General features: G+C 34.2%; 2 protein-coding genes across 4 annotated transcripts; one reads left to right on the forward strand and one right to left on the reverse strand.

Annotated features, from left to right (window-relative positions):
- Positions 1-29,171: 29,171 nt before the first annotated feature.
- Positions 29,172-199,909, forward strand: LOC143225646 (glutamate-gated chloride channel-like). Of its 3 annotated transcripts, XM_076455442.1 has the most exons (10): positions 29,172-29,802; positions 41,828-41,946; positions 100,441-100,551; positions 105,656-105,759; positions 161,983-162,050; positions 166,797-167,020; positions 167,922-168,004; positions 182,522-182,656; positions 189,869-190,287; positions 195,891-199,909. In XM_076455442.1, exons 3-10 carry the CDS (start codon positions 100,472-100,474, stop codon positions 196,116-196,118), a joined length of 1,341 nt encoding a protein of 446 aa, XP_076311557.1. In that variant the 5' UTR covers positions 29,172-29,802; positions 41,828-41,946; positions 100,441-100,471; the 3' UTR covers positions 196,119-199,909. The 3 variants fall into 3 exon arrangements, with proteins under 3 accessions (XP_076311557.1, XP_076311556.1, XP_076311558.1); XM_076455441.1 differs by lacking the exon at positions 41,828-41,946; XM_076455443.1 differs by lacking the exon at positions 41,828-41,946 and having other exon boundaries at positions 195,894-199,909.
- Positions 199,910-220,795: 20,886 nt separating this feature from the next.
- Positions 220,796-224,422, reverse strand: LOC143225647 (uncharacterized). Its single transcript, XM_076455444.1, has 2 exons — positions 224,334-224,422; positions 220,796-223,126 (listed from the first exon to the last, which is right to left on the reverse strand). Exons 1-2 carry the CDS (start codon positions 224,352-224,354, stop codon positions 222,296-222,298), a joined length of 852 nt encoding a protein of 283 aa, XP_076311559.1. The 5' UTR covers positions 224,355-224,422; the 3' UTR covers positions 220,796-222,295.
- Between the last annotated feature and the right edge of the window lie 18,378 nt (positions 224,423-242,800).

Genomic DNA, 242,800 nt, shown 5'->3' on the forward strand with positions numbered 1-242,800 from the left:
TCGATTTCTGTGGTAGTCAAAGCGTTGGTAGCCCAGGGTTGCAGTTTTCCCTTAATAACAAAACAAAGACGTCTCGGTAGTTGAAAAAAACTAAAATCCTTAAAGTTCCACAAATACAAAGCTTTCTTAATGATCTCCAAAATCAATTAATTTGCTTTCAAACATAAATACGAGCCCGATTTGTGTTTACAGCTATTAGACACAAATAAAAGATGGAATTCGTTGACATCAATAGGAGATATAGCAATCAATTATTGTCCATCATTGACATCTTTAAATATTGTTAAATATTGTTTAAATATCTTGTTACGTTTGTATAATAATCACATCTTGTTACGTTTGTATAACTTTCTGTTAATATTAGCAGGATTTCCATTACTTCCAATGATCTGTAAATACACGCATATTTTTCATCTCTTTTGTTAATAACATGTTGCTAAGTTTGTAGAACTTTCTATGAGTCTTATCAGGTTTCTATCACTTCCAATAATCATGTCCTTTTAACTTTTAGGAGAGGCTGGCAGATACGTCAACTTTTTACTTATAAACTCCATATCCATAACACAGAGTGTTATAAAATTACGTCTTTATGAAAAAATAACGTTATTATTTACCTGTCTCACAAGCTCGGATTAATTTACTTTTTTAAAAAGTGATTCAGTTAGTTTCACGGTCCTGTGTATTTTCCAAGTATTCAAGGTAACTATTTTTCACAATGAAAATAATTTTATTACTTGATTTGTTTTTGCTTTGTAAATCAGTTTCCTACACATTGTGATATCTGATTTTGCATCCGTTTGTTAATTCGTAATTAATATTATTTTTAAATTACTTTCACTTCAGAGTTAATGTCTAATATTTTAAACCCTATCTCCGTTTTAAACAAGTCACCATTAACAAAATACTACAGTTTAAATACACTCTTGGAGAACCATATATCCGCCTTGTTATTTAGAGATTTCTAGTTTGTTCAAAGATTCAAATTTAACATCTTGTTTGAAAGCGAAAATTAAATATTATTATGCTATTACTTCAAAATTCTCCCCACTTTAAAACTACAGTTTGTTTACATATTATTAATCTGATAATTAAAAGAATGAAATTTCAAAATAAAGAAAATAATATAATTTACGTAATTTTTTTTATAAATCAATAATGTTGTCATGGTGAGAGTGGCTTGAGACCAGATTAAAACACTAGTTATCTTGTAGAAGCTGTAAATGGCGTCTCTATTTGTATTTCCACACTTGTTTCTCTATTCTTTACAACATTATGAATGTTAGTTTAGTCCAAAAGAGGAAAATTTGATTCCTCATGACTTTTTAAAAACAGAAACTAATAACCTACCGTTTTCAGTTTACTGGGATTTTTGAATTAAACATAAAAGTATATATTATCACAATATATGACTGTCTTAGGGAACTCGGTATTAGCTGCGAAGCAATGCGGTTTTTGTCAAGCCTACATTGGCTAAATTCCGCCTTCTTCCAGAGAGAAACTTTGTCAGTCTTTATATCATAATTTTGTCAACTCCGTACACTTGTTTTGTAACATAACGACACACCGTCTTCTACTCCTAGTTCATGATAATCTCCAAGTTTGAAATGCAAGTGCGGAGTCGTACAAACATTCGGAGATAAAAGTTTACGTCAATAAGATACACTGCTGGCCAAAATCTTAAGGCCAATGAACCTAAAGAAAAATATGCATTTTGCGTTGTTAGACTCAACCACTTATTCGAGTAGAGCTTTGAAAGAAGAAATTAAGAAAAGGGAAAATAAAATAAAAAAATTTTAGCATTTAATAGGGAAAATGTGAACACTATAAAATTAGTATAAATACTAGCTGGTCGAAAGTTTAAGACCATACCAAAAAGAAGTCCTAAACAAGGTAGGAAATGCCCAAAAAGAGGTCTCAGTAGTGAGTTACACGGCCATCATTGCGAATAACTTCAAACATTCGCTTTGGCATGGTCGATATAAGTGTTTGCTGTAGGCTGGCTGGAATGGTATTCCAAGTAGTGAAGATGGCTTCACGTAGACCATGCACTATTTGGAATTGACGGCTATTTCTACAGACTTTCCTTGCCACCCACCCCTAACATTTTCAATGGGGTTCAGTTCGAGCGAACACTCTGGATTGTCCAAAAGAATCACGTTATTCGCCATGAAAAAGTCCTTTGTTCTGCGGACATTGTGGATTGCAGCGTTGTCCTGCTGAAAGATCCACTCATTTCCACACAAGCGAGGGCCTTCAGTCAATAAGGATGCTCTTTTCAACATGCCGATGTAGCCATCTGCTGTTTGACGCCCCTGTATAACCTGAAGCTCCATTGTTCCATGGAAGGAGAAAGCACCCCAGATCACGATGGAACCTCTTCCATTGTGTCGTGTAGAAAATGTTCCTGGTGGGATATCCTTATCGTGCCAGTAACGTTGGAAGCCATCTGGACCACCCACGTTAACTTTTTTCCCATCAGAGAACAAAACTTTCTTCAACTTTTCTATGTTCCATTTTTGGTGCTTCTCAGCAAAGTTTAACCGAGCTGTTTCGTGGTGTGGAATGAGGCGTGGCCTTTGAAAACGTGTACGGTTTTTAAAGCCTTTCTCTTGTAGATGCCGTATTATTGTTCTTGAGTTGCATTCTGTACTTGAAATTCTCGTTCCGTATCCCTCAGGGTCTTTTAAGAAATTTGCAACAGCAGTGTTACTACGCCCAATGGCACGTTGAGAGACGCATTGCTTTTGCAGCTCGACATTTCTGCCACGTTCAAAATCTGTCAACGTTTTAGCCTTTGCCATGTTTTTTCCCAATGTAACACAGGAGATATCAGTGGGAGATGTTGACAACGCTAAGGCTTGAACACAAATGACTAAATTTCGTTACGTTTTTACCAATTAGCGCTTCGTTTCAGTATGGTCTTAAACTTTTTCACCAGCTAGTATTTAGGCTAATTTCTAGTGTTCACATTTTCCCTATTAAATGCTAAAAACCTTTTTTATTTTTATTTTCCCTTTTCTTATTTTCATCTTTCGAAGCTCTACTGAAATAAGTGGTTGAGTCTAACAAAGCAAAATGCATATTTTTTCTTTATGCTCATTGGCCTTAAGATTTTGCCCAGCAGTGTATATAACAAGCATTTAATTACAATATTTAACATCAGTAGGAGGGTAGAACAAACATTCATTGACCCTTGTTGATGTCAGTAAATAGTAAAATTTTTAGAAGAAATAAAGAACATATTTACAAAGAGCTCGACATGAAAACAAGTTGACAGTATATTTTACTTCTTGTAGCAAAGTCCTTTAACTATTTTAACCTTTCGACACGTTACCAGTTTCACAGACTCAACTGACGTCTTTATCGATATAAAATATAGACTCTACTATTAAATATTATCTTTAAGTCTAAATCAAGGGTTTTCTACAGAAATACGTTAGAGTTTTCTCGTGCAATATAAACTATTTTTAGAGATACGAAAGAAAATATGTCAATTAGGATATTATTTATCTTATTTCTAATCATAATATATTCTGTAATTGGCTCTCTTCAGTCTAATTTTCTCAGGAATCTAGACACTAAATATATTACGATCAAAGCAACTATGAAATGATGACATTAAGACATAAATGAAATGTTAAAATCACTGTCAGTTTTTTTATTGAAACGATAAAAACAACTATTTCTTTTTACACTCTATGTCATCAAGACAAAATGTTTTACAATAATAGAGTAAAATAATTTTTATTTTATATTTGTTTTTTACACGAAGTAAAGTTACAGTAAAATAGCTAAATTCATAGAGGAGTCCTAATAGAGCATATAAATGCGAAACCGTTTACAAAGGCTTGGATATTTCCGAAACGAAACCAACCCTGAAATAGGTGAGGGAGATTTGGTTGATTGATTGTTTGGAATGAAACACAAGGCTGCACAACGGGCTACCTGTGCTCTGCCCACCACGGGTATCGAAATCCGATTTCTAGTCGTGTGAGTCCCCAGACATACCGCTATGGGAGGGGCGGAAGAGAGAGAAAAAATAGAAGAATAACTACGTGGATGGATTTATTTGTTTATATAAAGTGAACTACGGAACACAGAGGAAAGGAAGCAGTCTGGCGTCATTCAGTATTTATAACTGTTCTTTGTCAACGGATTTTTATAATGTATTTCTTTGTTCGTTTTGAATTTCGCGCAAAGCTACTCGAGGACTATCTGCGCTAGTCGTCCCTAATTTAGCAGCGTAAGACTAGAGAGAAGGCAGCTCGTCATCGCCACCCACCGCCAACTGTTGGGCTACTCTTTTACCAACGAATAGTGGGATTGACCGTCACATTATAACGCCCCCATGGTTGAAAGAGTGAGCATGTTTGGTGCGACCGGGATTCAAATCCGTGACCCTCGAATTACGAGTCGAACGCCTTAACACGCTTGGCCATGCCGGGCCCTTTTATAATGTAACACATAATGAAAAGTTTGAGGCTTTTAGAAGGTGAAAGGAAATACAGCTAATGAAATCCTGTTACAGTGGTGAGAGAAAATACAGCTAATGAAATCCTGTTACAGAGGTGAGAGAAAATACAGCTAATGAAATCCTGTTACAGTGGTGAGAGAAAATACAGCTAATGAAATCCTGTTACAGTGGTGAGAGAAAATACAGCTAATGAAATCCTGTTACAGTGGTGAGAGAAAATACAGCTAATGAAATCCTGTTACAGTGGTGAGAGAAAATACAGCTAATGAAATCCTGTTACAGTGGTGAGAGAAAATACAGCTAATGAAATCCTGTTACAGTGGTGAGAGAAAATACAGCTAATGAAAACCTGTTACAGTGGTGAGAGAAAATACAGCTAATGAAATCCTGTTACAGTGGTGAGAGAAAATACAGCTAATGAAATCCTGTTACAGTGGTGAGAGAAAATACAGCTAATGAAATCCTGTTACAGTGGTGAGAGAAAATACAGCTAATGAAATCCTGTTACAGTGGTGAGAGAAAATTGTCAATGCTTTCCTTGTTCTTGTTTTTTGCCAGAGGAAAAAACTATGAGTAATTTTATAATTATTGTTAAAAACCTGTATAGTGCATAATTTCAAAATAACTAGATTGCAAAATGTTACTTTTTTCTGTTTACTTGTGATTCTCAATTGTGATTTTTTGAAAACTTTAGTGAACAAGTTGTCGTTTTAGTGTCTAAAAGCCACACAAATTGTTGAAACGTTACAAGCAGTGAACTGAAAAACTATACTTCCTAAGAAATAGGCTCTGTGGTTAGAGCGCTTAATTAACAATATGTATGTCGCGGGATTGAACTTGTTGATAGAACTTGCTAGAGTTATAATGTTACGGTCAATTACATTATTCGTTGGTAAGAAGTTAACTTATTTTATTTGATTGTTCTTAGACAGACTCTGCCTGGCCAGGTGGTTAAGGCACTCGACTCGTAATACGAGGGTTGCGGATTCGAAGCCCAGTCACACCAAACATGCTCGCTCTTTCAGCGGTGGGTGCGTCATAATGTTACGCTCAATCCCACTATTCGTTGGTAAAAGAGTAGCCCAAGAGTTGGCTGTGGGTGGGGATAACTAGCTGCCTTCCTTCTACTCTTACATTGCTAAATTAGGGACGGCTAACGCAGATAGCCCTTGTGTTGTCAGACTATCGGTGCTTTATCCATTGGATGTATCGAAACCAGATTCTTACCAGATACTTCTAATACCGTTTAGCCATCGGAAGGAATAAATAGCAGAGTTGTTCACCTATTTCAAGTTTAGTAGCCTTTCAGAAAATGAAAACGTAAACATTGTTCATGCTATATCCTTTCGTGTTTCTTTTTCAGTTTTCACTACAACAGCAGCATTGCACCAAGAGCAATAGAAAGAATAAAAATTCCAATTCAGTTATAAAGTTCACATGAAAACGTTTACCTATTTCAATCTAATTATAATGACCCCAGTTTATTAATTTTGCTGCAACCGTACATAAAAAAATGAACCCACTTTTTGCGATGTATTCCATTGAATTTAATAGACTGATAATTAACTGTTATCGAAAGGCAGAACTGTGGCTTGCTTGCCATAGAATCTAGAATGATACCAGTAAGGCGGTACAAGCACGGTCAGTTCTTTACCAGCTATAAAACCTGGAATGATATTACGAAAACGTTACATGTGTAGTGAAATTACTTAGTTAATATACAATTACAAATAATATAAGTTAAGCAGTTGAACAAAGAATGATATTAGTAAATCGTAAAAAATATGGTGAAAATAAAATATGTAATAACATTAGTTAAGCAGAACATGGTTGAATGATTTAATTGGTATGAAGTCCAGTAGGATGCTAGTAAAGCACTAAAAGTATGTACTAATATATTAATTACTATAAAATTTGTGATGACATTAGTTTTGTTGTTTTTTTAATTTCGCGCAAAGCTACTCGATGGCTATTTGCGCTAGCCGTTCCTAATTTAGCAGTGTAAGACCAGAGGGAAGGCAGCTAGTCATCACCACTCACCTTCAACTCTTAGGCCACTCTTTTACCAATGAATAGTGCGATTGACTGTCACATATATAACGCCCCCACAGCTGAAAAGCGAGCATATTTGGTGCGACCGGGATTCGAACCCGCGACCCTCGGATTACGAGTCGAACGCCTTAACACATTTGGCCATGCCAGGCCTGGTGATATTAGTAAAGCAGTACACACCATGATGAAATGGTTTTGTATTATAGGTTAATGTATGAAAGAAATAAGAAATAAAAATATCTAGAACTAAGTAAGGAATTTCTTTTAGCTACGCAGTTTAGCCGGTATAATTTAATGAAATTTTTTTTCTCCAAAATACACCTACTATTAACCTTTGTTTGTAGACTAGTTCATTGGATCGCTTCAATGTTATTGTTCATTGCATATGCATACTTGTCTGAAAAGGTTTTACGATATCTGTACTGACAGGCTTAAATTTAATATGTAGTTTTTCTTATATCCAATCTGTTTATTTGATTTTTTCGTGTATGTTAATCGTAATGTGTAAATACTAGGCTTAACTATCACATACTTGTGGCAACAACTGATGAGAATAAGAGAAAGTTTCCACGTAAATTTTAAAAGAAAATGCAAATAAAAATATTTTTACTTAATAGTGGTACTTTTTTTAGTATTTTCAAGACTATTAGGCGAAAATATTAAATAAAAAAGCCCAAGTTAAACTCAATATAAAACGCGGTTCGCCATCACAAGAAGAGATACACAAAGCGTCATGAAACATACAAAGCTCTTAAGCCTTACCAAATCAACTTTTTCTGCTTCACAAGTACCACTTTTCTTTGTTCGCAAACAGAATGAAGGACATTTTTTAATAATTTAAACTAGTTGTCTGCTACTTATGCAAAACGTATAATTATTATCTCTGAGACCTAACTGAATATTTTATAACGTAACAACTGTCGTCACTTTTATTGAATAAATCTCAGTAACAGCAAAGTTCGTGAGCCTATTAGGTATTCAACGTATATTAAATATTGAAGTATGTAATGTTTCAGGCACTATAACACCAAATAATTCGAATTATTTCTCTCTATACAAAGAATAACGAATAAGATACGAGATTTTTTAATATAATTTTAACAGAATCCATAGCTTCTGGACACCTGTTATCTTCTATGCACAACAAGCAATGTTGAAAACACTGGTATTGGTTTGATGAAGTAAAACAAGTTAAACTGTACTGAGTTCGACCATATATAAAAAAAGAAATCTTACGAGTGATGCCCTTCAAAAATTACCCCAGCATAAAAGACTAAATCAGTTTTGTCTTGAAGAGAAAGTCGTGTGATTTATGGAACTTTATTCAATACTATAAGAGGACAGATACTTCCACAGGCGACTACAAAGGCCAGAGACTGTTTTCTTAAGAATGAACATATTCTCTTTTAAAACAAATATAAAACTAAGGACAATCGATTTGAACAAACTTCCTCACTAAAACGAGCTATTTGCTTTTCCAAAGGTCAAACTGCCGTTATCATTTCCTAAGCCGTCTTACAAGTTACTTCCTATGAGTTTCACTTTACTTTGCTCATAATAATATCCGGTTAATATTACGCCATCAACCGGAAAAACGCTATTGCGGAAAAAAAATTAAGTCTAGGGAACAAAATGATAAAATTTAATAACTTTTCTATCTTTCTCTAATGCATGTTTATTTTTGTTTTAGAATAGTTTGAATGAATTTAGAACATAAACATCTAATACGGTTCATATGGTATAGAGTATCATTTTTCTGGATGTTGGTGGATATTTTAATTTTCTACATGAGATGTCCTACAAGTCAAGGATATTTTATTTTGGGGCGAGGAATGTCCTAAAAGTAAAAGAATTATTTTAATTTGGGTTAGGAACTGTTCTGAAAGTTAGTGGACATAAAAGAAGTATTATAATTTGGGTTAGAAACTGTTCTGAAAGTTAGTTGACATAGAAGAATTATTTTAAGTTGGGTCATGAACTGTTCTGAAAGTTAGTGGACATAAAAGAAGTATTTTAATTTGGGTCATGAACTGTTCTGAAAGTTAGTGGACATAAAAGAAGTATTTTAATTTGGGTCATGAACTGTTCTGAAAGATAGTGCACATTATAGTTTTGGACATTATTATGGAACGAACTGTTAAGAGTAAAAACATGTACATAATGCCAAATCATGGTTCTAGCTTTAATTTTGTAAAGGTTTGAATGACTTTTAAAACGTCTAACGTGGTTTCTAAGAATTAATAGAATATCTCTAAGTTGTATATAACTATTTCTATTCGTACTTTGGGTATTAGATTGTTTGTTTGTTTTGAAATTTCGCACAAATCTACTCGAGGGCTATCTGTGCTAGCCGTCCCTAATTTAGCAGTGTAAGACTAGAAGGAAGACAGCTAGTCATCACCACCCACAGCCAACTCTTGGGCTACTCTTTTATCAACGAATAGTGGGATTGACCGTAACATTATAACGCCCCCACGGCTGGGAGGGCGAGCATGTTTGGCGTGAAGTGGATGCGAACCCGCGACCCTCAGATTACGAGTCGCACGCCTTAACGCGCTTGGCCATGCCGGACCACTTGGGTATTAGATAAATCTTTTAAAAATCTCACATTCTTGATATTATGAATAACACAATAAATATCATATTTACTTATCCCACCAAACAAAGTGTGTTCCATTACCACAACACAGATCAAGTATTCAGGGTTCCTTTTAAACATCTTAAAATATCAATACATTATGATACATTAAAGCACAGCCACGTGTTAGGGTCCTTCGATTTATAAAGTATGGGTCGCGGGTTTGAGTCCCCGTTCTACTAAACATTGCTGACCATTTCAATCGTTGTAACGTTATAATGTGACCATTCGTTGGTAAAAGAGTAGTCCAAAAATTGGCTGTGGATGATGATGACCAGCTGTCTTCTTTCCAGATTTCGCCGCTAAAGTAGAAACGGCAGACGCAGATAACACTTGTATACGTTTGCTTGAGGCCTAGCATGGCCAGGTTGTTAGGGCGCTCGACCCTATCACACTACACATACTCGCTCTTTCAACAGTGAGGGCATTATAATGCGACGGCCAATCTCACTATTCGTTGGTAAAAAAGTAGCCCAAGAGTTGGCGGTGGGTGATGATGACTAGCTTCCTCCCCTCTAGTCTTACACTGCTAAATTAGGAACGGCTAGCTGAGATAGCCCTCGTTTAGCTTTGCTCGAAATTCAAAAATAAACAAAGAAACGTTTGACTGAAATTCAAAAACAAACAGTCCACAAGAGAATATTGTTTCCTATAATTCTACAATTTAAGTGAACGTGAAAGTTAGGGAATGAAATAATAAGAACAATAGTGATAAGAGAAGGAAATATTTTACAATATTATTACAATATTACAATTATCTCCGTTTAATAACGTTTTATTGGAAGTAAACTTCATATAGCACGTAAGATTAATAGTAAGTAAGGTTAATAGTGATTTATTTCATTTACCGAACTCGCTAACATTAAATGTTATGTTTTAAAGACTTCTTTCCCTTGTTTGTTATCTCTTGTCGACGTGTTAAGTTTATGTAGTACATAAAAAAAAAGAAAAATCGGTTGTGACTCTTGAAACTTAATATTGTTGACTCTCTGTTCCTTGTTGTTAAGCGTATCTGAAGTGAGAGATAGGGTTGGCTAACGTTAAATCTTTTATTTTATGGTGACATGTTTAGGAGATTCAGAGAGAAAACTAAAAGACTGACCTATCTCTGAAAAAGACTGCTAAAGAATTGGTGACAGTCAAAGAAATTCCAGTCATGTAAATGTTAATGATAGTATCGGTACTTTTACTGTAAAGAATTTCTTTGTTTTGTTTCGAATTTCGAGGAAAGCTATACGAAGGCTATCTGCGCTAGCCGTCCCTAATTTAGCAGTGTCAAAATAGAGGGAAGGTAGCTAGTCATTACTACCCACCACCAGTTCTTAGTCTACTCTTTTACCAAAGAATAATTGGATTGACCGTAATATTATAACGCTCCCACGGCTGGAAGGGCGAGCATGTTTGGTGCGACAGGTATTCGAACCCACGACTCTGAGATTACGAGTCAAGCGCTTTAACCATGCCCCCATGCTTCTTTGATTATGTCATGTCTAAAGAATAAATGATTAAATTTTATTTTCTGGTAATATTTAAGATTTAATAACCAATACCAGAAAAATAATATAACGTATTTGACATAAGAAATGTTTATTCAAACTATAGACCTTAAGGTATTCATTATTGTTTTATTTTCTTTCGGATAACAATGGAATAGTTGAATATCTAAACATTCCTTGGAGCAAGCAGAGACTGACTGCAGGGATCCTTTTTTTATCGTGTTTGTTCAGAGTTATCGTGTAAAAAGAATGTAATTGGACTTGTATATTCCATGTGTCCAAAACGAGTGTTTCGTTAGCAGCGATTAATAAACGCATTGTATAAGGATAGAAAGAATTATTTGCCACCAATAAAACTAGAAAAAAGTACACTAATCAACTAATCAATGAACCAACCAACCAACCAACAGAAATGAAAAAAATGAGCTCTAAAAAAAACAGAAGAAAGGTCATGTTTTCCTTTGGCTGTTCTGTTTATGAGTTTTAAACTAACCTATTTTATAATTCACTCAGAGTGTGTTATTCTCACGTTCACTGATTTACTTTTGCGTATTCGGGTAGGTGTCGCAATAGATTTTGAGATTTGCCAGAAAATGTGCTACCAAACAAAATCTGATTTTTTTAAAATTTTAGATGAGTGTAAATTAAATAAATGTATTTTATGAGAATAAAACAATCTTTATACCCACTAAATATCACGACAGTGATCACGGCTTTGAATGACAATTCTTACACCTTTACATATTTAAAATGAATAAATAGCTACTATTGTTATAACGATGCTTCATTCATTCACCACCACACTGAGAAAACATGGCATTATATGAGAAAAACAATGTTAGCAGTCACTACCCACGTGGACCTCTAGTCACTTTTACTCTCAAACAAGGGATATCCTATCCATGTGGCGTCACCTGACTTGCCAGTAAAAATTATTACTGTTTCTATTTGTAGTATGTATCATGATACAGTAATTATTTATAATAAGCAGCGCGTGTGATGTGACTGACCTAGTTTTGTAAGTAATTAGAACAAGTGAAATTTAATGGTTCCATTGACCAACTTTATATATTCAGCCCAAAATACTCAAAATATACAGACGTACTAAATGGGAAGTACAAAATAAGTGATAAACCTTAGATACCTCTTCCAAACTATTTTATATAGATCATATGTACCATTAATGTTTTTTAGTACTTATGTTAGAGTTAACTTCTGCACAGTAGTGACACAGTCTCTTTCTGTCTGGACTTCTTTTAGGTTGTAACTTTGTTACATGAATCTTATATTTCCTCACAGTAAACTTTTAGTTTCGCTGACTTTTGTTGTTGTTTTTGTTTTTTGAATTAAACACAAAGCTACACAACGGGTTATCTGTGCTCTGCCCACCACGAGTATCAAAACCTGGTTTTTAGAGTTGTAAGTCCGCAGACATACCGTTGAGCCACTGGGGGAAGGCTCGCTGACTTTTCAAACCCGGCCTGTTTGTCTTTAAATCTGACGATTTAATTTGATGCGAGAGCTACGGAAATGTTAGTTTAGTATTTATTCTTAACACAAGGCTATGACACATTTTCATGTTTAGAGTAGTAGAGTGCTTTTCATTTAAAACATATGATCTGTGAACGTTATGTAAGAACGTTTCGATAGTTTATATTATATAGCTAAAAGTAATGGTGCTAGTTTTTTAAAACGTTCAAAATTTTTACTTTTTTCCATTGATTTATCTATACTACAGTTTTTTGCAACGTTTTCTTTCTCTACGTGTTTATTAACTGATTTATAGTAATGACCACTGACAAGATACTTAAGAACATCACAATATCAAACTTCATTAATATAAGTAAGTATTGAACTCCTTTCACGTAACAAAGAATGTATTAATTATAGGAACTTCACTGGCATAATGGAACACAAGCATAATCGAGGTTGTAATTAGTAGAGAGTATGGATAACGTATCAAATTCTGTCATAAGTAGAAATATATATTGTAATAAACACAAAAAGGATCAAATAGGGTGATTTTTTTTCTGTTAAACACAATGATACGAAACAGGCTATCTCTACAGTACTCACCATGGGCATGGAAATTTGGTTTTAAAGCTATAAGCCCTCAGACTTATCGCCTAGTCATCTGGTAGCAATAAATGATAGTCTTTTTTTTTCTGTAGAATTCGTCACGTCAGAATAACTTGCATTTGTTGTTTTTTTCGACCAAAAAGTATTCTTTACCATTGACCATCCAGAAAACCGAGATATTAAAAACAAATTGTAAAAAAAAATGTGATCTTGAATTATATTGCTGGATGGGGCTATGCGCGATATTCAAAAACAAACAAGTTTTGTGATTAATTGTAAACATACATATTTGAAAAAAAAAGTTTTGGAATTACAACTTCAGACGAGTAATTTATTCCGTTTTCTACATCGTGCAGTTTACAGCATGCTGGTAACGTTTTATATTGTGCGAAATTATGGATTTTCAGATTCTTGATCTCTTGTGTAACAAAGAAACACATGTTTGCAAAATAAGCATGTGTAACGACACAAACAAGTTTTACAAACAGAAACGAGCAACAAATAATGCACTTATACAAAATGTTAAGTGATCTATTTCAGTGAAAGAGCACATTTATCATAGCAATGTGAACTTGAAAAAAAAAATACTTTTTGAATAACTACAAGGATGAAATATCGAGTATTACTACAGAAGTAAAAGGAAATATTAACTTCCTGGATAAGTGAAAGTCATAGCAGGGCAAAAAAAAGTTATTTTGAAAGATTTTGTTTACAAATTTTGTATGTACGTTTTTAACATTTGCCAGCTAATTAGCATTTTAATAGTGAAAAACAATCAATTTTTCTGTTATAGAATACCTGCAAAAATGTTCATTTTTGTTAAATGCAAAGTCTAACAATGTATCATTCGTAGGGATTGAACCACGTATTTCGGAGTTACAAAATTTCAAATTTAACGTTGAATCCTAGGGACTGAATATACCAACAGGTAGTTCAAGGTCTGAAGATCCAAACAACGTTAACATTCTTTTTGTTGTTGTGTGAATGAAACAAGCTTTTGTTTCCTCAATATTCCCCTCTTGTGGCTCCACGGTAACTGTGGGGGTTTATAACGCTAAACAAAAGTTTGCAATATCTTGTACTCCGTCCTAGGTCTGGCTCACTTCACTTATGCCGCCCTTGTCCAGTTCTCCTGTCTTTCTTATCACTCTCAATTACCCCACTCCACCCTAAAAATGTCAAAATTAAAATGAAGGAAAAACCCCATGGAAATTTTAACAATTTCTCACGTGAGGGGACGAAGAGGAACCACAACGTTCCTGAACACCCTCAGTTGGAGAGAGAATTCTTCTGATTTCTCTCTCTCTAAACTAAACCCCTGCCACGTTAGTTTGCGTTTGCGTTTGCAATATCTTCACTTGCCTATATATAGAAAGCAAACTTTAAGCAGTTAACAAGTCCCTAGTTTGTGTCTAAAAATAGATTAATTGGTAACAAAAAGCAACAAGGCACTTGATATGCTATTCGTCTTTTCGTCAAGTAAAATCCGCTTAGATGATCTATCTTTATTGTCTGACATAAATCACGATTTCTGGACGAACCAAGAAGAAATCGAACACATTTTCTATATATATATAAAAAGTATATATCTAAATATAGAACGCCAATACTGAATATTCAAGTAAAATAAAACAAAAAAAGGAAGGACCGCGTTAAAAAATTGTTGTTGTTTTGAATTAAGGATAAAGCTACACAATGGACTATCTGTGCTCTGCCCACCACGTATATCGAAACCCGGTTTTTAGCGTTATAAGTCCACAGACATACCGCTGAGCCACTAGGGGGCTGGCTGCGTTAAAAACACCAAAACTAAACCTTTGTCTAACGATATTTTCTAATAAACAAAATTATACACTATGTAACACAAGTTTTATTCCTGGATAGTATGTGTTATTTCTTAATTACCTTTGTTCTAAAACTACAGAAAATGACCATTATTTCTGTCAAACTTTGCTTTTGTGACCTGGATAATGAAATTTAGAAATTAACCTATTTTCTATGTAAAAACGGGCAAATTTGTACATTTTCATTTACATAAGGTCTGAATAAAATAACATACGAATCAAGATTTACATGTATTTATACTAAAGTTATACAAAAATGTTTAGAAAAGAGTAGTTTTTGAGATTTGCGACTGTAATGTAAATCACTTTCACGTATCAGCCCCCAAATATAGTCTTCCATCATGTTTTCGTTATGCGTTCCTTGGTAGCGGCGTTCAAAGTCCAGTATATCTTGGTGGAAGCGCTCGCCTTGCTTCTCTGAGTATACTCCCATGTTCTTGAATTTATTAAGATGAGCGTCAAGGATATGGATTTTCAGGGTCATTCTGCAGCCCATTTTGCCGTAGTTCTTCACCAGAGCCTCAACCAGTTCCACATAATATGCGGCCTTGTAATTGCCCAAGAAGCCCCAAACCACTGCGACAAAGTTGTCCCACACTTTATTTTCCTTCCCACTGAGCTCCTTAGGGAATGCTGTGCACTCCAGGATCTTCTTTATTTGTGGTCCAACAAAGACACCAGTTTTGACCTTTTCCTCAGACAGCGTAGGGAAGAAGTCTCGTAGGTACTTGAAGGCTGCAGATTCCTTATCAAGAGCTGTGACAAATTGTTTCATAAAACTCAGTTTTATGTGTAATGGTGGGAACAACACCTTCTGGAGGTCCACTAGTGGCTCACACTTGACATTGTGCCTCCCCACAGAGAACTCGGTCCGTTGTGGCCAGTGCTTCATGTTGTAGTACGCTGCAGTATTCTTGCTATCCCAAAGGCAGAGATAACAGGGAAATTTGGTAAAGCCTCCTTGGAGACCCGTGAGGAATGCCACCATTTTGAAGTATCCGATAACCTTCCAGCCATACTCATCATACTTCAAGGCTTCTAGTAAGGTCTTAAAGCTGTTGTATTCCTCTTTAAGGTGCACCAAAAGATATTTAAATTTTAAAATGTCTAAAAGTTGTATAATATAAAATCTTACTACTGAAGCAAGCAAAAATTGTCCGTCTTACCTTTTAGAGTTTTTTTACAGTGCTCAGAGGTGCCCAGAGTTTGTCTTGATCCCTAACAGGCATGTCAAGATATACCTTGTAGGTTTCATACATTTTAGCAGATGCTGTCACAGAGTACCTTTTTGTTCTTGTCTTGATAAATTGGCCACATACATAGCAGAATGCGTCTGGATAATACTTGCAGCTTTTTGATGCCATCTCTGATAAAATCACTTAGGCAGCTAGAACTAAACTGAAGTGGTGAGTAGTGAGCCCCTGTATATATATATTACTATGGAAAGTTCTAAAAAGTTCTTGAAAATTCTCGTAAGTTCTACAACATTCTAGAAAGTTCTTGTAAGTTCGTTAAAATTCTCTATCAACTATTCATCACTGAATCTACTTGGAAATTTGTAGATTTCATTACTCATGTCACAAAAGCAAAGTTTGAAGAGAAAAATAGGTATTTTCCATTTATTTTAGGCACAATCAATTGGGAAATAACACTTTCTGCCCTGGAACAAGAAAAAGTAAAAATTTTGTTGCATAGTGTTACCCTAAGTTTTGGAGGTGTTAACGGAAATAGGACCCATATTGCGGTGAGGATATACCGTCTATCAGTACGTAGGTACAGTTTATACTCCACATTACAGCCTGTACCCTGGAGATTCTTTCGATTGGTGTACCGTTTGGGGTTTTTTGTTTATAACAAATTATATATATATGTATTATATCTAAAATGTAGTTTACTCGTTAGTCAAGAAATTATTCGAGAGCAAAATATCTTTATTATGTAGAAATAATAATAAATGATTCAAGTGCTCTAATGTGTACTTTTTTATCCAATACAACACTAATATCATGACTATGGAAAAAAAATCGTAACTGTGGATGATAATTAGAAAATTATAGTAATATTTTACCACATTATTACATATTAACAGGCCAGAACAAACTAAAATATTCATTTATTGAGCGTTTTCTAATAAACAGCGTAAAAAGCCAAGCATGATCTACATGATGATTATGTAGGTAAGTTCTTTTAAACATACTGATAATTATCTAAATAAAATGTAAACAGCAAAGCAATTATATATCTAATATAAAATGGGCGTGCGTTTCTTTCGGAATTTCATTTTACATTATTGTAGAGGATGTTTGTTTGTTTTGTTTTTGAATTTCGCACAAAGCTACTCGAGTTTTGGGTTTAAGTTGTTGTATAAGTAAGGCTTCTTTAATTTTGCGTTTGTTTATGTTTGTTTCTTGATTTAGTATTTGAGTGTTTTCTATGGTTATGTTGTGTTTATTTGACTTGCAGTGTTCGAAAACGTGTGAAGGTGACTTTTTATGTTCTTTAAATCTGGTTTCCATTTTTCTACTTGTTTCTCCAATATAGAAGTTGTGGCAGTTATCACATTGTATTTTATAAATAATGTTGGTGTGGTGTTTGTCAGTGTAGTTTTTACATAGTATAGACCTCAGTTTCAAAATAAACCAATATAAAGGAACGCCTTTATACCAATATTAAATATAATAAAATAAAATTATATATTCAAACATCTAACACCGCCCTCTACATTCCAACACTCAGTTACACAACCCCTTCCTAACATGTGGTCAGCTACCGGTCAGTTACCTTCTTTCTTTGTGAACCTGACGATGACCGAAGAAGGTCGAAACGTTGTTCGCTCTTCTACGTAAAATATTTTCTCAACCCAAACGAGCTGTTTTGCATATAGATTTCTCTACAAGTGGGTTTTCTCGACATCACGGAATAATAATAAAAGCACACCATTTTTTTCGCTAAGACAATACGAGTTTCCAGTAAAAAAGATGTAAAACAGAACATGAACCAAGACTTTCTTAAAGTTGTAACTAAACTGGCCTGAGGACCTTTGGTGATACCAGGAGAAAGGCTTCGGTGGAAATAGCGTACAACATTATATATATATGTGGCGGAGATGCTATTATACGTATTTGGTATTGGAAACCTTATTCGGCCAGTAAAAACATCATGTAATTTATCTTTAGCATACAAGTTGTTATTATCATTAGATGGCATAGTCATCTAGCTAGGACCTGCATAGCAAGACTAGCTTGGTTTACTATTTTAATTAGAAGCGTTTATTTTACATCTTTCTCGTTTGGTAACTACGAAATACTAAATGATTTTGTTTATTATTTCTTACTTTGTTCATAAGCGCAAAGCCACACCATGAGTTATCCGTGCTCTTTCCGTCACGGATATCTAAACGTGATTTTTAGCCGAGCCGCCAGAGAGCAAAGAATTTTGAAGAATTATGTTTGAGTCATATTTATTTAAAACTGTAAAATGTCAATTATCTTTCCATTTGTTAATATTTTATTTCTTATTCCGTACGTTATTTACTCTGCTAAGTTTGATTTTTGTGTGTTTCAAAATCTTTGTACATTGTACAAAACACGAAAAGAGTTGTCTCTCTGCACGTGACCATTTTTTATGTTGTTGAAATAGCACCCACCGCAAACACTTGAGATATTCTTGTCTGAAAAAAAATTGGGATTTGACTGTCACTTTGTAACACAACTACAGCAACAATGGGTGAAATGCATTCCTGCAGCAACGGGTGGCGAACCATGAACCATTTCACTCATAGTTCGGCCATGCTACCAACTAAGTAGGCTCGGCATAGCCAGGTGTTTAGGATGTTCAACTAGTAATCTGGAATTCGCGGGTTTGAATCCTCATTGCACCTAACATGCTCGTCGTTTCATCCATGGGACGTTATAATGTTAAAGTTAGTCCCACTATTCGATGGGTAGTGATGACTACCCGCCTTCCCTCTAGCGTAGATACCTCTAGTGTAGCTTTGCATGAAATTCGAAACAAACCACTACTCCAAAGTATGGAACGCGTTTCTGCGGCAATGTTTTGCGATTCGTGAAAACTTGAATACGCATTTCGAGCTTGCTGACCACTAATTCACGTCCTGCCCTCTATATGCATATTCACACGTAATATTTTCCTGCGTTTCTTTCTGGAAGGTAATTTTAAGACTTCCATAGAGATAGGCCTAAATTATTTCACTTTTCTTCAACCAAATAATTGTATGATACAACAAGAAAACATACTCTGAATGGCTGCAGACTTCGACATTTGTCCATCTGGTAAAAGTATAAAGTGTAATACTTAAAGAAGCCTGGTGTTATTTTATGATGGAACATGTCGTTTTGTAGCGTTCCTCTATGCATGTGTTTACATCTGACATTCCACATCAAACAATCACATGTCGTCACTTCGTAGCAATGTATGATGCATTTAAAATACATTAGCTTACAATAATATCAACACAACTAACAAAAACTGCAGTATTATGTCTAGTTGGAAAACTGTACATCCTCAAAATGTTTTTGATGTGGAAGAACATAAGTGTAGGAGAACGAAAAGCACGTGCACTGAAATGAAAAGTGCTAAAAATACGTGTTATTAGAATATTTCGACAAAATATCTGTAAAGATTATTTTCAGGTTTAGAAATTGGTATTATTATAAAAATAACCTTAAGACAACCGTTTGGGAAAAAGTCTGTTTGAAAGTCGTTTCCAAACCATTAAAACGCAAAGTAGTGGTAGGAATAACGGAATTAAAATCACCATATTTTGAATCAGACACCTGGTGGTAGCAACAAAATAATTGCAATAAACAATTATAAAGGAAATGTTTATGGAAAATATTTCTACAGATACTGAACTACTAATGTATGGCATTAAAACCTTCTAAACATATTTAAAGTATGGTCTGCTTAACTCCTTGTGCAATCTTCCAAAATATTTAAGAAATTAATAGAAAAGTTACTACTTTAACTGGATGAGTGGATTTATACAATAACTAGGGCTCTGCCGAAGTTATAATAATGAAATATTGAGGTAAAGAACATATATTTTGGAGATATGGGTTGTTATTTTATTGACCTCAATAGAAATCTTAATAAACTCTAGTTTACGTTATACAAGGTTAGTAAGAATGGTTACTGTTTAAAATCCATTGAGATGAACGGAACCGTAAATCTTTAAATGTAGTTTGTTTATTTGTTTTTGGAACTTCACGCAAAGCTAACGTGATAAACCAGATACAAAACAATTAATCTACACCACCCGCTGCTAACTTTGGGGCTACTAGCTTACCAACAAACAGTGAACGCTGAAGGGGGAGAATGTTTGGTGACTAGAATTCGAACCCCGACCCGCAAATTGCGAATCGATGAACCGAGTAATTCAGAGCCCCTTGGCTAATGGTTTAGATTTATTTTTAAACACATTTTTTTATTATTAATGTAACCTAAAGTTCCATGTTTGTTTAGTAAGAATTTAAAAGGACTACGATATCAAGGACTCCTGTCTTTATAGAAAGTAGTAGTTCTTATTGTATTTTAATATATTTTGTAATCACCGTCTTTGCGTTTTGAAAGAAAAAGAACATCTAATATTTTCTGAAAATTTTGGTACAAGGAAAAGAGAAAATACTTACATTTTAAGACAATACATTTCTCTCATAGCTCTATTACATACAACATTTCATAGGATAGTTAGTGTTTCTAAAGTCGCCTAAGCTAGTTTGTTGTATAAATTGCACATAACTCAAACCAAATCGATTTTGTTTCATACAGATTTCTTTTTGTACTCAGTCCTTTTTTTCAGGAAATTAACTTCGCTCCGAAGATTGAGCTAATGACGGAAATAATAACCAGGCAATAAATCTCCAGAATTGGTCAGTTAGTTAGTTAGTTAGCTGTTTTCTTCTCCAAATAAAAGGTTGTTTTAAAATATTAACGTGAGAAAAAAAAACATACCACAAACCTATTCATACCTTACTACGACTTCTCATTGTTGGCCATATTTCTCCACACAAAAGGCCACAAACGGCATTGAACACTTTTTTAAAACCTAACATTTTATTAAATACCTCCGAATAACTCCTAACCAGAAATGGAATTTAAGAAACTTTTTTTTTTCGGACGAGGTGCCCGAATGTGACCTAATGGGTCATTTTTGTTTTTTTCTTAATTTCGCGAAAAAATACACGAGGTCTATTTGCGGTAGACATCCCTAATATAGCAGTGTAAGACTATAAAGAGGGAAGGCAGTTAGTCATTAGCACTCACAGCTACTCTATTACCAACGAATAGTAAGATTGGCCGAAAATCATAACGCCCTCATGGCCGAAAGGGCAATCATGTTTGATGTGACGGTGATTCGAACTCGTGACCTTCAGATTATGAGTCGAGCACCCTAACAACATGACCATGCCGGGTCTTTGGGGCAGTGGATGTACTAGAATAGTAAGTATCATTTAAATCCCGTTCTTCATTTACACTTAACAAGATGTGTGCCCAGAAATTTACAGTGGGTGTTTTTCAGTGTATGATTTCAAAATTGGAAAGAGTTATGCGCAATTGGGTTTTTATGTAGCTTTGCCCCCAAAACACAACAGTAACTTTTATATCGTATTCTACATAAAACTCAAATATACCCTCTAAGTGTGTTTTCAGTGTGCACCAAGTAGTGTAACAAGAGAAAATCCTCAAAGTCACGACACCTGAAACTTTAACGGCAGAATTAGAGTGATTTTAAGTATGAGATCTTGACAGTGATAAGATACATCAGTCGATAGTGTTTGACCTCTTTTGGTGTGGGCGTTATAATGTTGTTCTCGATCCTATCGTTCGTTGGTAAGAGAGTAGCTCAAGAGTTGGCGGTGGGTGGTGATGGCGGTCTACCTTTATTCTAATCTTATACCACTAATTTAGGAACGCCGAGCGTAGATAGCCCTCGTGTAACTTTACGCGAAAGTCAAAACATACAAATAATATAATATATCATTATTATCCATAAGTGTCGTGATTTCAGTCAAATCAGTTTACTCAGAATGCAAGAACAAAACGAGTAATATAAGTTCACCAGTTTTATAAATATATCATTATTAACTGTTGTTGTACTTTAGTGAAAATCTTCATAATGACTGTCTGCTCCTAGTTATTTTTAGTTTTAGACTGACAGATTGGATCAGAGTCAGCTATTCAATACAACTCACCGCCTACTTTTAGAATAGTTCTGGCTGACGTTATTACAGGGATTTGACAACCACTCTTATTGCACATCAAAAATTCCAAAGTACGGAATGCGTTTTTACAGCTACGGAAGAGATTCATTCACAGGCCTGAGACACTAACCTGTAAAACACGCCCGGCTCTTCATTATAAGAGAAATATTAATACAATTTGGCAATATATTATAAAAACTAAAATTGATAAAAATTTTAAACCAAATTAGGACGGACTATATAGTTGTGATAAAAAATAAACTAATATTCAGAACATGGAATAAAATAACTTTTATATATTAAGTTATATAATGATTAATTGATTGTATAGAATAAAGCACAAAACTACACAATGGGCTATCTTTGCTCCCCACCACGGGTATCAAAACCCGGTTTCTAGCAATGTGAGTCCGCAGATATATCGCTATTCAACTGGAGGGGGAGCAAATTATATAATGAAAAACGTATTTCTGTTAAGTCGTTTAATTAATTTATTCACTGAAGATATTTTGGTTTATTGGTGGTGTTGAAATGAACCCCGCAAGCTGTGAATGCATATTTGAATCTCACCACATTATGTTTGATAACAACAGACTCACCACAAGATGATGATATGTGATCACAACAGACTCACCACAATAATATGTGTGATCACAACAGACTCACCACAAGATGATGATGTGTGATAACAACAGACTCACCACAAAATGATGATCTATGTGATAACAACAGACTCACCACAAGATGATGGTGTGTGATCACAACAGACTCACCACAATATCATGTGTGATCACAACAGACTCACCACAAGATGATGATGTATGTGATAACAACAGACTCACCACAATAATCATGTGTGATCACAACAGACTCACCACAAATGATGATGTGTGATCACAACAGACAAGATGATGTTGTGTGGTCGCTACTGTCTGGAAGATGAACATGGTCTTAGAGGCGGATGTTTATATTCAGTAAAAATGAATTCTTATCAGTAGTCCATACTTGGTTCGCCATCAAACTTATCAGAAGTATCTCACTGTTTTATCCTTATTTCACCAGAATAAGTTTCTGATAACCTGTTAACGAACTTGATCAGATAAGAAAGTGGTTTAATACACCAGTCGTCTTGGATTATCCTGTACACCTAGACTTTGAAACATTCCACTCAGGGGACCTGAACACATTTTTTATAAAAGGGTCTCAAGTCCATTTGAGTATTAACGCTTCTGTCCTTAATGGTTTTAATATATAAACCACATACCCTGATGATGATAATATTACCTGTAAAAAAAACTGTTTCTGAGTTTCTCATTTCCTTTCATAGCTCTTAAATCTGTGTAAATTATATTGAGATAAACAAAATAAAATATATTAATATGTAGTTTGTTTATTTGTTTTTGAAATTTCCTGTAAAGCTAACGTGAAAGACCAGATACACAAAAACTAGTCAACGCTACCTACCGCCAACTTTGGAACTACTAGCTCACAAACAAAGAATGGGATTATGACGCCCTTACAGCTGAAAGGGGTGTATGTGCACATAACTAAGGGCTAAATTTCTATTATTTGGGGCCTGCTATTGTATTTTTTTATTCGTACTGTTTGAGTGGAATATACAATAAACATATATGGATTCAAGACGCATTGTACATTTTCAACTAAAGTTAGTTGTTTTGGTCCATCATGGCGATTCAGTCAGGAATGCCTGGTAAAAGTAAGTTCTAAAGTAATTTTAATTTTTATTGTTTTTAAACTAGAAACGCCACCTACTATTTACATATGTTTACAGCACAAACCAAGCTTCCTCATTCATCCGCACTTTTACTACCTTCTCCACCAATACTATTCGTCATTGTTATTTACACTGAACACAGCCAGAGTCAGCAAAACTCTCTAACTAGACGTTATTGTCGGTTTAAATGTGCCAAACCAACCCACGGATGTTTACAGTGTTGTTAATATTCGATATTTATTTTGGTCTGGGTTTCTACACAACTTTAATTGGCTTTAAGACAATAGTAATTGCTGATAATTATTATTACTGCTAAGCATTCCATTTGTTTGATTTTCCTGTTATCTGTATTTTCAGCCTTCTTCATTTCTGCTATGCCCATTTTATTAATTAACCAATCGTGAAGACTGTTTAGAATAACAGTACTTGTTACAATACTTGTACTCAATGTACCACAGTAGCCATCATAGTCATGCCTGTTGCATCTTTGATATTTGTTTGTTTGTTTGTTTTTTTTGTTTGAAATTAAGCATAAAGCTACTCAATGGGCTATCTGTACTATGCCCACTACCCGGTTTCGTCTAGTGCTGTAAGTCCCCAGACATACCGCTATGCCACTGGGTGCTGCTGCCTTGATGACCGTTTAAAAATGACTTGTTCAATTCACATCATCAGTCAACAAGTGATAGTCTTACATACTTGTATGTTACAGTAACATTTCACAGAGTAAGCTTTTGATATATTCATTTACTAAAATATTTTCCAGTCCAATGAGATCCATTCCAGTATACACCTTAAAGTGATGAATCAGTACGAAGTTTGTGTAAAGCAACTTGATATAGACGTTCTCTAATTTTGCACTGTTCATATTTAAATTCAACTCCAGTATATTGTCACTTAAACTTGATAAATTATTACGGCAAATAATCAATACTGCTATTCACTAATTCAGTTACTACAGTTTCCAGTGCTTCATTACATTCAGTACCTAGTTTGTCAAGGCTTAGAAACGTCAACTAGGTTACTTGTGTTTAGTATCAGACAATATATACATTACTTTATTACTAAGTTTCCTTATTCTGTCCTTTTATAATGACAGTATAAATTATTTCTCTTTAATACGGTGTTTATGCTTTATCGTTTCACAGTCTCATCTATGATATATAAGAACTTGTATGTACTGCTACACCTTGATACAAATATAAGCAGGTTCAATGGAAACAATAAGTAAATTATTTGAAAGGAAAGTTATCCAATAATTATTCTACTTACTTAGATAGGTTTTCTGTATGGTTTGCTGGTCAAAGGTTATAATGCTTTTAAGGCACTCCTCCAGGAAAATCCTATTAGATTGTTGCTCAACAAACATATTTAAAATAGAGCTCATTTTGATAGTCCTTGCTATATTGCTCAGCAAAATACAAAATAGAACATTAACCAGCTTCCATTTCATGATTGGCTGAGAGTTAGTTACTAGTTGTCGGTAGCAGTACTTGTTGAAATGTGCAAACTATTATAACAGTTTTCACTATGACGTCAAATACTACCTGACTATCATTTACTAATCTACCCATAAATGTTAGACAAAATTTTGGAGGGTAATGGTTTATTGAAGTTGTATTAGCACTATAACATTTAGTTTACTTGGCTACTTGAAAAAGTGTACATTATGTACAGCGTTATAGGGATCGACTAAAACCTACACACGTTGCTGATGTCTCGTGGAGGAAGAATCCAAGGCAACACAAGTAGGAACATTACAAACGTTTCACGTGTTTCTGTGATTACACAGACTCCCTTTTCATAAAAACTAGATTACAGATAATTTAACTTTTCTCAACCGATTTTAAGCAACCATTCAAATTTTAGTATCAGAAACAGATATTTAATTCTTAAGGTGTAACCAGCCCCCAAAACAAATAAACAAACAACAAGCTATTGGGAGGGTACTTGTCTCACTGCCATGTTTTATTGGAAACTTACAACTAATAACCCTCGATGAATAGCCATCACTTGTGTGTGTGTTTTCTTATCGCAAAGCTACGTCTGACTAACTGCCGAGTCTACCGAGGGAAATCGAACCCATGATTTTAGCGATGTAAATCCATAGACTTACCGCGGAGGACTAGCCATTACTTATCTGTTTTATGTCCCTTTGAGTGATGTATAACATATGCACGTGAAAGTAAAAGAATTAAGAATTTTTCCACTCAACAGTTTATTTGTTTTTTTCTGAATTATCTAAAGAACATGTTATTATGTTTATTAACCCTTCTGATAAGGAATATTCAAAGATTGTTTACTCTGATACTAATTACTTGGAACCTGTGATACCAAAGGAACATGCTTCATTTTTTGGGCATTTTTGCAAAATTATGAATGATAACTCCTATCTTTCTAGCGAAGATTCCAGCAGACTGGGTTGACCTTGACTCTCACTCATACTGACCTCACACATAAGTAATTTTTACATAGCCTCTCAGAATGTAAGGGAATAAATACTCTATAACACCAGTAGACTTCACTAGATAATCTTCTTAAAATTGGACTTGTAAACACAAAAGAAGAAACCAATTCTGCTTCAAATTTAGAATGATTAACGTATATTTTGTTAAAATAAACGTGTTCAGCACAGGTATGTGGAAAAATCTACCAGGTGTAAGTTATACTTAAAAGTGAAATTTGTTTTAATCGTTATGCAAATCAAGAAGAAATATGTTTATTTATATAACCAAGTAAGAAACATTTCAATGAGTTCTAATCCAGATAATGCTAGCTCTAAATTCACCTCAATTGTAAATTAGCAATAAAACATTTGAGTTGTGCAAATGATTTTGCTAAAGGTTTCGAATTAATTTGATTCCAGAATAAACACCAATGAACTGGATGTCTAATCTCATCTGTAGCTTGTCAGAAAAATGGTCTTACCAAATTATTCCCTTCGTTTTGTAGGTAAGTAAACCAGAGAAATATCCACAAGACACGTAACGCGAGACACCAACCTACAGAGATTTTTTAACTGCTGGACAATACAAATGTATAAAGAAACGAAGGGAAATGAATCAATATACGTGAGTAGGATAGAAGTGAGAACCTCAACTCTGTGATTGTGTGTATATCAAATCAAATGATTCATTACAAATTAAATTAATATTTAAATTTCGAAGAGCAAAAATCAAGAGAGAATAGAAGCGTTGGTCTGGAACAGGACTGTATAAATGCACGTATACTAGAGCAGTCAAATAAATCAATATTCTTTGATTTCTAGTGAAAGCTTGTGGTGAATGATTAAAATACAGCACAGAAGTTATATGTACAAAGAGAATGTACTTAGCGTGTGATCTGTAGCGCTAATATGTTTTTGTTGCTTTAGAAACGTGTGTGGTTTTCTAAACTGTGCTGAGTATAATACAACTATGTTCTGTTTGGAACTGTCAACATATTAGAGGCCAGAATTTGTTATACGTGTGGTGTGAGAAATTTTAACAAAGTAAAATCTGTTGGTGATTTTTCTGGAGAAAAAAAACCCTGAATTTTTGAAGAGGAAGTTAAAATCAGAATAATTGAAAAAAACTACTAAGGATTTGTCTTTGTGTACTCACTCTTTTTTTAAAGAAATTATTTCCTAAGCTTTGAACGTGTGATTCCACAGCATGTTAGCCCTATTAAACATTTAATGAATCATGCAATGCATCGTCTTATTATATTTTAGACTATCTTGAAAATATAGAGAAAGAGAACATTTTAAATTATTTTAATGAACTGCAGAAAATCACCAAATTCGAGTGAATCGAGAGAAATAAGAACTTGTTAAAGTAACACTCATCTTTGTCTGTCAGCAATAATTATTATTAATTTATAATTGACTATAGAGCTCCATACTACCTACCTATCGTAAGGTAAACTGCTAGACATTCTGTTAGCTTGAGGTATTATAGGTAGATATTTACGTTAATTATTTGACAAAAATCATTTTGTATTATGGTGAACTGAGAGTTCTTATTATTTTAATATAATAGAATAATATTTGTTTTCATAATTATGTTGTATAAACTTTGTGATAGTATGAATGAATATGAGAAATGTTATTCTTAAGGAATTGTTTACATTTAACTATAGTGCATATGTTAGGAGGTTTATTAATAAATTAAGCCTAGTTACACATAAATTTGATCCAGTTATTCTTTTATGTAAAATTCACATTTTTTTAACCCTCTAAGAGTTCTCTTGCCCGGCATGGCCAAGTGGTTAAGGCACTCGACTCGTAATCCGATGGTCACGGGTTTAATCACCGTCACAACAAACATGCTTGCCCTTTCAGCCGTGGAAATGTTATAATGTGACGGTCAATCCCACTATTCGTTGATAAAATAGTAGCCTAAGAGTTGGTGGTGGGTGGTGATGACTAGCTGTCTTCCCTTTAGTCTTACACTGCTAAATTAGGGACGGTTAGCGCAGATAGCCCTTGCGTAGCTTTTCGCGAAATACAAACCAAACCAAATCAATTTAAGAACTTTCAGTCTTCACCTTTAGTTCAGCTAAGTATACTTAAAGTGAATTATGTTAACAAAAGAAATGACCACTCAATAACACAAAATACGTTTTACTGTCGTACATACATTTACTTTTACCCATAAATCTATCTATTTTACTACCTTGACTTCTGCATAAACAAAATTATAACAACGTTAGCGTCGAAAAAGGTACGTCTGCCACTCTGAAGTACTTTCTATACCCACCAGAACTTCCTATTTTTACAAATATAACTTATTTCTAAAGCACTGCTACAAATTCATTGTTGCTTTTGATATGAATATAGTTTTAAACATGTAATGTTCTTCTCCTTGCTTATGGAAAGCTGAACATACATCGTTTGTTTAAGAGAGATTTCTTCTCTTCTTTCCCATTCATATTTAATGATTTGATGCTGAACAATTAGACCTCGTAACCCGTTTAAACCGTTAAGACACAGAAAACTTAAGTTTACAACCGTATACTGTTGAAAATGAATTTTATGAAATTATTTTACAAAACCGTAAAAGTTATGTTAATATAGAAACAACAGTCAATACAGTACATTTAACTACAAGAAAAGTACGAAATGTCAGTACTTTACAAAATACGTGGCAATGTTTAGAAAATATTTAAAACAGAAAAAATTGGGTATGAGAAATCGTAGCTTTAAGTACAAAAAAAAACCTACTTTGAATAAATTCTATTACAAAATAAACAGAAAATTAGTATCACAATTTTTGAAAGAAAAAATTATAATTAAATTATTAAGATGAAATAACGTGGTGTAATATAGCTTTTTACTGTATCGAAATCTAATCAACTCTATAGTTATTATTAGATAAACGATCATTACAAAGCGATGTATATTTACAACACATAGAATGAAATGAAGAGCATCAAAACATTTCATTTAGACCTCGTGACACCACGTGCGTCCCATGCACGCCTATATTAACCTTTTCTTAGCTATTGATCACAACTCAAAGTTTGACGGAAAACGCGATGAAACTTTCTTTCTGATTGGTTGCTCACGATCGTTTACTACTGGGTCAAAAGGCCCCGGATGTTTCAATAAAACGGTAGGCCCTAACAGATGAGTCGGCCACTAAGCAGATTGTGGGATGGTATTGAGAAAACTAGTTTTAACTCTTCAAATAAGCGTCTTTAGATTTACAACGTCAGAAAGTTAAACCTCAAGTAATAAGAACTTGTGGCATTGCACAAAAAAAAAAAACAACAAAAAAAAAATCAGTGTTCACTTTTCCTTTGTACTTCTAAGTATTGCAGTGAATACACCTTAACTGTTATTCAAGGAATTCTAGAACACTTTGTTAAATTTAAAACAGTTCTAAGTGAACAGTTATAACAAAAGACTCGGAAGAATCTTCTGAACGTAAAAGCATTCTGAAACTTATACGATTTAGTTAACCACGAATCCGGCAGTAACTAGCATTTCGAAGATTCAAGACCTCGCTTGCTCCCAGGTTTCACAGCATAGCCGATAAGCGTATCGACAGAAAGGCCAGTTCCGGCATTTAGCCGATGAACGTCGACAGAAATAATCGGCCACTGTGCCATTTCTTGTGGCTCGCCAGCTGTTTACCGCTGTCGTTGCTCGGCGAAATAAATTCATATATTCTAAACTCTCCATACTGTGAAGGACTCTACAGCTCTTACGTATACATTATCAAAAGAAATGGAAACCGTTCATGATTCGTCGTCGATTATTTGTTTCCAAGACAATAGGTAAGCATTTTACTTGATTATTAAATAAGGTAATAGGAACAAATACATTTCAACCAATGCCCATAAATTTTACAAATCCCTTTAATGTGCTTGTTTGTAAGTTACAAGTTATTGAGTTATAAGTAAGCTAATCTTCATGCTCATTTGAGAATTTTCATAAACATTTATTAATTGTCATAATTGTAGAAACATTAAGAGCGGTATGTTTACTCCGTCACAACAAAGTCATGAGAACAGTACAGAAAGATAAGAGTCATTCTTGTAAGTGAAGAACATCTAAGTAATGTAAACAAAAATATACACATGTGTATATATATATATATGTATATTATTTTAATTAGCTTGGACGCCAGATAAATGCGATCTCTTTTTATTATATGCTTTGACCTTATGGAGTACAACATTACCAAAAAATGGAACGCTTACAATCATTGTACAACATTACCAAAAAGTAAAACGATGAACGCCTACAATCATTGTACAACATTACCAAAAAGTAAAACGATGAACGCCTACAATCATTGTACAACACTAAGAAAAAGTGAAAAGGTAGACGCTTACAATCATTATAGCATTACCAAAAAGTGAAACGATGGACGCCTATAGTCATTGTACAACATTACCAAAAAGTGAAACAATGGACGCCTACAATCATTGTACAACATTACCAAAAAATGGAACGCTTACAATCATTGTACAACATTACCAAAACGTGAAACGATGGACGCTTATAATCATTTTACAACATTACCAAAAAGTGAAACGATGAACGCCTACAATCATTGTACAACACTAAGAAAAAGTGAAAAGGTAGACGCTTACAATCATTATAGCATTACCAAAAAGTGAAACGAAGGACGCCTATAGTCATTGTACAACATTACCAAAAAGTGAAACGATAGACGCCCACAATCATTGTATAGCATTACCAAAAAGTAAAACGATGAACGTCTACAATCATTGTACAACACTACGAAAAATTGAAACGATGAATGCCGACAATCATTGTATAACATTACCAAAAAGTAAAACGATGAACGTCTACAATCATTGTACAACACTACCAAAAAAGCAAAATGATGAACGCCGACAATCATTGTACAACATTACCAAAAAGCAAAACGATGAACGCCTACAATCATTGTACAACATTACCAAAAAGTAAAACGATGGACGCCTACAATCATTTCATAACATTACCAAAAATATGGGTCAGGGGTCACTTTCATTTTTTTAAAAGTTTATTTCAGAACTTGGTGCAGAGCTACACAAGGGCTACCTGCGACCGTCATCGTTAATTTTAAACTGATAAACCAGCCAACAGCATCTATCAATAGATCTTAATAAATTCTGGTTACGTTTGGTAGGTAATGTGTATATGTGTCTAGTATAAACTTATTTAGTACGTTCTTTATAGATAGAATAGTTTTCTGTAAAAAATACATTGACTTAAATACAATTATCAAAACAAAGTTTCTGTTTTTATTGTTTTAAGGACAATGAAACTAACACATACACACAAAAAACTATTAACAACATTTCATCTCGAAACGAGTGTATTCCTCATATTCCTTGATTATGAAACTACTTTCAGTTTTAAGTTTCTCTCAGCCAGTTTTATTTCTTTAAATTATATCCTACATACCAAAACTTTTATCTTGAGTAACTTAAAGTAGAAAACTGATGTTGTAATGTACTCTCTCTTATAAATAATACCAAAGTGTGTAGAAAAATCGTTTTATAACAAACCTAACGAGTGTAAAATCAGCATCCAAGTTTTTTAAGCTTCCTGAAGTCAGACTATGATGTGAAATAAATTTAAGCTCAAATATCCGTTGCATTAATTTTTTTTTAAATTTGTATATCCGTAACTGGTTAGTTATATATATATATCTATCTAATATGACTGTTATTGACGACAAATAATTATTTTATAGAACAGCAGATGATAATTCACGATATACTTAAGACGGGTATCTATTTGTATTGTTTACTAGTTTAATGTTCCACACTGGGTCAGCGGTAAGTTTACGGGCTTGCAACACTAAAATCCGATGTTCGATTCACCGCGGTAGTCAGAGCGAGCGATTATAACTTATTAAGTAGATTTGCGAGAAAAAAAAACAACAAAAAGAAAAACAAATCCAACTAATCACTATGCTGTCGCTTTCTCTCCGTAATTACTTCTCACGATCCACCTGGAGGGATCCCCTGGACCACAGATTTAGGCCACAGTTTCATAACATCCACCTCACTTGTACAGGGACACATGTCTGTACTGGATTTATATAAAACAAGAAAGCAAGAATACAATGTATTAAAATCTAAATGGTTTAGTTAATGTGAAGAAATCCAAGTATCAAAATGAAAAATTGGTCATTGATTTATTTGTCTCGTTTGATAAATTATATTATTAATATCGTTCTTGCTTGCGTAGGAACAAATTATTTATATTATATAACCACATTTCAAACCATGTTTCAGATATTAACTCCAAAGCAGATCTATCGATAACTTATATAGTAAGCTCTAAGTCTATTTTATTGTAACCACCAGTAATTTATTAAATGATATGACAGGAAATGGCATTTAGTTCTAACAAAAAGGAATATTTTATAATATTATAGATGAGAAGTAGTTAAATACCATTGGGGTTGAGAATATACTAGCTTGCAATAAAAGTTGTTTTAAAAGGCGAAGCGATATATAGTTATTCACCTTAAATAATTTAAACAAAAAAAGCTACACTTCAATATAGTGATGTATACACACCCAAAGATACGTAGACTCTTTCAGAGCAAGTCCCAGATTTTAATCATTATTTATTATGTAAGATTTTAATGCTGTGTTACTTGAAGTTTCTGACTGTAAATATATAATTCACCTTATTCAGTGCAAAGTAAAACTGAAATTAAAGCACTTGGGATTGTAATTTTAATTCCTTAGTAAATGCAGAGACAAATAATCGACGTTTATTGTTTAAAATTATTAGTTTTTTTTTAGCACAATAAAGCAGTATGATTTTAGAGTAAACACAATGAATTTCTCAACAATAAAGCAACATGACATTATATTGGGCACAATCAATTTCTCAACAATAAACCAACATGACATTATATTGGGCACAATCAATTTCTCAACAATAAAGCAACATGACATTATATTGGGCACAATCAATTTCTCAACAATAAAGCAACATGACATTATATTGGGCACAATCAATTTCTCAACAATAAAGCAACATGACATTATATTGGGCACAATCAATTTCTCAACAATAAAGCAGTACGACATAAAAGTAGGAACAATCAACTTCTCAACAATAAAGCAGTACGACATAAAAGTATGAACAATCAACTTCTCAACAATAAAGCAGTACGACATAAGAGTATGAACAATCAACTTCTTAACAGGGTTGACAAAGACAGGAAAGAGATGGTAATGACAGTTAGTGAATCTAAGAGCGTTAGAAACACTAATTTAAAAGTACGATTTATTCATTCTCTTTTTTATTAAATTATTAAAAGTTCTCTATGCATTTTTTTGGTAAAAAGAAGCAGTAAGATTATCAATGATAAATATCTTTGTAATTTTTTTCCTATTTCAGAAGACTTCTTAGAACCACCGATAATCATAATTACATAAACCGTAAAAGTAACAAGTTCTAAAACATGATCAAATTATTTATATATTTTTTTCTGTTTGAATTTCGCCCAAAGCTACACGAGGGCTACCTGCGCTAGGCGCCCCTAATTTAGTAGTGTAAGACTAGAGGGAAGGTAGCTAGTCATCAGCACCCACCGCCAACTCTTGGGGTTCTCTTTTACGAACGAATAGTGGGATTGACAATCACATTATAACGTCCCCACGGCTTAAAGGGCTAGCATGTTTAGTGTGACGGGAATTCGAACCCGCGACCCTTAGACTACGAGTAGAGTGCCTTAACCACCTGGCCATGCCGGGTCTACATTGTCTTACAAAGAATTATTTTTACATTAATTTGTCAATATAATAAACCTGAATATATGATTTTAGTATTTATTTTTATAAAAATGAGACAAATGTAACTAATCTTCAATTTTATTATACTTTATATTATTGTCTCCCAGTCGGATAATTATAAGTCTATGGACTTGCAATGTTAAAATTAAGGTTCGTTTTTCTACTGTGGACATAATTCTGACGTCGGTAAAAGAAATTATTTTATGTCTTTGCTGAACAAATGTCTAAGTATCCATTACAAAATTTACTTATTCTATTATTTTCAGTATTAATCATAATTATAATTATGTTTCAAGTGTGAAATATTGTATTAAATTAAATATTACATTGTGAAAATTTGAAACGTTTAACTTTAATGTGAGTTCCCCACCCAGTGGCACAGCGGCATGTCTGCGGACTTATAACGCTAGAGACCGGGTCTCGAAACACATGGTGGGCAGAGGACAGATAGCCCATTGTGTAGCTTTGTATTTAACTTCGAACAAATAAATGAATTCAAAAGGGCTTTCACAGATGGACTAATTCACAAGCTTAGAGATCTCTAGTTTCTGTATAACCATCCCTAATTTCAACCACTAACTAGATGGATGACAGCCATTAACTTCCTCCGAGGTCCGGCATGGCCAGGTGGGTTAAGGTGTTCGACTCGTAATATGAAGGTCGCGAGTTCGAATCCTCATCACGCCAAACATGCTCGTCCTTTCAATCGTGTGGGCTTTATAATGTGAGATTCAATCCCACTATTCGTTGGTAAAAGAGCAGACCAAGAGTTGGCGAATGGTGGTGATGACTAGCTGCCTTCCCTCTAGTTTTACACTACTGAATTAGGGACGGCTAGTGAAGATAGCCCTGGTGTAGCTTTGCGCGAAATTCAAAACAAACAAAACCAAAACTTCTTCCGATCTTTGAAGTAAAAGGAGGAAATGATTACCGTTTTAGTAACGTGTTTACAGTTTGAAAGTGAAAAAAGTGTTCAACTGCATAGTGTCTCGAACCTTGTACCATTCGATCCATAGACTGGCACGTTAACAGCTTGGTTAAGCTTAGTTCATTTGCTGTTCAACTTTTATTGTTCTGTAATTTCTAAATATATATATATATATATTCAAACAGTGAACACTGAAGTCCATATTTATTATCACATTTAGAATGATATATTATTTGTTCTACAAATAATGAATAGCTTTTTAACATTTTACTCTTTCCTTCCATCGTTTAGTTTATGATTTTTTAAAGCTGACTCACGTTCTACATAATCATTAATATTCTAAGTGAAAATATACGTGTGCATTATGAAAATGACACCAGCTTGTTTAGTGGTAGCGTACAATGTGTGTGTTTCTTATAGCAAAGCCATATCGGGATATCTGCTTTGTCGACCGAGGGGTTTCGAACCCTTGATTTTAGCGCTCTAAATCCGTAGTCTTACCACTGTCCCAGCGTGGTACGTGACATACAGATATTGTTAATATTGCAGAAGAATATTGATATTTTTAATCACATGAGGTTGTACTTGACGTACTCTTTAAATAAATACCCTAACATATGCTTTACTAAGAGGTTTGTTTGTTTGTTTTTAAATTTCGCGCGAATCTCCTCGAGAGCTACCTACATTAGTCGTCCCTAATTTAGCGGTGTAAGACTAGAGGGAAGACAACTAACTAGTCATCACCTCCCGTCTCTGGGGCTACTTTCTTACAAACGAATAGTGGTATAAACGTTCGAATTACAACGTCACCCAGTCTGAAAGGAGCGAAAATGTTTGGTTGGACGAGGATTGAAACATAGGATTCTCATACTGCGAGTTAAACGCTCCAACCATGTGGTCATCCCGAGTCATCATTAGAAGGTGGCGAAGAAACGTTTTGGACTGTAATATTACCTGGGTATTGAGGATTTGAGTGTAGCTGTCTTATCGCTTAACTTCTGAATCCATGAAGCATAGTAATATATCTTTAACTCGGTTAAAAGGAACACAAGAACAAGGTTCATTAAAGTTTAAACAAAATCCATTGAGCAACAAGGCAAGATTTTACTATAATAAAGGTTTGATGTTTACACTCAGTAAATATTACGCACAACGACAATTACGCTATTGAAATAGGGAGCGTAAATGTTAGTTCCTAAGCTACAGCTCTAAGTTCAACCTCAGAACTAGAAAATCTAACTATTCTAAGTGGAATTTTCCTAATTTCTCCAAGCCCGTTCCATTGGCTGTGGTTTCGCTAGATAGTAGATAGGGACAGTGGGAATTTCGTTAATCCATTCACGCGAGCTACTAATTAGATGATGACGCAACTGGATACCTTACTGTGCCTACTAGAAAGAAATCCGTTAAAAATTACTTTCAGAAACCTTAAATAATATTTAACTACTAGAGCATTATGATTGGCCCATACATGGCCAGGTGGTTAAAACACTCGACTCGTAATCCGAGAATCGCGGGTTCAAATCCCCGTCGGACCAAATATCATCGCTCTTTCAGCTGTGGAAGCGTTATACAGTGACGGTCAATCCCACTATTTGCTGGTAAGAGAGTAGCCCAAAAGTGGGTGATGATGAATAACTGCCTTTCCCTCTAGTTTTACATTGGTAAATTAGGGATGGCAGTCGCAGATAGCTCTCGTGTAGCTTTGTGCGAAATTTAAAAAAAGAAACAAATAAACAAATCAACTCGTAGTTGATGTATATGGAGATCAGTGATCTCTGAGTTCGAGGTTACCTGTACAGTTGCTTCTAAGGATTTCACGATTATTATTGGTTATGTTTTAGGTGATTATTTTTCTTGAATGAGAGGTTTTTTATTCTGTCTCACTTTGTCGCTAGAACTGGAGTTGAACGATTTTTTATTGAAAACTTGTTTAGTGATATCCTTTTCGTGAGAGCCAGCCAAGGTTTTATGAAGTTTCTGATGTGTTTTCTTATTCTAACTCATTTTGACCCAGTTTTGTTTTATTCCACCCCCAAGTTTAGTTAGTTACAGCCTACTTTAAGTTCTGTTTATTTTCGCCATTTTAACGTCTGGCTAACAGTCGATGTTCCATAAAATGTTTGTATACACTGTGAAGTTAGTGTAGTTCCTTCAATATTCTAGACCCCAGTGGCACAGCGGTATGTATACGGACTCACGTCTCTAAAAACCGGATTTCGATATCCGCGGTGGGCAGAGCACAGATAGTCCATTGTGTAGTTTTGTGCCTAATTTTAAATACATGATAAACAAATCGATATTCTAAACTACCAAAAACTTCAGATATTCTGTTATTAGTGTGTCTTTCTGCACCTATATTCGTAATAGTAGAAATACAAGTCCTTAAGAAAAAACATGCCTAGAACAGTCAACGTTGGTCCACTTGTTTAACGTAAATATTTTCCTAAAATTTAGAATTACGCACAAAGATACGTTTGGAACTGACTGCATCATAACATTAACATACTTTACGTTTTTTATTTAGTAAAACCAAGCAGTATAGCTGAATAGTGCGTATGCATTGTGTAACTTGCACAGAATAATCCAAAGAATCATGTTTAAGTCTTGAAGCTTCACCATGAAAACAAACATGAATTTGGGATGTAAATTGTATGATGCTAAAATCCTAGAGTGCTGAAGTTGTGCAAAAACTCAATGTGATGTAATGTAATATAAATTACTAAATAACTCGTTGCAAGCTGTTTTTGTAATAATATTTGGATTTTATGACAAAAAAAACGCCTTCTGACTGTATATTTTTAAAATAAAACACCAAATTTAGGGTAACTCCCGAAAAATACTGATATATGCCAGAAATATTATTAATGTCATGATTGAATGTCAATATTTTTGTTTACTTTTTTATTCAATACAAATAAGTATATCTGCTAAACCAAGTGCAGCTTTAGTCGCTTTTGTTAGATTTAGAAAAAAAAACGTCATTGCTTAGCCAGCTTAGGAATTTTTCATGACTTGAATAAAACACTATCATGAAAAGTAAAGTTTTAACTTTTAAGTTTTCAAAAACTGCAGAATCGTCCAATGATTTTCAGCTAATTAGCCAATGAAATGCACTGAGAGTAATTTCTAACAATAATGTTAAGTTGTTGAGTGAATCAATTTTCACAGTTTTGTTTCAGATGAATGTAATTAAGTACACATACATAAACTGTTCGTATTATTGTTTGTACACTTGAACTTTATCTGCGACGTAAATTTCAAGCTGCGCCCATGGGATAATCCTTACAATTTCCAGTTCATTTACTATTCTAAATTACTTGCCCCGTGAGGTTTGCTAAACATAAACATTACGTAATGTTGCTGTGAGTGATCTGTTGTTCGTTATGGAAATTCATGAACGTACTGTGTCTGTCTGGTGTTTTAATTACGTATAGCATCACGGTCGTAGCTTTGATTCCTTGTGGTGGATAGAGCACATATAGTTCATTGTGTAGCATTGCGCTAAAGTAACAACGACAAGATAATTCACTCTACAAGCTCGGAGATTTTGACATCAGTAAAACAAATTAGAAAGAAACATTCAGTGATAGTGAACATATTCTAAACTAATTACTTTTATCCCGTCAGGAGAAATGAATTAGGCGTGGCCTAGTGTATTGAGTACCCGTCTGTGTGTATGAAGGATTGTGGTTCACGTCTCGTTACTGCAAAAACAAACTCTGCACGCTGGAGCCGTGAGTGTACTTCAAAAGTGACGGTCTAATCCCATTATTTGATCAAATAAGAATAATCCCAGAAATGTGGGGTTGAAGCGAGGGCTCTGTTGACTTCTCTTTGGTCTATCAGTTTAAAATTAGGAATGATTACATGCGGGTGGTTTTTGAGGAAGCAAAAACTTTAAACCAAATAAACAATCCCTGTGTAGTTGCTTGGAAACTTAAGTTAAACTGAATTAATATTTTTCGAAGACGTTTCTATAAACTGAAATTATCATCATTAATACTCCTTATGTAAAAATAAACTACTGAAAAATTACTATGTAATGATGAACAGTACAAGTGCATTAGAAGAGTCATGAACCTTTTTGTTCATACCGTTATACAACAGAAATTCAGTGGACGTGCTTGAGTTCAACAAATGGTTAATATTTTGTATTTATTAGTGCAGACAGTTTTCTGGCATTGTTGTTACATGTTTAACTAAAGAGTCCTTTGGAATTGCATTCAAAATGTCTCTTGTACACTCTATAAAGTTTCATTGAAACTAACTTTTAAATTGTCACGCTTTTTATTACTATCAAACCCCAGATCTGATTTTTTGGGTTGACGATCGGAGCTCAGTGAAGGCCATTGCATCATTTGAATGACTCCAACAGCTTCTTTCTTAGCTAAGTAATTTCTACATAAGACGTATTAGTGTTTGAGATCATTATCTTCTTGGTAGTGGAATTCTTTCCCAATGATACGTAAATCACTTGGAATACCATGATGAAATCTGTTTCTGATGGTACTTGCACTGACTCATTATTCGTCTACTTTGGAAATATCTCCTGTCGCTTGAGCAGAAAATCATTTTCAACCAATTACACTGTTTCCCACACGCCTTACGGTAGATGCTATGCAACGAAGTTAACATCTTTCATCTCCCCTCTTCCGAACGCAAAACTAAATATTTCAAACTTGGACCCATCAGTTCATAACACCCTTTTCCAGTGATCAACAATCCAGTTTTTGTAGTTTTTAGTGAACTTCAGTTTCTCGGTGACATTTGGAGATCGAGATAAATGTTTTCTTAACTGTTTAATGACCATTCTTGTTGAGGTTGGTGTTGTACATCTGGACACATTTCTCTCATTTGATACCTAGTCGTTTATGTCGTACCTGAGATCAGTACCACTCCTCCTTCTGTTCCAAGTGCTGCATAACGAAGATATGTAACAACAGTAGTATTGTGTTTAGGTGTTTTACCTCTTTCTTTCCTATTTTCAGATTTATCTGCCTCTCTCTTATGATCTTCAGTGTACTTGATTGTGTGTGGGAAGCCTTTTAAATCTTCAAACATTTGTAAGAGAATCCAACCAGCATCACGTAAAGCTTCAATACGAAAGTTCTCTATTGACAATTCTCCACGCTTATGGCACGTGACATAACAACAAAACATAATATATAGTGTTAAATACTTCCTGATGATGAGAAACCCACTTGAGGTAGAAATGTATCTCAGAACGGCTTGTACAGATATAAACACTTTTACTGATAAAGTAGAGAACAACGTTTCGACCTTCCTAGATCATCTTCAGGTTAACCTTCTGAAGATGACCTAGGAAGGTCAAAACGTTGTTCTTTGCTTTATGAATAAAAGTGTTAATTCTCATATCAGTAGTTCTAAGATATAGTGTTCAATAATGTTTTTAGTATGGATTAGTTGTGGAGTGCTATTAAACTGATTTATTATAGCATATATCTGTACCATATGCTAGTTCCTTGTTAGGTTCTTTCTTTATAGTTAAGACTGGACGGAGTACCACGGCAGGTATTTTGAACCTACATTTGATCAATATGTTCATTTAAACAGAATACTTATGACATGCCCTTAATACAAGTATATGGAAAATCTAAAGAATGATAAGTATTCTCACCTTAGTTCATTTAATAGTCAATATTGATCAGTGAAACATTACCATAGTGTTGAAATTTATATTCTGCAGTGGTAAGAAGGTATATTTTATCATTCTATCAATTTAGTCCAATAAAAGAGATAGAATGACGAAATATTCTTTTGTCCTAACACTTTTTTACATAGCATTGTAGTTCTGTAGAGGATATCGGTAAAGAAAGTAAGGTAACACCATCATTTTCTGAAAGATGACGACTGGTACTTTATATTTTATAACAAGGGAAATGATTTGAGTACCGATACGAGGAGGACACCATGAGATAACCAGCTCAATTATGATAATCATAATACATAAAAGTACTTTAAAACCTTATGACTACGATGGAATGATTTTGAAAGGATTAAAAATGTCTTACTTACTTGAATGACACCGTCAGATGTATGCTGTTTGATAAAAATTACATACGGACTCCCAGCCGTTTTATAAATAACGTGTTTCTGAACTATTTATGCATCAAATAGCTTGTCGGTCCATTACAAAAACAATAATTAATGTTGTTGCTAATCTTCCTCACTAGTCTACGATTTGCCTTTGAATTTTACTGAGTGATTTCACCAATTTTTTGTGAGTTGCTAGTTCCTTAGATCAAATGCTATAGCATATAAATAACGAAATGTGAATCCGAATCCCATAAGTAGTGAAAGATATGAAATCGAGTCCGGAATTTGTGGGTTGATGAAACTTATTGCAAAACTATTCAATCATGACTGGTAGTAAATACAACAGAAAGTTTGATGCACAGTTTTAGAATTTCTATTGAAATTGCACTTAACGTTTTGCGAAAAAACCAATAAAACTATTTTAGTATATATTAACATTTATTGTAGAGGGTTTGTTTTTTTTTAATTTCGCGCAAAGCTACTCGAGGGCTATCTGCGCTAGCTGTCCCTAATTTAGCAGCGTAAGACTAGATGGAAGGCAGCTAGTCATCACCACCCACCTCCAACTCTTGGGCTTTTCTTTTACCAACGAATAGTGGGATTGACTGTCACATTATAACGCTTCCACGACTGAAAGGGAGAGTATGTTTGGAGCGACGGGGATTTGAACTCGCGACCCTCATATTACGAGTCGAACACCTTAACTCACCTGGCCATGCTGGGCCCTATTGTAAAGGGAATGATATAAAATGTTGATAATAAAAATAAAAAACCATTATGGCTGTTTATTACTAAATTACCTAAACTCTTTTGATATGAGCCTTCCTGAATAAAGGTCTGAGTCTCTCAACTTATAAAAATGCCTTAAAATCATGCCTACTTTAACATGATGATTGAAAGACAGTGCCATAGTTAAAACAACAATATTTGTCGACATATTGTATCATTTTAATTAATTGAACATAATTTCTGACGACTTATTGTTTAATTAGAATTAAAATTAATACAGTATTTTTGTTTTCGGCCCATTTTTAGCGGTCATCCAGAAAAGGCATCACGGACTCTAAGCGAACTGTGTCTCCCATTTTGGGAAACACTCAGCTAAACAACTCGGACACTTGCTTTTGAAATATATATGAATGTAATACTTTATGGTAAGTGAACTTCTCTCTTAATGAAGGCCCGGCATGGCCAAGCGTGTTAAGGCGTGCGACTCGTAATCTGAGGGTCGCGGGTTCGCATCCCGGTCGCGCCAAACATGCTCGCCCTTTCAGCCGTGGGGGCGTTACAATGTGACGATCAATCCCACTATTCGTTGGTAAAAGAGTAGCCCAAGAGTTGGCGGTGGGTGGTGATGACTAGCTGCCTTCTCTCTAGTCTTACACTGCAAAATTAGGGACGGCTTAACACGCTTGGCCATGCCGGGCCGCCAGGTAATAAGTAACTTTGCAAAACAGGTGACTTTTTATACAATGATATTCCAGAATTACTACAGTACATTGCCATGGAAGACTTAATTATGTTTATAAAGAAAACCTATAGTGTATTTAGTACATGTAAGGATATCTAATAAAGTTTTATATTTTAAACCTTTGTTGAAAATGGCAACATATAATTAAACATGTTCAGCAGCCGAAAAACAACTGATCTTTAATGGTCACTCCTATTATTCAGAGAAAGAAATATTTCATATGTAAGAATAATTTGAAAATATAATTTATGTTGTTCAACGAACGCACTGTTTTTGATCCACTAATTTATATGGCTATTACCGAAAAGAGGCCGAAAGCCGTCTGGAGAGGTCTTCTGTTTTGACCACACACAACATTATACAACGGTATGTTGTCTGTCAGTCAGTCAATCGACTATTAAGATGACATCATATAAGAAATGCTTAACGTTCCAATTTGTACTGTCCTGACGTCAGTAAAACGTGCACATGAGAATAATTGTGCACTACGTAACTTACAACACAGCATAACATATTAACTTCAAAATTTAAAAAAATAAATATATTTGTTACCCTTAACTAAAACAGCATGCTTTCGGTGACCCTATGGAAGTTTATTTTTTAATTTCGCGCAAAGCTACACGAGGGTTATCTGCGCTAGCCGTCCCTAATTTAGGAGTGTAAGACTAGGGGCAGGCAGCTAGTCATCACCACCCACAGACAACTCTTGGTCTACCCTTTTACTAACGAATAGTGGGATTCACCATCACATTATAACGCCCTCACGGCTGAAAGGGCGAGCATGTTTGGTGTAACGGGAATTCGAAACCGCGACCCTCAAATTAGGAGTCGAGTGCCTTAACCACCCGGCCATAACGAGCTTCCTATAGAAGTACATCTCGTATATACATATCAAATGTAGTTTTCTAAACACACATAGCTACTAATCACCTAACGTTTCACTTGAAATATGTTGTGTTAAGAATCAACTAATAAACACCTTGTTAGTCTGGCCGAGTAATTTAACATCCTTACTCGCCTGTACAGCGCGTGTTTTCAGAATGTGATAAAACGTGTTATTCATAATGTCTAACAAGAAGGCAATACTAGCCAATGATGAGATACCATTTTGAAATAATTTTGCAAGAAAACTGGTCTCTTCGCTTCAGAACAGCTCTCTGATCTACATATATTAGAGACTGGTTGACTTTTTAAACTGTTTTCCGCTGTATTAACTACTAGATAATTGTTACTTCAGATAGTCCTCGAACAGTACAATGTTTTACAACCTTCACAAAATAACAAATTTCGTTATAGCGTATGGTCACCGCAAAAATTAACAAATTTCATTATGTGTCATTCCAAACATACGCAGCTACAAGTATAAAGGCTTATAATGTTAAAAATCGGGATTCAACATCTGAGGTAGACAGATCACAAAGAGCCCATAGTGTAGCATTGTGGTAAACAGCTAAGAAAAAACACAAAATTTTAGCATAACTACTGTACCAAATTTCACTTTATTAGCCTGAAACCGATGCGGCTGTGACGCTATTCCAGAAACCGGTTTATTACTCTAATAAACTTATATCGAGAAAAAATTCCTTATTAACAGAATAGCTCCCCAATAGCACAGCAGTATGTCTGTGGACTTAGAATACTAGAAACCGGGTTTCGATAGCCGTGGTGGGCAGAACACAAATGGTTCTTTGTGTAGCTTTGTGCTTAAATACAGTTAATAAACAGACTCACTTAATAGAATAAAATAAAGAGAACAGTGACAAGAAATAAAATAAGAACATATTCAGTGAGAGCTACTACAAATTTTAATGTAACTTTTGTTAACAGAAAGAATGGCTGAAAATCTGAAATAAATATTATATCGAACAGTACAGTCGTTTTCTCGTTTCGATGAACAATGAATAAACAACAGAATTATTTCATGCCATGTTACGTTTTGTTTTAAGTGGTTAATAGGCTCGTGCTTGAATAACTGCGACATTATGTGGATGAAACACTTCTCGTTAATGGGTGTTTTATGTTTCACTAGAAGATAATAATAGCAGTTCTTCATTTTATGTTACAAATCTTAATATTTTAATGGGCATATACTGTTTATCCGTACATAATAATCGATTTTAATCTCGAGGAAAGTGCACTATCAATAGCCTACTTAACGTGACTTCAATAACCCAAATTGCCCAAAAAGCTCATCAGATAGAAAATGGTTCATTCTGCGTCTGAAGATGGCGCTCTTTCTCGTACGGTTCTGTGTTTTAGTTAAAAACTGGAAAAATCTTCGCGATTTATTAATGTTTAAAAATAAAATTTTCATCTTTTCTTCTCTTTTCTTTAGTGGTTATAATAGATCTTTTTTTTATTCTGGATTCTCTGTAATATTTAGCATACAAAGTATCCTGGACAAATGTCTCATTTATATGAAAGACAGTAGCATTATAAATAGACCCAAACAATATTCGTCATATAAATAAGCCCCTAGATTCAAGAATTTTCTAAGAAGTTAGAATGTCTGGCAGAAGTAAATGTAACCCACTTTGCTTTATTATTTTATTTAACTAAAACATAAAAATAACGTCCTTATTAATAAATACACCGTAAATGACCAATCTGATACTTTGATTTTGATATTTTTTAAAATTTAATTCTGAAATTACCGATAGACTTTGGACTTATCGACCTTTTAATAATAATTTTTCTAAATTATCATAAGACCAAACTGCTTGTGACCTCACGAGTTTGTTGGAAGTGCTTCCTTAATGTCTGTAAAACGAAGTAAGACAGTTTCCTTCGGTAAAACGACCACCAGGTGTATCATCAATTATGACGTACTACTATCTAAGCAAATTAGACATAACTGTTATTGTAAGCAGAATACGGTTCAAAGTTCATATATTTTTAATGTGACGCAGATTCGAGCCGGCTCCTTTAGGTTACGCAGACGAGCGCTCTAACCACGGGGCCGTGCTTCCCCTGAGTTTATTACTAATCAACCACATTCTAACGCCTGTTTCACATAAAAAATAACTGTATTGTTTCAATTATTTTATTAAGTTATTTTTAGTGCATTTTGTAACAGACAAAAACACCAAATGATTAAATATGATGTAATATGTGGAAGTCATTCATTCGAAAACAACGGTTAAAGACACACCATCGTATTATATCAATACTATAACTTATACGTATGTCTAGTTTACAGATTAACTAAAAATATTTGTTTTCTATTCCATTAAATAGTCTTTTTAATGAAATAGTAGTACCATTATTTAACCAGTTTCTGACCTGCAACACCACGAGATCATCAAATGCGGAAAATTGAGTCTGGGAATAGTCGCAGTCTATGTTTGTCTCGGTTTTTATGACGCTTTCTTCCGGTAATAATCCACGTGCTCAATCGTGGTTTCCAGTTCTACTGTCCGAATTTTCATTATGTATCAGTTTCTTCAACAGTATCCTCGAGTTTGATAATATTGTACGTTAATGGTAATAGTACGCGAAGTATGAATCGATCATAACAAAGGTCCAAAAGTCGCCTATTCATGTTTGAAAGACAAGTCCAGATAAAATATAAGTCCAAATACCTAGACATAAACAGTAGAGGCAAATGACAAAACATATATTACTTAAGACTTATATCGGAGGCTAAAGTATTAGGTAAATGTTAAGGCTTCCAGTTTTATTGTTCCATTATAATATATTCGTTACAACCTCAGAAACTGTTGAACCAGTTATTATTGAAAACTGTTGAGCTGAATAACACAGGGACTTTGCGATAACTTTAACTGGTAGTCGCTGCTTAGTTACAAGAAGAAGTTCTAGTTTCGAACCGAGTTAAATAGTTTTGTATCGTTAATAAACTTTGAATATGGGCAGAAGTTTTAGTACTATTTATAAGTTTCATCCCGAAAGCACATATTTTCCTGAACCTCTAATATAGATTACACCACATACGTTATTGGTAGGTATTAGCACCCTCATAATCATAAGTAGAATACATATTTTATTTCTGCACAAAATGTAAACTGATCTTGTAGTGTTATGATTACTTTACCTCTACAGTTGTATCAGTTTGAGAATGTAATAATATCACGGTTTGTCTGCAGAACGGTGGGTTGAAGCATGCATTTCTATGACATACTGAACATGATAATGAATAACCATTCAACAGAAGTAACGTAAATATACGTTTATTAGCTGCTTGGCGATATCTGTCATTATCTGTGCACCTTCACAAAGAAAGGGAATATATTATCAAGTTTTCCAACTTGATCTCGGACTACTGGTGTTACACCGAGGAAAGAGATGATTCGATAGGATTATGAAGTCCAACAGACTTCAGGATGTGTTCCAGTTGGATGACCTCTTTAAAATTTACGAGAAACTAAGTTGAAGTAAAAATTTATTGGAGAGACGGATAATATGAGTCTAAGAACTTTAACTTTAAAAATGTACAAGAACAACTTTTCGACCTTCTTAGGTCATCTTCAGGTTAACAAAGACAGTCAGATGTACAATTAAGTGAGTTTAAAAGAAAGCTCGATATATATATATGAATGATAAGGGCTAGATATAGAAGGTTTTTTTATAATACTTTTAGTATAGTTTAGAGAACGGGACAGCTTCGATGGACCAGTAGGTTCCTTGTTGTCCCTAAACATTATGTTATTTGTTCTTCGAAATTTGATTGAGTGAGCACACATAAATGTTAAGTTGTTTAAGGGTTTTCTCAATTCATTCGATCACGCTTCTCCACAAGTATCTCATTTCACTTTGTCTCGTTTAGAAAAGTTATAAAACCGTGTTGTATTTTATATCAGACGATTTGTTTATTTTGTTTTTGAATTGTTCGCAAAGCTACACGAGGGCTATCTGTGTTAGCCGTTCGTCACTTAACAATGTAAGACTAGAGGGAAGTCAGCTACGCATCACCACCCACCGCCAACTCTGGGACTACTCTTTTACCAACGAATAGTGGGAGTGGCCGTCACATTATAACGCCCCCACGGCTGAATGGGCGAGCATGTTTAGTGTGACGATGATTCGAACTCGCGACCCTCAAATTACGAGTCGAGCGCCTTAAACATGCCAGGCCCGTGCCAAATTACCTTTACAGTGACAGTTTTAAACATATATATGTATTGGTAATATATGAATACAAAAGTGTGATAAGAAACTGTGACAAGTTTAACTATGCACACCCGTCCTACAGGCCGGAAATTTAACACTATTTTAATAACCGCAATTTTTACAATTAATCAATACCATTGGCCCAAGTATTAAACACTCACTACATACAATAAAGCACACTCTATTTGATATTAGCAGTACATTTCTTCATGAACATTTTTTTTTTTCCTTTTTCTGAAAAGGCGAATGAGTTCAGCTTCAAGAGAGTCGAACCCACGATCTACAAATTGCAAACGGAGTGTCATAACCACCAGGCTATGTCAGGCCCACAGTGGCTCAATTTTAACATTTTTTATTTTAAATGTTTCATGTGTGCAACAATATATATATATATTATTTTTACAAACTGTTGAGTTTCTTTAAACGAAAATCGAAATTTCAAACAATCTCTCATAGTGCCCCCCCAGTGGCTCAGCGGTACGTCTGCGGACTTACAACGCTAAAAACCGGGTTTCGATACCCGTGGTGGGCAGAGTACAGATAACCCATTGAGTAGCTTTGTGCTTAACTCAAAACAACAACAACAGCCTCTCATAGTGTTGCAAGTCGAGCAATGGCGATGAAGGAAGGGCGTTACTGTAGACCTCACCTTAAAGTTGATGTTATTTTCTCTTAGTTGCAAGTTAAATTATACACTTCCAAAACTGTGTCCATTTCACGAACGTAATCCATATGTAAGATTCATGGCTGTCACAATACTGTCATGCAGTATTGAAAGTAATAGCTCAGAAATAAAAACCTAGTGTTGTTGTCATGCAAAAATCAATTTATTATATGCTTTAAAGTTTCCTTTGATACTACCTTTGAACTTCGTATAATTTAATATCTTGGAAAATAGAATGGTATTGTTAATTACAAGTAGGTGTTTTTCATTTTAAAATGAAATACGTTATTAATTAAATAACTTCCATATGTGTCTTAACATAATACAACCATTGTATACAAGTACTGTGTTTTTTACAACAACTAACTCTTAAACTGTAAAAGTTGATGTTTTTATCGTTGATCTTTTAGTAAGTTCTACTAATTTATATTAGTAGCTAATAATTAGTTATTTTTAACACTTTAGTTATTAGAAATCCCAACACTCGTATTACCATTTACAATACATCCAAACATTGAATATTATTTCAGCAACAGAAACCTATTTTCAATCTTAATTGAAATTAGTGCCACAAAACAAATACCTGGCTCGAACATGTTTCGTAAAACTAAAACATTATTTTGATGGTTGTTACGTAAAATATTTTATCCCGGACGAGTCTCCGATTTATTATATTACTTGTGCCATATATTACGAATTCAAATAGCTGTAAACTTTAATGATAATTTAGAATTTGATTAAATGTTAATATGTACCTAATTTATTATATTTGCTAACAAGATTAATACACACAATTTTCATTCCTAACATAAATATATTTTAATATATAAATAATTACACAATTTATAACAAAGGCAAATAGTTATTAAAATATTGTATAAGAGTTTTAACAAACTTACAACAATACTGAGTCTTATATCTGGTCTGAAACTGAATCTTTCACCGACGTTCACGGAGAACAAAATTAATTTTTTGTTGATACACTTGTACACTACCCCTGACGGCTAGCTAGCTTGAAGCACCTGCAAGTTTTCACCGACGACAATATCTAATGTTCTCATACAAATATTAACGTCCGAAGTTAATTCACTGAAGTTAAACTGTTTATAACGTTCAAAATCTATAACAATTCCTGGCCACATTCTGTAGTATTTTTGAGTAATAAGCGATAATGACAATTATAGCTTCTGATAATATTCCTCTCTTATGGTACATTGGTTTTACATACCAATCACCCGAGACTCTCAAAATTCAACAATGTTCGAAAACATGCTAGTTATTTCATAAAACAAATATTATTAATTTTTACTCTCAAAAATCTTCTACATACTTAGAGAACAGGCGGGACTTGCGGAATACACATCGAACAATATACGTCACATGCATCAAACTGAAACACGTGTAGCTATTAAAATAAACGTATAACAGTAAATCCGTTAAGAGATGCATTGATTTGTGTGTTTGCATATTGTGCTGATTTTCTTGTCTCTGTGTTGCTTAATTAGTGTTTTAAAAATATATATTAATTTCAAACTGATTGAGCATCTTGACTAGAACGAATATTGGTGTAAAATTGGTATTTGTTGTATTCAAACGAAACAGAATCTTACACAAAACGTTGAGCATATTGACTACAAAAATATATTTGTGTAAAACTGCTATTTGTTATACTTAATAGAACCAGGATCTTATACGAAGTATAGGCTAATCATTGGTGGTATTTGGTACATTCTACTGGAAACAGAACTTACGTGAGAAATAGGCTAAACGGCTGGTAGAGATTATTTATAGGATAGAAGTATAGCTGTTATTAATTTTGAACAGATTACAAGAGATACAGCGCCCAATCACCTGCACCACCCACCGTGATATGATCTGAATAAAAGAATTAACTTTACTTATATAACACGTCCACAGCAGAAAGTTCGGAGAGTGTTCAAAGGCATCACGTCTTAAACCTTGAATATACGGTCCACAGCCTGGAACATTGACTAGTAGACAAAGCGTGTCACAGTCCTAGCTAGTTCTTCATCCTTAAAAGCAAAAGTAAAGAAAAATTATATTTTTTGAAGAATAGGGATATTTTACTACAGTGAATATTTAAAAGACATAGAATCATTTAAGAAGTTCTATGATTGTAAAAAAGTACGTTGTTCAGTTTTTATAATTTCTTTACGGAAACTTAAATGTTTTATTATATCATATCTTCATTAAAAGAACCCATAACCATTAGCATTTTTCAATCTCGGCTTCTTTTCGAATAAACACTTTCTTGAGGCAATTATTTCATAATTTACCATCTTTATTTTTACTTTTTCTTTTGCTTCCTTTAGATACTTGTAATTTCGCATAAAGATACCCAATACTTATCCGCTTATAGCAGTCCGTAATTTTGACCTGGTAGACGAGATGAAAAGCTCTTTGTCAACATCACTCGCTGTCTACTCTTTACACACTCTTTGTTTGACTGTCACTCTTATAACTAAACCATTCTTATAACGCATTTTTACAGTAACGAATCGCGACCAGTCAATCTTCCCAGCCCAGACATACTAACCAATAAAGCCATATCAGCCTCTTTATTTCAAGTACAGAAATAACATTCGAAACACATAAAGCACTTTGTATAGTACTTACTAATTACGGATTTCTTTACACTTTTATTATATCCGTTTGCTTTACGTTTTCTTTTCACAATTGAATCATTTTTACAAGCCCATAGTATGTACTACTAGTCTTTTCTATTTAGATCCAACGAAAACGATAGCTTATATTTATCATTATAAATAACCGTATATCTATTCTTTGTTAGGCCATGACTAAAACTTAGTTGGCACTAAGTACACAATAAATTTTCGATCCAGTTTGAATTTGTATCGTGCATTATATTTTACAGAGAACTGTCATTTTAAACAGATTAAAGATATCATTAGCTAAGGTCAGCCTAAAAATATTTAAAAACTGACATTACTTAAGCTGAAATGGAAGAAACATATAATTATGAAAATAAAAATGACGAAATGTTATTGAAAAAAACATTTGAAAAAAGAAGCGACGGCTGTTTCACGATACGTCTGAGAGCTTAAACCCTATAAATTGGGTTTAGATACTTTTACTGGGCACAGAACAGATAGCCCATTGTGTAGTTTTGTGATAAACAGCGAACAAACTTTAAAAAAAAATTGTGAAATAGAAAAGGCCATACGACAAAGAACTGATTGAATGATAAATTTATTAGCAAGGAGTTTTTAAATTAATTTAGAGGTAAATAAATTTGGATATGAGAATTGAGCCCATATGGGATGCCCTTAGCAAGTTTTTTTTTAAAGAAAATAAAATGGCCGAGTTTTTACAACATACTGAGTAGTTTTCCAGAATACTGGAAATAACCTGAATATTCTGCATACCAATTCTCTGATTAAAAATAGGTCAAGTGTCAGTATCATAGATTATTTGAGCGAAGGGATTAGGTTAAAGAAGGTCAAAGATCAGATACGCAAACCTCTCGCCGTCATTTTTTTTTTAACAACAGACCATGCCTTACAAATTACAAACAAGTTAGTCTTGTTTCTGCATTGAGATGAAGTCTAGAATGTGTCACACACACGTGTACAAATTAATAAGGAAATCACAACGTGGTGGGGTAAAAGACAAGTTAATAGAATTGAAGAGTGGCTTGGTAAAAAAAAAAAAAAAGGACTGTTATTAACGGGCTCTCTGTAAGTCAAACGTGACTTTTGCTACGCAGATGTCCGCAGTTGATTGGACTTTTATTTTTTTCCTACTTACGTTAATGACATTTATACTGGCAGTAATCGTAAACCAGTAAATTTTAATGACAATATTAAACTCTTTGGAATGTTTACCCGTATTGAGGATTTTTAATTAGTGCAGAATAACGTGTATCAGTTACTTAGTTGATCAAATTATTGACCACCTGGAATCAAGGATATGGAAATGCGCTGAGGTGTGATGATTCGACTCACACCTCTGAAATGTAAGTAGGAGTTTCATTGAATAACGTGACTGAAAAAATATAATTATATACAGTGAATAAATCATTGACAGCCATCGAGTCAGCATTCTCTTGTTGGTAGCAAGATATTTAGAGATATACTAGTGGATGTCAGTTGAAACAATTAAACGGCAAGTTTTATAAAAATAGTAATGAATAAATACAGAATATGCAGTAAACCCAATCCCTTGGATCAAAGCATATATGCAATATAATTATCTAGTGGCCAGTTTACAGGCGTCTTTTATTATTCCATGTGTTATTTTAATAAAGAAAAACGCATTACGTTTGTTTGTTTTTGAATTTCGTGCAAAGCTACTCGAGGGCTATCTGCTCTAGCCATCCCTAATTTAGCAGTGTAAGACTAGAGGAATGGGAGCTCTTCATCACCACTCACCGCCAACTCTTGGGCTACTCTTTTACCAACGAGTAGTGAGATTGACCGTCACATTATAACGCCCCCACGACTGAAAGGGCAAAATTGTTTGGTGCGACAAGATTCAAACCCGCGACTCTCTGATTGCGAGTTGAATGCCTTAACCACCTGACTATGCCGGGCCGATTACGTTTGTTTCTAAGCAAAGGAGAATAAATAAAATGCATTGCCGTTGCAAGTTTCGATATAATAGATGAATCCAGCACAACATAGAAATTAGATTCGCTTAGTGGCAGCAAATAATTCTTTCGATGCCACCGTTCCTTGTCATTTCAGTGAGTACATATATATATATATATATATAGTTTTTATAAGACAAAGATGTAACTATTTCTTTGTAAAACTACTAGCTAGGTCCTACTTGTAACATGTTTATACTTTTAGTTTATTTTCTAATAAACGATATTGAGATGTTGGAAAGACAACGGGTTAAAGCTACAAAAATGATTTCATGGATAAAAGATTATCTTATGAGAACAAAATAAGATATCTCAATCTATCTTCTACTGAGAAAAAAAAGTACGCAATGATCTTGTTGGATTAAACAGGATTACCTGTGGGAATCGATAGGATGTGTTTTTCTTACAGCAAAATCATATCAGGATAGCTGCTGCGTCCACCGAGGGGAATCGAACCGCTGATTTTAGGGTTGTAAACCTGTAGATTTACCGCTGTACCAGCGGGTATAGGATCTATGGGGGTAAAGGCCTCTGATTTATTTATGCTAAATCTTGAAGTCAATGAGACGACAATTTTAAGATATAGAATTAGTACTCGATGAGTTCTAGCTAAGAAAGTTTTATTTTTCTAACATGGTTGTTACTAAGTTATTAAATGAGCTGACGTCAACAGTAGTGAAAACAAAAACCTTTAAAAAATTTAAAAAGAAAATCGATGATTTTCTGAAAAATAAACAGTTGGCTTAATGTCCACCTATCTTTATAGTGAGGCGAAATAGCCATGAAGGGCTATTTTTTGGGGCAGCTTAAATGCTAAACAGAAATTTCAGGATTGATTTTCTGATACTAATATAGAAAAAATTGTACTCCAAACTACAGCTAAGATGTACCAATACCACAAACTTAACCTCCACTATCACTCTCACTACATGGGTTTTAATTACTTAACGATTGTGTTATTACTCTATTAGTTTTACTTTTAGAGATAATTAAATGACCATTAGTTGTATATGATAGATTTTTAAAGTTTGAAATCTATCCATGCGAATAATATGTTACAAAAATATAGATTCTTACGAAATGTTCTTTACCCTTAAGACATTACCTAAATAGTGGAGCTCTTTATATCGTGTTTACCTAACTCTTCATGGACTACCAGTAAAATATTGTGGAGTTAACAACTCTCACTATATCATTTTATCGAGACCTTTGTCATCCACCATAAACATATCATCTAAATGCTATATATCACAGACTTTCATTTCCTTGTCCTTAAACTAATGTATATTTATTACTGTTCCAAAGCTACAAAAATGCCTAGCTACGCTTTGTCCAATGTCGGGAATGAAACCCTGAATTTTAGCTGATCCACTAAAGAGAGCCTAGGCCTGTTAAAGATTTTAAATCCGTGTGTCTAACAAAGGTGCTCGCCGTGGTCTGAAGATCGCGAGATTGAATCCACATTCCACCAAACTTTTCGCCCTTTCAGTAGTGCAGGCGTTATAACGTAGGTCAATCCTACTATTCGTTGGTAAAAAAGTATCCCAAGCGTCGGCGGTGGGTGATGATGACCAGCTGCTTTCCCTTTAGTCTTACACTGCTAAATTAGGGACGACTATTACAGATATTTCTCGTGTCCCTTTGCGCGAAATTCAAAACAAGTGTGTGTGTGTTTTTCGTATAGCAAAGCCACAAAGGGCTATCTGCTCAGCCTACCGAGGGGAATCGAAACCCTGATTTTAGCATTATAAATCCGGAGACATACCGCTGTACTAGCGGGGGGCTTCAAAACAAACCTTCCCGAATAGAAACCTTTACTGGGCACGAATCGAATAATGGTTGTTTCTTTCTACGGAGAATAAATACTGATTGATTCGCATATTTTAAACTGTTGAATTCAGAGTATCTGTAAATGTTTTAACTGCTCTTTTGACAGAAAGACGAAAACATATTCAGATAAGAAAGACGAGATTTTGAATATTTGTATTTTATTTTAAGCTTGGAAATGATAACTGAATAACACAATCTTTGTGTCATTAGGCTGTTATTGAGTTTCTTAAATTAATATTAAAACCTAATATCAAATTTACAAAAATACACACAGGTGATATAATTACAATTTTGTATATCTTAGGTGTCGCTATTTGTAGTTAAGCGCAAAGATACACAATGGAGTATGCGAAAAAAGTCTTCAGACTTACTGACGTGCCACTGGGGGAGTTGTTTGTTTTGTTTTGGAATTTCGCACGAAGCAACTCGAGGGCTATCTGTGCTAGCCGTCCCTAATTTAGCAGTGTAAGACTAGAGGGAAGGCAGCTAGTCATCACCACCCACCGCCAACTCTTGGGCTACTCTTTTACCAACGAATAGTGGGATTGACCGTCATATTATAACGCCCCCACGGCTGGGAGGGCGAGCATGTTTTGGCGCGACTCGGGCGCGAACCCGCGACCCTCAGATTACGAAGCGCACGCCTTAACGCGCTAGGCCATGCCAGGCCGGGGGAGTTGTATGTCGTAAATAACATACTTAAGAATTAAAACAATTAATTTATAAAAATCTGAATGTAGTAACACAAAGTTCAATCTTTTTTAAATTATACCGTGTTTATGTAACAGTTGGATCTCTGTAAAATTATTTTCATATTTCTTTGTCTCATAAAGCAAGAGTAGCTTTACAGTTGGCAGTAGGTTATTGTAGAAAGCTACGTTTCCTCTTGTTTATAAAAACTGGGAATTGTTCTGCGCAAGTAGTTCTTGTATTGCGTTGAACAATTCTGAAACAAACAGCCTCAAATATGATGGTATTCTTGTATATCACGACGGCTGGTATAAGTATTGACAGTTTTACCAAAATAAAGCAGGAAACAATGTTTCGACCTTCTTAGGTCATCTTCAGTTTAATAAAATATACTATACAAACAGTAACACAATTTATAATAACGGTTATTACAAATAATGGTTTATGTACAACAGTTTTACAAACGTACAAACAATACCGATTATTGTTTCTGGTCTGGAACTTTCTTGATATCTTATCAAAGGTTCACGATGAGCAATTTTTGTTTGGTGTTAAGCACAAAAATGAGCTATCTGTTAACCTGAAGATGACCTAAGAAGGTCGAAACATTGTTCTCTGCTTTAATTTGGTAAAAGTGTTAATGCCCATACCAGCCGTCCTGAGATACATTTTTACTGCAAGTGGGTTTCTTGTAATCACGAATGATGGTATTCTATTATGTTGGATGAGATACTAATTTTATATGGTTATTTATTTCTAGCATACATTATTATATTTTTAAATAGTGCCTTTATCATGTTTTTGCTGTATTGGAATGTATTATTTAAATTCTATACTGCAATGTTGTTATGTTGTAAGTAAAAATAAAGAAATGAAATAAAACGGCTTTACTATTACATATTTATTTTAATATCCATGTTTGTTTCAGTTTAATATGTATTTGAAAATTGATGTAACTTATATTGCTAAATGTGTATTGCGAAAGACTCACCCGTTTTCAGTTTGTAGAAGAGTCTCGAGCGTGAAAATCAAGAATGAATTATGTGTGTACGAAACATTCTAGAACATTCTAGTTTATAAATCGACTCGCAAAGGGACAACTTTTAGAATATTGTTAATTTGCTACAGTTAGTTTATTTCTTGTTTATTTGTGAATTTCGCGCAAAGCTACTCGAGGGCTATCTGCGCTAGCCGTCCCTAATTTAGAAGACTAGAAGGAAGGCAGCTAGTCATCATCACCCACCGCCAACTCTTGGGCTACTCTTTTACCAACGAATAGTGGGATTGACAGATCACATTATAACGCCCACACGGCTGAAAAAGCAAGCATGTTTGGTGCGACCGGGATTCGAAACCGCGACTCTCAGAGTCGAACGCCTTAACCTACTTCGCCATGCCAGGCCGCTACAGTTAGTATGCTATATAATGCCTAGGAAACTATAACTGTGATAAAAGCTTATTAATCAGAGAATTACAGATATTTGACAAGGAATGTATATAGATTTCAAACATTACAAACCGCTCAACTTCAGACGTTAGTACTTCTATCAATATCTTACTCAGGACTCCCGCTGGGTCAGCGGTAAGTCTACAGATTTACAATGCGAAAATCAGAGGTTCGCTTCCCCTCGGTTGACACAGCTGATAGTTCCATGCGGCTCTGCTATAAGAAAAAACACACACATCTTCCTCGGTGAAAATGTATCCTTTAAATCGTGTGAGGCTGGCCAAGAAAAGAGCTACCTAGCTTCCCGTGCAGTGAATTGTATCTGTGCATAAATATAGAATTAATTCTTTCATCGTGAACCGTCGATAAAATATTCAGTTTCACGCTAGATAAAAGACTTAATATTGTTAAAAATTTGTAAAATTTTTGTACATAAATTATTATTTGTAATAACCATTGTGATAACCGTTATTTTATATTGTACTGTTGTTTGTATATTAAAATATATTATACAGTCATTTCTTTCATCACTCGATCATCTATATTCAAGAAATAAAATTAATAGAGGTGAGTCCTATTGAACGGTTTGATTTTAAATAGATGATAAAAGCTCAAGCAAAATGCATTTCGAATGTGTGTGTGTGTTCTTATAGAAAAGCCACGTCGGGTTATTTGCTATGTCTACCGAGAGGAATCAAATCCCTGATTTTAACGTTGTAAATCCGAAGACATACCGCTGTCCAAATGAAGAACATTTGAATTAAAAAATAAATTTGTGTGTATCAATCTTGTTGGCAAATATTAATTTAAAACATATCAGCATTCAATTAACTTCTATATTAAAATTTATATTTAAGGGGCCCAACATGGCCAGATGGTTAAGGCGCTCGACTCGTAATTTGAAAGTCGCGAATTTTAATCTCTTTCATACCAAATATGCTCGCCCTTTCAGCCGTGGGGGCATTATAATGGGACGTTCAATCCCACTATCCGTTGGTAAAAGAGTAGCTCAAGAGTTGGCGGTGGGTGGTGATGACTAGATGCCTTCTCTCTAGTCTTACACTACTAAATGAGGGACGGCTAGTGCGGAAAACCTTCGTTTAACTTTGCGCGTAATTCAAAAACAAACAAACATTAAATTTCAGGCTATTTGAAATCGTAATACGTAACAAAAAAAAAGAGTGATAATTTATTCTAACCTTCTTATGGTTCGTACTTGGCCCGGCATGGCCAAGCGTGTTAAGGCGTGCAACTCGTAATCTGAGGGTCGCGGGTTCGCATCCCAGTCGCGCCAAACATGCTCGCCCTTTCAGCCGTGGGTGCGTTATAATGTGACGGTCAATCCCACTATTCGTTGGTAAAAGTGTATCCCCAGAGTTGGCGGTTGGTGGTGATGACTAGCTGCCTTCCCTCTAGTCTTCCACTGCTAAATTAGGGACGGCTAGCACAGATAGCCCTCGAGTAGCTTTGTGCGAAATTCAAAACAAACAAACAAACAAACAAACAAGGTTCGTACTTACACGAGAATCTGGTGAATAATCAACCAACGAAAGAAGTAGTTCATGTAAATATTGGATTTTTTCTAATTATCTCTTTACTTAAGAGAATAATAACGATTTTCTCATATGAGCTAGTTTCTTCATGTAGTTTTCTTTGACAAGAAGGTATATAACATTGCAGTGTGTGCATGTCAACAAAGGGTTTTCACAAATATGTTAATTTCCTCTTGAGCGTCCTTTGTTGCATGTGTAAGTGGCCCTCAAGAAAGCATCTGACCGTACGTAGATGCAATTTGCTAGTTCTTGCATCTGAGCTATCCTCAAGACAAGCAATCATCTCGGTCCACATCGAGCAGCCCCAGTAACATTCAAGTCGCGCGCTTGTCGCACGTATTTGACTTCAATCACAACGGTACCCGGAGCTTCGATTGCATTATTCATAAGCAGTGTGATAAGACAAGCTTTCGTAGTAACCTAACCTACCACCCACCCTTTAGCAGTCGGCTTTCTTGTCGTAATCCAAACATACTACTGTGGATAAGCTTTCTAAGGCAAGCTGGCTTCAATAGGAAATCGTTATTATTGTCATACGAAATTGAAATGTTGCTGTTCTTAGCTTAGTTTGCGTTCCTCGTGAATCAGACGTCTTATCCATAAAGCTCCTTTATGTGCATTTTAGTAAAACTTAGGTTTGTAAAATACATCACCTTTTCAAGGAATGGAATGTAAAAGTACGTGTTAATTTAAGGATCTTTAGACCACATATTAATATCAGTTAATACAGTGGTACGTTAAACATGTTTCAGGTATCACACCCCTAACAAAATAATACGTGAAATTACGTATTTATTGAAATATCCACGAAGTTTATGTTTTTCGTTTGAATTTCGCGCAAAGCCACATGAGGGTTATCTGCGCTAGCCGTCCCTAATTTAACAGTGTAAGACTAAAGGGAAGCCAGCGAGCCACCATCACCCACCACCAAATTCTCTAGGGCTACTTTTTTAACAATAAATAGTGGGAGTGACCGTTACATTATGACACCCCAGAGGGCGAACATATTTGGTGTGAAGGGGTTTCCAGCCTGGGACTTTCAGATTACCTCCTAACCATCTGGCCATGCTGGGCCTCGAAGTTTCTGTCTAATGTTACACACTTCTAGCCAAATTTCTGTGTGTTTGAGTTTGTGTTTTTAGTTTAGCAAAGCCACATGGGACTATCTACTGTGTCACCAAGAAGAACCGAACCACTGATTTTAGCATTGTAAATCTGTAGACTTACCGCTGTACCAGCGTGGGACCAGATTTCTGAAATACTGTCAGAGTTGCATTTTTAAATCTTGAACCTTAAGTGAAAATGTGCAAAATGCTTTAAGCGTCTAAGCCGTGTGCAATTATAGTTTGTTAGACTTATCTTTTCAAATAACTTTTTAGTAATATAGTCAATATATCTAGAAAAAAATTGAAACAGTTATTGATAACAATTTAATAATATTTCGAAACTATTATGCTTTTTTGTTCAACATACTATCTAACTAAGAAAAGAGAATCCTAGAAAAAATATTCCTTAAAAATAAAACTGAATTCTTTTATAAATAACATGTCTAATGAGAGAAAAATATTCCAAATCGCACTATGGAAATTTCATTATAATTCAATTCATTCGTAATTTGAGTCTGCTGCCAGTTTATGTCTTCATTATCAAATGAAGTTAGAAAACTCTATATAAGTGTCTGTTCGAAGTCCCGAAATAAATATGTTATATCCTCATTTTCTTCAAGCTTACTCTGCTTTGTTCGACTTTAATCAGTGATGACGAAAAAAACCCACTTGTAGAGAAATATGTATATAAAATGTATATGTATAAATATGTATATAAAATGTATATTTGTAAATATGTATATAAAATGTATATGTATAAATATGTATATAAAATCAGTTGTTTTGGGTTGAGAAATTTGTTATGTGGAGGAGCGAACAACGTTTCGACCTTATTCGGTCATCGTCAGGTTCACAAAGAAAGAAAGAGGTAGCTGACCGATAGCTGACCAAGTGTTTGAAGGGGGTTGTGTAACTGAGTATAGGAATGTAGAGGGCGTGCTTAAATGTTTGATTATATTATATTATTAATAAAGATATAAAGATGTTCCCTTTATATTGGTTTATTTGGGTTTGAGTTGTTGTATAAGTAAGGCTTCTTTAATTTTGCGTTTGTTTATGTTTGTTTCTTTATTTAGTATTTGGGTGTTTTCTATGGTTATGCTGTGTTTATTTGAGTTGCAGTGTTCGAAAACGTGTGAAGGTGACTTTTTATGTTCTTTGAATCTGGTTTCCATTTTTCTACTTGTTTCTCCAATATAGAAGTCGTGGCAGTTATCACATTGAATTTTATAAATAATGTTGGTGTGGTGTTTATCAGTGTAGTTTTTACATAGTATAAACCTCAGTTTTGTGTCTGGTTTTTGAATAAATTTAGTATTAACTGTAATTTAATATTTTTTATTAGTTTTTGCCAAATGTTGGTTATTTTTCTGCTGATGTCGGGAATATATGGTATGCAGCAGTATATGGTTTCGTGATTTTTTAAATCGTGGGATATATTTACTTTTGTTAGTTGATCTTGCGTTTTGTCTAGGCGTGTCTCGGTCTAACTCTGAAAACTTTAATATCACCATCAGGCGCACTTTAATATTAAACACCAACATCAGGCGCACTTTAATACTACACACCATATCATCAGAAGCATTTTACTACTACACACCACACCATCAGGCGCACTTTAATATTAAACACCACATCATTAGACGCACTTTAACACTACACACCACATTATGAGACGCACTTTAATATTACACACCATCATCAGGCGTACTTTAATACTACACCATCATCAGGCGCACTTTAATACTACACACCACACCATCAGGCGCACTTTAATACTACACACCACACCATCAGGTGCACTTTAATATTACGCACCACATCATAACTTTAAGCCTTTTTACAGCTCAAGTTAGTTATTACGTTATCGATCTGTTTCAGTACGCCGTGTATCTTGTTCTTACCTAAATGGGGTCACTCAAGCTTCTTTAATAATGGTGCAATTACCTCCCATAACGACAAACCTCATTCTTTTGGCAGTACAACTCATTTACCTATATATATTTCTATCGATTCTGACGGAGTGTTATGAAAGTTTGTAGAAAATACTCAATAACTTGACCATCTATCATAGCTTTATGCTCAGTTGTTAATTAGCTGAATTTTGTCTAGTAAGAGCGCATATATTTTCTTATCTACCACGTCAGCCCTACAGTTGGAACTTCCTCAATGACTTCAGTATAGCTGTACATTTACTTTACTAAGCCTGATTGGTTTAGTATTAATGATAATGAGGCTTCTCAAATTATTATGAACAAATACTGTGTATCTTATTATCGAGTCGATCGAGTGAAGCGAAGATTTTAAGTTAATGAAGACACTAATTTATTACAGTCTCCATCAAGGAACGCTAAGCACTATTTTGAGCAACGCCTAAACGTTTTTTGGTCTTTTTTTTAAAGAATATTATAATTTGCCAGTTAGTAGTGTGATACATTATTAAAATATGTCTATTTATCAAGGTTATCTATGTCAGAAGGTGAAGCAAAGACTTTTGGTGGGAATAAACGCCTCAAAGGCTAATATAGATATAAATTATAATATTGTTGAGTTTAACAGAAAACTGTAGTTTTATTTCGTTTTAGAATTTCGCTCAAAGCTACACGAGGATTATTTGCGCTAACCGTTCATAATTTAGCAGTGTAAGGCTAGAGGGAAGGTAGCTAATCATCACTATCCACCTCCAACTTTTGGGTTACTCTTTTAACAAAGAATAGGAGGATTGATCGTCACATTATAACGTAATCATAGCTGAAATGGTAAGCCTGTTTGTTGTGACTTGGATTCGAACCCGCTATCCTCACGTTAGGAATCGAGCGCCTTAACATACTGGCTATGCCGGACCCGCAGTTTGGAATTAAATGGTGAATTTTAGTGTTTGATTAGTCGAAAGCAATCCACCACCAACGGTGTTTAGTGTTGACTGGTTGCCTTCCCACTAGTCTATTACGTCACAATTAGGGGCGGCTAGCGCAGTTGGGTCCCTGATAATTTTGCACGAAATCCAATAAACGAACGAACATCCAATACAAAGGCATGGTCAAGAAGTACCGACATTTTCACATTTTTGTTGGTAATGTAAAAATTGCTGTTAAAATATACATAATTTCTAAATGAAAGTACTGCCATGTATGCATGATAAGGCACGTGAAAATAACCAGCTCTTAGTCATTCAGAATCTGTCGATCAGAGAAAACCAATATTTTGTCTTCTCTCAGTTACGCATCATGATGAATTCTGGAAATAAAGTGCATACTAATTCATCAGGTCATCTCTGTGACAGGGACGTATTCACAATAGACAATATATATATATATATTTAGGTCTTTACCTATGACCTGTGTTACTTTCAACTTATATTTACTTCCTTATGCTCAGTCTGCTGTTAGCTCTGTACCACAGAACTCTCTGTTGTATTATTATAATGTCCGTATTTTATATTCATTTATACAGAGAACTTACTTTCAACGTTTCTTACCCATCATAACTCTCTTCGTATAGGAAGATCAAACACGTATATAAGGTTTGTTTTGTCGATACGATGTATAATTAACGTGAATATAAAGTTTGTTTTATTAGTACGTTGTATAATTTTGATGGTCTGAAAAGAGCTCTTCTCATTCAGTTGAGTGCTTTAATCAAGGGGGATGTCAAACTTTAATGTGAGGCAACATTTTATTTTGGGAGAGGGATTTCAATACAACTTCTACATAATCTTGGAAATGTATATCTAACATTTTCTCTTGATATATATTTTTATAATCAACCTTAAAACGGTAAGAGTGTACTTATCAAGAAAGGATCCACTCAGAGCAGACATTACATCTAGATAAGTGTTCTGTTCCTGCCGGGTGACGTAAATGTATAATATACAAAATGTCGGAGTTTGCGGTATGCGAATAACTCTTTTTTGTCATGTTTATGTATCTCTTTGGGGGGTTATCTTACATATTTTATGATAAAATTAGGCTTGGTTCGAATGATTAAGGTGTCAGTTAAATCTTCACATTTTGAGTCATCCAGTGTCACAGCGGTATGTTTACGGACATACAAGGCTAGAAACTAGGTTTCGATACCCTGGTGGGCAGAGCATAAATTACAAATAACCCATTGTGTAGCTTTGTGCTTAATTACAAACAACAATCAAATTTCGGAGTGATAGACTAGAGGAAAGTTGGGCAACTCTTGAGCTACTTACTATTTAACAAGAAAATAGTAGGAATAGTAGGGACGGCTAGCGCAGATAGCCCTTGTGTAACTTTGGGTGAAATTCAAAAACAAACAGAAATACAGTATTTTTCCACAGGGTTTCTTAAAACTACTACTATAAAGTTACTTACTCATTTGCAGAACCTGTGCAAATTCAGTATCTTTATTTCTTTGTTGTTGTTGTTGCTGTTATGAGAGACACTATTTTAGAAGAAAGGCTTAATCAAGTAAAAAATGTACGTAGATTACGGGAATTGCTAAACTTTTAAATTGCGATAAAAATTATTAAATGAAATTTCATACTAAACCCTTAATGGTATTTTCTTATATTAGTAATATTTTGTTTTTTCTTCTCTATTCCAATGAAATCCAACAGAAAAAATGATTAAAAGCACTTCAGAGTTTCAGTTTACCAATATCTTGTCAGCAATGAATATGCAATCAGAGAGACAACTTAGTCTATTTAGCAGTAGACATGATTCTTCAATCCACGGAAAAGGTTTGGTTTGGTTTTTAAATTTTGAGCAAAGCTACTCGAGAGCTACTGCGCTAGCCGTTCCTAATTTTGTAGTGTAAGACTAGAGGGCAGCTAGCTATCATCACCCACCCCCAACTCTTAGGCTACTATTTTATCAACGAATAGCGGGATTGACCGTCACATTATAACATTCACACGGCTAAAAAATCGAGCATATTTGTTGTGACGAGGATTCAAACCCGCGACCCTCGGATTAGGAGTCGAGTGCCTTAACCACCTAGCCATGCCGGGCAAGAGAACTCTTAAAGGGTTCAAAAAATACGAATTTTTATATAAAAGAATAACTAGATCAAAATCATTGACAATTTTTAGAATATTTCTAATTTGCTACAGTTAGTTTATTTCTTGTTTATTTGTGAATTTTGCGCAAAGCTATTCGAGGGCTATCTGCGCTAGCCGTCCCTAATTTAGCAGTGTAAGACTAGAGGGAAGGCAGCTAGTCATCACCACCCACCGCCAACTCTTAGGCTACTCTTTTGCCAACGAATAGTGGGATTGACCGTCACATTATAACACCCCCACGGCTGAAAGGGCGAGCATGTATGGTGCGACGGGGATTCGAACCCGCGTCCCTCAGATTACGAGTCGAACTCCTCAACACACCTGGCCATGCCGGGCTCTACAGAAAACACATTTGGATTCAGACTGACATACTATGTGTCAATACGCTCTCTCATTTATGGGATTTATATTTTTATTTGTAACAATAGCTGAGTAGCACTAAGTCGGCGGCCTACTTTGTGTTACTACATCCATCTTCGGGGATTCTGTTTTCTTCTGCTAGAAAAATGCAAATATATTTAGCAACAAGCTGGTCCAAGGTTTATCAGAACTCCTTCACATTTGCAAGATTTAATTCCAACTGTAACATTATGCTAGCATTATCAGAACTGTAGATCAAATTCATCTGTGATTTCCTTTCTTGTTAGTGCAGCGTGGTCAGGTAGTCAGGGCACTTGACTCTCACTTTGAGAGTCGCGAGTTCGAATCCTCCTCCCCACTAACATGCTTTCCCTTTCAACCACGGAGGCGTTACAATTAATAACATTAGTCTTTAGTAAAAAGAGTAGTCCAAAAGTTTCCAGTGGGCGCTTTACCTCTAGTCTTACACTAATTGTTAAGTTACGGACGGCTAGCGCAGATAACTCTCCCATAGTTTGTGCGAACATCAAACCAATTCCTTTTCTGTTTGACATACTGGCACCAGATGAGAGTATCGTTAAAGTCATTGTAAAATACAAATTCCACACTTTAATTTTTCAAGTTGTTATCGATTTACCATTTTTAGAGATGTTTAGGTCGCATGCTCGTACATATAAACATCGAGAAGACGAAGTAAAAGACGTGACAAGGTAAGATTCATATTTTCTGTCGCAATATTCATATATATATAGTTTGGTTTAAACTTAAAATAGGTACCTAAAACTTAACCACGTCGTTTAGCATACAATTGAACATTGGCGCTTCATCATACCTTTCAGTAAAACTTGAAGTTCATCATACATTTCAATATTACGTTTCATCATATCGTTCAGCATTTATCTGAAATTCGTAGTTTATCATACCACTCAGTAAATCTAAACTCGACATTTCACAATATTGTTTACTATGTATCTAACGACATGCTTCACCATATCACTTGGCATACATCTTAAGTTAGTAGTATATGATACCGCTTAGTACATTTAAACTCGACACTTCACAATATTGTTTACTATGTATCTAACGACATGCTTCACCATATCACTTGGCATACATCTTAAGTTAGTAGTATATGATACCACTTAGTACATTTAAACTCGACACTTCACAAAATTTATCAACATATATTTAAACTTGATGTTTCACCGTATCATTTAGCGTACATCTAAACTAGACACTTAACAATACCTTTCAGTAAACATTTGAAAACCATATTAATAATATACATGTGAGTTTAAAACAACAAACACAAACACCGCGGTACAATTACTGTGTTTAAAATGTCTCTTTGACTGTAAAGGTTGTGACCTAAACTTCTTTTATCATTTCTTGGTCAGAATGAAGACAGGAAACTGTGGTATTGCTATTATTGATTAAAATACAAACGGTAAGTTGGGGAGGAGATAGACAGATGTGATTAAGGCCTTCAGTTACAGGCTGTCTTTGTGATCTGACAGACCGCATTCCACAATATAATGCCCGCACCATAAATATCAGGATCAAATAATATGGAAATGTCAACTCTATTGATTGCTTTAAATTAAACTGTCTACCAAAAGACGGATGATGAATTGATTGGTTTTGAAGAGGTCGTCTTCTTCTATTGTCTTGCGCACCAAGAATATTAAAAGAAAGCTCATTGCAAAATGTGTGATTATTTCCATAATTCGCTTTGTATTTCAAACTTATTAGTTCTTGTTAAGTTAGCAACATTTCTAATAAAGCAGTTATCTGCTCATTAGCGATTAAGAAAAATATAATTCTTAAATATTAGCTGTAGAAGCGATTCAAGTCACTGATAAAGAAAAAATTTAAACCAAAATGGCAACTATCGTGTAATATTAAAAGTTTCAATTTAAGTTACCTGTCAAATATGGAAATGTTTTGTGAGTTTTTAATGAAATAAAAGAGCAAACTAGAAATGAAATTCATTTAAAGCTTATTAGTTTGAAATACATAATTTAAACTTAGACGACTGAAAAAAGTATAGTTTTATAAGTAAAAAATAAAAATGATTCCTTTTGAAATGAAAAACCAGTAAGAAAACTGTTCTTTGGTAAAAGTAAGGAAAAACGATTTCTATTACTATCACTCTTTTATCTTATGTAAAGAGGTTTGCTAGTAGTAAAGCACAAAAATACACAATGGGCTATCTGTGCTCTGCCCACCAGGAGTGACGAAACCAGGTTTCTAGTGTTGTAAGTCCACAGTCGTACTGCTGTGCCACTGGAAGGCAAACCATTTTTTTAAATAGAAAATTTGTTTGGTTAAGTGTACATTTTACTATTTTATGTGTCCGCCATGTGGAATTAAACAAGAACATTGGAGTCGAGAGTCTATAAACGTATTGCTGTTTCAACGAGGAAATACTGGATATACTTAAAATAATTTTTCCAGTTGTTTTTTCTCTTCATTATTGTTGAAAATGTTGGTATGAGGCTTTCCATAGTGTTAATAAGAGAGAAATTTTCCACAAACACAAGTGGTAATACAAACTTTCCATAAGTAGGACGTTTCTACTGTTTGTCTAAACGACATTGCTAGCAGGCGGAGATAGTTTAACGTTGATGAAACAAGCAGCCTGCTTTTGAACTGGTAATTAAGAAATGTCTGGATCCATTATGTTTAGTGGAATCACATTTCTGAAAGAACTTTCAACAATGTTCATGATGTATAGTTAATGTTGCCAGCACTAGGTGCTGTTATCTTGTGTTTGTTTTTAAAAAAAAATGGAATGTTAAATTCATTTAAATCTGATTTCTATGCAAGAAACGATTTATTCGCCACAAGTGACAACTATTTTATGGTAGACGTAAATACTCCTGTTGTTGTAACGCAACTTATGAAGAAGTAAAAATATATTGTAAAAAAACACTCTTTTCTTAAACCTGAAATTGGCTTGATGGTTTGTCTCAAGTTTCAAGTTCAAATTCGAATCAAGTAGAAATTTCATTAATTTTCTTTTTATTATATTTCTTGTTTTATATATTTAGTATCATAATTACCGCAACCTCTTCGGAAGAAAAACAACAACATATTATAAATTAATTCTGATATAACATATTATTATATATAAACACTGGTGTCTCTATGTTTCAGAAACAACTTATGTATTTTTTAAACCAATAGATAGCTATACAATACGTTATTACTGATTTTTTTTTTTTACGTTGGATAAAATATTTTTAAAAATTTAGTGAAAACAAATTGTAAGCATGTTTGTGTGAAAAGTTTTACCTTCGTCAATTTGTCCTTCACCATCAAATGGTTTGCCTTTGCCATCACGATTAACCAATCACAAAGTCAGATATTTGATCATATATGCCTTCAAGAAATAGATTGTTTGCATGGTTCAATCTATAAGACCTTATCAAGAAGTAGGCTTGAATTAACCATAATAATATATATGTATTAAAATTCTAGTGAAGAACATTTACAGGAAATGACCAAATATACACAAAAAATATTGTTTCGGTGAATTATTGTAAAAGTTAGATTGAGAATCTCAAATTGCTAATGTGTTGAAAGAAGAGGTAAAATTTTCCGCGGTTCATTGTTATAACACAACAACACTTGAATTTGTCTATTTTCTTAGTTCCGAATTACAGTTTTAAAGATTTGAAATAAATAAAATCCACGTGGTTTCACGAGTATTATTGACATTGTAAAATTACTATTACTTGTTTTCACAGAACAATTCCTAAACTTCTGTTACAATTCACACAATCATTCATTGTTTCTCAACGTTATGTACATTATAAAACACTTTAAAACTTTAACCCTAACATAAAAATATATAATGTCTAGTATTTGATGAAGTACTGCAAGTAATTTAAACTTTGTCAACAAAACAAAGGGAAACTTCCCTTAAAGTTGCATTTTGTAAAAGAGCGACACCTATACTGAGCAGTTTAGAAACGACACAAAAAGTCATGAAATACATTATTGTTTTTGCACTAAAAGACTTTTTGTTGCAAAAACAATGTACTGAACATTATATAAGCGACTCTCTATGGAAATGCAAGGCGTTGCTGAAAATATCCGTATCACCTTGGAGGATGTTTGCTGTACAAATAATGTTTCCTGTAAATAGCTTTGCAAAATCAACACGGAATTGGGGGTAAAGGATAGTAAAGACATCTGTTTTTCTTTCCTAGAGGCTGTTTACTATAAAAAATATACTAAGTATTACAGAAATCAACCTCTATTAGAACTCAAGAAACCATAAAAAAGAATCGTTACTTCCTCAAGGATGTCTGTTGTAAGAACAGTGTTTCCTTTACTTGGTATCGTAGAAGTGACACTCAATTGAAAAACAAAAGTATTGATAAAAATGCCATTTTGTTCTTGAAAGATGTCTGTTGTACTGGACATTGCAGTAGTGACCTTTTACCGGAAAACAAAAGTAATAAAAATACCCCTTTTTTTCCCATTCGTTGGTTGTTGTAGAAACATTACCTTCTGTATTGAAAAGTGAAAACTAAGAATTAATCAATAAATACCTGTATTACCCTTAAATATTTTAATAGTATACCGACTTGTATATATCCCATTTGACAGCAGGGGGAGGTGTCGGAGAATAAAAATTAAAGATTGAAGCTCATTGAGTCTACAGAGAATGAGATATAAGACTTTTTGGCTTGGCTTGGGTTGAATTTCGCGCAGTGATTCTCGAGAGCCATCTATGCTAGTCGACCTTAATTTAAAAATGATAGAGTAGAGGGAAGGCCACTTATCAATATCATTCACCGTCAACTCTTCAGCTACTCTATTACTAACGAATAGTGAGATTGATCGGAACATTATAATGTACCCGTGACTAAAAAAGCGAGCATTATCGGCAATGGGGATTCGAACCCGAGGCCCCCAGATTACGAGTCGAGCGCAGTAGCCTCAAGGCCATGCCAGGCTCATATGATCTTAGATTCCCGCCAGAGGACGGATAGTGTTATAAGATGCTTCTTGAGGAGCAGAAGCTCATATTAGATCCACTAGAGCAAAAGAACGAAGGATAGTTCTATAAAGAGCCATCATCTGACAGTTACAACGCTAAAATCATGGTTTCGAATTTTCTCGGTGGACTTAGCAGATAGCCCGATATGGCATTACTATAAGAAAACACACGTACATCATCTGACAGAGGGTGTAATAATATAACCGCTACGTTACTTCGTGTTAGTTGTAATGGATAATCATGCATTTTTATAATAATAGTAATTGGCTATAAATATATCTCCTTATATAAGAGTTAAAAGATAACTTGATTTTTTATTTTACTATATGTAATCTTAGAATGCTACATTTTAATAATTTAATAAAAATGCATAAGTTTAATCAACTGGCATACCAAATAAAAATTCAAACATCATCCGAAGACCTATTCAGATATACATATCTACATAAAATATGGTAATATTAGTTATGCAATCGAAATCCATGAGCATCCCATTACAACCAATATGGCGTAATCAGTGAGCTATATTTACGTATTCTCAAAAATTCTAGTATGGGTATTAGCATTTTAATTAAAACAAAGTACAGAACAACGTTCAACCTTCTTAGGTCATCTTCAGGTAAACAAAGAAAGAGTTTGTAACTGACCATTGCCGAACTCGTGTCTTAGGGGCGAGAGAAAGTACCCATTTATACTCTTGTCCCTAAGGCATATTTCCAGCAACGGTCAGTTGCAAACTTTCTCTTTGTTAATCTGAAGATGACCTAAGAATGTCAATATGTTGTTCTGTACTTTATTTTAATTAAAATGCTAATACCCATACCAGCATTCTTGAAAATACATTTTTACTTCAAATGGGTTTCTCATCATCACGAGTCGACTATATTATCACACCCTCTAGTAAATTCAATAAATATGAACGATCAGACCCCTGGTAATATACTACTTAACTGTTATTCTTAGTGGTACTCTAATAACCTAAGGTCTATAACTAACAGATCACATGATCTTTTTCTCTAAGGGCTCTCATTATAGCGGTTCCTTTGGAATCACCCTAGTAGCTATACTGTTGATGTTTATCCTGGGAACAGTAAAACTACTGGAGCAACACTTCTGATATTGGAAAACAAAAAGCATAAAAATAACTACTTTCCGAGAAGAATATTTGTTGTAGGAAAAGTTAATTAAGCCTTAAACAAGTGAGACTCTATTAGAAAAAACAACAGTTTCTTTTCCACTAACCATTGCAGAAGTTATACCATAACAAAGCACTGACTATCATTAAAAGAAACATAATATCTCGTGTGCAGCATTACAGAAACTACAACATACGGGAATATTTTCACTAGAAGATAGCTCTTGTAGGAACAGTATGTCCTGGCGTGTTTCATTTGTCATCCAAGGGCTACCTGAATCAGCTGTCCCTAATTTTAAAAGCCGTGGATATGTTATAAAGGTGACTGTCAAATTTCACTATTCTTTCCGGCAAGAGCAGGCGATGGATGTTGCACAATGGTTACTTTCCGTTTAGTGTGTCAGTTAAAAATTAGGGTAACTTTACGCGAATATCCGGAGATCAACAAAGAAACCAATAAATAACGAATATTCATTAAAACGGTCCGTTCACTTCTCTTGTAATCCGGTTCCTGTTTAGAACTAGTAGTTATGCACAGAATTATAGTATATAATTATTATTATTTGCTGTTGTTTTTAAGGGTAAATCTCTGTTGCCTTATATATATATACATACATAATTCCTTAGAATTCTTACTGGGTAGCAACCAAAAAAAATCTAAATTTAAAAAAAAATGATTTCCTTACTATATTACACAGGTTACGATGAAAATAATTATTTAAACAAATATCGGGAAACAGGATAATTACGTTTTTTACGAAACTAAGGATGTTAATCAACTTAAAGGATATGAACGTTGTTTACAGTTAAGTCGAAGATTTGATCACACATATATTCCAATCGATTTTGTTCTTAAAGTAAATTTCTTTTAAGACACGCGATTCAAATGTTACGCGTGGCAAAAACCCACGCCAGCGTAGCTTTTCGTGTGCAAACAACATGAGTATTACACAATGTCTCTTGCAGTGAACGGATTATATATAACAAAATATACATACATTCAAATGAAGTATGTTAAGACTACTATCAGGTCCTAATCGATAACTGCACTGCTGTAAGTATGTATATCCCAATCTAAGTTCCAGATAAGTGAATACACTGGCATTATGCTTTGCTTTTGTCACAAATACGTTTAGAAAGTGTAATCTCATATTTACTCGCCCAACGTTTCACGAATCACAAGAACCTCTTATTTACAAGTTGTAGAACTTTATACTGTTATTACAAATAAATAATATTCAGTAACATGTTTGTGTGTATATTCCCAATTTTCTGGACTGTATTAAAGTGGGTCGCAAAACTAAAGAATGAGCTACTTGCAAATAGCCAGTAATAATTTTGAACTTATACAGAAGAGCCAATTCTTTGGTTATTATTATTTGTCTGAATAGAGAGAAATAATCGTCAATCTCATGACACACCCACAGCTTTAAGGAACAAAGCATGTTTGTTTGTTTTTTTGCTGTTATTGTGGTAACGGTACACGAACTTTGGATTCTTGGATTAACTGTCCTGGCACGTTAAACGCTAGGTCACGCCTGGTACTCAAGTGACGTTTTGCGACTGGGCTATTTCCGTTTTTCTTTTATGTCTACCAATTCTATTTTAGTTGTATTCATTTCTGTCAGGACTTGACGGATACCAATGTAAATATAAGAACTTGCTGTTCATTAATAATACAAATATTTAGAATTAGGTTTTATTTCTCACTGGTATCGTACAACTTTTCCCTTCGTCTCTCTTGGTTTATTTTTTCTCTCAACATCCATCGATATTTTGTCTATTGTCCTCGAACTCCTGACTTCTACATTCTTTTCTCAAATCCGGGCTGGACCGGTCTTTTTCCTTTTGATCTTAAGACTGTTTCCCCTATATCAGATTATAAAGTCTTATAACTGTAATGGCTGCTCACTCCAAAATTTTTCTTATGATTTAAAGAACTGCAAGTTCCTAATTCCTTAATGACTGTCCGAAGGCTGGTCACTCCTTACAGTCCGTGATGACGAGAAAACCCACTTGGAGAGAAAAGTATATATGTAATAGTGCTTTCTCTACCCATACCAGCCGTTTTTACATATACGGTGCTGGCCAAAATCTTAAGGCCAATGAACATAAAGACAAAATATGCATTTTGCGTTGTTAGACTCAACCACTTATTTGAATAGAGCTTTGAAAGATGAAAATAAGAAAAGGGAAAATAAAAATAAATAAATTTTTTAGCATTTAATAGGGAAAATGTGAACACTATAAAATTAGTATATATACTAGCTGGTCAAAAGTTTAAGACCATACCAAAAAGAAGTCCTAAACAGGGTAGGAAATGCCCAACAAGGGGTCTCAGTAGTGAGTTGCACGGCCGTCATTGCAAATAACTTCAAATATTCGCTTTGGCATGGTCGATATAAGCGTTTGCAGAAGGCTGGCTGGAATGTTATTCCAAGTGGTGAATATGGCTTCATGAAGATCATGCACTAATTAAAATTGACGTCCATTTATATAGACTTCCCTTGCCATCCACCCCAAACATTTTCAGTGGGGTTCAGTTCGGGTGAACACACTGGATGGTCCAAAATAATCACTTTATTCGCCATGAAAAAGTCCTTCGTCTTGCGGACATTGTAGATTGCAGGATTGTCCTGCTGAAAAATCCAGTCATTTTCACACAAGCGAGAGCCTTCAGTCAATAAGGATGCTTTCTCCAACATGCCAATGTAGCCAGCTGCTGTTTGATGCCCCTGTATAACCTGAAGCTCCATTGTTCCATGGAAGGACAAAGCACCCCAGATCATGATGAAATCTCCTTCACTGTGTCGTGTAAAAAATGTCTCTGATGGATATTCTTATCGTGCCAGTAACGTTGGAAGCCATCTGGACCATTCAGATTAAATTTTTTCTCATTAGAGAACAAAACCTTCTTCCACTTTTCTACGTCCCATGTTTGGTGCTTCTCAGCAAAGTTTAACCAAGCTGTTTCTTGGTGTGGAAGGAGGCGTGGCCTTTGAAGACGTTTACGGTTTCTAAAGCCTTTCTCCCGAAGATGCTGTCTTATTGTTCTTGAGCTGCATTCTGAGTCCGTAAGGGCCTTAATCCGGTTCGACGATCGGCTGGTGTCTTACCGGACCATCCGTCGAATCCTTCTGCTCAACGTCGGAAAAGTTTTCTTGGGCCGATCACTTAAAATTCTCGTTCCGTATCCATCAGGGCAATTTAAAAAAAAAATTGCAACAGCAGTTTTACTTCGCCTAATCTTACCAGCGATGGCACGTTGAAAGAGACCTTACTTTTGTGGCTCGACGATTCTGCCACGTTCAAATTCTGTCAACCTTTTAGCCTTTGCCATGTTTTTGTCCAATATGACACAGGATATGTCAGTGGGAGATGTTGACAACACTAATGCTCGAACACAAATGACTAAATTTCGTTACGTGTTTACCGATTAACGTTTCGTTTCAGTATGGTTTTAAACTTTTGACCAAATAATATTTAGACTAATTTCTAGTGTTCACAATTTCCCTATTAAATGATAAAAAAATTCTTTATTTTTATTTTCTTTTTTCTTATATTCATCTTTCGAAGCTCTACTCAAATAAGTGAGTGAGTCTAACAACGCGAAATGCATATTTTTTCTTTGTGTTCATTGGCCTTAAGATTTTGGCCAGCAGTGTATAACGATACTCCTGACACCTAACTTCATAACACAGTGTTCAGATACGGTATTCTAAATCGGACAAAGTATGATTTCGTCACGATATTGTAATGAATGTTATCTAACTAGAAACGTTTTATTTAAACCATTGATGTAGTTTCTTTAGAACTGGTAAATAATGGATTTTTTATTCTATCGTGGGTTGTTAAAGTACATTTCTGGTTGAGTTTCTATTGTTTTCACCTGCTAATATGCAGTTTATTCACCGATATAAGTACCTTGAAGTAATATTAACAATTTTGTGTCTGACGCATTTTTGATGATCACAAAGCAAAGATTGTAGTCATTTCTACTTAACAATGTTATAAAGAGGTTGATAATGTTATATCAAAAATAGTTTTAGAGGTTCACCACGTCGTTATAATCAGTGTGGTCACAACTGACTTGACAACTGTGAGTCTTGACAATAGCACTCTAACGTAGTTTCCATTACAAAATCATTCATCGTAAGAATGTCGTGTCCAAAGACGTAACGCATCCTGGATGTCTTTTGTGATTCATCTTGTTGTGAAGACGATGGTTTCCCAGCGCTCATTTCGATAATACAAAACGCAGAAATCTATATGCACTTCATCCAGCCGCCTGTTCAGTAAGTTTTCTATGGAATAATAAGAATATCCATTTCCATATCCAGCTGTTTGAAATATGTTACGGTTTAACCCGATTTCTCGTGCAAGAAAACTGTGTCCCTCTTGAAAAAAGCTATCCTTCTTAATTATGTTGCGTTCTGTTGACTAGGGCACGTTAAAGGCATTTTCCACTGATCTTTGTGTTGGTGGATTTTAACCTGTTACAAAACGCTGTAATTTCCTGGAGAATACTTTGTTACAAGTCTTTTTCTGAATGAATCTGGTACCCCAAGTTGATCCACATTCCCTTGTTTTCTAACGATATTAAGTACAAGAAGAATACGTTTAGGATCTGAAGTAATGAATTCAGACTTCGGATAAAGCTTTTATATATTCATTATAAAAATAATCAATTTTCGGTGGCACAATAGACTTTCTGTTCTGTATCGGTAGCAGGAACCTAAACTCGAATTTTAACGTTATAATCGAACAAGGTTATCATTGAGTCAGCGATATGTTCATCGTCATGCTTAAAACTATCCGTAAATGGGCATGAGGTGCCCTTTAATAGAGAGAAACAAAAATATAGCAATTATAAAATATTTTCTCTTTAAGGAAATAAATAACAGGATACATTCATTGAGTCACTCTCTTTTAGAATAAGAATAACAACAAAGTAGTAGAATTTTCTTCGTGTTTTTTTTAAATGTTAAATATTAAAGTATTCCCACATTTTAGTGTTTCAAATCTATGTTTGAAAATGCTTCTGAAACCATTCCATGAAACGATAAAACATTGTTATTAGTGCTCATTTATTCATAATTTTATTCTAGTGCTCGAAAAAAAGCTCTTTGTTATTTCAGGCCGAAGTAATAAAGATTTTCCATTTGTAATATGAAAATAGAACTACGAAAAATGACATGTGCAAACTAATATGAATTAGGCAAAACGTACTCATGAAAAACAGTTAAAGCTGCAAGAATAACAACGACCCCAGAAGCAGCAAAGTAAAGCTGTTGCTGTTGTGCTGAATTAAGCAGGGCCCGGCATGTCCAAGCGTGTTAAGGCGTTCGACTCGTAATCCGAGGGTCGCGGGTTCGAATCCCTGTCGTACCAAACATGCTAGCCCTTTCAGCTGTGGGGGCGTTATAATGTGACGGTCAATCCCACTATACGTTAGTAAAAGAGTAGCCCAAGAGTTGGCGGTGGGTGGTGATGACTAGCCGCGTTCCCTCTTGTCTTACACTGCTAAATTAGGGACAATTCCAAACATTGGTGGTTGATGCTTTGGCTAATTGTTTTTCCTCTATTCAACCAATTCAAAATTAGAGACGGTTGACAAAAATAGCGCTTGTAAAGCATTGCGCCAATTTCCGATTAAAAAAAGAACAAAACAAAATACAAGACGTATTAACTTGTTTTGAAACCAAAACAAAAGTTTTGTGTGGAAAATGTCTCTCCATTGGGTCGTACATTAAGAAACTCCTTTATAATTTCCACTTTCGTGCTCATAAGAGGCGTCTCAACGTGTTTTATCATCACTGATAAATTAGGGTGTGGCTCTCATTACCATCTTACCTTCCCCTGTGTGAGAAATGCAAGGATCTTCAGTGTTTTGAAACAGATGCTATCAAGAATTCTACTTCGTAGATACGTTATTAAACTTATTAGCATCATATAAACATTTGGTGGTATCATATAAAAGCTAAGTTTTTATAAAAAAAACACTCTTTGCACGGTGTCGCGAGTGTAATAAATGATGTGATAACTAGCAACACGTGATTTAAAGGTAAACTTTTATTAGACTTTTCCAAACTCTCCTAAGTTTTATTTAAGCTTTGTCTCTCCTTAGAGATAACGTTTCATAATAGCCTCCTTCTACAGTGGCACATTGGTATGTCTGTGGACTTCGATACCTGTGGTGGGCAGAACACAGATATCCCATTGTATAGTTTGTGCTTAAGTTCCAAACAAACACTTGTTACTTTAATAATAATTTTTTACCCAGTATTGTAATTCGTTAGCAACAAAAATGAATATAGTACCATTATAAACTACATTTAGTTTTATTTGATTGTTATTACACAATGGGCTATCTATGCTCTGCCCACAAACGGTGTAGAAACTCGACATCAGCTAGTTGAAGGATGAATTTTATTTAGAATTTCCAATAAGGTTGAATTTTCGGTTAAAGTGCCGAATATTAAGTCTAAGAACCCATGAGAGAGACAAAAAAGATGTTATAATATATTAATCGCACTACATTTGCCAATGGAATATCTGTAGTTTTACGGTTAAGTTTTAAATGAAAAACTGAGATAAGGTAGACCATTCGAATTGTTTAAAATTCGTCAAATCGGTATCTATTTTGTGTTTTCAGTGACATAGATCATACCAAAAGGAAATATATTACTAATTACACCGGAAATGGGTAACGTTGTAAACTTCATCTCGCCTCTCACTGTGTAGTCTGCTATAACACCCTAAGGTAATGCACTGCTTTACTGTTTTAATCCTTAAACAGCAGCCATCATCAACTGATCCTGCTACCTACAACATTTCCACTGTTTAAGGGTTAATATAAAGCTAATTTGAATGAGCAACTGTATTCTATCATTACAAATAATACTTTTCACCGTTTCATCGTATTACATATATTATTTATCATTATATTTGATCTAAACATGAAAAACATAATAACTGTGTTTTAACAGAAACGTTGTAAATAACAGCATCATGTTACTTCCTAACTGCGGTTACGAAATCATTAGGAGGTACTGTTAATTAACTCGAAAAATTACTTTATCTCTTAATGTTTTCCTATACTTATAGGATAACTTGAAGGAAAGATGGTTATTTTAGTCACGCTTTTATCGGAAAATTTTTAAGTTAATACATACTGTAGTGGTGTTATAATGCTGTTAGCAATTCATGCAAAGAAAACAACGTAATATCTCCAAAACATATAAATGAAACTTATTAAACCCTCTCATAAGAAAACTGTATCTAGCTGATTACTATGCAGCACGCTGTGCTTTTTGTAATGTGCAAAGCTACTAAAATAACAAATGCTATTTATAAACCTAAGCACCCCTGTAGAACCGGCTTCACAGCTCAACACTTAAGTATATTACCCTGAATTAATGTAATGTTCAGACTATGAAAGTGAAAATATGGTCACGAAACACAATAATTCAGAATCATTGGAGTCTAGTCCCGTATCTATTAGTACGTTTTACTGAGCTAGTAATTAGAAGAAATTAGAATAAAGAAGCTAATTTAGATTAGCTCGTGCTGAATTAGAACTATTCTTCATCTGAGCTAAACTTGGAAATTACTCCAAGTAATTATCGTGACTTACCTATTACTTAACTAGATTATTTTGTTTCCCTTTACTGTAAAAACAAAATGAAAATTGATAAAAAACATGATAACAATGGCAGGATGTTTTACAGGTTTATATATACTTCAGATGTTTTATATGTCTTAGACATTAAACTGTATTGTTGTATTCAAGCATATTTAAATACTATTCAATATTTAGATATGTGTGTGTGATGGCTAAATTGCTTCATTAGAACAACAAGTAGATATTTTCATATTTGTCTGTATCCTCTACACATCTTCACTGAAAATTTTATTTGTGTATGTTTGTGTTGTTTTGTTTTTTTTCGTATAGTAAAGCCACTTCGGGCTATCGAGGGGAATCGAATCCCTGATTTTAGCGTTCTATATTCGTAGACTTACCGCTGTACCGGGGAGGGGGACAAGGTTATTTCTCTACATAGTTGACCATTTTTTCCCTGGTAAACATTTTGGACATAATGCAGAATTTTACTCGTAAAAGCTCAATTAGGGTTATTTACATACTGACTAGTAACTTTAAGATCTAATACCTTGAAATGTGGGTGTAATGTTCTTGTTATTGTTTCTTTGTCAGGTTTTACAAATCGTATCATGTTTCAGTAATAAACATGTAAAATAATTGAGCTCACTGAGTATATTGGTTTAAAATCATATTGAGTGGTAGAAATGAGAGAAATGTTTATTGATCATAAGACATTTTATATGTATTAGACTGGTTACCACTAATTTTACAAAAATGGTTAGCACCTCTTTATAGCTCTATGTTGATATATAAGAACTCATCGATGCTTGTATACACGCCTGAAGCCTTTTTATTTTTAGGGTATGATAGATAAAAGAAAAAAGTTGCAAAAGTAAAAGTAAATGTAATTAATTTATGGAAAGTAGTTGTTTTAAAAGAAATGGTGAATGTCACCTATAGTCCAGTTCATATAATTTTATTGTGTTTTCTAGATCTTCAAAAACGAAATAGGAACCAAAGATAAATCAATTTAAACAGACTGCGACTATTTGGAATGTCAATATATGGGTGACGTAAGCAAGGGAAATTCAATGTGACCATAGAACAAGATTGGCAAACCTTTTAATGACTATAACAGTGATAAATGACGCGCTTTTAACACCCGCCATTCTTGATAGTACAAGGTTTCGAACGCTATACCAGCTATAGGACGCAATATCCAGCAGGTTTTTTATACGAGAGGAAATGCACAAGGCTGTTGAGTGAGCTCGCTATTTGGTGTGTTTAAAACCAGTCATAAACAGAAACTGTTGAAGTAAGAGTCACACTGTACTAATGGAAACTATCTGCTACATCTTTCAAATCGAGGCAGTCAAGTACTACGTTAATTAACAGATACGTGAAAGGTTTTCGTGGCCAATATTCAATGCCTACTCAAAGCGCTAGTGTTCTCCGAAATAACACTATTTGATTGGCTACTATTCACGTGTAACCTCACATGTTGTCGAGAGTGTGAACTTTCGTATAAAATATATTCTTAATCTAATAAAAATAATAATAATAACAGCACGAAGAAAATTTCCAGACAAATTAATAGATTTGTATCACAGAAATTTCCTAATATTTTGAAGAAAGATCTATGGCTGAATAATTTGCCAATGCATTTGTTAGTGCGGGATTGATTTTTCTAAATCGTTCTTAATAAACAGTTGTTATATCTTACTAATGCTAACACAATCACAATCAGTGTCTTATGTTTTTGACTAACCAACCTAAATTATAAACCAAACAACTGTCCTTACCCCTTACCATCCCAAAAAATCAAATATAGTTGCGAAGACTCTTTATCTTATCCGATTTTATTTTCTAGTACGGACCGTTTTCGAATTTCCTATTTGTTATTATTATAGTGAAAGTGGTTTACCTTTCACATTTATTTACTAAATGTTAATAAACTGGCCGTTGGGGATATTTAACCTTTGAACCCCATTTGCTCAGACTGAGAGGAAAATGTTTCAAGTTTCTCTGTTTACCCTCACACACATGGTCCGGCATAGCCAGGTAATTAAGGCACTCGACTCGTAGTTCAGAGGGCGCGGGTTCGAGTCCGTGTCGCTCCAAACATGCTGGCACCTTCAACCGATCAATCCCACTATTCGTTGGTAAAAGTGTAACCCAAGAATTAGCGGTGAGTGGTAATGACCAGTTGCCTTCCCTCTAGCTTACACTGCTAAATTATGGACGGTTAGCGTATATAGCTGTTGTATAGTTTTGCGGGAAATTCAAAACAAAACAAACCACAGAAGTTGTATAACAGTAAAACAAACATTTTTGCATTTTAATTTTCAATAAAGTTTGTTTGTTTGCATCATTTTGTATTAAAGTATTTAATAAAGGTTCTGTTTATATATGTATATATATAGTTGTTTGTTTTGAATTTCGCGCAAAGGTACTCGAGGGCTATATGCGCTAGCTGTTCCTAATTTAGCAGTCTAAGACTAGAGGGAAGTCAGCTAGTCATTACCACCCACCGCCAACTCTTGGGCTATTATTTTACCAACGAATAGTAGGATTAACCACCACTTTATAACGCTCCCACGGCTGAAGGGGCGAGCATATTTGGTGTGATGAGGATTCGAAAAATCTATCCGGTTACCTAAATAAGAATGTTCAACATTACTCTACACACCGTAATTACAACTATAACTATTACCTTACTAACGATCTTCAACATTACTCTACACACCGTAATTACAACTATAACTATTACTTTAATAACGATCTTCAACATTATTCTACACACCGTAATTACAACTATAACTATTACCTTAATAACGATCTTCAACATTACTCTACACACCGTAATTACAACTATAACTATTACCTTAATAACGATCTTCAACATTACTCTACACACCGAAATTACAACTATAACTATTACCTTAATAACGATCTTCAACATTACCCTACACACCGTAATTACAACTATAACTATTACCTTAATAACGATCTTCAACATTACTCTACACACCGTAATTACAACTATAACTATTACCTTAATAACGATCTTCAACATTACTCTACACACCGTAATTACAACTATAACTATTACCTTAATAACGATCTTCAACATTATTCTACACACCGTAATTACAACTATAACTATTACCTTAATAACGATCTTCAACATTACTCTACACACCGTAATTACAACTATAACTATTACCTTAATAACGATCTTCAACATTACTCTACACTGTGCCACTTTTATTTTTTCTGCCACTTAGACTTTTGTTATAAATGTGAAATGAAACTTTCAAGAGTCAATTGAGTGCTTTTTGGATCTTCATTTTGACGTTAGTTAAACTAAATATTTCAAATTGTGATTTTCAAAGCAGTTAGCTCATTAAATTGCATTATCTTATAGAATATCCCCCTAGTGCCAAAGAGGTACATCTCTGGACTTGTACCACTAGAAACCAGATTTCGATAACCGTGATGGGTACAGTCATATGTATAGCTTTGTGCTTAATAACAAACAACAACAGCTTGTACAATAATTTGGAATTATGATAACATTAAAAACTTTAAGCTTCTTTGATGGATTATAACACCAATTATCTTTCTTTTCAAGTTATCTTCTGATCTGTGTCATCGATGGACTTCTAGCTATGAAGACGTTTTGGTAGCATCACTTTTTCGTATTTATATTGTAATATTTCGTAAAATTTAAGATTTGTCGTTGCTATTCTTTGTATTATATTCAGCTGTATTGCTGAAGAGAGTGCTCTCAGAACATCTTCATTAATGTTCATATGGAACTTGTTACAAAAGGGCCTGGCATGGCCATGTGGTTTAGGCACTGGACTCGTAATTCGATGGTCGCGGGTTCGAATCTCCGTCACACCAAACATGCATGCCCTTTCAACCGTGGAGATGTTATAATGTGACAATCAATCCCACAATTTTTGGTAAAAGAGTAGCCCAAAATTGGCGGAGGGTGTTGATGACTAGCTGACTTTCTTCTATTCTTACCCTGCTAAATTAGAGATGGCTCGTGTACATAGCCCTCGTGTAGCTTTGCGTGAAATTTAAAACAAACCAAACTTGTTACAAAAAAAAAAAAAAAGAGTAGAAAAAGTCTTTTTTTTTAATGCCAAAAATGATTGAATACAGAGTTTTCAACAAAGATCTAGGATAATATGTATATCATATTGATCGAGAAACTCAGAGGGACCAAATTTTATTCATTTTGTATTTGGTATGTTCAACCCAAAACAGTCAGGTTAGAGTTCCCACGATCCAGTCATAGGCGTTACTAGTTTCAAGCTTCTGGTTTGAATGTAGAAACCAGTAAAAACCGCCACAGCTGCTGTTACCTAAATAGTGGGATTTATTGTTAGTGTTATAACGTCTCCAAAAATGAAGATAATGAGCTTATGTAATTAATTTTGCTACTCAAACTTTGGACCTTTAAAAATCTGTTATCAATTATTTTTCCTCTAGGATTAGTAAGTAATGTAGATGCCATTATTACTTAATCATGAATACTAATTACAAAATTCATGGTCAGTTTAATATCAAGCAATCACATGTTAGATATAATTTTCCTTAGAACTTCTATATAATGTTAAAATAATAAATAAATAACACGCAACGTTAAAATCGATAACAGCATGATGACGTAGTAAAGGTCGAGTCCACATTTTAGAAATGTTTTTACAAGTGTATCAATTTTAATGTCTTTTTTTACATTTTATTACACTCTTATGTTAACGATAGAAATTATAAATATAACATATACTTGCAACATAGGATGTTAGGCAAGATTTCTCTTTCTAATAAAAACATCCACTTTTAACACGTTTTAATGTTTAATATCTTATCGAACATCCTGTAAAAAGTAAAAAAAAAATTTTTTGGTGTAAAACACACAAGTAGCCAAGTGATAATCTACTGTTGCACATGCGTATTTATATCACGATCAAAATGTCCAGAATGAGCAGTTAATTTCAAAGTATCTTCGAAAAAGGTTATAAAAAATTAATTCTTGTTACAAATTATCCAGGTACGAAGTCAACACAAAATTAAACGATTCTGAAACTCATCCAGACAGAAGCGATTAAAAATCACGTCTGTTTTCAAAGTGTTCAATCATATATTAATAAAAACTAAATTTAAAAGAAGATTGGCTAAAAGTTATTCCAATCTCAATCTAGCTCGAGAAGAGATTATTACAAAGTGGAGCTAGTCTAAAATTATCCAGAAATTAGACCAATAAGTAAGTAATGTTTACCACTAATATAAATACAATATTGAGCCTCCTAAAGCCATTTCAACGTAAATATAAAATAAAATATTACTATGAAAATAGTTTAGTTTCTTCCACATATACGTATTGACCATCCTATAACAATAATTGGGGATTTACATCTATCGTTGTGCATAAGACTCACCAAAATAACCATTCACTCTAAAACTTAAAACCAACTGTAACATAAAACCTGAATATATTAAGCTATAAGTATGAATATCAACTTATCTATCGGAGCTGTTGTATTTCCTGTGCATACAAATAAGAAAATGTATTTTTCTGCTGGAAGAGGCTCGTTTTCAGATACCTCACGTTCTCTTGAGCGGTCGTGTTAGAGATTATACATTTTCTATCAGATTCAAGGCAAAAGCCTTTGTCAACTAAAGCTGAAATGAAATAAAAGCAGTTTACGTGTTCTATCAAACATGAATCAGAACTGTCTTTAACGAGGACTGATATGACTGTTGCAGTCGTCATAGCAACTAGGCATAAAAATCTTAAAGTTGGAACTCAAGCGCTATCTCAACGCTAAAACAGATTTATGGAAAATTCATGTGTAATTGTTTAGTTTCACGACTACAGCTTTTCAACAATCTTTAATAACGTCCGGATGAAGTGTTTTGGGTTTTGTTTCAAATAATGAACGTTGTGAATATTGAATTGTAAAAGCGCCTTATTTCCAAATTATTCGTTTGGTATTGATTAAACATAATTTGAGAAATACGGACGACGAATGTTGTCGTTGCTAGGAAACGACAATATTTCCCTGACACGAGTTATTAATCTGTTGAACAGCAATTAAAATATGATTAATAAAGATGAAATTATTACTCGTCCTGTGTTATAAAGCTTACATTATAACGCTCCAACGACTGAAAGAATTTGGGGGGGGGTCCGACGAATACATTAACTATATACATTATATACATTAACTATATAATAGTATAGGGTTTTAATTTTCATTTATTTTTGTCTTTATGGATCTCAATGTTTAAAAAAAAATCCAAACTTAAAGTAGTTAAGAAACTAGTAGCTACATATATATATACAATCGTATTTATAGCTGAAAAGCTATAAGAAAATGTATTTAGAATTTTGAAATTAACAATTTTTCTAATTACTTACCATAACAAAACAAGTAAACCTAAATGTGTTGTTATAACATCACGATACCGACGGTCCGGTATGGCCAGGTGGTTAAGACACTCAACTCGCAATCTGAGGGTGGCGGTTTTGAATCCCCATCACACCAAACATAATCGTAGGAGTGTTATAATGTTACGGTCAATCCCACTATTCGTAGGTAAAAGAGTAGCTCAAGAGTTGGCGGTGGGTAGTGATGACTAGCTATCTTCCCTCTAGTCTTACGCTCCAAAACCAGGGACGACTAGCGCAGATAGCCCTCGTGTTGCTTTGCGCGAAATTTAAACAAAATCAATACAATACTGACTGTTTGTTTAGTAAACCCTACTTGACTTATTACTATTTCATTGTTGATAAAATATAACTGTCGTTATGTTAATGAATAAAAGCCCTTTAAGACTCGGGTTATAGAGTTTTTATTTATTTCTAACACAAATTCTTGAACATACGTGTTTTTCGAACATCATCTATTATTATGTTAAAATGTTCGGCATTACAACGTTTCTATTTTCTTCACAATTCTAATATGATGTTAAAAATAGCACATTAACTTCATGTGCAAAGAACACACTTTTATTCACAATGAAGTATATTTTGCTGATTTAACCAGAGCTCCTGAAACAATTCTCACCAAGTATTTCATACCCAAATTTTAAAGGCGAACCTTCTCGTGTTTCGTGCATATTACATTATGTATTTTAAAATGTTATCGTTTAGGAGATGTTGAAGGCGGGCGAGGTGAATCAAAGAATTATCTGTCTATATTTATATGTTAATATGTATATAATAACGGGCGAAGGTGAACTGCACCTCAGAAGTATGAGGTTTTACTTATGGAATAATAGCTTTAGCCAACGCCAGACAGTTGCCATGACAACGGAAGCAATCTGGGCACGCTCTTGAACCCGGTTGTCAATGGATAATGAAAGCATTTGAAACAAGACTGCCTGTATTTCGTTGTCTCTAGTGGTAATGAAGGTTTTCAGTGATTTACACATATATGATCTCACAGGAATAAGTACATTGAAGAGGAGGTTGGACCGATACATCATGAAGAAGTGCGTTATCATAAAGATGCAGAACTAATAATAAAATAGATTGAAGCTTCAGGCCTACTCGTGAATAATAGGCAATTTGAATGCTAGAGAAAATTCAGCCTGAATGGACAATATATTTATCTGAAATGATAAGTTAAATCCGAAACTTCGGGTTTACATCAAATCGTATGTTTTGTAGTAATATTCGAGAATTTTTCTTTGTAACAAAATACATTTGAAAGAAGGCGGATCGTGTTTTTTCTTATCTGTTAACATCGAGATATACGAATCTTAATAAAATACTTGTATACATAAAGAATAAGTTGGTTATTAATTTGTGTATCACAGATTCGTAGAAGATAAATAATAAAGTTATGCATTTTATACGAAATTTTAACAAACCGTTTCAGTAGTTTACAGCATTTCATGGCTTTAATTATCGTTCCTGTCCTAAGTAGGCCAAATATTTTTCTCATTTCTTAGTTAAGTTTATTTAAATAAGTAATGGAACAGAAAGCTCACGTGAGTTTCAACCTATGGGGTTTCTTACATGTTTTGGTCTTTCATCATTCAATACACGAATTGTCATATTTACGTGAGCTTCAAGTAATGCATATGTACCATGAAAAATTTTAATTAAAATCAACCGAATAAATTCTGTTACAGATAAAGATAACATTTCAGAGGTTATTTGTTTGTTTGTTTTTTTGAATTTCGCACAAAGCTACTCGAGGGCTATTTGTGTTAGCCGTCCCTAATTTAGCAGTGTAAGACTAGAGGGAAGGCAGCTAGTCATCACCACCCACCGCCAACTCTTGGGCTACTCTTTTACCAACGAATAGTGGGATTGACCGCCACATTATAACTCCCCACGGCTGAAAGGGCAAGCAAGTTTAGCGCGACGGGGATGCGAACCCGCAACCTTCATAGAATTTTTAAAATAATAAATTAATTCACTAGAATCGAAACCCAGTTTTTAGCGTTACAGACCTTGAGACTTACAGCTTGGCCAATGGAGGCACAAAATGTGTATAAAAGTCGAGTAGGAAAAAACAATCACGAGCAAAGTAGGAGAACAAGTTGTGCTTGTGAGAAAAGGCGTTGAGATTTTTACCTCATGACGAAAAGATTACATTAATTCTGACCCTCTTTACATTTATTTGGTGATATTTTCTTAGAAGCAATTAACGTCGTTGTAGTTTCACTAAAATTTATTAAACGAATAACAATTACAAAATTTCAAGACGTTTAAAATCTTACTCTTGGTTCATTGCTTTAATCCACCATCGCAGTGGCGCTACATTATGTCTGCGAACTTACAATGCTGGAATCCGGTTTCGATACCCGTCATGGACAGAGTACAGATACCCCACCGTGTAGCTTTGTGCTTAGCTTCAAACAATTCAAAAAAATAATTGATTACAGCGGCCTCTGATGGTCACAATTGCTTTTAGATAACGTAATTTAGTAATGATCTATTTTCGAATAAATATGACAGCATTATTTAGCAATGGAAATACCAACAGATTTTGTGTTTCATAGTATTGCTTTGATCTCTGAAGAATGAAATTATCTGACGATTAGAATGTAAAAGCTTTTTATGAAACTACATATATGTAAGACGATTTTGTCCTCAGTTTATATTTTCCTTATCTTTCTTTTTAGTTTTAAGATTACTGTTACCAGGAGATTGACAACATTCTTCAAAGCCAAAGCAAAGATAAAACGAATGACAACAAATAAAGAAACTTAGATAATCATAAAAAGTGTGATATCAGCTTCCGTCAAATTATCTGAGAACATAAAAAATCGGGTTTCGATACTCGCATTAGACCACCGTCCATTCTTTAGCTTTGTGCTTAACAACAAAGCAAGACAATTATTTTAAAAAAACATTCAAATGTTTCATATATTTTACAGCACTGCATATATGTTTAGATATGTTTTGTTTGTTTGTTTTTCGATTTCGTGCAAAACTACACAAGGGCTATCTGCGTTAGTCGTCCCTCATTTAACAGTGTAAGACTAGAGAGAAGGCAACTAGTCATCATCACCTACCGCCAACTATTGGGCCATTCTTTTACCAACGAATAGTGGGATTGACCGTCACATAATAACGTCCCCACGACTGAAAGGGCAAGCGTGTTTGGTGTGCGTGACGAGGATCCGAACCCGCGACCCTCGAATTACGAGTCAAGCGACTTTAACCACCTTATCATGACGGGAGCTTGTAGACATGTATTCACATAATGATATTTAGTGTTCATGATGTGTGTGTTACGTAGCTCATCCTAAACTACTGCTCCCCGCTTGTGCAGCAGTAAGTCTACAAATGTACAGCTTTGCTGTAAGAAAACACACAAACACACACACCTAAACTACTGGTTGCACCGACTTCTAAATGGTTGCAAACGGATCGTCTCGGTCCCAATGTTCACACAAAAGTAATTTTTTTTACCTCCCTCCTTGGAAAAGCAGAGATTTTCCGAAAGCCCCTTCATCTAAACTCTTGGACTCACCAACTTCAAAATGTTGTGAACATTTTTGCCTACAAGGTTTGCACAAAGGCAGAACCTTTCACCCGTCTGCTTAGGGAACTGATATATTTCGCAAAACCATTTTTATGAGGATTCCCCACAGCTGACCGCAAATTTGTCATTGATTTACATAACAGCACATAAATAAGTAGGCCTAGTAATTATCGTTTATAACTTTGTAAATATGCGTCATAGCGACAATGTTCATTAAACCGAAAAAGTGGAAAATAGAAATTAATTAATTAAATTTGCACCAAAGTGGCCATGTAAATATGGCCGATTTACTAGTTCTTATAGATTTTAAGATTAGTGGTTTTAATAGTTAACAGATCTGATAAAGAAAATTAAACTTTTTTCACATTCAAGATATACTACATGGCCAAAAATCTATGGACAACCCTTCTAATTAGTGAGTTTGGCTATTTTAGCCACACTCATTGCTAATAGGTGCATAAAATCAAGCATACAGCCATGCAATCTCCATAAATAAACATTGACAGTAAAATGAGTCTACTGAAGAGCTCAGTGACTTTCAAGGTGGCACTATCATAGGACGGAACCTTTTCAACAAGTCAGTTCGTCAAATTTCTGTTCTGCTAGAGCTGCCCCGGTAACTGTAAGTGTATTATTGTGAAGCGGAAACGTTTAGGAGCAACAACAGCTCAGCCACGATGCGGTAGGCCACACAAGCTCACAGAACGGGACCGTCGAGTGCTGAAGTGCGTAACGTGTAAAAATCGTCTGTCCACAGTTGCAATACTAACTACAAAGTTCCAAACTGTCTCTGAAAGCAACGTCAACACAAGAACTGTTCGTCGGGAGCTTCAGGAAATGGGTTTCAATGACCAAGCAGCCGCACACAAGCCTAAGATCACGATGTGCAATGTGAAGCGTCGGATGGAGTGGTATAAAGCACACCGCCATTGGACTCTAGAGCAGTGAAAACGCATTATCTGGAGTGATGAATCATGTTTCACTATCTGGCAGTCTGACATATGAATCTGGGTTTGCAGATGGCAGAAGAACGCTACTTACCTGAATGCATAGTGCCAACTGTAAAGTTTGTGGAGGACGAATAATGGTCTGGGGCTGTTTTTCATGGTTTGGGCTAGACTCTTTAGTTCCAATGAAGAGAAATCTTAATGCTACAGCATACAATGACATTATACAGAATTGTGTGCTTTCAGCTTTGTGGCAATTGTTTGGAGAAGTCGCTTTTTTGTTTCAGCATGACAATGCTCCCATGTACAAAGCGAGGTCCATAAAGACATGGTTTGCCGATGTTGGTGTGAAATAACTTGACTGGCCTGCACAGAACTATGACCTTAACCCCATCAAACACCTTTGGGATGAATTGGAACACTGACTGCAGCCAGACCTTCTCGCCAGACATCAGTGCCCAACCTCACTAATGCTCTTGTGGCTGAAGAGGAGCGAATCCCAGGAGCTATGTTCCAAAATCTAGTGAAAAGCCTTCTCAGAAGAGTGGAGATTGCGATAGCAGCTAAGAGGGGTATAACTACATATTAATGCCCATGGTTTTGGAATGAGACGTTCAACAAGCACTTATGGGTGTGATGGTCAGGCGTCCACATACTTTTGGCCATGTAGTGTCTATCAGTAATCATTAATTATAAATCATTAAGCTTTACTTTTACGTACTGTCGGTGATAATGGACGAGTACAATTTGGCAAATTTTATACTTTGACAGCAAATATTTGTTCTTGGAAGATGCATCTTAATTTTGAACATATTGTTTGTTTGTTTCTTTGCTGAGGATAAAATATTAAGTTAATAGCTACAAAGCTTTTAGTCTATTTTTTTATAATGTGCAGTTGTCAAATATGGAGCGTTTGTATTTAAGTACAAAGCAGTACAATAGGCTATGCGTGCTGTGGCAAAATGGTTATTGAACCTAGGTTTGTTTATTTTCTACGCTTACCTCCCAAGGGCACAGGGTATGTCTGCGGACTCACACCGCTAGAGATCGGGTTTTGATACCTATGGTGGTCAGAGCACATATAACCCATTTGTTGGTTCCTGCTTAATTCCAAACAAACAAAACTATTTTCTAGTGTTAAGTGTTATCCGATTTACCACTGTACTACTGGGGAGGGGAGCATTGGCTTTGGATGATGCTACGTATTTAAAAATTGTATAGTATAACTAGTCAGCCCTCTTTTTATTCAAATTGAAAACGGATAACCAATTGTTGTTGTTTATTTGTTTGTTTCTATTTTATAATTTCATGCAAAGCTACACAAGGGCTATCTGCGTTAGTCGTCCCTCATTTAACAGTGTAAGACTAGAGAGAAGGCAACTAGTCATCATCACCTACCGTCAACTATTGGGCTACTCTTTTACCAACGAATAGCGGCCCGGCATGGCCAAGCGTGTTAAGGCGTGCGACTCGTAATCTGAAAGTCGCGGGTTCGCATCCCCGTCGCGCCAAACATGCTCGTCCTCTCAGCCGTGGGGGCGTTATAATGTGACAGTCAATCCCACTATTATTTGATAAAAGAGTAGCCCAAGAGTTGGCGGTGGGTGGTGATGACTAGCTGCATCCCTCTAGTCTTACACTGCTAAATTAGGGACGGCTAGCACAGATAGCCCTCGAGAAGCTTTGTGCGAAATTCCAAAACAAACAAACAAACCAACGGATAGTGGGATTAAACGTTACATTATAACGCCCCAACGGTTGAAAGGACGAGCATGTTTGGTGTGACGGAGATTCGAGCCTGTAACCCTCGTATTACAGGTCGAGTGCCTTAACCACCTGGCCATACCGGGCCAAACAACAACAAAAATCGAGTAATCTCACAAAGAAGTCTCGATAGTATGTAAACTCGTCTTCATCTGGGTGTTTGTGGACTTAATTCCTTTTTATATACAATTGGAATCACAGTGGTCTCTCTTTGTAGAAATTTCAAGAATATTTCTGAAACTATTAGGCATGCTTTGGGGATTATTATCACGTTATTTTTACGTTAGCGATTGTTTTATACCTTTAAAATATGCAGTTTACTCGGACTTCAGAGTTATATTCCTTTCATTTAGCAATTTATCATTACTGTGGTAATGAACGTTTTTGTAAGTAACTATGGCTTGACATCAGGAAAATACTATTCTTCCGGGGCCTGATGGCCAAACATAAACTCTTATCGAACATGTTAGATTCATCCTTGATCGATTCCTGGGAAAGCAGTTGTAATTGAGTTAATTTAGTTTTTCAACAGACGCCATCTTTTTGTCCAAATGAATGTATCAGCATTTCCTCTGTCGTCCTCTGGGTGACGTCGAAATGTTTCTTACCCGTTCGGGTCCGTTACGATGGAGATTGGTTTGCTTCGTTACCTCAGAATGTCCACGACCTTATATATATATTTTATTGTTTATCACTTTTAACTTTAATTGGATTAAATTTAATTTTGATTTTTCTCATTCTTCAAGTCCCTGATATGAATGAGCCCACTGGCCCAATACAACAAACACGCCACACAAAAAGAAATAGAAGAAATAGAAGAGAGAGAAGACTACAGAATACAAATAGCCATGTCATAAAGGAAAGTATTTCGAAAATTAATTCAATTTTTTTAGGTCGCGTAGTTGAACAGTGGGAAGACGGTCAAACCCAGCAAGAAATTGCCAGGCCACTGGTAATATCCCTGTCTACAATGAATAAAATGGCAATGCAGTTTCATGCAATTCGGAATACAACAATTTGTTGTATAGTCCTGACGTCAAAATCCAGCAAACTCTTCACGGTGTGAGAGGTATTGTGCACAATGACCCATATGACACAACTCATCGGATAAGTGTAAATATTCCCCAACATCATCAGAAGTTATTTCCTTACCACGACAGAGTAGCTAGATGGAAGCCATTCCTCAATCCAAGCGGTGCTCACGGCAGTAGGCATCACCAATGTTATCATGCCTTCCTGTCTTTTGGACATTCTAACTCTCGACCCTAACCACCTAGCCATGCTAAGTCCTGAGGGCAAGCGAAAAATTAATTTATTGATATACATCACTTATCGCAGTATTTCAATGTTTTTTATTTATTTAAGACTCATGATGTTGGTACTTATATTAAATTGAATAATTTATGTAACCAACAAGACAGGCCTATTACAGAGAAAATTTAATAGTGCACAATAAATATTTAAAGTAAAACTTTCCACAGTCCCAAAATGCAAGAAAAAATCATTTAATAGTTTACTGTATAAATATTAGATATTGAGATTTTGGACAGTCTTATACTCTCTACTTGTTTTGATTAAATATTGGCTCCTTTTTCTTTAATATATCAGTGGTATGGAAAAATTACACAAGTATCATTTTTAACGTTTTTTTTTTCACTGCGTGCTTTCCTCCCTCTTACTGACGAGGCTCCGGCATGGCCAGGTGGGTTAAAGCGTTCGACTCGTAATCTGAGGGTCGCGGTTTCGAATCCTCCTCGCACCTAACATGCTCGTCCTTTCAGCCGTAGAAGAGTTATAATGTTACGGTCAATCCTACTGTTCGTTGGTAAAAAAGTAGCCCAAGAGTTGGCGGTGGATGATGATGACTAGCTGCCTTCCCTCTAGTCTTACACTTTCTAAATTAGGGACGATTAGAAACACATAGCCCTTGTGTAGCTGTGCGCGAATTCAAAACAAAAAGCAAACAATCTTATCTCACCGACGAAGTCTCTAGTAAAAAAAACCGAGAGCTCTCAATGAAAAAAACAAATTTGAACGCTTTAAATGGGCAGGTAATTTATTTAATCAAGTATGTTTAACTTTATCAGACGTACTCCAGCATTCACAGATGAATAACGTCTCTCTTATTAGCTATGAACTTGAAATTACTTATTGTAGAACAACAGTTTAAATGAAAAAGGTTATAAGCTGTATTTGACAACATTTTCGTCTACCTCTCAAAGCGACAATGTTTTTACTGTACCAGAAGTCCTTAACAATACATTTCCTGTTTCTTTGTGATCTAACTGATCGTAGCCTTTCGTCTTCTCGGAATCGATTACATGAGTCACTTTGATCTGGACAAACACAATTCCTGCTTTAGCTCCCTAAATACCGGTTTTGAACACATATGCTGAAAGGAGTTTATTGACTGTCTTCAAGATCACATGTCTTTATGTCTTAAAGTTAACGTATACAGTTTTATCAGTTAAAATTAAACATGACATCGCAGATATTTTACACCACATTGTTAACTCCAATAAACTGGATAACTAAGAAAAACAACGTATATAAATTACAGAACGTAGATATTGCTTGAAATATTTTAAAATTATTTTTATTTACAAATTCCATAAGCTATCGAAATATTTTGAATGCAGAAAAAGAAGAGTTAAACATGTCTGAACATTCTTTTTTGTTTGTTTGTTTGTTTGGTTGGCTGCAAATTGCAACCTTGCATAATGGGCTATCTGTGTTGTGCCCACTTGGCTGAAAGAATTATAGAGGTATTTTTATAAGAAAAGTTGGAGTTCTCTAATTAGTTGTTGCAGGTCGTTTTCTAGCTGATCTGTTGACAGAAGTTTATTATTGACAGAAGTTTATTATTTTTATTTGTTTTATAATGCCACTAAGTGCAAGAGATATTACCGTCTTGGAAATTCTAAGTCTCTGTTCTCAACATTTTGTTCAGGTGTGTATGTTTATTATACGTTGAGTCGGAAAAAGTGAATAATTGTTGGTTACTTCACAATATCTACGTTTGTTTGTTTTTTTGGAATTTCGCGCAAAGCTACACCAGGGCTATCTGCGCTCAATATCTACGTAACGCTAAACAATGACAACAAGGTTCGGCATGGCCAAGTGGTTTGGGCGCTTGAATCGTAATCTGAGGGTCGCGGGTTCGAATTACCATCATATCAAACACAAATCGCCCTTTAAGCTGTGGGGGCGTTATAACGTAATGGTCAATCCCACTATTCGTTGGCAAAAGAGCAGCCCTAGAGTTGATGGTGGGTAGTGATGACTAACTGCTTTCTTCTAGTCTTACACTGACAAATTAGGGAGGGGTTAGCGCAGATAGCTTTCGTGCAGCTTTGCGCGAAATTATAAATAACCAAAGGAACAATGTCAAAATGTAATTGTAGTTCACGTATTTTTACAGTGAATTTATATAGGCTGTGGTTGGCGGGTAACTTGCTAATCTGCATATTCAAAACCGCTTTACAATAACATTTGTTTGTTTGTTTTTTGAATTTCGCACAAAGCTACTCGAGGACTATCTGTGCTAGCCGTCCATAATTTAGCAGTGTAAGACTAGAAGGAAGGCAGCTAGTCATCACCACCTACCGCCAGCTCTTGGACGAGCATGTTTGGCACGACGGGGATGCGAACCCGCGACCCTCAGATTACGAGTCGCACGCCTTAACGCGCTTGGTCATGCCAGGCCTAAAATAACATCTTCAACTTTGTACAACATATAATGTTAACTACTAATATTCTCACCTTGTGATATATGTATTTCTGGACATTTTGGATTACGTAGATTTTTCAATCAGCAATATGCTTCGATATTAGTAATTCTAAAAATGGGAAAGAAAATAACTTACTTATTTAAACATTCTTGGTTTACACAGCTGTCAATGAAAGAAAAGCATTTCTAAAACAAAAACTAGAAACCTTTATTAACAAAGTGTACGCCATCTTGCGAATACCAGGCTTTTAGCAATTAAACAAATTAAAAAGGCATTAATATCTAGTCATCTCTGAGTAAACACTAAATTTTTGTTGTTGTTTATTATTAAGCACAAAATTACACAAAGGGTTATCTGTGCTCTGCCTACCACGGGTATGGAAACCTGGTTTTCAGCATTATAGATCCGCAGATCCGCGTATACCACTGTGCTACTGGGGGGACACTAAATTCTCACTTACTATTAGTTGTTTGCTATGAAAGATTTTTAAAAGCCCTAAGCTGAAGACATAGAGGCCACGCGACACACTTACACGTATGATTTTAACGTTTACTTTATTAATCTAACTTTTAAACAATAAACAATTGCTTAAAATATCATGTCTATTTTTAATGTCTAGCAAAAAAAAATGTAAATAACAACAATACATGGTTAAATGATTCAAAGTGCTCATACTGTTTGTTTTTGTTTAATTTCACGCAAAGCTACACGAGGGCTATTTGCGAGAGCCTTCCCTAATTCAGCGGGGTAAGACTAGAAGGAAAGCAGCTAGTCATCACCACCCACCGCCAACTCTTGGGCTACTCTTTTACCAACGAATAGTTGGATTGACCGTCACATTATAACGCCCCCACGTTTGAAAGAGCGCGTATGTTTGTGTTCTTACTGACAAGTAACTTTCTCTGAATTTCTTAACCATAACAAACAATGTAAAATTAGATACATTAGTTTAGTGCCATAACATAATTTTCATTCATATTTCAGAATATTTCTATAAACATAAGTTTAATTACATTTAGGTTGGCTAAAGATTCTTTTATACTTTATATCTTAATTATTACTGCTGAAGTTAATTACAAGGTCAGCAGATAACTTGAATAGAGAGAAATAAAATTATCATGAAATACATTTTTAATGATTCCAGTTTAATGATGTCTTTAATGTCCTCAGTAATAGTAACCCACAGCAAACTCTTGGGCTATTCTTCTACCAACGAATAATGGGATTGAGCATAACAATATAACGCCCCCACCACAGAAAGGGCGAGCATGTTTAGTGCAAAGAGGATTCAAACCCTCGACCCTCAGATTACGAATGGAACGCCTTCACCCACCTGGCCATGCTGGGCCAATTATTATAATTATGTACACATTTTGCGAAATAATTCTGTCCTGTATTCTTCCAATAATGAGTCTTTTCGGTGGGTTGACCTGGCAGGGCCAGATAGTTAAGGCGTCGACTTGTAATCTGAGGGTAGCGGGTTCGAATCCACGTCACACCAAACATGCTCGATCTTTCAGCCGTGGGGAGTTATAATGTGAAGGTCAATCCCACTATTCGCTGGTAAAAGAGTAGTCTAAGTGTTGGTGGTAGTGGCGATGACTAGCTGCCTTCCCTCTAGTCTTACACTGCTAAATTAGGGACGGCTAGCACAGATAGCCCTTGAGTAACTCTGCGAGAAATTCAAAAAACAAACAAACATAATTATAATCACAAGAAAAAACAACTACGTATTCTGTGAGGCTTAAAATTGTATGTTAGTTGTTCCCTTGTTGTTGTTGATTACGAAAAGGCTGTGACGGTAGAGATGAAAGCTCGCGAAAAACATTTTAAGATGGAAAAGAGTTAAAAAGCTTTTAAGTTATATGAGAAAAAGAAGACGTTTATAATTACATTCCTGAATGTATTTGAGCTTGAATTTGCTCTTTTAATATTCATAATCTCTTTAACAAAAGACCCATTCATATTATCTTTGTGATTCAAGTCTCACTTTTCAACGATCGAAATACTGATAATACGGTCGTTAGTCTTAGGAGAAAGAGATTCCATTATGAAAATATCGACATGTTACAAATCAGTTACGAAAATAAAACGTGAATAAAAAAACGTATCTCAGGAAGAAAATTAATCTAAGTATAGTCTTCGAATTATAACCAGTCTGATTGTGTTACATTTGACTAAAAAAAAACTTTTGAGAGGGAAAAATATTTTTTCTAACGTTATTATCTTATCATCATAAAATGTTTTTATTTGTTTACGTATCGGCGTTCATTCTTATTTAGACCCATTTGTTTTGCTTAAATAGCACATCAGAAGGATTACGAATGTTGTATGTCATATATACTACTCTACTGTACTTTACTTTTGTCTGTACAGTTTTCGTCCTTTTCAATCGAACCTTCACGTTTGCATCGTCTATGACAAGTGATTAATTAAATGCGACACCATAAAATGAGTAAACTAGTTATGTACATACATAATTGTCTCGGCATGGCCAGGTGGATTAAGGCGTTCGACTCGTAATCTGAAGGTTGCGGGTTCGAATCCCCCTCGCACTAAACATGCTCGCCATTTCAGCCGTGGGGTCGTTATAATATTATGGTCAATCCCACTATTCGTTGGTAAAAGGGTAGCCCAAGAGTTGGCGGTGGGTGATGAAGACTAGGTGCCTTCCCTCTAGTCTTACACTGCTAAATTAGGGACGGCTAGTCCAGATAGCTCTCGGGTAGCTTTGCCCGAAATTAAAAACAAAACAAACATCAAAGTAAAACGATTTTTTGCACAGTTCTTTCAGTTCTATATAGTTTTCTAGTTTAAGGGAGAAACTCTTTCTTTTTTTGTAATATTTTCAAACGTTTGTTTGCCAATGACTACCTGTTCTGCTCCCACCACTGGTATTGTACCGCGAAATTTAGCGTTACAAGCTTTCAAATTTGCCGTTTAGCCTCCTGGGAGCGTTAAAATAAGGAAATAATTGTACTTGTGGCTTATCTGCTTCTATACTTGTAGTATTCTGATAAATAGGTTGAAATTATCCTTAATGAAATCCTTAGGAATAGGAAACCCGTTTCGTATGTTACAGTATTTATAAAATCGTTATATTGAATGGTGACTTTGTGATATTAAATGTTGATGTTTTGTTTCACTCAGTAACTGATATGGGTGTTTATAGTGTAATAATTGTCACTCTGTGTTTTATATAGAGCTAAAGCGTTTGTCTTAATCCTGTAAAGGAATTATCGTTTTTCTTTCTTTACTATCTTAGAAGCGGCAGTTTTCCAAGTGAAGGCGACGTCATTACTTCAATTCACTGTTACACCGACAAGGTTGTTGAGCCCTCAGTCATAAATTACGCTCGGGACTGTACCTTTTAATTAAGATAATAGTCGTAAACATTGCTATGCTATGGACATAGCCCTCGATAAAGCGTAAGACATGCGGCATACGGTAAATGAAAACATACCGTTCAACGTAGTCATTGAGTAGTGATGTCTTGGAATGGCTTGTGTTATATACTCTCCAAATTTAGATTAAATACAAAGTATACAAACTGCCTTTTTATATACATACCTTGAGACGTAATAATTTCGAACTTCATTTTTAAACATCACTATATATGGCATTATTTAATTATTCTCAGTTAAGATGACGTCGTTATAATGTATGAAGTGCAACGTTTGATTGTTTTGTTTTTAAATTTCGCGCAAAGCTACACGAGGGCTATCTGCACTAGCCGTCCCTACTTTAGCAGTGTAAGACTAGAGGGAGAGCAGCTAGTCATCATTTACCCACCGCCAACTCTTTGGCTACTCTTTTACCAACGAATAGTAGGATTGACCGTCACTTAATAACGCCCCTACAGCCGAAAAACGAGCATGTTTGATGCGACGGGGATTCAAACCCGAGTCGAACGCCTTAATCCACCTGGCCATGCCGGGCCTTACAACGTTTGTGAAATGGGAATATCCAATTACAACAACAATAATTATATCAGGTTTAATATCCAATTACAACAACAATAATTATATCAAGTTTTAGTGATAATATAAAATTCCCGTCTTCAAAAAAGCCGAAATTTCAACATTTCTTTCTCTTTAACTGGCAGTTATGTTATATGTGAGTAGTAAGTAATGAATATTTCAGGTTCCATAAAATGAAAAACCCATATTAAAATAATTTTAAATTAACGAATTAAAAAAAGGCTGGATCATTATGCAGAAAAAGAATGCTGATTATTCTTTTTTGACAAGATATAAACTAGCTTAGATTGTAAAGAATGTAAAAGGTACTAGCGAAGGCTAAACGAATTACAATGAAGTGAAAGTTGAATGAGTTATTACCAGTCTCGTAACCAAATTAATATCTGAGCGAGTTGTTGTTGGGTTGGAACCTGAAGTCAAATAAACTAAAACTAATTAACTTCCTACTGGTCTGGACGCTAAGGTAAAGTAAAAGTAACGTAAGTTGTTAGTGGTCTGGACGCTAAGGTAAAGTAAAAGTAACGTTAGTTGTTAGTGGTCTGGACGCTAAGGTAAAGTAAAAGTAACGTAAGTTGTTAGTGGTCTGGACGCTAAGGTAAAGTAAAAGTAACGTTAGTTGTTAGTGGTCTGGACGCTAAGGTAAAGTAAAAGTAACGTAAGTTGTTAGTGGTCTGGACGCTAAGGTAAAGTAAAAATAACGTAAGTTGTTAGTGGTCTGGACGCTAAGGTAAAGTAAAAGTTATGTAACTTGTTAGTGGTTTGGACGCAAAGGTAAAGTAAAAGTTATGTAATTTGTTAATGGTCTGGACGCTAAGGTAAAGTAAAAGTTATGTAACTTGTTAGTGGTCTGGACTATAAGGTAAAGTAAACGTTATCTAACTTGTCAGTAGTCTGGACGCTAAGGTAAAGTAAACGTTATCTAACTTGTCAGTAGTCTGGACGCTGAAGTAAAATCAGAGACAAGTAGCTTCTTAGTGATAATAAGCTGGCTATCAACAATTTGTACGAATAATAAAAAGTATATTCTATAGAGAACAAATATATGTTTCGACTGACCATTAGTCTGTTTTATCCAGACACAAGCAAGTATCCCAGCTGAAGTAATAATGTTTGCTTGCCCTCTTTCATCCGTGACGGTCAACCCCACGATTCGTTGGTAAAGAGTATCTCAACAGTTGACGGTGGGTGGTGATGACTAGCTGCCTTCCCTTTAGTCTTACTCTGCTAAATTAGGGACGGCTAGCGCAAATAACAGTCGTGTAGTTTTGTACAAAATTAAAAAAACAACAACATACAACCGTCTCATAGATTCCTGTTTCTATTTTACAGACAACACTTCTCTTCTACATAAGTTTTTTTTTTTTTTGGTATTTTACACATAATACCTCTACATAAGTTCTTGTTTTTGGTATTTTACACATAATACCTCTACATAAGTTCTTGTTTTTGGTATTTTACACATAACACCTCTACATAAGTTCTTGTTTTTGGTATTTTACACATAACACCTCTACATGTGTTCTTGTTTTTGGTATTTTACAGGTTCCACTATAACTGAGTGATCAATCTAAAGATGAAGCTGAACTGGTGCAAAGGCTTAGACGGTGCTCTAGGATTGTGTTTGTTCTTACTGTTACTTGCAGATTGTGCTTGGTATGTTAATATTAAAAATAACTTGTCACTTCTTAAATTTATATCTATTTTAATGCTTGTCTGTAAGATTTTTTTCATATACATTTTTGCATTTCGTTTAATAATAAGGGAAAGTATTTCAAGTAAAATAAATTGATTAATATAAGTTTAAATACTTAACGTACTTAAATATTTACATGTGATCAGTTGAAGTTCACAGATTTTATTCATAGAATTTAGACTAGATTACTCAAGTATCGGAAACGTCTAGTTAATAATTATCTAAAGACGTTTGTAGCTAAATTGTAGACGGAAGTGTTGACCACATTTTATTACTCTCATAACAGTTTAAACGTTTTTATTATATATTGCTCGATCTGCATATGGCCCCTACCACTGAAAAGCTTAAGGGTTTATAGCGCTAAAATCGGAGATTCGATTCCTCGATGGACACAGCGCAGGAAGCTCGTTATGTAGATTCGCGAGTAAAAATAAAAATTAATTGCATATGTTTGTTACTGTTATTGTTAACATTTTACAATAAAAAGTAAACAATCGACTGATCAGGAAAACAAAGTTTTATTTAAAATATTGAAACGTAAATGTTCCATTAGTAGCAGCTACATTTTCTTATATAAAAAAACACCTACATATATATATATATATATATACTATATATAAAACACTCCTATATATATTATATAAAACGTATTTATGTAACACGCAAAAGATTTATACGCCGATGATCGAATGTCTAAATTCTAAAACGTATAAAGACTAAACATATATTGTTTCACTATGGAACTTGTGTTTTTGAAAATTAAAGTATCCAAATGTCAAGAGTGGAGTTCCATAAGTATGAGAAAAAAAACAAAAAACGTTGTTGAAACTGATCATTCCTGTGTTGATAACTGTACATTTGTAGAGTCTTAGAGGTAGTTTTATTGTTGTGCACATACACATTTGGAAACATATGCCTGATTATTGCAGGGAACATTCAACACATCATTTTTGTACATTGTCAGCAATGTACGTGTTTTTTGCCCATAGAGATGAACTGAAAATAATACTCTCCTAACCAAGTCGTATTATCATAAAAACAACAGGCAAGGAAATAGCTTTATTTCAAACAAAGAATCCTCGTATTCCACATTGAAGATTATATCAAATATCAGAATATGGGGAGAAGAATAGGATGAAAAAACCTTTTATTATGAAATTGGGTAAAGATAAAAAATGAACAGTGTATATTTACGCCAGATTAATTAGTCAATTTAGGAAGCCTTGATTGATGACATGGATTTACCCTCAAGAATTATGTTTATAAAGTTACCAGACGAATAAAGAGGACTACCATGGATTGGTTGACTTACTGACTGAAACATTCTCCCTAAATTATAAGAAAAAGAAAAGAAAATTCTATATTATTCAGATATAACCTGCTTTCAGAATATCTTTAAATAACTTCTAAGGTCGTCATAGTATTGGTATCTCACTTATTACACTTACAAGCTTGGTTTGAAAGCGTTGCTAAACACAGTAAAATTAGCTCAACATTAGTTAAATAGTCGAAAGATGGAGTAACCTGCTGAAAGGGCAAGAATGAACCAATTTAATCGAAGAAGCTGGTGTTGTGTTCTTTAAGTTTTAGTCTTAATTAACCAGTTTATTAAGTGACTTGATATTATTTATTCTTGTCTGTTATCATTATTACAGCATCATCTTCATTAGCGTTTAAAAGAGCATGCTTATCTAACAGATTTTGAATCATGGATGCAAAAGAAATGTAATTAACTATAACGTGTAACATTGCAGTCGAACTATAAATCCCAGTTTAAACCTTAGTTTTCATAGCGATAATTTGTCTTGTTATTACGGTATTTAATATTATTCGATTAATACATATTTTTGTATGGTTCATGTTGTTATCCCATTTTGAAACGGGTCTACATTGGAGTGTTAAAACTGAAGACTACAAAGCATTAATGTTTAATATTGTAGTTACTTCAATATCAAAAATTTAGGAACGTGTATACGTATTAAACAACACAATAAGAATCTGTGATATAAAAGAATCGATTTAAACAATTTTCATAATAGTGTAAGAAAAAACGAGAATCAATCGTGGGTCACTTTCAAAACCTTGAGCACATTCGAAGTTATTAGGCCTATCTCAACAAAAGAAAGAAAGTTTACCAATGAGAATCACTTAATGTAATAGCACGAATGTGCTTCTCTAAAATGATATGGAAAGCTATTTCCTTAGCCTTTCAAAACAAATAAAATAAAATGTGATGCCACCTGTCAGTATATAAACCTATCGTGTGATATTTAATTAAGACTTCAATTGAATAATCACAAGAACTATGAAAATAAACTTGTGTTAAAGTAATAACAGTGTATGTTCCTTAGTAAAAAAAAAGAATAGTCGAAATTTTAGAAATCCTTTTGTTTGTGTGTGAATTAAATCATTCCAAATCACTCTTTGCTCTAAAATTGATGATCTATATAGCATTTACTTTTATCGCTATTTATCTTATTATATGAAATAATTTGAAAAATGGCGGCTTTCTGGATATCGTTTACAAAGTACTAGGATGCACAAAGAATGTTCTCGTTACTTTACTAAGTACTATCTATCTTTATCGATCTAATATCCATTAAATAACCTGAGTATCACATGCAGTACACCTGGCCAATTATAACGTAGCGCTGACTAGTTGGCATGACAACAGATTCGGTAGAAATAGCTCGTTTTATCAAAATTTTAGAAACCTGGTTTCGTAAAGCATCTTAATTAGCAGCCGTTTATGGATAGTAAAGAGACGACACAGCTTAGCCACATTGATTTAACATTTTAAATACCCCTTAGTACTCTGTGTAGAAAATAATCATTGCAAACCCTTGATGAATGGTTGACATACTTTTTAATTCTAATCAAATATTTGTGTTAATATATATATATATATATATGTGTGTGTGTGTGTGTGTTTGTGTACTTAAAATACATATATCAGAAACTTTGGCTTACGGTTTATTAAAGCTCTATATCTAATGGCAAGATTGTGATTCAATATATGAAGCAAGCTTTAACGATGTTGACATCCTTTATGGGGTTTAACACGTAGAACATGATGTTGTAATCGTGTTCATCAATAGAATCGTGTTTTCTGGGGTGAAACTGTACATAATTGTAGTCCTTTTACCCCACCCCCCAAATGGCCAGTTTAAATAATATTGCCTTTTTTTTTTAGCTGCATTTGTGTCTTGTTTGTAGCTTTATGTTTTATGTCTTCAAAGTTAGATTCGTAAAACTGGTTGTTACATTATCGCTTGAACTTTATTGTGCTCCAACTGAGCGGGGAATCTAAAACAGATCTACTTTAGTGAGCAGCGTGCTGAGATTCATTTGTATTCATCTTAGAAAGACAGCTTTTCTGGAGAGGAATTGGTATCGAAGACTTAAAGCGCTTTATCTATCTTCATTACCTTAATATTAGTCGATTTCTATTTCAGGTAGAGCTAATTTTAATCAGATATTTACTAAAACTGCGTCTTTAGTTTACTTATCTAAGCCTCAATATACTAGAAGTCCGAGGACATCGTCTTTCTGAGAGTTTATTGAAAAGAGAGAGAAAAAAAAAGTGTTATTGTGCCTTTGTTGTTCCTCCTCCCAACAATTGTGGAATACGTTTAAGTATGATTTTGGAATTTCACACAAAGCTACACGAGGATATTTGCGCTAGCCGTCCCTCATTTAGCAATGTAAGACTACAGGGAAGGCAGTTAGCCATCATCACCAACTCTTGGGCTACTTTTTACCAACTACTTAGGAGATTGACTATCACATTATAACAACCACCTGACCATGGCAGGCCGTATTAAAGTCGAGTACTACCATCAAGGCCTGGCATGGCCGAGCGCGTTAATACGAGCGCTTCGTAATCTGAGGGTCGCGGGTTCGCGCCCGAGTCGCGCCAAACATGCTCGCCCTCCCAGCCGTGGGGGCGTTATAATGTGACGGTCAATCCCACTATTCGTTGGTAAAAGAGTAGCCCAAGAGTTGGCGGTGGGTGGTGATGACTAGCTGCCTTCCCTCTAGTCTTACACTGCTAAATTAGGGAACGGCTAGCACAGATAGCCCTCGAGCAGCTTTGTGCGAAATTCCAAAACAAACAAACAAAACTACCAACAAAATAAAACTGATAACCAGCTGTTCTTGTCTCTTTCAGCGATATTTCAGTCAGGTAACTCTGCCGAATGCACATCCTAACTCTATTTAATTTATTCTGGAAGAACGAAATTAAATAAATATATATTTTTTTAATTGTCAGTAGCATCATAAAATCGAGCGTCAACTGAAGCCTATTTATCTGACATATTATGCAACGTACAAACTATACATTCAGGTCATAAAACCTAAGGTAAATAAGAGGTAAATTATGAATTAATTTAAAGGAAATATACATCGAGATACCTTTCACATTAAAAAAAAATTAAAACATCTCTGTGTCATAGTTAGTATCATTGATTTGATGGGTTGAATCTCAATTCGCCATGCTATGTACACATTATTTAATAACACGAGCTCAATTTGTTTGTTTGTTTTGGAATTTCGCGCAAAGCTACACGAGGGCTATCTGCGCTAGCCGCTCCTAATTTAGCAGTGTAAGACTAGAGGGAAATCAACTAGTCATCACTACCCACCGCCAACTCTGGGGCTTCTCTTTTACCAAAAAATAATGGGATTGACCGTCACATTATAACGTCCTCAAAGCTGAAATGGCGAGCATGTTTGTTGCGACCGGGATTAGACACGGGCTGAAATGTTTTTCGAAGTATTGTAACACTAGCGGAATCTTGAAATGGTTCAGAACAAGGACATCATAGGTGCTCGACTTGTCAAACCCAATGATATCGTATTTGTATATGAAACTAACTTGCGATATATTTTGTGCTAAAGCTAAAAAAAAAAGTAGCATCTCATGTAAACAACTGATAAACTCAGACTGAAAGTATTGTATTTTTCTAAGTAATGAGTATCGTAATTGAATACAAACACCACGTGGTACTGATGCTTCAATATCAACTTTTTTATATTTCGTGTTTTTTTTTCATTCTTTAGCGCAAAAGCCAACTACCGCCATATTGAAAAACGGATCCTGGATAGCATTATTGGACCTGGCCGTTACGATAGTCGGATACGCCCCCATGGAATCAACAATACAGGTTATTTAGACTGATAGATGATTTCTACAACAGTACTGTACAATAATAGAAGAAATATTCCATTTTAGTGTTATAATTAAAGACTAGGAATACTTTCATGGTTTCTTATAATGACAATGGACTGATGTATATTTATATTTTGTAACAGTACAAAATATATTATATTATTTAATAAATTATGAAAGCATCTTCAGCTCTAGTTTGCTTTAGAAATGCAATTCATTTTGAAGCTCTCTTCATAAGCTATCATCTTATCAACTGAGTACGTTAACGTTAAAACAACTTCCAGAATAAAGACCTGCGCTAACTAAAACCGTCTTCCTAAAGAGACGGATAAAGTGAGATCAAAGTGAGATTCTTACAACATTTTAGAGTAACGCTTAATGACTTAGTATACTTAAGAAGTCGACCTTTACGGGTTAAAACACACCAGCTCAGTTATTTTGAGAGCATGGATCTTCACTGTTGCTAAAACTGAACTCATCTTGTGTGATTTAACTCCTCGTTGTTTCGAAAAAGGTCGAATTTTAGTTACCATGACAACGGCTTATACGCGCTGAAATAAGTAGAGAAAAGAGACAAAGACAAAAAAAGAGAACCCAGTGGAAAGCTATAAGATGAAGCAATGCACGTGTTTGTGAAAGCCAGGGTAGATACTTATGTACAAAGATTGCAGTCCTTTGGGAAAATTAACGGTAATCTTTAGAAGTATGACCTTTGTATAGACTCCAACATAATATTTATTCCTAATAGATCTACAGGATAGCTTGTATGTAATAGGGCTTCGTAGATTCATAAACGTGGTTGTCTTAAATCAAAGCAATTCCCACGATTATACAAAATATCTATACCGCTTTATTTCATTCTAATGTACGTTTTAACATTCTATTATCTATATATCTTTCTAAGTTACGTTTTGAAATTGTACTATCTTTACTTATTTCCATTTCGCGTTTTAATATTGTACAATCTGTATTTCTTTCTAATTTACGTTTTTTCATATTGTACTACCTGCATTTCATTCTATTTTACGCTTGTTTTGATAATGTACTATCTGCATAATGTGTCTTATCAGGAAGCATTTATTTTGTAAATGTTTTACTTTTGGTTTCCCTTAAAACAAAATACCAGCATAAACATTTGTGTGACGAGGACGACGTTTAAAACCTACATTACCATGATAGGTACCGGATTCAAAACTGACATACACAAACAAAAGGTTTTCATTGTGCAGAGCAGGAAATCGAATGCTTTCATGAACCTACAAAGTTTTCATTCATTGAAACAATAAGCTTTCATTAATCATTTAATGTTCCCAACTTCAACTAGTGTGTGAAGGAAGTAATTTATAAATATTGCAAGATCTGCATTTCTCTTGACCGTCTGGAACTAAGCTAGGTAATAATATAGAAGTGGTGAGAACACAATGGACGATATGAAAGGGCTAGTAACAACAAATGGTGATGTTGCTAATGCAGCTTGGCATATTCCGTGGAGGAAATGTCAGAATAGCAGATCAACCAGTCTTTTATAACAATTTAACGTAAAGTGGTTGACAACTAGTGACGAAGATGTTTTACACAAACTAAACAGATAAAGGTAGTTCAGTACTGAGTATGAAACTATCAACTTCCACATGGAAAACATTTGGTAGTATAAAACATTATTATCTGGTTTAGTAAACTAGAATTATTCATCAACTTTCAGTCACCACTTCCCATGGAAAAGTACCTGACAATATCAGATATCATTATCTCTTATAAGGAGGCATAATCCTTTTTTAACTTTACATCACATTTTACGACCACATTAAATTTTATCATCTTCTGTATGAAGGAGGATGTTCCGAGCTTTTAGTCACACGATTATGGAAACTATCCTTCTTGGTTTTCCATCTTTACCTTCACTAGCTCTTGTTGTTAAAATTTGACTAGTAGCCAAGCGTTAATTAAAGTGAGAGAGTGTTAGAATTTAGGATTAATATTTCACCATGTTGTTATTCTAAGTGAGGAAGTATCAGAATTTAGGGTTAATATTTCACCATGTTGTTATTCTAAGTGAGGAAGTATCAGAATTTAGGGTTAATATTTCACCGTGTTATTCTAAGTGAGGAAGTATCAGAATTTAGGGTTAATATTTCACGATGTTATTCTAGGTGAGGAAGTATCAGAATTTAGGGTTAATATTGCACCATGTTGATGGTTATTTAAGACAACCTGATCAGTAGTCAGCTATTATTCCTTCAAGGATAATTCACAATTCTACAACAAACATTATAATATACGTTTTCGCTATTCTTACAGAGAAAAAAATGATTTTTTTATTTTACTATTCTAATAAAAAAAAAGAAGTACTATAAAAATACTATGTTTAAAATTTATAACATTACTGACAAAAAATATACGTTTTCTGCAGAACGTTTCCATCATTTCAGCTCAACCTTTATCGACTGAGCAAAAATATTTTCGAAAAAAAAAAAAAAAAAGAAACAGCATGACCAACACAGCTGCACCCTGAAATAAACCGGACTCATAAAATGAATCTAGTTGTTCATTTATAATTTCAAGAGATAACTTACAAAGCCATGGTAATATCTGCTTACACTATAGGAATTAGAATAAAACGTGGAAGAACTAATTGGCATGCTAACTTTTAAGTACTACAATATCAGCATAAAACATAAAAGCTTTACTTTCAAAGTTTGTCTTTATTAGTGTTCCTTGAAAATCGGTTGAAAATCTTTCAGAAGAATATGATACCGAAGGTAGAAGATACGATTTTATAAGTTATGCTCCTGTGTGCTCTTTCCTTAACACTAGTTTCGTTAATCATATTGTTTAGGCTCATCTGTGGTTCAGTGATAAGCGACTTACACTATTAAACTTCGTGGTTCGATTCTCTGCACTAGAGAAATCAGAAAGCGCACTGCGCTTTGCTATAAACACAAAGTTTGTGTGTTTTACTTTACTTTTCATAGCGTAAATACTTAGTTGATTGAATGAAACTAAGTAAACATTAGAAAAGAACATGTAGTTTCGGCTGTAAAAAAACAATTATGTTGTAAATTCCCAAACGTTTGTTGAGAGTCACTCGTTTGGAAAACAAATCAAAATACTTTCTCTGTCTTTCCCTCCGCTAATACAGCGGTAAGTCCACGGATTTACAACGCTAAAATCAGGGGTTCGATTCCCCTCGGTGGGCTCAGCAGATAGCCCGATGTGGCTTTGCTACAAGAAAAACAAACATCTTCTCTCTCTTTAAATTTCATTTTTTTATTGAAGTGCTCCATGCTGATTTATATTTAGTAAGACATTTCATTTGTTACCTTATTTTAAACACTGCAATATCCACTTCTTCTGGTTGTAAATCGTGAAAATGTGGGTATAATTGACAAATATTTATTGGTGAAATAACGTGTCAGTCAAGCAAGGTAAAACACTTTTGGTAATAATATTCTTAATCAAAATACATTTATTTCATTGAAATGTAGGGCCCGGCATGGCCTGGTGGTTAGGGCGATCTTTGTTTAGCTTTCTGATAACTAAATAACTAACTTGATTCTTCGTTATCCATTTATACGAGGAGTTCACTGTTAATGGTTTATTTGCCTGTAGTTAAACATAAAGCTACACAAAGGACTATCTGAGGCTTTTCCCATAACGGGTATCGAAACCAGTTTTATTGCGTCGTAAGTCCAAAAACTTACTTGGTGGCACACTGTCGAAGGGTGAAAGCTGGACATGTTGTATGTATAACTAACAAGTAGGTTGCAAAAGTTAAGTATTATGTATTGGTCTTTTTCAAAACGTATCTGCATATTTTCAGTTACTACATCTTTATTTAGCTTTTTGATAACTAAATAACTGACTTGGTGATACCACTAAACATATTTTATGAAATTATCATGTAAATATTTGCACACTTACATAGAGTTCAGCAGTGATCTATCAGCATTTTTAAATAAACCACTTACTGGTCTAAATTTAATTAAGGGATCCTTCACGTAGCTTTGTAGTGACTTTAAAAACGGTACATTAAAATGAACGGCATTATGTAAATGAACTCAAAGATTTTCTTCAATAATGGTTATTAATAAGAATTTATGCCTGTAAAACTAAAAGTGTTTGGTGAATTAATTTTTCTTTCATCTCATTTTATCAGTACAGTTTATTATATTTTAACTCAAAAAAGCTTTATTTTTGGTCACGAGTTACAGGAAATAAAACTAATATTGAGGATTTATATATCTTAGAATATAAAAATTATAGCGCCCTCAGTGACACAGCTGAATGTGCGCGGACTTATACCTCTGGAAACTGGATTTCGAAAACCGTGATGGGCAGAGCACAGATAGCACATTGTGTAGCTTTGTCCTTAATTTCAAACAAAATCATAGCTCAAAATAAATATTTTCGTTTTATAAAAAGTGGAACTTAACTAGAAAAGTTTATGGATGGTTACTTCTTGAACTTATTTTACGGATGAAATAAACGCATCAAACTATCTATATCTTTGCTGGGTTTCATTAAAATGATGTGTTCATATTTGTTTGATATTTTATGTAGAAGTTTATAAACTAAACTCATTTAGGTTTAGTTTTATGTGTAAGGAGTATTCAGTGTTTATTTCCCTATCCTTCGTAGTTAAAAACAAAAACAAAATTATTTAAACCTTTCCCTCGTGATACATATATAAACTTATATAAGAAGTTAAAAATCACATTACACATATGTTTTTTTAAATAAAAGTGGGTTTTCTTAAAATATGATCAAATAATAATATTTTCCAAAAGTATATGGTGAAAGCTCGAGAGACGAAACAAACAAAATGTGTTATCCTGTAATGATTTGTAACTGTACAGTTTTACCTCGTACGGGCAGACATGTTGTAAAAGTGACAAAGCACCCATAACCTTAAGGTTTATGTTGAGATCAAAGTGTAGACGACACACCTTGTTCTGCTATAAACATCTGCCATAAAATGCTGTTTAAAATATTAAAAGTACTTTAAGAATTTATTTGTCCTGGATCTAAATATATAGGTATACAAAATTCGTGAGTTAAAAGTATCTCAAGATGAGCTGGAAAACTTTGCATACAAAAAAAAGAAACTTTTAATTCGTAAAGTTACGTCGTAACTCAATGGAATAATTCGGAATACATACCTAGTTTGTTTGTTTTTACAGTTTTCTTTTCGTTGCTGTTCGTACAATATTACTCAGCCTAAAGAATGAGATTTGTTGACACCGAACGTAATGTATACAAGTATCAGTTACATTTACTGTAATATATTGTCTTTTGGTACTTGTATTAAGGCAATGTATATTTACCTATCTAGCTTGATGTTACCAGAAGGAAATTAGAAGGTTTGGGTGAATAAAGTTGTTGTGTTACCATTACCTACGGCTATAGCTGAAATACAGAGTTAGCTAAGATGGTATCATTTGTCAGGTCTAACAAAGTAACAGTTGGTGGTCCCACATGCATTGTTAAATATAAGTCTGGTATGACCACGTGGCTGGAGCACTTTACTCGCAATCTTAGGGTCGCGGGTTTCAGTCCCCGCATCACATCAAACAGGCTCGCCCTTTCAGTCGTGGAGATGTTATAATGTGACGGTCATTCTCATTCTCCATTGGTAAAAGAGTAACCCAAGAGTTGGCGGTGGGTGACTAGCTGCCTTCCCTCTGGTTCTTACACTGCTAAATGAGGGACAGCTAATGCAGATAGCTCTCGTGTTGCTTTGCGCGAAGATTCAAAACAAACAAACAATTTAAATGAAATTTTTGCCAAAATATAACAGTAATTGTTATTTTTCTACGTTGTTTAAATAAGATAAAATGAACAATAACATCAATAACTGAGAAAGTGAGTCATGTTTGAGTGTTAGGAATATCAGTCATTCAAGCTTCTCTTTAAACCTAATTAGGCTTAGCTGATGTTTTGTCATAGAAGAAACTTTGCTTTCGAACGAATACAGTTTAATATAAAACAAACATTTTCAGGACTGAAAATAACGTCTAAATAAAATATATAACTTTTCCCACAATACTTCGTTTCTATTCTAGGCAGGTCTTGACAGTTCTCACAAACACACACATCACTGCTTAAATTGAGATATGTAGTTTTTAATCTGCCCTATCCACATATGTTTAAGCATTGCCTTTAGGTATTTTCAGAACAGAACTTCATTAATGGTTGTTCACATCACGTACTGTGACTTCATAAAATACTGGTAAATCCTGAGAAAAATAAATTGTAGAAAATAAAGAGCTGAAACGAAACTTTAATAAAATACATCGATGACTGATTTTTAGTAGATATAATCCTATAATTTGGCATAGGTAAACCTTATTACTATGTGCATTTTTTACAGACAACACTTCTCGAAACTATACAGAAATGTGGCTTTGCTATAAAACATACACGCAATACACTAAAGGAATTTTATAAAATGACAGATTGTAATGTCTAAAGAAAGACAATTAATAAGGTAACCCATGATTCAAATGCCATTACACTCGTTTAACATTGTGAAATTTGATATGTAGATGTCTACTCAGTATATAAAACGTTTTACTGGTCCAGATAAGGTTAATACAGTGGAGCGCCGTTAAGCTGCGGTATTTGGGGGGTCAACCTGCTTAACCGCGGCTTAAACCTTTGTGACTGAAAAGCCGAAGTCGCCAACAGCTCCGCCGAGGAGCCTCATCCGGGCCATCGCGTGATCATTATAATATTAATGTATAGACTATTCAGATACAATTGACAAGTGCCGTTTTAACACAAACGACCAATGCATTGATGGTTCGCTTTTCCCTGTAACATTTCGTCTTCCCGTGTTACATGCGGGCCGCCATGTCAATATGATATGCTCACTATTAATTCAGAAACTGAAGTGATTTCTATTGGGTTTGTGGCCAATATTTATACAATTCCATAGAAATATCGGATTATCGAATTAAAAATAATACTTTAATTATTGATCACTTTTTTTCGCGGATTGACCGCGAATTAACATTAATGTATGGAGAGGTGTGATTTGGTAACAATGGCGGTCTCCATAAAGCTGACATAGAGAGCGGATAAGGTAGATTAACGGTCGATTTCTATTGTAATATATTTTATTTATTTCCCAAATTAAAGGAAATCCTTTTTAAATATCCCCTTGAAGTTATAAAGACAAGGAGAGTGTGAGAAACTTTAAAAAGCCAGGTAGTAGATTTAATACATCAAAAATTTTGGGACAAAACTTGCTACAGCGGCTTAAGTGATTTCGCGGTTTACTGGTCCGCGGGTTAATGGCGCTCCACTGTATATAGAACATGTTATTGCGTTTTGTTGTTGTTATATAATTTTATGTTATTTCTTATTATAAGGATTATTTTGCACTTTATTGGTTAGTATATGGATACAAGAATAACCTAAAAGTTCAAAGTAGGTCGTACCATGGGAGATATTATACGAACTACACTCGAAAATATCGCTAAAAGCAATGATACCCAAATCTTTAAATCTTCTTTTACCTTGGTTTATGTATCTAAAGTATAAGTGCAACATAACGTTAATTCTTCTTCTATCTTGATTTATGTTTCTAAACTATAAATGAAAAATAACGTTAAAACTTCATCTATTTTGGTTTATGTATCTAAAGTATCAGTGTAACATAAAATTAATTCTTCTCTTACCTTGATTTATGTGTCTAAAGTATAAATAAAACATAATGTTAAATATTCTTTTACCTTGGTTTATGTGTCTAAGGTTTTAGTGCAACATAAGTTTAAATCTTTTTTTTATCTTGGTTTATGCATCTAAAGTATAAGTGCAACATCACGTCAATTCTTCTTTTACCTTGTTTTTGTATCCAAAGTATAAGTGTAAAATAACGTTAAACCTTCTTTTATCTTTGTTTATGTGTCTTAAAGTATAAATGTAATATAACGTTAATCTTCTTTTACATTGGTTTATGTGTCTAAAGTATAAATGAAACATAACGGTAAATCTTCTTTTATCTTGTTTTATTTATCTAAAGAATACGTGCAAAATAACGATAAATCTTTTTTACCTTGGATTATATGTTTAAGGTGTAAAAGCAACATAACGTTAATATTTCTTTTACCTTGGTTTATGCATCTAAAGTATAAGTGCAATATAACGTTAAATCTTCTTTTTCTATGGTTTATGTTTCGATGGTATAAGTGCAACACAACATTAAAACTTCTTTAACCTGGCTTATGTGCCTAAAGAATAAGAGCAACACAACTTTAAATCTTCTTTTACCTTGATTTATATGTTTAAAGTTTAAAAGCAACATACCGTTAAAATTTCTTTTACCTTGGATTATGTGTCTAACGTATCAGTGAAACATAAATTTAATTCTTCTTTTACCTTGGTTTATGTGTCTAACATATAAGTGCAACATAACTTTAAATATTCTTTCACCTTGGTTTATAGGCCAAAAGTATAAGTGCAACATAAGGTTAAATCTTCTTTTACCGTGGTTTATGTGTTTCAGATATAAGTTCATCATAACAGTAAATATTCTGTCACTATAATTTATGTATCTACGGTATAATTGCAACATGACGTTAGTTTTCCTTTTACCGGTTTATGACTCTAAAAGTGCAACATAACTTTAAATCACCTTTATCTTTGTTTATGGGTCTAAGATATTAGTGCATCACAACGTTAAATCTTTTTTTACAATGGTTTATGTGTCTAAGGTATAAGTGCAGCATAAAGTTAAATCTTATTTTACCTTGGTTTATGTATCTTAAACTATAAGAGCAACATGAAGTTAAATTTTTTTTACTTGGTTTATTTGTCTAAATTATAAGTGCATCATAAATTTAAAGCTTCTTTTACTTTGGTTTATGTTTCAAAGGAATAAGGGCAATATAAAGTTAATTCTTTTTTTAGATTCGATTACGTGTCTAAGGTATAAGTGCAGTATAACTTTAAATCTTGTTTTACCTAGGTTTATGTATCTTAAAGTAAAAGAACAATATGAAGTTAAATATTCATATACCTTGGTTTATGTGTCTAAATTATAAGTGCTTCATAATTTTAATTCTTCTTTTAGATTCGATTATGTGTCTAAGGTATAAGTGCAACATAACGTTAATTACTTTCTTACCTTGGTTTATGTGTCTAATGTATAAGCGCAACATACGGTTAATTATTCTTTTACGTTGGTATATATGTCCAAAATATAAGTGCAACATAACGTTCGTTTTTCTTTTACCGGTTTATTTGTCTAAAGTAAAAGTGCAACATAACGTTAATTCTTCTTTTATCTTGTTTTATGTATCTAAAGTATAAGTGCAACATAACATAAATCTTCTTTCGCCTTGGTTTATGTGTCTACAGTATAAGTGCATCACAACGTTAAATCTCTTTTTTACCTTGGGTTATGTGTCTTAGATATAAGTGTAACATAACGTTAATTCTTCTTTTACCTTGGTTTATATGTCTAACGAATAACTGCAACATAATGTTAAATTTTCTTTTACCTTGGTTTATGCATCTTAAACTATAAAAACAACATAAAGTTAAATATTCATATACCTTGGATTAACTGTCTAAAGCATAAGTGCAACAAAGTTAATTTTTCTTTTAGATTGGTTTATTTGTCTAAGGTATAAGTGTAACATAACGTTAATTATTCTTTTACCTTGGTTTATGTGTCCATGGTTTAAGTGCAACCTAACGTTGATTCTTCTTTTACGTTGGTTTATGTGTCTAAGGTATAATTGCAATATGACGTTAGTTTTCCTTTCACCGGTTTATGTGTCTAAAGTATAAGTGCAACATAACATTAAATCACCTTTATCTTTGTTTATGTGTCTAAGATATTAGTGCATCACAACGTTAAATCTTCTTTTACCTTGCTTTATGTGTCTAAGGTATAATGGCAACATAAAGTTAATTCCTCTTTTATCTTGGTTTATGTGTCTAAGGTATAAGTGCAACATAACATGAAAGCTTCTTTTAATTTGGTTTATGTATCTAAAGCATAAGTGCAACTTAACGATAATTCATCTTTTACCTTGGTTTGAGTATCTAAAGTATAAGTGAAACATAAGGTTAATTCTTCTTTTACCTTAGTTTATGTGTCTAACGTATAAGTGCAAGATAAAGTTAAATCTTATTTTACCTTGGTTTACGTATCTTAAACTATAAGAACAACATAAAGTTAAATTTTCTTTTACTTGGTTTATTTGTCTAAATTATAAGTGCATCATAAATTTAAAGCTTCTTTTACTTTGGTTTATGTGTCTTAGGTATAAGTGCAAGAAAAATTTTAAAATTCTTTTACCTTGGTTATGTGTCTAAATTATAAGTGCATAATAATTTTAAATCTTCATTTATTTTTGTTGATGTTTCGAAGGAATAAGGGCAATATAAAGTTAATTCTTCTTTTAGATTCGATTACGTGTCTAAGGTATAAGTGCAACATAACTTCAAATCTTGTTTTACCTAGGTTTATGTATCTTAAACTACAAGAACAATATGAAGTTAAATATTCATATACCTTGGTTTATGTGTCTAAATTATAAGTGCTTCATAATTTTAATTCTTCTTTTAGAATGGTTTATGTGTCTAAGGTATAAGTGCAACATAACGTTAATAACATTCTTACCTTGGTTTATGTGTCTAATGTATAAGCGCAACATACGGTTAATTATTCTTTTACCTTGGTTTATGTGTCCAAGGTATAAGTGCAACATAACGTTAATTCTTCTTCTACGTTGGTTTATGTGTCTCAGGTATAAGTGAAACATAACATTAAATTGTCTTTTACTATGGTTTATGTATCCAATGTATAAGTGCAACATAATGTTAAATCTTCTTTTACCTTGGTTTATGCATCTGAAGTATAAGTGCAATATAACGTTCGTTTTTCTTTTACCGGTTTATGTGTCTCAAATAAAAGTGCAAATAACTTTAAATCACCTTTATATTTGTTCATGTGTCTAAGGTACTAGTGCATCACAACGTAAAATATTCTTTTACCTTGGTGTAGGTATCTAAAATAAAAATGCAACATAATATTAATTCTTCAGTTACTTTGATTTATGTGTCTAAAATATAAGTGCAATACAACGTTATATCTAATTCTGTCTTGGTTTATGTGTCTAAAGTATAAGTGGAACATAAAGTTAAATCTTCTTTCACCTTGGTTTATGCATCTAAAATGCAAGTGCAACATAAAGTTAAATCTTCTTTTCCCTTGTTTCATGCATCTAAAGTGTATGTGCAACATAACTTTAAAGCCTCTTTTACTTTGGTTTATGTATCTAAAGCATAAGTACAATATAACGTTACATCTTCTTTTGCCTTGGTTTATGTGTCTAAAGCATAAGTGCAACTTAGCGATAATTCATCTTTTACCTTGGTTTGAGTGTCTACAGTATATGTGAAACATAAGGTTAATTCTTCTTTTGCCTTGGTTCATGTGTCTAAAGTATCAGTACAACATAACGTTAATTCTTTTATTTTGGTTTATGTGTGTAAGTTATAAGTGCATCATAACTTTAAATCTTCATTTATTTTGGTTGAGGTTTCGAAGGAATAAGTGCAACATGTGGTTAATTTCTTTTTTACCTTTGTTTATGTGTCTAATGTATAAGTGCAACATGATGTTAAATTTTCTTTTACTTTGGTTTATGCATTTAAAGTAAAAGTGCAACACAATGTTAGTTTTCTTTTACCGGTTTATGTGTCTAAAGTAAAAGTGCAACATAACTTTGAATCACCTTTATCTTTAGGTTTATGTGTATAAGATATTAATGCATCACAACGTTAAATCTTCTTTTACCTTGGTGTACGTATCTAAAATATAAGTGCAACATAATGATAATTCTTCAGTTACCTTGATTTATGTGTCTAAAGTATAAGTGCAAAACAAGGTTAAATCTAATTCTGCCTTGGTTTATGTGTCTAAAGTATAAAAGCAACATAACTTTAAATCTTCTTTTACCCTGTTTTATGTATCTAAAGTATAAGTGCAACATAACGTTAAATCGTCTTTTACTATGGTTTATGTGTCTAAACTATAAATGCATCATAACTTTAAAGCTTTTTTTACTTTGGTTTATGTGTCTAAGGTGTAAGTGAACATAAAGTTAATTCTTCTTTTAATTTGGTTTATGTATGTAAATTATAAGTACAACATAACGTTAAATCTTCTTTTGCTTTGTTTTATGTGTCAAACGTATAAGTGCAACAAAACGTTAAATCGTTTTATACCATGTTTTATGTTCTAAGGTGTAAGTGCAACATAACGTTAAATCTTCTTTTACCTTGGTAAAAGCTTGTTTGGCAATGAGCGAGATATATCTATTAGCGATTCATTTACCTGTTTTAGGCTTGCTATCATTGCGAGTGATTTGAAATAATTACAGAAATGATGTCTTTCACATTTTCAACAAAACAAATGAGGTTTAAAATTGTTAAAAAGTGTAGTTTACAATACAGTGTAGCCTTAAAAAGATTTATTATCGTAAATAATCTATGTGAATTACTATTCATTTACTTTGTAACGTATTAATGTAATAATAATACTTAGGATTGTCCGACCTGAAAATGCGCGCGCATCTTAGAATGTAAATGGGCATGCGCCAGCATTCAGATGTTATACTTCAGTAGACATTTTGTACAACAACACATTAAAGTTTATCAAAGTTTTAAACAAGGTCTGACGTTAGGTCCTAGATTAATATTTTAACTTTATTCGTATCGTATAATATCAAATATAGGCCATATTTAATAAAGATTTAACTGACGTTAGGCCTAAAACAATAAGACTATAGATTTTAGTGTTTGCGATTAAAAGTTTTTGTTTTATTCTAGAGATCCTGTATTTAAAGAAGTACTGTTACAATAAATATACTGATTTGACAGTAAATGATTTTTAAGCTTCTAGTAGTAACAGTAATAAATCTTTCCCTATGAACGACACAATTGTTTTAAAAGTAAAGTTACTATCAGAATAAAAAAAAAATGTTTTTATTGATTAGTTGTTGTTGCTTTGGAGATGCAGCCTTGTATATTTTTTTTCTATTTATAACCGACTAATTTTATTCTTGATAATTTCTTTGCCTTGTTATATATTTGATATTTATTTTGTTGCTGGATTTATACTACACAACTCTAAGTATATGAAGGTTTTACCTGTTACTATCTTCAGATATTGAATTAATATTATAATATGAATGTGTACATATTAAAAGAAAAAAACCGGTCTAGTCTGTTTTATAAGAAATGATATATAACTTTGTTAACTTAATTTCAATGACATTATTATTCGTTATAAGATATTAATTTAAATAATATAATTCATTTTTATACTAATGTTAGTTTCGTTAGATTGCTCTACATATTTTTGCAATAAACTAAATTCCTAATCTAACCTAATTTTGTGAGATATAAGAATTAGGGCCGAAAGTATCGTTAAAAGTTGGGATAGCAAATGAATTGCTATAGATTTTAATTTTATTGTGTACTGCAAAAATACGCAATGTTATTCTTATAAGTTGTTCTATAGAACTGCCTTTATTATTTTCATAAGTCCTGATCCATACAATTATCTTTCAGTCATAAATTACAAATAATACTAGACACACAAACAGAATTAAAGTATAATACAAACTTATACACACCCACATACATATATATGTATTTTGTTTGGGTTTGTTGTTATTAAACATTAAACTACACCATGGGTTATCTGTACTGTGCCCATCACAAGCATTAAAACTTTAGTGTTATACGCCTTCAGACTTACTATTGAACCATTGTGCGCATTTGTATGTAAGTTTTAAACATGGTAATATTTGTCATGAATATTTTAGGTATAACATGTAAATACATGTTTGTTTTACCCCAAAGGCTCGCAGTCAACCATCTGCTTTGTATCCGCTGCGAGGATCGAACCTCAACTTTTATTTTTATAATCCTTGAAGCTTGTCGTTGATACATCAGGTAACTCTTTAGATATAAGTTTTGGTAAGTTTACATTTTAGTGCGATACAAATAGACAAACATTTAAAGGCATTATTATAGAATTCAATAATCATACTAAACTTCATAGACGCTCTTACAATGTAAGCTCATTTATGACACGAACCATTGCTTACAACATTTTTAAACATTATTTATTCAGAACAATAGTATTTCAGTACTATCATGTCATCATGGTAACGTTTGAACGCTACACGTGATTATTCATGGCGAGTTAAGGTAACTTTTGTTTAGTCATTTCAATAGCATTGAGCATCTTCTTGACCCATTTACAGAGAGAGTATATTCTTTCCACCGAAATCTCCATTGTCTATAGCTTAACTCCTTTGTATTTCAAGTGATCTAAGAACTATTTTCTTTCGTAGCACTCTAACGTGAGACATAAAAACATGAAAAGATGTCGGTTACGTGACCGTATGAAAGTTGAACTGGGCACCAGAGGTTTGGCCCCTTGCACAAGAATGAAATAAAGAAATAAACGAGGAAATTTTAAGACAATAATAAAAATATAAGTTAGTTAAATCGAATAGAAGGCACCGTGTTGTACTTATGTCTCTCTTATTTGTCTGGTTATTACAAGTTTTTGCGAGTGCTTTAACTTAGACTCGAGAGTGTTGTATTCTCTGGTGATTTGAGGACGAATTCTCAATATTACTTAGTACAGAAGCAATAAACAACAAAGTTCTGATTCCACAATGACGACAGCCATGTTTTCAACAACGAAAATAAATGTTAAGATAACGATGCACCACAAAAACAGTCTGAAAACAGATTCTCCCCTTCCTGAAAACAAGTTATTGGTACCACATACTAATGGATAGGATTACTTGCTTATAGGTTCCATGATGTCAGGAGACTAAACCTTAAATACAGAAAATTAAAGAATAATATTGAGAAAACCGAAACCACCGCACTTACAAGGGAAAACACTCTCTGGCCTGAAATAACAGATTAGCTCTATAGTTACTGCTAGTACGGATTTTTTTAATTACATAAGCCACCTGGTTACTCCAATGTTAAAGCAAGTGATACATAGCATGATTATCAAAGTATTCATTTAACATGTTAATAGATGGAAATATTTAGAATATCGCAAAGTTATAGGCTTAGGTGAAGTTGGGTTTTCAAGGTTTAATTATTGAACTGCTTCATCGTCATGGTTTTTTTCTGGCGTATCACGATGTTTTACTTCAAAACTTAAACGTTAAAACTATGCATTGTCTATAGCTTAACTCTTCTGTATTTCAAGTGATCTATGAACTATTTTCTTTCGAAGCACTCTAACCTGAGACATTAAAAACATGAGCAGATGTCGGTTATTATATATTTTTCAGACTTGGTGCTTAAAATATAGAGTTTTTATTACCAATATTTATCATTTATACGGAGGAGCGTAGATTTTTTACACCCGATGAGGGGATGATTTTTGCAACCATTTATGTGGACTGTTCAATTTGCAAATTAGTAATCTCTGATTACGTGAACCTGAAAGCTGTAAACATACAGTCACAGAGTAATCTTGTTGCCACGATACTTCAAGATTTCCATGTAGGTTTGTATAAGTGAGGTGTTGTGAACAGTTTTCAAAATGTTAATAAAATAAAGACAAATGTGTCACAAATTAACTGCCGCATGAATTTATTCCTGCACACTGCACAGTATAAAAGATGGCCATTATACTTGACAAGGTTACTAATAACTTTCATTGCATGAATAAAATTAGTAATTACCCTTAATAAGTTTATATCTACTGAAAAACTCTTCATGATGCTTGATAAAAATAATTAAAATGTATTTGCGAATTCTTGAAAATTACACATCAATACAATTTAGCACATAATTATTCATACTTTTCATTGAAGTAAGATTCATTTAGTCCTCTAGTCTACATGTTCCCGAACGTAGACCTCCTTTGTGATGATCTGTTTATGAATTCTTTCATAAGCTCTTCTATATTTATCTTGTCGACCTCATCTTTGTGAGTGTGACAAACTGCCACATGGTTGAGGCGGCACTGAGACATAGTTGACCTTAACCACGTCTTCAACCGTCTTAATGCAGAAAATCTGCGTTAACATTCGCAGCTGGTACTGGACATACAAGTAAAATTTTCATGAGAAGAAACACTTCACTAAACATCTGCTGAAAGCATATAACTTTTTGAGTTTGATTGTCAAAGTGCAGCCATGGGAACTCATCAAACCACTTGCCCTTGAAGGTGATATTTTGCTTTCTGTCGTGGTATTAGTTGTGCATCTGGATGATATGGCTTTCCACACTGTATCTGTGGAGTGTCAGATTTATCATTACTGCACAAACTTGTTTCACAACTATCTGGTGGTTCATGATGTGCAATAGTTGAACAAGCATTTTCACACTCGTCCTCTGATGAACATTATATTTTCTCTATATGGCAAGTTTCTATTCCTTTGCTTGAGGTTGTTGGATTATCTGCATCTACATTGTCACTTGTAGTACTAGTAACTGGCTTGTAGAACTGTCTAACATCGGAAAGTTTCAGACGCTTGCTTGTCATAATTTGAATCTGTTTCCCAGATGGCTCAACAGACTAAAATACAGTCTTTATTTAAAAACTCTAACGTACAACAAACGAAGATAGAACAGAATGGAAGTAGGACTGAACTGTACAATGTATTTAAGTCTAACGCGCGAACCTCACAGTGACTACCGAGCTGACTGACGGCCTGGGCATCGCTGGGACAATAATGTGTGCTAGTTACAACACAAGTAATTGCAAGTTTCTTAAAAAAATACTTAAACAATCACAAATATATTATATTCCTGTTAAAGCTCATCAAAAGGCAAACACGTTGTGATATAATGTCTATAAGCACGTCTATTAAATAAAAACACCGAAACAAAAACTAATAATACAATTCGAGTAGAGGCTTCAGGCCGTTGAAATCGCTCTTTTTGTGTTCTAATTATAAAAGAAAATACAATACTATCTATGGTAGGAGAATATATTGTTATTTTACCATAAAGCACCAGCACTTTATTAGAGGGCGGTGATAATCTGAAATTTCATAGATTAATGAGGGCCACAAACCCTCCGAACCTGTTTTTAACTGTACACTAAACGTACATTATGGTCAGCGGCTTTGGCAGCTAAGGAGAGTAAGGGGTTTGACAATAAAACCGGCTAGACATGCATAAGAACAAATGGCGTAGGAAAACCGCACAATATACACATAAGATTGATGCAGCTACAAGCTACAAATGGCCTGCCAGATCTAGATCACAGAAGTTTACGCTTGGGGGTAATATTTTCGACTTTCATGCTCTGTTCAATCTGTTGTGATAAACATTTTACTTAATCTTACACTACGTACAAGACGTAAGTAGATTCTGTGATTGTGCTTGCATGCCTTGCATGTATACTTAGGCCTACTGACTGATACTTACGAACTATCGCTTAGATCGAAAAGCTTAGAAGCACGCCCATATTAAAGATGTACATTTCGGCTACTGAAAAAGCCTACATCTAGGCCTAAGTATGTAATTCGATTAGTAAGAACACGAGAATCACAAGAACAAACACACAATTTGTAGGACTGTGATGCAACAAAACAAACAGACCAAACTGTAGGGGGTGATGATTGTATGCACTATACCCCCCACCTAAAATGAAGGGGGGATGTATCCCCATCCCCCAGGATCTACGCCCCTGATTATACAAATGTCTTCGAAAATGTACAAATAATTCGTGGTGTTATGTCAGAAAATATAGATATATATACAATAAATAAACATTTGTACAACACAGTATATCTCACTCATGAGCCTGAAACAGCCACACTTGTTCACTTACGAACTAAACAACTGTTTGCATCGTTTTTCGCAATGGTGCTTCGTTGTATATACGACTGCTCTAAATAAATGCATTACGCTTAACATTGATTTCTCTACGTTTTACAACGGCGTATGGGAATTTAAATGAATAATTCATTTCATTAGATCAAATGCACGAGGAATGTTGGATGATGTAAGACATACGCATCACTGGTTAATACGATGTAAACATTCAGAGCATTATGTCAGCCTTAATGAAAAAAATGTATCAGGACTTTGAATGTATATAAAACCTAATCTTAAGAGAAGACTGATATGGCTTTATAATGTTGAAAGATTTGACATGGACATAAGATTTCAAATTTAAATTACAAGTACAATGTGTGTGTGTATATGTATATATTATCTTGTAATTTTAAAACAAACAAACAAGAAAAATCATCCTTGACAAAAAAGTGTTAAAACACTTATATATTTTGGATTTTATCAGTTTTAAAAAAGAAGAAAATTTACTAATTGTAGGTGGAATGAAGATAGGTTTTTTAAACAAAAGTGGAAGCACATAAAAGAACTTACATCGACATGAGAAGTTCTTGTAGCATGTACTTTTAGGACTGTTCTAGAAATCTAGTTAAATATCGGTTTTTTATCTTTAATTAGTATATTTCGCTTTTCTTAGTGTTCATAAAACTGCTTGGACTATCTTCAGTTCAGAAGTCTGTTTCGAAGATTTCAGTGTTAAAATAATGTTATACGATAGTTTCTATGTTGTTCTAAGTCACAGTTCACCATCTAGCTAACATGTTTTTTCTTTTTAAGAACGTTAACCCTAAGGAATCTCTAACAGTACCAAAGACCCAATACCCTACCTTCCAAAGCTTACTTTAGATATTTTCAAGTGGATGCTGCATATAACAGTTTATTAAAACACTTTATATACATACGTTTCAATATCTTAGAAGCTTTTTGAAATTTTGTACCAGATCGAATGATAACTAATGAGAGAACAGCAGAGTTAGGAACCAAGACAATACAGCAATAATTACAAACGAGGTTTCGTTGGAAAAAAAATATATACCTAGAAAAATAATAACCGTGCAAAATCTGAGTTGATAAAAGGAATACGAGACCATTAAAATAATGAGTCATAAAAAGAAAAAGAATAACTGTGGAAAATATTGAAGAATCTAAATTAATAAATAATTTTGAGGCTCGGATTAAATTCCCAGTAAAAGGATTTACTGTTACAACATTTCCCTGCACGTAGGAAAAAAAAAACACGAACATTTTATGTTTGGAAGGACACATAGATCCAGAGTAACCTTCACGTGTGTGTACAAAAATCCGCGCGAGTGAAAGTAGCTCAAATAAGATGCCGTTAGAAAATGTAGAGTCTCGTAATGACATCGAGACTAAGCTGTTTCCCCCATCCGGGGTTGGCTGAGGAAGTAGCTCATTTATCAGTAAAAGTCGTCCATCCGAAGACACAAACTCTTCTCTCAAGGAAACGACAGGCGCTTTGTTGCCGCTGAAATTTGATACAGTTCTCTTTGAATGACTTGTAAGGAGTTTTAGTGCTTCATAGAGAATGGCCTAGCTCCCGGTATAAGAGAAACACCTGTTTTTCTTTTGTTTTCCTTATTGACAAATAAATGTAACTGATGGATATAATAATTACTGATAGTGTATCGCATCCGATAGATCCGGAATAGTTAAGATGCACGTGAACACCTAATAATCTATATATGTAACTGTAATATATGCACCTTTTGTGTATAAATATTCCTTTGGTAAAGTAGTATTGGTATCTGTGACTAATTGAGAGATAAAACATAACTCACAGCAAAAAAAAAAAAAAAAAAAGCGTAAGTTACCAACATATGATAAGATTGCTTATTTGTTATTTGTATCTGTAGTATTGGTATATGTGACTAATTGAGTGAAAAAACATAATTCAAAGCACAAAGAAAGTGTAAGTTACTACCACATGTAAAGATTGTTTATCTGTTATTTCATTTAACACTTGAATAACAAATTTGGATGTCACTGATACAGAGTACCTAAGCTTACAAAAACCATCCGGACATCATTAGGATAGATTCTACAGTATCTAAACTAAGATGAACCATCTGGACATAACTGTTATAGTTATAGAGTAAAAGTTACAAAAGCCATCTAGAAATCATTGATATAGATTATAAACTATCTAAACTTACATGAACCATCTGGATATCATTAATATAGATTATAGAGTATCTAAACTTATATGAACCATCTGAACATCATTGATATAAATTATAGAGTATCTAAACTTAGATGAACCATCTGAACATCAATGTTATAGATTATATAGTGAAACTTACAAGAGCCATCTGGAAATCATTGATATAGATTATAAAGTATATAAACTTACATGAACCATCTGTATATCATTAATATAGATTATTTAGTAAAACTTACATGAACCATCTGGACATTATTAATATAGATTATATAGTAAATCTTAGATGAACCATCCGGATATCATTGTTACATATTATAGAATATCTAAAATTTTGTTCCATTTTTTGTACTGCTTTTCATATTATATTTGTTATGACTGTCACGTGTTATAGAACATAAAATGACTACAGTCTGCGAGAGGATACTTAATGTTTACTTCTAAATTATTTTGGACAACTTCTGTGAAGTCTTACTGTTTGCTTTGGTTTTTCATTCACTGTATAAAACTTTTCATTTAAAACTGTATTACTTATTATCTCTACCTCCACATTTACTTCTATTTCTTGAGGACCTACATACTACAGTCGTAACCATACAGTTCATTATCTGACGTAATGATTTTATTTTTAGTTGAATTTTTCACGATACGTAATTATAAACAGTAAGCGCTTGCTTCAAAGTGACTTCTGTATAAAATACATATATGTAATGAAGTATCTTCAGCCATATACTTATTGCATATGTGATCTAGGAAAACAAACATGGAGATTCATCGTTGCGAATTATAATAATAAAAAAAAACTTCTTATATTAAAGCACTCACTTGGATTGGCCCGGCATGGCCAGGCAGTTAGGGCGCTCGAGTCGTAATCTGAGACTAGGGATTCGATCTCCTTTGCACCAAACATGCTCGCCCTTTCAACCGTGGGGGCGTTATATAATGTGCGGTCAATCCCGCTATTCGTTTGTAAAATAGTCGCCCACGAGTTGGCGGTGGATAGTGATGACTAGCTAGCTGTCTTCCCTCTATTCTTACACTGCTGAATTAGGAACGGCTAGCGTAGATAACTCTGGTGTACTTTTGTGCGAAATTAAAAAACAAAAACAATAAAACTTTTCATGTTCTGCGAATCTGACATGAAATACATCATTTGACATTAATCATAAAAAGTAATTTTTGTAGTATGAACTACACCAAGATTTACAAACAAATAATCAAGACAAAAACGTATAGCTGAACATTCAAGAAGGAAACGCTTCTATTTTAGTTTCTGGTCATATTTGAAAGAAATTTACATTTAAAAGAAAATTATCAAAAGCTTAAAAGCTATTTTAATTTTTGTACTACGAGGTCTGTTCAAAAAATACGCGGACTGTTTTAATTGCGCGGCTCCAGTTGGTTCCAGGGGAATCCGCTTGGTGTCGCTAGGTTTGCACAGATCAGCTGATTACGACGCCATTTCCCGATTGCAGATATCTTCATTTGTGTATTAGCTACGCGGTTTTAAGTGAAGTGCGATTTTTTCGTTTGACGGATTTCAGAATAAATGACCTGAAGGAGCAACGACTTGCTGTGAAATTTTGTGTTAAACTTTGAAAATCTGCGACTGAAACTTTTGCTATGCTTAACACGGCTTACGGCGATGTTGCTATGAAGCGTACGGCATGTTTCAAGTGGCATGAACGTTTTAAGGATGGTCGACAGTCCATTGAAGATGATGAGCGTCCTGGACGTCCTTCCACGTCAACTGACGACCCACACGTCGACAAAATCAACACCCTGGTGCGGGCAAATCGACGTCTGACTGTCAGGGAGCTTGCTGAAGACTGTGGGATATCAGTTGGATCTTGTTACGAGATTTTGACCGAAAATTGAAGATGCACCGCGTTGCTGCGAAATTTGTGTCTCAGAAATCGTGCGTTTTTGGCCAAACACTCAATCACTGTTCTTCCCCACCCCTACTCACCTGACCTTGCTCCTTGCGATTTTTTCTTGTTCCCAAACTCAAAAGACCCTTGAAAGGAAGAAGATTTGAGACGATTCCCGAGATTAAGGCAAATGCGACGAAGGAGCTGGAGGACATTACAAAAGAGTGTGTTTTTCTTATAGCAAAGCCATATAGGGCTATCTGCTCAGCCAACCAAGGGGAATCGAACCCCTGATTTTAGCGTTGTAAATCCGGAGACATACCGTTGTACTAGCGGGGGGCCATTACAAAAGAAGCGTACCAGGACTGTTTCAACAAGTGGAAACACCGTTGGGATAAGTGTGTGCGTTGGGGAGGAGAGTACTTTGAAGGGGTCCCAGGCCTGTAACTTCTAAATAAAGTACATTTTGTTTTATGACGTCAGTTCGCGTATTTTTTGAACAGCCCTCGTATATTACTGTTAGCGTAAAACAATAAATTAGGACAGTTGTATCAACGAACTATTTTTTTCAAAAGAGACATAAAATATGAATTGTTCACCATTTTTTGTTATTGTTTTTCTTAACAGTCTGTGTACGAATTAGAATTATGTTATACATTCCATGAAACCTTCACTGTACATGTAAACCCACAAACGATATATATATATATATATATACACATATTTTGATAATTTTACCATTATATTCTTGCACAATGCTTTAGTATCCTTCTACTAGAGTTTCTAGTGTGGTTAGATTGTTCACATTATTTTTCTCAATACATTAGAGTGAGAGTTTATTTTGAAGGTATTTCAGAGAAATAATAACAGAATGCAGGTGTGTAAATACATATCTCTTAAGAAATAAATATCACATATACAGTGTTACGTTTAGAAAAAAAAAAAAAGAACACGTAGATGCAATTTTCAAAGTTTAGCAACATCACTACCTGGATTGTACAAGGAAATGATTGATGTGACAAAAAAAAGACAAGACGATAATCGATTCGTATAAAAAAAAGGTTTCACTGCGATTAGTACATCCGCATTAGAAAAAGTACAGGGTTTTGTAAGTGTGGATAGAGTGTTACTTGGAAGTGATAGGCTTTTTCCGTCAAAAAAGGAGAAGATAATTTATCTGCTGAACATAAAGGAAAGGCCTGAGTGAATTCGAAATTCTCCCAACTCTCAGAAGTGACTATTGATCAAGAAAATATTAAAAAAAAAACACAATCACAACTGTCTACAAAACTGATAAGGAATGTTCGACATTTTACAAATTTAATATATGAGTCTGAACTTTCATTTGGAGTATTTAAACCTTAATTGGTGGTGAAGATGTACATTTATATTAAGAAGAAAGTACGAACGCACATACTTTGTAAAAACTTTCAATAGTTCATAGTAGAAAACACACAATACACTTTAAACAAAACACTCTGTATGTCTTGTATTTGGGAGTTGTTTATCACCGTATTAATTCAAGAACGTTATTTAAGATTTTGCATTAGCGTAGTGGTTTTACAATCTCTAATTCATTATATGTTTATGGACCTGGATAAGTGGCTAATTTATCTGATTGTCTAGGATTTGAAATGTGATGCTATGAAACGCGAATCGTATTGCGTTGAAAGCGTAGCAGTCATCTCGCTATTCCATTGAGAGCATCTTCTCTCAAGCCCGCAGTTCTGATATCTTCGCTTGAATATCAAGAGATTCTGACCTGTCTAGTCAAACCACTGAGTTCATAATGAGCAGAGAAGCAGAATAATCTTCGTTTTATATTAGGGTGAAATGTTTAATGAAACTACATAAACAATGAGTTAATTTGAAAATAAGCTGCACATTAACTTCTGATCATTAACCATTTTATTTTTAAAATAAAGTATTATTCAATTATTAAAACCTGATTAAAATAGGATTTTTTTAATAAGAAAGTAAGATGCTAATTTTTTTTTTCTTGTGAGACAAGAAAACGTAATTAAGAATCGCTAGTTCACAAATACCTACCTAAAGGCAAGAATTAACTATATGGTTTATATGGGTGTGTTTTCTTATAGGAAAACCACATCAGGCTATCTGCTATGTACATTGAGACGAATCGAATCCCCTGATTTTAACGTTATAAATCCGTAGACTTACCGCTGTCCCAGCGAAGGACACGGTTTATGACTAATGAGCGAAATGTTAAAGAATAGTTTGAAAAATGTAGTTTCAGTTGGTAAGCTGGATTTGAAATCGTCACGTTGCCTGAAACCAATCCTTCAAAAGTTCTACGATAAAAGCCTAAGGCTACACAGAAGAAGTCAAACGTTGTAACCACTCACACAGCTGTAGAGTAGCATGCTGTCCGTCAGTCAGTCAGAAGACACTAAAATGAGGTCACAAGTTACACTATCGTTACATCGGGAAAACGTGCACATTCCATGAATCACAAGAAACATTATGTACTGTGTAGGCTACAACACAGCATGACATATGAACTTTGAAAGCAAGAAATAACTATATTTGTTACTCCTGATTTTGGTTTTGTTTATTCCTTATATATAATATTTTCGGTGTTCCTACGGAAGTATTCCTAGTATTGAACGATATTTCACTGATAATACAGTAGGTACTACGAAAATAGAATATTAGTAATGATGAAATTCAAGTATACAGATGATAACTATCATACTAATGTCAGGGGCATGTCGCCGACAATCGTGCCACGTTATAAAGTTAACTTGAACAATTTTATTTCAGTGTAAACTACAAACACACATTGAATATACTTCCAAATATTAAATAAATTTTATACACTCTGACTGTACCAGTTTTTATGCTGAGCAACGTTTCCTCTTAGTTTTAATTAAGTTTGCTGGCTGTTGTTGTCGTTTCTTTTCTCTCAAAATTCTGCGGTCTTTAGACAACAGCTGTTAATCAATTATTTAAATAAATGCTTAAAGCAGTTGAAAACTTACTTTATATTTTATGGGCAAATTGTTAGAAAGGACATTTCGTAATTGATTTATCTTGATCTAGTTTGGAGATATATATGCTTTAGATTAAAGATAGACTTTTTTATGAAACTCAAACTTTATTTAAACTTAACAGACATATTCTTTTGCAGAAAGTCGTTGATTGGATAAAATTATCTTTTAAGGGAAACAGTATTAAAATTGTTTCCCTTAAAAAATCATTTATTTGTTGTTTTCAATCTGAACGCACTTTATGTGACACACACGTAAGCTAAACAGTCAGATATGACACCTAATTTATAACTGCTAACCAGACAGAGAACGACTAATAAGGAGCGCGCGACCAAAAGACTGTTTTTAATTTAATTCGGCATTGGCTCTCTGAATTAAACATTTCCTGATAGTTTAAAATCAGAATGATGTTTAACGGCACAACATGGCTCAAACTTTGGAGCTTTTGAATTACAACCCGCCCACGTAGGACTATTCTAAACATATATTTATTATAAAAAGTAACATGGTCATTTATTTTCATGTTTGTTATTTTGAGACTCAAAATGTATAAAAAACATCAAAGGAAGGTGTTATTCAACTTCGAAATGTTTGGCGTTTTATTTTTTTTTTTTCTCACATCAAAGTCACATATCTGCTATATCTTCCGAGAGGAAATGAGCCCCTGATTTGAGAGTTCTGAATGCGAAAACTTACCGCTGTCTCACCAGGAGATCTGTTTCTGTTGGAATATTCATATTCTACAGTGACACAAGAAGAATAACTAAATGGAAAATGAGTTTGTTTGTTAAACAAACCTAAGGTTTTCCATCTAAAACGGTTTTTCGTCTTATATCATTACTTTGAATTTTAAGCAGTGGGTTCTCAATGACCTAGATTTAGTTTTAATGGTTAGACACAAAACATGTCGCAGATAAATTCTAGTATCACCTATTTTAATGGTTTGGAAAATTGGGCATGAGACATCCGCTTGTGGTAATCCTATCTCATCACATTTGACAGTTTGCTACTGTAGTTAGCTTAGTTGCTGTCCGATAAGGTGCGAATGTTTTCTTGACGTGGAATTTCAGATGTCATTTTATTTATCACATAAAGACTGACTTTGATGTCATTTCTCAGAAAACTCGGTTTACTTTAGTGCGTTTTGTTGTTAATGAAATAGCTTTTCTCTTTAAAAAACTAACTACATTTGTTTCTACATCAAAGTAAATTAAATGTACTTTCACATCCTTCTGAAGGGTTTTAATGCTAAAAAAATTGGGATTCGATATCTTTGGTAGGCCATTATGTAGTTTTGTTCTTAAGAGAACCAGATGAATAAATACTTTTTTTTATAAACTATGACGATGTTGCTCTAGGAATTATATATACTTCTAACAAATAACAACTCTTTGTCTAACCTATGATTACCTGCACTTGTTTTAGTGTACTATTTTTTAACTTACTTTAACGGTGAAAGTTGCGAACCAAAATTTTGTAGAACATATGGCTTTAGATGTGGATATTTTCCATTGTTATCAAATGAACAAAAAATAATACTTTCAATCTTTTCTGTTTGTATTAAAGATCTTACATTATCGTAAAATTATAGCTACGTTGAAAATTCAGATAGAAAAAGGTTTTGTGACGTAGTTTTCTCACCATTTTTAAAGTCAGAACCTGAATTCTACAATGTGAAATAGAAACAATTATATTTCTATACATCCACGCATGTAATCCAATTCTTCCTTGCGTTAATGCATAAAATTTAACTACTAGACCTATCTATGATAGCCGTCCCAATTTTAACAGTGTAAGACTAGAGGAAAGGCAAACACTCATCACCACTCACCGCCAATTCTTGGGCTACTCTTTTAGCAACGGATAGTAAAATTGACTGTAACATTATAACGCCCCTATGACTGAAAAGGTGAGCCTGTTTGGTGTGACGAGGATTTGAACCCGCAACCCTTGGATTACGAATCGAGTGCCTTAACCACTTGGCCGGGCCCCACTAGAGGGAAGTACAAGAAAAAAAAAAACATGACAGCAACGTGTTCTCCTTATTCCAAATTATTTATTACTTTGGTTATACTTATAGAAAAAATAAAAAATAAATCGATATTCACGTTTTTGTTGACGTCGCTTGACATGATCCACGTGAAACATTTAGCTCCGATATTTTTAGCATAAAATATCTCTAAGAGATACATAAGTCCTACTACTATTACAAGATGTTGTATGTAGTGATACACGAACGTGTTTTAAGGGCGGTTTCTATAGAGATAAAAAAATCCGTTGAATATTGAAACTCCGAGAAAAAATGTTTAAAAAACATTCTTAGTTCTCTTTGTTTTTTACCGACTCCTCACTCCTGAACCTGCAGAGATACTCATCTGACTGTTGAAACATGGGATGGTTTCTACCAAAGCCCACGTCTACCATCTTTCATGCTTCTGTATCTGAGACATATGACATCAGTTAACCATCAGTATTACTTGTTTGTTGTGGATTATATTTAACACGTGTATTTCCTTATTATATAATGTTAAAGTGTATATTTCTGTCTGTTTTTAACGTAAAGCTACAAACTAGGATTCTTGAGTTGTTTTCTCTACTTTAGAAATGAAATTACGTATTTTAGCGTTATAGGTCTTCTAACATTGTGCTCTGACCTACTGGAAAGGAAGAAACAGCACGTTCATGTAAGTAGAATGAAAACGTTAGAGGAAATGTTCTAAAATATAATAAATTATTAAGACTTCAAAATAAGGACAAAAGAAGACAAAAGTTGTTCAACAGTCACTAATTTCTCGTATATTTTTATTATACTAGTTAGTATTTTTATTTGAAATTACAGCAAAGTTACTAAACTATCAGCTACCGTCCCTGGTTTAGAACTACTGACTAGTCGGAGGGTGGCCAGTCAGAAGTACCCTCCCACCCACCATCCACGTTAAGGGACTATCCATCACTATTATAATGCGCCCACAACTTAAGGTGCAATAAAAACATTTTGTTATATAACACGGAATCGAAGGCGTTTTTTTAGCTCCATAATCCACAGTTCTACCACTGGGTAATCATGCTATTCATACTTATTAAGTAATATACGTAAAAAACTATCGTCCTGGTACTCTAGATGTATTATGGAAAGCCTGGAAGAAGGAAGGGTATGATTTGAACTCTTACGACAGAGTATTCTGCAATGGAAACTACTTAGATCTGGATCAAAAGTAATATAAGACAGAGTTTGGAGTGAGATGGCTTTGGAAGAAAATAAATGTGACTAGTTCTTTCGCCATCGTGAACATAAGTCTATCCTCACTCTATCAGATTCCCCACTGAAGATCGCAGGTTTGAATACCCGTCACACCAAACGTGCTTGCCCTTTCAGCCGTGGGAATATTATAATGTTACGGTCAATCGTACTATTCTTTGATAAGAGAGTAACCCGAGCATTGTCAGTGGATGGTGACGACTAGCTGCCTTCCCTTTAGTCTTACAGTGCTAAATTAGGAACGGCTAGCGCAGATAATCCAAGGCCTCATGTATCTTTGCGCGAAATTTAAAACAAAACAAAACCTTCTTAGAGTTAAAGAAAAGTTATACATGAAGGTATCACTTTTACAGACTGCTACTTCGGCTAAATTTTTAGAATTAACTTACGATACCAAATTAACGTGGATACAGCATATTAACAATATCCTGACTAGAATCTGGAAAAGAGCAAATTATACAAGAAGTCTATTAGGTAAAAATCAAGGCACATCACCTGATACTGTAATAAAAATCTACAAAACATACATTAGACCTATAATAGAATATGCATGTCCAGCCTGGATGAACATAATACAAAAAACAATTACACAAACTACAAAAAATACAAAATTCAATCTTAACTTCAGCCTAAAAATACAGCATAGTACTTCATCCACATTCATGTACAAGTATGTAAACAGAGAAACAATATCTGTAAGACTCTTGCATAATGCACTAAATTATTTTAATAAAAATTGGCATAAAAATGATTTATTGTGTGAACTCGACAGATACTGAATACACATTGAACATTGCTCTAAGTACCTATCTCCTATAAACGTATATTTAAGAAATATAAATCAAGCTGCACACCATGCACTGGACGCTTAAAACTAGTATAATATTCATAGGTTTTTTGCATTATTATTTTCGAATAATTTCTTTCTTCCTTTTTCTTTCTTTCTCTTTTTTCTGTTAAATATATATATAAATAGGTTAAAAATAAATATAAGTAATAATGAATATATATATATATATATAAAAGAAGAAAATAAAAAATAAATAAACAAATAATTGCCCTGTAAACAGACAATGCCCTGTAAAGTAAAGGGATGGAGTAATTTGGGTTACTCTGGCCCAAAAGCACAATAACAACAACATAGTAGTAGCCGACATGAAGGTTAGGGATGGAAGAAGAGGTCTTGTGCATCTGACCCTCCTGGGTATCTAAACTTCAACATGACCAAATACCCACAAAGAAAAAGCGAAGCGAAGATAAAGAAAGTCCTAAAAACGATTGACATTTTTTGTCATTTCTTTTTGATTCCACATCGTTTTTGTTTTTAAGACATTCAAGATCTTTGATTAAATTTTTGATAGATTTTACTACACAAAACTTATCCCTTAAAATTATCATATTTTTTCAATTAGTAGTCTCAATTGTATTAGTTTAGTAGAATTTATGTCATTTTTTACTTGATTTGATTGTTGTTAAGTGCAAGGCTACACAATGGGATATCTGTGCTCTAGAGTATCGAAACCTTAATAAGCTGAGCCACTAGATGGCATTTTCTAAAGCACCCTTAATACTTTTGTCAAATTTAGAAGGATTACAAGACTCTTTAAAGCTCTTTCTGGTAGATGATTTCTGAGTAAATTATCATAGATAACTATTCTGTAATTGAAATAAATCTTTGCTAACACGTTTTACTAGTTTATTAATACTTCGTAAATGTTTTATTGAGATCAGGAATAAGAACATTATAATTAAGGCAAACTTAGTATCACTTAAATAACAAAGAGAAACACTTGTTACTGAGTTATATCGGTTTCAGGGAATACTCCCCACTCATCAGTAACACTGGATAAAAGGTTAATCGAATGTGCGATACCTGACTTCATATAGTGGCTAAATTGGTGTTATATGAAAAGTAGCGTTTGTATTTTAATATCACTGAAGCAACACATGTCTTATGGAATGATAATCAAAGTTAAATGTAGTTCTGATACATCACAGTCCTTGCAACTCTGTACTGGCTGCTGTTGTAACCTAACTCAAATAAGTAATTGAGTAGAGCTTCGAAAGATGAAAGTAAGAAAAGGAAAATAAAAATAAAAAACGTTTTTTAGTATTTAATAGGGAAAATGTAAACACTATGAAATTAGCCTAAATACTAACTGGTGAAAAAGTTTAAGACCATACTGAAACGAAGCGCTAATTGGTAAAAACGTAACGAAATTTAGTCATTTGTGTTCAAGCATCAGCGTTGTCAACATCTCCCACTGACATCTCCTGTGTTACATTGGGTAAAAACATGACAAAGGCTAAAAGGTTGACAGAGTTTGAACGTAGCAGAATTGTCGAGCTACAAAAGTAAGGTCTCTCTCAACGTGTCATCGCTGATGAGATTGGGCGTAGTAAAACTGTTGTTGCACATTTCTTAAAATACCCTGGGGGAATACGGAACGAGAATTTAAAGTGGTCGGCCAAAAAAAATTTCGCCGACGTTGAGCAGGATAATTCGACGGGTTGTCCAGCAAGACACCAGCCGATCGTCGAACCGGATTAAGGCCCTTACGGATGCAAAATGCAGCTCAAGAACAATAAGACGGCATCTACAAGAGAAAAGCTTTAAAAACCGTAAAAATCTTAAAGGTCACGCCTCGTTCCACACCACGAAACAGCTCGGTCAAACTTTGCTGAGAAGCACCAAACATGGGACGTAGAAAAGTGGAAAAAGGTTTTGTTCTCTGATAAGAAAACATTTAACCTTGATGGTCCATATGGCTTCCAAAGTTACTGGCACGATAAGGATATCCCACGGGAGACATTTTCTACACGACACAGTAGAGGAGGTTTCATCATGATCTGGGGTGCTTTATCCTTCCATGGAACAATGGAGCTTCAGGTTATACAGGGGCATCAAACAGCAGCTGGCTACATTGGCATGTTGGAAAGAGTATCCTTATTGACGGAAGACCCTCGCTTGTGTGAAAATGACTGGATTTTTCAGCAGGACAACCCTGCAATCTACAATGCCCGCAAGACGAAGGACTTTTTCATGGCGAAAAACGTGATTCTTTTGGACCATCCAGTGTGTTCACCCGAACTGAACCCCACTGAAAATGTTTGGGGGTGGATGGCAAGGGAAGTCTATATAAATCGACGTCAATTTTAATTAGTGCATGATCTTCGTGAAGCCATATTCACCACTTGGAATAACATTCCAGCCAGCCTTCTGCAAACGCTTATATCGACCATGCCAAAGCGAATATTTGAAGTTATTTGCAATGACGGCCGTGCAACTCACTACTGAGACCTCTTGTTGGGCATTTCCTACCCTGTTTAGGACTTCTTTTTGGTATGGTCTTAAACTTTTGACCAGCTAGTATATATACTAATTTTATAGTGTTCACATTTTCCCTATTAAATGCTAAAAAATTTATTTATTTTTATTTTCCCTTTTCTTATTTTCATCTTTCAAAGCTCTACTCAAATAAGTGGTTGAGTCTAACAACGCAAAATGCATATTTTGTCTTTATGTTCATTGGCCTTAAGATTTTGGCCAGCAGTATATATGTAAAAAACGGCTGGTATGGGTAGAAAGCACTATTACATATATAATTTTCTCTCCAAGTGGGTTTTCTCGTCATCACGGACTGTAAGGAGTGACCAGCCTTCGGACAGTCATTAAGGAATTAGGAACTTGCAGTTCTTTAAATCATAAGAAAATTTTTGGAGTGAGCAGCCATTACAGTTATAAGACTTTATAATCTGATATAGGGGAAACAGTCTTAAAATCAAAAAGAAAAAGACCGGTCCAGCCCGGATTTGAGAAAAGAATGTAGAAGTCAGGAGTTCGAGGACAATAGACAAAATATCGATGGATGTTGAGAGAAAAAATAAACCAAGAGAGACGAAGGGAAAAGTTGTACGATACCAGTGAGAAATAAAACCTAATTCTAAATATTTGTATTATTAATGAACAGCAAGTTCTTATATTTACATTGGTATCCGTCAAGTCCTGACAGAAATGAATACAACTAAAATAGAATTGGTAGACATAAAAGAAAAAACGGAAATAGCCCAGTCGCAAAACGTCACTTGAGTACCAGGCGTGACCTAGCGTTTAACGTGCCAGGACAGTTAATCCAAGAATCCAAAGTTCGTGTACCGTTACCACAATAACAGCAAAAAAACAAACAAACATGCTTTGTTCCTTAGAGCTGTGGGTGTGTCATGAGATTGACGATTATTTCTCTCTATTCAGACAAATAATAATAACCAAAGAATTGGCTCTTCTGTATAAGTTCAAAATTATTACTGGCTATTTGCAAGTAGCTCATTCTTTAGTTTTGCGACCCACTTTAATACAGTCCAGAAAATTGGGAATATACACACAAACATGTTACTGAATATTATTTATTTGTAATAACAGTATAAAGTTCTACAACTTGTAAATAAGAGGTTCTTGTGATTCGTGAAACGTTGGGCGAGTAAATATGAGATTACACTTTCTAAACGTATTTGTGACAAAAGCAAAGCATAATGCCAGTGCATTCACTTATCTGGAACTTAGATTGGGATATACATTCTTACAGCAGTGCAGTTATCGATTAGGACCTGATAGTAGTCTTAACATACTTTATTTGAATGTATGTATATTTTGTTATATATAATCCGTTCACTGCAAGAGACATTGTGTAATACTCATGTTGTTTGCACAGGAAAAGCTACGCTGGCGTGGGTTTTTGCCACGCGTAACATTTGAATCGCGTGTCTTAAAAGAAATTTACTTTAAGAACAAAATCGATTGGAATATATGTGTGATCAAATCTTCGACTTAACTGTAAACAACGTTCATATCCTTTAAGTTGATTAACATCCTTAGTTTCGTAAAAAACGTAATTATCCTGTTTCCCGATATTTGTTTAAATAATTATTTTCATCGTAACCTGTGTAATATAGTAAGGAAATCATTTTTTTTTTAAATTTAGATTTTTTTGGGTTGCTACCCAGTAAGAATTCTAAGGAATTATGTATGTATATATATATAAGGCAACAGAGATTTACCCTTAAAAACAACAGCAAATAATAATAATTATATACTATAATTCTGTGCATAACTACTAGTTCTAAACAGGAACCGGATTACAAGAGAAGTGAACGGACCGTTTTAATGAATATTCGTTATTTATTGGTTTCTTTGTTGATCTCCGGATATTCGCGTAAAGTTACCCTAATTTTTAACTGACACACTAAACGGAAAGTAACCATTGTGCAACATCCATCGCCTGCTCTTGCCGGAAAGAATAGTGAAATTTGACAGTCACCTTTATAACATATCCACGGCTTTTAAAATTAGGGACAGCTGATTCAGGTAGCCCTTGGATGACAAATGAAACACGCCAGGACATACTGTTCCTACAAGAGCTATCTTCTAGTGAAAATATTCCCGTATGTTGTAGTTTCTGTAATGCTGCACACGAGATATTATGTTTCTTTTAATGATAGTCAGTGCTTTGTTATGGTATAACGGGAGACATTTTCTACACGACACAGTAGAGGAGGTTTCATCATGATCTGGGGTGCTTTATCCTTCCATGGAACAATGGAGCTTCAGGTTATACAGGGGCATCAAACAGCAGCTGGCTACATTGGCATGTTGGAAAGAGTATCCTTATTGACGGAAGACCCTCGCTTGTGTGAAAATGACTGGATTTTTCAGCAGGACAACCCTGCAATCTACAATGCCCGCAAGACGAAGGACTTTTTCATGGCGAAAAACGTGATTCTTTTGGACCATCCAGTGTGTTCACCCGAACTGAACCCCACTGAAAATGTTTGGGGGTGGATGGCAAGGGAAGTCTATATAAATCGACGTCAATTTTAATTAGTGCATGATCTTCGTGAAGCCATATTCACCACTTGGAATAACATTCCAGCCAGCCTTCTGCAAACGCTTATATCGACCATGCCAAAGCGAATGTTTGAAGTTATTTGCAATGACGGCCGTGCAACTCACTACTGAGACCTCTTGTTGGGCATTTCCTTCCCTGTTTCGGACTTCTTTTTGGTATGGTCTTAAACTTTTGACCAGCTAGTATTTAGGCTAATTTCATAGTGTTCACATTTTCCCTATTAAATACTAAAACGTTTTTTATTTTTATTTTCCCTTTTCTTCTTTTCATCTTTCGAAGCTCTACTCAAATAAGTGATCGAGTCTAACAACGCAAAATGCATATTTTTTCTTAATGTTCATTGGCTTTAAAATTTTGGCCAGCAGTATATATAACAAGCAGAAATGCTTCTGACCGAGATACGTTGTGATGCACCATTTAGCCATTGCGGGTTGTTCACATATAAAGGTGTATACTCTTCCTTAGTTTTCACAGTAAAAGAATACATATTAGACATGTCAACACCCAAAGTTACAGATGATAGTGTAGCAGCAGTTACTATTCGCTGTAAAACAAAATTCTTCTTTCTCTCTCATATTCTTTTGACATTTCATTGGTATTACTTGGTTCTGTTTAAATGTCTTATTCTTATCTCCAGGCATATGGGCGTACTTTACCTGATTACAGACACTTATCTTTAATTACAGCATTATTTCATTACTTAGGTCTGTCTTAGCGGTGTTTAAATGTCTCGTTTTATCTCTAGCACACAGGAACATTTTGTTTCAAAGTTTTGTTTTATCTCTAGCACACGAGAACATTTTGTTTTAACGTCTTGTTTGATCTCTAGCACACTGAAACATTCTGTTTCAACATCTTGTTTGATCTTTAGCACACGATAACATTTTGTTTCAACGTCTTGTTTTATCTGTAGCACACGAGAACATTTTGTTTAAACGTTTTTCTTTATCCCTAGCACACGAGAACATTTTGTTTAAACGTTTTTCTTTATCCCTAGCACACGAGAACATTTTTCGTGATTACGGATATTTACCTCTGATTCATCCATTATTTTAGATTGTCTGACTTGGCATCTCAAGTACTTAATTTTTACACGATAAGCATGACAGTTTCCGAGCAACAAGCATTATAATGTGGTTTATAACAATGTTTAAGCCCCAAGTGGCACTGCGGTATGTTTACGGACTTAGGACGCTAGAGACCGGGTTTCAATAACTACGCGGTAGGAGGGGAGAGCAGCGGCAGTTTTATATGTAGCTTTTTACTTAATTATAAATAAACAATTATTGTTAAAGTAATTCGTATAAAGGAAAAGTCAAATCCAGAACTACAAACAACACAAGATGGTTGCAGAAAATACATTAAAACTTTGATTATCAATAACAGAAGTACTGCTATCAACCTCACAAAATCAAATAAAAGTCAAAACTGCTATCCTTATATTCAATAGCAAATATTATCAAGACTAACACATGCTCACATACACATCTATATACATCACCAATTCCATATTTAATGTAATCTAAATAACCTTGAATTTTTTATGTTTAATATATTGACACCTAATATAAAAATGTATAATTTATTTCTAAACTACTGGCTCGCTAAAATTAGACCCCAGTGGTATGCCTGCTGACTCACACCGTTACAAACCGGGTTTCGATACCCATGGTGGGCAGAACATAGATAGCCCATTGGACAGCTCTATGCTTAATTCCAGGTAATCAATCAATCGCTAAAAGTAATTTTCTTGCCTAAATATACATATATCAAACAAAAGTACAAAGTACATTGCCATCTACCTCGAGACCTAGACCCCAAATGGCTGCTTTTACTATCCATATTCCGCTGGATTAATTTAAAGACTAGTTGTATTTTCGGATAAAACCGATTTTTCGACAAATATCAGTTAAATTCGCATTAACAGCAAATTCCGTCACGAAATGGGAATGTTCTGTAGCTAATAACTTAAACGAATCTTTAGGTGCATGAGAAAAAAACATATTGGACACATTTAAAAGACTGTACTCTTCTCTACTGAATCAGTAAACAGCTCGTCATCTCTCTGTATATCAGGATGGCTGGCATGGGTATTAACACGTTTACTAATAAAACAGAGAAGAACGTTTCGACATTTTTAGGTCATCTTCAGGTTAACAATTACTTTGTCATCTATGTTCTCCAAGAGACTCTGTCGAACTAGTCACGATGAGAACCAATTAGAAATGCACAAAGAAAGAGCATTTGAATCTAGAATGTCAACTCGCCTTCTTTGTCTAGTGGACGGTGTTAATTCGCGACTTTTCTTCCCTGGCAGCATTGTTTGGCTGTCACCTTCGGTTGATGTCATAATTAGCCAGCCAAGGATATTTCAGTGCTGACTCATAAAACATAATTAGAAATAAATTACTGAAACATCCTTGCGAATTTAAAGATCAAAGATACAAAGCACATGAAACAAAACAAAGGTAACAACTTTCTAGACCACGTGTAGTCAACAAAAAACGTGTATTTAATGCACTACTGAGTAAAGATGTGATATTATATATTAATTACAAGGCAACTAATTCATGTTACAGTTGTTCTCCTGTTTGTTTACATTTCTGTATAGTACAAAAATTTTATATTAGTGTTTATACTAAGTATTAATTTTATGATGTTTTCGAATATTTCTCATTTAGTATGCAAACAAAGACGACAATGAATTTAAACACATTTTATCTTCATTGCTTATCCTTACGAATAAAGTAGTTTCATCTTGTCTTCTAATCCGTAAATAAGAGTACTGACAGAAAAAAAAGAGCTATAAACTGTTATTTTCATGGCTTATCGGCTAATGAAGCAATTGTTCCTTCTTTCTCAGAATATCAATATATATATACGAGCTTACAAAGATTTTGAACTGGATCAAGAAATGAACATTCGTTTTAACAACAACAGGAACTTTGATTCCTTGGCTGAAACTAAAAGCAAGTTTACAAAATAATAGAAGTGCTCTAAGTATCGTATGTCATAGAGAGGAATAAAAATATAATATCTAGAAATCATTATGTTTCAACTTTTTATTCTCAGATAAAATTGTAAAATATCTCATCTATTATAAGCCTACTGTTACTGAATCTGTTTGTCGTATAACATGATTTTTTATAAATTTTTATCACTAAAAATAATCATAAAAATCAGTATAAAAAACAATGCGTTCTCTTAAGGTTTCTGGTTTGTTTTGAATGTCGCACAAAGCTACACAAGGGCTAGTTAGCGTCCCTAATTTAGCACTGTAAGTCTAGATGAAAGACAGCTAGTCATCATCATCTACCGCCAACTCTTAGGTTACTCTCACCAAAGAGTAGTGGGATTTACCGTAACTTGATAAGTAACCCATTCTTGAAAGGGCGAGCAAGTTTGGTGTGACGGGGATTCGAACCCGCGACCCTCAAATCAGGAGTTGAGCACATTAACAACCTGGCCATGACGGGCAGACGTAGTAGGTCAAGACTGTTTTGGGATTGACCGTTACTTTATAACACCCCTATGTCTAAATTCTCTTGACAATGTGACAGACATATAAGTTTGTATGTTCTATTTTTGCCTCAGGGTAATAACAAATGTTGATAGTTTTGACATACAAAAATGAGAATATCTTGTACAATAAACTTCATCAAATCGTTATCGTAGAGGTTCCACTGAGAAAACATGAATAAATAAACCGATTACAATGATGTGCATGTATTCCATTGTAACATTTTATTAATCATGAGAAAAAGAAAACCTGTATAAAAATCGTACAAAATCATACACTTCATATTTACATTTTACTTATAACATACATTTCTGGAAAGCTATAAAAATAAAAGCTAATATATTACAAAAATTGTTGGGTTTGTCATCTCGATGCATACAGGTAGTATAAGTAATTAATAAAATAAAATATAGCTACTTATTGCTAGTATTTAATATATTAGTTATAACCGTAATAGCAATAATAGATAACTATCATTTCAGGAAGCGAAACTTTTAAAAATAATTGTTGTGCATTTTGTTTGTTTCGTCTTTTGAGCTTTTCCCATATACTTTTGAATGATATCATTAATTGACAATATTCTAAGAAAACCCACTTTTATTCAAGAATATATATATAATGTGTTTTTAAATTCTTTTATAAGCATCAATAATTAGTTTATATATGTATCACGAGGGAAAGGTTTAAATAATTTTGTTTTTGTTTTTAACTACGAAGGATAGGGAAATAAACACTGAAGACTCCTTACACATAAAACTAAACCTAAATGAGTTTAGTTTATAAACTTCTACATAAAATGTCAAACAAATATGAACACATCATTTTAATGAAGCCCAGCAAAGATATAGATAGTTTGATGCGTTTTTTATCCGCAAAATAAGTTCAAGAAGTAACCATCCATAAACTATTCTAATTAAGTTCCACTTTTTGTAAAAAGAAAATATTTATTTTGAGCTATGATTTTGTTTGAAATTAAGGACAAAGCTACACAATGGGCTATCTGTGCTCTGCCCATCACGGTTTTCGAAATCCAGTTTACAGAAGTATGAGTCCGCGCACATTACGCTGTGTCACTGAGGGCGCTATAATTTTGATATACTAAGATATATAAATCCTCAATATTAGTTTTACTTCCTGTAACTCGTGACCTTAAATAAAGCTTTTTTGAGTTAAAATGTAATAAACTGTACTGATAAAAAAGATGAAAGAAAAATTAATACATCAAACACTTTTAGTTTTACAGGCATAAATTCTTATTAATAACCATTATTGAAGAAAATCTTTGAGTTCATTAACACAATGCCGTTCATTTTAATGTACCGTTTGTAAAGTCACTACAAAGCTACATGAAGGATCCCTTAATTAAATTCAGAACAGAAAGTAGTTTACTTGAAAGTCGGTCTAGCGCGTAAGGCGTGCGACTCGTAATCCGAAGGTCGCGGGTTCGCGCCCAACATGTTCGCCCTCCCAACCGTGGGGGTGTATAAAGTGACGGTCAATCCCACTATTCGTTGTTACAAGATTATCCCAAGAGTTGGCAGTGGGTGGTAATGACTAGCTGCCTTCCCTCTAGCCTTACACTGCTAAATTAGAGACGGCTAGCACAAATAGCCCTCGAGTAGCTTTGTGTGAAATTCAAAAATAATAATAATAACTTAAAAGTGCTGATAGATCACTGCTGAATTTTATGTAAGTGTGCAAATATTTACATAATAATTTCATAAAATATGTTTCGTGGTATCACCAGTTATTTAGTTATCAAAAAGCTAAATAAAGATGTAGTAACTGAAAATATGCAGATACGTTTTGAAATAGACCAATACATAATACTTTTGCAACCTACTTACTTGTTAGTTATACATACAACATGTCCAGCTTTTTCCCTTCGACAATGTGCCACCAAGTAAGTTTTTGGACTTACGACGCAAGAAAACGGGTTTCGATACCCATGATGGGAAGAGGCTCAAATAGTCCTTTGTGTAGCTTCATGTTTAACTACAGACAAATAAACTATTAACAGTGAACCTCTCGTATAAATGGATAACGATGATTCATTTTAACCGCACATAAAAAAAAGAGAGAAATGGGTTAAAGTTAAACTGACCATTGACTTTCAGTTACTGTAAATAGCGACAGAAACATTATTTGATATGCTAAAACGCGTTATACGGAACACAAAGGACGCTGTTTTTCTTGTAATCTGCCTGAAATGTTGCTGCGAGGAATGTTTCTCCTTAAATTGGAACGTCCACTATCACAGCACTTCTGGCAGATGCACTGAACTCCAGTATACCCACTCTGCTGCAACTATTGTCAAAGCAAGATGTTATATCTAATATTTCATCCCACCAAAACCCTTGAGACAATCCATATTTCCATTGAAAACATTTTTCAGTAGGTGTCAGAAACGTTTTCTGGTTGTTAAAATCTGGTCTCACAAATAATGTTTTCTTTTCCCATCTGTTTTTATTAAGTTTTTTTCAACAGCGCGGATAATAAATTGGGTTTGCTTAAGACCATGCCATGTATCCTGACGCAAAACTTTAGACTAATATAGGAATAATGAGAATGCTATTGAAGGTGTTACATGAGTGTCAAGTAAACCTATCTGATATCGATTTATCCTTTACAAATAGACTACAATGTAATTCAGATAAAATAGTGTTGTTTCCTTTTATCATGATATCCTTTTGTGTGAGATGGATGATGTGAATTCAAGTTAGTAATACAGGCTTAGAAGGATTCCTACAAAGACTAGTAACGAGTTTATTCTATGTCTGTTAAATGTTAACGTCTAAAATAGAACATTCTAAAATAAACTGGAATTTACTGTAAAATCAGAAAATTTAACATATATCAATCAAAGTAACTAACCAATGGTTCCATATATCTTAAAATTACCAGTAAACCTGATCCGTATATTCGGTTTTAAATCCTAAAGTTCGTGCAGGGAAGACGAAGACTGCCGTCAGACTGTAGATACGAAAATGATATAAAAGGTAATGATCAGGTTTATCATGACTATTCAGGTGTATCATTGGAAAAGATCAGCATCAAGCGCAAAGTACTTGCGCTTTAAATCAAAACTAAATAGTCCTGTAAAGTTTGAAACTGAGTTATCTTGTAATTTAAATGTAGAAGTTAATTAAACATAAAGATGTATCAAACTTATGATTTGACCAAAAGACTGATACATAAAGTATTCTTTCTTAACAAAGATAAATTTTGATGTGCAAAAAATAATATATTTTGATACACAAACAATAATATATTTTGATATGCAAACAATAATATATTTTGACATGCAATCAATAATATAATTTATGATATTACTTATTATAAATAATGTTTTATATACAAAAGGTTTACAAACAATATTGAGTCTTCTATCTGGTCTGAAATTGAATATTTTATAGACGGTTCGCTAGTAGCGAATTAATTTCAAGTTGATATCGATACAGTTCACTTAACGGATAGCTAGATAGCTCTTCGCTGATTACACGTGAATTTTTTACCACTGAAGTTATACAATGTTTTCATAAAAATAACAATATCTGATTTGAATCTGCTGAGGTTGAACATTTTGTAATATTCGAAATCATAAATGTTTCTTGACAAATATTTGTTGCTTACCGATTAGTAAACGTTAATCACAGTTATAGCTTCCGAGGTTTCTAGTGTACCAACTGTGGCAATACAACAATACATATTGTTTCTCGGCGCTTCAGTTTATAAACGTTAAGGCAAAGTTCTAGAAATTTCATTTGGCCGAACAATACGCTAGTGCTTTCGTAAAACATATATTGTTGGTTCCTACATTCAAGAATCTACTACAACAAATTGAGAGTATATGCGGGAATTTTGCGATACGCGTTTAACAGTATAAGATACATAGATTTGTAAATATTGTGTAATTAAAACAAACATCGACATTAAAAAATATATACAACACTAAATCCGTCACAATACGAACTACATAAAAATGACCATGTATGGTGTTGTTCCTGTTTTCACAGCGCAGATCAACAGAATGGGCTATTTGCGTTACATCTACAAAAGGAAATCAAATCTTCGTAATCGTTGTATCGAGGGGTACCATAAGCAAAACCAATACCACTGTTTATTGTTTTTTTTACAGACCACCAACCAATGAAAAATGGATTTTATGTTGACACTGAACAAAATACTTGCAAACTGCAAAATAACGAAGTTAGCTATTTATTTTCTGAAAATGCACTTGGTGCTAACCAAATGAGCAGAAATTAGTTTAAGAGAGTACTATATTAAATTGTTATGAAGCAAGCAGAGGTCTTTAGCGGAAAACTATAATTTGCTAGTATTTACCTGAGGGTTATTTCTCCTTTAAGACTTTGTAAAGCTCATATATTTCTGAAATGCACCTGCAACACATATGGTAAAATATAACACACAAATTACTGCCTTTACTCAAGTTTTGTGAATCCTCATGTTTCCTCCATGCAGACAGACCTTCTGTTGTTTCAAACTATATTTCATTTTTTTATATAAAAATGGCTTTAAGGAGCAAAAATATAGTGCAATTATTTACAGAAATGTGCAATAAAAGCAAAATAATATAAAATTCATTTATATACAGTTAACAATCAACAAGCGTTTCTTATTACACCCATCTTTTGTATTGATAAATGATCTAATCATCACAATAGATCTAGGTCTGTAAGCAAAATTTTAATCAGTTTCTTTATATAATAAAACCTTACCGATACGCATGATAGTAGAATTAAACCTTTAGGTAAAGTTGTAATTAGTGTTTATGTACCTAATTGTTCCTCATCCTACTAATTAACACTCCTACAGATATACATCACAGAGGATCTAGATCTGTAAGGAAACACTCAACCAGATTTTTACCTAATTATTCCTTAAATACTCTAAACATTACAGAAGTTTTTTGTCTTTATATTGCTGGAATATTTTACAAGAAACAAACAGTTATAAGATATTTTCTGTGCTTATATAAACTGTCAACAATATGGTAAATTTTTGAAACGGAATCAAATCACTAACATTTTAAGATATAATTAGAAAATATTACACAAGCTTACACAGAAATGTAAAATCTATGAGTTTTTTAATTACATTAAATAGAACATGAAATGTTTGAGAAATTTTCTCTTTTTTTACTACAAAGCTTATTTCCACTCTTGTGTCAAATAAGTTTTACGAAATCACTAAAAATAGGCATAAGTTTACATAACTAATATACGAAACCATAAAATAATAAAAACATCTGCTTGTTTTAAAATGATTAAATAAAGTACCTTTTGAAACGATATTTGAGTTCCGAATATAAAAAGGCTCTTTCATATGATTTTTTATGGTTTCGGAAACTGGGTATATTTATTTACATATATTTGTGACATTTTTATCGTTACATCTGTGAGGTAGTAAGAGCTTTTAGTTTAAAATCACACAGAAATTGAGGATATATGTACATAACAAGAAGGTGATATTAAATTTGCATGTTGTTATCACATTGCAAAGATATAAAGTATATGGAACCATTGATTTAATTTTTAAATCGAAAAAATGCTATCCGAAAGTAAAATATTGTATATTTGTTGATTAGATTTCGATCAGGTGGATTAAGAGAATAAAATTTTCAATTCACACAATATATGTTTGGAGATTGTTTATATATAAGTATGTTTACGATTTGAATACTGCTGAAAGGTTTAACACTCATCGAATCATGAACTGTTGAAAAATATATTAGGCCTAATTCTAACGTTTTATAACAAATGTAAATGTATTCGTTCTTTGCCCACTTCTAAAAGGTGTACACACTTTCACGACTGTTATTGTATCAAATTACGTATACAAATAGTATCCCAACAACTGACATATTTGTTGTATTCCGACGCGTCGGTAATGAATACGATACATATAGTTTGGGTAGAATACTGTTACCCTCCGCTAGTACAGTGGTAAGTCCACGGATTTACAACGCTAAAATAAAGGTTTCGATTCCCCTCGGTGAGCTCAGCAGATAGCCCGATGTGGCTTTGCTATAAGAAAAACACACACAGAATACTGTTATTATATGCTCTTCTAAAATGAAACTTCCTATGGAACTATATTAATAATGGAATGTTTAAAAATGTATTAGGCCTAATTCTAAGTCTTATAGCAAGTTTTCTCTTTTATTAACATAGAATCTATATCCTAGGGACTTCTTTCGCTAAACACTGAAATCTGGCGAAACTTTGGAAAAAAAAAATCGACCAAATATTCGTTCTACAAACAACACTAAGCAGATGTGGTTTTCCCAGCAGATTTTCTCATTATTTCACTACAAATTTGAATTCACATACATGTGAAATAGTAACGATAATTTATTTTTTGTCACAAATCACTGCAAATGAGGCCTTTCATTTAGCACTAAACTTTTGACATCCATTATATCGAGTTCTATTATTAAACTAAATGCCTCCTAGTGACATGTTGCAGACAAAAGATGAACTCGTGTTTCTCAGTTGCTTCTGAAACTAAATGCGCAATGTGAAAATTAAGACAAGTGTGAAAAAACTATGCATTTTTAACATGGTTTTTATCACGACTATTAAGTATTTCTTTTTAGATTGACTAAATTAAAATTTTAACGTGGCTGCTGTTTCGTATAACAGATGTTTTTATTTTCTCACAAAGTAGAAACCTGCGCTCACGTCGTCTTTAAATCTATCTCAACTTGACCGTATAAACGTAATTTTATTTTTTCTTAATGTTTTTGATGAAAACTATACATATATGTTATCCTTAACAATTGGAAACATTCCTTTTCAATAGTTACCATTGCAACATAGAAATAAAGCCTTTCAATTCCTTGACCAGATTTTCTCTAGACAGAAATGGTAGAAATAGATTTTTAAATATTTCTTTGAAATGATCGATTTATCATAAACACGCACTCCTACATGTATGCTTGTGGAGTTTAAAACTGAAATTGCACGCAGAGTTATACAAACGAAATGAAATACTACTGAACTAGTTTTTGTTTTAAATGTTTAAAAACAGCTGGTGTGGATAGAGAAAGCATAGTAGAAGAGCGAGCAACGTTTCGACCTCCTTTGAACAGGACGATGACACCAGCCGTTTTCAAACATATAATTTTCTCTACGAGTGGGTTTTCTTGTCATCAGAGATTATTAGTTTTTGTTTGTTTATATGTAAACACAAAGCTACACAATGGGCTATCAGTGCTCTTCCCACCATAGGTATCGAAATCCGGTTTTTAGTGTTGTAAGTCCACAGACATGCCGCTGTGCCACTGGGGGACTTCAGTTTTTGTTTGTCCTGAAAATATTAATGCGCGCACTCTTACAATGAATGTAAACTCATGTTTGATATCTTACAAATAAGACTTAAGATTTGTCCCTGCATGGCCTGATGGTTAAGGCACTCGACTCGTAATCCGAGGGTCACAGGTTCGAATCCCGTCACAACAAACATGCTTGCCCTTTCAGCCATGGGGGCGTTATAAAGTGACGGTCAATCCCACTATACGTTGGTAAAAGAGTAGTCCAAGAGTTGGCGGTGGGTAGTGATGACTAGCTATCTTCCGTCTAGTCTTACATTGCTAAATTAAGTTCGGTTAGCGCAGATAGCTTTCGTGTAACTTCGCGCGAAATTCAAAAACCATACTAAGAAAAGTAGACTTCGATAATTGCAATTAGAAGTATTTAGTATTATTCTAGGACTCCTGTATTCCAAGTCATGCTGCTGCAATAAAGATATTAATTTGACCTCAAATGTTTTGCGGCTCTCTGCTCGTTCTACTGGATAGACTAAGCAAAAGTTGAGATTTTAATATTTAACGTGTTTGGATGCTAATGAAGAAATGCCAGTTCATTTAAATCATAAAACTTCCTTTAGAACGCTACCTAAGCCTAACGAGTCATAAAAATATGTACTTAAAAATAAACTTTACACGTAAACATGGCAGCAATACTATCTGTATAGTTTGTTTGTTTGTTTTGAATTTTGTCCAAAGCAACTCAAGGGCTATCTGCGTTAGTTATCCTCAATTTAGCAGTGAAGTCTAGAGTGACTGACGGCAGGTAGTCATCACCACCCACCGCCATCTCTTGGATTACTCTTTTACCAACAAATAGTGGGATTGACTGTAATAATATAATGCCCCCACAGCTGAAAGGGCGAGCATGTTTGGTGTAACAGGGATTCGAACCCGTGACCCTCGAATTACGAGTCGAGTGCCCTAACCACCTGGCCATGCCGGGGCTACTATCTGTATAGAAGATGGAGTTTATACACGCCAAGTCCAGTGAGTACTTTTCACTCTGTGTTGTATTATTTAATAATCTGTAAGAGTGAGAAACGATATCTAAAAAGCTTCTGTCTGATATGATTTTCGTTTACTTGCTTTTGACATTCCACGTGCTTTACAGCCGCTGTATTAAAACAACTGATTTTACATGACAGTCGGTCAAATAGCGATTGCTCATCAGAAAAGTTTGCGTTTTGTAAGACTTATTTTATAGGAACGAGGAAGTTTCTGAAGAGATGATTTTGGTTTTCTTGCTGACACGTGAAATTTCTATTGATATACACGCTAGGTAAATTTAATTAGCTGACGGCAGAAGCGATAAAGAGGTCAATAGTTATGCCCTTTGGCTTCACATTTCTGTACGTATTATTTATGCTAACAAGCTTGAGAAAAGTGATAATTATCTACAGATATCTGTTCCGCTTGGTGGCGCAGATGCTGTGTTTGAGTTACAGGGGTGGACGAGGACCAGATGCCGTCGTTTTCCGCTATGGCACATTACTGCTGCTTGGCTGCCTGGACTTTCGCTTGTGTAGAAAACCGTGAACATACGACCGCTGCTCCATTCTTATGTCACGATCTACGAGTATCGATTAAGTACGAAAACAGTAAGAGCTCATATGCTTTATTCGGGCATATCCTTATGCTCGTTATGAAAGTGTTAACGAACCCATATCAAGAACATGTTGACGTCTGAACGGTGTCTCAAATTTAACAGTGTAAATATAGTTATCCATACGACTAAATCACCCAATAAACTATTCATATAAAGCTCACGTTCGTGTAACTGCCTTTACAAAGTACTGAAAATTTATACATTGTAAAAATTGATAAGTAATTATACTATCTGAATCAATTCTGATGACCCAATACGTCTTTGAATAATATATTCTATGTTTTATTTAACCTGAACTTGGAGATTGATCACAAATTAGAATATCACATTACAAGAAAACCATTTAAAGTATATTTACCTAAATTGAAGCAAGTATTAGTGAAGCTTGTTGGTACAATTAATAAAGTATAATAAAGATATTTATGTCTTAACACAAAGCTACATAATGAACTGTATCTGCCCGGAATGCAAGGGTTAAATGCCCACGGACATACTGCTATGACGTCGTGTAACAAATAGTAATAGCTTATTAAGCGAGTTAAATGTGAAACGTTCTAAGATAATTTTCGGGGTCATTCAGGACACGTTGGAATGTATATCTTATGATACCTATTTATTTGTTCTTCGAACTGAAAATATTGAGCACTTATTATCTTGCTTAGTGATATATTAGATTTATTTTCAATTCCACACAAAGCTACACGAGGGCTATCTGCGCTAGCTATCCTTAATTTAGAAGTGAGAGACTAGAAGAAAGACAGCTTGTCACCACAACTCCACGCCAATTGTTGGGCTTGTAATACACCAACGAATAGAGGGATTTATCGCCGCATCATTATGTCCCCAGGGCTGAAGGGGCGAGCATTTTTTGGCGACGGAAATTCAAACCCACGACTCGTAGATTGCGAGTTGAGCGCCCTAACCGCCAGGCCGTTAATGACAAGAACAACTAGTGAGCGCAGTAATCACTTTCTTTGATAGAGAATAAGTAGCGGCTTAAAACATCGGAAAGCACTCAAAGGTAGTTTGTAATTCTTTAAAATATGAAGATTTCTTTACTGCCCCCAAGTGGCTCAGCGGTATGTCTGCGGAGTTACAACACTAAACTCCAGGTTTCCAGGTATTTAATTACCTTCTGAATCTAAATTAAAATTTAACTCAGTTTAAGTTATTTGAAATTGTAATACGTAACAAATATAAAAAGTGTAATACGGTGTTGTCATTACTCTTGTGACTTATTTGTATTTGTTACTTAATATAGTCAGAATATTAAAATAATTTTTAAAGTAGGCCGTTTGAATTTCTTTAGAGATTCATCGCAGTGATAACATTTAGACTCTAACAACAGAGTTAAAGCGAATGGAGTATGTTAGAGCAGACATTCCAAAAGGTGATTTTTGATTAAATATCTTATCTTAAAATTTAGAAAGATAATATAAGCAACTTAAGATAACAATATATATATATATGAACCAGAATATTACTCTCATAATTCAACCTACATGATATATCCAATTAGAACCAATACAATAACAATAATCTATGATCATAAAAAGATAAACTTACTAAGAAATGTTTTAATAAATACAAACTAGCCGCAGGTCAAAAGATAGTTCTTGTATTTATGTAGTATCCCTTGAGGTATAATATTGAAAGCAGTTAGGAGACGGTTTCCTCGTTAAATGTATACATGCTAAAACCATATATTTCAAGCGTAAATCCTACGGATAAATTTTTATTTTTTGTTGAAAACTTGTATACAAAAACGCTATAAATAATTTGAAGTGTTCTATGCCTTTTATTGTGTACAAATAAACTAAAGTGTTTTACATATGTTTCCAGTGTAATAATGTATATATTTTTCGAGTCTTTTGTATTCGATATGTTCTTGTTCTGAAGAAATGAGGAACTAATTAATCACTAAATACTTTAAAAATGAAACGACTAGAACTACCTTTATGAAGAATCCACTGCTTTAGCTAGCAAACAACACTTATAACAAGAATGCCTTGAAAAATATAATAGTTCTTGATGTATTCTGTTTCACTTGCCACGACTATCTGTGTACAAGTTTCTGAAAATGAAAGATTCAAAGTTAAAGAAAGAACTTTCATAAATTACTCTTGAATTAGTACAATTTTCCTCTATGCAATCCACTTAGGCCCGGCATGGCCAGGTGGGTTAAGGCGTCCGACTCGTAATCTGAGGGTCGCGGATTCGCATCCCCTCGCCCTTTCAGCCGTGGGGGGTTATAATGTCACGGTCAATCTCACTATTCGTTGGTAAAAGAGTAGCCCAAGAGTTGGCGGTGGGTGGTGATGACTAGCTGCCTTTTCTCTAGTCTTACACTGCTAAATTAGGGACGGCTAGCGCAGATAGCCCTCGAGTAGCTTTGTGCGAAATTCAAAAAACAAACAAACTTTTTCTTTTTGTCCCCTTAATGGCACAGTAGCAAAGCTACAAACACATACTGTGAATTGTACAAAGAACGAAAACAACCACAAGAAAGCGTTATAAAAAAAGCTTCTTTTGTAGTTGGCCTGGAATGGTTAGGTGATTAAGACATCGACTCATAATCTTTGGGTCGCGGGTTCGAATCCCCATTACTCCAAACAAGCTCGCCCTTTCAGCCGTAAGGGCGTTAAAATGTGACGGTCAATCCCACTATTCGTTGGTAAAATAGTAGCCCAAGAGTTGGCGGTGGGTGGTGATGACTAGCTGCCTTCCCTCTAGTCTTACACTGCTAAATTAGGGACAGCTAACACAAATAGCCCTCGTGTAGCTTTGCGCGAAATTCAAAAACAAAACAATCCACTTAAATAAATCCATGCGTTTAAACCTTAGACGTCATCAAGCCGTAGTGAATACATCAATTTGAATAGAATAAATATCTTCTTTTGAGTTTATAATGGTTTAAAAATTACAACCGTGCATGTGTATTTTGGAATCGTCAAGCTCAAGTAGTTAAACTGTAAAATTACAACCGAATGGACATTAGGCTTAGCTGTAGCGTTGTTGTAAATAATTTATTGGTGCCATTCATCTTGTTGCCTTAACACTACAAGTGTATATGATAGTTTTGTAACTTTTGTTTCTACAGGGTTTTTTATTTGTTTTGTTTTTAGTGGCTATTCGACTAACTCGCTTCAAAAGGATTTATGAGAAGCATTTTAACATCTTCCAAAAACGCTTGTCATCTGATGGTTGTGTTTTTGTTTTCTATCCTTCATCAAAAAATTATAGTTTAGATCTTCGTATCCTTCAATGTCATACTCTAACACTTAGAACTCAAGTAACAGAAAAAATAAAGATCTATTTGTTTCGTTAAAACAGAAAAAAAAACAAAAACTCTTAAATAATATTGTTATATTGTTACTGATGTAATTGTTTTTTCTCTTCTCAGAGAGATTAAAAAGTTTTGTGAATACTATTTTATTTCACGAGAAATTACCTGTTAAATAGATGAAAATAACATTTAAATACTTGTGCCTTTCACAGTTCTCTTCCAGTGCTTCATATTGGCTTACACTGCAGGATGGAAAATGTTTCATCTGATTAGTTTTTAAGGATAAGAAGTTTACACAGCTAAAAGCAATTTAACAGAGTTTGTACTTAAGTACACTAAATACGTTTGAAATATCAAATTTTTGGCACATAGTTTTATCTGTTTTTAAGTGAAACGCTACAAAATGGGCTATCTGCACCTTGGCCACCCCAAGTATCTTAACTCCCACCTTTAGAGTTATAAGCCTTCAGATGTACCTCTGATCTATGTATACAAGTGACAAACTATGCACCTATCTAACATCATTGCGCTTAAGGGAGATGTTATTTAATAATTATTCAGAAATTGTAAATTTTGATAACTCTTTTACGGAAATCTCACGTTTTAAACTACTAATGTTTGCTCTTGATGATATATAATTACATACATCTTAGGATTGACTAACAAACGACGTTATGTATCTTGTAGGTAGAAGATACCACGCTAAAGAGGTAGAAATTTATTTTATTTCAAGGAAAAGAATGCGACATTAGGATAGAGCATGTGTCTTACTAGCATCCTTGACTTTAGTAGGTTATAAGTTGCCGATTTTTGGAGAAAATGGAATTGTATATATTTATAGGATAAATATATTGTTCTACAAATTTCTGTACTTTGAACGTAGTAGAGAATGCGTTTGTAAGATAATTAGTTTATAAATTAGTGACCTGGTAAGTTATTTTTAAAACACTATCTACACTTTCTTTTAAATTGTCAGAACAAGGGAAACCCGTTTTTTGATAGGTGGTATAATCATCCACTACAAGCTTTGCAATTTCATAAGCACTGTGGGTAAACGTTCTACGTATTGTATCATTAATTATTAAATTAAATATTAAATGATAAATTAATTAAATATCAACTATTAAAAGAAACTACTGTTATCTATTGGACATTGTTAAGCTCTTCACACAACTTTGTAATAAATATTCTTCATTTTTTTGCTCTTCAAAGAACCTAACAATATCCATCAGTCATTGTTAAACTCTTCATATAACCTAACATTATCCATCAATTATTGTTACGCTCTTTACACAACCTGATACTATACATCAATCATTGTTGAGTTGAGCTTTTCAGTGAGCCTAATAATATGCATAGTTATCATGTATTAAATGCTGAGAGATGGCAAGGTATCACAAACCAATATGCTCACAGTCTGTGATAAAAATTACAGTAACTTCTTTTCACATTTCTCTTAATTTATCTATAGCAGATTCAAAATTATAGGCGCATAAAATTAGCATTTCAGAACTATCTTTTTATTTTTCTCAAATAAGTCAATGCCAAGGAGGTCCTTCGTTCAATGCAAGAACTCGTCAATTTTTGCTGTGCGACGTAAAATAAAAGGTTATATACAATACTTTAAAAATTATTATTTTAAACCCCAAAAGTTTGCCAAATCAGCAGCTCCAAAATATATAATTCAAATTATAGTAAGTATTATAATGACAAAAGAAAGATTTGCAATGATATTTTAAAACGCCTCTGAATTTGGAAAGAAATTAAGTGGAATATGTAAAAACAAACATCAGCTAACTTCCCCAAAACTGTTTAGTTTTTCATCTCGTCAATGTTTATCAGATCACGACACGTAAAAAGTTTTTAACTTGGCTGTTCTCAGTCGATACATAAGTTTACAAACGATTTGTAATTTTTTATAGGAAATTTGCTTTAAACCTTATCAAAGTATGTTAAAAATAAGAATGGAAAATTGTAAAGCATCTATCTTTTCATCAACCTAAATATCCAACTACCTGGTGAGTCACTGAATTGGTAGCTTAATTATCAGTACACCTGTCCACACCACGTTGAAGATTTTTAGTAGAATTTGCCACAGTTAATACAAATATTTCATGAACATAAGACCTGAAGTGACCTGAAAAAAAAACATTTTTTTTTATATTGTTTAGCAAACTTCTATATTGTAATGCTTGCTGAAAGATTCAAGAATTCAGATATTTCTGCCTGAAGATTTACACTCTCTTGTATGAAAGAAATGGGTGATTATTATCTGAGAGTAGGATTGGTTTGTTTTTTGAATTTCGCGCAAAGCTACACGAGGGCTATCTGCGATAGCCGTCCCTAATTTAGCAGTGTAAGACTAGAGGGAGGACAGCTAGTCATCACCACCCACCGTCAACTCTTGGGCTACTCTTTTACCAACGAATAGTGAGATTGACCATCACATTATAACGCTCCAACGTGTGAAAGGGCGGGCATGTTTGGTGCGACGGGGATTCGAACCCGCGACCCTTGGATTACGAGTCGAACGCCTTAACCCAATTGACCATACCGGGCCCTTTCCCCTTTCGGTATACTCTTCCCACTCCTACGGCGAGTAGAACACCATTCTGTACGCGGCCTGAGACGAGGAGCTATTAACGTCACACCCAAATTAGCTCACTCCTTTGTCCTGTAAACAATAATAAAGCCATAATAGATAATAAATGTTTACAGCAAATATAAAAACCTAACGGTAAGAAAACAGACAAAATTCGTGAATTGTTTTTTTTGTTTTTAAATGGGTATGTCTTGTAAGTAAGAAAATATAATTTTGCAGAACAGTTTTCAAAACTCGCTCATCCTGATAACAAACTCAGAAAAAAAAAAAAACATCTCAGTGTATTCTGTTCGTTGTATAGGAATAAGATGTATTTTTCTTCAAATTGTAACAATATTCATCTGAATTACGTTATTAGATATTCAATACAAATCCTATTCTGTCATTTACCATAAAAAAAGAATGTGTTACCTTCTTAATGCTTGTGGTAAACATGGAATTCCTAATATGTTATTTAATTTCTTAGAATATTATCAAACAGTATAATAAGTTTCTGAAAGGTTTTAGAACATTTAACGAACGGTAGTTAAGAAGCTTATGTAACTGGTTAAATAAATGAAAAGCTCTGTTGAATCTTCTCGAGTAGATAATGTCTGTATATATCTTGTTTAAATTACACATATGCATAATGAAGCTTGTTGTGAACATAGTAAACTTGTCCAAATTTCAGTGAACAAAACTTGATTTAAGTATATTGACTTCTTCTCTTTAAAGCTTCCTTTACTATAAAATAAATAAGCATAAGAAAGGTAAGGTTTAAACGTTGTAAGTTAGTAAAGCATAAGAAGCCAATGAGCCAACATTTGTGACAAAGAAAAGCGTCTGCAGTTAGAACAGCAAGTAGTGAGATGCCTAAAATGTTAGGCTTACATTAGAACGGTAAGAAATGTATACTTTTTGAAAGTTAGACCATGTTAGAACTGCAGGTAATGAGATACTTTAAACGTTAGACTTGTATTAGAATGTTAAGTTATGAGATACTTTAAAAGTTAAACCTGTATTAAAATGGTATATAACGAGATGTTTTAAATGTTAGGCCTATACTTAAATGATAAATAACGAGATACTTTAAAAGTTAGGCCTATATTAGAACGGTCAAGAACGAGATGCTTGAAATGTTAGTCCTATATTAGAACAGTAAACAAAGAAATGCTTTATTACAGCATGTTTTTCCATCCTTTTCTTTCTTCTCTACTTGGAATTCATGTCCTTGTTAGTCTATAAACACACACACAATAACCCTCAAGCCGATGTCATTTTTCTTTAGTAGTTGTTTCATTGATTTGCTGTGATTGAGTAACCTTCACAGGGGTAAGCTACTGTCTGCAATGAAGAAACCTCCCTCGAGAGTAGATTTGAAAGTCAACTCATCTTATTATTTTCCTTATTTTTGAATCGTAAGTCTTTCATATGGCCACAGTATTGAGGCGTGACTTCGAATGATTCAGCATAGCACACTCCAACAGTCTCACTGCTTGCAACCATTTTTGAGGTGTTAGACCGTTAATAAAAAAAAGGTTGAAATATTTATCACATTTTTTGTTCGATCTGAAAACTGTAGCTCGAAACTTAGGAAGAATGACGAGCATTTTAATACGCAGTTTGTTACAACTGTACAATTGCAATGCAACTTTAAGACGTGATTGAGAAGTCTTTACAGGAGCCCATAAAACGGTTTGTAAAAGGAATCGGTTGAATAGATAGAATGGCAAATTTATCACTGAAAAAGAGAGTCGAAACTTCACCTTATGGCTTTGTATACAGTTTTAAAACACTGATTGTGAAATTTCTTTTTCTTTGTTCGGAACTATTTGTTTAGATGTTGTTATTGTTTTGTTGAATAATTCTGGGGTAATGACAAGAAAAAAACTCCAAAGCAAATGATTGTAAGTGTGCGCTATGGTTTAAAATTGTCAAGGAACTAGTGTGCTGAACTATGAATCCAAAGGCCCGTGTCCAGTTGCTTCAAAATAATGCTCCAGGCGTTGGAGTTGTGGATAAGTTATACGAGTGACAGCCAAGTTCTATTATTTCGTTAGAGAAGCCCAATAGTTGAAAACTAGCAACAATAACACAAATAAGTATTGCATAGTTTTGCACGAAAATGTTAACATAATAACAAAATCACTTTTATATGCTAATTTACGGAATACCCAAATTTAAATTTGATTTTTCTCATACAGCCTTCAATATTTTAAAATATTATATAAATACTTTATTTAGAGCAATTTGATAGCTCCTCCTTCTGGCATTTATTTTTTATCCGCAAACATTCTGCTGAATATTATTCCTTGCCATAATACGCAGAAGTCCCCCCATTTACAAATAAATTGTCCGATAATTTTCATACCTTGGAAGTAAATTTGTTTTATGATGTTGGTTCTTGCTTTACGATTTCTGACATCATAAAGCTCGTTCAGTCAATTTGCCTCTTAATGGATTTTGCTTGCTAGTTTACAGACTCATTTACTTTGCCAGGAGGAGAATCTTAATTAGGAAAATAATAGGAAATAATTATAATGACTTTGCGGTATATTTTTATTATTATCATTTGTCTCGTTGGAACTTTTTGAGTTCTATAATAGGTTGCTTTTACAGAAAACTCTGATGCCCATTGTTTAATACGCTGCATTAACGTCTTAACGCATGCAGCAAAATTATTAAAATTATGTATGTTATATCAAAGAAACAAATCCTCATACGACAGTGACAGATCTTAAAAGTTTATCTTAATCTTTTTAACTGATATGTGTCTTCTTCAAAGGCATCTTTTAAGCATATATAATACTTACGATATCATTCAAGAGGCCTCTCATTTATTTCACTTAGCCTAATGGATCACTGAATTCGTTATAAAGAATCTTTGATTTGTATTTTTCTTAATCAAGTTTCTTTGAAAATTGTGTGATATTAAACTTAAAGATACAGAATGGATTATTTGTGCTGTGCCCATCACGTGTATCGAAACTCAGCTTCAAGCGTCATAAGTCTAGAGACTTGCCGCTGACCAGCTGGGGTATCACTGAGAAGAAAGATATTGATTTCATAATTAAAAATGTCAGATTATCCATTTAAAAAATAATTATTTACGTTTTGGAAATCAATCAATCATAACAAGAACGTCAAATTATAAAAGACCATTATCAAAAACAGGAGAAACGTGATTGGTCCATGGAACGATCATATTGGTTTCACAGAACATTGTAAAAAATTGTCCAGGAGTGTTTCAGATAAACTTTATTAAATATACTAAACAGGACAAAACTTCCACGAGAAAGTGGTTGTAATGACAATAAGTAAGCGATTTTTATGCACGAGGAGTAAGTTTATTACAACGTAAGGCAATTTGAACACATTTAATATTAACCCTGATGGAATCATTCATTCAAAAATAACTTCATGAACTATACATGAGCAATAATTTGGTTTTGCTTTCGGTATTGTTGCTTTATTGTCGTGCTAATTTGCAGAATCCATAATTAGTCAATACATGCGTCAAAGTTCGTACAACACGGCACATTTTTTGTAGTATGATTTCAGTGATTTTTGTTACTGCAAATACGTAACCGCAACGAAGGTTCTAAATAATAACCTTGATATTTGTATAGTAAAAGACATCAGTAGGTTTCAGTTAACTGAACAGTGGTCGTATAAAAAGGTATCGTGTTTAATTTAAACTAATTACCAATAAAATTATTCGCCTTGCTTTAATTCTTTCGATCGCTCCGAGATGGTTAAACATTAATAATATTATTATTTCTGGTTAATTTTTAGATGGTCCAGCCATTGTGAACGTTAACATCTACATAAGAAGTATCAGCAAAATTGATGATGTCACTATGGTGAGTTGAAGAAATCTTCTTTGAATGGTGAAAATAAATTTGTGTTATTATAATTGTAAAAGTTAGCCTGGAGAAATTTCTATAAAAGGCATTTCCACTGCCAATATCAACATCTATCACTATATAAACAAAGCAGATAACTAGACAGTGAGCAAGTGGTGCTAGAGCTGTTTGTACGGTGATGCTGCATGGTCTTAATCAATACACTTTTCATTTTGTCGCTGCTATAGGGCAGTATTTTTTCTATTTCTTAGTAAGTTAACGTGGCTAAGTTTAATTTATTTTTGTCATTATTTCCCTATGATGTTGTAGTTTTATGTTGCTCATAAAACTGGTAGTGCTAAGAAATGTTTAGGAGTTACATCCAACTATCTCCCTCTCACATACATGGGAGATTTTTAAATACCACTCTAAAGCAGTAGATTAAAGGTTTATAAATTTTGTTATTTATATTTTCGAAAAAAAAACCTACTTTTTTGAAAAATTTTCATCCAAGATGCGTATTCTAATTTCTTCTCATCATTGAAAAGTACAGATTTGAAATATTAGAATTAGCGGCCATCCAATACAAATACTTTGGACGTGTTTTTATATTTTTGCTAGACGCTTTAACTTGTTTACAATATGCTTATAAATATAAGGTTTGAAAGAAAATGTCAGTTTCAAACTGTAATTATAAAAACAAAACACTTGTTTAATTAGTTTTGATTCCACCATTTTATCAAAAATACAGTTCATACAGAATTACATGGAGTATTATGGAGCTAAAGTGTAAAGAAACAATATAACTTTAGTTTTTAAAAATAACAGTTCTAGACCTGGTAATGAAAACGTTATTTACCCTATAATTATTCTACATTTTTAATAAACTTGCAATCGACATATCTTTAAATAAGTTCAGTTTCAATAAAAGTTAGAGCCACGTTGCGAGAGTGACGTTTATTACAATATGTTTGCTTGTTTTGAATTTCGCACAAAACTACACGAGGGCTATCTGAGCTAGCCGTCCCTAATTTACCAGTATAAGACTAGAGAGAAGAGAGCTAGTCATCACCACCCACCGCCAACTCTTGGGCTACCTGTTTACCAACGAATAGTTGGATTGACCGTCTCATTATAACGCCTCCACGGCTGAAAGGACGAGCATGTTTGGCGTAACAGGGATTCAAACTCACGGCCCTCGGATTACGAGTCAAGTGGCTTAACCAGCTGGCCATGCTTGACCACTTATTACAATAGAATTTAACATTACAGACACTATATTACTGAATAACACATTTTCGAGTGAAGATTTAGTTTGGTTTGATTTGTTTTGAATTTCCCGCAAAGCTAACGATTACTATCTGCGCTAGCCGTCCCTAATTTAGCAGTGTAAAGGTAGAGGAATGGGAGTTAGTCGTCACCACCTACCGCCAACTATTGGGCTACTTTTTTACCAACGGATTAACCATCATATTATAACGCCCCCACGGCTGAAAGGGCGAGCATGTTTGGCGAGTGAAGATACGAAACATCTATTGTTCGCACATATTGTTTGAACGATATTTGAAAAAAAAAAAGATAATTGTTTGATAATTCATTCATAAGAAGCATACAAATTCTAACCCAGGATGCAAATATCCACCACAAGTGTATTTTGAAAATATTTCAACATGATTTATCTAGATAGCTTCATTTTTTATTTTATTTGCATTAATAATTTTAAAAACATGCAGTTTTATTAACATTTTTATAGAAATCCGTAAGGTTGCTGTTTCTGTGAAATCTATTGTTAGTATAAAATATTTTTTATCGTATAAGTTTGGGAGTGTATATGTGTGTTTTTCTTATAGCAACGCGCATCGGGCTATCTGCTATATTCACCGGGAGAAATCGAACTCTCTGAGCTTAATGTCGTAAGAATTGCCTCTGAGATTTAATTAAAAACATTCTATTAGCACTACGTAGCACGTTCATTTAACACCATTTAATCACGGAAGTTACAAAATGATACTACAGAACTCTATTGAAAGTCATAATGGTAATACTTGGTATTTGCAGTGTATTCCATGGGTTTTCAAGACTTCCATCCTCCCCCCCTCAAAGGAACAACAGTAGTTCGGCAGACTTAAAACGCTAGAAACTGGGTTTCGATCTTCGTGATGGGCAGAGTACAGATAGCCCATTGTGTAGTTTTGTGCTTAATTCCAAACAAAAAAAATCATCCAACTTTTACACGTAGCATCATTGAGCAGATTTCATTTCACTTTACAGATAATTCTAGAACAATTTTAAGCTTCTCGTTATAGGTATAAGTGTATCTTAGAAACTCAAAGTTTACAATTTCCATCTTAAGTTATAAAAAATTGAATACGGTGTGTAGAAAATCAAAGTTTACAATTTCAATCTTAAGTTATAAAAAATTGAATACGGTGTGTAGAAACTCAAAGTTTACAATATCCATCTTAAGTTATAAAAAAATTGAATACGGTGTGTAATACATAGTCTAAAATCAGTGGCCCACTACTGCACTTTAATTTGATAGTATACTGTTCACAATCGTAAACTAGAAAACGTTATACTGATGCCTACTGTTAATGATATTAATATTGTAGATGTTTTACGCTACAACTTGCTTCATGTTATTCTGTCCAATCTTGGAGAATATAAACATGATTATCAAAGGTACTTGAACATTACTGACGACTTAAATCTATGCGCTAGCGATTCCTACATTAAGAGAGTAATCGATTTGTGAAAATGTTTAAAATAGGCGACTACATACGAAAACGAGTTTTAATGAAATATGCAGAATTTCTTACCACTTCATAATTAAATTAGGCCTGTTAACATGATTAATTATAGTAATTGTAATTTAATGCGATGCTGTTATGTTATAGATAATACACCAAGAAATATCTTAACTACATTTCTATTAACAAGTCAATTCATTTTTTTTGTAAACATAAAAACGTACGTAGTAATTTAATAGAAGAATGCAGTTGAAAGTATTTAGAACAGTGAGCTTTGGGTACAAAGTCTGTTTGGTGTATTCATCCACTGTTGAAGTGGGAAAAAACAGGATAATGTATTTAATACAGTTCAGCTGATTTACATAAATGGCACAGCATGGGCAGGTGGGTTAAGGCGTTCGACTCGTAACCTGAGGGTTGCAGGTTCGAATTCTCGTCGCACCAAACATGATCGCCCTTTCAGCCGTGAGGGCATTATAACGTGAGCTCAGTCCCTCTATTCGCTGGTAAAAGAGTAGCCCAGGAGTTGGCAGTGGGTGGTGATGACTAGCTGCATTACCTCTAGTTCTACAGTGCTAAATTAGGGCTGGTTAGCTCAGATAGCCCTCATGTAGCATTGTGTGAAATTCAAGAACAAACCAAAAACTAATGATTCAGCTAAACTGAACGAAAATACAGATTTTAAATAAACCTTTAATATTAATTTAATATTAAGATATTAAAAACATTTAATATCTAATCACTGATCTCACTTCACCTTGAACTATAGTTTTGTAACTACTGTTCGAAAATCTTAAGCTCATAGTCTAATCCCAGAGCTCTCAGTGGTAAATGCCTATACTATTTGTCTGTATTCGTCTAACAAAGTGTTTAGTGTTACGTATTACAATTTCAAATAGACTGAAACTAAACTAAATCATGAATTAACTTAAGAATTTAATTAGATGTCTGTGTATATCCAAGTTATGATATTTGTCAACAAGACTGATACAAACAGTTTTTTTTTTTAAATACAGATATATTTTAATACAATTTATATTAACAGTTATTACGAATAATGATCTATGTACAACAGTCTTACAAACGTACAAACAATATTGAGTTTTCTTTCTGGTCTGGAACTTCTTTAACGTCTTATCAAAGATTCACGATGAGCGAGTTATTTTCAAACTGGTGTAGGTACAATTAATTTAACAGAGAGTTAGCTAGCTATGGGTTCTTCGCCCTTCGCTATCACTCGTCGAAATTTTCGCCACTGAAGTTATATAATGTCTTCGTAAAAGTACAAACATCTAATGTTAATCCGATTAATGAAAACCACAGTTATAACTTCCAAAGTTTATAGTATATCAATTATAGCAAACCAAAAAGATATGCAGTCTCTTAGCGCGTCGCGTAAGTTACGTTTATAGGCGTGAGGAGAGTTTCTAGAAATTTCAGGCTGCACAACAATATTGACGACACAATAGTGTTTAGGTACACACGTATATTGTTAATTCTTACACTCAAGAATATTCTATAACTTTAGTGAATAAGCAGGAATTTCTCAATACAGATTTAACAGTACGGGTTATGCAGATTTCTAAATATAATTTAACTTAAACAAAGATCGATATTAAAATAGATGTATAATAGTAAATCTATCGCATTAGAAATTCAGTAAGCGTGAGAAAGAATAGACATTTTCAACTTGAATAGCCCCTTATGCGCACGTGAGCTTAACGACTAGGGTTCAGCTGTTCTTAATTTTGAGCTACTAGCCAAAAGAAAGGCAATCATCCAGAATCGCCCGTCGCCACAAGAGCTTCGTTCAGCTCTCTGAACCGAATAATGGGATTCACTGTCACTTTCATAATGCGCCCACAGCTTGGCATGCAAAACATTAGACCTGGTCTGCTCCAAGGTAAAATTTATCAGTTCGTTTGCATTTTTTTTTTATTCTTAGGTGTAAACTTTATAGTCTTTTCTAGATGCTGTACCTACCTCTAATGTCCCATTTTATTTTGTTTTTCAGGAATACAGTGTGCAGCTGACATTCAGGGAACAGTGGCGAGACGAACGGTTACAATTTAACGACATGGACGGTCAGATGGCCTATTTAACCCTAACTGATCCGAATAAAATATGGAAACCGGATCTCTTCTTTTCAAATGAAAAAGAAGGACATTTTCATGACATAATCATGCCTAATGTTTTGCTTCGAATTTACCCTAACGGAGAAGTACTTTACAGCATAAGGTATTTTTGGTGTTAATAAGTTTTGGTATATTTATTACCATGTTATACTAATGAATCCATAATAAATTATATAATAGGTAATGTTGTTGTACACAAAATTCATAAAGAAGTTATAAAATACATTTTCCAAAAGAGATATTTTCGAATAAGTATGTTTGTCACTTTTTTTATTGAACTAAAATTTTATTTTATTTTATATCAAACTTTACTTTTATTTACAGTATATGTAGGGAAATACAATTTTATATTCATTAAATTGTGATAGCTAATAATCTGTTTGGGAATGAAATTATGTACACACTACTAATAAATTGTAATTATTAAGTGTTATACCTTATTAAATATCTTATATTTAGTAGGTTACGTATCATTAAATTATAAAAATTAGGTTGAATCCTATAAAAGTACTACTATTAATATTGTTGTACAACATATATATTACTATGTTATATTTTATTAATAACTAACTGATGGTTCTCGATACACGCCCAGATATAGTGAGTGTGGTATTTCCTTATGTTAAGCCTAAACATTTTCCAACTCAGAGTAACTGATCTTGTATTAAGTGTACTAACAACAACCAAACGATTAATCTATTTGTTCTTATATTTTCTTTGTTAAGAGTATCTCAACTGCTTAACAGATTACCTGACCAATCATCATCATTCGATGTCAGTTAGTTAAAGATCTAAGTGGTACATCGAAATCGTCTACCCGAGAATGAATCGATTTTTTTTCTTAAATTTTCAATGCCAACTGTATTGTACTTATCGCATATGTCATTATAGTTTAAAAACTTGTAGCTAAGATAGTCACTCAATACATATTAATTTAGTGTTCCTACCTCAATGTCCAATTTTTACTTACTACCACTCTAACGAATCCATTTTGATTTTGACAGAATTTCGCTGGTTTTAGCATGTCCTATGGACCTAAAGTATTATCCCCTGGACAAACAGACCTGTTCTATCATTATGGCCAGTTGTAAGTGTATTTTTATATTGTTTTTTTTCATTATTAATAATAACTTCTGATCAGAGCAACCTATCTACTTACAACGAAGCTTAAACAATCAACCTGGAAATAAGTATTGATAATTAAGAATATTTTTCTTAAGTTCTAGCTTAGAAAGATTAAAATGTGTTTTTATGAGTTGGTTATCTTTTGCTGTTAACAATATTTTTACCGTAATTCCAACAATAGCCCACGAACTTCGATCTCATTAAGAGATTTAAGCTTGTACTTTTTACGTATGTTAAACTAGTAATTCAAATCAATTTCTAAAATATATATAAATATAATAGTACTTTTCGTCGTATGTCCACGTAGTTACTTTGCTGGGTATGGGTGTATGGGTGAATCGTTATTAAAAATGGTATAGATGTTCATTAGGTTCATGCAGGAGTACATATACATTTTCAAGTTTGCATTTTGAGTTTTGCGGTTTTTATGAGCGACTTGCGTTTTAGTGTTTTTATCACTACTTCACCCCCTATTGATGGATCGTTACAAAATTTAGCTTGAAGGTTTGTTGGGTTCATGCAGAGATTCGTGCAAATTTGCGATTTTTCATTTTGTGTTTTGTAGTTTTTATGAGCGTTTGATTTTTTTATAATTACATATAAGGACGCAACTTTTCATTAATCATAAGTTTACGTAACTGTAGACCACAAGATAGATACTTCAGCTAGTATAAAATAAAATTAGATATATTAAATAGTCCAGCTAGTTCTCTTCATGAAACTGTATGGTTTATTTATTGAACATATAATCTCTAGCTAGCTATTGGTGGATTTAGTTACTTTTAGAATTAATTTTATTGGAAATACGGTATATATATATATTTTTTGAGACAAATTACTAAGTCACATGTTTCTGTTTAGTTTGTATTGAGTCAAGTGGTAGAAATCTACCAAGAGTACAGACAAAATCAATGTTATAAATATACAAAGTAATAACAAAGAATTTTCTGTAGTACACACAAAACAATACGTTTAACCTGCTATGATTTGTGTCTAACAGATACTCTTATTTCACTTTAAATAACCTGTGTCACATACGAAGCACGTTGTTGTGGTTTGAAGTTAAACAAAGAGCTACACAATGGAATATCTGTTCTCTACCCACCACGGGTATCGAAATGTGGTATTTTGCGTTATAAGTTCGCAAAGGTATCGCTGTGCCACTGAGAGGAGCAAGCAACAGTAAGTAATAAGTAAAGATAAGTCTTCTGTAAAAATCAAAAAGGAAACAGGATAAAGTTCGGTACTAATTATAAGATTCGGAAATAAAACTCACAACATCTTAAGCGAACTAATAACGTATCGCTGTAACATATGCTGAACTGTTACATAACTAGTGTTAACTACACGCCATTAGCGGTTAATTATTGCTACATAAAGCTACACAACAGGCTAACAGTTCTCTTCTCACCACGTGTATCGAAACTCTGTTTCAAGCGTTGTAAGTCTGCAAGCATGCTGCTTTCTCAGTTCTTGGTAACGTAGTATGTGTATTTGTTTGTTTTTAATTTCGCGTAAAGCTACACGAAATCTATCTGAGCTAGCTGTCCCTAATTTAGCAGTTTAAGACTAGAGGAAAGGCAGCTAGTCATCAACACCCACCGCCAACTCTTGGGTTACTGTTTTGTTAACGAATATTAGGATTGACAGTCAAACTATAAGGCTCCCATGGCTGAAAGAGCAAGCATGTTTGGTGTTACGGGGATTCGAATCTGGGACCCTAAGATTACGAGTCGAGCGTATAACTTATATATAAGTTATATATATATACAGGATATGGTAAATTTAAGTATACAGTTAGCTATTTAATTATTTGTTCACTAGACATACAGAAGCTGTTCATATCGGTGGGTGTTCCAACTGGCACATTTCTAGAAGCTGTCCTTGACTCTTCTACGCAATGACACAGTTCCTTATTTTCATCAATTCCATTATGTGCACCGTAGCATTGAATTTTTCATCCTTTCTCTTTTCACAGTTTCAGCAATTGCAGTTTTCAAGTGCATCTACAATAGCCAGTTTCGTCACTGAAACGTCAGGTTCCCTACCATTATCCCTGCCAATAAAATAACGTTACTACTGTATATCTACGTTTGTCATAGCCTGAATATAGTACGAATGCCTTTTGTCAATTAATTATTCGAATCACATTAAAGGAAAACATTTAAATTTTCAGTGAAAGCAAGAGAGAATGTTCACCTTGATTTGTTTCATCTAATTTTACATCTAAACTTTTGTGTGTGTGTGTGTTTGTTATAGCAAAGCCACATCAGGCTATCTGCTGAGCCCACCGAAATGAATCGAGCCTCTGATTTTAGTGCTGTAAATCCGTAGACTTACCATTGTACTAGCAGGAAACTACATCTAAACTCTGTTGAGTTAATTGTTATGAATATCGAAAATACAAAACTTTACTTCAATATTAAAATATTGTATAAAACATTAGAAAATAAACAAATGTAGTGTATTTATGCCAGGTCTTAGGTCATTTCAGCATTAATAAATATTGCTTTATCTTATTTACCATATGATAAAATATGAACTACAGTTACTAAGGGACTTCACATAGCTTAGTTTTTTTGCACTAAAGGTTACTAAGAAACTTCACATAGTTTACGTTTTTTGCACTGAAGTTACAAAGGAAATTCTCATAGTTAAGCCTTTTGCACGAGGCTACTGTGCAATCATTTTTATCGATAATATCTTTCTCGGTCATTATTGAACTAGAAATATGTCTGAAAGTTTTCTTAGTGATTAAAGTACATCAAAGTTTCTACCAAAACAAAAACGGATGGAATGAAATTACGATATTTTAATCTGTAAGTTGATAGCACTTTCAATGGATTCCTTTATGAGTGTCTCATTGTGTGTGTGTGTGTGTGTGTGTAATAGTAAGCCTGAGCAAATATGTGTTTTGTTTGAAACGATAGGCAAAACCTTCGCCTGTCTCTAATCGAAAATGGCTACAAAAGAAAAGTATACTCTTTTTTAGCCAATTTATGATCGATAGAACATTTTGTTCACTGAGAAAAAACGTAACATTTTCTAAAACAAACAAATAAACGATGGATGAATGTGATGTCATCATTTAAGATTTTTATCCTTCATGTTAATTAATATGTAACACAGTTGATAAAGCGGACTAATATCAAATTTTATGCCATACTCGATACTCAAATTTAGTTGCTGTTTGCAATACAATCTTAACTTTGAAACATCTAAGTTTTACTAGCATGTTTGCGAAAGAGTCATGGGTTAAGTTTGTGAGACAAAAAGCTCAATATTTGCCTGTTATTAATAGATTATACATGTAAAATTAAAATCTGTAGTAAAGATAAGATAAGATAAATCATTGGTAATGGTATTTTCAATCACAATGGCATATATATATATATATATATACAGGCCAATCAGAAAGATTGTAGCTTTTCTAAGTTTTGAACTACTGATAAAAGGGAAGGTAGCCAGTTACAAGCACCTGCAGTCTGAAGGAAAACGAACAATGGAATTGGCTGTCACTTTTATCTTGCACTTGTGGCTGAAAGTGAGTCGTGTTTTCGGCGACACTGAGGTACGAACCGTGGCCCGACATGGCCAGGTGGGTTAAGGCGTTTGACTCGTAATCTGAGGGTCGCGGGCTCGAATACCCGTTGCATCAAACATGCCCACCCTTTCAGCCGTAGGGGCGTTATAATGTGAAGGTCAATCTCACTATTCGTTGGTAAAAGAGTAGCCCAAGAGTTGGCGATGACTAGCTGCCTTCCCTCTAGTCTTACACTACTACATTTGGAAAGGCTAGCGCATATACCCCTTGCGTAGCTTTGCGCGAAATTCAAAACAAACAAACAAGCGGTACGAACCTGTAGCCTTTGATTTGGAACCCGACACACGAACCATTAGGTCACATCCTTTCCTATTCTAAATAACAATACACGAAATTAAATGTTACGGTTTTCTAGTCGTGCAGTATGTGTGTGTTTTAAAATGCTAATAGAAAATAGTTGATTATTGTGTAATATTAACTCTGTGATATTAAAATAGCCGTAGTTTTCACAATGCAATCGGGAATTAACCTACATAAAGGTCATGAGATATCGGTAATATTAAACAAAACTGTTCAATTTGATAAAGAAATAATAAAAACACCTGTCTAGAATATTGCATTCTAAGTGAAAACAGTTCAGAACCAGAAATTACTTTCGATAAAGTGATTTAACTCACTTGGATCTTTCTCTTTTTGTCCCCTAGTGGCACAGTGGCAAAGCTACTAACATATACCGTTAAAACCGGGTGTCTATACTCGTGGTGGGCACAAAACAGATAGTCAGCTTTGTGATTTACTACAAATGAATCTTCCTTTTTTCAAACATATTTGGTTATTTTAAGGGAACTATACTGTTGTATTCTATAATCACATATCGAAAAAAATATTTTACATTGTTGAGTTTTTATAGCCCATAGACGTACTTGAAAAGAAATGTAGTTATGGAGACGAGTTGTAGAATGATATTTGGATTATTGACAATGTGTGAGGCAAAACACAAAATGATAGATCAGTTTTATGAAGATCTTGATTATTGGCAAATATAATAAGTTTTATTTAGCCATTTTTGTGTACTTTCATTGTATTAATGATCTTTTAATCCTGGGAACAAGATATATGCAGTTTATGTATTTTGTATTAAATTTATATCAAGTATAAAAAAACGTTTCTTGTTGGGTTTAAGTTGATGTTCGACTAGGTCTTTCTTCAGTCAACATTGATTCCAAAACTGGTCACTCGATAGACTTAAAACGCCTTACTGGATGAGGTTTTAAGATAGCTCGATTTCTGTAGGTTTTTGAACATTAAGTAATTATCACCAAGAGGGGCTTATTTTATGTCAGTACAATAATAATTAATACAGCTGAACGCAGAGACTTGATCAGTTACGTAATACCAAATTTAAACCATTTTATTGTGAACATTACTCATCGCTCAGTTTCAATAAACAGTTAATGGGTTTGGAGAATTTAAATATCAACAATCCAACAATTATAGTCTCAGTGGACTAATATTACATGAGTTAAGTCTTCCTTATCAAACTGATGTGAACACAATTAGATGTGCAGTTTTTCAATGTTTGCTAGAACATTGGGATTAAATGGTTATTTCGATCGTTTTAGACCATTAGTTTATGGAATTTATTTGTTTAATCAGTTCGTAGATTTGTAAATAACAACGTAATAATGACAGTCTATATGTATATTTGAACTTTTATTGCTGTCTTGGTAGCAATGATTCTGTAGCAACATACGAAAAATTAAGAATAAATATAAAAAATACTTTATTTGATATAACTTATGAATATACTACTAATACGTAAGGTACTGATTAAGTAGTTACGTTTTTGTTAAACACAAAGCTACACAATATGTTATGTATGAAAGGTTCACTGAGAAAATCGAAACCTGTTCTTTTGCGTTATAAAATCTCAGATGTACTGTTAAGCCACAGTGAGGCAAAGAGTTAATACTTTGAAATTCGATACGTTTGTCCGATAAGTTTACAGAATGACCAAGACAAACATCAATCTGTGTAGGAAAAACAAACAAATATATATATATATATATATGTGTGTGTGTGTCTATATGTTCAGCAGATAAATTTGAAAATGTTCAAACAATGCGATACGTGATAGCAGATAAATATGATAATGTTCAAACAATACGATACGTGATAGCAGATAAATTTGAAAATGTTAAAACAGTGCGATATACGATAGCAGTTTATGAACCGGAAAATCTTTTGGAAAGTTTCACACACAGTATATGAATATTTTCTTTAAAAGGTTTTATGTTTAAAATGGTTAAACGAAGGCAAAGCAAATTTCCGTAAATTATGACTAATTATTAAACATGCTTATTACGAAATGTTAACACTTTTGCGTAACGCGTGAAAAAAACACACCAAAAAACAATTACTATAGATGTTTTTCTCACTCTGTTTTAATGGAAAAGAAAGTGTTCCTGTGGTCTAATTCTCTTCTATAACTATATACCTATGTTTATTTTTATTGTTCTAGAACAAAGGCTTGTGTGTGTGTGTGTGTTTTCTTATAGTAAAGCCACATCAGACTATCTGCAAAGGCTGCTGAAGTTGTAGGATATTCTAGTTATCTATGTCGAATTTACATTATTCTTCTTAAAAACGTTTCTAAGTTTTCAAAACATTACGTTTTCACCGAGTTAGAATATATATATATTATCAACTTTATTAAGCTACAATAGTGGTGTCCCTGGTGTTAAAACAAAGGCTTTACACACTTTATAATTTATTTCATGTGTATACCATATGCTCAGGTTTATGAACATGGCAAAAAGTAATCAAGTGATACTTTATGTGGTTGCCTTATCAAATTTCAGTAAATATAGAATTCATAAAGTTATCTGTAACTTTTATAATCAGCAATTAATATCCTAGAAATGACGCTCTAAACCAGCCAGAAAAGATCTCAATCATATTTTGATTTTCAATTTTAAGCCAATGCACATAAAACTTTCTGCCAGTAACAAATTTATCTGGTCATCTGGACCAAAGCAATAAAATCATCTGTAAACAGCCGAAGACGAAAGTCAAAATATGCTTGCAGGAACTTGGTACTGATTCATTTCTGTAGTGTGTGTGTATTTGTGTACTTTGACTTTACAGCTAAAAACACCGTTGATAATGAATGTGTAATTTGTATCAACATCTTAACTCTTAGTTTATTTTAAGCAATGCTCTATTTCGAAATAGTTTAAAATAAACTAATATTTTGCTTAACCTTAGATTTAAATAAAACTAATTTTTAGACCTAGAACAAAGCTGACATTGGGCATTTTCGTTAGCTCCAAAATGGGCGAAAAGCATTGTTGCATTGAGTGTAATGAAAAATAGTGTGGTTGTAGTGCTCTTATTATATATTTTCTTCTAATTCCTGAAAATCCCTGAGGAAGTATATAAGAAACGTAGTGTTTTATAGTATGATAAGCCTAAAAATAATGTCTTATGCCGAGCATAGAGTGATGGAAAAAATTATTGCATCGTACAATTATTTCACACTTTTCTTTGGATCATCACTTTTCTTAAGCTCTTGTGCAAGTAGATGCAAATGTGTTTCATCAATGATGCACTATACAATTATTATATCAACAGCTGTATAGTCTGTCTGTTTATGACATTAACCATTCTTGGCTATAAATAGATATTCTTACTGAAAATCAGTTTATAAACCTTTTTGGTACAGTATGCGTGTCATGCTTCTATGGACAAGGGTTGCGAGTTAACTCCGTGTTGAATGCCGGATGAGAAAGGGTACAGGAACAAAGCTTCTACAACAGATGACAATCGTGTTCTAACACAAATGAGCTTGCATAATAATCGACTGTTCTTCATAGGTCTCAAAGGTACAAGGCAGAAAAATTCAGGTACCACTGTCACCGCATGTCCCGTCAAGTTCTCGCCTGTGCTCAGTCTATCTCCCAACAAGACGACCAAGAAAAAAACAAAAAAAAATCTTCCCCATCAACAAGATAAGGAAGATGAAGCTCCTCTGGGCCAAACGTATGCTGATGGAATGAAGTAACATGAGCTTCTCAGGCGAATCAAACATCAATCTGTATAAATCTGATGGGAAGAACTTTGTAGAACATCAATTCTGTGAAGAGTTTCGTCCCGCGTGTTGGAATGCAACTGTGAAGCATCCGCAGGGTCAGGTGATATGAGACTCCATCTCTGGCCAGGGTGTGTGACTTCTGCATTTTGTGGAAGACTGTTAATTCCAACATCGAGATCCTTGATATTTTGGTTAAAGCCAACAGTTCGGAAACCATTTCGGTGTAGATGACCAGTACACTTTCCCCGATCACTTTTTTCTATGTCACAAAGCTAACGAGATTGATAGTATAGAAATAAGGTCACTTATCCCAACAGTGATATATCTGTACATTAAGCTCAGTATGTGCGCTTATGAAATGCGTTCACATCAGAAAAGTTGTTGTGCTATGTTCACTCTATTGTTGTATGGTTCTTGATTATTTTGTACTATTGTCGTTTTTGATACAGGAATTTTTATAAATATTTCAAACAGAACAATACTGCTACACGTATTTCTTTTGACAAATAAGTACAATCATCCTTTGACAAATGTAAGTACAATCATCCTTTGACAAATAAGTACAATCATCCTTTGACAAATAAGTACAATCATCCTTTGACAAATGTAAGTACAATCATCCTTTGACAAATGTAAGTACAATCATCCTTTGACAAATGTAAGTACAATCATCCTTTGCTAGTTCGTTTAATATGTTCACGCTATAAAAAAATTTATGTCATGTTTACTCTACTGCGATATGTTCCTCTACACTTTCATTGTTTTTGTTCCACTGTTGCTTTCGATATAGAATTCTGTTATGAATATTTCATTAAGAACAATATTGTTACTCATATTCTTGTGTTGTTCTCCTGGAATTAAATATATTTTTCTCTATAATTCTATTTTGTCGGTTCAAGATATAATATGTTGTTTTTATTATTCCACCGAAGAAAGGAGTTATGGTATCAGAAAAATTATAATTGTACGAATTGAATAACCTTGACTTTAACACATTTCTGTGGACAAATTAACACTTGGACTTACCGAAATTCGAAACCACGACTATATTTACTTCACAAATGTTTTAGACTAATAAACTTCAAAGTCTACTCAGTACCACAAATCTCCTTAATGTTTTAAACGTGTTTTTTAAGTTACGCTTACTAACGAATTTGGTTTTGAGGTTTGATATTCTCAGGTACATTGATTCAGTGCAAGTTCTGAAGAGAGGATTGACGGATGTGTTTCACGTGAAATTGAGGCTGAATTGTCCAACTGACTAGAGGCAGAGATCAGACACAAAGTGGTAGTTAAATAGAAGCATAAAGAAATACAACTCTACAGGCGCTCATGTACTAAACAAATGATAGAATTTCTTTTTTTATTGGAGAAAAACACAGATCGATACTAGTAGAAGGTCTGAATGAGACTGAAAGAATCAACATCTACAAACACCTCACAACTCTTCCAAAATGTGGTTGTCCCATACATCAGATGGTTAGGATTTTCAACTTGTAATCTGAGGGTCGCGGGTTCGGATCCTCGTCACATCAATTATGCTCGCCCTTTCAGCCATGGGGGCGTTATAATGTGACGGTTAAGTCTACTATTCGTTAGTAAAAGTAGGCCAAGAGTTGGCGGTGCGTAATCATGACTAGGTGCTTTACCCCTAGCCTTGCACTGATAAATTATGGACGGCTAACCGCAGATAGCCATCGTGTAGCTTTGCGTGAAAGTTAAAACAAGTTAAAAACAGACTTGTTTCCTAAATATTTTTAAAACCTTTACAAGAAATACGTTGCTATACAAGCTAAATAAGTTTTCAGCGACACCTTCTATGGGAAAATACAGTAGTAATAGAAGAGAAATGGTGTATGACCATATGTGACTTACTTAAGAATATGGTGTCTACCATTAATCTAGTTGAAAAAGCCAAGCAAATACAGTACTGTTGGAATAATAGTATTATATTTTTTTCTAATTCTTGAAACACTCTAGAGATTACGTATTTAGTGCTTAAAAGTTAAAGTTGTTTGATACTGTTGTCTTATAACAAGTAAAAATGTAAACAGATATATTTAAATAACCAACTTGGCTTCTTAAATAGTATGTATTCTAGAAGAAAAGCTTAATAAGATTAGATTTTAAACCAAAAGGAAAGGAAAACACACGGCTGATGTTTCACATACCATAGAAATGACGTATGCTTATAACAACTCGTTAGATGTACCTAATCAACATTATCGAAAACCATGCCTTTTGATTAGTGTTATAACAAGGAATGAACTGAGACATCTTATGTCTCGTCCTAGTAGTCTTCAAGCTACGCCTGATACTATATTATACTTTCTGTCAGCTTCATTTCCATGTGAAATTTCAAATTTTAAATTTCAATCATACACATGTCAATTTTTATCAGTAACATACAGACTGTTACATTTCCGAGTCTTTGGTTAGGTGTATTTTTCATTCTTTTTTTTTTCTTTTTCTGTAAGCGTATTTCCTCACAAACAGAATGTTATGTACTTTATACATATTAGTGTATTTCATTTTTATTAAAAGTTAGTTTCATTAATAATATTGGGATCCCCGTCGCGCCAAACATGCTCACCCTTTCAGCCGTGGAGGCGTTATAATGTTACGCTCGATCCCACTATTCGTTGGTAAAAGAGTAGCCCAAGAGTTGGCGGTTGGTGGTGATGACTAGCTGCCTTCTCTCTAGTCTTACACTGCTAAAAGAGAACGGCTAGCCCAGATAGCCCTAGAGTAGCTTTGTGCGAAATTAAAAAAAAATATATTGGCTATTATTACTCAAAATATATACTTTTAATCTTATCAGTATTTATTATTAATGTTGTTAATTCTGTTAGTTTAGTATACGAATATAGGACTAGATTAATATATCTAAGTGTATAAGCTTAGATTTTGCTGGGGTATCTGTAAAAAAAAATGATAATATTGAGAGTACCAAACTAACAAAGTATATCCTATCTAACAGTTAAACATTTTAATTTTGGTGTTTGATGATTTCAGGGTTTACTTACGCGTACCTGTTCGTTATATAAAACTAGCTTCACTAATTTAGCCCTCAAGTGGCTCAGCGAAGAGTGATGCCTTATATCTGTGATGGGCATAAGACGGATAGCCTGTTTTATCACAAACAAAATTAATCATTAACTTAAAAATTATTTTTTTTTATTTGATCAGAAGTGTTTAGTAATAATAGCGAATCCAGGTGTCACCACCATCTCCCCTTCAAAAAAAACCTGGTGTTTATCCTTATTTTCAATGCATTTTATCGATTAAAACGCAAAAAGACACACTCTCAGCTGCGTCTATCCCTCCCCTCTATCGTCCATCCTCAAATAATCCATAATTCATGAGATGGATCCTGTGATTACTAAATAGTTTCTGAAATAATTGTTGTTCCAAACTTGAACAGTAACTACTCGATCAAGAAGCTTTTCAGGAGTTTATACCCTCTTTGAAGCATACATCGGACGTTAAACCTCTAACAGTTTTCTCAAACGGTTGGAAAGTTTGTCAGATAGTTTGGCTTTGCTACATAGACCTTCTAATAACCGAAGTTTCCTCTCTCTCAATCCGTTCCAAACATTGGGTTTCGATTTCATCATTAGAGCGAACACACTTCACTGTCATGCCCATTAAGCGGTTTCGTTTTCAATAACGGCTTTCGTAAGTAGTCTTTAGAAGAGGAAAAACAAGAAGCGAAAGAGAACTAATAATTTCAGGTCAAGCGTAAATATAAAAGTTCCGTTCAATTCAGTTTTTAATTCGTAAAAAGGAAACTTTAACTAAGTCTAGTCGCATTTAATGAAACACACTGAAAGCAAAGGATATGACGTTTTACACCATACAGTAAATATCATAATTTCTTTTTAGACGCGTAGTACTATGATACATAAGTAAATAAAACAACAATTTTTGGCATAATGAAACATTCAGTTTTGTTAGGTACTTAATATGACTGATATGGTAACTGTATTACCATTATTACGCATCTGTATTCTACTAAAATAAAATTATATTCAAGTTGTCTACAGGATTGCTTTGCATATTTGAAATATTTTCAGTCTTTTATTCGAAATAATGCGTTTATTTTTTAATGCAAACGTTGAAACTTTACTTAAAACTTGAAGTTTTTTTGTCCGTTGTGTCCGTTTTGACGCGAACTTACATAATAAGTTATTGACATTTTGTTCACCTAGGGAAACTGAACCTCCATTTTATAAGCGTTATCATCCGTAACTTTCGACTAGTCCACTGGAAGAACGTTTACTGGCTTGGAAATATCTAAAGTAATATAGTAATAAAGTGATAGTTGAGTAGACGATAAGTGTTTCTGATTGGTTACTATCCATGTGATCTAAATGGCCAGATCAGAAATCCTAAGGTTCATATATTTAAAGCTACGATCGTTAATTAAATATATTTTTCACGCGTTGTTGCTTATAAAGATTAAAATGAGTTGTTTCATCAGTTGTGTGATAGTTCGACTGTGCCAGTTACTAGAAAGTTAATTTCAATTTTACTTTAGATAATATCATCTCTCTGTAGAGTCCACTGAAACAAAAAGCTACACATTCATATTAAAAATTACGTATAACATAATAGGTTTTATTTTAAAAGAAATTCAGCGACTGACGAAATTCAAGAAAGCAATTAAACATCCTTCATATATTAAGAAATGGGTTTGTTTCACACTTAGCATTAAATGGATTCGAATCATCTAAACAAAACATTTTTCCAGAAAAACCTACAATATATACTTCTTATTTTAAAGTAATAGGAAGCTTTATATTAGCCTTATTGTTACGGGATGTATCGGATCGACCCACCTTGTAACCACGAACGTATCCGTGAGAGTTATAATGCTATAACTTTTAATAATACACGCATATCTTTACATAATTTTGTATGTTATTGATAAACATTACAGGGATTACGTACAGAAAATAAAAGGTTTCCAAATTAAATATTAAGATCTTTTAATTAGTAATTTCCTCGTGACTTGTTTTGTTTTAGAATCTTGACTATCCAACATGCATATCCAACTTTGATTTTCAGATAAAAATACTTTTATATATCAGAACACTTTCAAAATTCTCATTCAAAATGTTTATAGCCTATAAAAGTTATGATATTCTTTAGAAAAACTTTATACATTATCTGTTATTTTCCTTACTGTATCTTTGTACAGATTGGGTCGATTTGGCCGACCTCTTACCCACCATAAAAATTATAATACGAAAACACAAAAGCTTATTCTAAATATCTTAAAATTTATAACATTATACATTTATATATAGTTCTTAGTGCTATTATATTGACCTTTTAACCATGCCTAGTTAACATTATAGAAGTTGCAATGATGTGGCACAAGTGCATGCGTATTACTGTATCCAAGAATATAAAAAACTAGGCCTTACAAGTGACCTGTCTTAGCCGTATTTTTTAGTGTATTTTGTAAAATACAGTCATAATTCGGTTATAATACGTTATATATGTATATACATTATTGCTATTTGCAAATAAGTTCTTTAACTTCAATTTATTTTTCTTAAAACATAGAAGAGTAAAATATTATAGAAAACAATTATATTGACTAGTTACGAACCTTGTACTCGTTAGGTGCTTTTTGTAGGTTGCTAAACCTTATGAAACTTCGCCTGTAAAACGAAATATTTTTAAGGTTTTATATATATATATTCTGAAATAAACAAAAATATAAATTACTATATCAATACTACAGAATTCCAGTATAAGTTAGCAAGCTTAATAACAAAGTTATATTTCTATCTAAAAAATACGAAATTTCGAGTTTACAAACATCTTAAATTCCCGTTTGGAATCTACTTTGAACCAAACGAGTTTGCCACCCGAACACTACAAAGACGCTAAAAAAGTCACTAGGGGTCATTTTGAGCTTTCATTTGGTTATTCACACATCACAGACAGAAGTAGATGTACGTAAGCGAGTCATTCCAAAAATGGACAGAGGTGAACAGGGCTATTATGTTTGATTTTGTAAATGTAGTGAAATATCAGCAAATAAAAAAGATTAAAGGTTCTTATATCTTTCAATATCGGTACTGTGAGTTCCTAGTTCATAAGAAACTATTTACTTTGTACACATCATAATCATCTAATTTAAACCACAGCTACATTCAACATACCCACGTAACACACAAAAGTCCATCTTTAGAATTTTTAAAAATATTCACTTCTAAATTAAAAATTAACTAATGTATAACACTAAAATATAGATTATAATCTACAATATATGCCAAATTAAATGATATATATTCTTAAAGTAGCAGTTCAATAAAATTTTGAATGTGAGTCTACAAACGTGATGACATGACCTTTGTCCCGTGACCATGGGAAGACCCGTATAAATAGCGTGAAGTAGAAAAAAATACATATGTATAATCAACTCTTTATCCTTGAATGAATAAATCTTTTGGAGAAAATTATTTCAAATAAAAATTGCATTGCTAAAGTTTCAAAATATATTTTGAGTGAAGGTTTAAAAAGTTCAAATACATGTGCTATGTTGTTATTTTCATGTTACAAAGAAACCATAAATCTAGTATACGTAACAGACATTTTCTCCATATTTGTAATAGACATTTGTTTAAAAAAATTTTTTATTATAATTTACAATCAAACATTGTTTAGAAGATAAATGTGCTACATGTATAGATTTTTCTTACTTTGAAATAAAGGTTGCCCTTAGTGTAATCTTTATAACCTGGAGATCAACTGTCAATTACGATCTATGAGTTGTTTGGGTAGTTATTCAACATAAATGTTTTATTTCCAATCGACATTACCAGATGGCTACACAACAGATGACTTGGTGTTTCTGTGGAAAGTTGACGATCCAGTTCAGGTGACCAAAAACCTCCATCTTCCACGTTTTACTTTGGAAAAATACAACACTGAATACTGCACCAGTAAAACCAACACTGGTGAGTAGGAAATATATTTTAGAAATGTTTTAGAAAAAAATCTGATTACCATATTATTACCAATAAATTCAACGTACAAATACATTCTCTTGTATTCTATATGAGTGTTGAACAAGACAACAAAACAAAAAACCTATAGGAGACGAAAATCAGCCAATTTCAAACTGATTTTTAACTCATGAAAGTTAGTCTTAAGCACTTGAAACGTCTTAATAATAACGAAGAGAATATCATAGAATTATAAAGCCACTTTTACATTAACATAAGTATAGAATAGTATTAATCTTCAGCCACTTATACATTAACATAAGTATAGAATAGTATTAATCTTCAGCCACTTATACATTAACATAAGTATAGAATAGTATTAATCTTCAGCCACTTATACATTAACATAAGTATAGAATAGTATTAATCTTCAGCCACTTATACATTAACATAAGTATAGAATAGTATTAATCTTCAGCCACTTATACATTAACATAAGTATAGAATAGTATTAATCTTCAGCCACTTATACATTAACATAAGTATAGAATAGTATTAATCTTCAGCCACTTATACATTAACATAAGTATAGAATAGTATTAATCTTCAGCCACTTATACATTAACATAAGTATAGAATAGTATTAATCTTCAGCCACTTATACATTAACATATTTATATATATATGTATATATATCATATATTAATTCTTGGAAACAAAACGATCAAATACGTTATACCAGAACGAACTGTATACCATTCATGTGACCCGTTTTTTCTTCCATGTCACTAAATGAAACTTATTAGTATATTAGGGGAAACTACAATTTTTTTTTCTATTTGGAATCCTCTGTTTATAGAACCTTTTATGAATTACATGTATTTGTTTTCTAAGTGAAATTAAAGATATTACCAAGCATAGAAGTTGTAGTAACATATCTTGGCTACGTCTAGTCTGATCTTTCCAAGAAGCTTTGCCTTAGATTTTTACTTTAACTCGAGTAATAGTACAAGAACATACTCTATTTTCAAAAAAAAAAACACATTTAGAAGTTCTGTAAACAACTAAACAGCATTCAGAAATATTCCAATTCGAAACAGCTGACCTATTATAAAGCTTAAAAAGCTAAAAACATAGCTGTGTATCAGCAAATTTAGTTCTCTTCTCCATGAAAGAAAGAAGACAAAAAGACTCAACACTCGTGTTACACAAAACGTCAGAGTTCTTAACACTCATGTTATACAAAACTTTAGAGTTCTTAACACTCATGTTGTACAAAACTTTAGAGTTCTTAACACTCATGTTGTACAAAACTTTAGAGTTCTTAACACTCATGTTGTACAAAACTTTAGGGTTCTTAACACTCATGTTGTACAAAACTTTAGAGTTCTTAACACTCATGTTGTACAAAACTTTAGAGTTCTTAACACTCATGTTGTACAAAACTTTAGAGTTCTTAACACTCATGTTGTACAAAACTTTAGAGTTCTTAACACTCATGTTGTACAAAACTTTAGAGTTCTTAACACTCATGTTGTACAAAACTTTAGAGTTCTTAACACTCATGTTGTACAAAACTTTAGAGTTCTTAACACTCATGTTGTACAAAACTTTAGAGTTCTTAACACTCATGTTGTACAAAACTTTAGAGTTCTTAACACTCATGTTGTACAAAACTTTAGAGTTCTTAACACTCATGTTGTACAAAACTTTAGAGTTCTTAACACTCATGTTGTACAAAACTTTAGAGTTCTTAACACTCATGTTGTACAAAACTTTAGAGTTCTTAACACTCATGTTGTACAAAACTTTAGAGTTCTTAACACTCATGTTGTACAAAACTTTAGAGTTCTTAACACTCATGTTGTACAAAACTTTAGAGTTCTTAACACTCATGTTGTACAAAACTTTAGGGTTCTTAACACTCATGTTGTACAAAACTTTAGAGTTCTTAACACTCATGTTGTACAAAACTTTAGAGTTCTTAACACTCATGTTGTACAAAACTTTAGAGTTCTTAACACTCATGTTGTACAAAACTTTAGAGTTCTTAACACTCATGTTGTACAAAACTTTAGAGTTCTTAACACTCATGTTGTACAAAACTTTAGGGTTCTTAACACTCATGTTGTACAAAACTTTAGGGTTCTTAACACTCATGTTGTACAAAACTTTAGGGTTCTTAACACTCATGTTGTACAAAACTTTAGAGTTCTTAATACTCATGTTGTACAAAACTTCAGAGTTCTTAACACTCATGTTGTACAAAACTTCAGAGTTCTTAATACTCATGTTGTACAAAACTTCAGAGTTCTTAACACTCATGTTGTACAAAACTTTAGGGTTCTTAATACTCATGTTGTACAAAACTTTAGGGTTCTTAACACTCATGTTGTACAAAACTTTAGGGTTCTTAACACTCATGTTGTACAAAACTTTAGAGTTCTTAACACTCATGTTGTACAAAACTTTAGGGTTCTTAACACTCATGTTGTACAAAACTTTAGGGTTCTTAACACTCATGTTGTACAAAACTTTAGGGTTCTTAACACTCATGTTGTACAAAACTTTAGGGTTCTTAACACTCATGTTGTACAAAACTTTAGGGTTCTTGCAATAGTTTCGCTCTTCTTTTCACCGTTGCTTATTAATCAGCTCCTACTTTTGTGCTGACTCATATGCTTCCCTTGGAACACGCTCATTAGCTCTGCATCATGCCACATTGACTTGATTTTGGTGTAATCTTTGGTTCCTGCATTTTTTCAGTGATTTTATTGCTCTAGTTGAATTTTTTTTTATCAATAAACCATCCAGCCGTAATTTTTACGATTCTTCGTCCAAATTTAGTTTGAAACAATTTATACATTTTACTGTAAATTCTCGATCATTTTCTTTGTTCATTTGTTGAATTTCGCTCAAAGCTACTCGGGGGCTTTCGGTGCTAGCCGTCCTTAATTTTATGAATGATAAACCAGAGTGAAGAGAGCCCGGCATGGCCAGGTGGGTTAAGGCGTTCGACTCGTAATCTGAGGGTCGCGGGTTCGAATCCTCGTTGCATTAAACATGCTCACCCTTTCAGCCGTGGAAGCGTTATAATGTGACGGTCAATCTCGCTATTCGTTGGTAAAAAAAAAGAGTAGCCCAAGAGTTGGCGGTGGGTGGTGATGACTAGCTGCCTTTTCTCTAGTCTTACACTGCTAAATTAGGGGCGGATAGTGCAGATAGCCCTTGAGTAGCTTTGCGAGAAATTCGAAACAAACAAACAAACAAATCATAGTGATGACAGCTTGTCAACACCACCCACCGACAACTGTGGGTCTACTCTTTACCCGCAGGAAATCCGACTGACCACGAACTTATAACGGTTTCACGACTGAAAATTCGATCGTGTTCAGTGACACGACTCGAACCCACAACAAGCAAAATTCGAATTGATTGCCCTAACCATCATGTCATGTCAGAGACCATGCCGATCTTTTGAAAGACTTTGCAGATGTAAGAAAATTGAGCAGTTTAAAATTTTGACATCTGTCCAAACACGTTTCCAAACCAACAACAACAACAAAACTGTATATAGTAGTTTTCTTAATTAATCTTATGACCACTTCAGCCACACTTTCACAAAACATATTAGAAACAAATTAAACAGTAAATGATAATCTAAAGACTGAATTTTTGTTCGTTTTTGTACATGTTCATAAAGGTACACGATAAACCACAAGCCCTCATTTCCACCAGGGTGAATCAAATCACGGATTTTAGCGCTGTGACATCTGAACCAATGTATCATTGAGTTACGTCTTGAGAATCTCGAGCTAATTCAGTGATAAATTTACGTTTACGTAAATGTACATTTACGTTTATTTCTTATGTCATTTTGACACGGTTTGTTTCATCTTCAAAACCTGAAATGAAAATGAGGTTCTTTTTATTAAATATATTAAACAGAAAATAAAGTAATTGTAATTATAAATTTTACACATAAATAAACAAATCGTGGTCCGTACAAAAGTATTATTTAGAATAAGATATTAACTTTTATTTTTTAAGATGATACAGCAGACGTTATCCACTTCCAAGAATTTGCTTCCGCCGAGTGCTGAAAAATTAAACATTAAAATGTAATAGGATGATATGTATGCAAATACATTAGTAGTTAAGAGACAGAAACGACGTAACACTTGCATCACTGGAACATGCTGGTTCTGGTATCAATATTGATGTTGTTCAGTTAACATGTAGAAATTAAAATATTTTATTATCGTTATTCTGTAGACAATAACCTTCAAGTAGCTATTAGAAATGCAAGGTTTAAAAATAAATGGTTGCCGCATGTTCATCCCTATAGTTTTTGTGTGTTATGATATCTTTGCCAGAATATTCAAGCTATAGGTCTGAAATAAAATAAAATAAAATACATTTATAAGTCAATTGCTTTGCAAACTGATAACTCGTTAGTCATGGTGGAATAATATTTAATGTGTAACCAGTAGTTTTTGATCTGAATTTTTTTTTGGAAATTATTTTTTCACCACTATAAAATATCTGTATTTTGCATTTAGGACTTTTTGCCGCCATTTCGAATTTTGAATTACTGACCAATGAGAAGCCAGCAAGTCAATGGCACCCTACCACCAACCACACTCGCAGCATGCGAGTCGCTGGTTCGAATGTCCGACTCATCAAACATGCTAGCCACTTCAGCCGTGGGGGCGTTAAAATGGGATGCTCAATCCCATTATTCGTTGATAAAAGAGTAGCCCAAGAGTTGGCGGTGGTGACTGGTTGCTTTACCTCTAGTCTTTCACTCCTGAATTAGAAACGGTTAGCACTGCTAGTCCTCGTGTAACTTCGCATGAAATGGAAAACAAACACACTAAAAGTGCTAAAAACATCAAGGACGCCACCTACTACAAAATTAAAGATGAAAACGTAAAACAAGAGAAAAATATATGCAATGACACCATCAATTTTTAAACATCAACTTTAGGCTTAAGTTTGCTTACTGATTACTCGTCTCTAGACATACTGGATAGCCTTCCTTATAGACTTGTCGTATACTTCTGAACTTATCTTCAGAAGTATGAGTTGAAATAAACTGTAACAGTTATTAATGATGACTGGAAATCGTTTGTCATCAAATAATCATACTGTGCACAATATTTCGCCATGCGTCGTTTGTTGTGAAGTTAATTGTAACCGTATTTTGTTAAATAACTTCCTTAGCGCAGAAATTCGCAAGAACAGTTTTTTTCTCTAAATTTCGCGTAAAGCTACACGAGGGCTATCTGCGCTAGCCGTCTCTAATTTAGCAGTGTAAGACTACACGAAAAGCAACTAGTCACCACCACTCACAACCAACTCTTGGGTTACTTTTATCAACAAATAGTAAGATTGGCGTAACATTAAACGCACCCATGGCTGAAAGGACGAGAATATTTTGTGTATGGGGGGATTCGATTACGCGACTCTCAGATTGCGAGTCCAGCGTCATAACCCCCTGGCCATGCTTTACATAGCTTTAAAAGATGGCTTTCAATAAAGTCGATCCTGCTTAATATAAGTTATATTACCGTATCAGAGAAATAAAAATGAAATAGTGTAATTTTGTAGTTAGCCCCTGATCATCACGTCATATGCTTTAGATTTTTTTCTCTAAATCTAATCAGTTTGTAGTTGTGGTTTCCGATATTTGTTATCGAGATTTCCGTGTTTATGTTCCTTTTAATAAGGATTTATAAACCTCTCTCTCTCTGTTTTTTGTTTCTCAAGATAAAATCAAACATTTTACATTTTCTATATAATTAAAGACCCCCCTCCCAGCGACACAGCGATGAGTCTGCGGGGCTCTTTCTTTCGATGGGTGAGCAGAGCACAGACAGCTGCTTTGTGTAACTTTTTGCTTCATTATAAACGACCAATCCAGTTGATTTCATCAATTTTATGAAACACCACTAAGAAAATGCCTTTCTACCTAAAAGCTCGAAGTTACATTTCTGGAGACTCTGATATTATTGACTGAAGAGCAAGCCAGATCAGTGACTGTAGTAAAATAAAAGACAGGATTACATGCTCAACAAATAGCTTTAAGATCTAATATCAACGACAGTGAGTTAATTTTACAATACACTGTTTACTAATATGATATATATAGATTGTTGCCTCTTTATTAAAATATTATGTCACAACCAATGAGAACGAATAGTTTTAACGCTGCCTTCAGACTTGTCATGTAAGCAGTTTTAGCGTTACAGAGATCGCAGTTCGAATTTTAGCGTTATATGCCCTCGAGCTTACTGCTGAACCACCGGGGAGACGGTTTTATTTATTCATTTTCGAGCGTTTGCGCAGAACTACTCACAAGCTACCTCCGCTAACGTCTCTCTTTTATTTTTTTGAACTGAAATACTACAAAGAAGGCAGCAAGTCAACCGCGCCCTCCGGATACTCTTGGTCTACTATTTGCTCACCGAATAGTGGGATTTGACGGTCACCCTTATAACGCACCCACGGCTCTAGAATACAGGACCTGATTTTTTTTAAATTTTTACATATTTTGCGATAACGGAAAGCAGCGGATTGATCCACAGATCGATTATCCGCCACGCTAATTACTAGGCCATGAAGTGTGGGGGACTATACTTTGAAGTGTGGTTCCGAACGTGCCTGATTTTGAAATGACTTTATAATATAGTCCTTAACATTTTATCGCTGGTTACATTATTTCCAAAGCGAACAGACACATTACATAAACAGTGATGTAAATCATTTAACGCTCAAATTAAAAGTTACTTCTACGCTGTTTACACGAGGACAGTACGTTCATGTTTGAAGTTAATGCTTAACAACGTTTTAGTGATTAATTATATGGTCTTCTACGCGCAGCCACAAAAAACCATAGGGTACTTATTCTCGTTGGAAAAACATTCAGTACTTATCCAGTATCACATCTAATTACTCTTATACGCGTTGGAAAAAATATTATATCTAAGTACTCTTATACTCGTCGGAAAAACATTCGGTACTTACCCAATATTACATATTAGATATTTCTTTTTAAAGCTACATTGTAACATTGTTTCTTTTCAGTTATTCGTATTAAACCGTTCTACAAACTATTTTCCGTATATTCCAGTAAGTTTAAAGCACTTTACTTTAACAGACAGCTCATACCTATGTACGGAGGGATGGAATTAAAGTGTTTGTCTCAACTTCACATTTTAGGTGAATACAGTTGTATCCGTGTGGACTTGATCTTCAAGAGAGAATTTAGCTACTACCTGATCCAGATCTACATACCCTGTTGCATGTTAGTCATTGTCTCTTGGGTATCCTTTTGGCTGGACCAAAACGCTATCCCTGCACGTGTTTCGCTAGGAGTCACTACACTCCTTACGATGGCAACTCAAACTTCCGGTATCAACGCGTCACTTCCGCCAGTGTCCTACACCAAGGCCATTGACGTTTGGACAGGTGTATGCTTGACCTTTGTTTTCGGTGCACTACTGGAATTTGCCCTGGTCAACTACGCCTCACGAACGCAGATGCAAAAACAGACCGCTAAACAACAGCGGAAATGGGACATCGAGCACTCTAGTTTGGACACTGACCACATAGAGGATGGCGCTACTACGTTCGCCATGGTATGTAGCTCTGACAGTTTTATAAACACACTGTGTTACAGTGAAGTAGCTTTAAAACTGCTTCTTTTCGTATGTTTGATAAAATAATGCCAGAATATTTCCAAAGAACATTTATCGTATCTCTGATGATCACACTTAACACTCATTAGTAATTGCGTAGTTTGTAACAACCATTTCTACTTCGTTTGAGCACTTAAAATCTATAGCTATTGATTTAGATACTTAACACCCATTGGTGTTTCGTATAAATGCTTAACACTCAGTACTTTTTGGCGTAGACACCTAACATTCAATCATACTTTGTGTAAATGTTTATTATTTATCACCGTATAAAAGAAACCACGTTTTACCCTAGACACATTTATGTACGTCAGCGTATAAACAATATAAAATTAAACTGCAGACTTTCAAGATGTATATAATTATCACATATTTGTATGTTTCATTCTTGCTAGGTTCTGACAAGATTCATAGTTCGGTTTTTTCGATGTTTAATTTTGGGGATTTATAAGCCTGGGGGGAGGAAGTGAGAATAATGTCTCATGATGGACTTCTTATTTTAAAGACAATATTAACTGAATAAACTGCATTCGTAATAAAGTTACTAGAGTAGCACACAGTAGAACATATACCTTCGCCACTCAACATTTGACCATATTCGTCTCTCAAAAACAACAAAAATGTTTTTAGGCAAGAAATGCGTAATAATATTCTACATAAGTCCAACAAGTGTAATAAAAATCTGATCATTTTTGGCTGAGTTACAATCAGAAAAAATATGTTCACATGTTAACAGAAACAGGTTGTTTTTTTTCTGTAAATTTGACCCTCCGAAAACTAATCACTTCCAAGTTGGATCATAGTCTAAATATATACCATCCTTCGTCCAAATCCATTGAACCATTTTTGAGAAATTTTGCTGACATAAACACAAACACACATACAACACACACAAGTGGGTGAGAACATAATCACCGTCAACATTCAGTGGTGAAAGTAACAAGGACATCATTCCTGATGGTTCACACTCTAATAAAGACAACATCATTTCATGCTGAGATTCTATAATCAGCCAAACAGACCAGAAATATGAAAAGTAGGCTAAAATGCTGTCGTGTTTTTAAGGAAGTTGGATTTATGAAACTTTTACGAGAGTAGGATAATGAATCAACAACTGTATATTCGTTACTTGTTAGTAATATAAGAACTGGAACAAAAAATTTCGAAATTTTGTAATCATATCGTGTGTGCAGATAAATGAAATCGAACAATGTGTTAGAGAAAACGGACTATTTTATAAAAAAGTGAACACCAGTGTAAGCTTAAACGTTTCGATTCAGATACCCTATCTATCACTGTTCGAAACGTTTAAGCTTACACTGATCTATCACTGTTCGAAAATAAGACAGAAGTTCAACGCTTCTTTGGAGACTGAAAAACAAAGTTATTATTTCCGACAATACGTTCAACTCATATCCGTGTGGTTACCAACTAAACATAATATACGACGACCCAAAGATCTTCAAACTCAAAGACTTGCGAAACCCCTTGTTTCAATTTCTTAACCTCTAACAAGTAAGGAGCTTAAATGTTTCAACTGAATTTCCTTTTCCTAGTGACCCCCTCTGGGACAGCGGTACGTCTGCGGATTTACATTGCTAAAATCAGGGGTTTAATTCCTCCTCAGTGGACACAGCAGATAGCCTGATGTGGCTTTGTTATAAGAGAACACACAGAAACACACCCTTTTCTAAGTAGACCCGGCATGGCCAGGTGGTTAATGTACTAGACTCGTAATTTGAGGGTCGTGGGTTCGAATTCCCGTCCCACCAAACGTGCACGCCCTTTCAGCCGTGGGAGCGTTACAATGTCACGATCAATCCTACTGTTCGTTGGCATAATAGTAGCCCACGAGATGGCGGTGGGTGGTGATAACTAAACTGCATTCCATCTAGTCTTACACTACTAAATTAGGGACATCTAGCGCAGATAGCTCTCATGTAGCTTTGCGTGATATTTGAAAACAAACAAACAGTATTTTCCTTGTAAAATCAAAATCGTGCCAAATCTTATCTTGGAGTTAGCCTTAATGTGAGGTCGTTATTCATGAACATGAACGTTGAAGAAAACCGTAGAAATATTGTCTATGTTTGTTTTAGCTAAGCTTTTACACATTCGTTAATGTTTACGTAAAATTAAACATTTGTCATAATTTTCATGATTTACCCAATTTTAACATAACTCAAATATTTTCGCTTTGAAATAATACACATAAATATACTGATTAAATTTTAAAAAAAAAAAGTGTCCCACGGTGACATGATTAACTTACAGACTTATAACGTTAGAATATGGGAATCGATTCCCCACGGGAAACATAGCAGATAGCCCATTGCATCTTTGCTATAAAACAAACAAATAAACCGGCAACTTTTGAATCTCAAATATTTACATTCGATTTGTAGTTATATAATATTTGCTCAAAATAAATAAGTATGTATGCATACACTTTTTAATCAACATACCATCTTCAAACACCGAAATACGTTTCTGTAGAACGTTTTATTATTAGCAGGGAGGGCCTGGCATGGCCAAGCGCGTAAGGCGTGCGACTCGTAATCCGAGGGTCGCGGGTTCGCGCCCGCGTCGCGCTAAACATGCTCGCCCTCCCAGCCGTGGGGGTGTATAATGTGACGGTCAATCCCACTATTCGTTGGTAGAAGAGTAGCCCAAGAGTTGGCGGTGGGTGGTGATGACTAGCTGCCTTCCCTCTAGTCTTACACTGCTAAATTAGGAACGGCTAGCACAGATAGCCCTCGAGTAGCTTTGTGCGAAATTCTAAAACAAACAAACAATTATTAGCAGGGTGTTAATTAGAACTTGAGGGCTCTTCATTCGCGATTTTATTGCAAATACGAACTTTTTTTTAGACTTTGAGGGACTGCTTGGCATGGCTAGGTAGTTAAGACATTCGGCTTGTAATCCAAGGGTTGCGCGTTCGAATCCCGTCCCACCAAACATGCTCGCCCTTTCAACCGTGTGGGCGTTATAATAGTACAGTCAATCCCATTATTCTTTGGTAAAAGAGTAGCTCAAGAGTTGGTGGTGGGTGGTGATGACTAGCTGTCTTCCCTCTAGCCTTACGCTGATAAATTAGGTACGGCTAACGCAGATAGTTCTCGTGTAGCTTTGCGCGAAATTCAAAAACCATACTAAGACAAGTAGACTTGTATAGAATTCGATAACCGCTGTTAGAAGTATTTAGTATTATTCTAAGACTCCTGTATTTCAAAGTCATGCTGTTGCAATAACGATATTAATTTGACCTCAAATGTTTTGCGGCTCTCTGCTCGTTCTACTGGAACAAACAGTAAGTAAAACAAACGGACTTTGAGTTGATAAATGTAAGTGATAGTCAAAACAACTGCTAGGATCACTGAAATAACCCTAGTTATTACAAAGTTTCGTGACAAGTGACCAGTTTGAAAATCTACATTACTCTGTTGGTATGATTACGATTACACTTGAAATCGAAGATTCTGAAAAACTAGTTGTCTGTTGTTAATCGCGAATATGTTTGCGCGTAAAATGAATGCGTACAAGAAATTATTTTAACATCTTATTTCTGTGTTGTGTTTTGTGAGAACATGTGAGACATGTGAAGAAATGTTTGACCACATTTCAAATAAAGACAAATTGTCGTTACATTCCACGTACTTATTCAAGTGAATATTATGACAGAGGTAATACCCAGTAATTCTAACTAAAAGGTAACACTAGTCGGATTTCGATAACTGTTGTGAGCAAAACATAGATAGCCTCTTATGTAGTTTTGTGTTTAATAAATAACTAAATAAATGGCATTAATATGTTCTTAGGATTTCTCAGTACATGTTTAGTTTATCTATTGATATAACTCATCGTTTTCTTTAACTCGTGCCTTCGGCTAGTATAACGGTGAGTGTACGAATTTACAAAGCTAAAATCATAGGTTTGAATCCCCTTGGTGGACTCAGCAGATAGCCCGATGCAGCTTTGCTCTAAGAAAAAATGTTCTCTCACTCGGTAAATCTGGAGAGACTTTTTTTAAATACCTACGGGTTTTAATTTTTGCAAAAATTATCGATAATAAGGTCAACGATACGTTCAGCTTAGAATGTTATTGTTTGTTTGTTTTGAAAGTTGAAGTAAAACGAGAGTTATCTGCGTTGGCCATCCCTAATTTAGCAGTAAATGACTAAGGGGTCTGGAAGCTAGCCATCAACAACCCATCACCAACTCTTGGGCTACTCTTTTATTTGTTCCTTTGTTTTTGAATATCGAGCAACGGCTATCTGCGATAGCCATTCCTAATTTAGCAGTGTAAGACTAGAGGGAAGGCAACTAGTCATCACCACCCACCGTCAACTCCTGGACTACTCTTTTATCAACGATATCGCCCCCACGGCTAAAGGGCGAGCATGTTTGGTGCGACGAGGATTCGAACCTGCGACCCTTAGATTACGAACTGAACACCTTATCCCCCCTGACAATGTCGGTCTCTACTCTTTTACAAATGAATTATGGGATTGATCGCCGCACATTATAACGTCCCAACATTTGAAAGGGCAAGTATATTTGGGGGGAAAAATATTCGAACCCGCAAATTGCGAGCCGATCGCCTCAACCACCTGACTATCTCAGGCTATGGATGTTATTAACCTATACCAAAAAAAAAGGCCAGTTTTTAGTTATTTTTTAAATCTCGATTCAGTGTGATATGTAGAATATAAGCAGAAATCCATCAAGAAAATTTCAAACAGAGTTACAAATTCGTTGGGATAAGAAAAGTGAGAGAGAGAGATAAAAAAACAACAAATTAACATACAAACTCACAACGTCTTAAAAGAGGGGTTCACGTTAGATTGAATTAAACGTGATTTTGTTTTATAAAACAAGGGTACGTAATACGTTGAAATGTATCAATGTGTGATCACGGTGATTTATATATTTGTTTTTGGGAATCCTGAATACGAACGATGGAGTTTGCATCTTTCTCAGAACGCAGTCGAAGTAAATTATTCACTTTACACATTTTATTACAATAAAGTAGAAATAATTATTAGATTCTATAATTTAACTCCAGCGTGATGATACAGTTTTTAATATTTTAACCTAGATATCGCCTCATAAGACAGATGGGTTAACTGAATAATCCAGAGTGTCCTAAGTGTCCCTAATATTGAGCTGCTATAAAAAGGATACTTACTGAATTCACAGAGCTTCATTTCCGGTGAGGATCTTATTAACAAAATAGTGAAAATGATTATTACTTTTATGATTCATACACAGTTGAAAGTGCGTAACGTGTTCACTGTCACGTCGTTGGCTCAAACCTTGGATCTTCGGATTCGCAACCCGGGTCGCTAATTACGTATGATCGCACAGTTATAGGTTTGAATCATTCAGTTTCATTAACATTTATATATCGAATCACACACGTTTCTTCCAACTACAAACCTTTCTTAACAAATTTTATTTTTGTCGTAATTTTTATTTTCTAATTTTTCATATTTTCTACTTTTTTTCTCTGTATTTCTATTGAAACAATCGCTTGTTTCCAGAAGCCTCTCGTCCACCATCACGGAGACATCCATTCTGATAAAATTCACCAGTGTGAAATTCACATGAAGCCCCCGAAGAGCATCAACCCGTGCAAGGCCTGGCTCAACAAGTTCCCATCCCGATCCAAACGGATTGACGTCATGTCTAGAATCCTGTTTCCTCTCATGTTCGCCCTTTTCAACCTCGTCTATTGGATAACCTACCTTTTCCGGAACAAAGACGTGTGATCCTCTGGAACTCTTGTCTGATACGTGATATCTCGGGGTTTGTTACGTAACAGTTTAAATGACTTGGAAATGTAGGTTCTTAAGTTTATTCGTGATGACTGGAAATGTAGGTTGGTAGGCTTATTCATGAAGATGGAGCAGGCTGCTGAGAAGAAATAAAAAAAAAAATTCTTTGATATCTTTTTAAATAAGTAGTCTGCATTACGCATTATAATGTATTATATTCAAAATCCGATATTACTCGTAAAATCTTATGATCTGTGACTTCGTTTGTAGCGCAACCAAATGCAAACAGCACAGTTTCCATCTTCTGATTGAGATTCTACCAATACGTTTCCTGGAACTTCGCTGAGATAATGCAGAACTGTGGGATCACAACCAAAGAATATGCGGTTATTATGGTTATTTTGCTCAGTAGTATGGATATCGGAATTTGTCAGAAATACCGTAAATTATATATATACATATATACATATATGTGCAGAGCGTTTGTAAGAGAAAGATAGCAATAATAAATTAAATCACGAAATCTAACGTTAGCACACTGACGATCCCTTTATCTTCAGCGTAATAAATATATACGTTAAGATACACTCAGTTTTACCCATACGTAGCTGAATATAATTTTACACATACAAATGATGTGTTTTTCGTATTTATAAAAGGAAGCAAAATAAATAAAAGTTAAACAAATAATATTCCAGATAAAATTCTAACGTAAATGTGATTACGTGTACAGGCGTTTTATATAGTTTTGCAACGTTCTTGTTATTTGATTGCAAGACTGAAAATGGTTTGTTTGATATAAGGTATTGTTGATATATATCTAAAACAGTGTCCGTCTAATGGAACAGAGGTATATCTGCGGACTCACACCGCTAGAAACCAGGTTTCGATACCTGTGTGGGCAGAGCACAGATAGCCCATTGTGTAGCTTTGTGCTTAATTCCAAACAAATAAACAATGTATAACGTATTTCAGAAACAATATTACCGTTATTTTGTATCTTATCCTTTAACTTCAAGAAAAAGAAAAACTTCTTTATAAAGAATAGCTTTATTTCACTTAAACAAGCTGTATCTCTGTTGCCCAGTTTTAAACATATTATGTCACATATTTAATTGCCCAAAGCATGTTAATTTTTACACCTATCACATCAACAAACCACCGTCATTTTAAAACAGAAGCTACGATTATTATCAGGGTTGAAAGGAATTAATATATTTTCTAACTATCGTAATGCTACTGTATAAACAGTTCGAAGTTGTTTAAGAATTATAGAATATAAGTATCTCTTTTCTTATTCTTCACTTACGCCTGTGGTCTTAAGAGGGAAAACATATGTAAGTTTCTTTTCCTGTTCTTTGAAGCTACTGGGCGCAAATATTTACGATCAAACCTAAAACTTTTTTTTACAGGTTCTATATACATCAGGTGTAGTAGTGTGGCAGTATTAGTGGCTTGAATATATTGTGCATTGTTTCATTTTGAATACACAAAAAAAAATAAAGTTGCTATGTAATAAAATAATTGGGTTTTATAGAAATTGTATCGTTACCAACAGTGTTGTTTTGTTCTTTTAATTTTCTATATGTCAAATTGTCTGGTAGTATTTATTTATTTATATAAACATTTCTGTTATTTCTATACCAAAAGTCCCAGCATGGCTAGGTGGTTAAGCCTTGTAATTCGCGGGTTCGAATCCCCCTCACACCAAATATGCTCTTCTTTTCAGCCCTGAGGGCGTTATAATGTGAGAGTCAATCCCCTATTCGCAAGTAAAAGAGAAGTCCAAGAGTTGGCGGTGATGATTAGGTGCCTTCCCTCTAGTCTCACATCGACAATTTAAGGACGACTAGCGTTGATAGCCCTCGAGTAGCTTTGCGCAAAATTCATAACACACCACAAAATAGCACGTTAAGACAACAATAAGATACTAAATTTTAAACACACAGAGAGAGAGAGTGGGTGTTTGTGTATTTATTTAGATATTACTAAATTCCACAGAAGCAAGCATTGTGTATACTTTAGCTCCAAACTACTAAATATATATATACAATAAAATTTAAATACACTATAATGAACAACACAAAACAAAATACGTTTACCAGTCTGACGTTCGTTTCGAGTGAAGAGGACCAGTTCAATGTTGATGTTTCGTATTGTTCCTTAGTGTGAATTTCAATTTGCTTTACACTGTATTGTGTATTTACCTATTAAGTAAAAATATTTTCTGCTTTTAAAAATAACATCTTTTCGAAATGCGTCTCCCGCTGGTTCAGCGGTAAGTCTACGGATTTACAATCTTAAAATCAGGAGGTCGATTCCCCTCGGTGGTCTCGGCTGATAGTCCAATGTGGCTTTTCTATAAGAACATACACACACACTCGAAATGCATTTTGCTTTAGCTTTTATCATCCGTTTAAAATCAAACCGTTCAATAGGACTCACCTCTATTAATTTTATTTCTTGAATATAGATGATCGAGTGATGAAAAAAACGACTAAGATTCTACTTTTGTTTCTTATGCTACTTTCGATTCGCTCATTTTTAATATGAAATTATTTCTTTAAATTCTCAGCAAATAACTGAAAACAAAAACACAATAAAGATATTTCTTTTTAAAGTATTTAGCAAACTGTTTAATGGTAATGAATGACATGATGTATTCTGATGTTGGCAGTTTACTGTGTTAAAGCTGCAACAGGATAATTATCCTTCAAAAATGTATTTGCGTGATTTATAGTTTTCTTTCCAATGGCATGGCCAGGTGGTTAAGAGACTCGACTCGCAACCTGAGGGTCGCGGGTGCGAATCCCCGTCACACCAAACATGCTCGCTCTTTCAACCGTGGGAGCGTTATAATGTTAAGGTCAATCCCACTATTCGTTGGTAAAAGAGTAGCCAAAGAGTTGGCGGTGAGTGGTGGTAACTAGCTGCCTTCCCTCTAGTCTTACACTACTAAATTAAGGACGGCTAGCGCAGATAGCTCTCGGGTAGCTTTGCGGGAAATTCAAAACAAACCAAACCAATTCTCTCCGATACAGATCAAAGACAGCACCAAAAAAGTCTTAATGTGCTTTCAGCTTTTGTGTTCTATACTCTTTATTCTGTTGTTGTTGTTTTTTTACAGTTTGAAGTTTGTCTTCTTTCAGGGTGAGATTATACGGCTCGTTGTTTCTTTGTCTGAACCTCGTCTTATCTTCACACACAAATTCTCGATTTCCTCTCCTTTAGTTTTAAAACATACCGCCTGAGCTAAAACCTGACATGCTAAGAACAAAACACGATCAATCAAACGAAAAATCGCGTATCAAAAAATTACAACTTTTATCTGGAGTTTTTTTTTTCCGATAACGAAAGCGAAAAGATCATTCGGTAGCCTATGCTTGTTTACATGTGGCGGAGAAAGAGTTTGGAAAAAGTCTCCAAACAACAACATTTGTACGGCAGTTGTATTCGTTAAGTAACACAGGAAACGTCTGAGTAATCGAAAAAGTTGAGTTATGTAGTTATTCCTGTTATTTCGACTTTAACCAATGATGCCTGTTCAACATTCGACCCAGTTTCACTCTAATTCATTGGGCGTTTCTTTGTTTTTCTAGAAAATACATAAGATATGCTTATTTCTTCATATAATTTTTATTGTAAAATTATTTGCCTTGGACTCGTTTAATTTTATTCATTAACCTGTTTAGTGACGTAGACGAGATAACTCGTCCGAGCCGATCGGTAACACAGTGCCACGGACGAGTTAATTCGTTCTCTATAATACCTAACTTCAACGCTAGATATCAGCACCATATATGCATTTGACTTACTTACAAATTGTTTCACTTTCGATCCAAAATGGCGTCACGAAAAAGTTACAAAATTAAGAAGCATTAGAGTTGTATTGTAGCAGCTGAAATACTTGCCAGTCAACAGGTTAAACATGTTTTGAATACACGTATAACACAGCATACATTAAACATGTCTTGAATAAACGTATAACACAACACACATTAAATATGTTTTCAATGCATGTATAACACAGTACATATTAAATATGTTTTGAAAACACGTATAACACAGTACACATTAATTATGTCTTGAATACACCCATAATACAGCACACTTTGAATATTTTTTGAATACGCGTATAACAGTACATATTAAATATGTCTTGAAGACACATATAACACAGTACATATTAAATATTTCTTGAATACACGTTTCACACAGCACACATTAAATATATCTTCAACACATATAACACAGTACACGTTACTTTCGGTGAAGTGTAGTAGCCCTTAATGGCATTATTTGTAACTAAGTGCAAAGCTACACACAATGGTATACCTCACTTGACTAATTATATTTCTCAAACTGCCTGAACCTTTTGCAAATCACGTGCGAGAGAGCTGGGATTCTCTTGATAAATCATTAAATGTTAAATCCAAATTTTAAAACAATAAAGTAAATAAGAGTTCCACTCTATTCTTATGGTCATTTGGAGACAACAAATTAAAATAAATATATAAATAAAATTATTTTTTTTCCAAATATAAAACATTTATTTAAGCTTATGGACAAAAAAAAATGCTAAAACAAACATTTACCATGTTTTGAACTAACTACGATTTTCTTAGTATTGCAGAGAACAAAACACAAACAAAATATTTTTACTAGCAAGTCTAAAGTTTAGAACACATTTATACCGGAAACAATAAATAATTAACCTGTTGACTGCCAAGTATTTCAGCTGCTACAATACAACTCTTATGCTTCTTCATTTTGTAACCTTTTTCGTGACGCCAATTTGGATCGAAAGTGAAACAATTTATAAGTAGGTCAAATGCATGTATGGTACTAACATCCAGCGTTGAAATTAGGTATTATTGAGAACGAATTAACACAGTAGTGTTACCGATCGGCTTGGACGAGTCATCTCGTCTACGGCACTGAACAGGTTAATACGTACTGTGTTATACGTGTATTAAAGATATATTTAATATGTACTGTGTCATACGTGCATTGAAAACATATTTAATGTGTGTTGTGTTATACGTGTATTCAAGACATATTGTAGACAGATAGTTTGTGGGTAATTTATTGTTACTGTTTTTAAAGAAAAATCATACACTACTTTTGTTAAGCAAGATATGGGTGTACTCTTGACTCTCTGCGTTACCCTGGTCTGTCAGCTCAAAGTTAGATAAAATATATGCTCTGATAGCTCATGTATAAGTTTGTGCAAAATTACGAAAGAAACAAGAGTTACTACGGATTTGAGATGATGTTTGTTTCTTTTGAATTTCAAGCAAAGTTGCACGAGCTAGCCGTCCCTAATTTAGCAGTGTAAGACTAGAAAGAAATCAGATAGTCGTCATTCCCCACCACCAAATCGTGGGCTATCAATGGAGAGGAGGGTCGCGGGTTCGCGCCCGCGTCGCGCTAAACATGCTCGCCCTCCCAGCCGTGGGGGTGTATAATGTGACGGTCAATCCCACTATTCGTTGGTAAAAGAGTAGCCCAAGAGTTGGCGGTGGGTGGTGATGACTAGCTGCCTTCCCTCTAGTCTTACACTGCTAAATTAGGGACGGCTAGCACAGATAGCCCTCGAGTAGCTTTGTGCGAAATTCCAAAACAAACAAACAAAATCAATGGAGAGTTGGATTGACCATCACATAATAACGTCCCCATGGCTAAAATGGCGAGCATGTTTGGTGCGACAGGTATTCGAACCCGCGGCCCTCAGATTGCGAGTCGAGTGCTCTGACCACGTGGCCATCCTGGACCGATGTCTTTATTTATCCGTTTTGACGCAAAACCACGTTGGACTTTTTGTTGTGTCCACTGTAAGGAATCGAAGTTCTAGGTTTTGCGTTATAAGTCTGTAAACCTACTACGACAAAGGTAATGTTTCTTCGCTCGAAGATGATCGCGCGTTACGTATGGTATTGTTAAATATGTGAATTCAGTATTACCTTATATAGTTTCGGTTAAACATAAATATCATGCATTACTTAACTGTTGCTGAACACGAAAAGCACTGTTTATATTACTGCAGTTTAACTGGTCATTACTTCTTTAAGCCTAATTCATTTGGGCTGTATCTAGATGTAATTTTCAAGAGCTACATCTGAAATTAATAAATATCAAGATATTTTTTTTCTACAGTAGCTTCATTTTAATACATGTCGTTTCTCTCTTCTTTTTTTTGGTGATTAATTCAATAAAAACCTTTAAACAGACAAACAATATACCCTCTGAAAACTATCAGTAAAATAGGTTTTCATATAACTTCTTATTTTTAGTTTAAAGGATAACGCTCCTACATCCTATTTTTATTTTGCGCCCATGTTGGTCGAATTATTGGTTCGGCCCCCCGCTAGTACAGCGGTATGTCTCCGGATTTACAACGCTAAAATCATGGGTTCGATTCCCCTCGGTGGGCTGAGCAGATAGCCTGATGTGCCTTTGTTATAGGAAAAACACACACAAACACACACATCAATGGTTCGTACGTCTATCGTGAAGAACTAATATCTTAGAACATTCCAATGTTTAACAACATTATATTTATGAGAAAAAAATGTGAATCCTTCTCAGATAACCTCAGAGTATTAAACATCCTCAATGAACACTCGGTCTTCTCAGGTTGTTAGAGAATCGACCGAAATTTTCCACATTTTAAGTTTAAGTTCTGTTTCCCGTTCGTATAGGACATTTGCTCGATTCATCAAAACTATGAATCATGATGAAAACTTGGGTCAGTATAACTTCAAACTGTATTTTTTTTGGTAACTTCTTTATTTTCTGTAGTTATAAAAGTAAGGATATCGCCTTCCGTGGAAAAGATAAATTTCATTTATTTAATTTGTTCAAATTTTTGAACTTACGCTTTTCAACACCAGGATGTCTGTTTTTGAACATAACATGTTTAATAAGATATATATTTTAAATTTATACCTATTGTTGTTTCATTTCGCTATACGAACAGTTGGTAATCCAATCTAGCAACGTCTCTGATTGGCCAGTCAATCAATGTCACATTATTTCCTGCAGTCGAACACGTCTTCATTATTTTTACGACGTACACGTTGTTTTGCTAACTACACGACTGTGATTTCTTTCGAGCATTAGTAGCGGCCCAGCATGGCCAGATGGGTTAAGGCGTTCGACTCGTAATCTGAGGGTCGCGGATTCAAATCCTCGTCGCACCAAACATGCTCGCCCTTTCAGCCGTGAGGGCGTTATGATATTACGGTCAATCCCACTATTCGTTGGTAAAAGAGTAGCCCAAGAGTTGGCGGTGGGTGGTGATGACTAGCTGCTTTCCCTATAGTCTTACACTGCTAAATTAGGGACAGCTAGCGCAGATAGTCTTTGAGTAGCTTTGCGCGAAATTCAAAAAACAAACAAACAAGCTTAGGTATCGTAGTGATTGTTGTTAGTCCAGTCATTATTATTAACTGTATCTGCGAAACTTTCTCGGAAATCCAGTACATCATGTGTAATTGTTTTAAATTAACATCTTACGAGAGCTTCACTTCAATTTTCTCAGTCCACATTACCAATAGAGTTGTTTTTATAGCAACTATTGAAGTAATGAGGCAGGATCAACAACCGGAAAATGTTTGGTTACATTTCAGGTTTACAAAAATGGCTACTTAAGTATATTAATCAATTTTCAGCTGAAAATCAAATATCCAACTGATTCATGACGGCAGATTCAAACAAATTTATATAACTGGGAGTAAATATCGGTGTCGAAATAACAAAAAAACTCAACCTATTTTTATTATTAGATTTTTTATACAGTTACAACAGTTTGATCGTTACAGAGGTATTGATATTTCTTTATTTAAAAATATTTAATATATGTTTGACTTGAAAAAATATACAGCTTAACTTACGGTTTGTTTTAGTTGTTTTTTTTTTAAATAAGCTGATTATTATAGTATATTTTGCGCATCTTTCTATAGTAAGTCTGCTATTCGTCCAAACTTGATGCTCTGGCCTCGGGTACCTAAGCTCAAGTTGCGTTTAAGAAAAAGGCTTAACAAATGTTGATCACCTTTTTCATGTTAGGGAACTTCTTCGACTACTAACCCTACCCCTCTGGTGTATAGATGTCGCTAATGTAGCTAATGAAGCATGTTATAGACCAATTGACTTAATGTAAATAGTTTATTTCTCTGATTGTATAAATAACCCGTCTCTGTTCTCTCGTGGTTTATCTCAGTTTTTTTTTGTTTTTTTTTGTAGCAGGAAGATGTTGGTGTTTTTAGCAGATTAGAAATCTTCAGTGTATTTTACATACATTTATACATAACGTATGTACTTTAATGAGTACATGAGTTTTGATCTGTCACCTTTCAATTAGGAATTCGTCTACATTTAATCCGTATCTTAGAGAAATGCGCTTTGATATGTTTTTTTTTCTAGATCATAACGATACGTTTGACGGTTTTTTTTGGTAACATGGTTGTTGTCCACGTGTGTGAAAAAACTATTCCATTTCAAGTGTGTAAGAAACAGATAATCTGCTCGTGAACATACACGTCGAGATACTTGTGTGTGTGCGCGCGTCAAATTTCGTGAGCATTAATGTATTTCTATAAATATATATATATATATGTATTGCAATCCCTGTTCACGAAACGTTTCCAGCACTGCATAAACAACCATCAAACTACCATGTTAAATTCGGGACAAGTGCTGGCATCTGGTGCCAAAAAACTACTAGCTTCTCTTGTTCTGTTAACTAACATTTTATACGTAGAGGTAAATGTAATAGGTTAGGAAATTTCTAGATATTTCAGGGGTATGTGTGCTTGATAAAATTGGGTTTCCAGTTTAATCGTATGAAAATTAAAATAAAAAGATAACCACTCTTTTTTTTCTTGATGACGAGAAACCCACTTGAAATAAAAATATATCTCAGAGCGGCTGGTATGGGTATTCAACACTTATTGATAAGGAGAAAACAACGTTTCGACCTTCCTAGGTCATCTTCAGGTTGAGAAAGTGTTAATACCTATCCTAGCCGTTCTGAGATTACAATATTTTCTTTGAACGCACTTGTGTCATGACAACAACAACATTAGTAGGTATACTGTCAAGTTTATACTATTGTAAGCGAAACGGTAGCTCTGCTAATGTATTTACCTAAATGTACTTGAACGGCAACCGTTTTGCTACTTGTATCTCTATTGTATTTTAGATTATATTGAACGGTTTGTCGTTCAGACGTCTAACCAAAGTTTTCCTTTTGACATAAAAGGAGAAACGTGACAGAGAACAAAACGCGATACAAATTCGTACACATCTCATAGTAGCATTTATTTTTACTTACAGTTTTGTATTGTTAAAGCTTTTTTTTTCTACTATGGACAACGTGATATAATTGTTGTGTGAGAAACATTGGTTGGCATTCTTTATCACCGTTACAAATATGACATCTCACGTAGCAAATACTAATATTAATAGCTTACAAAGAAATACAACAGTTGACATTCTTTCACTGCACACGAAGCTATTGTGAACTTATGATAAGTATATTTGATAAACAAATATATAATTTATTTAATTAAAATACATTTATATGCACGAACAGGAAGTAGAAACGCATTCGAAACTAACAACTCGTGAACAAAGTGAAAATTGAGCCTCGAAATGCCATTACTAGATTTTTGCAGAACATTCACAACTCGAATACAACACGTCAGGTAAGCTACGTTTGGAGATCTAAAGATACAAAAGTCTTAAATGTTTTGGTTCTCCTCGAAATGCTACTTTCCCTTTCCGTTCTTAGTAAATGTAAGAATGTATGTGTTAAAATTTGAAGTTTACATTCTGGTTAGTGAACAAGTATTTATTTGCAGCTTTGCAAAAGTGTGGTCATGTGTTGCCATAAACAGTTTGCAAAGGAAAATATGACCATTAAAGTTTAAAAGCTACACTTTTTTGTGGAACATCTGAGAATTAAAGCATTAAAATAAAGATATGTTGTTATTTTAGTACTCCATAGATGGCGCTACTTGTGTTTCGTTACGAGTAACAACACTTTTTGTGTACTTACTTACTTCCAAGTTAATCTGCAAAGTATATTTAATTTCCTCCGTCATAATTTTTTGCATAAATAAGAACAAAGCATATTTAATTACACATTGTCATATGTAAAAGATCATATGTATATGTAGATAATATAAACCCAAGTAAATATAATAATAAACTTAAAAATATAGAAATATGTCAATAATAAACTTTCAAAATTATCATCGACGTTGAAAACGATTCACCTTAGCCATAATCTATATAATACATAAGAATCATAACAGATTTTTAAACAACTGTTAGCTTTTGTTTTACGGAACCCACAGAAACTCCTGCAAAAATGAATATAAACTTTTCAATCAGATTGTGTTTCTTATTATCTATAAAACATCATGTTATGTTTTCTTTTTTCATTGTATCAAATACTTTTATCAAGAATATTGTTTAACTGGATGATACTAAAATGGCACAATTTATTTTTTGTTCTGATAATAAAAATATTTAAATCAATAAAACATCACGATGGAGCACTAATTGAGTAATATATTAATAGTTTTTCATTAATTTCTCTAATAATTAAAATTGATATTTTTATGGGTGAAGCTACTTCTATCTAATATTTACTGATATGTAAAATCTTTGATGCTAGCTGGTTTTTGTCTGCTTATATAATTTGTTTAGTAAAAAAAAATTGTGTACATAATTAGTTGGCTGAATAAACAAATTCGTGTTTCAGTTGTAGATTTTCTGTTTACGATTAAGATTTGTTTCACAACAAAAACAACGTTGCTCTTACTTTTCTTCTGTTAATACAATTAAAATTCTTAATACACGTGAGTATTTTAATGTGATTATTTTAACTCAGATTTGTTTGTTTGTTTTTGAATTTCGCGTAAAGCTACACGCGGGCTATCTGCGCCGTCCCTAATTTAGCAGTGTAAGACTAGAGGGAAGTCAGCTAGTCATTACCACCTAGCGCCAGCTCTTGGGCTACTCTTTTACCAACGAATAGTGGGATTGACTGTCACTTATAACGTCCACACGACTGAAAGGACGAGCATGATTAACTGAGGTACGGTGGTTAAACAGTCTCATTTAACTTCATACTGTATAGGTAAACTATAACCAAAATTATGTTTGCATTAAATGCCAGACATCCACGTTAAGTGAAAAGTTTATCTTTCGGAGAAACGTTATTGTGAAGAACATGAATTAAGTGATCGTCTTGTTTAAACAGTTCCAAAATAAACTTAAAATAATACATTATAACTTTTATTTGTGTGTGTATTTTTTGTTTGTAATCGCAGTTTGAAGGTCGCGAGATCGAAACCCAGAGCCGGACGTGTTCACCCTTTTATCAGCCATGGGAACACTGTAGTTCCCCAGCACGTTTTGCAAATGAGAGTCATCCGGCGAACTCACGTACTGAGGTTGCATCTTCAATGTGAGTCTAGTATCCTTGTTGTATTAACAACTACTTTATTTCTCACATCTTGGCTGCCATGTCCATATCTCCTACATTTACAGTTTAAGACCTGCCTGGCTTGACCTTTGTATTTTCCAGTTATTTTTCCTTGTTTTATCCTATCATTCATGTTATTCGATTTTTCCTGTATTTAATTAATGTATTTTGGTACTTAGTTCACGAATTTCTGTACTTCTTTAATTTTGTCATTACAACCTTTCCTTTCTTCACTGGTGTATTTCTGCACTTCGTCAAAGGTAATTTTGTACTTCCTATATACACCCCCAACAGCTTCATAGATCTTGTATTCTATCAGATTCAATTTTATTTTTAATTATTTTTAAGTGTTACTTTTCTTTTAATTAATTACTGATATTTTACTTTCTTACCTCTTGGTCTTCATTTTAATTGTCTGTAACTTTTCTCTTGATCTTCTGTAAACTTTCTGTATATTTCTTCCTGGTTGTCTTTCATTTTTCTGTTGCTTTCTTATTTGGTCTTGGTGGTTAAGGCACTCGACTCGCAATATGAGAGTTGCGAATTTGAATCCTCGTCAACAAATTTGCTCTTCCTTTCAGCCATGGGGTCGTTATAAGTGACGACCAATCTCACTATTCACTTGTAAAAGTGTAGCCCAAGAGTCAGTGGTGATTGGTGCTGATTAGCTTTATTTCCTTTAGTTTGTCGTTTAGAGACGGATGGCGCACGTGAGGCTTTGAGCGAAATTCAAAACAAACTAAATCAAACGCTTTCTTACTTGCTATTTAAATTTCTCTTACGTCTTGTTCCTTTTCTTCTTGACCGTCTCTTAACTTCACAAAATCCAATAAATTTCTAATCTTGCTTCATGTTGTCATCTTGAAAGTCGGAAAATTTATTCAAAGTTCTAATTGATTTTCACTAAAATAATTCCACTTGACAACAGTATTGTAAAGTACATTATCGTTTGGCGGTTTCTTTTAATTGTTTGTGAAAATAATGCCAAGTTCCAGTCAGTGTAACGACAACAAATTATATTATTCTATCAATAAACTTTCCTATAGGATACTTTTACTTTGACACAAGTTGTAGGCCTAAGTTGAATTCCGATACTAATAGTATGCCTAGCTCATAAATAAATTTACTTACATAATTTCCTCGCTAATCACATAAGTTAATGAATAGATTCTTACTACTAACTAATGAACTGGATCATTAATTCAATAACTCATGAACTGCTCATCATTTCACTAATATTTTTACTTATCACGTACATTTGTTACTACGAGGTCCGAGAAATTTCAAGATTATAACATCATCACCTGCTTCCTTGAGCAAACGCCTAAATTAAAATATAAAAATTAATATTTTGTAACATAACTTTATATGAAGAACAAAGTTTCTCTCTTCCGTAATATGCATCAAAAAAGAACATAAAACCAACTTAGACTAACATCGATGCTGTTGATTTTTTATATTGAAATATATGAAAACAGTTTATTTGTTTGTTTACAACATTCACTTGAGATGCATAATGGCTGTCCGTGCATAACCATCCCAAATTTGAAAGTAGTAGATTAAAAGATAAAGCACCCATCGTCAATTATTTGTCGAATCGATTTAGTGGGATTTTGCTGTAATAAGTCACCTACGACCCCAAAATATAGAAAGCACTTTTGTACAACAAAACGAGAACTTGAACCCTTGAATTCACAACCCAGGCATACTAATAACCATGCTTAGCCCGAAGAAAATGTCTCAACAACAACAAAAATCTACATATTCGTTGTTGTTAAATTGCAAGTTTTTTTTATTTAAAAAATACCAAAAATATATATTAACCAGTAATAATGTTATTGTTTATACACTAACCGTCCATTTCACTATGAGCCACCATCAAGTACCTACACGTACTTGTGCGTTTGTAAGATATATGAGCTTAATTTGTACTTGTGTTTTCTTATATCAAAACCGCATCGGACTATTTGCTGAGTCCATCTAGGGGAATTGAATCCCTGATTTTAGTGTTGTAAGTCCGTAAACTTGTCGCTGTACCTGTTGGGGACCCCTTAATTTGTACCCATGAATAAACTCTGCCCAAGACTGTAAGGAAAATACTTTTATTTCACTATAGATTAAAAATGAACCCCTCCTAGTGGTACGGCGGTATGTCTGCGGATTCACACTGCTATAAACCAGGTTTCGATACCTGCTGTGAACAGAGCACAGATAGCCCATTGTGTAGCTTGGCCCAAAAAAATCAGTCATTAATAAGCTGAATATATCGCCAGTTAAACTGTAAGCATTGTTCTAATTATTCATTGTTCCACTATCATCAAAAGTGGACCTTCGATGTTACGCTCTGGGTCTGATTTACGTTTGTCTACTAACCATATTTATGTCCACCTCACTTAGTTTATGCAGGACATGTTCATCTAATGATCAGAAGAAATTTGTTAGATCTGCACATGTTTTGCCATCTAGTGAGCAAACTAAAATTCAAATCTTTCAGGCACTATCTAGCTCACTAGAAGTAAACCCGCTTTTAACTCGTTCAATGCTGTGAACATTTCACTTAACACATAACAGTTTTGCAATATCTTTCCATGTGTACAAACAGTTCAAATCGAGAATTTCACCATATGTTTTTCAACATTCAGAGATATATATTTCCAATTTTGCGTGTCTCTCTATAAACTATATGGTGAAACTTATGGTAATATGCTTTAGTCACGTTTCCTGAAACATATCTGGTAAAATAACAGTGAATTACGGAGTTCCTATGCGGTACTTAAGACAATAAAAACATTATCTGAGTACATGCACAAGACACACGAAAATATATTGACTGGCAAAAGTTCAATAAATCTGAGGGTTAGCAAAGGGCATTGAATGATTCACCTAGGAAATCACAAATTCTAGTACTGTTGAAGTGTACCATGTGATGTTTTAACTGGTGAAAACATTCCATGTTCACAGCTTTTACACATAGCAGCATCTCTTTCTGGTATGGTGTGTGTATCTTATGCTAATCTGTCTGCGAGTCTAAAACGTAAAGTTTATAGAAAGACAAGACCCGTTTAAGCAAACAGTTAATATTGAAAGTCCCTTTTTGAAATTGAGGGAGACTAAGGTAATACAAAAGTACTTGTATCTGATTTATTTACCTCAGTAGACTTGTAGCTGATTTATTCGATCACTTTTTTTATTTTTGTTTCAGAGGTTACTGTTTTAAATTCTTCCTTTAAAAACAAAATTATCAAATAATAACCACCTGTCGTTTTCGTTAAATATATACATTAAAAGCTGAATACCTATCTTTAATAGTCATGTACTTCGAATAATGGAATAAACCACACATCTAGCTGTCCAAAAATCAGCTAAAGAAGAGTGCGTGACAAATAATGATTATGTGAAGTGTTGTCAATTATTTTGTAGTTGTAACGAAAGTGAGATAAAACACGAATTGTACAAATATCGAACACTTGTTATGTCTTCCCTGAATAGGTTTAAAAGTGCTAGAGAAAAGTTGAAATGTCAAAAGCAACGAGAAATTGGAAAAATAATGAACAAAGAAAAGAATAAGTTCGGTGAAATAGAGGCTACGATGTTCGTTCTTTTTCATGGTCTCGTAAACTGTTGATGATATATAGAACAAAAGATGGCACTACTGAATCATTCAACAATCTCCAGATATCAGTGTGGTAAAAAATTGTGTGGACCGAATCACGAACACTAAATAAATCAATTATTTCATGATGGCGGGAATAACATAGATGTATCTTTATGCTTAACAATAAACAAATACATAAAGACGCAAAAACACAATAAACCAGAACGTTTCGCGCAAGTGGTACTGATGCATCAGCTTAGAAGTATTTTCCTCTATTAATTTCGTGACAATTAAGGACGGCTGTACGTATGTAGCTCCCGTACAACGTTCTAGTCTATCAGCTTCAAATTAAGAACGGTTGTACGTATGTAGCTCCTGTACAACGTTCTAGTCTATCAGCTCCAAATTAAGGACGGCTGTACGTATGTTGTTCCTGTGTAGCTTTGCAGGGAAATTCTAAAACCAACAGTTAAAGTTTAATTCTTATTGTGTTAATCTAACTTTTCATTATCATTAAAAGGACATGCCCAGTCGAAGTACATTTCTCGTTTTCCAAGCTCAAACACTTCGTTTAGTTTACGGATTACAACCTAAAACCATATTTGCCTTTTCAGCCGTGAGGACGTTATAAATAACGACCAATCCCACTATTATTTTTGTAAAAGAGTAGCTCAAGAGTTGGCAGTATGCTGCTAAATTAGAGAAGGCTATCGAAGATAGCCCTCTTGTAGTCTTGCGCGAAATTCAAAACAAACAAAATACAATCTAAAAGAGCACAATATAATTTCTCGCGGCCACTAAAAAACAAATAATGTACTTATAGGCAAGAAGTAAAAACGCTCACCTTAGATAATACCAATATATCGCTATGTATGCAAAAGTGCTTTTGTTTGGAACTGATCATGTGAATGGCCTGTATCATGTTTTACACAAAATATACGAATAGGTCTCAAACTTTAAAAACAAATGCTCATGTAATCTTCAAGGCCACTGAAACGTAAACTTTTATCGTGAACTTTTTACGGCTTAAAGCAAGCAATTTCAAAATAATCCCTTTATATTTTTTTATGTCTTTCAACAGAGATCTCAGAAAAAGTGATTTAAAATAGAATGAGACTAAGGTAATACAAAAGTATTTGAAGCTGATTTATTTAGCTCAGTTGACTATAACATTACCCTCTATTGAACACCGCTACTCCGATTACGTCATGTAACAAAAATTTTGGTCCTGGATAGTACACCCTTGTGCACATTAATTGAAACAAGACGGAAAATTACGATTTTTTCAGTTTTTTTGCGTTTTATTTCTGAGTATCCAAAAATTAATCACAAATTAATACACGATATGACCGTCTTTATTTTTCAAAATATCATTAATCCGCTTTGGCATCGAGTCCACGAGTTGACTACAATCTTTACTAATTTTTGGATCGTGGTACCACACCTCAATTATGGCCTCAATTAGCTTATCTTTCGTAGTACAGTCTTTTTCCCGAAGTCTTTCTTTACAAATCGCCCAAAGATTCTCAATAGGATTTAAGTCCGGAGAGTTTCCAGGCCAGTCCAGCACCTTTATTCGCGTTGTAGTCATAAAATTCTTCACAAGTTTCGATGTGTGGCACGGAGTCAGATCCTGCTGAAAAATGCCAGATCCATCTGGAAATCTCTTTTTCAATTCTGGAACGACTCTTCTCTGCAAAACTTCGATGTACTGTGGTCCTCGCATCACACCTTCTATGATATGTAAGCTTCCGATGCCATAGTAGCTGAAAAAGCCCCAAAACATCTTCTTCAAGGGATGTTTTACGAACTGACTGATGTGAGATTCTCGATGTTTCTCACTTGGAGATCTGCAAACATGCAGACTTCTTTGACCCTGTACGAAGAAATGAGTCTTGTCCCTGAATAACACCTTCCTCCATTGTTCTTGCGTCCAGTTTTTGTATTTCAGACCCAATTGATACCGTTTTTTCTTCATTGAGTTGGTAAGAAGTTGTTTTTTAACTAGTCTCCTTACCCTTCTTACGCAATTTCGAATGACGTAATATTCCTCAAAATTTCGTCATATATCCCAAAAATATATCGACCGTACCACAAAACACAGCTAATGACGCCGTCTGTGTGAAATAATGACTATTAAAGGAAATCAGCAGGTCCAACGAGCCTACACCGGCCGTCATGCTGAAAATATTGTGAAATGACCATTTGTTTCAATTAATTTGCACAAGGGTGTAGGTGTTATCTCTTAATTGCTTATATTGTAAAAGTACAGAAAATGACCATTATTTCCTTCAAACTTTTCTTTTGTGACCTGGATAATGAAATTTAGAAATTAACCTATTTACTAGGTAAAAACGGGCAAATTTCCACATTTTTGTTTACATAAGGTCTGAATAAAACAACATATGAATTAAGATTTACATGTATTTATATTAAAGTTATACAAAAATGTTTAGGAGTGAGTAGTTTTTCGAGATTTGCGACTGTAATGTAAATCGCTTTCACATATCAGCTCCCAAATATAATTTCCCATGTTTTCGTTATACGCTCTCAGGTCACAAAAGTGAAGTTTGAAGAGAAAAATAGGTCTTTTCCATTTACTTTAGGCATAAGTAATTGGGAAATAACACTTTCTGCCCAGGAAAAAAAAAAAAAGAAAAATTTTGTTACATACTGTGATTTTTCGGTCTCTTAATTTTGAACTACTGTCCAGAGGGAAGACAGCTAGTCAGCAGCATTGTATGTTTACACTAAGGCGTTAACTGCCACTTTTATAAAGCACCGACAGCTTAAAGTAAGACAGCTGTTTCTGTGGTATTGCATAAAGTTCAAAAAGAAAGAAATCATGCTCTAAAAATAATAATCAAACTTTGGCTTATTAAAAACCGCAACAAAAACAGTTGAAAATAAATCTCCACTAGAAACCCGAGTTTGAAAATATTTCTAAACATTATATTATCATTCAACTCCAAAACAGCTGAATTCACTGTTTATGAAAATAAATATTTACAGTTTTATCAATTGTTTACAACAAAATGAAAGGGTGAAATTATTGCAGGAGATATCAATCAAACACTGTAATTTTAACTCATCAAGTTGATAGTTCTATTTCATTTTATTTATTTAAAATCAAGATTGTTACATAATTGAGACACTTTAGTGTTATTTTAACTTATTCATCTTATTTCTTTTCTCCCGTCAAACAACAAGATTGGCGATTGTTTGTTTGTTTGTTTTTGAATTTCGCGCAAAGCTACACGAGGGCTATCTGCGCTAGCCGTCCCTAATTTAGCAGTGTAAGACTAAAGGGAAGGCAGCTAGTCATCACCACCCACCGCCAATTCTTGGGCTACTCTTTTACCAATGAATAGTGGGAGTAACCGTCACATTATAACGCTCCCACGGCTGAAAGAGCGAGCATGTTTGGTACGACAGGGATTCGAACCTGCGACCCTCCGTTTACGAGTCGAACGCCTGGTCATGCTGGGCCTAAGATTGGCGAGCTCTGAGTTTCGTGCTTAACATTGACGCTTAAACATTTAAGACATTAAATAGCCTTTATTAATGAAACAATAAAAGCTGTTAATTAAACAGACGTATTATTAAGTAAACTTCATTAATGTAATAGCAAAAGCTGTAATTATTTACAGAAAGCAAATAAAAACATTTCGCTTGCTGTTAATATTCAAAAAGGTTTCCAATGCACACAAACCTTACTACTGAATTTAATGTATTTTGAAGCATTGCACATCCAACAATAATGTCATATCAAAGACATCTAAGTATTTCTTCTCTGTTAAACATGAAACGTATCGCAGTAGGCACCAAATTTGTAAAAAAATAACTCCACAAGAAGACGAAAAGAACATAAATTAGATTTTAAGCATAAGTCATCAAGAAAGAATTGAGAGCAAAATACGACATTTATCTGTAGCATGTAGTAATAAAATATATGTACAAATTTATTCTCTGTATTCTCAGGTACAGTCAAATTTAAAAATAAGCCTAAAACCTAACCAAACATCAAGCCATATTTCAGTTTTTAGTTTTTCTATTGTGGTAGGTTTTCAACATAATTTAGAAAAAGAATCACTGATGGTAAGAGACACGAAGAACACCTTTGTTTACATGGTAATCAGTCTTTATGATTTTTAATATACGTTAATCTTAAATAACCATAAGTTCCATATTTGTCAACGCAAATGCACAAACCCCATACAATTGAAATTGTACCCTGTGGTTCATAAATTAAATGCCCATGTTTGTATATTCATTTATAATTCGTGCTAAATGATTAGATGGATGCTGATAACAAGAGCGCTATTCGAGCTACCTTTTTTTTTTTTTTTTTATGGTAATAAAACTAACTACTTTCCCTCACGAACAGTATGGAACATGAATTTTATGTTATATTACGAAATTTAATATAAATAATAATAAAATTATTTTTTTTCTCCTGCTTTATGGCCTGATAACTTTTGTATGCTTACGTTGTTTTGTTATTTCTTATACATTTTATAGCTTGCACACCCATAACTTACTAAGCTAAATTTCCTATATAAATCTTCTTATACAATATACATCGTGTGTGCTCCAAGGATCAGTCTTTTCTCCCCTACTATATATTATTTTCATCAGCGACATACCTTTCCCCAATTTAATATACACGCATAATTCACAATACGCAGACGATATCGCTATCTGGAGCATCTCCAGAAACCCAGTAATGGCCATGTCTCGCGTGCAAGAATCACTTAACAACGTCTTAACTTGGAGTAACAAGCGGAGAGTAGTTTTAAATCCAATCAAAACACAAACAGTTACCTTCAACAGGAAACAAAAAAAAACAAAGAAAAAATCTAGAAAAAGTACACTTAACACGCCCATTAACATGAGCAAAAACATCACATTCCTTGGCATCACTTTGAACACAAAACTAACATGGAAAAAAACATGTTAACAGCATACACTCATCAATTAGAAAACGCATTTCACACTTAATGACTCTAACCAGCAAATACTCAAAATGCTCACCAAAAACCATTATCCAAATACACAAGGCTTACATCTGTCCACTAATAGAGTATGGATGTCAAGTCACATATAATATGTCAAATAACACACTCCAGAAAATCCAAGTTCAACAAAACAAAATACTAAGATCTGCATTCAGACTACCATCATTCACCCCAGTAAATTCTATACATCAAATCAGCAACTTACCAACACTAAGAGATAGACTAACGGAAATATCACACAAATACTATTTAAAAGCAGAACACAGAAACAAACTAACGGCATCACTCTATAAATTAACTAGTGCACCAACCAAATTTATTTCACCTTACAACATATTTCAAGAATCACAAATCACACAACAAAGTACTTAAAGGACAAAACTCACGTAAATATTATGTATTTTCTTTTTCAGGCTCGGCTCAGGACAGGTAAAACTTTCGGCGCCTGTCCTGTGAAAGTGGGTTTTTCTCGGGGCACTCCGTTTCCCCTCACAGCAAAAACTTAGGCATTGGATCTTTAGATCTCAGCCAAGGCAACTTTATTGCCATGTCCTGAATCGGGTCGTTTGTGTTCACATTTACTGCCTTTCGGGACGGGATCCGGCTGTTTTATTCCGGTGCTATCTTTGCCTTGTTCATGAATAATATTAATTATGACCAACTTCACTCCTTCACCCAAAAAAGAGTTTAAAAAAATAATAATAATAACAATAAAAAAAACCCAGCTAAATTCAATAACCTTCCACGAAAGGGGATGAAGAGGAACCACAACGTTCCTGAACACCCCAGTTGGAGAGAGTATTCTTCTTCTGACTTCTCTCTCTCTAAACTAAACCTCTGCCACGTTAGTTTGCGTTTGCGTTACATCGTGTGTGTTTTTTGTTTGGAGAGGGAGAGAAGTCCAGAGCTAGTCACTGAGCAAGTCAGACATGCTGATATCTCTGCCAACATGCTTTATAAGACGAAACGTTCATCCACGCCAGCTGTAGCTGTTAATTTCCTGACGCTCCCCATTAACATTCAGTAAACTATTAACTTCCAGTTTAATTTATTTGCGACCGTCGCGTTAGTTACACAATTAACATGCCACTCTAACCTAATCTTCCTCTCCCGTAATCAGTTTGTTTATTTATTCTTGCCTTGTGTGGGGTGAAGAGAAACAACAGTTTCTGACCGCCCCTGGTTATTTTTCGTTCAAAGAACGAAATGATAATTTAACCAAAATCCCTACCCTGATCTGCCCCCCACGCCAGTCAGGCCGTTAGAACCGCCGGTAATCGTCGACGGTCTACCGTCAAACCTCACGCCGCTTCAAGTCGCCACGTTGATCGCCCGAGCCAAGCCAGGGGCAACCATTGAACCATTCAGGACCCGAATTTTACCCCGGGGCGGAATTCTCATCCAACCCGCCACTACCGCAGACCAAATTTATCTGTGCCAACCATGGAACACCGAATTTAATGTAAGTTGTTCCCCTACTAAAAGTCCAGTCAGTCTTTATTCAGTATTCCTCAGGGGCGTCGACCCATCAATACAACCAGAAGAAATCAAACAAGCCATAGAACCTCAAATCCAAGCCAATGTATATGCTGTTCATCAAATTTTTCTGAAAACACTAATCTTCCTACGTACTTCATGAAGATAGTGACAACGTCGAAGCACAGTGCTGATTGTTATTTACGTGACGGATGTTATTATCACATATTTCACTTTAGAGCCGAACGCCCACATCGACGACCCTTCAACACTTGGTCAAACAAAGCACTTAAACATCATAAACAACCAACGGACAACTTCCAACAAAAATACAGCCGAGTCCAGGTCTAACCAGAAGAAACACGAAAACAGATACAGATAACTCGACCCAGAAGACGTCAACTCCCTCTGTTAGCAACACGCTAAGTTTCAGCAGTCCAAGAAAGAATAAGGACAGATCATGCCAGACTTCAGTCCCAGTTCCACAGAATTCAACAACCAGCCAGACTCAGACCATTAACAAGATAACTATCGACGCGACAGTTCAAACAGAAAAACAAACTACCTCCACGCAGAAAACTAAAACCAAAATCACAAGAAGAAACAAAGCATCACAGACCAGCGAAGAAAAACTCACCGAAGAACAGCCAGTTGTTCCACCACCTAGACTACGTTTTTCACTTGCACCAATGGGCTTTAAGTGTGAAAACAAGTTCATGACCAAGTGACTACCTGATCTACAAGACCGCAGCTAACAGTTTCCATGTATACCACCGTCACAGTTCATCAGTTTTTCTCTTTTTTTTTTCCTATGTTTGTTCCCAGCTACTTCCGGGCACGGCCTGAGTAGATTTTCGGCGCCCAGGCCGTGAAAGTGGGTTTTCTCGGGGTACTCCCGTTTTCCCCCACAGCAAAATCTCTGGCAACGGATCTGTAGGTCCCAGCCACATTCTTACCTGATCCTGAAAAGAGCCGTTTATTCAGTCATAGGTTATCCAGCTATAGTAAATTTTAAATCAACTCGCCAGCCGCCAGTGTACTCCGTCCATGGGCCAAGGTCTGGCTCACTTCACTTATGCTGCTCTCGTCCAGTTCTCCCGTTTTTCTTATCACTCACAAATACCCCACTCCACCTTAAAAATATCAAAATAAAAGTAAAGGAAAAAAAACCATGGAATTTTTAACAATTTCTCACGTGAGGGGACGAAGAGGAACCACAAAGTTGAAGAGAGAATTTTTCAGGTTTCTCTCTCTCTAAACTAAACCCTTGCCACGTTAGTTTACGTTTATACATCATGTTAAATGGCAAATAAGTATGCATTAAAACTAAGTATTACGTACGATACATTTTTAAGAATATTACATACGATTTTGAAACGATACTTGTTCGTAGCAGGATTTTAATTCGTCGAATGAAAAATAAACTAAAGGTTACCGTTAAATGTTCAGTTTGTAAAGTGAACCGATGACGTTTACGGACGTTTGGAGGCAGGTATTTTAATTTTACAGTAATTTGCATTACGTTTCTGCATACAAGGTCATCAGTTCGCTTACTAGTTGTAAAAATACGTTTAATGTGATTTGAGGCAGAACATTGGTCACAATACAGTGGCTTCTCCTGCCTCCGACTTTAAAAACATGAAATCCCTTATTAGAAGGTGACCTTTAATGTGCTATTGATACACTGTTGTTCTCTACAATCAGAGTTCATCTCTACATAATAGTACAGACAAGAATTAACATAGAGCAATATATATGTAGCTATTTAATTAGAGTTGAGTTTAATTTATCCTGTTTTTGCCTGTTAACATTCTTCTACGCTGTGTGCTTACGCTGTTATGTAAAGATGGTGTCATTTATACTATCTTATTTCTACTGTTTTTGATGGTATTATCCATCTTTAAATTTACCACATTTTGGAAAACTGTTTTTATTCACTTGTTAAATACAGGTCGCAGATTGTGTTAGTAAACTGTTTTAGCGCCTGTGATCTTTTAAATTCTGAAAGTTGATCAATGAACGTGCTTTTCTTCAGATGGTTCCAGTGGAACGATAATTTTAAGGTGCTAATAAATATAAGATCTGACGATGAGACAATGAAAACGGACCATAACAGCGTGTTAGAAACCTGGATCCCACGACTGTTGAGAGAAGCAATATGAAACGATGTTTCGAACGAAATACGTTAACTGTCTTCAGTTCTCAGGAAATATATTGTTTCGAACGAAATACGTTAACTGTCTTCAGTTCTCAGGAAATATATCCGAAACATCATCTTATACTGTTACTTCCAACACTCTGTTGCTCTTAGATCTACTTTTACAACATATTATATTTACTGTCTCCCCATCGAAAACTCACAAACTACGTTTCAAACGCCGGCTTTCAGTAAACTATAAGAAATCAATGGGCCTAAAAATCGTTTATAAAAGTTAAATTAACTGCAGACTAAATCCTCTATCAGGTTTTTAAATATAATTTTTATTTAGTGATTCTGCTTTCTCTTATGAACACATGTAACAAGGTCATAATATAAAGCTTTTCTAGTTATAATGGACACCTAGTGAATCAAAAACTAATTTTAAGTCGAATGATATCGTATTTCATAATGCAAGAGCTTCGTTTCGTCATTGAAGAACGTTTATGTAGTAGAGTAATCCACTGTTATCGCGTGTTAATTTCTATTTTATAAAATCTCTAAAATGTAATTCATACTTGAAACTGTCAGTTCTTTTGTGAAAGTCCATAATAAGAGAAATCAGTAAAAATAAGACTATTGCACGTTTTACAAATAAATCTTCCAGTCTTGACCGTGATGACGAATTTACTGGCTAATTCATAGCTGGGAATACATTAGGTATTTTTGAAACGTACAATTCTCTTGTTTTTAACTCGGTTCTGTTAAAAATGTAAATTTATATATCACACGTTATGAGTTCATGAGTATTCCAAACTATTGAGGAAGTAAATTTTTAGCACGATATTTCGTTTTTCACAGAAGTATTTTGAATCCTCCGCTTTAACAGGAAAAAAATAAAACTGGTTCAAATTATGTTTTAAATATTTTTATTATGGTAAAATAAACACAACGAAGATAGGTACAGTTTACAACGAACAAAAATAAATAATCCACGTATTTAAATACACAAGAGGTGATCACATACGTAACACAAGTATATTTTTATACAAACAGTTTTTTTCAATTACATAAATACCACCAGTATAACATTAATAGGCCCTTAGAAAATAAAGAGCTTTGTTACATTTATCGCCCAAGTTTCGATTCTGCACACTTATCTTCTATTCAATACTGTTACATGTTAAAAACTTCACAAAATATTAATCAAACAAGGTAAGTTATGCCAAAATAATTATTTTCAAAACTAGCTTTTTACAAGCTGCAAAATCCAAATGATTAAAAAAAAAAATTTTTTAGCAATTTAAAATGACGCAAGAGTCTTGCGCCACCTAGGTTCCTCTAAACCCAGCTATTTTTACCCTTTCTATAAGGCATATTTATGTGTCGCTAACTGTTTTCATCTTATTTTTCTTTTTAATCCTATGTTTAAGCAGTTGGTTAGGAATGTCATTATTCTAGTGTGAACTGTACGGAAGTGATACTTTTGCATCGTGAGACCAGTTCTAAGAGTGGGATTTAGAAAACTTATGATCGTGCGTGATTTGTTTACATAAGAGAATGAATTGGAATACTCCAGGATAGGGAGCATTTTGTTAACCTTTCGGGAAACAAAATTATGGATAAAAACAATATTAAAGAGAGAGCAAATGGAAAGTTCTAACGAAAGCATAGCATCCATTGATTAGGATAAGGAATTATAAACTGGTGTGATCAGAGGTGTTGAATGATTGATTTGGTGATTTGCACCATACTACAATAAACTTAAGAACTGGTGTTTGTTCACTTGAAGTTACTCGGAGTTCTCGTTGACTAGAACCCATCTTTGTGTCCTTAGGATACGTCAACAAATATTAGCTCTTCAAATTTAAATCGCAAAGAGGATTTTACAACGCTAAAAATATGGGTTCGATCTCTCCGAAGTGAACAGAGCGCGTATAGCCTATTGTGTAGTATCGAGCTATAAAGTCAAGAACAAGAATAGGTAATGTATAATAAAATTGTAGCACCAGTAAAGTGAGCATTTCATACATACTTATATATAATAAAAATGAATTGATATGTTGTATTATTTAGCATAAATAATAAAGTTAGGTGTGGGTGACAAGTGTTAACAAGAAATGTTACTATTCTGGAAAAGACCGAGTAAGTAAAAACCAGGAATAAACCATGAAATAATAAAACAAAACCCAAAGATTAAAGGCTTTCGAAGTGGGTTTTCACTTATACAACTGCTCGTTGGATGAAAAGTAACAGAAGTCACTCTGAATGTTCAGTAAATCTTTGTAACTCAGCAGAGAAGCACATATTTTTCAAACTTGTACTTAAGATAGAGATGTCTTGAATTGTTATTTATCAGAACAGGGTAACTTGTATCTTTTAATTAATCCTATTCTTCTGCAGGAGTTATTTTAATTGATTCACTGTAGTTTGTTTTTTTTAATCTTACCCTGTATACGTTTGGCTACCTGTTCCCTTTGTTTCTCTCTCGTAAACAGAGGGTTTGTAAACTGGGCTGTGATTGGCTAGAGAAGATGATGAAAGAGGTTGGAAACCAGAACTTCCTTGATAAGAATTCGTATAACTGGCCTGTGTACGTGTGGGTTTCTGGTACGAGGTCAATGTTGTTGACAGTTTGGTATTCTTATTACCATAGGGGTTCTTAGATCCGCTAATGTAGGTCTTTGAACCGTAGCTTGGTGAACTCTTGGAATTAGTTGAGGAGTGAACAAAATAATCAGAACTTACATATTTGACGGGGCTAGAATTAGAAGTAATACTTGCTCCACCTTGAGCATAATTTTTCGAGTCATAGGTGGAGCCACTACTTTGAACGGATAGCGAAGGTACATAGGGGCCTTTCTGAGGAGCTGAGGGTTTATAGTACTTCTGAATTTGATATGGTGAAATACGAACTTGCTTCCCTGTTAACGGGGAAATATAAACAGGTTTAACTGCTGTCTGACCCGAGAGAAAAGTAGGTTGATGAGTTAAAGTTGGGTAAGGTTGGTAATATGGCTTGTTGTACGTTTGTGATCGACGGAAGAACAAGTTTGACATAAAACTTCGTAGACGGGACGTAAAAGAAGGCTGTTGGTAACTGTTTATAAACGGTAGAACGCCTGGTTTGTAGTCACCATACATGATGTAATTGTTAGGATACCCTACAGATACATACTGTTTAGCTTGCCGAGAAGACGCTGTATTTTTCTCCTCATGATTCTGACTTTTACCAACAGATGGTGTTACAATCAAGGCTAACGTTAATAATGAAACCTATAAAGAGAGAGAGATTAACTTTTTAGGAAACTTTAAAGAAATGAGATAAAAATAAGTAAATTATATGCAAACATTACGAATAATTAAAATTTATATCTGAAATTTAAGGAAGAATTTACTGGCATTTAATACTACACGTCAATGTAATTAATAATATGTTCATGCTTTTAACATGAAACTTTCGTGTTAAGGAATCTGTGAGAAATTGACAACTGAAAACTTACCGTATCAGAAATCTCTGAAAACGTGAAAGGTGACCATGTGCTTTCTTTTACTTAAAACTAGGAAAAACAATTCTAGAAATATTATTGATAAAAACACAGTTTTTGGAATGTAACAGTAAGTATTGGTTATATCTTGTTTGTAATGAAATAAGATTTATTATATAATTTGGCTACTTTTAATGAAATTTTGTTGGTATAATAAATCAATCTGATAAGAAATAAATGTATTTTTTTTCTAGTTCTCCGTTTTTTTGGTTTTTTTTACGTATATATTTATACACGTGCTACTCTGGTAAAATGTGTGTCTTATAGCAATGTCACATTGGACTATCTGCTGAGTCCACCGAAAGAAATCGAACCCCTGATTTTAGAGTTGTAAATCTGTAGACTTAACTCTGTAGGTAAAAAGTGTAATGTAAGTAATTACCCACTCAACTGAACATAGTTATTTTATATCTGTAATATGTTGACAAATACGCAGTTGAACAGATTATTGTCAGCTAAAACAACATTGATAATTTTAACATGTTCTTGTTGTGCGTGATAACTTCATTAAAAATACAGTTTCCTAACATGACTTCACAGGTCTAACTGAAATTGATTTTTAATACTTTTATGTAGTTACAATTATCACAGCATATATCTTTTTTTTAATAATGAAAACATTCGTTGAAGATAGGGTGATTAAAATCTTGTCCAAGCGATCCCACTGAAGGGAATACATTTCAAATCCCCAAATAATGAAGTAGAAAGATTATTACGAATCAGTGTTATAATCCATTTTTCCAGATGTTTAAACTCTACTAAACAAGTTAAATAAATAAGTGGACAACGTTCATGGCAACACTTTTCTGATAAACGGACAGTAACAATGTTTTGTTGCAAGAAAATAGAACCTTCAATAAAACTCGCTCGGTCTGCTTGTTCCCCATGTCTCAGCGATGGTTTCAATATGTATCTCAACAACAACAGTTACTTACCTGAACTAAGTTGAACGCCATCGTCACTTGTTTGGAAAACGATGTCTTCTCACAAACAACAGTTTAGGTTTGTCTCAAAAACCTTCCGCATGCAACGCTACTTATATATGGAACAGAGAACAACTTGGCCCGTCAATGAACAAGGTCAAAACTTCGGCTTGTTCCGGTAGCAACGCTGCGTCACCGTGTTAGTGAACTTTAAAGGGTGGGACGCACCCCTCACGCGTTCCATTAGCCGAACGCATCTTTACAAATAAATACATTAACACACATTCAATATAGAGGTATTCGAATGAAAAACTGTTTAAAGAAAAACTAAGTTTATTAGCTTCTCCAGGAATCGGTTTGATTTCTCGAGTTCTGTTCATTTATAACACAAATAAATGTTCATCTATAACACAAATAAATGTTCATTTACAGGCGTTCTTCTTTCACTCCTTGATACTTAAACTGAAGTGTATTACGATAATTTGTCTTAACAAAAATGATACTTATTCGTTTAACAATTTCGAGTAAAGTCGTATATAGTATTTGGTCATTTTGATCTGATACACTAGATGGAAGAGGCTAGGCAGCAGCATCTTTCCCCTTAGGGTTTGACCGTCACTCTTATACCGCTTTAACATTCATGACTCATGTTGGTGGTAATGGATCACGAACCATTAATCCTTCGATTCACCTCCAGACATACTAACCACCAGGACTCGCTCGATCCTACTTTCCGATTTTGTTTCCATGGGAAAGGGATACATGTCCCGGATGTACAGCTAAACACATAGATGAGACTCCAGTAAGCGTACGTGAAACACTTTCTAATATTAATAAATTTCTAGAAAACGTTTTATTAGTGATGGATCCTAATCAGAATCTGAGAATAAGGTACTATGTCGACTTCTTCTTTCCTCTGACTCTGGTGTGTTGATTCATTCAAGGCAACACTTTTAAGTTCAGAAAATTGTATAAATGGGGATTACGTATTAATTTCAAATCACTACCATAACTTTATTTTTCCCTATCAGTGCCATGTCCATTTAAGTTTAATGTTAAGCATTTACACTGACCCACGTTTTTTCTTCGTTTGATTTTTGTTGTTGTTGTTGATTTGTTTGTTTTTAAATTTCGCGCAAAGCTACCAACGAATACTGGAATTGGCTGTCATATTACAAAAGCCCAAGAACGGGCATTTTTGGGGACGGAAAACGAATTGGGAGCTCCTTCAGATTGTGGGTTAAGTGCCCTAACCACCAGACCTTGTTTATTGCTGAAAACATTAATGTAAATATTTTTAGCAAGTGGGTAAAATAATATAATTACCAGTGCTTAAAAACTCAACTACTTGAGAGAATTACAATTATTGAAAATTACACTTTAGTTTAATTATGTTGTTATTTATTAACTTCAAGTTGCACTCTGCCTACTGCGGGAGTCGAGCTGCAGATTTTGATGTTGAAAGACCGAAAACTTACCGCTGATCTGTCAAGGGGCAATTGGACCATAAGCTCCACCGCTGCTGACTAATACGAAATATTCCTTCAAAATGTGATGAATGTGTGCAAAAGATGATCCACTATACAATTACCTGAGAGTCTAGATTATCATTAGAACTTTCCTTTGGAAGACTCCCAGTGACACAGCGAAATTACAACGCTTGAAACTGGATTTCTATACCCGTGGTGGGCAGAGCTTATTGTGTAGTTTTGTGCTTAACTTAAACAAACAAAATTTACCCAATAGCTCAACAATAAGTTTGAAGAATTATATTCGATCCCTGTAATGTTCATATTGCAGAAAGTCCACCATATCGGTTTGTTCTTAAAGCTTTTTGTTTCACTTTAGTATCAAGGATACATTGTCATCATGTTCCAGAACATAAATAACAATATTTGTCAATGAGAGGCGACTACTTGAAATTACTTTAGTCTCAAATGTTATTAATTCCCACAATTATTATTTTTATCTTGCGTTAGGATATATAAACTCATATGAAAGAATTGTTTGTTTTTATTTTTGGAATTTCTCGCGAAGTTACACTAGGGCTATCTGCGCTAGCCATTCCTAATTTAGTAGTGTAAGACTAGAGGGAAGGCAGCTAGTCATCACCACCCACAGCCAACTCTTAGGCTACTCTTTACCAACTAATAATAGAATTGACCGTCACATTATAACGCCCCCACGGCTGAAAGGACGAGCATGTTTGGTGCAACGGGGATTCGAACCCGCGACCCTCGAATTACAAGTCGAACGCCTTAACCCACCTGGCCATGTCGGGCAATATAAAAGAAAATCTACCTAATTTATTCCCCGGTATAGTTTGATTTAGAACCGCTTCAGGGATATAAAAGAAAATCTACCTAATTTATTCCCTGGTGTAGTTTGATTTAGAACCGCTTCAGGGAACTTATTTAACTATCCCGCAGTATTCAGAATGTCTCGATAAATTTAGTTGTGCGTTTGTCTTAGAACAAAGCCATAATGAACCATCTTCTATGTTCACTGCGTGGAATCAAACCACGGATTCTAGAGTTGTAACGTAATAAACTTGCCACTGTCCCACCGCAGGCAAGTTAGTTGTTAATCTGATGTTGATTTCAATGAAATGTTTCTTGATTTAATGTTTTACACAGCAATACTTTCTCGTTACTGACTTTCTGTTATTTGTTTATATAAAATCATTTATTTCGTAGTGATAGTTTTTGCTCCCTTTGATATAATTCTCTTTGTTTGTTACTGGCTTCATCTATTATCTTGTTTTGATTTGATCCTGTATATTTGTTACTGACTTTCTGTTATTTTTATTTGATGTTATCTTATTTGCTTGCTACTGATTTTCTCTAGCTTTGTTTTGATATAACTACGTTCAATTCTCACTGAATCTTAGTGACTTTTGCTTTGTTTGATATAATCCTGTAAGCCTGTTTTATTGTTAATGACACTTTCTCTTGCTTTGTTTGATATAATCCTGTAAGCCTGTTTTATTGTTGATGACACTTTCTCTTGCTTTGTTTGATATAATCCTGTGAGCCTGTTTTATTGTTAATGACACTTTCTCTTGCTTTGTTTGATATAATCCTGTAAGCCTGTTTTATTGTTGATGACACTTTCTCTTGCTTTGTTTGATATAATCCTGTGAGCCTGTTTTATTGTTTATCACACTTTCTCTCGCTTTGTTTGATATAACCCTGTAAGCCTGTTATATTGTTGATGACACTTTCTCTTGCTTTGTTTGATATAATCCTGTAAGCCTGTTTTATTGTTTATCACACTTTCTCTCGCTTTGTTTGATATAACCCTATAAGCCTGTTTTATTGTTGATGACACTTTCTCTTGCTTTGTTTGATATAACCCTGTAAGCCTGTTTTATTGTTAATGACACTTTCTTTTGCTTTGTGTGATATAGTTTTGTCCTGCTTGTCACTGAGTGTTTGTTGCTTTGTTTTGATACTACAGATTTGTGTCATTCTTGGTGATGTCGAGAAAACCCACTTGTTGAGAAATATATATGAAAAAACGGCTCGTTTGGGTTGAGAAAATATTTTACGTGGAAGAGCGAACAACGTTTCGAACTTCTTCGGTCATCGTCAGGTTCACAAAGAAAGAAAGAGGTAACTGACCGGAAGCTGACCACATGTTTGGAAGGGGTTGTGTAAGTGAGTGTCGGAATGTAGAGGGCGGTGTTAGATGTTTGAATATATAATTTTATTTATATTATATTAATATAGGTATAAAGGCGTCCCTTTATATTGGTTTATTTTGGGTTTAAGTTGTTGTATAAGTAAGGCTTCTTTAATTTTGCGTTTGTTTATGTTTGTTTCTTTATTTAGTATTTGAGTGTTTTCTATGGTTATGTTGTGTTTATTTGACTTGCTGTGTTCGAAAACGTGTGAAGGTGACTTTTTTATGTTCTTTGAATCTGGTTTTCATTTTTCTACTTGTTTCTCCAATATAGAAGTCGTGGCAGTTAATACACTGTATTTTATCTATAATGTTGGTGTTTATATGTAGTTTTTACATAGTATAGACCTCAGTTTTGTGCCTGCTTTTTGAATAAATTTGGTATTAACAGGAATGTCATATTTTGTCACTAGTTTTTGCCAAATGTTGGTTGTTTTTCTGTTGATGTCGGGAATATATGGTATGCAGCAGTATATGATTTCGTGATTTTTTAAATCGTGGGATATATTTACTTTTGTTAGTTGATTTTGCTTTCTGTCTAGGTGTGTGCGTATAATGTTTTCTACGGTTTGTGGAGGAAACTTATTGATGTTGATGAAGTATTGTTTTATTTTGTCTAATTCATCGTTAATTTTATCTGGTGAGCATAGTTTTATGGCTGTGTTTATTTGGTTTCTTAGTATGTTGAGTTTCTGTTTTGTTTCATGTGCTGAGTCCCAAGGAATGTATAGTCCCGTATGGGTGATTTTTCGGTGTATTTCTGTTTTGAATTGTATGTCGGTTCTTGTAATTTTGAGGTTGAGAAATGATATTTGATTGCTTTCTTCCTGTTCACATGTGAAGTTAATGTTGGGATGTATAGAGTTAATGTGATTGAAAAAATTAAGTATGTGTTCTGTAGATCTGAATCCCGCAACTGTGTCATCTACATATTTGTATCAGTATAGTGGTGGATGTAATGCTGTGTTAACTGCTTGTGTTTCAACTTGTGTCATAAAAATATTGGCTAGAACTGGTGATACTGGGTTGCCCATGCTTAGGCCATTTGTTTGTATATAGTTGTGGTTGTTGAACATGAAGTTTGTCTTTATCGTGGCGAATTCTATGAGGGTTGCTAATTGGTTGCTGGAAATGTCTATAGTTGGGTTAGGGTCTCGGATATAGAGTTCTAAGGCTATCTTGCAGGCTTCAGTGGTTGGAACTTCTGTAAAGAGGGATATAACATCGAAACTGGCCATTAAGGCTTTATGATTAAGTTGATTTAGATTAGACTTGAAATTAAAAGAGTCTTTGATGAATGAGCTGGCTGATGTTACATATTTGGAGAATGCCCATGCTATGTATTTACCAAGATTGTAATTAAACGATTCATATGTGGACATTATTGGTCGTAATGGACAATCTGGTTTATGAGGTTTGGGAATGCCGTATATTTGTGGTGTGCGTGAGTCGGTTTTACAAACGAGCCGTTTTTGCATATATATATGTCATTCTTATCGATTTTGTCTTTTTTGTTTGGATATAATCATGTTTTCTTGTTTCTGTCTTTTAGCTGCTGTGTTTGATATAATCTTGTTTCGTTGTTACTGTTTCTGCTGCTTTATTTTGGTATAATTCTCTTTGCTTGTTACTGAGTTTTTGTTGCTTTATTTGATATAATTCTGTTTGTCAGTTACTGATTTTGTCTGATTTTTTCTATAACAGATCTATTTGCTTTTGAGTATCCTTTTCTTCCATCGTCTTGTTATAATATAATTTTTACTTAATCCTGTGTTGGTTAGCACAGGTTTACAACAATGAACCCCAAGGTTCTTTTTCCCACGGTGGTCAGAGCACAAATAGCTACTTATGTAGCTCTGAGCTGAAAAAAGAAACAAACAAAACTGGAACTAGATTTCGGCTTTTTTCAAAATCTGTCGCCAGATTTAAGAACAACAACTCAACGTAAAGAGTCGTAAACTAGCTCTTCTAATATATTCATACAAATGAGTTTGTAAGTTATCGGCATGATGTAAACCTGGTTTCATTACGATGTGTTTATGTAAGGGTTATTATGCAATATGATAGAATTTATGTACCATTATTATGATATACCTAGAAGAGAAACAGAACTTATGTACCATTATTATGATATACCAAGAAGAGAAACAGAACTAATGTACCATTATTATGATATACTAAGAAGAGAAACAGAACTTATGTATCATTATTATGATATACTAAGAAGAGAAACAGAACTTATGTACCATTATTATGATATACCAAGAAGAGAAACAGAACTAATGTACCATTATTATGATATACTAAGAAGAGAAACAGAACTTATGTATCATTATTATGATATACTAAGAAGAGAAACAGAACTTATGTACCATTATTATGATATACCAAGAAGAGAAACAGAACTTATGTACCATTATTATGATATACTAAGAAGATAAACAGAACTTATGTATCATTATTATGATATACTAAGAAGAGAAACAGAACTTTTGTACCATTATTTTAATATACCAAGAAGAGAAACAGAACTTATGTACCATTATTATGATACACCAAGAAGAGAAACAGAACTTATGTACCATTATTATGATATACTAAGAAGAGAAACAGAACTTATGTACCATTATTATGATTTACCAAGAAGAGACAAGTGAATAAAGTTTGGTATCACACACACACACACACACACACACACACATATATATATATAACTATATGTGACGGTCAATCCCACTATTCGTTGGTAAAAGAGTAGCCCAAGAGTTGGCGGTGGGTGGTGATGACTAGCTGCCTTCCCTCTAGTCTTACACTGCTAAATTATGGACGGCTAGCACAGATAGCCCTCGAGTAGCTTTGTGCGAAATTCCAACACAAACAAACAAACTTACGTAGTGTACGTCTTTTCGCCTAACTTTAACGATTAACATGGTATGCTTTTTATAAGCTCAACAGTAAACAATATTTTCGATTTCAACTATTTCAAAGGAATCTGTGTAAACCGACCTCCGATGTCTCAACAGTAAGGTTTATAACGCAAAAAATCGGCCATACCAATGTTAAGAAACACATAGATAGCTCTTTGTTTAACTATCTACTTTAACCAAACACGCGAATTATGCAGGCCTATCCATTTCCTATATTTACAGTGTTTTCGAATTTTACTCGCTAAAGATTCTTGCAAACTGTATAGAATAGAAATGGAAATTTTATATATATATATATATATAACTTTTCACATATGATTCTTGAAATTTTCTTACAAATGAACGGTAAAACAAAATTATATTTTTTGTAGTATATACGTGTTGTAATGTAATGAAAATGAACAAATCACCTTGTATTTCACCGTTTCCCTTTGTTTTAGTTTCTTATCGATGAAACTAGACTTCATTTTAGATAAAAAATTGGATAAAGTAGGCTCCCAGGTAAAACTTTGTTTATTGTCAAGTATTTAGAGTGTAATATTTGTGGTTAGAGCGTTTCCAACCTGGTAAAAAATTCTAACCACAAATATTATGTTCTATATATCTGTCAGTATACAATTGTTGACTTAAGATTTCGTTTTGTTCTAGTACGATATCTCACTAAATGGTCTATTTTAAGTCTCATACTTAGTTATTTATAGCTTTACGACAAGTTTTGTATTACTAAAGTATAATCAGATAACATTTACCTGTAATAATTTATATAAACCGATTTAAGACTACATTACTTGTATGCTGTTGTTATTTTAGCTTTCTGTGTTGCTCCCCGTTAGTACAGCTGTAAGTCTACGGATTTACAATGCTAAAATCAGGGGTTCTATTCCCCTCAGTGGGCTCAGCAGATAGCCCGATATGGCTTTGCTATGAAAAAAACATACACGCACTTTCTTACCTAACTTTCACTGAGCCTGACATAGAAGTCAACAAATCTAAACGTCTATAAACTCCGACCCTAAAAATACTAATATTTTCAGTAAATATTTACTTAATCTATTAACTTTTGCTGCTCTAGTTGGTTTAAGATCGATAGCTGATCCATGTAAAAGATGTTGTATAAAATTTAGGTTGCTATTTAGGTGTTTTTGCACTTTGTAGGTGTAACAACTTTTGTTATTTCAGTTCTGAGTTATTTGAACGCTTTATTATTAAAACCAGTTTCAATCGAGCACCTTTTTATCTGAAAGTGTTAAAATTTTAACAGAGCACATACACGGACGGTTAGAAAAAAAAATTATAGATTTTGACACAAAATTCCTATTCGAGGCTATTAACTCCAAAAAACGACTTCCTTTTTACTTGTGTTTTCCCCCGTAGACATGCAATAAATCCACAACAAATACCAGTTCATTGCAGCTCACGGTCCACTTCTAACATCCGGGAATCGGTGTATGACCTCACTCACCTTTCTTTTTAGGCCATTTTTAGGATTTTAGGCCATCAGACAATAGGAAACAAACGGTGACGCAATCTTCTCGTATCCATGGTTACCTTGAAGTCCTGGTTACATAGTTCAAGGCCATGGGATGATAACAAGTGCAAAAAACTGTTTATTTTGTTGTTTTTTTCGTTGAAATTGAAATATTTCTATCTTTGTTAATGAACAAACACACAGAGAATTTTTATAAACATCTCTGGGATGGTAATTAAAAATACACCATTTTATAGCTATTTTACATCAATTAATTTTGGTGGCATATTTCTTGAAGTTTCATAGCATAAGTTATTCTATAAGCTATAACTCATACACTCACGTTTTTACTGGGCAAAAATTCTTTTTATGTCGAAATAACTTCATTTTGGGTGTAGTGTGTCGTGAATATGATGCGAAGTAATTGATAAACCATTTTAACATTGTGGGAAAAATTAGGTCTCGGTCATTGTCAGAAACAAAGAACACCGTTTCGCTCAGTTGCTTTGCGCATGCGTTAAGTTACCTGTTTACTGCATTTTGCAGCCCGTGGGACACTGAGTAGGATGAGGCTGTTATTGTACGCAAACTATTTCAATTTAATTTATATTAAATAGGTTTAATCACTACGTTTACAAACTCGTCTATTACTTAATCACCGGAGCCTAATAACCTATATAGTTAATAAAAGATTCTCACAGAATTGTCCATTACTTAATCACGGTATCCTATTAAGCGTTATAGTTAGCTAGTAAAAGATTCTCAAACGGTTTGAAAACGCAGGCTTTTCGACAACCTGAATCTCATAAGATCATAAATTATTTAATCAGTTGTCAGTCCATTGTTCCTATTTTCTTGAATACACAGGAGTTTACTAACTAATAGGCTTTCAAGGCTTGGTTCCTAGAGCACAGTAGTTTTTAAGTAACATCTTATGGAAAAGAAAGAAAGAAAAACAATACAAATTAGATTTAATTTTAAATGTTTTATACTATAAATAGCTATCAGTCTATTTTAGTGCATTTAATTTATAATTATTCTCATATTGATCGATAGTATTCCTCGTGATTCATTCGAGAAAGAGTGCCTCTGAAATTGCAGACCCAGATAACCTTAATATGCCCCTGTAAATACATATAATATTACTGTATAGCAAACACTCAAGTTCTTCTAGTGCCAATTGATGACGATGTTGTGCTTTGTTATTTAGGGTTTGTTTGATTGTTTATCTTTTTAATTTCACGCAAAGCTACACGAGGGCTATCTGCGCTAGCCGTCCATAATTTAGCAGTGTAAGACTAGAGGAAAAGGAAGTTAGTCATCACCACCCACCGCCAACTACTCTTTTACTAACGAATAGTGAATTGACCATCACATTATAGCGCTCCCACGGCTAAAAGGCCCGTGTAAGGGGTTCAGTTAGGGAATCTACTTGTTCGATATTCGTCAACCATTTTTAATAAGCATCTAAATTTGTTGATCCTGATAATATGCCTATAAACTTTATTTTTGTGTTATTTAATTATTTCGAAATGTAAACAAATGCTTATTAGAGAATTTTGTTTCTCGGCTAGAGAGTGTGAGATAAAAAAATGACAAAGACAGTTGTTTACTCTGTTAATACGTCTTTTGTGGTAATTTTATCACTTTACATAAAATATTAACGATAAAAATGAAAACAATAAGATGAAATAAGTTGGTTGAAACGATCTGTATTATGTGTGAATAATTACAATAAAAAGTGGGACGGAAATCACTATTTTTTTGTAATTGTAATTTTGTGATTTCTGTTGACGTGGATAGAAAGTTATAATTATTTGTTTTTTTCTTACTTCATTTTGCACTTTATATAATCCATGTACATGTTGTAAAAGTAAAAACTTAATACGAGATTCCATTACACCGTCTAAAAAATATAATTATTTTTCGCCTAAAGATTCACGAAAACTAGGGTAAGAGAATTGATTTTATTTTCTAATAATAAATTTCATTCTTCAGTTTAGTATTGGTTATAGTACTGAACGAGAAAAATTTGTGTTCCAACATGACAATGTTTTTATTCTAAAAACACAATGAATTACATTTCAGAATGAATACCAAATAATGATCTGTGGTCGCCGGTTGTGAAATACAACGATGCACGAATAGGCGCTGACGAGAAGAAATCGTATTTTTAAGTTGGTTTTGTAGGACTCAAGTCTTCCCAAATTTTGAGTAAAAACTTGTTTGATTACTCTTGTTCACTGCTCCACCACCAGGTTCGTTATCATCGCAAGCGAAAACGTACGGTGATCATGTGCTTTTAGTTTCTCCGTTTTAATGTTGTAACCTGTATTTTCAATGTTTTCATTATTCGGTTTTTCTAGAGAGAGTTTATAATGATATATGCGTAATAATTATCTAGAAATTTCTTGGAATTTAGAGAAGTGAGAGCACATTGTAAATATGAGTAATTAGTGTGTAAAAATTCAAACAAGATTCAGTTAAGCAATTAGTGAGTTAGACCAAATTATAAACCTGGAGTAAATCTTATAGGACGACCTTCAGAAATAAGCTCCATAAATAAGTCAAATATGATTCGATACTATTCATTAACTATAGTTTGAGCAATACATAAGAATACAAATATGTATCTATCTATAAATTCTTTGTGAATTTGACAGCAGCAAAATCGATAATTGTCAGACAGGAATCAGTCGTTCACAAAATGTTACTTTGAATCGAAAGCAAGGCTAAGGCACTAAGCCTCTTGTCTTTCAATGTTGCCTTTAGTTTGGTTTTCTTCATTATTGACATTTTACTGAGTGATATCGATCAACTGCAGTTCGTCACTTTTAAGCTAAGGTAGAACTGAACTGTAATATTCGTGATGACGAGAAGCCCACTTGAAGTAAAAATGTATTCTCGAGACGGCTGGTATAGGTGATAAAACTTTAATTAAAATGAAGCGCATAACAACGTTTCGACCTTCTTAGGTCATCTTCAGGTTAACAAATAGAGAGACTGCATGCTTAAAATCTACTAAGCATGTTAAATAACTTTAGGGGGCCTTGCAATTAGATGTTGAGTTATTAAATAGTACAGGTATAAAGGTATTTCTTTATATTGGTTTAATTTTGGTTTTAGTTGTTATATAAGTAGGGTTTCTTTGATTTTGCGTTTGTTTATATTTGTTTCCCTACTTAATATCTGGATGTTTTCTATGGTTATGTTGTGTTTATTTGATTTGCAGTGTTCAGAAACGTGTGAAGGTATTCATGTGCCCGGCAACGGCTAATTGCAAACTCCCGTTGTTAACCTGAAGATGATCTTAGAGGGTCGCTACGTTGTTCTCTACTTTATTTTAATTACAGTGCTAATACCCATACCAACCGTCTTGAGAATACACTTGAAGTACAATATATATATATATATACTCTTCAAAAAAAGAAACGCAAAAGGCAAAATTTGAGACATATTGTTAACAAGTTTATTCCGGGTAGTTCTGTATGACATGTGTGAAACTTTGCACATTCACTGCAGAACATCCAAAGTCTGCAAAGGCGAAGTCCACGCTCACTAGTTGAAGTTTAACGTCACTCAACGTCAATAACGAGTATGTCCCCCGTGAGCATCAATAACTGCTTGGCATCTCCTGCCCATAGAAGCGATGAGATGACAAATCACATCCTGTGGAATGGCTGTCCACTCAGCCTACAAAGTTGCTGCAGGCTGAGGTAGAGTCTGCGGTTGAGGTTGTCACCGTCGCAGACGTCGGTCCAACTCGTCCCAAAGATGTTCGATGGGGTTTAAATCTGGTGATCTGGAGGGCCAGGGAAGAACGTTGATGTTGTGGTGTCTCAAAAAGACAGTGGTGAGTCGGGCTGTGTGAGGACGGGCGTTGTCATGTTGAAAAACGTCGTTGACGTTCACCATGATGGGTTGCACATGGAGCCTAAGAATCTCGTCGACGTATCGTTGAGCCGTAAGATTCCTTCGAATGTGCAAAAGGTCTGTTCCGGCATTGTAGGCGATGGCAGCCCACATCATGACGCTGCCACCACCAAATCTGTCAACATCCTGCACTGTTTTGCTGCAAAACGTTCACCTCGGCGACGGTAAACACGGGTCCTTCCATCCTGCCTACGAAGCATAAAACGTGATTCATCGCTGAACCAAACATGCCTCCATCGTCGATGAGGCCATACCCGATGTGCCCGAGTCCACTGCAGCCGTGCTTGACGATGTTGCTGGGTGAGGATGACGCCTCTGACTGGACATCGAGGTCGGATTCCTGTATCTCGTAGACGGTTGCGTACGGTCTGATCGGAAACCATACGCAGCCCTGGTATGGTTGAGGCAGTAGACGTCGCAGTGGTGGTCCTATCCCGAAGGTGACGTAACCGGATGTTGCGATCTTGTGCGGGCGTGATCACACGAGGTCTGCCAGATCGTGGACGGTCACGAGTTGATCCATGTTGTTGGTGACGATTCCATAGCCTTGTGATGGTGCTTGGGTGGACATTCACAGCTCTGGCAACATCTGATTGAGATTCGCCTGCTTCCAAGTGACCAATGGCGTTGTTGCGTTGTGCTTCAGTCAGTCTTGGCGTAACTGTATTGCATGTCGGTGGCTTGACACTGAGCTATGGAAACCGAGAACCCGTCACTTTTATAGGAATTTTGCACATGTTGCACTTGCAGAACATGCAGATCTCTCAAACAAATTTATTGAACACGCATGCGTTTTGGCGAAAAATTTGTTGTTTTCCTCCGTTTTCAAAGTGCACAACTTTTATTGTCATTTTGGTCTGACAATCAGTGCCTTAACACGTGTAACATCACAGACTCTGAGCTTGTAAGGTTATTACATATACTTCTTTTTAAAATAACAAAAATATCCCTTTTGCGTTTCTTTTTTTGAAGAGTATATATATGTTGGGAAATGTATCACCAAGTTCCCCTTTATCTGGAATTGCTTATGTTTTGTTGTTGTTATTGTTAAATGGTGGAAAAATCATTTATGACAGAACAAGTTGTGAGAACACGTTAACGAAAGAAATTACAAACTATTAGATCTATGTAAAACGATTAAAATCGCTGTTGTCATAATTTCACAGCTTCGAACATATACTTTTCACTGAGACATCTTATTTTTGACTACATTTTGTTTTACATCCGCCTAGCCGGAAAGCCCGTTAGCTACTACGTTCTGTTAATGAGTGACGCAGTTCAGTGTAAGAAAAGTTATTCAGTGTTAGACGTGAGGGTTATTTCGTTTGTTCTTTTATTCATTTAATCAGTTCTACAAGTAAGATTATAAGTAAGTTAGGCATACATTCGTTTCGGAGCTTAAAATTAGCCTACAAGTTAATTAACGTGACTGTAGCAAACGTTTATGGAAATAAACTAATTTGTAATCGTTATGTGGAATAGACTTAGCTTTTATCAAATAAAAAAAACCCTACAATATAACACATGAGAACAGTATGTACGGAAATATATTATAAACCACGTCCATAATGCATTTTTATTAATATCTGTATTTACGCATTTAAGTAATTCATATTTAACTACATGTATGCTACAAGATCAGGTTTTGAAGGACGATTTTAAAATTAATGAAAGAATAATTAAAACAACACAAATCTATAAAAATAATATTTCAAACACATAAAACATCTTTAATTGCCATTAGATACATCAAAACTTCTACTCGTCTGTAAAAACAACATTTATCTATGGTCTCTTCCTGTTTTTCTAAGAGTACCAAATAGTAATAGCAGTTAATAATGTATAATAGTAAAGACAGAAGGTATTGGAGTCTGATTAGTGAAGTGAGTAAGGAAGCAGCTTCTCGGGAAACACAAAATTATTTATTTACAAAGAACCACAATAAAAAACAGACACTTTTAAATGTGTATTTATAAAAGATACTTTGAGACAACATAAGAAATTGTATACAAGAAAAATTAGCTGTATATGTTAATTCTACTTTAATAGTAATCGGTCCTATACTTCATCTTGTCCAATTAAAATGAATGGTCCTTTATAAATGACTCCTTGGAAACGAGGGAAAAGAACACCACGCAGTCCTCAAGCCTTCCTTCAATGTTGCTTTTGACCGTTAGGTTAGTTAGCTCGAAACAGTGACTAAGCGTTAAAAGACAGAGCAGCATTACATTAGGGTTAATGTGAAAATAAATCAGTAAGCTTATGCTTGCATCCTCATCCTAAACAATAACAATTACCTTTTAGTTTTAACCTAGTTCAAATACTTACAGATAAGACACAAAATGATGTAAAGGGATCAGTGATAAGATGTGTGATCATTCTCTGTGGTAGGATAACAAATGACTCCTCTGTGGTAGGATAACAATGAATCCTCTGTGGTAGGATAACAATGAATCCTCTGTGGTAGAATAACAATGAATCCTCTGTGGTAGAATAACAATGAATCCTCTGTGGTAAGATAACAATGAATCCTCTGTGGTAGGATAACAACGAATCTCTGTAGTAAGATAACAATGAATCCTCTGTGGTAGGATAACTATGAATCTAAGAAACGAAATTTGCTAGTATCGCTTTGTCTCTAAAACTTGCCTCGAAACTAATTTTTTCACAAATTAGTCAATCTAAGAAAAAATAAAATGTACTAGGTACTTTTAATTTAATTTAGTACTTTTAATAAAATGTACCAGGTACTTTTATTTTTTCCCATGAAAATTATCACGTTGAGGTAGCAAACTACAGAAGTCAAACACTAGTACCTTATGAATCATTGCACTAGACTAAGGATTTTAAAATCTAAATTTATCATAAAAATAGCACTTGTAATTATTTCATAACATTGCAAAAAAAACGCTAATCAGCTCTGTAATTGAAATATAATTATTATTAACACTTAAGCTCAGTTTGTGATATTCTCAGATATACAGATAACTTATATGTATGAACAGTGACTGTTCTAGCAAAAGGTTCTGGAGAATAGGTAACACATAATTAGTTTAAATTCATGATTTTATTATGTTTAAGAAAAGAGACTGGACGCAGTGGTCAGTAATGTTAATAACAGGCACTGTATTTACCCGCTAAACAAATATTAACCTCCTCACGTGGAAAATAAGGCGCTCGACTCGTAATCCGAGGGTCATGGGTTCGAATCCCCGTCACACCAAACATGCTTGCTCTTTCAATCGTGGGGGCGTTATAATGTGACGGTCAATTCAACTATTCGTTGGTAAAAAAGTAGCCAAAGAGTTGGCGGTGAGTGGTGGTAACTAGCTGCCTTCCCTCTAGTCTTACACTGCTAAATTAGGGACGGCAAACGCAGATAGACCTCGTGTAGCTTTGCGCGAAATTTTAAAAAACAAACAAACAATACATGAAAGAAGAATGCACAACATAAAAGCATGACACATGTTGAGTGTTGTTGGCCAGGAGAAAATCCCCGGTGAAACTTTTGTTTACGGAAACTGTTAGAACATAACACTCTATAAAATTTCGGGTGTGATGAATCATCTCAAAGTGTAATCTGAGGGTCACGGGTTCGCATCTCCGTCGCGCCAAACATGCTCGCCCTTTCAGCCGTGTGGGCGTTATAATGTGACGGTCAATCCCAATATTCGTTGGTAAAATAGTAGCCCAAGAGTTGGCGGTGGGTGGTGATAACTAGCTGCCTTCCCTCTAGTCTTACACTGCTAAATTAGGGACAGCTAGCACAGATAGCCCTCGAGTAGCTTTGTGCGAAATTCAAAAACAAACAAACAAACATCTCAAAGTGAACTTGTCGCTATCGCCACTTGGTTATTTATAAGTAAAACTACAAAAGACACAATTCACGGGTGCAACTGAAGTCATTATAAAACACACTGGGTGAAATTCGAAGACATCTTTCAGTGACCTAAGTTTTATTAAGTTCTGCTATTAAGCTCACTTTCCACAAAAATATGTTACAGTATTTTTTTTTTTTCATATATTTCCAACATCATTAAAAGTGAGGAAAAATTTAATAAACTGTTGTTCAGCTTAACAAACAAACAAAAAAGAACTACTCTGTATTTTCAATACAGCTGGTATGGGCATTAAAACTATAATTAAGATAGAGCACAGAACAATGTTTCGACCTTCTTAAGTCATCTACAGGTTAATATCAGAAAATTTTACTTTATTTTTAAGCTAAATTAATCACATAATTTACCTTATCTTAGAACGACGTATATATATATATACATGATAACAGTTAGCGCTCTTCCAACTTTAACCTCCACTTTATAGTAAAGATCAACGTTCTCGAATACGTTTATTTCATTTGTAAGAGATTAATCTACACTTTACAATACATGTAAACCTTTTAAATACGTATGTCCAAATATTCCAAATTTAAATATTTCGATAACGTTAACCTTGCAGCGTATTCAGCATGAAGCGTAATTACACGTCACCTCACAATTAAGAGTTGTTGTTTGTGAGTTAAGCACAAAGGTGCATAGCAGGTTATCCGTGCTTTGTTTACCAGGGCATATCTCTGTGTCATTAAGGAGCAGAACTAAGAGAAAAGACAATATATGTCAAAGAAAACTCAGTCTATGTAGTAGTGAGTTAGCTTATCTGTTCTCGTTACAGCCTTTTCTCTTTTTCTTTTTAGTCCTACAAAATAGGAATATTTTATTTATAATAAAAAAGAAACGTGTTGAATCGTAGTATGTTCTTCTGAATTGAATTAAATTTATCAATCCATTCATGTTGTATTGATGAATTAAAATAAAGACTGAAGAGAGTCTTCAATAGCCGAAGCACTTGAAAGTCTTTTAGGCAGGATTAGAGTAAATTAACCTATAAAGCTTTGGGGATGATCCAACTGATCAACCCAAAGAGTTTAACCACTTGAGTCTAAAACTGCAATTATATCTCCAATCGATCCAGACATGACGGAGCTACGAGCTAAAAGCTTGAACTTGAAAAACACAGAGTGATTCTATGAGCCTTTATGCAGCGGCTAAGAAGTTACGTTTAGAAAGACGTGCTGATGAAAATGTGTATATCTTGCTCTTGGAACACAATAGTAATGACAAGTTTTTGTGTATGAATGCTTCATTTTTCTTTACTCGTATACTCCCAATGTGACTTTGCTCGAAAACAAACAAAAAAACGTTGCTTATTCTAATTAGTACCACTATCGAAAGCTGTATTACTTTAATACACAAGATAACACTCCTCTATTACTTACACTAGCCAATTACCCGTATATACACCCTGAGAATAAAATAAAATTAAAGTTCTGATGAAACGGGAAACTTGTGACCCCTATTGTAATTCTACATACACACAAAATAAAAATGTCGCGAAGTTGGTGGTCGCACATTGCGTAATAAAATAGTTTTTGCCGTATCATATAAGCAAGAGTTCCATTATTGTATGATGATGATATATGCTTCTTCTTCTCCAAATAATTATTATTATTCGCTATTTATTTATTGCATTATGATCCCATTTAACACATTTATTATATCTCTAAAAATGTTTTGTTAGTAAACCAGTATATCCAATCGAGGTTCTTGGAAGCAATCTATACAAATAAATTGAACCATTATGGTAATGTTATTCAGGTGTACAAAAATACTAAAGTATGGCTCATTTCGAATGATTGGTCAAATGCGAATTTCCTGTAAGATTTGATGTATGAAAGTATTTCTTTTTCACCACTGCCAACAAAGTATCTCGCTCAAGACAATTGTCTTTAAGGTAACTTGATTACAGTACACAAATGAGTAGTTGGAAATCTATTTATATCAGTTATTTACGATAAATTAAGTTTCATTGTATACAGTGCATAAACAGGTAATGCATGACCCCTTTTATACAGGAAATCCGTGTTAGGACAGCTAGTAATGAGGTAATTTAACTTATTATAAGTGTTCATGCTGTTATCGTAAAAGAGATCGTCTTAGCTGCTTCACACCGTAAAATTCCATATTATTGTTCTTACATATTTATAGACATTTTAAAAATTTATTTTGATGTCAGTGCTCTTGACTAAAATGTAAAAGTAATCAAATTACATGTTTCAAGCTACAATCTTGCGTGTTAAAAAGTTATATTTGTATATTTTCCATTCTACTGATGACACAACGATAAGCTTTAGGTCTTATAATGATTAGATTCAGAGTTCGATACCTGCAGTGCTGCAGCGTAGATAGCTCATTGTACCGCTTTGAGCTTAAAAAGAAAATATACCTTATGTTTCGTTTTTTTATATAGTTGTTTTTGTGTTGTTGTTTTTTTAATTTCGTGCAAAGCTAAAGCTACATCAGGACTGTTTGCACCAGCTGTTTCTAATTTAGACACGATAGATTAAAAGGAAGTTAACTAGTCAACACCAGCTGCCCCAACTCTTGGGCTACTTTAATCGAATACTGATA

The sequence above is a fragment of the Tachypleus tridentatus genome, chromosome 9 (genome assembly GCF_004210375.1).
Source record: "Tachypleus tridentatus isolate NWPU-2018 chromosome 9, ASM421037v1, whole genome shotgun sequence".
NCBI classification, from domain to species: Eukaryota; Metazoa; Arthropoda; class Merostomata; order Xiphosura; family Limulidae; genus Tachypleus; species Tachypleus tridentatus.

Excerpts from the sequence above, each read along its gene's own strand:
- LOC143225646 (XM_076455442.1), top strand. The coding sequence starts at position 100,472 with ATGAAGCTGAACTGGTGCAAAGGCTTAGACGGTGCTCTAGGATTGTGT. Across the intron at positions 168,005-182,521 it reads TTCTATCATTATGGCCAGTT|ATGGCTACACAACAGATGAC; the intron begins GTAAGTGTATTT and ends CGACATTACCAG. Across the intron at positions 190,288-195,890 it reads GCGCTACTACGTTCGCCATG|AAGCCTCTCGTCCACCATCA; the intron begins GTATGTAGCTCT and ends GCTTGTTTCCAG.
- LOC143225647 (XM_076455444.1), bottom strand. The coding sequence starts at position 224,354 with ATGGCGTTCAACTTAGTTCAG. Across the intron at positions 223,127-224,333 it reads TGGCGTTCAACTTAGTTCAG|GTTTCATTATTAACGTTAGC; the intron begins GTAAGTAACTGT and ends CTCTCTTTATAG.